This window comes from Aphidius gifuensis, linkage group LG6, assembly GCF_014905175.1.
Source record: "Aphidius gifuensis isolate YNYX2018 linkage group LG6, ASM1490517v1, whole genome shotgun sequence".
NCBI classification, from domain to species: domain Eukaryota; kingdom Metazoa; phylum Arthropoda; class Insecta; order Hymenoptera; family Braconidae; genus Aphidius; species Aphidius gifuensis.
The window spans coordinates 4170505-4458862 of NC_057793.1; the positions used below are offsets into that span (position 1 = coordinate 4170505).

The following is a 288358-nucleotide window of genomic DNA, read 5'->3' on the forward strand; positions in this document are numbered from 1 at the left end:
CATCCAATTGGAAAAATGAAACCTGAATGTTTATCAAATAATATTATCACTCGTTTAACTTTAAAAAATAATTTTTAATATGTATTATAGATATGTTTTTTTTAAATGACAAATATTTTAAATAATTTTTTTATTCTCACTATGATAAACTAGAATGTACACATAATTAATAATATTTATTTTTAATTTCTGTTATTGATTAGATTTTGTGAATGTGGAACTGATGATTGCCTGACAACATTCTAACGAATTTTTCCTTGCTGAAATGTCGAGTAAGTACTGTACAAGTTATACATAAATTTATTTTTTTAATTTTTCATAGTAGAATTTCAATCAATCATACAACACAAAGATAAATTTCCATATAGATTTAATAAAATTTAGAATAATCTCTTCAACTGTAAAACAAGCGAAAAATATAGTTCAATAAATTTAATAACACGCCTCAGGCAAAGCTTAAAAATGCCGTCGCTTCAAAAAAAAAAAAAAGAAACCACCACGTGGTTCTTCATACAGGAAAAATTATCCAATAAAATTTTTTTATTTTTTTTTTACAAGCATATACAAACAATTCACCGGCGTTTTCATCTTATTTAAAAATTACTTGGTATTTTTTCACATGAGAATCCTAAATACATCTTTTCACACTCCAGTGACAATTTTAAAAACAAATTTCACATACAAAAAAAAAAAATAATTCAAGATAGAATAAAACGAAATAGAATATAAATAGAAGAAAAAAAAAATTTACCAACGATTGGGTTGGATTGAAGAAAAAATTATGTTGATGTTGGTTTTGAAAAGAATAAAATAAAAAAAAAAAAAAATGGAGGTAGATGGTAATCTATGTTAATAAAATGAAATACGAGCAGAGGGATATATTTTTTTTTTTTTAGGGATGACAAGGGGTAAACGGGGGTGGGTAAGATCGAGAGAAAGAAAAAGCCAGAAAAAGAGGGGGGTATTATAAAGGGGTGGGGGTGTGTATAAAAAAAAAAAAAAGAGGAGAAGATTTTTCTTTGATACAACGACTTCCGTGGCATGCGAGGGGTTCATCGACCCTTCATTCGAGTACGAGAAAATTCTATGGGGTTGATGGGACAAGCCCCTTTTTTTTTTCAAAAAGGGTGAACCCCCTACTATGAAAATCCAACGGCATCGCGAAACTTTCCCAACATAATATATCTCAAATTTGATCCAAGCTTTGACACAATGTTAAAATTCGATCAACTCATAAACTCACTATAAAATAAATAAATTTAATATAAATTTAATTGTTAAAATATTAAATATACTGTAAAAAAAAAATAAACTATTTTCTCTCTTTTTATTATACATAAAAAATTATAAAATTGATTATTACCAACAATTTAATTGGCTAGAGAAATGAAAAATAAATAATATATGAGTGAATTATAGAAATAAAAAATTATATTCTCAGATTATATTCACTTCCCATAGATTCACTGGGTAAAATCTGATGACCTAAATTTATAAAGGGTAACGACCCTAGAAAAAAAAAAGATGGAAACAAAAAATGGAAGAAATCCACGAGGGCATAACCCTTTTCGTTGGCGTTTATTCAGCAATCCTATTTACTTGGTATTTTTTTTTTTTTCGTCTTATTGTTCTTAGGTTGTAAACCAAGTGGAATGGGTATATTCTCTCTTTGAATTTTTGGGTTAGGCCGATGTATATTAGACTGGATCGTCTCTGCCTGTGTGTCATAATGAACGATATTCAAAAACACGCTATAAAAATACAATCCTTATTTTAAAATAAAATAAAAATAACAGTCTTTCAATTTTCAAAATATATCGCTGCACAACATATAATTGGAACAAAAATTGTCTAATAATTATTGCAATAATAAATTGGATAATATTAGAAAATTATTTAGTAATTAAAAATAAAAATTATAAACTTTTTAAATTACTTGTGTTTATTAAAAATTCAAAAAGAAAGCTGAGGAAATTTTCTTGAATTTCAAGAGTTTATATTTCCATGAGAATATTTTAGCAAAGTTCAATTTAAAACGCGATATACCTTTTGCATGATGAAGAGAAAAACGAGATCTCTATTCTCATTAGTCATTCAGTCCACTGAACCCTATCCCCCTCATTATTTCCCCCTTGCCACCCTTTTTTTTTTTGCTATGATTATTTTTTTCATTTTGCCAACTGCTTCCGTATAATCATTTCAAAACAATAGTTATATAAATTCACATGAGTTATCAATTTTCAAGGATACATAATTTTTTACTTCTTTTCAAACAATTAATTTTTTATATTGTTATTATTGTTGTTTAAAAAAAAATTAACTTTGTTTTGTTAAATACAAGTATATACTTTTAAAGCTTGACAAAACTTAAGCTGATTCTCTGGAGAATATTTTCAGCATGGTGGTTTTGGTAGAAAGAAAAATCGGGCGAATTTACAGTGAAAGTCTTAAGTTGAGGGTCGTTTGTAGAAGGATATTTTACTTGGAATAAAGTATCCAATGCCACCCCATATTGCAGTTGGTTTTCAGCCAACTGTGTCCTTCTTAAATGAATTCAAAAAAAAAATAACATTACTAGGAATTTGGTGGTGCAGTAACAGTTTTCATCTTGACAGATGAAAAAAAATAATCAATTTAATCCTGCTGAGATTTAAAATAAATCGATAAAAAAAAAACTTTTGAAAAATAAATTTAAGAAATACGTTAATATTTAAAATAAAACGTTTTAATTTTCTATTTACCAATATATTTTTATTATCCTTGAAAAATTTTGAAAAAATAAAAAATAAAAATTTATTTGTGTCATTTCACATATTACTCGTTGCACGTGATTGTTCAGAGATCACAAGGATCATCCCCTTTCTTATGTCAAGGCCAAGGGGAAGAAAAAAGGAGGTAAAATAGACCAAGATAAGTAGAAATACAAACAATACAGTCACAACTATTTTACCAAACAGAAAAAAAGATAAAATAAGGAAGACAAACTTGGCAAAAAAATAAAAAAGTCAAACGAAAAGAAGAAATAATAATATAAAGAAAAAACAAAAAAAAAAAAAAAATTTTCCAATGCGTAAAAAATAAATGTAACTTTCTTCTTGGATGAGGGTTAGACAAGTTTCGAAGGGGTGGTAGTTCGCGCGCTTTTTGACGAGCCCTTTATTCTAACATCTAATTGGTAGATTTGACAGCAGCCATTTTGAAATGGGCGTTACTTTATACGATAATGCAAAGGGTGAGTCACCCCAGGATTGCGTAAAATAGCCTATATACCACCCTGTTGGGAATATATATATATTGCTTGTTTTTTCCCCTGCATTTTTTTTTTCTTTTTTCTCATTTCTCTCCCTTATTTTCACCCACACTTTGTATCGCATTTATATTTTTTTTTTTGCTTTTTCTTTTATCCAACTTTTCCCGGACGCATTTCAGAGACGCATTATGTGAAAAATTTCATCTCAATCCTGACTGATGATGGCATAACTTGGACCATGTTGTCTTTCTCATTTATATTTTATTATTTTTATGATGATATCATAAACTCGCAATGACAATGTCTTTTACAAACCAAATTATTTTTCAAGTAGTTTAATTATTAAATAATTTTTTTCATATAATTTTTTGAATACTCAAGTAATTGTTTTATTCGTTGAAATTTATTTTTTATATATTTTAAAACTATGTTTAGATTATTATTTTATTTTTATATTTTTCAAATTTATTTTTAGGGATCATCTGGCTTGGCGTGATAACTTAAATACCGGATGTTTTTGAGTGAATTGTCAAAGAAAAAAAATTATCTGAATCATTTTTTTTGCTTTTTTTATTTATTTATTTTTTTATCTGTGTTCCACATGAGTGTGATGTACTGATAATGAGAATGAGTCGACATGATTGCATGATGATTTGACTGTTTTTAAAAAATAATCATTTATCTGTATATTATTATGACATTATTTACATGATGATTTTCATATTTTGTATGCCATAAACCGACAAACATAGAAATGCATTTTTATTTTCTAAAATTAATTTAGCTCATTAACTTTTTTTTTATAATTTTACGAAAATTTACAAGCATTGGGAAAATATTTTTATCAAGCTGTTAAATTAAGCAGAAATGTTTTAAATTATTTTTCATGACCCTAGAAAAATTATGCATTGGTTAATGACGAATGAATTATTTCCATACTAAACTTAACTTTTTTTCATAACTTTTTATTTTTAATTATTTTTATTTAATCGATATTATTTATATAATAAAAATTCTAAAATAATTAAGAAACATAATTCAATCAATTGTAGATTATTTTCAAAGTATTTTATAATAGAAAATTTTTAAACTGTCGAGGGAACTGAGAATATGATTTCAAATCAATTCAATTGAGTTACACTGATTGAATGAATTTTTTAGATAACAATAGTCAAACTGTTTGTTCACAATAATATTCCCCTGTGATCATTCATAAATTTATTTATATTCTTGTAGTATTTCCAACAATGTCAATAAAATATTTTATAATACCAGGTACAGCAAACTGCCACATAGATAGAGTTTCACTCACATTCATTTGTACAATAATACTGGCATACATCCTAAATAAATTTTCATGAGCTCAATGTTTTCTTAAAAATACACTAATGGAATTTTATTTTTCAATGTTTATCTTTAAATATTTATTTGATATTATTAATATTATTTATTGGAAAAGTATTTTCAATATATTTAATAAACTGAAAAATTTATTTATGTAATTTGTAATTAAAAAATTATTAAATATAAATTAGAGTTTCACATGAATATTTATGTTATTTTTCAATTTTTTCATAAACAAAGAATAACAGAAAAAAATAGTAGTACATGTAATTTACCATCTGTCGTTTTTATTATTTTTCATTTTGAAAACTATCAAACCATCGATTTTTTTTTCTATTGCAGCTGTTCTAGCATCGATTGTAAAAATATAATCGACTTTTCGCTTGAGGCACCAACAATGTCTATTCGAATAAATATCCAGGTGAACCATGTCAAATTCACTCAACTCTGTGTCTTCTGATTTTTTTTCCTTATAATAATTTTTATGATTTTTTTTATTTTATTATTTTTCTTGAGTTTTGATGGATTTTTGTGTGTAGAGCGTGTCTCATTGGCCTCGAGCACAATAGGCCAAATACTCATGACAAGAATTTAAACACTGAAACGTGCTTAGAACTGAGAAGAAAAATCCAACTTATACAGTTGAAAATATATTAAAAAAAAAAAAAAAACAAAATTCAAGGATATAGAAGCTAGGCGGCCGTAACAGAATCATGCCAATAAATAAATTGTTTTTTTTTTTTCATCACAAAAAAGAGCCCTACATCAAATATTTAAAAAAAAAATATAAATTACCATATAATTATCATAAAATTTATAAAACTCAAATAATTATATATTTTTTTATTACTATATAAAAATATAAAATAAATATTTAATTAAACAAAACAAAGAATAACGAACCGTTAAAAAAAATAAAAAAAAAAATGAATATTTCACATGTGACTTGAAATAATTGCATTGAATATAAAAAATAAAAAATAAAAAAATGAATATATTGAAATTTGAATCAAATTAAACCAACAGGTTAAATGCATCATGCTGAGTTAATTTTTTTTTCAAAATTGAAATAACAATTTTATATAAATAAAAAAAATAATAATCTACAAGTGGTTAATATATTATTAAAAATATATAACAGCGTATAAATGTCGAGCGCGCATTTATGTCGAATAAATATATGAGAGTGTGTGTGTGTATGCATTGTGAGGATAAAGTGCATTGCCCCCCACCACTTGTTAGATTCACTTTGGCTGATGAGTCGGTGCGGTGTGTGTACTTCTCCCTCTTCTCGCATTGTACTCATCCAATCGGGCAATGAAGTAATGCGATTCGCGATGCACCACATTAAAGTTGAATAAGTGGGGCGGATGCATCACCACTGCAAATGAAAAAAGAAAAAAAAATAATAATAAATACAGTACAAAGAAAAATGAAAAAAAATATTTCGAGGGGAAATTTTTATTCGTTGGGAATAATTTTGATAGGTCGAATGTATGATAAATAAAATGAAATTAAAAAAATTTATGATATAGATAATCTTACAATTGTCCAATCATATATTGCGATAAAAATTTTATTTGTATTTGTTATGCAGTGGAAGGTGTGGACAGTATGACGATGCAATTTATTTCTTGGAGCGAAGAAAATTGTTTAAAATATTTTGCTTGAAACATTACATATACCGGATACTAAAAACACAGTGATTTTATTTTTCTTTTCACAAATTTTTATTTTTTTTTGACCTGGCAATGTTCTGCAAATCCGGAAGACCCTACTCAAAGCATTAAACATCTTGAATCGATGATGAATTATCTTCTGGAGTACAGATTTATTTGTGAAATTTTTTTTTCTACGAATTTTTTTTTTTCCTTTTTGTTCTATCTGCATTTTATTTTCTTAGTGTAGATTTACTATACATTTATGTGTGTTTGTAGATATTTTATTTTTCTTTGTTACATTATTTAGGTAATTTTTCATGTCGATTTTTCTGGGTACCAAGCTATAGGTGGTACTATTGTTTTTCAAATTTATTTATTTTTTTTCTTTTTTTTTTCTTTAACACAGCAGTGATAGTAATATAAATTTATAACAAACAAATATTAGTTTAGATAATTATTTAAATAGTTTATTTATTTTAAAAGAAAAAAAAAAAAAATTTAAACTTTGATATTTATCAATGAAAAATATTTTTTTTAATTTAAATATTTTATTCTTCTTTAAATCTACAATTTATCAATTTAATATAAGAAAAAATATTTTTTAAAATGATAAATTATTTTATAAATGATCATGATAAAGTTATAAATCGCCATTTTTACGGTACACAAGTTTTGCGCTGAGATTGGCTTGCCAATTTTATTTTTAAAAAACGGCGGGAATAACTGGACCGTAATATCTTGAATATAAAAATAAAACATTACAATATTTTTCCATGATTTAATAGCCACATGGTGTACAAGAAAATCATTAAATATTCCCACACTTATTTTTCAACGACACAATATTTAAAATCAACGGCTAAATATAATAAAAAATTTAAAATTAACCGCTCAAATAATTACAGTGAAAAAAAACAAGAAAAAAATGATAAAAAATTTGGTATTTAATGATGATAATAAAATAGACTATAAAAATAATTAAAATTCACATCTGACTATAGTCATTATAATATTCAAACAAACTAAAAATATTAATCATAATAAATTTATATAATTTTTTTTTCGTCCAAACTATTCAACGGTCTTTGTATTAATTTTTTTTGCTACTTGGGATCATGACAACTGCTATATATATTCCCTTTTCGAAAGTACCATGAATGCCATGATGGAAAAATTCGTTAAGGGATAAATTTTATGTCTAATACCTGCATAGATATATAAATACACAACGGAAATGATGTACCGTAATAAAATGGCAATAAAAATTTAAAACCTCTTCAAAGTGTTATATAATTCATGCGATCTTTTCTAGCAAGATCTCATGAATTTTGTGTCATGATAATCATGGATTTAGAGTAAACTTAGTCAGGCCAAAGAGGATATTATTTGACAAGGTTTTATCATGACAACGCGAGGATAGAATATTTTTATTCTTTGGCACTTGAAAAAGAAGAAAAAAAAAAAAGATGAAATTGCCAGCCCCTGAATTTTGTCATTGCACGTATCCACCATGAGATCCAAATCCTTTGTCCCCACAACGTTTGTTCATCTTTTTCATTTTTTTTTTTGCTTTATTTTATTTTTTTTCTTTCCGATTTCACAGCAGGCATAATGGATTCCCTGATCCTTTGGACGCGCTCGTTATCCCGGCATTCGTAACTGGTCGCAGCTGTCCCGCGTAAGGAAACGCGAAATAATGAAAATCAAAAAAAATAAATAAAGAAAGTAAAAAAAATAATATTGTATACATGTCACGTTGAAATACCAAAAGTGTAACATAAGTTTTCTTTAATTTTCTATATGTAAGTTTCAATTTACACTGAATTTTTCAATTTTTTTTTTCTCAAAAAATATCTATATATAAATTCAATTGACACACGAATGCACAGTATAAAAGAAGAAATTTTATTCAAAATTATTTATGACCCTAAATATTAACTTGGTGTATAACAATAAATTTTCAATTTATAGCTATATATCGATAGAGAAATTAAGCTTTATATTTAAAAAAAAAAAAAACACAAAGAAAAATAAAAATAAAAAAATAATTTCCAATAGATATATTTTAGAGTTTTATTTAAAAGTAATAAATTTCTAATAATTTATTTTATTAATTACACAAAAAAACTGTGAAAAATTTATTGAACAGTGATTGGAGCATATCGAAATTAAATTTTATATATTGAAGGAAAAAACCGTGATGAGAATTTCGTTGGAGAGATTTTTTTTTCTTTTTATTTTCTACATTTATTGGGGTATTTAAAATAGAGGATTTATTTGTTGACGAGTGCCCTAAATCGTAATTTTCGTTGGATATCTCGGTGTACTAGTTTAGAAAAAAATAAAAATAAAAAAACAGAAAAAGGCAGGGGCGCGGAATCTTTTGGTAGTGCTTATGGTGAAATAGGGAACATGGAACATATGCCAGCTGCGTTATACTATACATTAATATAACAAGCCTAAAATTCGAGCACCTACTATCAATAGAAACCAACTGTTCATTAGGCTATATACAAGCTACCGCCAAAATTTTATTTTTCAAAACTTAATGTAAATTAAACTTGAGAAAATAATAATTTTAATTTTTTATTTAAACAATATAAATATTTATCATTATTTTTATTGCTGATTATATTTTTTTTTTTTATCTTTTTAGATACAATTAGTTTTTATTAATTATATTTGTTTAGTTTTTTTTTTTTTTTAGAGGTTTGTTACTTTTGTTTGTTGAATAAAAAAAATAAAAATGAATGTATGTACACTCTCGTTGTAAATAAATCAACTGATATGAAAAAAAAAAAATAATAATTAATTACATCTGTAGAAAATATGTTTCTACTTGATAAATTATTTATCAAAGTAAAAATATAAATTTGAAAATGTGTTATAAATTTTCTAGTTAACAGCTGTGAGACAAAAAAAAAATAAATGTACTCTTAAAATTTTGGTGTTAATAAATATAGAAATTTAGATGTGCAGACAAACTAGGCATCTCCTAAATTAAAATTACCGACTGTAAATAGATATTGATGATTTAATTGATTAATCAATTTGTCGGCCATGTGTTTATAGAATTTTTAGTATATAAAAATTATTTTATTGAATTGTAAAATTGTTCTGAGAATTTCACTCAAATTCAATTGAATTTATCGTGAAAAGATTTGAATTGTTGCTCCGAATTTCAAAGACCTTTGACAGTTTTAAACCGACAAAATATCAAATCAATAATTCAAAGAATTTCACTGGCATTTGCAATTTTTTTTCATGTAAAATAGACACAGCTGTGCATTTGTCCAATTTCCATGTCATTTTCTTTTTTTTTTTCTTTTTTTTTCCATTTAAAATACAGCATGTATGCAAAAGTTCATTCTTCAATCTTCATGGCAAAGTGAACGAGCACAATTGGATTTAGCAAGAAGTGAAAATATAAAAAAAATAAAAGAAAAAAACATTGAAAGAAAAATTGGGAAGAAAAATAAATTAAACAGTGAAAAATCAGAGTATGTGGTGCAGATTTTTGATGATGATTATGTGTTGCAATGAGTCATGTGAATTGGCAAGGGGAATTAACTTCCATTTTGTCAGACATCTAAATTTGAATTATTCATGAACAAAATAAATAAATATATATTTATATTTATATTAATAATATATTCGCCCAAAGCAACATGTCAAACATGATATAGAAAAAAAAAAAAAAAATTTATTATTTCACTGATGTATATCTCTGAAATAAATATTTTTAAAAATTATAAAAAATTAAAAACATCAACTGTGCAAATATATATTTCGAAAATTAAATAATTTTCTAAAAATTAGAAAAAACTCCTTATAATTTTTTAAATTAATCAATAATAAAAAAAAAAAAATTTTATTAAATTTTTATTCTTATAATTATTTATAGAATTAAAAATTCTTGAAATAAAAAAAAAAAAAAATGTTGAATCATAGTTTATAAATATAATGTGCGTGTTTTTAGAAATTTTTATTTTTTTTCATTGACAAAACTAACCAGGAAAAGAAGAGTAAAAATGTCATGAAATTAAAATTTATGCAAGCATTGAACTGAATATATATTTATATGAATTGATCATGTAGGTAAACTTAGCACTAGAGCCCCAGAAAGTGAAGCTACCCTATATCAAAAGATCTTGACGAAACTCATCGGCTCCCTTCGAATATCTCAAGGCCATGAATTATGCTTTCAAATATACATACACCATAAGAAATTCTTATTGCGCGCATGTGTATTAGCACATAAAATTTAGTGTCACAATACCAACACACTGACACACACGTGTTATACATGTGTGTATTTTATTTCTACATATATATTATTTTGCTCGACTGCCACACAAACTTTTGCCAATCCCGGAAGCCAAATATATCACGAGGACTTTGGCCCCGTTTATGGATTCACTCCAAAAAATTTGAAAAAAATATCCCCAAGATTTTAAAAATAACCAAATAATTATTTTAAATATTCTTTTTCATAATAAATATTAATTATTAATAATCAATTGTATAAGCTAAAGGGGCGAAAAAAAATCAAGTTAAAAATTTATTGTGATTTAAAGTTATCCAGATTAAATCATCATAATATTCATTGATGAAATTTACCGCCCTTTTTCAATTTTCCCCGACTTGAATAATTAAATAACGAGGATCCATATGCTGTTTTAAATTTTAATTAAATGACATCTACATGGGAGACAAATAAATCAAATAAAAATCATTCAAAGCAACTAAAAATTATATATAAGGGTTTACAAAATTTGTAAATAAATATACATAGTGTGTCATCGACCCTGGTTTATTTATTTTTTAATATTTTTTTTTTTTTTTTTTGTGAAATGAAGTACAAGGGACGAGGTAATATAGAAATATAAGTAAAGAGGAATAGGGAGTGCTTGAATATGGGGACCAGGAAAACCGGAAACCACGGTGAATTAAATTTGAATAGTATATAGATCTTCACATATTGTTACAATCAAAGTGTATACATATATATACAATTTTTCCATATTATATTGTACACTCGTGGCAACATCTTCTAACAACATACATATATACATCATAAAATGATTTTAGCAATTTCTAAACAAGCCCTCCGAGCCCTATTTCTTTTACATATTCTTTGGTCCAACGAGCATTGCTCCTTTCGAAACACCCTGTGTTCTGTAGATGCTGCAGAATGACCGTGCGAGCTTTTATTCTATGAAAGAAAAGCCAGCCAAGGGAGACCACTGGAACAATTGCAAAACCGAAACAAATTATTCAATGGGACTTTTTTTTTTTTTTTTCTTATTCTTTTTTTCTATTTTTTTTGCTGGTACAGGTTCCTTTTGGTGGACATTTTTATTTACTCACGTTCTTTATAATTAATTGAAAAAAATGAATATATAAATGTGGTAAAATAAATTTGAAATAAATATATATGACTTTTTGCAGTGATAAAAAAAAAATATTATTAAATTAAATAATTAACTGATAAAAATTAAGAGCATATAAGCAATGTGTGCATCTTAATTTTGGCAGTGGTGGTGGTGGTGCAAACAACACCATCATCTTCTTCTATGAACACCAAAAGAGCGAGACCAATACACACATATGACGGTGTGCAAAAAAAAATATAAAAAAATTATATAAAACAAACAAAATAAAAAAAGAGAGAGAGGTCATAAAAAAAGCAACTGGTATGCGAAAAAGCTTTTGGCCAATAGCGTGCAGAGGCGGATGTCAGGAGGGGGATTCAGCCACGTGGTGCAAAAATGGCCAATAGGCAAGGGGGGAGACTCGCAAATTTCAAGTAGACCGACGTGTTGTGTCGTCGGACACAACTTAAAAGAACGAATAAAAAAGTAAAAAAAAAAAAGAGAATGAAAAAAATAAAAAAAAATGTAAAATAATAAAAGCAAAAAAAAAAAAAAAACGAGTTTGCATCGCATAGCTTCGTATGAGGGCCCCTGTTGCGGACTAGCCGTGTGCTCCAAGCCAGAAGAGCTGGAAGGATAGTCCAGGGTGTACTGCTGTTGCACGACTCCTCTGTCTTTAGTGATTTTATTTAATTTTTAATAAATAGTTTTCAGTAAATAATAATATATTAACAATTGTTATTTGTTATTTATTAAAATTAATTGAAAAAAGGCAAATTAAAATCTATTGCACTTTGTTGTGTGTTGAGATTAATTAGAAATATACATTTTGTAAATATATATGTCGAGAAAAGCAATCAAGAGACTACGTTTTTTGAATTTAAAAAGAAAAAAAAAATTTCCCGCGCTATTTGTCTGATGTTTGATGAAGGGTGAAAAGTGCATTCAACAAAAGCGATATCATGGAAAAATAAAAAATTAAAAAAACAAAAAAAAAACAAGAGAGATAAAGTGCGATATATATATATTGAGCAAAAAGAGGGGGGTCAAAGAGGAAAAAAATAAAAAAAAAAAAAAAAACGACAAAAAAGTCGTGCAAGAGGGGAGCAACTAAAGACAAAAGCGAATCAAGCTTCAGTATCCGATCGTCGCTAATTTCGTGTCCTCCACAATTTATTCGTGATTAAGTTGTGTCACAATTTGCAAAATAAATAATAAAAAGATATTAATATTAATATCTGTGATTTAATAAAAAAATATTATTCAATATTTAAGTTGGTTTTTATGATACGAGGCAACAAGTCTCACACGTGATATTAAAAGTCGTGAGAAAAAATCAAGATAAATAACCAAGAACAAAAAAAATAAAGAAAAAAAAAGAAAGACAGGATAAACTTCATTGAGCTTTTTGTGTATTTCTCCAAGCCTAAAAAATTAAATAAAAAAAAACAAAAGAGTTTTGAAAGAAAAAGAGGTTGCTATCGATTATAATTTTTTGGCATTTATTTTGTGCAAATTAGTATTATATTTAATTTATTTTATATATATAATAATTCAGTGAGCATTATTTCGTGTGTTTGTTCGTTATAATATATATGTATATTTAAAAAAAATATATAAAAATCGGGTTCGCGAGACGGCTATTAAAGTTGGAAGACAACAACAAAAAAAGAAAAGAGGTCAGTGACGTAAAAGATACAAAGTGTCTAGAGAAAATTTTGATATTTCAACCACGTGCCAGAGGATAAAACAGGAAAAGTTATCATCATGGCGTCGACAAAACAAATTCATCAACAGTTTCAACAACAACAACAACAACAACAGCAACAACCACAACAACCACAACAACAGCAACAGGCAACAACACCAATAACTGTATCAAAATTATACGTAGGCAATTTGCCGTCGGAATGCAATGAAGCTGCACTTCGTCAATTGTTTAATGAAAATAATTTTGGATGCACAACGATACTTGTTAAACGTGGTGGATATGCATTTGTTGATTGTGCTGATCAATCAACGGCTGATCGGGCCATTGACAAACTCAACGGTGAGTCAAAACTTTTAACAGTAGAAAATAAATTAAAATTTAATTTTAAAAAATAGTAGTAGTACATTTAAAATCTAATTTTATTTAGTTTGTATTTTAATTTATCTGTAGTTTATTATTTGCAATAATCTAACTGTAGTATAGAAAAAAAAATAACTAACTGTAAATAATAGTTGAATTTTTTTTAAATAGAAATTTATGTAGTTATATTTTTTAGATTTATTAACTAATAATATTAATGTTTTTTTTTTGTTTTTTTTTTTTTTTTTGTAAATATGTATACGCTTTTTTGCTGGATTTTTTACAGCTTACAGGTACATTTACAATGATGAAAAAAATATAAGCTCTGGTGGATAACAACTTGCTGAGAACTACTGCCACGATATTTCCCTGGATAATATACACTGCTTTTTATTTTTTTTTAAATTTATTTGCTTGCTTATTATAGTATATTATTAAATTATATTTTCTAGGCTTTGCATGAATCTCGTATCAGTAGTTGTAAAATATAAATAGAAAATATGTATATTTTTGTAGAATTTCAGGAGATACCTGAAAGGACAGAAGACCCTTTAAAATTTATTATTATTTTTTACTATAAATTTTCCCACACTGACGTATTCGTGATGATTTTTTTTAACATTCCTAGAATTTAAAAAATATTAATATTCCAAGCATCATATAATGGGCCAAGAGACTCTTTTCGATAAATTTATGAAAATCACGATGTGTGATTTGAGTGATAAAATTTTTTTTTTAATTTTTTTTCGAGAGACAATAGCTATAAATAAATCGAAATAATTTTTTTCATTTTTAAATGCTATTAGTGAGTCTAGTCAGCAATGTAATACTATTGAGAAACAGATGCGCATTGTGTTGTTGAAAAAAATTTTTATATTAAACTTGCACCAATGAATTTTTTTGAGAACCCCTTCACATGACCTCGCAAGCATTTCCGTTGTTCAAAATAGTTTTTTAATTTTATTTTCTAATTTAGTTAATATTTAAAAAAAAATTACATATGAAAATCTTGCCCTTCAATTATATATTCAAATCATCCAATGAATCATCAATATAAACACATGTTTTTATTAATTGCCAGGTGAACGTTATTTTTTTTTTTTAAATTTCCAATAAGATCACAAAATTAGCCACGAGGTTTATCTATTACAAATTCATAATAGCACATTTTAAACTCAATTGATACCTACATACTGAGCTCCAAAAAAAAGTATAAATCAATTTTTTTTTTACATAAATTTGACGCTGATTGATTATCAAAACACCTATAGCTAATGAAAAAGAAAAAAAAAAAACCTATTACTTATTCAGTCTAATTATTTCTCAATATACTTAAAATATATATACATTTTTTTTTCAACTATTTAAAGTCTAATATTTAAACATCAGTACATCAATCATATGATTATTTTTTAGCGTTTTTTTACCTCAGTAAATATATATTTTCTATTGACAAAAAAAATATTATTCAAGTATTTTCTCAACTGTTATTAAATGTTACTTGAAAAAAAAAATTAAATAAAAAAAAAATATTGGTTTGTCAGCAAGAAGCGTGTTAAATCATATCGAGTTCATAACCGCGTGCCCTAATCGTTTCGTTACACTCGTCACGTCTTACGAAAAACAAGAAGCCCCCGCGATTCGAATTCAGATCGTAAATTCCCTGATGACTACGTAACTCATCGTGAGTGAGTGAGGCTATAGGCTTGTCTAAAAGATGATGAGAAATAAAAAAAATAAGGTTATCTACAATAGTGTTTGAATAATAATAAAATGTCTTTGTCCCACATCATACATACACACATGATTGGAATGCCAGCTTGACGATAACACACTAAACTCAATATACATGACAAATAATAGACTTACATATATTTCAATTATATTATTGTAAAAATTAATGCTTGATTCTTTCTGTAAATAAATAAATAATAAATATTGTAAGCATAATTGTGTGATAGTTTGTTAATAAACCTTGCTCGAATAATCCCGATTAATCCAATTCCTGCTACTTTAGTTGTTGGTAGTTATTTTTTTAATTTTGTTGTTTATTAGAAGAGTATAAATTTGAAGCTAGCTATTAAATTTAATTTGGTATTAATTTGATATAAAACTTTAAATGTAATTGGCTTGAAAAATAAAATTAACAGTATTTTTAAATATTTAATTTTTATGTAATTTGTAATTAGAAATAGTAAATAAATTTAAATATTTTTTACTAATCATTTAGCATGAGATTTATAATTTTTTAAACACAAGGGCGTAAATAAAAATTGAGTCAAAAATTCAAGACAAATGTCAAAAAAAAAAAAAATTTGGCTAGTCGCCAAAAGTGAATGTGTCAGACATGTATTATCGTTGTAAATTTGAAATAGTATAAGTATTTTTATAAACACATGTGTATGTGTTAAATTATAAAAAGTATGGGTCGTAGTGAAAGGAAAGATTCTGGATACAATGGTGCGGCAAGTATATATATTCTGATGGTATAAAAGTCCCTGGAACTTGTTTGGTAAGGTTAGACTTTTTTAGTCTAAACTTGGCTATAAATTTATTATTATTTTTTCTATATACACATATTTTTAAATATAATATTTTTAATATATATACTGTGCACAGTGTTATACTAAATTTTACATTGAACCCATTGATCCGACCTTGTCTTAATCATCTTCATAATAATTTTTATATTTTTCTCACTTATTTTTCATATGTCTACACATATGTATATTATTTATTTCTTTTTTTTTTTTTATTCTATACATATAAACTTGTCTTAATCGTGTGAGTTTTTTTTTACCACACGATAAACCTTTTTAAAGACACACCGAAGCCTCCGGGAGTCGTCAGACTCATCCAATCAACAGGAAACTGCCACATTCTTCCGTCTCGAGTCTCTTTTTTAAAATAAAGATAAAAAAATAAATAAATAACAAAATCCTATTAATTAACTATTTATTAAAAATTAATTTTATCATTTATAAATATTTTTTTTTCTCAACTATATACGCATGCGTGTACATAAGGGTATATAACATTTATTTATTTTTTTACACGTACAAATGTTTATTAAATTTTTTCGGTAGATAAAAATACTAGCAAAAAATAAAACATGCATTAAAAAAATAAAATAAATCAATAATAATAATAATAATGATAAAGGGATTCGTGAGTGTCGGCAACCGCCCTCAGCGTCGACTAGACGAGCAGATGCCCCTAGGAATACATTATATATATTTTAGTTTCTAAAACGAGCGGCATTCATGTAGTCATGGCGGTAGCTTCTTTCCAACGAACGGGTAAAAACGTGTTTACCGAACAAAACATTTATTTCTTAGAAATTAGCACGGTTTAAATTCAACTAAGATGCATATATACCTATTATAATAATAATTCATATAGTTTGCTTCTAAATATGTCTGAGAAATTATATATTAAATCCCTTTATTTATTTTTTTTTTTATTTTCATATATAGATCATCCAGCGATGATTACAAAAGATATATCTATTATAATGGAAATCGAATTTATTTTATTTTTTTCTAAAGATTAGAATGGCGCCACTTTGTGTGATATTGAATATCAAATTTTGTGATACTATATTTAATCTTTAATCTATTGATAAATATTTGATGTTTTTTTTTATTTCATTCAATTTTTATTTTGTAATAAATGCGTATAAATTATTATATAAAAAATATTATTTTTAATTTTTTTGTAGATTGGTATTTAATGTGAAATATTATTTATAAAAATTTAAATCACATTTATTATTTTTATTATCAAAAATTTACAAATAAAAAATCTACCGGAGTTCGGAGTACAATTTGTCGCGTGTCCGTTGTCCACCTGTCACATGGTTGAAAAAATTTGAGCATCCCCGATGCCGGTTTTTCATCATCATGACAAAATTTATGACTATTTCTCGTCAAAACAAACGTGCTATAAAAATTTTTTAAATATATCTATATTAAAAATAAACGAAAAAGTGCTAATGAGATATTTCAATGTCATCAGCATGACATAATTTAGATGATGATTATATACCGGACATGAAAATAATATAAAAAAATATATATATTATTTAAAATATAATTTATTTGTTATTTTTAATTTTGATATTATTATCATTGAATAATTTTTTTGTTTAAATGAGTGACATTTTAATGTGTTCATTGAGAGCCACGGATGGGGTACATTGCCCGCCGCAATTTATTTTATTTATTATATAGTTTAATGTATATATGTATTATATTTAAAAGATTTTGTTTGCCTGCAAAGAGGAAGGAAGTGCTATCTTTAGATTTAGACATGAGGGAAGATTGTGTGGGTTGTTCATGTGGAAGAGGGAAGAAGGAAAGTTTAACTCTTGGGACGATCGAAAGAAACATTTAAAATATATATCAAATAAAATGAGAAATATCATTGAAATTCACACACTGTTTTTAAAAATCTTTCAACAAATTTTATCATCATCTAATTTTTCATAGTATATTTTAATTTAAAAACTATTTCATTATTTTTTTTTGCTTTATGTACAGCTAAATTGACTCATTTTAAAGACATATATAAATTATCGTTTATTTTTCATCCAGTAGTAATCTTAATTTAATATTATAAAACATGAAAAAATATAAATAAAATTTTAACATTATTTCCCACTATTTCCCACTCTAAATTGTCGTATTATATTGCCTTGGTTGACACGTGTTTGTTTTAGATATCCGGCCATTGACTTCCAGCAAATATTAAATAATAATAATATTTTATTAAAAATTAGTCTTTGATTATCCTAAATTTACTACGATCCAACCATACTTTCAAGATAACAAGATATATATATACACTTATCAGTACTTATATATTAAAAGTCAATGTCACATATTTTTAATTTTTTTAATTTTTTTTTTTTCTTATTGAATTATATTTTTACGGATGGAAAATTTTGATAAGAAATTTATTTCACCATATTTTTATTTTTTTTTTTTGTCTTACTCGTTATTATTATTATTATTTATTATTATTTATTATCATCATCATCACTATCGTTATCTTTTATTTATTTTATTTTTATATATATATAGAATTTAATGTTTCAAGTTCGTCATTCAGAAAAAAAAAAAAAAAAAAAACCAACTTGTTCATATTTTGTTATTTTAAATATAGAAAAAACATTATGATAACAGAATTTTTTTTTTTTTATTAGAACGACTAGAAAAATGAATGATAAAAAAAAAAAAAAATAATATTATCGTGAGGGAATTATGAGAGTTTAGTTGTGTCGTCGTGAAACTCTCACAGAATGAATAAGATAAAATGAACAGCTTTATCTTCTGTTGCTCTTCACTTCTGAGCCTAACACTGTTTCCTCTTTTAAATTTTTATAAATTTTTTTTCCTCTTTTTATCTCTTAATTTCTGCTTTTTTTTTCCATTTTACTATATCTTTTTAAGTTTTTTTTTTAACTCTTGGCTTACCCACAACTGGCCATTCATGGGAACGACGAGTCTTTGCGGTCCCGAAGTCAATCCCTCGGTGGGCCAATCGACTTCCGGGTGTGAGATGAACGTGTCATCTATTTTACGCAATTTTTTAAACACATTTTTCACACATATGACACTATAAAATGTTAAAAGAATAAAACATATTCTCTTTGAAAATTATCATGTATAAAATTTATAAATTTTTCATTATAATGAAATTTAATTTTATAAATGTAATTGTATGAGTGAAATGTAATTTGAAACTGTGCTATCACAAAGACAGGTGTCAACGAACATTCGCGATTTCTTTTAATTTTTTAACTTCTCATTTTTCTTTCTGTCAAGCCACTAGCACCTGCCAGGCTTATTTTTTCTCCAAGACAAAAATTATTCGCTGCGGTGATTCAAAAAGAAAAAAAAAATATATAAGATGATAATAAAAATGTATTTTTGTTACCGCACACGAGCGATATATGATGCTCCTTTATTTATAAATATTCACGTAATTTTTTTTAAAAACTAAAGGTGCAATGTTAACGGAAGTAAATGACTTGATTGGACAGATGAATTGGCTCTGGTCAATTGCCAATCTTCATTAACAGGTGAAACTTCAAAGCGTTAAATAAAGATGAATTTTTTTTTATTTTTTCATTGCTGTTATTTAGCTTATAATGAGGGTTTAATTAAAAATTAAATTTGCTTTATATATAAAACCCAAATTAGAAGCAATATATTGTTTTTTATTTTTTCTTTGTCACGAGACAGTTGTCATTAATAATTTTAAAACAAATATTATTTTAATTCATGAGGCGCCTTGTGTATATTTTTCCGGGAATTCTATAGACTTTTGTCTCGCATTTATCCTCCGATGTAACTTAACATTGAACACACCGCATTAAATACATATATAATGTAAAATATCAAAAACCAAAATATACATGTATAGATAAAAAGATAGAGCCAAAAATAAATAATATTCAAAGCTGTGAATACTTGTTAAATGTTTGAATTTATTTGAACTTAAAATAAGGTTATTATGTTAGTTTTTTATTTTATTTTTTTGACAATTTTTAAATATATGGAAGCTTGATAATTATCTGTAGGAAGCTATGAACTTTGTACGTGGATAAAACTTATCATATATAAAACAACTTGAGGAATTTCATTGACTGGCTGTGTGACGTTGCCCAATTGTATTTTATTTCTTTCTCTTTCTTTATTTATCATTTCATTTTTTTTATTTCAAATTTTATTTTGTTATTTCGATTTTGTGACTCAAATGTTTTACGGTATTTGGGAAATATTTGAAAAGTGAAATATATTCCTAGTAGTATATGTCAAAATAAAAAAGCAAGGTTCATTTGATTTGCTCTAAATTGACACCGGGTGTTTAAAGTGGGTGTAGATGATCACTCGTTCGTCAAGCCTCGACATAATTTGCACTGAGAAACAAGATAACCTTATACAAATAAAAATTAAAAAAAATAAAATAAGCAGCAATGAATTAGATGGTTGAAAAAAAATTTAAAAATAACAAGTGATAATGAGTCTCGACTTTTATGTTTTGCAAACTTTTTTATTAATTTGATGAAGCAAGTCTGGACCTATCTTAACGTGCAAAGTCTCAATGTTTTATTTTTCAGTAATAAATAAATTTTCAATTTCATTTTTCCACCAATTTTTTTTCCCAGATGATGATCAGTTTTTAAAATAATTTAAATCTCGCCTACAATCATAAAAAAGCTCAGTGATTTTTGACAGTACAGGTGGCAGGATGACTACTTGTTGTTAAAAAAAATTGTTCAGGCAAAAAGATAACAGACTTATATATATTTTTTGTTGAGAAATATAATGAAAAAAAAAGAAGAGAGCAAGGGAATGACGTGTAGGACATACAGACAACAGAAGTATGCCACAAGGCCAAACCATGAGCATGCAATTTTTACTCTACTCGTTTTTTGCAATTTCTTTTTTTTTTATTCCATTTCTTTTTTTATATATATTTTTTTTAATCTTTGTGTTATTTCTTGGCCCTTGATGACAAAAAAATTAAATTATCGATTGCTTTTGAGCATTGCATACTCATTTTTTGATATATTGGTTAACAAAAAAATAAATAATTATTTTAATATTTTTTATTAATCGAAAATAGTGTTGAAAAAATATTTTATTTATTTTCAATGAAAAAAAAAATATTTTTTAACGTTATATATAGACGATTTAATTTATGTACATAGTATATATGGGATCGGCATTCAGCATCGGTCTGGAATTCGCAACAAGAACCTGTTTGTGATTCTATTCGAAATTTTAAAAGCCGCATAGTCTATTGAAAATCAAAAACTAAAAAATACAAAAAAAAAAAAAAAAATACAAAAATTTGCATCGTTGATCCAGGCAAGTTCTGTTTTAAATGGGCATTTTAAAAAATTTTACCCGATTTTGACGAAAAAATTATTCTAAGGGTATTTTGACCTCCCGATTTCAATAAAAATATCAAAAAAATTCTATCCCTCCGGGAAAGGGTTAAAAAAAATTAATTAAAATTAAAATAATCAAATCCAAGATTCCTGTTAGTATTAGAAAAAAAGTTTAAAAAATAAAAGTAGAGAATAATTTTTTTAGGGGGTAACAAATAAGTTTTTACCATCCGTTTCGGTAATTAATTTTTAAAGTTTATATTTTTTGATTAACGCGTTAGAGACTCAAAACTCTTGTGCGACGCGATAGATATATAAAAAAGAGATAGTTTTATTTCGACCGACGCTATCCGACGCTTCTCGACTGTACCCGACTTGACGCACACTACACTCACAGCTGTTGTATTTACACGCACCGTGAAGTATTAGTGACATAAACTTTCAATTCGAATTCTCTCAATTCTCGTAGAAGCTCGGAATAACAACAAAAACAATTGTTAATAAAAAGAATCTTAACAAATAGCCCCACCATTCAAAAAATGCATCGATTTTGAAAATTTTTTCGTCATATTAAAATTAAATAAACTATCGTATGCGCGTAATAAATTACTATTTCTATTTTCTCGCGGACCGTAATTATTTTTGGGGGGTGGTTTTCGTGAAAATGCCCTGCAACGAACTAAAATTACTACAATTAAGGAAATTTTCCCGTTTTATTTTATTTTTCGGTCCATTATTAAAAAAGTTATTCGATATTTTACGGACAAAAATATTTTTTTTTATTCTTTTCGCGACGCGTAATTATTTTTGTAAAAGGGGTGGTTTTTCGTGAAAATGCCTTCAACGAATAATGTACTACAATTAAAGAAAATTTTCCCGTTTTTATTTTTTTTTTCCGTCCATTATTAAAAAAGTTATTCGTGATTTCTCCGGCGAAAATATTTTTCTATTCTTTCGCGATAGCATAATTACTTTTATTGAAAAAGGATTTCGCGAAAATGCCTAGAAATCAATGTACTACAATTAAAAGAAAATTTTCGTTTTATTTTATTTTTCGGTCAATTATTTAAAGAGTTATTCGATATTTCTCCGACAAAAATATTTTATTTTTAATTCTTTTCGCGACGCGTAATTATTTTTGGGGGAAAAGGGGTGGTTATTTCGCGAAAATGCTATATATCGAAATTAATGTACATAAACCGAAAAAAATTTTCCTGTTTTTATTTTATTTTATATAAATAAATAATTTTTTTTTATTAAATAAATAAATTTTATTACTTATATATATTACAATTTTTTTTATTGTTAATATTCCAAGATTCAGTTGTTCAAACAATTCAACAACTAAAAATTATCAAATTTATACACTTTTTTTTTGTTGTTGAATTATTTAAACAATTCAACTTGGGATATTAACAATAAAAATTAATATAAATAATATTATTGATTCTTATAGAATAAATGAATTTTGTCTTTCCTTATTAACAATAGATATTTACAAAAATAAAAAAGAAAAAAAAATTCAATCATTTAAGAATTTTATTTATTTATGCAAATTATTATTTATTACTTACTATTATTAATTACGCGTCGCGAATTGAAAATAAAATATTTTATCGGAAAATATCGAATAACTCTTTAAATGATTGACCGAAAAATAAAATAAAAACGGAAAATTTTTCTTTAATTGTAGTACATTGATTTCGTTGTGGGCATTTTCATGAAATAACTTTTTGCAAAGTAATTACGCGTCGCAGATTGAAAATAAAATATTTTTTATCGGAGAAATATCGAATAACTCTTTAAACAATTGACCGAAAATAAAATAAACAGGAAAATTTTCTTTAATTGTAGTACATGATTTCGTTGTACATTCGAAATAACCATTTAAAAATAATTACGCGTCGCGAAAATTAAAAATAAAATATTTTGTCGGAAAATATCAGATAACTCTTTAAATAATTGACCGAAAAATAAAATAAAAAGGGAAATTTCTTTTAATTGTAGTACATTGATTTCGTTTGTGGGCATTTTCGAAATAACTTTTCCACCAAAGTAATTACGCGTAAAAGAATAGAAAAAATATTTTCGCCGGAAATCACGAATTTTTTAATGACGAAAAAAATAAAAACGGGAAATTTTTCTTTATTGTAGTACATTAATTTCGTTGAAACATTACAAAAATGCCAAAAATAATACTCGCAAATATTTTGTCCGTAATAATAACTTAATAAGACAAAATAAAAAAAAACGGAAAATTTCAATTAGTACTAAAGGGCATTTCATTTATTTCCCAAAAAGAAAATAAGAGCACATACGCGCATTTTATTTAATACAATGTATTCCATCGATGTGCAAAATGGTGAGAATCAATTCTTTATTACTAATGCTGTTATTGATCTATTTCGAATGTTATGTCACTAATACTACGTATAAAACTCTGAAATGTATCGAGCTAGAAGGATAGCGTCGATATCAAAATAATATCGCGGTCGCAAATGAATGAAATCGTGAAATTAATCAATGAAAACAAAAATTAAATATGATAAAACTTATTTAAGTATTATACGGATAAATCGCGAAATGAACAATAGCAAGGATAAATTTTGATGAAATGGTAATCTATTTCGTCAAAATCTAAAATACCATTAAAAAAGAACTACCTGAATCGTAGAAATAGTCCTGAAACAAAATTATTCTAATATTTTTCAATATTTTAATTAAATTAATAGAATAAATTTCAATCAATAATTTCTTACATGTTTTCTTTTTTCTTATTTCAAATGAGACTTATGACTTATTTCAAATTTAAAATGAAAAAAATCTATTGTAATTTGTAAGGACAACTTGAACACGATGCAATCAAATCCAAGATCAACTAGTCAGTATAGAGAATATAACATTTAAAAAAATAAAAAATGAATAAATATTAGATAAAAATTATTTGCCAGCACATAACAAAATAACTGGTATACATATATAGTTTTAAAACTAACTCACTTATTCACTCACCTACCAGGTATTTTTTTCTTCAAGTATTAGGGAGCACTGAAGAGACCTTGAGCCCCCTGGATCCAGTGAAACTGAGTCCCAAAAAAAACCGGGTGATGTCGGCCTAGTACTGACCCACTATAAAAGCACTTGCCATCTTCCTCATTCATCCAGACAATCATAAATATCTTTCTCTCTTATTTTTTTTATTTTATCCATTTTATTTTTGCCCGCTAACCTACTCTCTTTTGCCCACATAACACCGGCGTTCCCCCATCATCCCTCTTTGCCAATAAAAAAAATAAATAAAAGAACTTGAAAATAAAAAAAAAAAAACAACTAAGGCTTCGAATCGTTCCAAGTTGAATCTCCTTCTCTCTCTTTTTTTTTTTGAAATATATATAAATTTTTTTGATTATTATTTTTCATTTTATCCTCCCTATATACATTTTATCCATTCACTCTCTAACACATGACTCTCTTTCCTACTCATGTACCTCTAAACAACACTCAATAGTTATTTCTCACTCTGCCTTAGGATATCTCCCCAATATCCACCCTGGTAACAACTAACAACGCCTCTGTATTATGTCCATGTGTGCATTTTTTTATATTATTTTTGTCGTCCTGCTTGCTCCCTCAACAAGATCACTGTGTGCGCTTGAGGGAATAGCATAGCAACTGCTGTTTCTGCATTTCTTAGTTCATCGAGCCCCTATAAATTCATACATCTTGTATAACGGGTGTCCAACTTTACAACAAAAACGTTGAAAAAAATATACTTAAAATTTTCCAGCTTTTTTTCCATGACAAATTTTATTTATTTTATTTTTTTTCTTCTCAAATTTTATATACCAATTTTATTATGTACAAAAGAAGCCAGAAAATTGTATGACATTTAATCTTAGTTACGCTTAATTATTTGAGCTTTTTTTTTTTGATATTTATTTTTTCTTTTCATTAAAAAATTGCAGTGTAATTTTTAATTAAAGTTTAAATACAACATTGAGGGTTAATGATTATATATTATGATGATCACCTGTAGATAGATGATAATTTTTTGAAAGCATTTTATGTAAGAAATAATTAGTCCCACTTTTACAAAGACAAGTTAATATAAATTTTATATTTTTTAAGCAAGAATTAAATTGGCTATTAAGTACACATGATTACTCGACTGCAAATATATAAAAAAATAATATCATATTAAAATCTCGTTTGAAGTGTATGTAATTGTGAATTGGCTGTTGACCGAAAACTAGTGATGAAAGATACATTTATATACGCAAACCTGTTATAAAATGTTACATTTAAAATATCTCATAAAAACACTTGCGAATATTATCATAATAATTATTTATATATTTTTTTTTTGGGGTTGAAAAACTCATGGTTGAGAAGAGACCAAAAAAACATTTATATATTATTTTAGCAAGAGGGTAATATTACAATTTGACACGGGCTGATTTCTAAACATAACTAGACTTTGTCAGTCATATTTAAAATTCATTTATTATTATTATTTTATTATAAACTAGTAGTTTATATTGTGTTGATCGTATTTGTGATGAATGATGTAACAAATTCAATGTAACTATTTTTGCATCAATTTTTTATTCATTTAAATATTCACAAGTACCAACAGAAAGACCGGATTCATATTAATTGTTGATGGTAAAATACTTGAGTAAATTCTCAAGCTTGTTTCTTGTAAATTTTATTTTTTATTCAATCGAGAAAAAATTGTTATAAAAATTTTTTACTTGAGCTACATATTTTTATAATATTTTAAATAATTAAATAAAAAAAAAATAAATTTTCCGTTGAATATATAGAAACTGGTTAATGTCCATGATGAAGATTTGCACACCTGGATATTTTTTATTTTTTTTTTATTCTACAATTTTTTATTTTACTTGTTAGGAGAAAAAAAAAAAATATAAATGGATAACAAGAAGATGTATTCATCTGTCTTGTTCGCGTATATATCTTTTCATTTGCGTTAAAAAAAAAAAAAAAAGTATAACGAGAACGCAAAAGGTCGAGGGCCGCCCGTTGGGCAAGACCATGGTGTCTTCTTGAAACCAACAGTTGAAGATAACCAGTGACCATGTTTAAGAATACGTTCACATAACCTCTTGATCCTGATTAGAATATGACTAGAGCTAAACATCGAGCGTTGCTTCAAAGAATTTTATTTTATTTTTTTTCTTTTGCATATTGTATATTTATCATCATATATCTAACAAAACTGGTGCAGTATGACTCTTTTTCAATTTTGCACGTGCAGCTTTCATATATGCAATGATGGTGTACCCGGAAGCTCAAAATTACCAAACGTGGTTTTCTAGTTTTTTTTTATCTTAACATCAGGCTAAACCGGTAAATTTGGTATTGTTTGTTAAAATTATTATTTATTTTTCCATGTGAAACTCGTATATTATTTTTTTATTCTTTTCTTTTCATAAATAAAATATATGCATGACCAAAAACTGTCAGCTATTCATCATTATTTATGCGTATCAAATTGATGATGATTTTTTTTTTTATAGCACTGTGTTTTTGCAATAAATACTTTTGAATTTTTATATAAATATATTGTGAATATTATTAGGTTATTGATAAATAAATTTATATTAATTTATTAATAATTATTTTTGTTTTTCCAGGATACACATATTTGGGATCATCACTTGTTGTCGAGCCATCAGTTGCAAGTACAACAAAAAAACGGTAAGAGTTTAAAAAATATTTATCATGTTAATATTATATATTCAATTAACAATATTAATAATATGAAAATTAACACCTTTACTTGGCATATGATGGTTTAAAATTGCATGTAATATACGGGTGTAATTAGGGCTATACGAGGACGCGTGCTGCTGAATTGTAAGAAAAAAAAGCAACGAGTTATAATAAAAATAAAAATATAATTATGCGCTGATTCGTTTCAGTGGAACTCATTTATATTTTAACGAATAAAAAATAGTCTTTAGTTCAGGACAATTGGTTAATAATGATATTTGGGAGCCGCTGGTTTTTCGAATGCAACGATGCAATAGTCATCAGTGAATGCCTCAAACCCTTTCTCATTTACAAATACTCGCAGTCTCTTGTTAGAAAAAATAATAAAAAAAAAAAAGATACAACAATAAGAAAAAACAGAAGAAGAAGAAGAAATAAAATAAATTTTTTTTTTTTAAATAATCCAGCACCTGCTTTAACTTTTTCGCTCGTGCCATACAACTGCAATCTGTTATATGTTATTTCTACATTGTTCCTATCTTGCCATTTTAAATAACTTCTAAAAAATTTCATTGCCCATTTGCCCATTGAATTGTGTAATTATTAATATTTTGAAAAACACTTTAAAGATACTTAAAAATTTGTTACATTTTTTTTTTCATTTTTAAAGTGAATTTATTTATTTTTTTTGTCTAGTTTTTTCGAATACTCATGCATAGCTTCAAGTTGAATATCAATTTTCATATTGTACAAATTTAAATATATACGGTTAGAATAGAAGAGGAAAAAAAAAAAATCTAGTGCATGAAAAATATAATAGAATAGTAAAAAGATATAACGAAAAACTTGTTTATAAAATATTAAGGGATGTCAGCCCTTCTTGCAACCTACAAACACACATAAAAAAAAAAAATAGATTTGATCAGATTTGTCAAATGTAGTCTTTTTTATTTTCTATATATCTTTTTGTTGGCTTCATTTGAAACCTTTTGAAATTTTCAAAAAGACTGTGAGAAAATAAAAAAAAATTATTTAAATTTTAAATACCTTAACTGTATTATGGTAAATCAATATTTTAATTTGATTAAATTATTGAATTTTAATTATACTCAATTTTATTTTTTAAATTAGGAAAACAACTTTTTTTTTCATTTGATTTTTCCAATAATCAATATTTTGTTTTTTTCAATTTAAAAATATAAATTAAATAATAACATAGAAAACAATATTTATATCAAACACGTGCCCCATATGTTTGACGAATAACCGCAGATGAAAAAAGAAGAAGAAAAAAATAAAAAAATTGGTATTAACCAATGAAGGAACTGCACTTTGCATCACCACATCAAAAACACAATGCAGGCACGTGTATACCACGTCATTATATTCTCCCTTATGCACATGCACCATCCGGAATTGCAGACAAGTATATCTTCCTTTTAAATAAAACCACGTTATATTATACACACACAGACAAATGAATACAATGTCGATTTAGTCAGTTTTTTTTTTCACTCTCACTTTCTTCAATGTGGTCAATTCAAAGCCTTCTGTTATAACAGCTATTATTTATTATTTTTTTATTTATATATATTTTATTTAGTTGGTACCTTTTTTTATTTATTTTTTATATAAATAATATTAATGATCAACTAAAACCACACATGTATATTATTTCAAATTTATATTTCAAATTATCATTGGGTTCTTAGAATTTATTGAATAAAATTTTTCAATTAAAATTTTTTTTTCTTATTCATATATCTTCGTTATAATAATATGATCTTTTTTTTTTTTGGATATATAAAATACAATTTGACTTGAAAATAAAGATAAAAATTGATGATTATTTTTTGTTGAAATTTTTAAATTGATTAAAATAGCAATGTAATTTTGAAATTATAAATGTAAACTTATTATATAAAAATATATATTGTATGAATGACAATTGACTCGTAAATATTTGAAAAAGGGGTTCATGAATTTTGTTAACATTACCATAACAAGTACTGTATGTAATGCATACATTACATCCCTTATATTTTTGGCGCATGTGGTTCAATCAGGTTGCGATTACAATACCGGAAAAAAAAATAATAAAAAATTAAAAGTGTTAAAACGTCACCCTTACCCGGATGCGGTACTTGATGTACATAGTTAATACTTGCATTGAGGTATGTACGTCTTTTTTTTTTTACTCAAATACCAAAGGGGAGAACCCGCCCATCAATGCACTTTGTTCAACTGGTGCAAGGTCATTGCATCACTCGTACAATTACCCTTAAAAATAAAAAAAAAATACAACCCTTATCTGCAGTTAAATGAGCACAAAGATGCAGGTAGATATTAAATACTCTAATCAATATAATATTTTATTTCTTAAATTAAAATAAATATACAATTTAAAATGGAAAATAAATTGTATTGATTATTTATCTTTTATATAAATAATTTTTTTTTAAATTAACGTATTCGTGCTTAAATTCCCCAGGGTTTTTTAAGTTAAAAAAAAATTATTTGGCGCGTGCCAACATCGTGTTGTTTTTTACCTCCTCCTCCTCTTTCTCTTGCAAGTCATGACTACAACGTGAAGTGCAGTCTCCTCCCACCACCCTCTCTTAATCGTGTAGCGCGTGTGTTCATCCTTTGCCACTGGCTTCATCGCAATTCCCACTTCTCTATATGTATACATTTTTTTTTTTTTTTATTATTATTTTAATCCACTGAGACCGACAATTGCCAAGTGCATAGAGAATTAAAATGAATGCACTTGTTGCATCTACATGACATATATATATTTACGATGTACAAGCACGCAAGGCATTCAATTCACCACATATTTTTTTGATCAACACAGCATATTGTGCATTATTAAATGAAACAAATATTGAATTTATTTTTTTATTTTTCATTGATATATTCTAATGCCAGATGATGCATATATTATTAAATAATTCATTGATAAATTTGAATGATATATATTTTTGAGTTGCGAGATTATAAAAATTGCATATAATGCGAGTATATATTGTATAGCCAGTTGTGAAACTAGTTACAAGACACGAGCCTTGTTAATCAAATGAAAAAAATAAAATAAAATTTGAATTCTTTTGTCCATCATATGTGCGACAACAATTTGAATGACTAAAGCATCATTGGCTATTTTATAAATGTGTTATGTATAAATGAGAAATAATTTAATACTCGTCAACGACTTTACAAAATGATGAACCATATATTAGGGTTTAGACATTGCTTTAAATATATGTAGATATATCCGGATCATCCCTTAAAGATATATTTTTTATTTTGCAAAATTTACTAGTGTGTGTCAGTATATAAATTTGTTGACGCGTAAAAGAGGGCATTGCAAATCCAAAACTGGACTTTTGCAAAAGATGAATAATGGGATTTCAATATACAAGACCCCCGTTTCCGTTTCTTTATATATGCCATTTTTTTTTTTTACTTTTATTTACTTTTTTTTTTTCTCACGTGTAACAACTATGGCAAATACAAGTAACAAGTCGAAAACAAGTGATCTCTTTTTTTTTTTTTTTTTTATTTTCTATTGGTATTATTATTTTGATTTTTTTTTTTTTTAATTTTATTTTATTGTGTGAGACCTGGTGTATATCCTTCCAAGTGTTTGCTCAAAGTATCACTCATGCTGCCTTCAAACAATCGCGATTAGGCTGTTTTAGCCAGGATGCAGCTGCCTTAACACTCTGCCGACTGCCTTGCGGCCAAATCTCATATTTAAGATCAAAAATACACTTCACATATATAGCTATAAATTAAATAAACACAAAATGCTAAAAAAAATATTGTCTCGCAAACCTAAAATATCCTAAACCATCAATTTAAAGTGTTAAACAGTTTTTTTATTTCTTAAACTTCAACTTCAACTTTTTACGAAATCAGTCAATTTATTTTTTATTTAATGGTATTTTTTTGTTTTTATTTTGATTGTTTAAGTTATACTAATGATTAGTTGTCCTGGTGTCATAAAATTTCAAAAAGTTTATGTTATTTTTGGCAACTATATTTAGGTATATAACATAATTATACAGGGCTTCTGCAGATAATCTAAATCAAGTAATTTTTTTAGTATTGGTTTTTTGAGCCTGCTGTTTTTGTTTATCTTAAATTAGCTGAAATTTTTATGGCCTTATATACAGCTAACTTTGTCAAGATGTAATATAATTTTTATTTTTATTAAAAAGATAAAAAAAAAATTTAATTAACGTTTGAACAAAGTGATGCTAAACATGGGTTTCCATTTTTTTAATTTTCAAAAAATACCATCTTTAGTAAATCTTATATTTATTTTGTTGATAAAAAAATTTTTTATCCAAAATCTGTTGCATAAATGAGCTTTAATTTGAGATTTAATAAATACAATAATATAGTTACCCTAATGAAGTCCATGAATTTATAACAATGCTATTAAAATTAATTTTTTTTAAAGAAAAATAATAATTAAAAAAACAGTTCAACATTTTATAATAATATAACAAAGTCATTATAATTTTTTCTCCTCTCCATAAAATTATTATTATTACAATAAACAATTTAAATTTTATAAAAATCAATTTTCAAAATGATTATCAAAAGCACATGTGGCCTGATGCGATGCCAGATATATTATTTGTGATAATAAACTTAGATAGCATATAACAAAAAAAAATATAATTTTTTAATAATAATATAAATTCAATATTATTTTTAAATGATAGTGTACATTTGAAAACATTTTTTAAAAATTGCAAACTGGTAGCTGTAATATAAAAAATTCAATTATACTTCTTTTTTTTTTTTTTTATTAATTTGGTGTAATATTTTTTTTTTTAAATTATGAATCATGAAAATAATTTGCTGTTTTATCTTTTTCATGATGCGATGATAGTTGGTAATTGTTTTAAATATTGCCTTAAAAATATATACTTAATATTATTATGATTACAAGTTAAAAACACGCCGAAATAAAAATGAAATTATACATGGGAGTGGAAAAAAAAAAAAGTGAGGAGAATGATCTGGTCTGTTGGCTTGGTTTTATTGTTTTTACACTAAAACACATCTATATATATATATGGGTTTATAAAATATCCGCAGGTGAAGAAATGCAAGAAGGCATCAAGCCTCGTTTAATTATCACAAAATTGAAGCATGCTGACGTGTAATAATTATTGTTATACCGGTCTTTGTCTCAAGTAAACTCATCGTCTCACTATAATATACTCTTTTTATTTTTTATTTTTATATAATTTTTATTATTTTTTTTAAAGCTTTGAAGTGCATCCTTACATCAAGGTTCCGCTTTGAAGCGACAACATAAAGTCAAAGTAGATTATTACGATCGTAAAGTTTTGTGGGCCAAACAAGCGAATAAAAAAGTATATTACGGTCAAGTTAGTGGAGGGTATGTATATACAAAAATAAATACATACAACAAGCTTAAAAGAAAAAAAAAAAAAAAAAACAATTTAAGAGCCCGATTTTTCAGGTGCAATTTTGTTGGTAGACCAACACCTGCTTCATTTATACGAAAAAAATTGAAACCTCAGTAGCAGTAAGAGTTACCTAAAATTATCCTAGTTACCATGATTTTGATATTTATTTTATGCTGCACCTGGTTCATTGTCGGCTAAAATACTTCTAAACATCAAATAAAACAGCTTCTTTTTGATAATGAAAATAATGACCTGCAATTTAATACTGCACTGGACATTTTATTATTTTTTTCATTTACTTTCAAACTGTTTATATATATAATATACATTCCAAAAAAAAAATAAATTCATTTAAAATATTTCCTGTAATTAAAACAATTCAGAGCTAATTTTTTTTTCAAATAAAAAATACACTGAAAATAAGCAGTTGATATTATTTAATTTATTTATAAAATGAAATTTAAATTTAAATGGAAATTTAAATATATTACAAAACCAAAAATTTACCTGATAATTTACGTAATAATAAAGAGGTATTTGTATCATATAATAAGCACGAAAATTTCAATTAAAAAAAAGGGTAAATTAACAAGCGATAATATTTGATGTAAGTTGTATTTAACGACATCAACTCAAACAACATTGATTAAGCATAAATTACGGGTCTTGTAAAAACTACTGGTCGGTATGATATTAATAAAAGGGCTACACCGTTAACCGGTAAATGACATCCCAAATAAGCGTGTTTAAAAAAATCAAATAAAAAAAAACAAAATTATAAAACCGTGAATAGATTGATGTTATAGCTAAATTAGAGTTTTGTTTTTTATTTTTTTTTCAAATGATATTTAACGGCGATTTAGTTTAATTGACGTGAAGCTAAATAAATGATAAAGCTAGATTGTAAGTGGTTTTGAATACTCATTGTGGCACCTGGCCAAAGTTCTGGATCAGATATTTTTTTTGGTCTCTTTTTTTGACATGTTTATCGTTCGATGAACGAGCGATCAACATGCACTTTACAAATACATTAATTAACTATCGTTTCGATGAGTTCAAAGTGTGCGTGACTTTATTGCATTTTGACAAAATAATTTTGTTTTTTTTTTCTCCATTAAACAAGCAAATAACATGCTATTTGAATTTTAATTTTTTGCATTTAACTTTTTAAACTGTTGATCAAATGATAAATAATAAAAAAATATTTTCATAAATTTGTTTCTCTTTTTATTTGCTTGCTGTTTTTTTTTTTTTATTATTTCTATAAGTGTCGAGGGAAAAAAAATTTACAAATTATGCTGTTTATTTTTTTATCGAAAAATTTAATCAAACATTTTTGCGATTTTTGATTTTTTTAATTTTATTTTTGATAATAATCAGTTGACAAATTTTTATACACAATTATCATTTGTATGACATGTTCCGCTGGCAAAATCATTAAAAAAATATAATTTAAAATTTTTTTAATTCAATTAATATATTAAATTTTAAAAAATATATATTTGTTAAATAAAAATTCCAATATCCCATATCCTAATTTTCCAATACTTTTTCCTTATTTTCCAGACCTGGTGGCACCACAAAACCAGATACCCCAACCAGCCAATTCACCAATGGATGGAGGTAAGTTTCATTTCCCAATTTTATTTATTTTTATCCTCAAAACCATAATTCATTTATTCATAAAATTTATCATTAAATTGACAATAATAATTTAAAAGTGAAAAATAAATTATTTTAGAAACAATATTTAATCAATTATTTAAAATTTCTGTCAAGAATATATCAATTAAATTGTAAAATTTAATAATAAAATAATTTTTAAATATTCTTTTGTTTACGGTTAAAATTAGGGGTTGAAAATATAATATATATAAGAATAAGAAAGGGAAGAATCTCTGGGATTTTGAGGGTGCGAGTTGAAGATGTGCCTTGGGATTCAAAAATTTTTGGTATGAAGCAAAGGATATATATAAAAGTCCAAGTATGCACACCAAGTACGTCATGAAATTTTCTTTCAGGGGTTCCATGATAGTCAAGCTATTGATTCGAAAAGTCTCTTTCATCCACAAACATTTTCTCGTTCAATTTATCGTACTCTTTCTCTATTATTTTATATATCATTGTATTAGTTTGTCTCTTCGTTGTAATTTTTGTTCCCCTACTTTTCTTGCTAGTAGTGTAGATCAACGTTATATCAACCCTCTTTACTACATATATAGCATATATCCGAGTGGCGCCTTTTTCACAATTTCTCTCTGCTTCATCTGTTTCTCTGTCTCACAAATCCAACAGAACAAGGCATTATCTTTCACCCTCGATATATACAATCATTTCTCCCCACTTTTCTCTTACAACTTTTTCTCGTTTTCTAACATCCCCTTTTTTTTTTTTTTTTTGGACTATATTCTCTTTACTACTTTAGCCTCCAGCTGCTGTACCAAACAGGCACCATCTTTCTTTTTTTGACATTGCCAATTTTACTCCAGGAACACTGTTGATTTTCAACCAACCAACAAGACCCCATCGAATTATTCTTGACAAAATAAAATCATGATAAAATTTAATATTCAAATGAAAAATTGTATTTATATTTAAAATAATAATATATTTCGAAAAAAAAAAATAATCATTTATTTTTCTTTTTAATAATAATTTTATTTATTAATATATAATTTTTGATTTATGGTATTTAAATTTTTTTTTTCAAGATATTTTAATTTATAATTTGAATGATTACTTGTTTTTTTTTTTCGTTTTTATTATTCGTATCTGTTAAAATTAATAAAACTATCAAGGATTGGGATGGTATGTGTTATGTTAGATCTATCTTTTTTTGTGTAGTAGGTATAATCATTGATTCTTGCCCGGCGGCTACAATTTATATTTACCGTTCTCATGGTTTATATGTATATGCCATCGAAGATTGTACGTGACTGATAAAAAATATTCGTCAATTTAAAGTTTGACAATGCAAATGTCACTTCATCCTATGGCCACCCTAAATTTCAAGTGATCTCTCTCTTTTTTTTAATTTATTTATTTTTATTTTTTTCCCTTTTCATTCGCTAATTTTCATACATACATATACACTCCCTTAAAAAATTAGAAAATCATTCACGATCATACAAGATGCTAAAGAAAATATTTTTTTTTTCAACGTCAACCGAACTATTACTATATAAAATAATAAATATATAATAAAAATTAATTTCAAAGCTTTTTCAATTGAATATATATTTAAATAATTCATTTCTTTTAATATTTCACATTGTTTTTAATTTTATATATGAAAATATAAGGAAAGACATTTTAAATTGAAGACATTGTCTGACCATTTACTTCCATGTCTACTTGTATAAATTAAAAATTTTCTATTACAAATTGCTGCATTAATTGTTTCATACAATTTTTAATACATTTAATATATTTATTGTTTTATATATATATTATGACAGTCACAAATACTTTTTAAATATAATTAAAACAACAAAAAATTCTCAACCCTGTAATTATAAATAACCATTAAATTTGGAAAACAAAAAAAACTTTCAACTCCCCACAGAGCCTACCTCAAAATATCATTATCGACGCAATCAACTGTAACAAAAGACTCGTTCCATATGTCATTATTTTATTAAACAATAATAAAAGTGACCTTGATAATTTCCACTAACCCATACGAAATAAAAAAATTAAAATATACACGCTACTGGTTCATCATCCTCGCAAACAATATTACAATTTTTTTTTTCGTCATTATATTTTATTTTTTTTAAGTGTATCTTGGTTGTAACGCTTCGGTTGTTATTTTTATACGCCCATTATGGCCAGTGTCCATTGTCAGGTATTGCCAAAAAACTGTTGAGGGCTAAAATGTCTGTTTTGGAAAAAAAAAAAAAGGTTGGCCTTGATGCCATTCCCCTGATGAACGATTCCGGCTTACCGCGAATTTTGGCAGTTTGCTTGTATTTTATATACATGCTTTATTTTCAAACATGTATTTTTTTTTTACTATATATATACCTTTACACTCATGTCAGCTCCAGACTTCCTGCCCTTCTGTAATAGTTATAGCTACACGAAGCAACAAACGCCGGTTGTTTGAGTTGAACTAGTCTCTTACTGATGGTCCCCTGACCTTCGATAGATAATCAATATATTTATATACACGATGACACACCCGCTCTTTTTTTTTTATCTCAAGATCTTATCGTTTGTAATAATAATCCACAAAGAAAATATTAATTACTCCATCAATAGTCGTTAACAGTGGCTCGCATCTTTTCACGAAAATATATATTTTTTGTTAATTTTTTAAATTAATTTTTTTTTCATTTATAAATTGATTAAATTGATTTTAATTACTGTAATAAAATTATATTTATTATTTAGTTTTAAAAAAAAACATTATTTTTTTTTATTTTGTCCCAAAGGTCTTGTGTCATTTATTTTTCAAATTTTCTTCTCTCGATTTTTTTGGATCTACCAAGCATGCAATTATGCTCTTTTTTTATAAAATAATTTTAACCAATCAATTATCTTCTTGACCAAGCATAAAATAAAATTCACTTTTGTTGAGAATCTTTAGAAGCCTTTAATATTTTCTTATTCGTTTATCGAATGGAACAGAAATCGACGTGCATCATAAGAACAAAGAGCTTGCACTTTGTTAAAAAGCTTTGAAAAATTAAAAAAAAAAATTATTAAACACAATTAATAATAATTATTTTTATATAATATAATATTTTTTTTATTTGAAACGTCATTTATATAATGACTCATTAATTCTATATACACTAGAATTATTTTATTATTTATCTAAATTTATTTTTTCTTTTCATTTGTTAATTTGATATACAAAAAAAAAAAAAAAAAAAATTAACATATTTACGTCATCAGTTGAATCAGTTATGTATTATTATTTTTTTTATTTTTTCTATAACTACCAATAGAAAACTAATAATCAGTCATAGATCTTGATGTTTTGTTCAGTGTTATATCTATCGCTTGTGATTGCTAACGAGATATTGCGCAAATCAAGCCCAACAATCTTAACGACTTTTTCATTTATTTATTTATTTTTTTCTACGTAGACAAATTATTTATACACGCATGTATACACAAACAGTTTAAATATATACGGTATATTATGTAATATTGGATAATTTAAATGTGTATATATTTTGTCGATTCTTGTTGCTTGTTTTCTTGGATGGAATGGATTGACGAGATAATCACGTAACGGGGGTCCAATTCTACAACGATGCCGAAAGAAGGTCGCATTCATCAGGCCAATAATTCATTTTGCCTGCAGATAAATTTAATTTTTCTTTTTGTACATGCCGCGTACCTTCACCACTATTAAAAAACATTTTTTTTTTTTTTATTATTATTTTATTTTTATTAATAAAAATAAAATAATAATCTTTTGTATTCGTAGAAAAAATAATATTTTTACTTTTTTATTTTTAATTATTTCTTCAAATTTAAGACATGCAAAAAAATAATAATAATAATTCAATAATGACAATAGTTTTTAGCAAGGGTTGACTTTTATTATTTTTTTTTTTTTTTTTCAACTTCTTGAGAGGACTTTGACTTTACGATGCAATTCGAGTTTTTTTTTTTTCATATATTTTTTTCACCCCGATATAATTCTTTTGTACTTGCACCACTTGTTACAAGTTGTCTAACGCGTTTTTTCATTTTTTTTTTTAACATCCGTATTCAACAACAATATAAAGAAAATAAAAAACATGCCCTCTTCCTCCTGGTTTATCAACTGAATTTTTATTTCAATTTTTTATTTTGTTATTCATTCAAGTTTTTTTTTTCTTTTTTTTTTTTTTTTTTCATCGTCACACATTTGTATATACTTGTATTGTGAATCTACGTAATTCAACAATTTATAGTCACAATTTTGTCGCGTAACCGGAAGACTTGAGAAAATTATTTCATTTTTATTTTTATTTTTTATTTTTTACAGGTGTTGTATTGAGTTCCTGTTATAAATTGTGACCACACAAAGTATTAAAATAAAAATATAAATTTATTGTATGCATTATTAGTATACAGGATCAACAAACTGTTGAATATATTTTTTTTTTTCATTTTTAACAAACGATAAAAAGTCTTTTATTAATTTTGAATTGAAAAATTGAATTAAAATTTGAGACAGTATTTTAAAAAATAAATTTCTTAGTTATTCAAGTTAATTTTCCTAAATAAAATTCATTAGATCAATGCCAAATTAATATTTATAAATTTATATTTATAAATTAATATTTATCAAAAACAATATATATTTATTTTTATTTATTTGACATTATGATATCGTCACACAGCATGTGGTTTTGATGACTTTTTTTTATTGGCAATCAGTGAGTTGAAGTGAACATAAATAATGCCAAAGCCAATATGAAAAATCCAACAATCAAAAAAGGCAACAAAGTCAATTTGAAAGTTAATAGAGAAAATAAAAAAATTATATAAGACAAATATAAATAGAAGAAACTCAAGGGGCATTTTGTGGTTTGGCCTATTGCTTATGGTTCGTCAAACGAGTACCAAATATATAATAACTTTATTTGAGCTTTTATTTTTTTTAAATGTTTTTTGTCAAGTTATAAATTTATGGTTAACCGGAAAAATTATTATACATATTATTAATTGACAATTGACAATAATAGTGAGCGTGAGAATTTTACAATTCAATTTTTTTTTCAACGTTTGATATTAATAATAAAAAATTCAAAATATCAATGAAAATTAATTAATATTTATACCTTTCATTTGACTATATCATTGCTGGATTGTTGTGAATATTTTTTTACATTTATTATATTTGTTTAATAATTATATTTATCAACAAACAACTTGCCATTTTTGATTTTTCTATATGAGCTTTTGTTATATATATTTTTAAATGGCTACAGTTTTGTATTATTATTCTGATTTTTTTTATTATGATAAAAAAATAGATAACGAAATAAATGAAAATAAAAAAATATAATAATATTAACAATGACATTAATAATAATAACAACAACAAAAATAAAAGAAGAAAAAACCAAAAGTGTAAAAATGAGATAACATGAAATTTGAGTTATTTATTTATTTATTTACTATTAATAAAAAAATAAAAAAAAGATAAAATGTGTAAAAGTAAAATAGTGTGTTATCGTAGTTTTTGTTTATATATATTTATATAAACAACAAGTATTATTGACCACCTTGGTTGTAGTGCGTACATTTGTTTGATAAAAAAAAAAAAAAAAAAAAACCAACACAAGTTTATAAAAAATATTATAATCTTAATGTGAGAATATGTATTGATATTGTGTTATGGACTATAAAAAGATCCAATGAGTTAAGAGAGCGCCGGCACATTTGACCTGGACGAGATGAAGCAAATTCTCAGAAGGTATACCCTGACGAGCTTGAAAATTGTGGGACTGGCGCCTGAACCTTCAAAGCCACTACCCAAAATCCATGGTAAACCCAAACTTAATATCGAGGTCACATCACAAATAATTTTTACCTCTTTTTTTTTTATATGTATTATATTCTAAAAATATTTTTTCACCATCAATAGCCCAATAGCAAATTAAAAAATAAAAAATTTAATTCCCATAACTTCAAAGTGGAAAAAAAAAAAACATAAATAAATAAAGATATTAAAAATCATCAAATTACATCAATCGAATATTTAATTTAAAAAAAACATTAATTTTCAACTATTTGAATATTTAAAAAATATTCTCAAACTGAAAATCACAACAATAAAAAAAAATTTAAAAAAAAAAAAAAAAAAACTAGTATGCTCTAAACCACATTCTTCATATACTCCAATTTCAAAAGACGAAATACTTAACTAACCGCCTAGAACCGGAAATCACGTTTAGTAAAACTATAGATCTAAAGAAATAAAAAATATAATAATAATAATAATAATAAAAATAAGCAAATGTGTATACGTGGGGTCATTGATGACGGAAGCGGCATCGAGTTTTTTAGCGGCAGGTTTGCATGTCAAAAAAAGAAAAAAAAAAAAAAAACTACTGGAAGCCGAAGAGTATATAGAACTCCTCCTTTACTTATCCTTTTTATTTTTCCATTGTTATAAAAATAATTAATTTTCAATTGTTTTTATTTTATTTTAAAAACTCCATCAAATTTTTCTTTTTTTTTTTTTCTTTTATTAATTTATCAATCGTTTTTTTTTCCAATTGAAAAGGAAAGTTAGATCAAGACTTTATAAAGTCGTTTCATTGGCTGATTGAATTTTACTCCAAAAATTATTTGAGATAAAAAAAATACGCAGGACATGCAAAAACTTGCACAAACAAAGACCAAATAATTTTATCGTATTTATGAAAAATAAAAAAATATAAACCACGTGGTTTATTGAAAGAATAAAATAATAATTCGGTTGAATACATGTGTGTAGTATGTGTGTGTGTATTTATATTGGCCTTGAGGGTTGTCAAAAATGCCTACCGGCGTCCACCAGATGTCTCTACTGTTGGCCACATTTTCCCAATTCGCGCGCGCTAACATCGCCCTTGAGTTTCAAGTAAAATAGTGTGTTTGCATGTACTCTATGAGAGTTAAATAAAGACAGATATTGACAAACAGCGATTGAGGAGAAAATAAGTTGCCCGGGCGCCGGGGTAATAGATTAAAGTGGGGCAAGAAGGGGGACAGTGGGATACAATATAAATTTTGAGCAAAGCAACTGCGTGTGTTTTTAAAGAGAGTCGAGTGCGTGCATACAAACAAAACTCAAAGACGATAATAAGAGAGCAAGAAGAAAAAAAAAAAAAAAACACTCATATATGACGCAACTTGGAGAAAGTGAGAACGAGCGAGGAAGAGGGGGTGGATGCAAAAAGAGTGGTAAAACGAATAACAATAATAATAATAGAAAAAAAATTAACCAGAAAAAAAAAAAAAAAAAGAGTATATACGATCAGCCCAAAAAGAATTACGAATGGTAGTGGGAGAGTAATACCAGCGATACATACACCCGGCGAATTGATGATGAGTAGGGGAAATGACTGGGCGCGGCTTAGCACACTGTGCCACACGATTATAAAAATAATATCAGTGTTACCGCGCTTTGCTCGCTTATAGACATATATCCGGGGTCCCCCCATAATATTTTACCGTTGCACGCTGCTGTTTTCACACCGGCTGTGCGAAAAAAAAATTATAATTTTCATTTTTTTTTCCCCTCAAAAATTTTCTTTTAAAAATTTCCTATCAATATAAATTAATAAATAAAAATAACGAGTCGATAAAGTGGAGAGACTAGATCGTCAATTGCCATCACTACCACCACCACCACTACTCCAAAATAAATGTATAAACAAGAAACTCACAACTATCATCACACAAACACAACTAGTATTTTATGTGTATGCATGAATGTGTGCAAAAATACCTATCTACCACCACCACCACCCACTCGACGCAACTGACGACGCCCCAACAGTACGCACGCGTGCATGTACATGACGCGGGTTTATCGAGAAGAAAGATATTAACGTATTTTGTGCTTAGTATCATACGAAATAAAATTCACGTCGTGTGGGCGCCGTTTACCGCCACCTACGTTTTTTTCGGTCTCGGACATTCTTTCAAAATTTTTTTCCATTAAACAATAATAATTGTGTGCTATTTATTATTTAACAATAATTTATAAATACTTCAACTGTTTTTTTTTTTTTCTTATTCATTCATTTGGTGGCTTGATATTTATTTATTTTCTCCAATCACACAACATCAAGGATATCATCTGGATTTTGTGATAATTATTACAAATAATAAGCTAAATATCATTATTGTAAGTTGATCAATATTTTACAAGCAATTTAATAGTGTACATGTGAATTTTATAATTATCAAGTGTTTTAAATTATAAATTTTACAAAAAAAAAAAATACTCAAATAATATTTTTGTTGAAATTATTTTTTTCTTTTGACTATTTACAATAAATAAATATTGTTTACCTACATTGTTACATTTTGAATTACAAAAAATAAAAATACCTAATATATATTATTATATAATTGAAATATTTAAATTAATGAGCAATTGATGAAAAAAAAATATTAAAAATCGGTAAATTGTTGAAAATAAAAGAAAAAAATTAAATATATATATGTACATATGGAGAGAGGGTAGCACAAGATTTTTCGTGTGGTGAAAAGTGAGAAAAAAAAAAAAAAAAAGAAAAAAAAGTAAAAGAGGTGGAAAAGGAAGGTGGGAGCTGCCGGAAAAAAGGGACAGGCACGCGGTCACAGGATACACAAAAGATTTTGGAGTGGGGCAAAACGAAAGAGGAGTGAGAAGACTACCATTCTAGTAACAACTGTCGCTGACTGCTAAACAGCTAAAAACCGCGTGAGGAAGTGTGTTGCATAGTGGTGTACTTGTCGGGTTACAATTCATCGACATTATTATTATTTTTTAAAAAACATTTTTTCATTATAAAATATAGTGATTAAAATTAATCACAAATAATCAAAAGAAAAAAATAAGATATATTATTATTTTTTTTTTTTTTTTTTTTTTTTTGTGAAAAGGCGGATTTAAAAAGTGTTTGTAAAAACGGAGATATTAACTCCAGTGTGTGTGCCAGTGTGAGTCTACCTCAGTCGTTAGTACAAACTAATTTTAATTGATAAAAATAGATATTGAAAAATTGAGAGATAAATATATAAATATATATTTATAATTTATATACAAAAACAGTGCTTGATAAGCCAGTTTTATTATATATATATACATATATATAAAAAAAAACAAAAAAACCGCCAATAACTGTTCTAATTTTTTGTTTTATTTATTTATTATTTAAATATATAAATATATAGACATTGATTGTTTAATTATTTTTTTATATATTATATATATATTTGCATAATAAGTTTGGTGATTTTAACGTGTAAAAAAATATATTTACATAAATAATAATAATAATGTCACTGGATAAATTCAGTGAGGGTGGTATGCTGCAGAAAGAAATGGAGCGACTTGAAATCGAGGATAAGAATGGTGATTCAGGAAGGTAAAAATAAAACCTTTGAAAAATTTGAATTAATTATTTTTTTTATTATTTAAAAAATTAAAGTTTCATTGGTTTATAAAATAATAGTCAAGCATCAATGGAAAATTTAACGACTTGAAATATTAAAAAAAAAAAAAAAAAAAAAAAAATTGATAAATATTTTATCATCAAAATGTTTAAATATAAATTTCTTGAAAATATGAAAAAAATATATTTTTCTAATCTATTCATTTTATGATATTTTATTTATATTAAAAATTTATCTATTATATTATTAAAATTATTTTTAAAGCTATAATTTAAATTGAAATGATAAAAATTAATTTTTTTTTTCTTTTTTAATTTAGTATTTTTGTCATTTGAAATGGTTTTTTTTTTCTATTTTATTTAGCTTATTTTCTAGCATTTGAAAATTTAAAAAAAAAAAAAAAATATATATTTATATAAGATAAAAGACGATTTGATTGTGGGCCACTGAAAAAACCCAAGAAATGAGTCATTTACAAGTTGTGATGATGACTGTGTAACGATATTTAACATGGGTGGTCGGTGTATGTTTGTAGTGTGTACCGCATGGCTTCCAAAAATAAATTTTTCTGTATATACTTATATATATAAATGTCGCATAAATAAATCTAGAAAATATAGACCATAATTGTGAATGAGGGCGACTGTCTTTTCTCACTTGCTCCAAAAAGTAAAAAAAAAATACTTTTTTTTTTTTTTTTCATTTCGGAGCAAGTAGTTTTAAGTCAAAGCTCTATTCTGCAACTATATAATCTTACACACCGGATTGGCATGTGTAAACTAAATTTTCCTCCTTCGACATTAAATACAACATATGAAAAATGAAAAATAAAAAAAAAAATTATATTTTCACGTTAGCAAAAAAAAATCATTTTGAAATTTTGCCGACATGATAACACTTGTCATTTTTAACAAAAAAAAAAAATACGACATGGGCTGGTATCATTTGTGAACAATACATTTTGCCATGTGTTGATCAAAAGACACCACACCATTAGAAAGAAAAAAAATATTTTAACAAAAAAAACCCCATGGTGAAAATTAAATTTTTCAAAGAATCACATGCTGCACCTGTTTGAATTCATAAAAAAAAAAAATTTATTTGCTTTAAAACTTGCTAAACAGGATAAGCCATAACTTTTATATGTTTTTTCTTAATTATTATTATTATATACGTATTTATTAATTTTTTTGTCTTTAAAAATTGAATTTTTAATTTAAATATTTCATATTGGATTTCATATACTTGTAGAAAATTAATATTTGAATATTATTAATTGGTAAATGATAAATAATATATTTATTAATTTTAAGTTTCTCATGAAATTTTTCCACATCGTTTCTCTTGTCATCGTGTGTGGCGCGTGCAAATTAACAGTAAACTCTCCACAAAATTATTATTTGACTACTATCCGGTCGACGATCCAAGGTGATTGCTCGCTCCTAGAATCTTCCACGTTAGCATCTCTGCCTTGTATTATTATTCCCCACTATATTAATCTACACCAACACACAGCCATACACCAACACTAAATATATTCTACATTAGAAAAAATAAAAAATAAGCCTAGCGTTAGTGAGTGGCGCGTGCGTTCTATACGTTTTCCGGGTGTAACAACTTTTCTGAAAACATTAGATCCCAAAAAATAATAAAATAATTATTATCTTAGTCAGAACATCCGTTCAACGTGGCTATCATTCACTATTTTTATCATTATTAATATTATTATTATTTTTCTTCACGTGGTTTGGTTTTTTTTTTTTTCTTTTTATATTTAAAAAAAAAAAAATCTTTCTTGAATAAATTTTTTATTTTTTTCTTTCACAAGTGCTCTCAGCTTTTTTTTTTTTTCTTCTTTTTTTCACAAACAGGGTTTCGATTACAATGTCTAGAGTTAAGGATCAAAAACATACTCCGAAATTTGAACCCACGTAACCATCTATATAGTATCTGTATCGTATCTGATGCAAAATGTTTATCATGTTTGATGGTTTTGTTAGCATCTGTTCATCTTTTATTCAATTAAACATAAAAATTTTCTTCATTGTTCAGCTGTTGTGTTTTTTTTTTGTTGTATACTATTTTTTTTATATTATATTTTATTAAAGAAATAGTTAATTCTTTTTGTATGTTTTGATGAAGGAAAAATATATTTAAATATTTTTATCAAATTCAAATTGATACAGCAATGAATAATATATATTTTTTATATTGATTAAAATTATTTTAAATCACAGTAATTGATTGTGAATTTATAATAATTTTCTGTTTTTCATAGATTTCATCTAAATTCCAATTCAAATGTATTTTTTTTTTTTTTTTCTAAATTATTGAATTTCGTAGCTATAAAGAAGCTTTATGTAATTTTTTTTATATTAAATTTGCTTTTTTTTAAATTTTATTTTTCGGCCTGTGACGTTAGATCTTGGTTTAGGCATGACGAAGTAGAGTCCCATGAACACGGTACGAATTCGAATGTGGATGAAATTCTGAGAAACGACCAACTCTCCATCGGCGGCATTAATGGCCTGGTTTGCCGCTCGAGGATCTCAATATTCGAGGCCAACTTTGGGATCTTTTACTTGACTAAAAATTCCTATTTCTTTAAAAATACTATTCATTATTTAAAAAAAAAATAAAAAAAATCATTATGTATTTTACTAGTTTTTCGTAAATAGAAAATTATTTACCAAGGTTTTTTTTTTTTATTTCTTATCTGAGCTGGTTATTTTTTTTTTCTTTTTAAATGCTTTTTATATTTTTATTATTTCTACAAGAATTAAAATTTATAACCGTGAAAACTGCTAATGAGATAGAAAAATAAAAAAGGTTTCAACATAACAATATATTAAACAAAACGTAGTAGTTAAAAAAATGACATGTGATTATGAATTTTATTTTTTCTATTGAGCCACTTGAATTTGGTGCGTTTGCGAAAGAATATGTCGTTTGTGGCTCTATCTTTAGATAGTTCATTGTATTCACTTCTAACTGTGTCGATAAAGTTGATATCTACAAGCTTCCCGCTTAAAAATTATAAAAATAGATAAATTAAAAATACCCAATTTCATTTAGATAAATAATTTTAAAGTTGAATTAAATTCCTGTGATTTATTAAATTTTTAAAAACATTTTAATGCTGCCTTGATTGATTTTTTATTTTTTTTTTACCAACTCTTGGTTAAAATCTTTTTGCTCCAAAATACTACAGTAATTTGAAAAAATATATTTTTTATCTAATGAATATATAATAACATTTGTCTTTTTGTTTTGCATGATTTTTTTTTAATCGAATTTTTCGATAAAAGAAAAAAGATTTCCGGAGTAATTTCTTGAATTTCTCTGCGAGAGTTTTTCCAACAAACTTTAACTTTTCGATTCAATAAATCAATGAAACTTTTACATAGTTTTCTTCTTCTTACAGCTTTTATTTTTAGTATAAAAAATAGAGAATAAAATATTCACTTATCAATGACATTTGCTGATATAAACATATTGCCAAATGAAAAATTTCCAGCCATTATTTGTACAAGCATTGAAAAATTTTACAGAGTAATTTCTTGGAAATTTCATGCCTGGTCGTCTTTTTTGCTAACACACCATATATTCTACCATGAGACTATGTCTTTTATGTTCACGACCATGAGAATTGACTACCTGAGAAGACTGCCCATCGTCTCTTGTTGTTTGGTTGTTGAAGGCCCCGGAAGGGCCCATAGATTCCTTCGTCTTTATTTATTTCTTTCATTTTTTTTTTTTTTTGCCATTATTATTATATTTTTTTTCTTTTTATTCTTGTACTTTTTTATTCTCTATACCTGGGATCTTGGGTGATCCATGCTGTGGCCTAATCCTAAACGATCAACAGGCAAAATTGCTGTGATCGGCAAATTCGTTCGTTTTTCAAAAAAAAAAAAAAAGATTTGCAAAACCTAACGGTTGAATTCAAATAATGCCGAAATGATTTTTAATCATTTCATTGGTTCAGGTAGTCGTCAACCCGGAAATCTGTTGTCGTTTGAAAATAATACTTGCTGAGAGATTTATTTGAATTCAATATTTTCCAGTCTTCTTACAAATTATATATACAATAGTTTTTTTTTTTTTTTCTAAATTTTATATAATAGCAAGTATTGCGAATCGTGACAAGTTTTAATATATTGTTTAAAACACTTGGACACCTTTTGGGTTTTTCCCAAAACTACATTGTTCATTATCAAAGAAAATAATAATCTTTTTCTTGCTTTTATTTCGGCAAAGATTAAAAAAATATCTGTGCTTATGATAAGATTATTTTCTGCGATACTTGAAGGGTAAAATAAATGTTTGATGCGTAAAAATGGTGACTGCGAATATCAGTATAATCGCCATTTTGAAAGCTGCTTTGATATCAAGCTTGATATATTTTTTATCACAATTAATCTGCTAAATATTTTTTTGTATTTTTTTTAAATTTAATTTAATTTATTCAACGTTATCACTATATTAAAATTAAAAAGATAAATTCACAAGCTCGACTGACCTACTAACATCTAAAAAAAAACTTTCAAACATCAGCTTTTTTGTGTTTTATTTGTTGTTTTTTTTTTTTTTTTTCTCTATCCGTTCTTGTTGTGTACGCGTTGCAGTCATAAAATATTTTAAAAACTTTATTTTACACATTATTTTGTAGACATATTATTTTTACATATACTGCACTTTCTCATGTAGCAGTCTCAACAGCAGCCTGCTTGTTGAGCTTCTTGGATATGTACATTTATCGTCGTACATGCAGTTATTATTCTCGGAAAAACTCCAATGTTGATGATGATAATTTCAGCTGTGCTTTGCACTTTTTCACTGGATGTTTAAAACAAATTATTACTTGCAATTTTCATCCAACAAATATCACCCATTGTGCAGAAACTTTCTCTCAATATTATTCAAAATTTTACCTTGAAAAAACATAATAGAAAAACTTGTAAAATCAAAATTACCATGACGAGAAGGAAAAAAAAAAGAGAATGAAGAAAAACATATTGAAGAGAAATGTTTTTTTTTTTTTAAATAATTAAATGAAAAATATAAGAAAGATATATATTTTTTTAATGGATGGAAAAATAAAGATGTCTCCCGGCCAATTATATACGCTTTTTTAAATTTCAAGTGTACCTTTTTATTTTTTTGTAAACACTTACATTTTACGCGGCAATTAGAGACCCTCACAGTTATACACACACAAGCAAATGAATATACGTTTTTATAGGTATATATTTAAACTGAAACACACTGGAGACTTGTGACATCTCATCTTTCATATATACTGCGAAATTACTTTTACTTTTTATTTGTTTCTAATTTTGCATGTTCCACGTTCTCAAACGAAATAAATATAATATTTGTCTTTTCTTGTTTTTAATTTATTTATAAATAATTAAATACATTTATATTATTTAATGTTGAAAAAAAAATTATTATTAGCACAATATAATGTTTATATTTAATCATGTAATTTATTGATTGAATTTTTATAAATTGTGCAAGAAAAATTATGACGAGGAATCGCTAACACCATTTGACCCCCTGAATGGAGTTTGAGAGTAGACCTCGTTACAAATAAATAAAATAATTTTTAAAATTACAATACTAATCAGTTAATTAATATTATGGGTTTGAAAATTTTAATATAAATTTTTAATAAATTGTTTTTGAAGAAAATATTTTTTTTTAAACAGAATTTAAATAATAATTCAAAATTTGTTGGTAAAAAAAAAAACAGGCATTTAAATGATTAAAAATTTTCAAAAGAAAAATATTTTCTATCTAACGATGGAAAACTTTTTCCATCAAGACCAAGTCAACCTGCATCAGGAGTATGGTCGGAGCTATGTACTCCCCAAGTCACCTCTTCCTCCCTCAAAGTATTGATTATTTTATGCCGCAAGCAATGCCAAATAAAAGGGTGTTGAGAAAGTAAAATTAATATAAAAAATTCTATTTATTTACAGTATTTAATATTGATAATATAAAATATATTTATTAAATTATTATTATTCACATATTTAATTTAAAAATAAATTTTATAAATATCAAAATATATTTTGAATTTTCGTAAATATATTTCTGATTAGTATGATAAATAAGAAAATTCCATCCAATTAAAATCCGGTTTCTATCAATCTATCATGTTTTGGTTTGTAATAAATCACGTGACTATTAATTAACGAGATTTCTTTCGATAAAAAAAATAAAATAAAATAATAAAACGGCATACAAACTATATATAAATAAAAAAAAAAATAAGTTGCCGAATATAATCGTAAGAAAAATACATATATATATCTTTTTGAACTCTTTCGGCATTTCTTTAACGATCTTCACCTTCGTCTTTAGGCCACACTGTCTTTGTTGACTTTTAACTTTCTTGTTCACTTGTTTGTTGGTCTCTCCCAATGTCGGAGGGCAAAATGTTGAATTTAAAAAGAGGAATGAGCGAGTGAGAGAATTGTGGGAGTAAGGAAAAAAAGAGGTAAATATTTTGAGAGATGAATAAAAAAGAGTAGATGATGATGATGATGACGATGATGATTATGATAAAAAAAAAAGGGTGGGAGGAGGAAGAGGGATGCCTTGAGGGATTACATTGAATATCAAGCTGAAAACCAAGGACGAAAAATCGGCGTCGCCCAGCCGATCGGTTTCGCCCTACTCAAACGAAAACGAGACTCTTAATTTCACATAGCCATAAATAATTTGACCGTTGAAGTCTCAGACTCTCCTCTCGATATTTCCTGGAACATGGGTTACAACTACTTATTCTTTTTCATCATCACTATTTTCACTAGTCTTGTCTTGTTTTTTTTTTTCTTTTAATTTTTTTTATTTTATCATTTTTCTCTGTTTATTACATCTTTTTTCATGTATTACTTTATCCTTTGTCTTTTAAACTACTGAAAAATACATAACATCATTCGAATGAATATAATTTCGAGATTGTCATATACTAGTTTTCAATATGCTTATATAACTAAGTTCAATTAACAAGTGCGTGGGAAGATTTTATTTATTGACTACTTACATCATTCAATGATCATTGATTTTATTATTTATTATATTTAAATTCATCATCAAGATGATGAATTGTAATCTTGTCATTGTCATTAGGTCTATAATTATATTTTAAAATATAAAAAATAAATTTTTAAACATAATTTTTGAGTCATATTAAATCATTGAGAAAATGCATTTTCAGTTTGATTTTTTCTAGTCATTAATTTTCGCTGGAATGGTTTTTTTTTTTTCTTCAATTTTATGAGTTTAAATTTTTTAAAGAATCAACAGTTTTTAATTAATGATTTTTTAATTTCTCATAATCTTTAAATACCATTTTTTTTTTTTGCTGTAAGACTAAGAGCTACTTGACTAAATTTTATTCTGATTCTTTTTTTGGCTCATTAAAAATAAAGAACCATGAGAAAATAATAATAATAGCTTATAAAATTTGGGACGATGAATGTCTTGATTTGCTAATCTTCAGATGGATTATGATTGACGAGCTTAATGCAGCATGATGTCATAGGGTCAAAAACACCAACTGACAAGTCGATTATGACTAATAATTATTTTTTTTTTTTTAAATTTTTTATCCCAAGTTATCATTTGTTTATTTTTTTTTGTGGGAATATTTGGTTAATCTTTTTCTCGCAATGTGAACCTCTGACAGTTGAAGATTACTCAATTAAATATATATTTTTAAAAAATCCATTTTAATTTAAAATCAATGCTAATAACAAAAAATATTTTATAAATGTAAAAAAAAAAATAGAGATATTAAACAGTTTATTAAGCAATTTGCATAGAGTTTAAAATTTAAATGACTGTGGTTATTATAAATCCAGGTTTATTTGCAGTGAAAGTATATGAGATTGTAATGACTTTATACGAAAGTTTTACAGTCTCGCCGAATCGATCGTAAGCCTTAATGTTAAAGAGAGTCTATAGTCAATGTTAACGCCTACAAAATCCCTCAACAAAAACTAGTTTAAAATTTAAAAATAAAATACTTAAATAATAATTTATAAATAACATTTTATTAATAAAATAATTTTGATATTAATTTTTATTTTTATTAATCTGTTTCAGGTAAGCAAAATGTCAATCGACAACAACGTTTTAACAATTTATTTTCAATATTTATTGGTGAGTCAATTTAAAATTAATAAATTCAAATATTATTTAAAAATATTTACTGATGGAGGGATTAAAATATTATTGAGACAACAGTTGATCAGTTCAACCATGCAAACAGCAAAAATGAAAAAAAAAAAAAAAAAAATTAACTGCATAAAAATAAAAAGAAAGATGATTAAAAAAAAATCAGTCAAGGTCGTACCGTTCCCCACCTGCTGCAACACGTTCTAGTCTGGTGAAAATTTTAACAGCCGTTTTAAAAAATTCATTGCTGATTTTATCAAATTCATCATCATCAATCTTATTGGGCACTATTTTTCGAATCAAATGAGTGTGAAATTTTTAAAAAATATTCATACAATTTTAACGTATTATTATTAATAATAATTTAAATTAATTTAGTTTAATATTGATGGGAATTTTAGTTGTATCGGTTGGTCTTTAGCATAATACATATTGTTGAACGTTGTCTTTACCAAGCAACCACGTAGTCAACTGGTTACGATGGCTGGCTTTAAAACCCAGGTCCCCAGTTCAAATCCAACTGAGAACCTTTGCTAGTTTTCGAAGTTAAAATCTTTTCGCACATATCTTTAGGTTGGTTCATTCATGCTAAATCTTGATTGAATTTATTAGAGTGTGCAAGAAAAAATACGAGGAATCGCTAACACCATTTCACCCCCTGAATGGAGTTTGAGAGTAGACCTCGTTACAATTAAATAAATTATTTTTTGTTTTTTTTTAAACTCTTATTATTTAACATTTTAAAATTTCATTGAAAAATATTTCAAGTTGTTTAGCCATAGTTATCTATAATAATTAAAATAATTAAACTCTTCTTCAATTATTCTCAAGATAATAAAAAAATTTATATAAAAGAAAAAAACATTTTTTATACAATTAACTTTTTTAAAAATCTCTGACAATGAAAAAAAAAAAAAAAAAAAATACTCAAATCCATTGGCCTTGAATTTTAAGTTGGCGTATTATTATTTTCACTTGCACTTGCAAAGTGCAGACATACATATACATACTCTTTACTTTTATGCTCAATAAAGTGGAGAATAAGTTAAAAAAAAAAAAAGGGAGATGAATTTAGCAAGGGAGGAATCGGATATAGTATACCTACCCAAACGAAAAAAAAAAAAAAAAGTAAAAAAGAGAATAAAAAAAATAAGGGATAAAAGAAAAAAAAAAAAAAAAATGACTGAGCTTGAATAGAGGGTGAAAGTTGAGGGAACGAAGGGGTAAGGTCGATGGAGAAAGTACTGGGTTTTTATTTTGTATATATATAGGTATATCTGAATTCGAGTCTTGCAAGTATCCAGGGAAACGTCGTTGTGCCACGTGCCAACAGGGGGGTCGTTCATCCCCGGGTCAAGGTTAGCTACCTTTTTTTTTTTTCTGGGCGTTACACCCTCGCACAGACTTGTACTACATATTTTTACATCTTAATGTTTATAATTTTAATTCAAAAATATATATTAATCAATAAATAAATATACAAATTAATTATTAAATTTATATCAAATAAAAGCTATTTTATTAATTTTTTTTGTTGAATTAAAAATGAACTGTTTTTAATTTTTAATTCATAAAAAATGTGTAAATTTAATTGAGTTATTTTTAAATTTATAAAATTATTTATTCACTTTGTTATGTTGTATATATAATAATTTCTTAAATCAATATTCCATCATCGTTTGCCCTGTAATTTTTCATATATAAAATTACATATTCAAATTGTCGGTAAATTTACAAGATTTCATGGATTTATTATTGCCATGATTTTCATCGACATTTTCTGATTACCTGTTTTATATATATATATTTATTTTTGTGATTAACATTAAAAGCTACTTTGATCATATGTGTATATTCAAATAAATTATTACGACATGAACGTGTACATTTGTCGGTCTTTGTATAATCGCCCTTCGTATCGATCTTCTCATATTCCTGCTCCACCTTTTAAAAATTATTCACCTGTTTATAATACTAGCAATATCAATTGCCAATTTTTTTTTTGTTACATACTCCATAAAATTGAAGAGATAAAAAATAAATAGATATTATTTTTTTAATTTTTACTTGAAAGATAATTTTTTTTTTTGAATTTCTTTGATAAGTCAATGGTGTACAGAGTAAAATAAAAAAAGGGCAACATTTATGAGACAGTTTGGATGAACGATAATCTACTTTAAGAGATATATATATACCGAGTCTGTGCTAATCGAGTTTACAGCAATTTTGTGTATAAAAAAGGGTGAGAGTTGTGCGGCGTCTGGCATGACATCAAAAGAAAAAATTTTTATATATGCAGTAAAGAGATGAGATGACAGAAAAGGAAGTGTCAAAAGAAAAAAAAATTTATTCTTTTTAAATAAGGGCTTAAAGAAAAACATTGTTATCTTTTTTTATTTTTGCAAAGACTTTTTATTATGCTCAATATTAATTTTTAATTCTTATCAAAATAAATATTATATCCTCGATAATAATTTTTATCATTTTTTTTTTTTATTTAATTGTCTTTGTTTTATTTGAGTACTTGAAGATTATTTTTAAAAAAATAAATACATTAATATACATATTTAAAAAACAACGACACAACAAAATTATTTTGTCTTGAAATTATTTTTATTTTATTTTAATTATAATATAAATATTTTGTAAATATATTTATATAATGATCATATAAATAGAATAAATTAATAATTAAAACTAAATTATATTTTTAATAAATATTAATAAAACATGCATGTTTTTTTTTTTTTATTAAATAATATAAATATTATTAATATTTAATGAAATATTGCGGTCCAGATGAAAGTTTTTTGAGAAATTAATTTGATCTAGTCATAACAATAACATGTATGCTGGTTATATCGTGTCACCCGAGTCTTGACCACCCACAGTCACACTTTCAATGCAAAAATAATAATGAAATTTATTCGATAATATTAAATACATATTTATATATCTCAACAAAAATAAAATAAATATAAAAGCTCTAATCTTAATAATAAAATAAATAGTTATATTTAAAATTTGTTTGTTATATTTTTAGAAAAAAAAAAAATAACAAAATTACTTTTTTAAAAATGTTTTTGATAAAAATTTATATACATTGAGAGATAAATTAATATGTTAATCCTTTTGAATGCTGTCTTTTGGTTTTATTATGAATTAGCATGTGAATTTATAATTCAGTAAATGTAAAGAGGACTAAAAGAGAAGAAAAGATAATTTCTCTTTCTCTGAATTTACTGCAATGCATATCCATACAATCCACATATACATGTCATTTTATTTTATCATCATTTTGTCTTTCTCTTTGCTATAATCTTGTGTGTTCACTAATATCAAATTTACTCTCACTGCAATTTGTTGAGTATTTTTTATTATTATTATTTTTTTATTCCAGACATGTTTAATATTTATGCAAGACATTGCAATAATTTTACAGTGCATAGGAAGTTGTAGACGTGTCTAGGGGAATTGCTTCCCTCTTATTGCCTCAAATTGCTAATTGTATTTCTCCCTTAACTTCTACTTATATATAGAAAATGTACATGCAAAAATATCTTCAAAATTATAATGCAATTTTGTCATTCGCGTTTTATATAAATATAAATTTTTCTACTTGTTTATCATCATCGATTCTTTTGGATATATTTTATTCATCCACTTGGTTCATAAAAAAATAATAAAACAAATAAAAATAATAATGGAAAAATTGAAATAAATAAAAAATAAAGTTTGTTAAATACACAAAGGGTTGAAAATAAATAGTGATAAAAAGGAAAGACAGATTAACACGTTTTTTTTTTATATTTATATTATTTTTTTTATTGTACTATGAAGCTTTGATGAATTTAAAAATATTTTAAATTAATTTTTTAATGCTTATTTTATTTTTTTGGGAACTATTAAATATTGTAGATTAATTATTTTTATTTTTTTTATTTTTATCATACATTTTTATGTTAAAATAACTATGATATATATCCCGTAGGTTTTATCCACGTGTCGGTATATAAACTGCTTGCACAGCTGTCACTATATTCATATCAGTAATATATATAATTTTTTTTTTCAACTCAGAAAAACTTTTTCTTTGTTTTTAATAATTTATTATGTATATTTTCTTTTTTGAATCAATAAAACATACAAGTATAATTTTTTTTATGAAATTATCTACAATATTTGTCAAGTAGAATTAAAAAAGATAAAGAATATAATTAGTTTTCAATGAAATATATTATTTATAAATAATCAATGAGTCTTTTTGATATATTTTTTTTTAATTTATTGAAAAAAAAATGTGAGATTTTGAGTATATACCAGATGAATGATATTTAATTTTTGTGAATATATAAAAATATGTGTGTATATTGATAAAAGTTAAATATTATTCGTATGTATTTGTTGGAGAAGTTAATACAGTGGGGAGATGGTTTGAATTCATGATAGGGAAAGAGAAAGACTGTGTACAATGAGAGCACTTCCTGCCTCGAATGGCGCCGGTATTCTATCTTCCCTTTCCCGCCATTCTATATATTTTTTTTCGTAGTTCTACATACACATGATTCTCTAAAAAACATTTAAAAAAAAAAACAAAAAAACAACCGAGAGAATAATAAAAACCAAAGAAAGTAAAAAATAAACAAAAAAATATATACAAAAATCATACTGGAGAGTGGAGGGCTAGAAAACAGCCTCAGCAAAAAGGGAGATGCACTTGTCTATAATTCATGAACAACATCCTTGTGCAGTACTCATAAATACTCCTAATAGTCTCTCTGAGAAATAAATAAATAAAATACATATTCATATATGATATTTCCTTTTTTCTTTTCTCCAAAAATTAACTATTCTTTTTATTCAAAAAAAAAAAACACCTATGTCTGATCAAATACGTACCTTATCTACTTTTTTTTTTTAACACTTATTAATTTGTTTAGAAAAAAAATATATATATAAATAAATGACCTATAATGTTAATTTTATAAAATATTGATTTTTATTTTTCGATATGTCTGACTAAATATTGGATTTTCTACTGAAAAATTTTTTACGTTAATCTAAAAATAGATGAAAGTTAAATTATAAATTTATTATTTTTAACTAGATTTCGAGTAAATTAAAAAATCTTTAAATTAATATGGTTTTTTTTTTAATTTTTATTAATATTTTAAATTTTTTTTGGGCATTTATTATTGGTCAATCATCATCAGCATGTTGTTACCCATGAAAAATAAAAAAATACCATTACTATACATAATATTTAAAAGTATATACATATGTATTTAAGAATACAATAATAACACGAAGTAAAACTCGAGTTTATTCGTGTTCACATCGCGACGATGGCGCAGTACAGTGCTGCTACCACTATGGCCAACCACGAGCTTAATATACAACATTGCGAATGTATCAAACTCATTGCTATATTGCCATGTCTTAAATATTTTTATTCGCAGTACGTCGCGGGACGTTAGCCGGTTTAGTTCATTTTTGCAACAACACAATTATCATCTCATGAATTTATTAAATAATTAAATATAAAAATTAACAAATATTAACTATATCATTGTTCTCAATCAACATCAACAATTATTTACTCCTTCATAAATAGCTTTAAAAATGAAAAAAAATAAATAAATATATATAAGTATTTAAGACAGTCTTGTTATCTACGTTTTAACTTTCTCAATCGGTGGCCCAAGTTCAAAAGTCGATTCAATCTAAAAAACAAAATAAATAGAGATTTATCAGTGGCGTAATCATTTTTTTTTTTTTTTTTGTGAGACACGTGCTTATTAATTATTAATGCTTGAATTACTTTGAGGTGAATGTACTGTAAATTAAATTTTAATTTTTTTTTTTTCAATTCGAAATGTGATTAGTATGTGATTCAAAAATTAGTGATTTTTTTTTATTTCGATATATTTTTTTTTTTGTATTTCATTTTGCTTTTTCGAGCAGGTAAGAATTTTTTATTGATGAAATAAATATTGTTTTATTTATTTTTGTAAATTATTGTTGTTTTTTTTTTTTTATTAGTTGATTATTTGATGAGTTTAAATTCTTTTGATAGAGTACGATTGTTGATGATGCGGTATGAGATTAGGTATCTCACTTAAAAAGTCTCTTGTCTTGTTGTCAATGTACATGGAATTTTTTGCTATGTCGTATTGAGTGTCATGATGTGAATTCGAAAGGTTCATATCTCGACTCAAATGTTGAATGTGTTATTGCGTACATATTTCTTCAACGACTCATTCACTCGTCCAACCCAGGTCATTTATTTTTTTTCATTTCGTTTTTTATTATTTTCTTTTGTTTTTTTTATTTTATTTTATTGTTATATTAATAAATATTTGTGAATTTATTATTTTTAATTATTAATATAGAATAATAACTTAACTTATTTATTTATTTATTTATTTATTATTATTTTTTATCTGATGTCAGGACTTTGGAATTTTATATTGTTGGTGACGTCGATAGATAGGTGTTTCTACGAAATTTTAATTTGTCAAGAAATATTATATTAAAAATGCATTTGTGCTTTATTTTATCCTTTTATTTTTTTTTTATTTAATGGATGTTTGAATGATGCAAATATTATTCATATGTATTATGCATTTATTTGATTTATATTTTTAAAATTTATTATATCGAAAAAAAAAAAGCAAAAAATTATTTTATTTTCATGCAACCACAATTAATTAAAAAAATTTTTTATAGATATTTTATATATATTATAAAAAAAAAAAAAACATTATTTTGAAATTTATAAGAAAATTTATAATGAAATATATTTGCTGGAAAAAAATGTAAAATTCAATGAGTCATTTACCCTGGACTTGAAATAACATTATCATTTTTTCATGCTGATAAATAGTTATAAAATAATTACACAATGATAAATTCAGAAGAGATAATAAATATATATTTATATATATATAATTTTTTAATGCTCAACAAAGTACTCGACTTGCACGTGTTTGCTCCATGAAAATATTTTAAATTTTTTCATTCGATCATCACAATAACCCTGAACTTTGAGTTCAATATATTTTCCGGTTTATTTGTGATAATTTTAAACACTCACTAAAATAATATAAATATATTTTTCAAGTCATATTTTGATATTAAAATTTGAACTCATAATATTTTAAAATTAACGTGGTTCTATTACTGTCGGCGCTAATGCGAAAATTCAAATGACAAACAAAAAATATATATACACAAGACATATTTATGAAGAAAATTTAGTAAAAATATAAAACAAATTTATCTTGGTTATTTTGATGGTGTCCAATAATAGTATTTAGGTGTATGTAGGGTGGCAGCCAGTGCGAAACCTCTCGACATTATTATTCCTTAGCCAATCATCTTCACTATTTTTTATTTATTTATTTCAACCGTATAAATTCCATGAATTTTTTTTTTCTTTTCAAGACATTAAAAATTCTTTAACGTGCCGTTTTACCAATAATAATTTGCGGCAACATCAATTAAATGTTTATTATTCATTATCATTAATTACACCTAACGAGTTTTTATAAATTTTTTTTTTATCTCACGATTTTAATCGCAGATTAATAAATGATTGAATTTATTGATCAACAAAATTTAGAATAAAAATTGAATTGAATTGTGACTGATAATATTATATTTCTAAATTTAGCCAAAAACAAATTGAAATATTTTTTCTTTTTTATATTTAAAACTATTTTTTTTTTTTTGTATCAAGTTATGGATTTTTTAGATCCACACTTTTCGGTATTGTTGGACCTTTTAATTTGCGTGGAATTCATGAAGAAAGAGAGTGGTCACATCCATTGGGAATTCCTCGAAGTTCGTCGGGCAATGTGGCGTTTCTTCTTCCATTATAATTTTTATTCTCAACGGCGTTCTATAGCAAAACGCATGCCTACTAAACTCACGCAACATTGACTTTTTTTTTTTTTTAATATTGTCTTTATTACTATTATTTTTGCCAATTATCTAATAATAATGAAAATAAAAAATACCAACAAATCATTAAAATTAATGTCTATAGACCAACAGCTTTTTTTTTTTAATGATAAAATATTTTTTTGATAAATGATATTAAAGACAGGTGATGAACATCGATGTACATTTTTATGTTGCTTTTTTTCAATGAATTTTCATTCAATTTTAATAAACTGCTTTAAATTGCTTGAAAGATTAAAAAAAATTGGTATCAAAATGAAAAATATGAGTCAATAAGAAAGTTGCAAGTAATTTTATTTTATGCAAAGCACGTGTATTTCCTCCCATCAATTGATGATCGTTAGAATAATAAACGAGTCATTTATTTTTTTGCATTGAACAGTTTATAATAATTACCAATGATGAGTCTTTTTTTAAAACGCCCACTATTATCAAAAAAAATTTAATTCCACGTGTTTTTCTTTCAAATAAAACAATCGGAAAAAAATTTCTAAGCAGTTTAAATTTTGAGTCATAAACAATTTTTAATTTCTATTTTGAATTTCCTGGCGCCAAAAAGAAGAAGAAGGAGAAGAAGAATGTCAACTCAGTTGATCCCTTCATCATTGATGCGTGACAAAATTAACACGTAAATTAAAAATAAAAAAATTGGCGCCAAATGACTCGATGAAAAAAAAATTCAAATAATTAAAAAAATATATTAAAAATATAAATGGTAATTTAAAAATAAAATAAAAAAGAGGTCGCTTGAGTTTGTCTTGATTATATACAGGCAAAAGATTATACGCGTGACTCGCCCGCATAACAATATTCGATAACTCTCGATAACCGGACACGATTGCCTGTGGAAGGGTCTACGAACCGAGAAACCACCACATCATCAAACTTGTCGACCTCGAAAAAATTCTCACTTCATTCTATCAATAGACAAGATAGACCGCCTGCTAATAAACATTAATAATAATGATAATATAAATATTTATTTTTTTTTCTCATCATTATGTATACTGAATTATTTACATTTTAATATTTTCATTTGTCAATTAATGATGATGATATTCATTGAGACTTGATTTTATTTTGAATAATGTGTGACAAGAAAATTTCAAGTAAAGTTGATAGTAAAAAAATAAAAATATACCACTTCCGCCTATAAAATAGACACATGCAATATGGAAAAATAAAATAAACAAAATGCCGTAATAAAAAATAAAAAAAGGCCAATGAGAAACGAGTTAAATAATAATAAAAATTGCACATGTTTATATATATATCGCGTTGTTGTTGATAAGGTCCTTTACCTGACTCAAATATTGTCTACATGTATGACTGACTTTAATCATAATTATCAGTCGTTTAACTTGAGCTTTAACATAATATTTTAATTGCCGTGAGTACATTTAACAATGAATTTTTATTTAAAAAATAAATGTCATCGACATAGTTGATAAATAAAATATGCAAAAAACATGTAAATTTTTTTTTGATAATAAAAAATATACCTTATGAGTTTTTTTCAATGTGATTGTATATGAAAATTAAAAATGAATATTTATTTTTTTATATCTAAGAGATATTGATGTTGTGATTTAAAAACTTTAACAATGTGAAAATGCATTGGCAGAGAATCAGAGACATTAGAATTACTAGACGATTTCTATGCATTTTTATTTTAATACTTAAACTTTATTTATCAAGTTGATACACAAATACAATGACAGCTTCTATTATACTCAACAAAACATGTAAAAGTTTTAATAAAATTTTTAAAATCAATTTTAACATCATCAAGCATCATGACATTAAACCAACTTCATTTTCAATTATCATATAGAAATATGTTAATTTTATTTTATCAAATAATTAAATTTTTTTTTATTATTATTTATTATTTTTAACCCTTGTTTAATTTATTGTTATTACCATTACTTTACACCCTCGATATGTAAAGAAAAAAAAAGTCACTTGCATAATTATTTTCGGCTGTGTTAATTTACTGTCAATCGAAAAAAAAAAAGAAAAATTAAATTAGTTTTTTTAGTGTTTTGCTTTTCTTGTTTTAAAGTTTGTATGTATGATTATCCTTTTATCATGAGAGTTGAATAAACTTGATGTTTTTTTAATTTAAAAAAAAAAATTAAAAATATAAATTGGGGTAATGTGAGAATTGGTAAAATACAGTGAGTTAGCATAAATGTATTGACATGTGAATTTCGAAAGCAATGACCCTGATGTATACTTTTGTAAAATTTACTTTTAAAACTTTTTGAAAATTTTTAAATGTACACTAAACAATAGCCTTTTATCTTTCAATTCTCCCTTCTACTTTTTTGTCTTCCATTATATTATCAAACCCTTGCAATATATATGAATTATTTTCATTATTTATTCTCATTTCTCAACATGCAAAAACAAAAAAAATAAAATACAATTCAACTTGTTACACGTTTTTAAATTTTATGTAGAAAATTTTTTTTTATTTAAATAAAAACATTTAATTCTTTATTTAATTTTAAATATTGTTGTATTTTTTTTTTTTTTGATTAGTAATAAATTATTGGAGTAGGATTAATAAAGTAGGAAGTAAAAGAAAAAAACGAAAAGGAAAAATCGATACTAGTCCACATTGATACGAGAGTAAAAGTAATTTTTTTTTGTATTTTCTACTTTCCCCTTTATTGCAAGAGTCATTGCAAGGCAAAATTCTTCTGCCCTTCTTGCTTCTTTATTCCGTTTGCCTTTAATTCCCCCTGGGTTTGAATTTTTTTATATTTTTTTTCAAGTTTTTCATCCCTCATACATGTTTACTCTGAAGAGAGTTGAAGTGGTGATGGTGGTGGCCTCTTTGCATCATCATCATCATCATCATCATTATATACATCTATCAAATTTCTAATGCATTTTGTTCCTTGAAATTAAAGGAAATAATCAGAATAAATGAAATGATAATTGACAAGTAAAGCTGTTGAATAAAAATTGTATAAAAATTATGTATTGTTTATATATCAAGATAAAAATAAATAGATACATTCATGTGATTGACTAAATCATTTTAGTCAAGCAGAAAAATTAACAAGAGAAATATTTTCCATAAATTATATAAATTATTCACAATGGTAATTGTCTAATTTACCTAGACAATAATGCCAATCTTGTTTTGTTTTATGATAATTGAAAAAATAAAAAAAATTACATTTTTGTTCATTTCCAAGAATGACAAAAGACAGTGTATATATATATTATTTAATTCAAAATTAAAACAATATTATTTATTTATTTTTTCGGCTTTTGTTTTAACTTTATTCATGTTGTAAATTAGTTTTGTTAGTTTCCTCGTCAATGTTTCACAAAGACGATAAAAATAAAATTAAAAAACAGCAAAAAGACAATTAGTGTATTTTAAAAAATAATGTGTGAAAGACAAGGAATAATTTAATGCTCATTTAACGAGCCAATTTTAATTCTCAAGCAGTGTGTTTGTCTCTCGTTACTTTCAATATAAATGTCAAAATTATTATTTGCAGACTTTGTACTAGCATGTTGTGGTACATCTATATTTATAAAAATATATTTTTTATTTCGTTTTTCACTGAGATCTGACGATAGATCTGATGTGCGTGAGTTATTTAAATCTTTTGTTAAAAAGTATCATGTCCATTTGTCATTCTTAATAATTTAAAATAAACTGCGTTGATTGACTCACTGATAAATTTATATTATGTTAATAAAATAACTACTATATCTAGAATAATAAATAAAATTAATTTGTATTTTTTTTATGGTTTGTTTAAACAGTGGCTCTGTGGCAAAGGTTTTAGTTAGCAATCTGCCTTTACACGCCAAATTCGAAGACGTCCAGAACATCTTCTCAGCTTATGCACAGGTGCAAAACGTTGAAAAAGTGCAGTCTCGTGATCCAAATAGCCAAGCATTACTCATCAGCTATGAAACACAAGAGCTAGCACAGCAGTAAGTTTATTTTAAATAATTATATTAATATAATAATCATAAATAAAAATTAATGTTTTTTTGTTTAATTTAGGGCTGTGTCTCAGTTGAATGGCTACGATTTCGAGGGTTTCTCATTGAAAGTGGAAATGTCGAGTGCCGAAAGTAGAAGAAGGGGACGTAGCCAACGTCCAGGCGTTGCATTTACTGGTTTACCTGGTTCTGGACGTCAAACAGATTTTCCATTACGTGTTCTTGTACAATCAGATATGGTTGGTGCTATTATTGGTCGTCAAGGTTCAACAATACGTCAAATAACTCAATCAACAAGAGCAAGAGTTGATGTACACCGTAAAGACAATGTTGGTTCACTTGAAAAAGCTATTACCATTTATGGTAATCCAGAAAATTGCACAAATGCATGCAAAAAAATACTTGAAGTTATGCAACAAGAAGCTAACAATACAAATAAAGGGTATGTATATTTATTTTTCTTATTTTTAAAAATCATAATACATACATATAAAGATTGAAATATTCATTTATACATATTTATATTTTTAACAGTGAGATTACATTGAAAATTCTTGCACACAACAATTTGATTGGTCGTATTATTGGAAAAGGTGGTAATACAATCAAAAGAATAATGCTTGATACTGAATCTAAAATAACAGTCAGCAGTATAAATGACATCAATAGCTTCAATCTTGAACGTATCATTACCGTCAAAGGCACCATTGATAATATGAGCAAAGCTGAATCCATGATCTCCAGTAAACTTCGTCAAAGTTATGAAAATGATCTTCAAGCAATGGCTGTAAATATTATCTTTAATATATAATATTAAAAGACAAGGTATTTATATGATGATAAATATTAATTTACATTTTATTTTTTAGCCACAAAGCATGATGTTCCCTGGACTTCATCCAATGGCAATGATGTCAACAGCAGGAATGGGCTATAGCTCACGTGGACCTGGTCTTTATGGTTCAGGACCAGCTCCATATCCATATCAAGGAAGTTTACAAACTCAACAAGGTGTACCAACAACTGAAACACAAGAAACAACTTTCCTTTACATTCCTAACAACAGTGTTGGTGCTATTATTGGTACAAAAGGTTCTCATATCAGAAATATCATTAGATTCTCTGGTGCTAGTGTTAAAATTGCTCCACTTGAACAAGAAAAACCAGCTGATCAACAAACTGAAAGAAAAGTCACCATTGTCGGTTCACCAGAGTCTCAATGGAAGGTAAATTACTCAAAAAAAAAAAAAGATAAATAATTTGCCATATTTTTTGCTTATTCAAATGAACATGAATGAAAAAAATACCTTGTTATTTTGGAAGACGTGATGGTCTTGAGGTAAACTCGTAGTTTTTTAAACCAGAGGTGCCCAGTTCGATTCCAATCGACTGTAAAAAGAAAAAAAAAAAAGGCAAACCTGTACATTTGGGGTGCTGGCGTAAGCAGTCTTCACCTTGATTCAACCAGGAAGATTAATAATGTAGAGTCTAACTCGTGGTTATTTCACTCGTAAACATCGTGATATTACCCCCGTACCTCTTCAACAATTATATTATTTTTATAAATAATAATATACCTTTTATTTTTTTTTATATTTTAATTTTTTAATTTTTTAAATTTTCTTTTTAGGCACAATATTTAATTTTTGAAAAAATGCGTGAAGAAGGTTTTGTTGCTGGAACTGAAGATGTCAGACTTACTGTTGAAATTCTTGTACCAAGTGCTCAAGTTGGTCGTATTATTGGTAAAGGTGGTCAAAATGTTAGAGAACTTCAACGTGTTACTGGAAGTGTCATTAAACTTTCAGAACAACAAACAACACCAGCACCAGTTGATGAAGAAACAACTGTCCATATAATTGGACCATTTTTCTCTGTTCAGGTATTTATTATTAATTAATTTATAATAATTATAATTAATCAATAGTAACATAATTCTAATTGCTGTGCTTTTTTTTGTTTATAAAAAATATAGTCTGCACAAAGAAGAATCAGAGCAATGGTTATTCAATCAGGTGCTCCAGGTAGCACAACTGGAATTCCTGGCTCACGCGCTGGTCGCGGAAGCAGCCAAGAAGGTGGTGCACGTTCAAGAAGAGATGACAGTACCGCATCACAAGCTGGTAGCATAGTTTCTCAAACACCACAATCACCGCAGTCACAATCTGCTCAACAACAACAGCAACAACAATCCCCCCAATCTCAATCATCAAACTCACCATCTCAAAATCAACAACAGCAGTAAATTAAAACACTGCTTCAAATTAAGATGATAAAATGAGATTAATAATCATCAATAACGAATGAAAAAAGAAAGAAAAAAAAACAACAACAAATCAACATAAAAACACCTGATGTCAATCAACGCCTCAATAGATTCATTATTTATTTTTTTCTTTTTTTTTTTCATTTTATTTTAAACTTTTGTTTTTTTTTTTTTTTTTATGTTTTAATCGTTCGCGGTGGTTTAAACTGTGAAAGATAATTGTGGACGATTTAATCGCGATGCTCGGAAGTGTTTTAAATGGGCAAATAAGTAAATTTAAGAAAAAAAAAAAAAACTCTACTGAATCTCGAGTGACTTCCCGGTGTCACGAAATTAATCAATTGTTACCGCTGCTTGCTTGATATAGTATATACATTATCGTGTGTGATTATTCAAACAAAAAAAGAAAAAAAAAGTGTTTTTTTTTTTTTATATTTTTCTTTTTTTAATTAAATCAAGACTTGTCAGCGATGTGTGTTGAATTGATCACTAGTTGATCTTATAATTAAATTCATTCGCAATGGGACTCTGGAAGTTACTATTTGCAAATGAAAATTTAAAATAATAATAATAATTTCATGACACTGGGAAGTAAATGAGAATATAAGTTTAAAATTAATACAATCATTATTGTTTTTTTTTTTTTTTGATTGTAAAATTATAATTTGTATAAAAAAAAATTAAGCCTGCACTTGTACAATCTACCCTGTGCATCACGGTTCTCGTTAATTTTATTGTATATTTAGTTATTTATATTTAATAAGTCGCATGAAATATAACAAAAAAAAAAAAAAACCGATGAACAATATTAAACAAATAATGAATAACTAGATCTCGTAGAATAAAAAAAAAATGAAAAAAAAAATTTAAAAAACCCACCGCATCGATAGTAAAGCGTTTGACAAGTAAAAAAATAAAAAAAAAAATTAAGAAAATTAAGAAATGAAAAAAAGAAACAAAAGAAAAATAATGAAAATAAAAAAATTAAAATTAAAAAAATGAAAAACTACGGAAAACACACACAACCTTATTACCTCATTCATTATGATTAAAGATTAATAACTAATGATAGAGCAGAGTGAAGTGAGAAATAATTAAAAAAAAAAAAGAAAATAATAATAATAAAGAGAAAAATAATGAAAGAAAGAGAAACCAACTGATTTAAAGTCTACGTAATATTAAAGTTTTAAAGTTATTAATAATAGTATACAGAGAGAATGAAAAAAAGTTAAGTTACAATTACACAATTACGTTATATACATGTTATTACAGCTTACACTTTGCTATACCGATAATTATTATTATTACACTGTTAATTAATTAACTATATAGTTCAGCCTTTTTTTTCTTTTTTTTTAAAAAAATTCGTGTTTAATATTTTTGTTCATATTATCATTTGCAACTGTTCTAATATTATTATTTTTTTTTTCTTTTTTGTTGTATCTTTTTTTTATATTAAATTTGTTTTTACAATTATCATTAGAAAAAAATATAAAACTAAGATACAGTTTTGTAAATTACGTAACCAATTTAAATAATGGTGACTTAAGATTTAAAAAAAAAAAATAATAAATGAAATTTAAGAAAAAATAAATGAAAAAAAAAATTAATCAAGAGAACATAATTAATGCGCCACTCTGACATTTCAGAATAAATTAATATTTTAATAAGTTTGAACAGCATTTTGTACAATTCCCTTGAAACGTAATACCAAAGAAACAATTATGATTTTTTTCGTATTATTAATGATGAATTATATTGGCAATGAATTTTATTTCTACAAATTATCTTGATAAGATATATTGCCAATTATTTCGAGGGATTGTATGTTTTATCAAGAGTAACATCAATTTGTTTTTAAATTATTTTAAACAAATTCAATGTCACCCTTATCAAAAGGTAAAATAAAAAATTTAAACTTACTGAATGAAAGATCAAGAATTTTGCAAATGAAAATTTAAGTTAATGAAAAAAAAAAACGTTTGAGAATTAAAAAAAAAAAAAAAAAACAAACAAAAGCAACAAAACATTTTCAGGGATTTATACTTTACCATGAATGTTATGTGTGAGTGTGCGTGTGTTGACTGATAAACTATTAATTCATAAGTGATTTAATTAATTAATAATAATAATGATAACGTGAGTCGCGATACAGGTTTAATTAGGTTTATTCAGATATTAATTTAAATTTTATCAGTAAACATGAAAGTCTCAATACAGTTGAGATGAATTTTTTTTTTTTTTTTTAATCTCAAATAAAGATTTTTTTGGTAATCAACTGAAAAATCTATCAAACTGGACTAACAAATATTAATCATTGCGAGACGAATATTTATATACGTATTTGATAAATGTCTCGCAACATATTTCGGTAACAAATAAATGATATTTTTCATCAGTGAAAAAATAATCTTCAAGTTACTAAAAGTAACGAAAAAAAAATGAAAAAAATAAATAAATTTCTCGACATTCGTTGTTGAATTACTCGCGTTTAGTACAAAGAATAAAACGAGGTATAAAAATAATTATGGATTAACATATTTGCGTTGAAACGGTCAAATTTGGAAAGTGTGCACGTTTTTTTTTTTATAAATATATTGGGAGAACGAAGCTGAAGTAGATTTAAAGTAAAAAAAAACGTGACAAAGATTTTTTTTTTTTTAAAGTTAAAAAAAAAATATAAAAGAGTTAAAAGTGGCGATTAATTGAAGGAAACAAAGATTGAGAAAAAAATAATGAAAAAAAAAAAAAAAAAAAAAAGAATATAAGTTTATTTTTGATACATTGTTGGGGGGAGATCTAAATAATTCTTTCAGTTTTTTCCCCAGATTTTTTTTTTTTTTTTTTTTATTCTGTTAAATGTTTTTTTTTTTTTTTATATAACTTAATGGATTTAAATGATATTAGGGATGAAAAAAAAGGAAAATTTTTGTGAGTAAAAGAGAAGATTTAAATTTTTAATATAAATAAATGGAATGAGTATAAAAAAAGAGTGAGAAAACGAGAAAAAAAAGAGAGAGATTAAGTAAAAAAAAAAAAAATTAAAAAAAAAAAAAAGAAAAGTCGAAATAATAAAGTTATAAAATTGATTGATGCGTGAAAGGGTATATAAAACGAGGCAAAGTAACTTCGTGAGTGAGAAAATTTAATGATGAGATAATTTGTCAGATGCAGAATGTTTTTTTTTTTTATATTTTTTTATTATTAATCTGCTCTGTACGTTTATTCTAGGAAAAGGAGTTTTTTAGTCAGATAAAATTTTATAATATATTTAATAATATATTACGTGAGAAAAATGAAAATTTTATTAAAAAAAAAAAAAGAAAAAAGGAGAAAAAAAAAGAAAAAAAAATTTTTAAAAAGTATATAAAGAATGTGGTGTGGTCAGGTCGCTGGGAGACCGTCTCACCAGAGTATCACGAGGATTTTGATGTAGATTTGTTGATTAATTTAGCTCCGTTTAAAAAATATCACTTGAATCAAATCCTCATATTTTCAAATATTGCGATCTCCCGCTTCAGCCACTTGTCAATTTTTTTTTGTATCAAATGAATTTTAAATAGACAAAAAAACAAAACACAATTAAATACAAAACATAAAATTATAGTAAATTAAGCATTTAAAAAAAAAACAAAACTGACACTCCTTTATCCAGTTTAAAAAAAAAAAAAACTAATAAATATTATCGCGAATAACAATATAATCAAGAAAATAAAAAAAATAAAATATACACTTGTTTTTCAGTCGTAGGAAAAACATTTTATAAGATTTAAATTCACTCACGACTAAACGAGCCCCATGTGTCATTATATGACATATTTATTTCGGTTTATTTGATTTAACTACATATATTTCCGAAAATAATAATAACCCCCGCATCGAAATGATCACTCACTTTCCATCGAGCACGTCAAAGAATAAACATAAATAAATAACTCTTCGACTTCGTTGCTCGTTCATATACACTTAAAAAGGAAAGAAATTTATATAAAAATTTGAATTAAAAATCAACGCGAACATGGACCAAATAGCAGGCATCGTCACACGCAAAAATAAATAAAAAATAATGACGAGACACATAAAAAAAAAATTAAATAACATCGGAAATAATAAATGGACCATTAATTAAAAAAACAAAAAAAAAAATGGAAAACAAATAGTGTTAATCGTAAAACAAAAAACAAAAAAAATATAAATTTGTTTTTTAAATCTTATTTTGGCAGTTTTTTTTTTTAATTTATTTTTTTCTTTTTTTACACCAACAAAATCAGCAAAAAACTTGTGAAAAAGCTCAGGCTATAAAAAGCTCATTGATGGTGATAGAAAAAAAAAAAAATATATATATTTAAAAAAAAAAAAAAAAGATTAAGATTTTAAAAAATAAAAAAGGGCGGGCTTTATTATTATATATACTGTTTAATTGTGAGACCCGCTCACACACTCGGGGACGATGAAATGTACAAATCAAACAAAAATAAGGAGAAAAAAAAAATAATTAATTAAAAATAATTAAATTAATATTTGTATTACTGTGCCGTCAATGTGTACAGATTATTTAAAAAAAAAAAAAAATTAAGAAACATTTATCGTAACGCGTCCACTACCTCAAGAGTGCTACAATTTTTCTATATTAATTATTCAAAAAATGAAAAAAAAAAAAACTTAAAAAAAAAACAAAAATAATTCAAAAAAAAAAAAAAAAAAAAAAACGTAATTAAATAATTTCATAGAGAATACAAAAAAAAAAAAAGAAAACCTTAAATTAATTTGAATTAATCATAAACAATTTTTTTTTAAATGAGATTAAAAAAAAAAAAGAAAAAACCGTTTGATAATTTAAAAATTTTTTAAAACAAAAAAAATAGTATAATTAGTATTTCACAATTCATGATATATATTTCAATTTTTATTTCCTTTATATTAATACTTAGACATTACATTGATAAAGCCGTTTTTTGTTCTTGTTGACTTTAAAGAAAAAAAAGCACAGAATGCATTGAGTGGTTGCGTTTATTATTAACCCTCAAAAAAGCAATCTTGTTTTTCCGTTAAGCAGTTGTTCTAATATTGATATAAGTATAAGAAATGTTTTTTTTTTTTTTGTCAAATATATTCACAACAGATTTAATAAAAAAAAAAAAATAGAATATCCAATATAAATATTAATAAATTAATAGTTTTAATAATAACAGAGAGAAAAATATACATTGAGGGAAATATAAATTGAAATAAATTATCTCCCATTAAAATGAAAATAATTGTGAGAAAAAAATATTAATGATAATTAAAATATTAATAAAAAAATTGTAAATTATATTGTATATTGTAATTAATCGGTTCGATTAAACGGGATCACAGATTTTATTGATTTGTTGTCGAGCAAAAAATGCTCTTCTCCACGATAAACAACTATGATAATTTCTTTAAATCATCAAATAATTTATACATAAATTTTATCAAAACAATAACAAACAATTTAACAAACTGGAGAACGTTATTTGATAATAATTTATCATTGATTTGTACATTACAAATTACAATTAATAAGGAAAAAAAAAATAATGCGAAACTCAATAATCAGTTTGTCATTGTTAACAAGAAAAAGAAATTGAGAAAATCATTGACTATACTAAACTGTACAAAAATGGTTGCATGCACACGGAATAACGAAAAAATATTAAAATTAAAAAATAATAATAGTATTTTAAGGAAATGGCACAACGCCGTGAAACCTTGCGAAAATTTAAAAAAAAAAAAAAAAGAATTTACATTTATTCATACATAATGTTTATAATAATAATTATTATTTTTTTGTTTTTTTTTTTATTTTTATTTAATTAGAAAAGTATTGCATTGTAAAGACAAGCTCTTTGCATTTTCTTTGCAGTTAAAATGGTTTTTATTTTTAATATGTAAAAATAGTGCATCGGGATCACTTGTATGTAATTTTTATTGATGAAAATTTAAATTGAAATAACAAGATAATTCATTTGGACAAGTGCGCTCAAGTGATCCTGCAATTACGATAATTAATTCAAGTTCAAATTATTAATTTTCAGTTTGCTTTGTCGAGTTTTATTTTATTTTTTTTTTTTTATTTGTTTTTTCAATTAGTTTTTATATAAAAATAAAATTACAACTTTTTTTTTTTTTTTGCACCATGTCACTACGACAAATTAACCGGTTTAGATATTTTTTTTTATTTTTGTTTTATTGGCAAGATTATTACGATGAAAATTTCAACCGGAAAAAATTTGTATTGTATGAAATTTATGTAATTTTTTTTTTTATATACTTACTGAAAAAATTTTCTCACTAAAAAAATTTCTTTCGACTACATATGGAAAAAATTATGAAATATTTGTGGATAATGTTTTTAAAAATACTAAATATTTACGGCTAATCATTAAGAAATACAAAAAAAATAAATCATAGAAATTTAAAAAATTTAAAAAATAGGCATTAAGGCTGGATACAAGAGCAGTTGGCATTACTTCGGATGCAAAATTGTTTTTTTTTTTTTTATTTTAATAATAATTATCTTTAGAAAAAGAAGTATATATTTCTTTTTAAATAAAAATAATAATTCGAATGACATTTAAATTTGAAAAAGAAAAAAAAAAAAAAAGTTTTGATTCTTAATTTAATCTTCCGGAGAAATAGCTACTGCTGGAAAAAAAAATTTGGAAAAAATAATAATAATTCGGTTACGATATGCCAAGGTGAGAAATGCTCTTTATCTTTAGGTTTAAAAATAAAAATGAATAAAAAAACCAAAAAAAAAAAACAAAAAACAAAAAAAAAACAAACAAAAAAAATTAAACTAAATTAAAAATTTCGGTGTGTGCGCAAAAAATAGAAATAAAAAAAAATTCAGTCGAAAGAAATTCAAAATTTTTTTAATAAAAAATTAATCTCTTTAATTTTATTAACAATAATTTGCGAAATTTTTGAAAAATTAATTGTTCAACGTATACATGTCTAAAAATTATATTTAAAAAAAAATTTCGAAATTTTACTTAGTCGATTTCTCGTCTCGTTTGTGAGAGCGGGTTGAAACAAAAAATGAAAGAAAAAAAAAACAAAAAAAATTATAAAAAGATAAGTTTTTCATGAAAAAAATTGAAAAAAAATTGAAAAAAAAAATTTTGAAAACGTGTTTATGACATAATAAAAATTTACCAATATAATTACAATAACAAAACAAAAAAAAATAATCAACAAACTGACACGATATTCTCAGCAAACTAAAAACAAAAAAAACATTGTTATTTTTTTTTTCTTATTAATGAAAAATGTGTCGCGATAATATTTAAAACTCAGTGCAATAGTTGTTTCAATAGTAATGGATTTAAAGCGTTAATAAGACTGTGATATATTGTCGTTCATTTTAATAATCTAAAACACTACAAAGATTTTTAAAAACAATGAAAAATACTAATTAAAAAAAAATGTTGTCGACAATTTTCGCAGGTCGAAAACGCACTTCACAATATAAATAATAAACTACCTCGCAATTTTTTTTTTTTTTTTTTTCATAGACGAAATAATAAATAAAAATACATTTAACAAAAAAATACTATACCTCAATTATAATCAATCACACAAATTGTTCATCAAGAGAAAAAAAAAAGAAGAAATATATACACTAATGTTTTTCTACAATTTACATGTTTTTTTTTTCAATCGAAATGAATTATTTCTGATAAACAAATAAGCTATTTCTTTGAGGATAATAATGATAAATAATTTATTAAATAAAAATATGCTGAGCACAACCATGATGATAATGATAGCGATAATGAATTTATCCCAATGCAATAGAACCTGAAACCTGCCTACATAAATATATAACTTAATTATAATAATTATAAATAATAAACAGGGCATATATATTTGTGTTGAATGATGATTTAAATAATAAAACAACTTGCTTACTGAAAATTAAAATAAATAAATATATATATATATACGTTTCAGGTATTTTTATAATGCAAAAATTCAATCGATAATTGAAATAATATTAACAATGCAAATACACAGATATTCATATACATATTAAACATATGCACATTATTAAATTTTTTTTAATTGTAATATTAAAATAAATACATTGTTGGATTATATTTATGTTGAAGAATATAATTATATATCTTCAGTAATACCATTTTGTTCTGTACAAAAAAAAACAATAATAAAACAAACCCAGGATGTTTTCAAATAATTGTTTTATTTTGAAATATATATATTGAATCCTGTCCTTTTTATTTTTATTTTTTGGAGTTACATTTTGTATGATGGAACAAATAAAATAATAGTTTATGATACATAGAATGAAGTGGGAATAAATAAAAATAATATTATGAAAAAAATAGTGATGAATCTGATGGTTATAAAAATGATAAACACAAAACTGATCAGTCTGCGATGAAATGAGGCATTATAATAATATCTTAAGGTATTGAATATATATTGATAATAATTAAATGAAAAAAATAATTACGTTTTGCTAAAATGTATTATTATGAAGCCAGAGAAATCTCAATTTGTTATAATTGTACCATGTTAATTTTTTGTCCTTGATTAAATAGTTGAAGAAAAAGTAAAAAAAATGAAAAAAAATAAATAAGTATGAAATAGTAAAATTATCGTTGTGTTTTTAATTTATTTTTTGAAATTATTAAATGAATGAATATTAATGTTTTTATTGATATTTATGAATTAATTAATAATGGAGGTAATTATGTGATTAATGATAAATTTAAATGGTTAATATAACATATAATATTAAATTGTCATTTTATAAATAAATATCAAGGTACGTTATTTGAATAATTATTAATTATAAAAAAAAAAAAAAAAAAGATTTAAAATTCAAAGGATAATATGATAATTATATATGTTTCTATAGTAAAATCATGTTGAAGTTTTGAATATCAAATATCAATTCTCTACAAATAAAAACATGAACGAAAATTATAAAAATTACTTATTGATGGTAATTATTTTTAAAAACTGCTATAGATTATTACAACAAAAAAGAAAATTCATCAAATTTATTTGAATGTAAATGCGTGAAATTAATAAGAAAAAAAAAAATATATATATATACTAAAAGCAATCATATTACTGGAAGTGTAACATTAAATAAAGAAAAAACAATGATTTTACAAAAAAATAATTACATTGACTATATTGATTTTCAAAAGTAACAATAATAATCGAAAAAAAAAATATAATATTCCATATAGATTTAAAATTTGATTTGCCAAAAAAAAAAAAAAGGTATCTGGTTTTTAGGGCAAATACTTCCCAGCAGAGAACAAGTGTAGACTTCGCATCTGCACTTTTTCTATGCGAAGAGGTATTTGCCCTGAAGAACCAGATACTTGATCACAAACCGATTCAATGTAAAAGAGATCAAGCTGCTACGAACCCAATGACCGAACCGCGGCTCGAACCAGGGTACCTTAGAGTAGGAATCCGAGCACATGCTGACTTAACCACAAGCAGGCATAATCATATTTCTACTAAACATAAATATCGATTACATCTACTACTATTGTAGCCTTTACATGTATCTATGTATATTTTGTCCATCAGGTCCAAGAAAATACAGAGTTGTTGTCAAATTTCAACATTCAATTTAAAATAATATTCATTAATAATAATTATTTTTTTTTTTACAAAAAAAAAAAAACGTCTTTTCATAGCATTATTTTAATAACATTTTCTACACATAATATTTACATTTTAAATTATCATATTGTTATTATTGTTATAATAAAATATATTATAATTTTTTAATTAAAATTTCTGCTAGTTGACTAGACAATTGTAATATTATTTTAAATTTTAATTCAAGTACATAAATATTGCAATGATATATTTTTTCTTTAGCTGTTGAATATATATTTTGTCTCGATGACGATAAATTATTTTTATACAATAAATTGTTTATTGTAATATAATTTAAAAATATATAATAAATTTAATTTTTGATTCTAAATGGGTCTTGTTGCTCGTATCATGTCATTCAGTAATCTTTCAATACTGACATCGCCGACTGTTGGTTTAAATAAAAGCTCTTGAAGTGTTGTACGACAAAGTGCACGTGCTGGGGGTAAAAGTAGTAAAAGTCTACCAACACGAGCAGCACCTCTTTCACTCAACAGTGTTACTGTTTGTTCCTGAAGGGCTGATACTCTGCCGGTGTCACAGAGACCTCGACATTCTTACAAAATAAAAATTCATAAATATTTTTTTTTTTCATTTCGTTTATTTATAAATTATAATAGACAAAAATATTTACCTCCTTTGAAGAGAACAATTGCCTTCAAGTATGGATACTCTAAATCATTAACACGAAGTATTGCAAAACGTGTTAATAAATCACGTAATCTTCTCAATTCTTCAGCAAGTATATCTTTTCTATCTGGTGGAAGTATCATTGATGAAAAAATTGATTCATTTATTGAAAATCCCCATTGGGCTGCTGTTAGTACAAATAATTCACTCCAAGATTCTTCCAATAGTAATGACTGGTCTCTTGTTGATAGCTAAATTTATCAAAAAAAAAAAAAAAAAATGATTAAACTTTTCCATCCAATTGTTATCCATCAAATGTTTAACTACATACTTATAAATTTATGTAATAAATTATTTGTTTTTCTTTATTCGAATATTTTTTGAAACAAGTGATATAGATCAATATATAATAAAACAATGAATATAATTTTATTTTTTATTTTTTATCCAATTAAAATATTTATTTAATTTAAATTTAAAGATATAAATTTACCTCGAAAAATGAAGGTATTCCACGTGCCCATTGTACAGCAGCAAATAATAATCTTGCTGCTGATTCATATATATTTTCTGTTGGTAAAATTGATTGACTTGTTGTTCCATAATCTGGCAATGGTGGTGTCATAATTGTTGTTGGTAATCTTCCTCCGATCGCATCTTTTAAAAGCAACAAAATAATAATATTATTATTTATTTTATAATTGTATTTTAAATTCTACAACATTTTTTACATTTTTAAATTTTTAAATAATTTATTCATGCCATTATTTGCACAAAAAAAAATAAATAAAAATCATCATAACGTCTAAAATTAATGAATTTTTTAAAATTATAAAATACAAATTATTATCAAGAAAAAATTTTACCTTTTTGTTCAATTTGTCGAATAGCAACACTTGCTTCTTCTGAACTTGTCACTTCATCGTCTTTGGGAGTACTCGGTGCCAGTGATTCCGTCGGTGTTGGTCTTGGCATAAAATGTCCTGTTGAAAAAAAAAGTAAATAATGCTATCAATTAAATAGAGTATATTGAATGTTATATCATTGACGTTAAAAAAAATGTACAAGTATATTCTCCATGAATGAATGAATGATAAAAGAAGGATAAAATGTTTAAAAAACTTACCGATTCCCGTGTTAAAAGCCGGTAAACTCGGCTTGAATGGAAAGAGCGCCGGATACATGAGAGGATAAGGATTTCCAGTTGTGTGGTAGACATGTGATATACTTGGATAAATTGTTGAGGGTCCTCGTCTTGCAGCACCAACCAATGACGAAGTACTTCTCGGCGCTCTTTCGTGTTGTACCGCTGAAAATGACACTTCCTTCGATATTCCTTCTTCTTGTATCCATCTACACCCATACCCAGCATCTCGTTCCACTAACACCACGCATCTTTATGTGCTCTATTACATCTCAACTCGTATTTAACAAACGTTCAATAATATAAATAAAAAAAAATAAAAAAAAAAAATTCAATTAACCGAATCTCTATTTAAAAACCGAACAAAAAATTAAAAATAAAATTTATTTATTGAAAAAAATAATCAAATTAAATTATATAATATTATTTTATTTTATTTATATTTTTTAACATTGAATTTCGATATTTTTTAGTTGAAAATTGAAATACAAATACGTTGAGTTGATTCATCACTAATTGATATCGCGTATAGAAAATCAAGTGTTTAGATTATCACTTGAGAATTGAGTGTAACGTAAATTGATAGACCGGTTGGTTTGTTTACTAAAGCTGTGAATTCACGGTCTGTTTTTGACACAACCAACTTTACGAATTGAGTTTCATGTGGGTTAATATTATTATTATTTTTTTTCTTTTCGATTTTATTGTCCCTGCTCGATGCTCTATTTCTATTGCTACATACAACCCTCAAATATTCAATACACTATCATCTTTCTATATCTATATTTATTAATTTCTCTCTCTCTTTTTTTTTTCTTTCTTTTTTTTTAATGATAATATTATACATGACCAAAGTGATTTCCAAGGATGTATATATTTACATTATATCCATGAAATCAAAGCCTCATTTATTTTTTAAACTAATGGATAAATTTTCTACACTCATTTGCACCAACGACATAGTAAAACAACATTTATTTATTTTTATTTTTTTCACTCACCATCACGCTTCATATTGACTTCAAGACATTTTGCAAATCTACAAGCTTGGCATTGATTACGCCTTGATACATCAACTATGCATTGTCCATTTTCTTTACAAACATAATCCAAATTTCTAAAAATAAAAATCAATAAATAAATAAACAAGTATAGTTTTATAAAAATTGATTAAATTAGTTTTTAGCTAATAATAATTTAATTAATTTTACAGTCTGTACAATTTTTAATTTTTTACTTGTGTGTATTTTTTGTAAATTTATTATTTAAATAATGTTGTTTATTTATTATTTTTTTTTTTATCAATTTGCTGGTAGTTATTTTTTATTACCTGGCATACCTCCTAATTGATCTTTTAAAAAATCCACGACATCCATCACAACTTGGCACACCATAATGTTTTCCCGAAGCTTTATCACCGCATACTTTGCACATTGATGATGAATCTCTACTGTGTTGTTCCTCCATAATTTATCTTTAATTTAAATATAATAATTAAATTAGCAAAAATTATAATAATCAAAGGTTTTATTAAAGTTATTATTTATTTATATTTTGTATGTTTTTTTACTGAGAATTTATAATAAAAAAAAAAAAAAAAATTCATTTATTTAATACAATGTCTTTGGATTAATAATTTATATAAACTATGTATATTTAATTGTTAATTTATTATTGATATTGTAATGTGCAGTATATAACCAGTTGGCTTTACCATCATTTATACTATATACAATTTTTTTTATTTTGCATTTTTCATGAAGATAATCATGAGCTTATATATAGTGGATCGAAGTTGATGCTTAAGTCTGACTGCAAGCTCATTCAAATAACTATTTTATTTTAATTAACAAAACTTCAAATAATTATTTATGGTTTAAATAATATCATGTTGAAGTTTTGAATATTAAATATCAATTCTTTACATCGCAAAAGGTATCACTGACAAATAAAAAAATAAACGAAAATTATAAAAATTACTTATTGATGGGAATTATTTTTAAAAACTGCAATAGATTATTACAACAAAAAAAAAGAAAATTCATTAAATCTATTTGGATGTAAACGCGTCAAATTAATAAGAAAAAAAAATAATAATAGAAATCATATTACTGGAATGTAACAATAAATAGAAAAAAAAAAAATGATTTTACAAAAAAATTTGTAGGGCAAATACTTCCAAGCACAGAACAAGTGTAATTTCGTATTTCCACCTTTTCTATGGGAAGAAGTATTTGCTCTGACACCAGGCAACTTTGTGTCTCTGGATGATCTCAATATGTGCATATATATTCCAATTAAAATGCATCTCAAGATATTACAGGTCCAAAGTGGAACCGAACTCGACGCCATGTAATGCACAGTCCATGCACTTGCTGACTTGACCACAAGAGACATAATCACATCCCTACTAAAAATAAATATCAATCATGAGCCTTTGCATGTATATATATATATATTTTTCATATCAGGTCAAAGAAAATACCAAGCTGTATTATCAAATTTCAACATTCAATTTAGAATAATATCCATTAGTAATTATTAATTTATTTTAATTAACAAAGCTCATTACAACTTATAACGAAAATAAAGATTTTAAATTCAAAAGATAATATGATAATCATTGATAATTATTTATGTTTTTATAATAATATCATGTTAAAGTTTTGAATATTAATCATCAATTCTCTACATCGCAAAAGTTATCACTGACAAATAAAAAAATTAACGAAAATTAAAAAAGTTAAATTAATAATGAGAAAAAGAAAATAAATAATAATAGAAATTATATATATTACTGGAAAAGTAACAATAAATGAAGGAAAAAAAAAACGATTTTACAAAAAAATAATTACATTGACTATATTGACTTTTAAAAGTAACAATAATAAATTCAAAAAATAATATAATATTGCGTAGATTTAAGGTGTTACAATTGCTTTGCCAAAAAAAAAGGTATTTGGTGTTTAGCGCAAATACTTCCTAGCACAGAACAAGTGTAACTTCGCATCTCCACTTTTTCTATGCGAAGAGGTATTTGCCCCAAATTCCAGGTACAATTAATTAGAAATCTGTTCCCACAGAAGCAGAAGGTCATTTGTCTAGAGAGATTCGAACTCGGCAGGTTCGCATTAAAAAATTGGAGCACCTACTGACTTAACCACAAGCAGGTATAATCGTATCTCTACTACACATAAATATCAATTACATCTACTACTATTGTAGCCTTTGCATGTAGATATATATTTTTTTTTCCCATCAACTCCAAGAAAATACAGAGCTGTTGGTGAATTGTAACATTTCATTTGGAATAATATTTACATTTTAGATTATCATACTGTTATTATTGTTATAATAAAATATATTATGATTCATGTAAAATTTCTGCTAGTTGACTAGACAATTATATTATTATTTTACACTTTCATTTAAGTCCATAAATATTGCCATGATATATTTTTTCTTTACCTGTTAAATATACTTTGTCTTGATGACAATAAATTGTTTATTGTAAATATAATTTAAAAATATATAATAAATTTAATTTTTAAATCCAAATGAATCCCCCAAATAATAACATTTAATTTAAATTTTATCATGTTTTTAATTTTACATTTTCATCAAATTAAATTTCAAAAATTATAAAATAAATAAATTATTATAATATACAACATTCAGGTAAATATAGCAAACTTTTTCATCAAACAAAAACGAATTAATTTTTTTTATTCCAGTTATAAATATTTATTAAACATTAATAATCTTGTCATCATCTTGTAAATAATGTCAAGTGACTTTTTCAAGTTTTCGTCAAGTATCAAAAAGTGAAAGAGTGCGAGATATAAAAAACGAGAAATAAAAAAAACTCCGCCTTGGGGCGATTTGGGAGCATGTCAGGGCGTATCTCATACATGTAATGGCAACCACCCCTTTTTTTTATTTCTCCTGCTAATAGGATACTGGCAAAGGCTTTTTTCACCTGCGATTTTCCCAAGCTCAATAATGCAAGACAACCGACACGAAACCACTGTAGTCATCGTGTGTCCACTATTACTACCACTGCAGTACATTATGTGGACAAACTTTTATGAGACTTCTAGACATTACTCATACACGAACACACACAATGATATATTTACACCAAAGAGAGACCAGTAAACTAAAGGCTTATATTTCTCAATAGACATACAACACATAAATATGTACTACTGTTTTTTTCCCCCATTAAAATGATCGAGACCAAGACTTTTTGTTTATAAAGTTTTTTTTTTTTTTTTTCTTTTCTTGTATTATACGCTTTTTTGCCACAATCCTTGGCTCCTATGATTTCTATATTCAGACACCCCTTTTATCACATACATATATTTTACTTTTTATATTTTTTTTTGTCTTTGTATTCTTCAATTTACCCCGATCACACTGATGCAATATTCTTTTTACCCCATTGAGTGTTGACATATAGATAACATAATATTATTTTTTTACAACTGTGACAAATGAACTTAAATTTTACTTTTTTTTATTTTTATATTTATAAAGTGCATTGTTTATTTAATATATTTTTTTAAATTTAATTATAAAATCAATCAATTTATTTTTTTTTAAATTATATTTATCATAAGTTCGTTAGTTGTTATTTTTTAATTTTTTCTTTTCAAATTTCTTCCCACAATTTCCACAATTTCTCGAGATATTTCTAGAACAATCATTTGATTTTTTTACGATAAATAAAAAATACATTTTAGTCAATATTTTTTAAAATACAAAAAATTGTTTTTTAATTGAAATTTTTAATTTCTAACAAGTGTCAATATATTTTTGTAAATATCAAATAAATCATTTTCTATATTTAAAAAAACTTCATTTAATCATAGTAACATACTGACTTTTCATTTGTTTATTTATAAATATAATTTTTTTCGCTAAACAGGTGGCAAATTATTAAATGGGGTGAGTTACTTAAATCTCAGGTTGAGTCACGTGTGCCAGGGACAACTTGAAAATAGATAAAGCAAAGAAAAAAGGGGATATAGAACTCAGGTATAAACAAATTTGGTAGCCTTTGTACATTGCAATTGTTACAATTACACAGGGCTAAAATTATTGAACCCCATTTGCAGTGTTTAAATATAAATATATATATGTTTATATAAAACACGAAATGATTTCATATAAAAAACATACAACAACTCTACTGGACTGACAGCCATATGTTGTGTTTCGTAAAATCGGTGGTTCAAGGGGGTGAGGTCAGACAGGGAACCACAAGGTTGAATAACAAAAATAAAAAAACAGGACACACTTGGGGCTGACTTTGATGATGGCATGACAAAACAAATTATCACAAGTCAAATTTAACTTTACTAGATTATAATTGATGTTTAATTATTTATCATTTTGATGTCTTACAAATGTCATTAACATCAATTTTCATTTGTTTTTTTATTCAAGTTAAATACCGAAAACAAATATATTATTGTTTTTAATTTAATAACAGTTTTGTTTTATTTTTATTCCTTTTTAATTGATATTTTTATTTTATTTATTTATTGTTTTTAAAAATGTTTGTTGTATGTGATAAAATATTATTGGCAATTTGTGAATACTCTTTAAATAATGCAAACTCATCGATCATATTTGTGCTCAATGAACCCCTTGATATATGTAATTCAAAGTCCTTGCGCTACTTCTTGACTTTTTATTTTATAAATTTTTTTTTTTAAATAATGTCAAAGTATAATGTCATTTAAATGACTTTTCAACATGTCAAACTCAGCCAGCAACACAAGGTGTTGAAAAAATGGAAAATTCAATCGCATAAAAAATGTATTCATCCCTCTCAAAAAATTATAGAAGGGTTCGTCATATAATTCTTTACTTTTATTTTTTATGCACATGAATTTAACATGCTAATTTTTTTTTTTACACATTGTCACGTCATGTGGGATATTTCGCAGTAAATAATACTGATCGATTGTATAGCTAAAAACTTTTTTTTTTTTTTTATTTTTCATTTTATCAAAGTAAAGAATAAAAATAAACTAAAAATTATTATTTTTAAATAACAATAAATTTAAATGATTAATGAATAAATTGATAAAAAAAAATTTGTTAATTGACTTATTGAATGTATTGAATATCGATTTGAAAATTTTCTATGGTAAAAAAAAATTACAAAAATTCATGACCAATGACAAAGAATATTTTTTGATATATATATTTTTTTGTCGCGAGTATTTTTTTATAAAATGATGACTTGACTATTTTTTTTTGTCAATACTCATTGAGAAAAAAAGCATGTGTCTATATATTTATTGAGGATTTTTTGAATAAGCAAACAGTCGTGTCGAATTGTCTGCCGAGTAGTTATTAATATTATTATTTTGTAATTGTCACCTGGATATACAGCTAAATGTTTAAACTAAAAAATTTATATCATGTTAGTTTAATGAAATTAAAATTATAAATAAAAAAATTTATGAAAATTGTAATTGTACAAATAAATAATAATAAAATAGAAGAAAAAAAATGGAAAATACAGGTGATACTTATGTTTCATGTCATTTTAATTTGACTTTTATCAAGGGTTAGTTGTTCGGATGTTCTTTTACCCGCAAGCATCTGTTGAATTCACATCAAGTAAAATTTATTTGTAGCAAAAGGCAGTGATTGCGTGACCAAGGGTCTAACAAACCTTGGATTTATATTTTTTACTTTCGCTTTTTTCAACTCTTTCAACTGTTAATATTGAATATCAAAAAAATTATTTTTTTATCAATATTTTATTATATTTTTAATATAAATTTTATGAGTAAATAATTTGGCAGTTATAAAAATCAAGAGTTTAAAAATAATTCAACAAATTTGTAAAGAAAAAAAAATACATAAAATTAATTTTTTTTCACGTTTCAAATAGGAAAATATTAAATTTCTATTGAATTTTAGATTTTTTTAATTTTTTCATTAATACTTGTATTTAAAAAAAATCAATTTTATGATTATTTGAATTAATAATAGTTATTTAATTTTTATTAATTAATAATTGATAACATTATTTTATAAAAAGTTATTTTATCTGTTGTATATATAAATATGATTTAATATTTTTTCTAGTTGATAAATCAAAGTTAAAAAATAAGTCGAAAGTCAATTTGACATGTGCCAGCGTTAGTATGACATATGCCTGTGGCAATGTAGTGATATCATGATGATGGGGTATAGGTGAGTATGTATTACCTTCATGGGGCAAATAATTATGTGGTTCGTACACCGGAAAACTGGTTTTACAGGTGCATATGTTATACTAAAAACATGCTAATTGTAAACGCGTGTGTCGCACGTGACCAATTCACATACACTAAATTTATCTGATATATTTAATTATTGTCATATTAAATCAGTCATTATTTTTTAATAATTTTATCACGAAAAATCTATTTAAAAAAATTATATAATAATAAAATTTTACAGTATCAATTTCAAACATAGGAAATTGTATGGATGAAAATTTTAAACATAGATTTTTCAGTTATAAATTTTGATAACAAATTTATTCATGCTTAAAGTCCAATTATACATCAAGTCCAAGTAACATTATTTTTATATGAAATGTGTGAATAGTCTTCGAATTGAAGACGAAAAAATAATCAAAAAAAAATTTCAAAATAATTACAAACTCAAATTTTTTTGTCGGAAATATTTTAATTATTATACAGGTTGCTTTGCTGCATACAGTCCGACACATAATTAAGAAATAAAAAAAATCTATAGATATATAAGGAATGCCACCTTAATTTTTTGACTATTATAAATATTATTTTCACTACTATAAATCTAAAGCAACCTGTATAATAATTAAAATATCTCCGACAAAAAAATATGAGTTTATAATTATTTTGAAAATTTTCTTTTGATTATTTTTTTTTTTAAATTTATGAAACTACTATTGAAAAAAAAATTACTACAATAAATAGTAGCTAGTTTTAAAAAAGAAATTATCAAGTCCGACACAATAAGTCTAAATATTATCAAAAAAAATTAAATTAAAATTTCTAAATATTATATTTTAGTTAAAGAAATATAAATGTTAAATAAATAAATTTTTTCTTACCTTGATAATTTTTTGTTGTTGTAATAAGAAATAGTATAGAGAAAAAACACAAATGCACGTATAAAGAATGACACCTGAACAAGAGTTTATAAGTTGAGGATTAATCTTACACTCGTCAATTGATCAGTTGAACTGAACTCACGAGTACACTCATGTGTTCACGTTGTGATCCATGAAAATATAATTTTTGCTCTACGTCAAATTCTCCCCTCTATCCTTGAGGCAAAAATCATAATTTTCATGAGGGGTTGTTCTTCTATGTCACGCCCCTTTAAGCAATAAACGCTATGTATATATTGTGCTTTGAGCTTTTTTTTTTTTGTCATGTTATCATGATAACGCAACCGCAGTCTTACATTGAAACGTCTGATTGGCCAATGGGTGGAGCAAATATTTTATAGACTAGAAGAGCTTTCAATTGGCGATCGGTTGACTCATTTTTTTATTTATTTTATATATATATTTATTTTTCTATATACTCTGTATATACCGGATAGGGTTGAAATGGCAAAAGTACCCTGTGGTCGCCGGGTTAGCCCTCTGATAGCCAGCAAAGTCAACTTCACGTTCATTCGTGTCGTCAACATCTGTGGCCACTTTTTATTTTTTTTTTTATTTTTTTACAATCTTTTTATTAAATTTTCATTTACCTTATTTTTATTTTTTTTATTTTTATTTCATTAAAGCTTTGCTAGGGCTTAAAAGTATATCAATTTTTTCTTATTCATTTTTTTTTCCACCTACAATTTGTAAATTGAAAATTGTAAATATAATTAAAAAAAAAAAACATTGCATTTGATAGATTTTTTTTTTGTTTTAGTTTTAAAATTGTCAGGCAAATAGTATAGCCAAAAATAATATCAAACATAGATATTTTTGATAAAAAAAATAGTATTGTGTATAAAAAAAAAATAAAAAAAAATCTATCACTGGATCCTTTTTATCAAGAACATAAAATCGCATTGAAGTGGCGAAGAGGCAGTCGGGCTAATGGCTCGACGACGTTATTTTGTTAAACAGAGAAACCTTTTATCTCCCACACTTTAGGAAAAACTGCGTCAGACACTTGAGACTAGCAATGGAGCCTTAGGATTTTTCCTTTTTTTCTTCAGAGGATAACAACATCTTTATTTTGTTCTTTTTTTTTTTAGCATCAATATCATAAATTTCATATTTATCAAAAATTAAATTTAATTAATTTAACAAATAAATTAAAATTAAAAAAAAAAAGGCAGGTGATTGTTATTTTAGAAAAAAAAAAATTGTAAAGTTTCTTGTTTTACTTTGCTTAATAGTTATAATTTTACATTTTTTTTTTTTCAACAATTAATGGTATTTATTTTAAATATTATAAGAGTATATTTACACTCCATTTGATTTTGTTATTTTTTTTTTTTTGTAATAAAAATCGTATGAATCGTCGGCCACCACGACAACAGGCCAACTGACATTTCTCACGACTCACTCACACAAGAAAAACTTAGACACTTCTTGCGGATTTTTGTGCACTCATCGCGTGAAAATATCTTCACACATTTTTTTCTGCTACATGATGGAAATAAAATTGGGATATTGTAAATCGATAAGTGATACTTTATGTTTTTATATATATGTTATACATCATTTTTAGAAGAAAAAAAGTTTGACATTTGGTGAATAAATTTAATGCCTTCAAGCATTATATACCAAACGAATAAAAAATTATTATTTTTAAATTTTTGTGTTTAAACTTTTAAGCTTTGACTAAGAAAGTTTAAATTTACATATTTTTTTTATGAGTCTAAAAATCCTCAAGTCAACAAAATTATTTTGATGCTTTTATTTGTTTTTTTTTTTTTAATTTTTAATATACCACGAAATGGTCACTAAGTTTATAGTATTTTTGGAGTTTTTTTTTTCTTAAATATTTTAATAACATTTAGATAAAATTATTCTGCAAGTTTTAGAATTTAATAATTAATTTTTTTATTTTATTTAATAGCTAATTATTAAGTTTTTTAATTTAGTCACTGAATGTTGTTAAAAAAAAATACATAAAAATATTTTATTTATTTTATCATTTCATTATAATTTACTTGTGAAAAAACTTTTCATTTTCTTTCTTTGTTTTTTCTTTTAATACACAAAAAATAGACTAAATAATTAAAATTTAGCTAAAGAGTAAAAAAATATAATATGTATTCAAGGCAAATATAATTTTGACGATGTTATATTATTTCAATAACTAACTGCCTAATTATATTTGAGTTTTATCAAATTTTATTTAGATAAAAAAAATTAGACTAATTAAATCTGTAAATAAATTTCTAATGCATTCTTGAAATTATTATACATTGAAGTTCAATTAAAAATAATATTTTACATATTTATATATTCCATCAATAAAACGTAAAGTTTTAAATTTAAAATTCCCTACATAGAATTACCATGCAGCGTTTTGTTTGAGGCTGGTAGTATTCCAAACTAAAAAGATGAAAGAGAGAGAGAAAAGTAAAGCCCTAGTCACACCTTGTCTACATTCCATAACAAAAAAAAAAAACAACAACAACAGCTCTAGACAGCTCGGAAAAAAATAAACATAATAATTGTAACAATAAGTTTTTATTCAATTTTTAATAATGAGTATGAATACTAAAGAAAAAGAAAAATATATTGAAGTTTTTGATTTTCCTTTCTGTGATGAATCTGCAAAACATGAGAAAGTTGCCAAAATTGGTCAAGGTACTTTTGGGTGAGTAAAAAAATATTTCAATTACAATTTAAGGTTAGAAATAATTTACAAATATTTTATTATATTTACAAAACAATTTGTTATTTGTTTAGTTTATTTTTGTGATTAATATGTAAATAAATATTTTACAGTGAAGTATTTAAAGCCAGAGACAAGAAAAATCACAACAAATTTGTTGCAATGAAAAAAGTATTGATGGACAATGAAAAAGAAGGGGTATGTTGTGAAATAATTCTATCAACAAAAACATATTGTTTATTGGAAAATTAACTTACTGTTTATTGATTTAATTATATATTTTCTAGTTTCCAATTACTGCACTACGTGAGATACGAATACTTCAGCTGTTGAAACATGAAAATGTTGTCAATCTTATTGAAATTTGTCGAACAAAAGGTACTAAAAAAAATCAATGACGTCATTGATGTTGATAAACAAAATAAGTATATATAAATTTATTAAAACAATTTTTTAATATAATAAATTTTTTAAATTTATTTTTAGCAACTCCATACAATCGTTATCGTTCAACATTTTATCTTGTTTTTGATTTTTGTGAGCATGATTTGGCTGGATTGTTGTCCAATGTTAATGTCAAATTTAGTCTTGGAGAAATAAAAAAAGTAATGCAACAAATGCTAAATGGATTATACTATATTCATAGTAACAAGGTTCTTATAATTTTTTATTTAAAATATTTATAATAATCTTGAAATAAAGCTAATAATATTATTTTAATAAATTTTAGATTTTACACAGAGACATGAAAGCTGCCAATATATTAATAACTAAAACTGGAATATTAAAACTTGCTGATTTTGGTCTAGCAAGAGCATTTAGTGAAAAAAAAAATAGATACACAAATAGAGTAGTAACACTATGGTACAGACCACCAGAATTATTACTTGGTGACAGGAATTATGGTCCACCAGTTGATCTCTGGGGTGCTGGCTGCATTATGGCAGAGATGTGGACTAGGTAAATAATTTTAATACAATTAGGTGTCTAATTAAACTTGTTAATTAATAATAATTATTATTTTAGATCACCAATAATGCAAGGAAATACTGAGCAAGAACAGCTGATTAAAATATCACTTTTATGTGGTTCAATAACACCAGAAGTATGGCCAGAAGTTGAAAATCTTGATCTTTTTAATAAAATGGAATTACCAAAAGGTGAAAAACGTAAAGTCAAAGACAGGCTAAAGCCATATGTTAAAGATGCATTTGCTTGTGATTTGTTGGATAAATTATTAATATTAGATCCAAGCAAACGTTTTGATTCTGATTCAGCATTAAATCATGACTTCTTCTGGACTGATCCAATGCCATCTGATTTAAGTAAAATGTTGGCACAACACACACAAAGTATGTTTGAATATTTAGCACCACCAAGACGTTCTGGACATATGCGTCATCCTCATCAAGTTGCACGAGGTCTTGCCAAACCAAGCACATCAGTTACAGATGGTGGATATCAAGATCGTGTCTTTTAAAAATAAATGTTTTTTTTTTTTTTTGTTGACAATTTATTATAACTACCTGATGCAAAATTAAATTATTTCAATATTCCATAAAAATGTGTTTTATTTTTTACTTTGTTTATTTTTGTTTTTTACTTTATTTATTTTTATTTTTTAATATTCTATGTAAAATATATTCTCAGTCGATAAATCATAATTTTATCTAGTCTATGGTTATTGCAAAAACACCTGAAAATTTAGAAAATTTGGGGGGCGGGGGAGGAAAACCATAGGTAATATATGTTAAAGTTTAGTTTAGTGTGTGTATTTGAGGGTTTAATGTTATTAATACACATATTTGCAAAGATAAATTAGTGTTAATTTTATTAATTGTGTACTTAATTATTAACAAAATGAGTGCAGTAGACAGAGAAACATATATGAAAAATCATGAATTTATAAATATCAGTGAAATTAGTGCCAAGTATGAAAAAATCACGAAAGTTGGACAAGGTACTTTTGGGTAGGTGTAAAAGCATAAATATTTTTTTTTTTCACCAACATTCATTGACAATTATCAAATCGGACGTTTACGATGTAGATTTCATTAAATGTTTTCAAGATCTTATATTAAAAAAATATTTTTGTTGGGTTGAGGCTATCTTATTATTAAAGGGACGTAAATAAACTTAAGTTCAAAGCATGAGAATTCATAGGTTAGATTTTTAAAAGAAAATAGACAATGCGCATGAACAGAAAAATCTATTTAAAAATGTCGCTGCTTCCTTTGGCGGAATTCAATTTAAATATCATTTAAAATTAAAAAGAATTTATTTCACACACATATTTTCTGATTGTTGTTATTGATTTTTTTAATATAAAAAGTTTATAATAAATAATATTTTTTTCTACAGAAAAGTGTACAAAGCCAAAGTTAAAAAGGATCCAGATACATTTGTTGCCTTGAAAAAAATTATGACTGAGAATGAATCAGAAGGGGTACGTTCAAAATAATGAATAAATAAGTAATTAATCTTGTAAATATTAATTGAAATTATATTCTTTATAGTATCCCATTACTGCTTTGCGTGAAATGAAAATTTTACAAAAATTGGATAATGAGCATGTTGTCAAACTCATTGAAATTTGTAATAAAAAAGGTAATTGTTATTAAACATTTAATTAAAAAATTTCAAAAGTAGAAAATAAATTATTAATATTTTGTATTTGTTTTTAGGATCAAGGAAAAATAATTTTGCTTATAAAAATTATCTTGTAATGGAGTTTTGCGAGCATGATCTTGCAGGTTTGTTATCAAACAAAATGGTAAAATTCAGCCTGGGAGAAATTAAAACAGTCGTAAAACAATTGCTCGATGGACTGTATTATATTCATAGTGCCAAGGTAATTTTTAAATTATAAAATAAAATTATAAAAAAAAAAAAAAATAACTGGATGATTATTAACATGTTTTTTTTAAAATTATTTTAGATATTACACAGAGATCTAAAGTCATCCAACATTCTGATGACAAAAAAGGGTATTTTAAAATTGGCTGATTTTGGTCTTGCAAAGCCATTCAGTTTTCCAAAGCCAAATCATCCAAATCGGTACACAAATAAAGTGGTGACATTGTGGTACCGACCACCAGAATTATTACTCGGAGAAACAAATTATGTCACATCAATTGATCTTTGGGGAGCTGGCTGTATCATGGCTGAAATGTGGACAAGGTATACTAATTTATATTTAAAATAAAATAATAATAACTCAACATTATAATAATCATTGTTATTTATTATTTTCTAGAACACCAATATTGCAAGGTCACACAGAGCAACAGCAATTAACATTGATATCACAATTTTGTGGTTCCATAACAAGTGATGTCTGGCCATCAGTTGAAAAGCTAGAACTTTTCAATAAAATAACATTACCTCAAGGACAGAAACGTAAAGTTATTGATAGATTGAAGCCATACTGGTATATTGGTATCAAGTATTATACAACCAATTGTACTTGATGTAAATTTACTTATTTCAAGAATAAAACGTACAGATATATCATCAACAATTGATGATGATAATGATGTACAATTATTGACATCAAAACTTCAATTGTGTTCAAATAATATTATTTGTAAATTAATTTTTTGTCTAATTGAAAATTTCATTTTTTTTTTCGTTTTTTTTTTTTTGTTATTTACACGACATGATGAAAAAAAAGAGGAAGAGAAGAAAAAGAGTAGGTATAGATAGAAAAATCACAAATACAAGAGGAGAAATTTATAATTTTCAAATGATGCTGTAAAAAATAATAATTATAAAAATTAAAAAAAAAAATAAACAATTTATTATAAATAAACAATATTTTATAATAATGATAAATTGACATTTTATATTTTTTAACTATATTAACATGTGTGTATGTTTGTGGCAGATTATGTAATGATCACGTGATTACGTTTCAAAGTATATTTTCAAATGGGTTTTTTTTTTTTTTTTTTTGTGTATAGTCAATTGTCTAAATTTTCATTGGTTAGCCGATGATGACCGAATTTTTCCGATTATTTACTTTTCAAGTTTTCTCAGCTAACATTTTCTCTTCTATTGTTTTACCTTGTGAGATATGGTCGTCGACTCTAATTATTGCATATACACTCCGTATAAAATAAAAAAAAATTTGTATCTTTGTTAATCATATTGATAAATTATAAATATTTATATAATTTAAGTGATCAATTATTATCAACAAATAGGTAAGTCAAATAAATAACAATAATTTTATTATTTCATTTTTTTTTTCATTATTTTAACATTTTCTTTGTCTTCAACGCGTGGTGATGAATAGCATCATTTTCATTAATATTGTACAATTAATGCATTATTCTTGTTGTTTTTTAATTATAATATTATTAGTTTTTCCGTATTATTTATTTAAATTTTTTTATTTGTAAATCTTTTGATATAATTATTTATTGTATAATTATACAATTTGAATTCTAATTTTCACGTTTTTCATTATTTTAACATTTTCTTTGTCTCCAACGCGTGGTGTAATAAATAGCATCATTTTCATTTAGTGTACAACTGATAATAATAATAATAATATATTATTAGTTTTTTCGTATTATTTATTTGAATTTTTTTATTTGTAATTCGTAATTTATAATTTAATAATTGTATTTTGATAATTTTCGGAGTAGTTTTCGTATAACGTAAAAGGCTAGGTGAAAGAGGAGGAAGAGGAGGAGAGAGGAGTAAATATACGTAAAATAAGATAGCAAGGAAAAAGGGGGGAGGAGGAGTATAGATATACGCGGAAAAAAGTAAGAAATAAGAAGGAAAAAAGAGTTTGTACATGTTTTGTAAATATACTTTTTAGACTTTTTTTTGTTCCCTTTGTCTGTTCTCTCTCCCCTTTATATGTTATTATATTTAAAAAAAAATTTTTTTTTTCCTTTGCCTGCTCTCTCTCCCCCTTTATATTTAAGTAATTTTTTTTTTTCTTTTGAATTCTTATTTCGCACTTTCTTCAATAGATGGCATTCATGTCAGTTTGTTTTTTTTTTTTTTTTTTTTAAGACGCCATGTTGGTAAAAAAATTCAAATGACGTTTTAGGAAAACAAAGTTGTTGCTATGTGCTAAGTGACAACGACATCATTATTTATGTACGAATCTTGATTTTATGAGTGAAAATTAGCTTCTACTCTTTTCTTTAAAATAGATAAGGATTTAATTTAAAAAATCTCACACATTTGTATATACATATAAACATTTTAGAGTAAATATATATTTTTTTTTCGTTATTTATAGGGTAAAAATTCAATGTTTGCGTAGAATGAATTAGTACAAAATATTCTGATTATCTAAGATCCAATGATTCCAAGTTGATAAAAAAAATATGAATAATAAAAAAATATTATAGGCGTCATTTTTCAAACTTAGCGCCTCATTTTTTAATTTACTGGAATCTGATTGGTGTATCAGATTAATCACGTGCATGTTGTATAAATTGATATAAGTAGGTGGCGCTAATTGCATATACATATGTGATAATAACAACATTTTATATCTGTCAAAAAATATCAATGCCCATAACCTTCAAATGTTAATAACACCACATGATGACATGTCATTGGAATAGGCATATAGCATATATGATGAAATAGCAGTATTCCGGCATACAAAGGGCGAGAGGCGCGACAATAGTTTACATATAGCTAAGCCACCGGTGATAAAGAATTTATCTATGTAAACGCATTTACAGTATTAGCTTAATTATATCTCTGTTCATGGTTTACATGAAAGCTGTCGCGCCTCTCTTTGGCCGGTTTCATCATAGAAACAACTGAGGTGGCTGCTTGCGGCCGGCGAGGGCGCTAGTGGGTATAAAAAAGAAAGAGCAAGGATTAAGAGGAGGAGGAGGAGGATAGATATAGATAGAAAAATAGCAAGGGAGGAGGAAGAGGAGGAGAAAAAAGCATATAATTGAGTTTTTATTTATTTATTTGACATTTTTCAGACTTTAACGCAGTTTTTGAAGAATCATTTGTTGTAATCGTTCAGCTGCGTTATTGAAAATCTGTTTAACCATCAGTGTCGTTGATTCAACATCATTATCGTCATCATCAACGCGGGTTTCAACAGATTAATCATCATTCTCTATAATTGAATGGTAAGTTGAATTTTTATTTTTTTATTTATAACAACTATTTGATATTTGAAATTTCCATTTAAATATCAAATTTATATAAACATAATTTAATGTATAAAATGTATAATGGTATAAAAAAAGAAAGTGCAAGGAATAAGAGGAGGAGGATAAGAGGAAAAGAGCATACAATTGAATTTTTGTGTAATTTTTTTTTTTCCTGATTACAATAAAATAAATAATGTATTTATTTGACTTTTTCCAGATTTCAACGAAGTTATTGAAAAATTGTTTGTTGTCATCATTCAGTTGTTGAAAATCTGTTTAACCCTCAGTGCCGTTGATTCAACACCACCGTCATCAACATCCTTATCACCGCGGGTTATAACAGATTAATCATCGTCCTCTCTAATTGAATAGTAAGTTGAATTTTTATTTTTTTATTTTTAACAACTATTTGATATTTAAAATTTCCATTTAAATATCAAATTTATATAAACATAATTTAATGTAAAAATTTTTTATTTTACAGATACCCAATAAGAGAGGACAAATATCATCTGAAAATATCTGTAAATATCTGTAAATATCTGTAAATATCTGTAAATATCTGACAAAATATCTGACAAAATATCTGACAAAATATCTGAAAATATCTGTGAATATCTGTAAATATCTGAAAATATCTGAAAATATCTGAAAATATCTGTGAATATCTGTAAATATCTGAAAATATCTGACAAAATATCTGTATAAATATCTGACAAAATATCTGTAAAAATATCTATAAAAATATCTGAATAAATATCTGTATAAATATCTGTAAAAATATCTGTAAAAATATCTGTAAAAATATCTATAAAAATATCTGTAAAAAAAATATCAATATAAATATTTATTTAATTAATTAAAAATATATATACAAAATGATTAAAAGAGTAGGTCTTGAAAATTTAGGTTCTAATTGTTATTTAAATTCAATTATTCAAGTTTTACATGCAATAAAAGATTTTCGTGATGATATAATAAATAAAAATGAACATAATTCTTCTATAATTAGACAACTGAGTACATTATTTGAATCATTATCTATTTCTTTAGAACCTATAGCAAAATCACCAGAAGAATTTATAAAAAGTTTAAAAAATTCAACTTTCACTAAAAATTTTAAATATACAAGACAAGAAGATTGTTCAGAATTTTTAATTCAATTATTTGCATTATGTAATCAATATGAAGATTTAAAAAAAATAATTGAAAAATTTTTTGTAGGAAAATTTAAAATAATACATAAATGTACAAATTGTAATAATACAACAATAAATATTGAAAGTTTTAATAATTTACAATTATGTTTTTCGTCAAATAAAAATTTAACAATACAAGATATGTTTGATAATTGTTTAAAATCAGAAACTTTAGAAAATGTAAAATGCGATAATTGCAAGGTAGAACGTGATAAAACAAAAACTACAGAAATAATACAAACACCATTACATTTAATATTATTATTGAAACGATCTAGTATAAAAAATAATATAATTAATAAGATACACGATTATGTAGAGTTGAATGAATCTATAAAAGTAAAAAATGAAAATTATGAGTTACATAGTGTTACTGTACATAATGGTGAAAAAATTAGAAGTGGACATTATTATACATATAATAAAGATATATCGGAAAATAAATGGTATATATATGATGATGATAAAGAAGTAAAAGATGTAACATTTAATGAAATTAAAAATTTAAAATCACCACATACACCATATATGGTAATTTATAAAAAAAAAGATGATAATGTTAATTTACCTGAAAAAAATAAACAAGTAAAAAGAAAAAATGATGATGATTATTTAATTAATAAAAAAAAATTTAAACCAAATAAAGATATAAAAAGAAAAATCGATAATAAAAATAGCGACATTTCTTGTATTGTTGAAAAAAAACAAAAAAATAATAATAATAATAATAAATTGGAAATAAGTAAAACATCAATATTTCATAGAAATAATATTATATCAGTTGATGATGATGATGATGATGATGATGATGATGGAACAAATAAATCAAATAATTTAACTCCAATAATAACAAATAATACAACAAATTCATTATGTAATAATATTAATAATATAAATATGAATTCTTTAAATAATACATCAAATTTATTATGTCAAAATATGAAAAATGCAAAAATTTTAGGATCAACTGATACTTTAGATATTGATATTGATGATTTACCAGATGATGGAAAATGGTCTAATAATAAATTAAAAGGAAAATGTATTGATTGTTATAGAATAGGACATGCAAGTAAAAAAAATAAACTTTGTGAATTAAGTGATTATAGACAAAAAATTACATGTAAAGATTGTAAAAAAAAAGGACATAAAAGTAAAAGATCAACATGGTGTTTATCTTATAAAAAAAATAAAATTGATGATGGTAATAATACATCAAAAACAATAAATGTAACAAATTCAATAAATAATTCAAATATAATTATTAAACAAATAAATCAATCAAAAACAACATCATCAATAATATGTAAAGATTGTAATGAAACTGGTCATGCAACAAGAAGAAGTAAAATTTGTAAAGATTATAAATTAACTCCACTTGAACGTAAATTTGGAAAAGATACCAAATTAGAAATGTATTCAGTACAAATGGGTCTAAATAATCTTTGTGATAATGAGTTAATTAAAAATGAAATAATAAATACAGTCAAAGAATTATCAGGACTTTCAATAGAAAAATCTATACAATTTGAATATTTTTTACGACATAAAGACCGTTGGTTATTAAATAAAATTATTACATCAAATACACTTCCTCGATTAGAGCACATTGGTAAATTTTTGCATAAAGATTATAAACCAAATTCATCAAATGATGATGCAATTGAAATTGAAAAATTGACTAAAGAATTTCGTAAACTAAATTGTAATAAAAATGAAGAACGACGTCAATATGATTGTACAGGACGTTCACCATTATTTGATGAAGAATACAAAATATTTATAACTAATTTTTCCAATAATGTTAAAATGCATGCTGAATCAAGAAGTTGTAAAACTTATATTACGAGAATTAAACAAAAATGAAGAAAATGATGTAAAAAAAGAAAGAATTTCATGGTATAAAGCCAATAGAATGGCTATAAATTTATTTTGTAATGGTAAAATTGATGAAAAATTGGCTAACCATGAATTATTTATTAAACATAAAAATTTAAAATTTCAATCATTTTATGACAAATGGTGGCAATTTTTAGAATTTTTTATGGATCTTCAAAAATATATTAAATTTAAATTAGTACCAATACAATCACCAGGATTAAAATGTCAAACAATAACTACAACTGGTGCATATACTTTATTACGTAAATTATTTAAAGATGATGGTGCTCAACCTAATCGTGATGGTGCACTTGATGATAATAAGCCAAATGAAATGTGGGATAAATTATTGCCAAATTTGAAAAATCATGAACGTATTAATAAAGCTTTTGCATACAGTATATCAACAAATGGAATATATGTATCAATTCATTGTGCTAGACCTATCGATGAGTCTAATGTTAAAAAAGATATATATAAAAAATCAATAAATATTGATGACTATGATGGAGTATATTCATTTGATCCAGGTGCTGTATATCCTTTAGCTGGTATTTTTGTTAAAAATATTAATGATATTGGTGATGAAACAAAAGAAAAAAAAATATTACTAAAAGCAACATCATGGCGTTATAGAACTGGTCAATATCATTATAAATATAAATTACATAATTTAGGATATGATAAACTTGAAATATATCTTCAAGAATTAATGGAAATGAAACAATTTAAAGATATTGATGTTGATGATCCATCTAATTATATAAATATTACAAAATTTCGTTTAAAATGGTTTGACAGAGCTCAAATATTTTTTCAAAGAAGAAAAATTGCATGGTTATCATGGAATGCTAAAATTAATGATAGACGAGAATTAGCCAGATATGTTAATTATATAAGATATGGTCAAGAAAAATATCATCCAAATAAAAAAGATTTGCCAAAACACAACAAAACAAAATATAAATATTTAAAATATGGACCAAAAACAGAACAACAAACTATAAGAATAAATAAAAAAATTGAAAATGCTAAAATATTGAAAACAAAAATGGCTGAAAATCGTAAAATTAAAACAGCAGCAAGAATTGAAAGAAGAGACAAAATTTTAAAAAAATTAAAAGAAAAAAAAAATAAAAATAAAGCAGTATCAATTAGTCCAGCTACAAATCCAGTTAATGAAGGTAAATTGAAAAAACAAAAAAAAAATAAAAAAAGTAAAAAAGAAAAAGTAAATTTACCAAAAAACAATGGAAAAGTACTGGTCTTTATTGGAAAAGTTGAAATGCCATCAGGTATCAAAGGACATGTCCAAGCACCATTATGTCGTATAACTCGAGAACTTGCTAAATGTCCAGATATTGATATTGCATTTGTCAATGAATATAATACTACAAAATTATGTTATAAATGTGGAGAAAAATGTTTTGTTAGTATATCACCAGACAGGTATGTATATTGTAAAAATTGTAAAACTGTCTTACATAGAGATATAAATTCTAGCAAAAGCATTATGAATTTAGCTCTTGCTGATTATGGTATAAAACCAACAAGTTTTGTTAAAAATTATTCATCTTATCGACCTAATTATAATAAAGTTGATAATATAAATAATCCATAATCAAAAATAACAAAAAAAAAAAAAAAAATACTTAAATTAAGCGTAAAAAAAATAAGCTGCATGTAGTCTTCAAATTTATTGAAGATTGCATGCAGTTTTTTTTTACGTATGACCGAAAGGTTGCAACTGTTTTTATATTGAAGCCATACGTTAGATCCATATGCGTGTGATCTCATTGATAAACTATTAACGCTGGATCCAAGTAAACGTTTTGATGCTGATTCAGCACTGAATCATGATTTTTTTTGGACTGATCCAATGCCTTGTGATCTTGGTAAAATGTTGGCACAGCATACACGAAGTATGTTTGAATATTTAATGGTAAAACGTCCCCATCATCAACAAGTACCTGATAGACATGCAAAACGAAATAAGTTATCAAATGATAGTGGATATCACGAACGTATCTTCTAATCGTACTGTGTCTATTAATTCATTCAAATGTATATATTTATATAATTTAATTTTTTTTTTCAACAATTATTAACATTAGACTGTCAATGTAAAATATTTTAATATGTACTTTAATATATGTACTAACAAACTAATATAAGCTGTATATTAGTTTGTTTTTTTTTAAAACTGTTATCTTTGGTATTCATAAGATATGAATCAAATCGTACATGAAAATTATGCAAAAACTATTGTATTAATTGTAAATATAAACGTAGCTTTTTAAAAAAAATTTAAAAGACTATTTAATTATTTTATTGTTAATATTATTTGATTTATTTAGGTTTATCATCGTCTAAAATTATGAAAGAGTGGTGTCACTTTCTCAGCCTGGAACTTACAGTACCTTTTTTTTTTTCGTCTCTCTCAAGTCATCTAATGAAAAAATAAATAAAATATAAATCGAAAAATACCACATGATTACGAGGAATTATTTTTTCCAGGGGTATTAATTACCCTGGTGAAAATATTTCTCCGGCATTACTTCGTTTTTGGCTCATTGTCGGAGAAATTACTCCGGCATGAAATTAGTACCGAAAAATTATTCCGGCTTGAGATAAATGACGGAGAAAAAACTCCAGCATTGATCTCATACCGGAGTAATTTCTAAAGAATTTCTAAAAGAAAATGGGTCGAAAACGGAGTAATGCCGGAAAAATATTTTCACCAGGGTAATAATGTAAAAAAAATTATAATATAAATTGTATCATTTTAATGACGTGTTGGGAAGAATATCTAGTGACTGACATTTTTTATTGGCAGTAGTCTTACCCAAAGTATTTCATAATTTTCAATTTATTATTGTTGTTTTTTACATTTATTTATATTATTCAAATATAAATAATAAAGATGAATTAATGAAGAAAAATAAATTGATATTCTCTTCAAATTAATTTTATATGATTGACCTATTTATCATTTGAATGATATGTAACTATACAAATACAGCTGAATATTTTATTTGTCAAATTAATCACACAGATAATATTCAACCAGACTCATTAATAAACCAAAAAAAAAAAATAATAAAACAATCATTAAAAATTATGAAACAAAAAAAAAAGAATGTCTTACGTTTTTAATTATTTTTATATTTTTAAAATTAAAAATAAAAGCTTAATTTAATTTATTAAAAAATAATTATTGCAAATATTATTTATAATAAAAAAACACATAATTTTTTTTTTTTTTATAAAATCAAAAACAAAATTTATTTATTCTATTTAAAATTGAAAATTTAATTTTCATTCTTTTTTTTTTTTTTTGTTTTTTAAAATTTTTTTTTTTACAACAGTAGATATTTATGAGCATGATAAAAATAATTGTGCTTTTAAATATCAATCAAGCACCTTTTTTTTTACATGCATAATATACATACACATATTTTTTAATTACAATTACGTACATAATACTTCTATCGTGTTGTTTACATTTATAATATACTCAAATAAATCATCCAATAAGATCTAGAAAATTTATATCATTATAATGATAATAATATTAATAATATTGATAATAATAATAATAATAATAAAAATAATAATAATAAAGGTTGGGAGGGAAAATATAAATTTCAGGGAAACAATTAACTTAACGAAAACTTAATTAATTTTAATAATTTTTTTTCTTTTCTCCTTAAGGTTTTGTATCACATGACATCTTTTAGTTGTCCTTGAGTATATGTTCCAATGGATTCGGTCCTTTTCTTGGTTTATTTGTTGAAATTTTTTCCTCACTATCATCTGAAATAATAATCAAATAATTAATAAATTTATCTAGCTTTCGATAATAATATTAACAGACGTTTTTATCTATTTATTTATTGCTTTTTCTTTTTTAAAACTGATAAAACAGTCTGGTTATTTTTTTTCATAGATATCAACATTTTATTATCAAATGTTAAGTTCTAAAATATTATATTTCTTACCTAGAGGTGGTCGATGAACATTGAGACAACTGAGCCATTCAGTCATACTGATTGATCTATCATTATTAACATCACAATATTTTGGTAATTTTTTACCACATTTACGTAATTTTTTATCACTCATAACTTGTGTACGAAAATTTTTCCATTCTTTTTTATCTAGTACTTTATTTTTATTTTCATCAAGCATTGAAAAATGCCAAGTTACAATACGTTCTTCTCTTGATGCTGATAATTTATCAGAAACTTGATCAGCATTAGTATTTGATTGTTGCATTTTTTCTTCAATTGAATCAACAAGATTACGTAAAAATTCTTGTTTCGTATCTTCTGGACAACCTGTAATTATAATTTTTAAAATTTAAAAAACCAATTCACAATGGATTAATTGTTTGAGCTATTATATTTATTATCAATTAAGTTACCTTTCATTATTCTACTTGGTGATGGTACTGGATTACAATTTGGTTTCATGCCATCTTTTGATGATGTACCAGGTATTGGTTTACCAGTATCTTGAAGTACACACCAGCAATAACCTGAATAACATTGTATTTTGTTATATCTTCCATCAGGTGTACATTCTGGTACATATACTGTTTTTTTTTCTTTTGAACTTTCAATTTGATCATCAAGAACTGATTTTCTATCCGAAAGACAATCATTTGCTGTAAAAAAAAATTAAATAAATCATCTATTCATTTTTAAATTATATTATTATTTATTTGTATTAAATTATATTATTATCATTATCTTACCATCATTTTCAGTTTGATCAGGAGTAGCATCAACTAGGCCTGGTCTTTCATGTACTGGAGCTTCTTTCAACACTATACAATAATAGGAAAAAAAAATTAATAAACAATATTTAAAAGTTAAATAATATAAATTATTTTTATCAATTAATAATAATATTATTAATGAATAATTTATAAATAAAATTATACCCGAAAATAAAAATAAGGCCATGCTCATATAACATGCTTATATAATTTTTTAAAAATAAACATGCTTAATTAAATATTAATTAGATATTAGCAACAGAATAAAAGGCGTTTATATTTATATAATTAATAGTGATTATTATTTTTATGTTAAAATATTATAGAAACATAGCATGCAATTTTCACGACCAAGAGGGACTGACCTTGGTCCAGGGCCCGGGTTTTATGGAGACCAGTTACTTCACGTCTTCCATCTGCACCGTTCAGCGACAAGAACAAACGTACTAAATGATATGTAACAAGGCTTGTGTGCGTCAACTCAGCCGACAGTCTACCTCTAATCGGTTAAAATTTCACCCATCATTTCTCAATCATTCAATTTATTTTTCAAAATAGTTTTATCAAATAAATAAATTATCAAAAATTCAAGTGTTATTTAAAAATGACAAATTTACTTAATGATTGATATAGAAACTTTTTTATATCCCGGATGCAGTCAAGAAAATAATAATAAGATTTATAAAATTGGTCATACAACAATTGTAAAATTGTGAAAATAAATATGTACAATATGTTGTGATACAGTCATAATTTTGTCTGATCTTTTATAATTTAAATTGACATCAATTTTCATCATTAAATAAATAATATGCACACTAATGTGTGTTATAAAAAAAAAAAATGTTAAAGAGAGTGGGCAATAAACTTCCTGACAAATTTCATGACTGTCTGTTCAGTAACAACATCCTGTTCATATATAATAACTAAACTTAGACATTATTTGTTTTTTTTTTTTTTTCCATCTGACTCATCATTTCAATTGTCATATATGTCTACAAATAATATCACAATTATTATATTAAACAGATTTTTTTTTACACTTTCTAATACACACATAGAAAAAAGTATATGATTATATAAATAATAGCTTTGATAGAAAGATTAAGATACCAAAACCCAGGTACACACTTGTCACACACAATGTTATAATTAATTATAATATTTAATATTTTAAACTTACATGTAAAATCACTACGAAGACAAGTAGTCCATTCACTTTTAGATAAATACATATCTTCATCAGTATCACATGTTTTTAAAAATGTTTTACCACATCTTTTTGGCTTGACATTTTTTTTAGCAAGTCTTTTTAGCTCTTTGTATTCATCACTATCCAATTGGCCATCAGCATCTTTATCCAGTGTTGAAAATTTCCATGATAAAACACGTTCATTATTTTGATCACCTATAAAATTATTAAATATATTAATTAATTTATATTAAATTAAAAATTCATTTAAGGATTCATAAATTAAAAGTCATTTCGATTCTTGGCTTAATTGTATACTTTAGACATGTCTATGCATATTCATGTTACTGTAAAATAAATACACAAGTGGAAATGCAATATACAAAATTAAAAAAAAAATGACTTCTAAGTGTTGTTGAGTACAACACTCAACAACAGGGGCAAACCAGTATAATCAGATGCAACTTCAGCCTGGTAATTATCACTTTCATTATGTCTCAACCACAACCAGTAATTACCCTCCAACTTTAATTTTATTTATTTATTTTTTAATATCATTTATCTTGCTTTAACAAATGGTATTTTTTTGTTAAATTCTTCTTTGTTTGTTTTTTTTTGTTCATGCAAATATTATGGTGACTCCTAACAACAACAACAACTTGTTTTTAATTTTAAATATATTTATATTATTATTTTTCATTACTCTATATAATTTATTTTCTTTGTTAATATATATTCTATAAATAAATCACGCAATCTTGTCTCAATGATAAATTCAAGGTGTTGTTATTATTATTTATGAAAAATAATGTAAATATTTTTATAATTACCATCTGAACTATTTATTCTTCTGTATTCAATTTTAAATAAATCAATGAGATTTTTATTAAAATCTGATTTTTCTTGATGTGAGCATTCTCTCATTGGATGTCTTGCTATTTTAGATTTTGGTACTCTAATTTTATTTGGTGAACGACGAGCTGGACTATAACTAGTTGAATTTTTATTATCATTTTTGTTATTATTCATTTTTGGTTTGCTCTTGTATGAATTTCGTTTTGATGATGATGATGATAATGAAGATGATGATGATAATAAATCAATTTCATCACAATTTGGTTTATTATCTTTAACTGATGTATCAGGTAGTGGACGTCCTTGTGGTGTTACACACCAACAATATCCTGTTTCCACGTGACATTGTACTGGCTCATATGTACCATCTGCACGACAAGCTGGTTGAGATCCAGGTTTCATTGCAATTTTTGCTGAAAAACACGGTGGTGTTTCTGAAATTTAAAAAAAAAAAAACAATTTGTTTTTATAATTTTACACAATAAATCAATGATCACTTATGTATTTTTTTTTTATTTACATATTCAAGAAAAGAAAACAAAAAAAAAAAAAAAAGAATGCCAAAAATCAATAGAAGATGTTTTTTTTTCTTTTCTTATTCTCAGCTAAAAGACGATAGATTTTACCTGAGAATAAGGTACCATTTACTGAAAAAAAAACCACAGGACTAATAAATCGTGTTTGGTCAATATTAATGGTAAATTCCAAAGACGATTAGTTGTGGTCATAGTCAATGCTTCGGTTAATGGAAAAATGCTAATTATATTACTTAATATTTATCAATAATATTTTCTCAAAAGATTACATTTGAATGATAATATATTTGTTTAAATGTAATTTATGTAAATTTAATTTTATAAAAAAAATTACCTGGACATGGACCACTTTGTTTGATAGATATTACAACACCCTGGCATTGTTTTGTGATGATTTGACATTCTGATGGATATGTTACACCATCACTGCCACAAACTGGTACATTATTAACACCATTTGACACTGAACATTCGGCATGTTTCTTTCGACAATTTTCCTTTAAACAAATAAATAATTAATCATTAATTACAAAGTTCAATTATCATCATAAAATCATAACAAAATGTTCATTTAATTTTGTAAAATTCATTTATTATCAGTTACTCAATATAATAATAACGATGAAAATAATGAGAGCAAATTAAAAAAAAACAATACTTTCTTCTCTCTCTCATGATTGCATGTAGCATAAATATCTCGTTTGTTTGAATATATTTAACGAAAAAAAATTAAGATTACAAAGAAAAATAAAATTAAAAATATGTAGAGTAAATACTGAGTGTGATAGTTATAAATTATATTGATATAAAAATAATATTTATATATTAATTAATTTGTATAATTAATAAATAATGACATGTTGACATGTAATTCTATTTTTAAGGTTGAAAAAAAAATTAATACTCATGGACAAATATAATTAAATTTAAATTATGAAAAAAAAAAAAAAATACATAATTTTTTTTTATCAAAACTATTATCTTTAAAAATAAAACAAACTTAGTTACATAAATAAAATATAATAAGGAAAGGGAAAATCTTATTTTTATGTTGATTTTCTTTTTTTGCAAACTAAATCATCAACCAAGTCATTGGCAGTCACGTCCTTGGAAATGAATAAATTTGCAAATGACAGCACCCGCAGAGAGTAGTCTTACCGTGACAAAAATAAATACAAAAAAAAATATATATATATAATAAAATAATAAATTTAAAATACAGAATAAAAAAAGAAAAAAAAAAACATATTGTCAAGGTGTGTTGCACATGCAATCTTGATGCATATGCATTTTTCAAAAAATCACTTAATTTTTTAGTTTCTTTTTTTATTTTTATCTTATAAAAAAATTATTTTTAAACGAAAGATTTTATTTTTAAAAATCAATTAGTATATTTATAGATACGTTTATATTTTTTGAAATTATTGGCCATTGTAAGATTATAAACAATTATTTATTAAATATTGTTTAAATATTTTAAACGTATAAATCGATGGTGTAATTAACTTGTTAATTTGTATTTTAAATGTCTGATATTTATTAATATTTATTTATGAAAATATATTCTTTATAATTTTTGCTTCTGTATGTTTGTTTTTTTTTATGTCTCAATTTGTTATTTTTTTTTATTTTCAAGTTTTATGTCTCTTACTTTTTTATAATGAGATGGATTAATCGATCTCGCTTCCTACTGGCGCCACACTGAATTATTCCAATCAATCATTATCATTTTTTTTTTTTTATTCACATGTATCCCGGTATCATCTGACTAATTTATTAAATGTAAATTATATTTATTTTTTTATATATAAATTATTGTACATTGTATACCAGTTGGGTTTTATTTGGCATCGCGTTACTTGATTATACCGTTATCAAGAAAAGACCTGATCGACTTATATTGTTACTCCATTTGTTCTACTTTATTTATGTATTCCCAACAATAATCATTTAATAATACTAAATGAAAAATTTTAATATTTTTAAATAAAGCTTGCAAAAAAATAACAAGTTAATTTATAAATACTTAATACTTAAAATCAATTGGAATTTTTTTTTTTTTTTTAATTCAAAAAAAAATATTATCATTAATCACAACTCGTTGTTGTTATTTTTTTTATTTCTGCTACTTTCTTATCGTATTTTTAAACCACTTTTTTCAAGTATATATATAATGGAAAATATTTTTTTTTCTTTCTTTAAATATCTATCAAGATAAAAAATTTTATTGTCAAATTTTTTTTAAATAAAAATACAAAAAGCACTTTAAATTATAAAAAATCAGCATAGCAAGGCCAACAAGTTTGACAATAATTAAAAAAAAAATTATTTTTTTCATGATGATGGATACGAGTGAATATATTGATAAATCATGATTGATAATAATTATTACAACACTCATAATGTACAGCTTTGTGCGTCAATTTTCTTGGCGCTTACTAGACCGACTCATACATCTTGAAAATGTCAGATGTATATTAAAAAAAAAAAATATTAATATGAATTTAAAAGCACTAGCAGACACTAATGTACATTAAATAATATAAAACATATATTTATTGCATGTACATGAAGCTGTCTGTCGATAACGCATCGGTGCACTTTGCATGTGTCATAATAATCAAGACTCAAACGTGAGATGAATATTTACGATCAACGTTAATAACCATATTGACTTGTAATTTTATTTTACACGTGTAATTCGTGACTAAATATATTGCTAATATATACTATGTTTTTTTTTTATTATCGTTTTCCTTATATATATTTAATTCCGTAATAGAAATAATAAAATATGAAGAAAAATATCGATTGAGATCAATATTAATACTAGATAAATTATTCTTATATGTCAACAAGCCAAACAACATTTATATTGTTTTTTTTTTTTTGTATATTATTAATTGATAAATTCAAAAAAAATATGATAATTATAATTATAATTTGTTTTTATTTAAAAAACAAATATTTTTTTTTTTCGACAAAATTATTTTTTTTAAATTAACATAATTGTTTTTGTTTATTTATAAATAAAATATTAATTTTATAATTTTTGGTTATTAAAATAATTAAAGTAATTATTGTCATTAATTTATTGCTATTTTTATTTTTTTTTTCAATAGATTTATGAGATAATTATACGAGTTTTTGAAAAATTTTAATTTATGATAGTTGAAAAATTTTTAATCTTCAGTGATGGTGCTTCTGTTTGGGAATATTTACAAAAAAAAAAAAAATAATCTACTGATGTTATATTTTATTTTATTTTTTTTTATTAATAAATAAACACAAAAGAGGAATTAAAATTTCAGTTTATTTAGATACTAGAATGTAAGGTCGAATATAAACTCGAAAAATAATTTTTATCATATTTATTTTTTTTTTTTCGTAATATTGTTGATGATAAAGATCCACGTGTTTTTTGTTCAAATATTTATACAACTGATTTTGATTAGAAAAAACAATAGTTTTTTTATTAAGCTAGAATTTTTAAATCCATAAATAATTGAATATAAAATTTTTTTCGAGTAAACATTGAATTAGCCCAGTTTCACATTTTAAATCTGATAAAATATTCAGAGCCCGAGGGAGAATATTGCAAGAGTTGAGGGACACCTGAATTTTCTCACTGTGCAATATAAAATGTGTACTTTTTTTTTTATGTCATAATTTTTTTATATTTTTTTTTTGTTACTTTAATCTCATGTAGGCCTTCACTTAAAATTCACCATGCGTACTGGTGCGAGGTCATATTGAGAAAATAACAAATATGAACAGCAAAACTACCTCTTCTTCCTTGATTACATACCTGCACATAACCGGCCTCATCAGTTTTATTTTTTTCTATTTTTTTAAATTATATTTTTAACTCTCATTACTTTACTTTATCATTATTATTATTATTTAAAATTAATGGTGTTAAACGATTGACGTAAATACAAAAATTACTTTGTTCATTTATTTTTTTTAATTTATTTTTTTATATTGTACAGCTTTCAATTGATGGAAAATAAAATCAATGTAAATAAATTCCTATTGTAATTATTATTTCATTTAATTTAGATCAATTTAATAATTTTTTTTTTCCATCCATTTTATAGCTGAAGCAATAAATAAATCTATAAATTCGAAGCTGATATTATTATTTTTCATTAAAAAAATTAGAAAAAAATTTTCAATGTAATTATTATTAACACGATAATTATTTTAATATATGGAAAAAATAATTAATTATATTTAAAAACTTGTGGTGATGATAAAAATAATAATTGTAAATAAAATTAAATTCTATAAAATTTTCTAGGAAATTAATTATTAAGGTCTTGCCACGCGCTTCTTGTTTTGTATGATAAAAAATTTTTTTTTTGTGTACATAAACTTTGAAAGACAAATAAAAGCATGTTGTATATTATTTAAAAATTTATAATCACTCATATACATAATTATTTGCTTCATAAATTAATCTTGAGTGTGTTTAATCATATTTAAAAATGTTAATTGTTTTATATAAATATATATATTGTTTATTAATAGATAATAATAATTAAAAAATTCTTACTTTTGAAAGTGTCACTGTTGGATTTCCAGTAGCATAAAAAACAAGTCCAGCGATGATTAAAAATATTGATAATTTACAGCAACTCATCTTAATAAATATATATATAAAATATCACAATAATAGCAATTAAATAACACTTTAATTAATTTAATTAATAATAAAATGTTTATTTTGAAATAATATTTTCGTTTTTTAATTTTCACAAAATTATTGTATCTTTTTGGAGCATTATTTTAAAAGTTCAATTTTCATCCACCCCTAATTATTAAAATCACTATTGACAGGTATTTTTAAATTAATTTAATGAATAAACTAATTAAGCTCTCAAAATAAATAAATAAATTTTATTTATATTTATATCATCTGTCAAATATAATGTTTATAAAAAAGTAATAATGATTTTTTCTTTTTGTAAATCACTCACATTTATTTAATGTTAATTGATAATTATTTGAATGAAATATATTGTATTTAATTTATGTTTTATTTTGGCTGTTAGCTTATATATTGAGTTAAATAATTAATGTTTTATTTTCAAATTTTAAATGTGTATGCAAGACCAACTGTGGCAAATGCTGCTGAGCAACTGGCAGTCTGGCACAAACAACTTGCTTTAGCGTGATGTTGGAGTCTGTGTTGTCGTCTCTCTCAATCTTTCTTATAGCATTGTATATATATAAAAATTCAAGCAAAGCTGAGTGTAACTTTGTTGAATGTGTGTTTCATTGGTGCTTGGTGAAGGGAGGAGGTGGTGTATATATGCGATATCAAACAAGAAGTCAGACAAGATTTTGTCTCCAAATACAAAACTTCATAAATTTTATATATACAAACCAATCACCAATATAAATTTCAATAATTTCTACTTGATCTAGTTATTATTTTTTTATTTAAAAATATATTTTTAATCTTTTAATTATATCAATCGACCCTTGAACTCCCATTTCATCGCTGGACACAAAATTTCAGGGCTCAAAAATTTTTGCTCCAATTTGCAAAACAATTTTTATTGAAAAAAAAAAGGGGAAAATAAATAATACCGGAAATGCTAAATATATATTTATTTATTTATTGTAAAATATATTTTTTGTGCTTCTTTTTTTATATATTTTTTCATAGTGAACCGCGATTTTCCAAGAAAATTTTGGGCTTCAATTTAAAAACATTGTTGGCAATTCAAAGTCTTTGGAAAATATAGGTAAAAAAACTAGCTGCGGTCTATTATTCTATTATTCTTTTATTCTCTTTATCTTTTTTTATATATATTTTTTTCTTTACCAGTGTCCTTTTTTATATTTTTTACATATATATATATATTTTGTTTCTGATGCAAGGAGATTTGTGGATGTATTGGCTGAGGCGTGAGAAGGATCGCCCGTGTTGTAAAATTACCTGGTGGCCCTGGCTATGAACAGTGAGCAAAAGAAAGGGACGTTTTTTTTTTGATTTTTTTTTCTTTTTTAGTGAAGGAGAAGCATGAAGGTAAGTTAGAAGGATGCGGCTTGTGTCCCAAGCAATTCAAATGATACCTGACAACACCTCTTTCTGGCTTTTGGTTGTCGCATCAGGAAATCCCCGATTTTTTTTTTCATATCTCTTTTTTATTCTTGTAAATATCAAAGAATTGAGAGAGATAGTGAAACAACACAGTATTCTTACGAGACAGACTGTCGGCTCCAATACAACAAGAACAAGAAAATCAAGAACATGAAGAAGATGAAATAATAATAATAATTTCAACGCCAAGCTGGCTGGGATGAAAGTTCTACGATTCAGTGAATATTTCAAGTGATGGAAGTCGACTTGAAAGTACAATACAATCATTTTTTATTTTTTTTTTTCCTGTCCACTTGTATTTTCTTATTTTTATTTTTCATATATACTTATATTTTATTCACACTGTAGCCCTTAAAAACTGTCAGCAAGTATTTTTTTTCTCCATTTTTCACCCTTAGAAAAAATAAAATTACATGAAATTTAAAAGCTAAATTATTAATTTATCAATATCTGTATATATAATTTTTATATTCAGGAAAATTAAATTATATATATTAATTTTTGCATTTTAAATACTGTGATCTAAAAATTAATTGGCATTTATGAGCATAAAGTTAACAAACACAAACACAAATACATTAGCAATTTTATAAACACAGTCATTAAGTGGGATAGTAGATTACGGGTTTGCTAAAGAAGACACAAAACATTTTTTTTTTTTAAATAAAAAGATAATATATACATATAAACAAAAATGGTATAAATAATAGTAGCTGATTATAAAAAAATAAATTAAATAATATTACTGATAATGATTGACATGTATTTTCAGTAAAAATAAAAATTATATTTTAATTAGCATAAATAACACTTGTTTACTAATTGGCATATTTATTAAAAAATTAATAGATAAATGTAATCTATCAAATTTGAGATTAACAAAAAATTAATCCAAGTAAATTGGGGGGGTATGATGATGATGATGGTGATGATGATGTTGGTGGTGATGGTGATGATGTTGGTGCAAGATGCTTGCTTTAAAAAAATATTCAGAACTGGTTACGAGCCATTGGAATGTAGCTTTTAACGTGATTCAAAAGGGGGGTAAGGTAAAAGAGGGGATGATAAAAAGGGAGAGCCTCCCTGAGTTCGGGATACCCCGTGGTTAGTGTTAGATACATTTTATATATATTTCACATCCAACTGAACACCTGTGTTCCTTTATCGTTCTCCACTTTTCTTTCTATTCACATTTTTTTTTTTTATTTTTTTTAATCAGCTTCCCCAGATTTATTTCTTTCATGGTCAAACTGATCTATACACACTTTATAATGTATATACATCGTGCTCTAAACTCAGGTATATAACATTTGCATTTTCTAAAAAATTACCTGGAAATTAAAAAAATAAAAAAATATATATTTTTATTTTTCTGTTTGAATTTTTCATGTATAAAAATATAATTTTCATGTATTTTTTTAAATAAATAAATTGAGATGTTGTTATAGATGATAGTTTAAAACATAATTAATTTAATTATAATATTTTTCTCTATGAAACAATAGAAAATTGATGATTAAATTTATTGATAAAAAAATATAATTTTATTTTCCAATAACAATTTATTTATCGATTAATAGTTATATACGTCTATTATATTTATCCAGAAAAAATATATTTTACAAAGGCGTGTTGCATTTTGATGTATAAAATATTTAAGTTGACTCACCCATGTAATAAAAATTACGTCTATCAATTTAACCTGAGGAAAAATCAGTAATATAATTATTTTCATTTATCAAATAATCCATTGCGCATTTACCAAGACAATATATACAGAACGATCAAACCATCAAGATACAACTAAATCAAGGTCATTATATAAATTTATATAAAAAAATATATAAAAGAGATTGTAAATGGTTCGTATCTATTTTTGTGTATAAGCATATTTCAAGGTTTAAAATTTGATATCGATGAGAATTCGGTAGCTTTTTTTTTTTTTTTTTATTGCAAATATACATGAGAAATTTTAAACACTTATATCAAAAAGATCTAGATAAATTTACATATATTATTTATAATTCCAAATTTTCAGTATTGAAAAAAATTAAAAAATCAAAGTTAAATTTTGTTGATGGTTTGGTTGTATATTCACCTATAAAATATCAAGTTTATATGGCACACCTGTTTCACACAGGTATATCAAGATCAACCATCTTCGATATATATCTAAAAATAATTCCCTTTTTTTTTTTTCGACTCAATATTTCGTCAATTTGACCACCAATTTCATCGATAATAAATATAGTATTATTTTTTTTTTTTTTTCTATATATACACTTTCTATTTTGTTCTCTCTCTGAGCATATATATACTCTCTGAGCATCTATTTAAAAATAAGAATAAAAGATAATAATAAATAATATTATTGTGTATAAATAAAAAAAAAAAAAATATTAATTTTGAAAAGACATTTGTCAGAGTAAGAATATAAAAGAGAGAAATAATATTTTTATAAAGGGCTCAATGATGGGCGAAATAATTTACGGTTTTGCTTGAAGGTAGTTTTGATGGTTTTTTTTTTTTGGATTCTTTGATGAAGAAGATGCCGCATTTTATTGGGGCTACCCTGAGGGCCGAGGGAACACGACCAAGCCAGACAATAGGACGCCACACTGTCCAGAAGATTTTAAATTTTTTTTTTCTTATATGATTCTTACTCGCTTGATGATATAGTATTTTTTTTTTTATTTTCTTTTTTGCTGCTTATATTTCTACTTCCATTCGGCTTGTCTCTCTAGCTTTATTTTTTCTGTTGCTTTTATTGAAAAATATTTATTTTCTGTTTATATTTGTAGTGTGATTATTTGCAAAATACAACTTACAAGTTGGCTTATAGTGTGAAACCATAATTTACAAAATAGTTTTAACGTACATTTATTTTCTTCAATACGGATATATATTTTGTATGGGGATACACCAACAGTTGCTTCAAGCTACCTTATAAGCAATACATTTTCAAGATGCTGGAATTAAATGATAATAATAATAAATAAAATACAAAAATTCAACGAGAAATTTACTCGAGGCATGTACACCTGTGCACAAGAATGTTTTTTTTATCTTATTTATACCATTTTAAATTTTCATTTATTTACTCATTTTTTTTTATAAATAAATAAAACCAAATTCGCGTTTAAACATAAAAGTATATTTCAAAAACAGAAAATTTTCTTTTCTTTTTTTTTCTAAATTCAAGTCATTGTATGGTTTTTTTTTTTTTTTTTATTTTCGAGGCTAGTAATAATAAACTAAGATATCAATTCATTATTATTTTAAAATATCAATCATATATGATAATAATAAAAATAATAACAGGTAAAATTTAAAAAAAAAAAATAAATAAATTTTTTTCAAAAAATATGTCTCATAATGTTTGTGTTTGATATGCAACAGAAAAATTTTATCAGCTAATTATTAGCAATAATTATTTTTGTCAATAATTTTCAAATTCATTATATACTCGAAGAACATAAGCGATTATGACCAATTAAAATTTAAAAATTTACAACTATTATTTTCATTATTTTTTTTTTTATCATAATTATACAATGCTCTTTATGTTTATTCGTAATTTTTAAAATTTAATTATTCATGATTGCTAATGTTCTTCGAGTAAATAATAATCAAGAAAATTACGTTCGAATAATAAATTTATTTTTAGAGTTTTCAATATTTATTCCAATTTCAATATAACATTTTTGGGAGATTACGTGCTGACTACCAGCATCAATTGAGACATCATTAATAAACATTTTGAATTTTTATGAATGTCCGAGTTATTAAATTGTAATTTTATCTGACGGTATTCTTATCTATTACCCTTTTTCCGCTAAATATTTATAATATATGACATTAAAAGTATAATAATAATAATAAAGAGACCTTTATCTTTTCCAATTATATATTGTTAGTCTCATTTTATTTGTGTCGATGCAATAGAAAAATTTTATCAGCTAATTATAACAATAATTATTTTCATTATATTTTTTTTATCATAATTAAAAAGCACTCTATTTTCGTTCGCAATTTTAAAAATTTAATTAATCATAATCGCTAATGTTCTTCGACTATATAATGAATTGAAAAATTCTCATTTTCACTATATGTATATAATCAGTTTTCAGAATCAACTTGTGAAAAATAAAAAAATTTTCAACTTAAATAATGTAAGTTTAATAATATAATCTATATTATAAGTATTCAATCATTTTATTATATTTTTAATTTTTTTAAAATAATTATTTTCAGATGAAAAACATATTATTATTCGTAATAATAATAATAATTTTTGGATTGAGTACACTTTTTTGTGTAAATTCATTACCATGGGAAAACGATGAAGACTATAATAATTTATTCGGCTCTTCGAGCGTCAGGGTTCGTAAATGTTCCTTCGAATATGGATGTCAAGAAAATAAATGCTGGACACATTGTGGTATAAAGATGTGGTGCTGGTCTAAAAACTCAAGCGACAGTTCAAGAGTAGCTGAATGTCGGAATGAAAACAATTGCAGGTCATGTTGGAAATGTAAAGGGATATGTTTTTGGTTTTAATGATTAATTATCAATGTCTAAATAAATATCAATGGTAATAAGTAAAAAGTTTATATTATACAGAATCATACCATGAAATTGTAAAAAGTGAAGATCTAGACTAGAAGAGCTCTTTGTTATTATTATTATTATTACACTTTTAATGTTATATATTATAAATATTTTGCGAAAAAAGGAATAATACCATCATATCAAATAAAATTACAATTCAATTATCAGGATATTTATAAAATTTAAATTGTTTATTAATGATGTTTCAATTGATGTTGGTAACCAGCAAGTAATCTTCCAAAAATGTTATATTAAAATTTTAAAAAATATTGTAAACTGTAAAAATAATTAATAAATCCATTATTCGAAACATAATTGTTGTTGAATTTATTTCATTAATTGTACTTGTATATGTTTGTTATATAGTTTTATACGATGCGGGTATAACTATTATAGGCTGATTAAAATGATTAAAAAATTAAATTTATTTCTTGTATTTATCGCACTTTTTGATTTGTTTTAAATAAACAACTACTGTATTTTCGGATATATATATTTTGTATGGGGATACACCAACAGTTGCTTCAAGCTACCTTATAAGCAATACATTTTCAAGATGCTGGAATTAAATGATAACAATAATAAATAAAATACAAAAATTCAACGAGAAATTTACTCGAGGCATGTACACCTGTGCACAAGAATGTTTTTTTATCTTATTTATACCATTTTAAATTTTCATTTATTTACCTATTTTTTTTTTTAAATAAATAAAACCAAATTCGCTTTTAAACATAAAAATATATTTCAAAAACAGAAAATTTTCTTTTCTTTTTTTTTTCTATATTCAAGTCATTGTATGGTTTTTTTTTCTTATTTTTTCAAGGCTAGAAAATTTAATCATTACTTATGCATTTTCACAATAGTACGATGTGAAAAAAAAATGCAAAACTGTGGAATAATATGGTAAACCAGTTGAGAGTAAAAGAAAAAAAAAAAAAAATTATTTTGCTGGTACTGAAATAGTGATGTGAATATAATGGAAAAAATAAAAATATATTCATGCGTGTCAATTTGTTTGAAATCGTAAAAACCTAAGTTTTTACAAAATCCAAAACACATGTTAAAATGGAAAAAAAAAAAAAAAAAAAAGCTTGGCTCCTTTATGTCTGGTTTATTTCTTGGGGTTGTCTGGCGAAGACCTGTAACTGTTTACGACAGGGTCAAGGATGACAATTCCTATTGTTCTGTCACGTATCTACTCTTAGTTCAATATTTTTTATTTTTTTTTTTCCATTAGAGACACGTTGAATCGGAATTGCCAAACGAAAATTCGACAGACAGTCTGGTGCCAGGTTTTTTTTTCCCCTCATGTTTCCGGTTCAAATAGAAACTCAAAAAATTTGGCAACTGGGGTGAAATTTATTTACCTTGAATAAATCCTTATTTTTCGATGACAAGGTTAAGCATATTTTAAAATCAACTTTGACACATGTTTTTGAAATTTATTGTTCTTTAAAAAAATCACTTTGATTGTGAATAAATATTGTACCAAAAAATTCAACAAGTTGTTTGATAAATAAATAAATAATTTGTTAATTTATTTAATTTTAAAAATTATTAGAATTTATATAATTTTATCGAATGAATATTTTTCTTTGACAAAAGTAATTTTATCATTAGCGATGAATTATTATGTTTTTTTTCAATTCAATAGATAAAAAATAAAATCATCATTTTTTTATTGCCAATAAATGCTCGAAACATCTGTTTAAATATTTTAATATAATAAGCTTATTTTTTATGAAAAAAAAAAAAAAATCCAAAATCCAAGTGATTTTTTTAGGCGGTTTAAAAAATATTCTTCAAAAGAAAAAAAATATAACGTGGGCGTGGTACACACCACAGGTATTTATTAAAAAAATATATAAAAAACACAAAAATTTTTTTTTTTTACATAATTTCCAAACATTTGTGATATTTAAATTTACCTCGTTTTTTAGGTGGTTTATGATTTTTACCACTAGCTGCCGTGTCTTGTCAACGAGACATTTTTAAAATTAAATTATAAAATATAAATTATAATATTAATAATAAATTAATAATAAATATTTTATTTTAATAATAATTATTTATAATATCAATTATAAAATAATTAATTTAAAATTACGTAGGTATAATTTTTAATAATTTGACAAAAAACAATAATAATTTTTTTTATTATTTAAAATTGTTTAAATAATAAGAGAGAAAACAAATACAGCGACAACGGCAAATATATCAACTAAAAAAATACATATGTGTGTTTTTTCTCTCTCTAATAAAAAAAAAAAAAAAAAATGGCTGTCAATCATCAACAATAATATATTTGGCTAGTGTGTTCATTTGCACATCAACGATAATTTATAAAAAATAAAAATTATTCTCCTCATATATAATTAACAAATACACACGAAATAATAAATAAATTAATTTAAAAAAAAAAATTAAAACTATTTACATACACCTGATTATTTTGTTGTTAAAAATGTTGAAGATTTAATTTTAATATTTTTATTTATCATTGAAAATGAATGATAATAATAAAAGAATAAATAAACAAATAAATTTGATAAATTAACAAGAAAAATAACAGAATAATCAAATCAAATTTAGTAAAAGAAGTGTTGTTGTTTTTTGGTTATAAATTTGTATATATTAATTTATAAACAAAAAAATGGATGTTGTGATAAAAGACATAAGACCTGGACAAAAAAATTTAAATGTTGTATTTATAATTCTTGAAGTTGGTCATCCAACAATAACAAAAGAAAGTAGAGAAGTAAGAACATTAAAAGTTGCTGACCATACAGCATGTATGAATGTATCAATTTGGGATGAACCAGGACAATTATTAGTACCAGGTGATATTGTTAGATTAACAAAAGGTTATGCATCAATGTGGCGTCAATGTTTAACTTTATATTCTGGTAAAAGTGGTGATATACAAAAAATTGGTGAATTTTGTATGGTTATTAATGAACAATTAAATATGAGTGAACCAAATCCAGCACTTGCTGGACAGTTACTAAATCAAACTGGTACTGGTTCACCTGGTAGTAATATCAACAATACAATAACAAATAATGGTAATGCAAATAATATACCACCATCACCAAGACAACCATTGGTAATTATCATTACAAATTTATTAATTTTATAAATAACATTCTTCATAATTTAATTGTATATTTACTTTTTTCAGACAAACAATGCATCTGCTCCAGGATCACCAGCATCAGTTGCATCAACAGTTGCATCAAGTTCAACAAAAAGTGGTGGTAATAGCAGTAATGTAACTGGTGCTAATACTGGTCCTAAAACAACACCAACTCCATCACCAACAACACCACCAACAACTGGAAAAACTGGTACACGAGGAAGAGGTGGTTATCGTAATGGTGGTCGTAATGAACGTAGATAACATTAATAATTAATTAATTCCATTGTAAATGACATTTCATTTGATGAAAATTTAATTGACACAAAAATGTAACATACTTTCTTTATTCAAATTTAATTTTAATTGTATATTTTTAATGTACATTATACGTTCTTTATGCTAATTTTTTTTTTATCTTTATTTTTTTAATATTTACTGTTGAATTACTTGTCGAGGGTAACACAAGTGATAATATTGATTTACTCTTGTTACACAAATGGTGAGCTCTTGAAAAATTATCAAATATGTTCAGATATTATTTCATTTTGTAATATTACATTTATTAAAATTAACTTGTGATTTATTTTTTTTTATTATTTCAATAATATATACACCACAGTGCCGGTTAATATGTTACCGAGAAAATTTAATTATATTATTATTACAATATTGTAAGTTTACTGTAACATAGATAAAGCATATCGATTTAAATATACAAATTATCAATTGCATCATTAAATATTTTACCAAAAAAAAGTATCAACAGCTTTTTTATTTTATATATAATAAAAGATCAAACAAAAAGGCATCATAACCCGAAATTAAAATTAAATAATTATGCGAACATAATTACATAATATAAATTACATTATCCTTATTTAATTATTTTAAATCCATTGACAAATTTAGCAATTTTTTTCACAGAGACATGTCGAAGTATCTTGTTGTTTTTTAACTTCATTTTTATCAGTACAATTTACTCAATTTAGTTGAGATAAAAAGATAAAATTATAACCACCCATATTATTTTAAATTTCCATTATCAATTTAATCAATAATATTTGTCTCATATTTTTTATTAAATAATTTAATTTGTTATTATTATTTTACCTTTCATAGAAAAAAAAAAAATCGAAAAATCATTAACACAAACACACACAAACACGTTGTGTTTACGTGGCGCCACGTGTTGGTTTCCTCCAGTTTTCCTTGTTTGTTTGTCATCAAGTATTATTGTTATTATTGTTATTAATGTTTTTATTTATATTGAGAAAAAATACACTAAATACAGCTGTTTCTATGCTGATAATTTTAATTTTGTACACATTATAAAGTGTAATTAGAATTTATAAATTGCAACTAATTTTTTTTAGTGATTTATTTGTACAAATAGTGATTGTAATATATTTTATTTATTTATTAATAATAAATAATAAGTTATGAAAAATACCAAGGTTAAGGCTATCATGATGTTACCATTAAAACTGAAAGGTTTTTTATCTTATTTTAGAAAATTATCTTTTAAATTTAATTGTGCGTGGCATTTTTTTTTTTATATTTTTTTCTATAAATTTATATTGTTATTAATTTGTTAAACATGTTTGCTTATTTGTTATTATTTTTTTACAGAAAGAGTAAAGACATACTGATACAACGAATATGTAATTACAAATTACAAAAAGAAAAAAATAATAATAAAATGTCGTCAAGATCAGATATAAAATATGAAATTGCAAGAAATGATCAAGATGATCAAAATACAATTGATTATTATCTTCATCATTCCCAGGATTATCAAACAACTAAAAAAATTGAAAAATCAATTTTTTATACATTATCAAAATCATTAATTATTATACTTATTTATTTTATTTTATCTGTTGGTCTTACTTTTTATAATCAATGGCTTTACAATGACTATGTAAGTAGCTTTATATTATTCTTGCTTTTTTTATTTAAAAAATATGTTAAATAAATTTACTTTTTTTTAGAACTTTAAATATCCACTTACAGTCAGTACTTGTCATTTGCTAGTCAAATTTATACTATCATCATTAATAAGAAATTTAAGAAAATGTCGTGAAGGCCATCAACAAAAACGAGTACCATGGTATTCAATATTATCTGTACTAGCACCACCTGGTATTGCAAGTGGTTTTGATATTGGATTATCAAACTGGGCACAATCTCTCATAACTCTATCACTGTAAGTAACATTTGAAAAAAAATATAAATTTATAAATTAAAAAGAAAAAAAATATTTATTTATTATTTTTCAGTTATACTATGACAAAATCTACAACAATCATCTTTATTCTTGGATTTTCTCTAATCTTTAAATTAGAAAAAAAAGTAATAATTAAAAAATCATTTACAATATAAGATAAAAATAAATAAATAAATAAAACAAGTCAACAAATATTCAAATGAATATCTTTGTATTGTTTTTTTTTTTTTTTTTCAGTCATGGTCACTTGGAAGTGTTGTCATCCTGATATCATGTGGTCTTTTAATGTTTACATACAAATCAACACAATTTCAAACATTTGGATTTATATTATGTTTATTTGCATCATTTACAAGTGGCATTAGATGGACAATGACACAATTAATTATGACAAAAACAAAACTTGGACTAAATAATCCAGTTGATATGATGTATCACATGCAACCATGGATGTTATTTGCAATTATTCCAATAGCATTATGGTTTGAGGCTGATGTTGTGTATAATTTATTTAATACAGTTGATACGAATAAATTAGATGGACCTATTAAAACAACAACAGCTGTATTATTTGGTGCAATTATTGCATTTAATATGGAAATTATGGAATATCTTGTTATTTCAAATACATCTAGTCTAACATTATCAATATCTGGTATAGTAAAGGTAAATTAATTTAACTTTTTATCCATCAATTGAACTATTTATTGATTGATTTAATTTTTTTTTTATAGGAAATATGTACCTTGATATTGGCTCACATATACAGAGGTGATATCATGACTGGTATTAATTTTGTGGGTTTATTAATGTGCCTTAGTGGTATTATCGTACATATTATACAAAAAATAATATTTACTAAAAAAAAATTAAATGAAAATCTTGAATTACATTCCAATTCTATAACGTCCAATGGTACTATAACAGATTATAGTATTGAAACAAATGTTCCACTTTTAAACGATCAATCAACATCACTTAAAAATTTATTAGCTTCAAATTTTAGCTCTGATGACGATGATAATGATAATGATGACAGTGATGACAAAGATAATACCTCAAATGTACTGTTTAATATATTACAACGACGAGAACAGTCATAGAATTTATTTATTTTTTTTTTTTCATACTTTTTATATGAAATATGGATTTTATTCTTTAATTTTTTTTTAATTTTATTTTCAAATATTACCTCTGAGAAACCAATTTCTAATCATCTTCCAGGATAGGATATTATTATTTTTTGCTTTTTTCATATTCTTCCAATATTGTTATTAAATTATTAGGGAATTTTAAATAATTCAAGTCCAGATAATACACTAGAATTTTTAATGAAGCCATAGAAAAACTATTCAGTCAATAATCGACAAGTTTTTTGTTTTTTAAATATAGTAACATTTAATATTTCATAATTTTTTTTAAGTAAAGTTTAAATTAAAGTTTAATCAAGTTCATAAAATGAAAAAAAAATTTTTTAAATTATATAAATTTTATTAGTAAATACGTACTATTCAAGTATTTAAATTTTTATCAATTTTATGAAGAAAATATTTACTGTTATTCCAAAAATAAAAAATAAAAACTAAACAAATTATTATAAATAAATAAAAACAAAATGAAAGTATACGTGAAGATTAATTTTAAGCATAATTTAATTATTTTTTTTATTTGTTTTGTGCACAATATTATGTTTAAAATAAAAATTATTTCACTATTTTGTCGTTTTTTAATTTTACAGTTTATTAATGCCAAATTTAAAATTTGGACAGTTATATGTCATGACGTTATGACTAATAATTGATAATGATAAATAAAATAGAAAAAAAAAAAAATCATTCCACATACTGTGATGCATTTAAATATTAAAAAATCATGTAAAATCATTTTTTTTTTTTTTTTTTATCAAAGCATTTTTCAACGAGTTATAATAAATATTATAAGAATGTATAATTTTTTTTTTTTTTTTGCATACAAGTCATAAATATATGAAGCAAAAATTGATAAATAAATTTCTATCTAAATTTAATTTAATAAATAAAACTTAATTCCAGTCTTATTTTATTTGCCTGTTTTGATTAGTCTTCTTGAGTTTGGCTTCGATTCTATCCTCTAGCTTGTGTATCAAGTCATCAAGTTCCTCCTAATTGAAACAACAATTAATAATAATTAATAGATAAGTTGATGATGATGATGATTGTTTTTAAATATAAAATTTACCTCGCTATATGAAAATTTAAGTGTACAATGTTTGAGTACTTGTTTCTTTTTAGAAATAAGTTGTAATGCATGAGGTAGACAGTACGTACTGTCATCTTGTGAATTACAAACATGTGATACAAAAAGATCCATTCGACATGTTTCACATTCAAATTCACTTTGTCCATCTTTAACTTTTTGTCCTTTTTTTTTCTTTCCACTATCTGGTAATGGTAATTTTTCTTTACTCGTTAAACCATAATAATCTAATTGTTGTCGATAGTTTAATTCTCTTTCACGAATTTTCGTCACAGTTGGTAAAATCTGTAAAATATATTTTTTATTATTTGAAATAAATATTTTGCTTTTAATTTATATTTATATACCTGTTTTAAAACATCAACATTAGATCTTGTGTCATTAATTATGCTAAATAGCAATCGTTCAAATGAAAACATTGAAGGTTCACAGCTATCTTGAAGATCCTTAAAACAAAATAAAAATAATAAATTTAATTAAATAAATTAACAACAGATAAATTATTTAAACAAAAAAAAAATAATAAATACTTTAAATATTTGTTCAGCATTTTCAAGCCAAGTTGGTTGTGCAAAATAAACACTTTCAGATACAACATATCCCGTACAAATACTTGATGTAAAAGCTTTTGGAAAAACAATAATAAATTGTCCAGGTTCTTGTACAGTTTGACAAAGTGATACACCATTTGAAACAAGTGTCTCTGGTGGTACCATTGCCGTGTCAGATGGTAACCATATTTTTTTATTTTTACAATAACGTGGTACCATTTTTGATAATGCAATACGAAAATTATCATTATGTTCATTTGGTATACCATACCATATTTTTTTAGCACCAGTATGAAGATATTCAATCCATGGTAAACCATGTGGATCACGATACCAACAGCATGCACTAAATAACATACCAACATGTAATGTTGGTATTGTAACACCCATTAATGGACCAAGTGCACGTAATATTGAACCACTATTATTTGTTAATACTTTAAGATTCCATGGATGACGTGCAAATGGACTTTTTTTAGCAACTGAAAAACCAAAACCACGTCCACTTGAATCAATACTTGCAGCATGTACACAAACATGACGTTTACGTTCAACAACATGTTTCCAAAAATCATTTTCAACATTAACTGCTGATGCACCTTCAATTTCACTATTACCATTACCATTTCCACTACCACTACCATTACCACTACCACCACCACCACGTTGATTATCACCAAACCACATTCTTTGTGTATTTCTAGCAATTCTATAAAATGCATTTAATGGCATATTTCTACCTTTAACAATACATTCATCAGCACTATCATCACTCTCTTCATCATCATTATCATTATCATCATCTGATGAAGATGATGAAGATGATGCTGATGATGATGATGATTTATTTAATCTACGTAATGCTTTTGCTTCACGTTTTTTCCATTCTTTATCAACATCATCAAATAATTTTTCTTTTTCTTTTGCTGATAATGTATCAAATGGCAAAAGATATCTACAATAAATATCATCAAGTTTACTTGCACGATCTTGTGCTGATTTTGGAATTTTCATACCATCAGCAACTTTTTGCCATTTTTTTTTATCAATTATTTCACCTAAACCACCAAGATTTTGTACAGTTTCATAAAGATGTGGTAAATCAACTTCCATTCCACCAATCCAGGGTAATTTTTTAACAATAAAATGTTGACTTGCTAAATTTTTTTTAATAGCCATTAATTGTTTAACATTTGGACCCCATCTATGCATCATACGATGTACATATTGATTATATGCTGTAAAACGCATGTCATCTGATACTTTACAATCTGGTTTAAAATTTGATGGTGGTACAACACGACATATACCAAATTTTTCAGCAATTGGACGAATTTTATCAATATATTCAAATGGATCTTGAAAATCTTTTTCAGATGGATGAAATGTTGGTGCATCAACAAGACGTGCTGATTCACCTTTATTTAAATCCATACTTGGAAATGTTGTTCCATCAAATTTTATATCTGATGATAGCTTTTTTTTACCACCACCTTTTTTATTACTACTTAATTTTGTTGTTGATGAATCACTTGATGCTTTTCTTTCACGTGATGCTTTTAATGATTTTGTTATTTTTTCATTTATTAATACCTTGCTATTACTTTCACTTGATGATAATTTTTCAGTTTCTTTTATAATTGGTAATACAATTGGAGATGATGATGATGACGATGTTGTTGTTGGTGGTGTTGGTGTTGTTGTTGATGATGATGCAGTTGCAGCTGTTGTTACACCTCCTACTGTTTCTGCTGGTAATGATGATGATGATGTTGAAGGTATTGAATCATTTGCTAATGATGCTGGTGTTCTTGTTGTTGGTTGAACAGTTCCAATTGGTGGACATCTTGCAACAGCAACTGGTGGTTTTGTAACTAATTGTGCACGTAATAAAACCCGTTGATTTGGTCCATTTGGTCCTTCAGTACCAAGTTTAACAGCAACACATGTATTTGGTCCATTTCTTGATACAGCTTGTAATGGAATATAAAAAACTTGTGATGAATTATCATCTTCATTATCAACAGCTGTACATTCTGTTTGTGTTGATATTTCAGTACATTTTTGTCCATTATTAATATCATCATTATGATTATTATCATTATCTTGTGTTGTACTTTGTCCTTGTTCATCAAAATTAACTTGTACAGCAATTGATGTACTACAATTTAAACTATTCCATACATTTTGATGTTTACCAATTGGTAATACTTGTGAATTTGATAAATTATCAAATTCATTTGTATTTTTTAATTTTATATTTGTTTGTATTGGTGTATCAGTTGATGTACTTGGTGTTTCTATAAATGAATCATCTTCATTACATGTTGTTGCAATACTTTTTGTTGTTGATTTTGTCGTTGATAATAAATCATATTTATCTGATATTTTTGTTGGTGTTTTAACAATACCATCATCACTCTCAGCAATATCAGATGATGTACCAGATTTTGAATCACGTAATTTTCTTCTAAATGGTGTATTAACTGGTGTTTCAGTATCACTTTCAAATGCATAAACACTTCTTTCATTTTCTGGTGAAAATGCATTAACACTTGGTATTGCTGATTTACGTTCTTTAACTTTTGGTAAAAATGTTTTTTTTTGTGATTGTGTTGTTGATTTTTTATCTGTTGTTGATGTTGCTGTTGTTATTGGTGGTGTTGGTGTTGCTGTTGGTGTTGATGTTGTTGTTGTTGATGTATTTTTTTTATCTGGTGAATAATAATCAATTGATACATTACCATCTGATCTTCTTGAACTAATATCACTATCCTCATTAATATTTGTTGTATCTTTATTATTATTTGAATGATTAATATTAATATTATTGTTATTATTATTTTTAGCATTTCTACATTTAATTATTTCTTTAATATCAGCATTTATTTTATTACGATTTGTTGGTATATTTATTGGTTTTGCAAGTGCAATACCAGTACTAAATATTGATGATGGTGATTTCATTTGATTTTTATTAGTTAAAGGTTTTTCAGCCATTTTAGCAATAGCAACATTAACTGGTCTAACTAAATGTTGTATTCTTGTTGATATTGATAAATGACTAATATCTGATTTATTAATTTTTTCAGGTTCAACTTCATATGAAAAATTTGTAACTGTTTCCATTTCAGCTTTACTCTCTTCTTTAGCCATTGAACTTTCATTAAGCCATTTTTCAATTTGTTCAGTTGACATATTAACACGTTCTTTTCGTCCAAGTGATGTTGATAATGGTATATCAATTATTCCAGTTGATGTATCATGTACTGTATGAGAACATTTTTTATCTATTTCTGTTGTATTTGGTGGTGGTGGCAGTAGCGGTGGTGATGATGATGATACCATTGGTAAAATAATATTATTTGTTGTTGTATCTAAATTTGATATTTCACATGATTTATTTGTATTTAAATTTTTATAATTATCAGTATGATTTATATTTTCAATTTTGTTTATCAATGTCTCCATTGAATTTTTTATTTTACATGTTTCTTCATTTGCAATTGAGCTACTTGTACATGGATTTAATAATTTTGTTATTGTTTTTTTATTAAAACCATGAAATGATTCTTCATCATCATCTGATAATTTTATTATTTCATCATCTTTTTTATTATCAAATGTAATTTTTTCTTTATTATCTTTTGATGAATCATTTTTAATATTATCAATCATTTCAATTCTTTTTTTTAATTTAATCAATGGTTCATCATCAGAATCTTGTAAATTTTCTACGATAATATTTTTTGTTAATTTTTTATTATTATCTTTATTTTTTGTATCATCTTGTGTTGATAATTTTGGTGATTTTCGTTTTAGTTCATTAGATTTTTTATTATCACGTTGTAATTTAATTGGTGTTTCTTGTTTTTGTTGTTGTTTGGGTAAATTTCTAGATGATGAACGAAGACTACGATCACTTGATATTGCTTTAACATTGCTAGATGATTGATTGCTACTTTTTCTTGTAACTGGTTTTGATTTTTTATTATTATCTTTTTCTGAAGCTGATGATTCATTACTATCATCATCGTCCTCATCATCTTCATCTTTATCATCATCATCATCATTGTTACTATCTTCTTCATTCTCGTCTTCCTCTTCTTCATCTTCATCACCATCATCATCTTCATCATTATCATCACTTTCAATATACTTTCGAACTTTTATTGATTTTTTAATTTTCGTCACTGTTTTATTATTTTTTAATTTATCAACTTTATTAATTTCAGTCTTTAAATTTTTTTCTTTATTTAATTTACCTTTTATTTTAGATTTATTATCATTATCAATTGTTTTACGTATAAGTTCTGGATAACTATCTAATGAATTATTATCATCATCATCATCATCACTATCAATATCTGGACTTGTTAATTTTTTACTAATTATTTCCAATAACGAAGCTGCTGCTTCTTTTGTTTTTCTTGATGGTCTTTGTGTTGGTTTTACAATTGGTACAGTAACATCACTTCTTGATCTGGTAACTCTTCTTTGTTCAATTTTATTATTACTTCGTGTTATAATATTTTTTTTATTATTTGTTTTATTATTTTTTTGTTTAATACTTGATGATGATTTATTACTATCTTCAGATGAAAATGATGAATCTGATAATTCTTCAGATAATTCATTATTTTTATCATTATCAATTGTTTTTTTCTTTTCTTTTTTTAATAATTTATTATTATTATTATTATTCTTTGGTAATGTTGTTTTACGTTTATCAACAACACTATTACTACGTAAACAATGTTTTTTATTATTATCAATTATATTTGCTAATTTATTATTATTTTTTGTTATATTTTTATTAACAATTGCACGTGATGTTGTTGATGAACGTGTTTTCATAACACATGATACTTTTAATTTTTTTTCAATTCTTTGTTTAGCTAAACGTTGTTCTTGATATTTTTTTTTCAATGCTTGTACTGTTGATGTTGTTGTTTTATATTTATTTATATTTTTTCCAACATTTTGAGCTGTTGATAATTTTTTTTTCAAATTATCTGTTGTTTTTATTTTAGCTCCTGTATTATGATTTATATCTGTCTTTGATTGAGCTGTTGTTGTTGTTGTTGTTGAAATTGTTGATTGTGAATTTGTATTATTTACTTTTTTTTTAGCTAATAATTTTGCTTCAATTTTTTCTTTTTTTGTTCCAATACCAAAGAAATTTAAACTTGGTGGTAATATTGATGTTCCTATATAAATAAACAATAATTAATAACTCAACAACTATCAAAATAATATATGAATTTTTTTTATTAGTTAAACATACCACGAAAACATAGAAAAGTCAAAAAATCTTCAGTATTTGGACGCTTGTCTGTTATCAATTCTGTGACTTTTGATGGTTTAGTTTTTTCTTTTTCCTTGATAACAGTTTGAACTGAATTAAAAACAGTTGCAGCACCTTGTGCAAATTTTCTTTGTGCATGTACTTTAGCTCTAAAATAATTAATTCAATTAATAAACAAAAAAATTACACATCAACACACAATTAATTACCTTTTTGGAGCTTCAGAAAGTGGATCCATGAGATCAACCAAATCACCTTCTTTTTTTTTTCTCTTATCATTTCTTCCAAGTACCATTTTTTAAATCTTACTCAATTAACAATATCTATTATTATCAATTTTATTTTTTTTTCAAATAATTAACAATTTATATTAATTATAAGAATAATGTTTATCAAAACAACTACATGACATTGTTTATATTTTTATATTGTCAAAAATCTAAAAACAACTATTCTCCTTAATCCATAACCATAATTAATTTTTTCTCCCTCCTGGAGCGATATTCCCCTTCAATTTCTAATCCACTTTTTTGTGTATATATTTTTATTGAATAAAAAAAAAAATTATGCATATACTTGCTGGAGAAAAAAAAAAAAAAAACAATATGACTAATTCACTTATTTTTATTATTGTAAAAAAATTTAGTCAATAATAAAAATAAAAGTTATTATAATTTGTTAAAATTATTATTGTATTAATTAGATTTAATATTATTTAAATTATTTGAAATAATAAATGCATTTATATGACAACTTATTCACACAATTTTCACACACTGCAATACTGCATCCCATGCACTTTTAAAGTCCTCATCTTTGTGTGTATTTTTTTTTGTTTTTTTGCATTGTTATTTACTTGTGTATGTGTGTAATAATAAAAAAATCGATTTTTTTTTTTATAGGTATATATGTGATTTACACACGTACGCCATCGAGATGTTGCTAATTTTAAAACCGCAAGATGGCAGTAAATGATTATTTTAATTTACTTTTTTATTTTCGTTTTATTTCGCAATTTTTGTGAGTAAATTTTGTGAATGTGTGTAGGTCAGTGTGTATTCCAAGAAATATACTTTTTAGTTTTTTTATTTATTTGCGTTTACTCCATTTGTTCAACAATAATTTGATATTTTAATTGTTAACAAAATATTAAATAATAATTTTTTATTTTCATAAATATTATATTTATCGAGTGAATTTATAAAATTTATTTTCTAAACTATTGGTAATTATTAATTTAGCATATTTTTGTTGATAAAATTTTATAGTGTTATTTATTTTTATTTATTATTTTCATATTTATACACATTGTTTTGAATATTTCAAGGTCAATCGATTATCCATGTGTTGTGTGTGTGTATTATAACCAATTAACATCTTTTTTTTAAAAAAAGTTAAATAGAGATAGCTCATGGAATATTTATAATTATAATTAGGTCACATTTATTTAGAAAATCTTTGAGAGCTTAATTTTCATTTACTCTAGTTGGCTCCATTATTCCATGTCGCATTAATATTATTTTATTTTTTTATTATATCATATTTCATTCTGTTTTTTTTTTTTTTTCATTTATTTTGTCATTCTTATTTTTTTTTTCATGACCTCGGGTTTATTTCTGAGATAATATCAGTGTCAAATTTAAATATAGCTTGATTTTATTAAAATAATATTAAAAAAGGAGAAAAAAAAAAATTAAATCTTGAATATTAATTTTTTTAACAACATTGTTTTTTTTTATTTTTCATATTATTAAAACACCTTCACATTTTATTTCTGGTGCTGACTCAATCGTTCACAACTCAATATAAATTAAGCATAAGAAAAAAAAATAAATTATAAAATATTATATTATATTTTTTTTTGTGTTTTAGAATATATATATATTTTATTATTGGTGAAAAGATATTTATATAAATTGACAAAATGTATAAAAATGGACCACCTCCATCGTATGATCAGCCACCACCATCAGCACCACCAAGTTATTTTCAGAGTGTAGGTGGTGTACCACCAGCAAGTCCATTTACACCAGCACCAACATGTAAGCATCATTATTATTATTAAATTTAATAATTAATTAAATTTTTAATAAAAATAGTAATGTCATTAACTTGATTGTATATTTTTTTAAATAGATACTAATGGACCAACAATTGTAACGACAATTGTTCCACTAGGACCTGGACGTATGTATTAATTATAACAACAAAATATTTTGTCTATTTAATGGCAATTAATATTTAAATTATTATTTAATTTTTAACAGCAACACATACGATATGTCCACATTGTCATGCTGAAATTGAGACAGCAACAAAAACAGAACCTGGCATGATTGCTTATGTGTCTGGTATTGTCATTGCTTTGTTGGGTTGTGTATTTGGATGTTGTTTAATTCCATGCTGCATTGATGAATGCATGGATATTCATCACACATGTCCAAATTGCAAAGCTTATCTTGGACGTCATGGAAGATAAAAATTAAAATCTCATATGAGATTAAATGAAATTTTACAAAGCACTTGTATAATTGATAAGTATTTTATTTTAATCCTCTTTTTTCTAAAACGTTTACCAGTTATTTTTTTATTATGATCTGAATAATGATAAAAAAAAATGCACAAGATTTAATATTTTATAATTAAAAAAACAATTAATTTATTCAATCTATTTTATATATTTATTAAACACTATAATTATTTGGCAATGAAATTTCAATTTTCTTAATAATCTTGGTAAACATTCCGGTTAAAATGATATTCTTTAATTATTACTAATTAATTTTTAATATCACAAATTACAATAATTGATTACAATCTCTGTGCCTTATATTTAATCAGAGTACAAATAATTTTTTTTTTTTTTTTTATTTCTAAATATTATTCTGTTGAGGAATAATCAACGAATTACAATTAAAAAATAATTAAATTATGAAAATTAGAAATTATTATTTTTTTAAATATATAATATAATGGAAAAAAATGGTAATTATTTTTGGCCTTATTAGCTTTATAAATAATTATACACTTGTCATTATGAAAGTACACGTGTTTTGTGTGTTTCATAATATTTTTCACATAACATATTTAACAATTTTATAAATATATAAAAAATTATATTAAATGATATAAAAAATTCTTGTGAAAAGCAATAAAAAAATAATTTAATTTTACTTATAAACATCTTGGTTTTTTTTTTTTTCAATTTTATCTTACTCCTCTTTTTGTAAATGGAAAAATAATTTTTATTTTACAATAAGGTTTATTCATACTAGAAGAATTTAAAACGAATATAAAAAAATTATTTTAAATAATAAATGCTTGCTCATCGCTTGTCGATCGAGTGGAATCAATCATTCTTATCAGCGTTTTTAATAGATAAAATTATTTCACGATAAATTTAATATCCAACATACTGTAATGTCTTGCGGTAAACGTTTTGCACCCTCAATATTTTACTTAAGCCGGGACTATTATCGGCTGACATTACTTTTAATTTTAATAAGTAATAAATTAATACAATGAGTGATATCTACAGAATCCTAAAATTATAAGGATTCTCTCGATACCACTCATGTTATAATTAAATAATTAAAACTAATGTTAAACAATTAATAAAATCACGCCATTTAGCCATTTTGGCCGACCAATAAGATTATAGTAACTTGAGGAAAATGGAAAATGGACCAAGTTGTAAAACCGAACATCCCCGAAGGATCCCCTCCTACCCTAAAGGATCAAGGGATCGAACAAGATTCTGGCAGGTAGTTCGTCCACGTGGTTATTAGTCGTTAACCAGTGTTAACCAGTACATTGCTTATACCAGTCATTCTTATCAGCATTTTTAATAGATAAAATTATTTCATGATAAATTTAATACCCAACATACATTGATGTATTTTCTTTTCAACTTCGTAGTTGTGTTGATTTTCTAAATATTATTTCCAGTTAATATCCAGTAAAAGTAAATTAAAAATTCAAGGTAAATACTATTAAGGTAAGAATATTTTAATCTCTAACAAAATATAATAATTAAATTAAAATATAACAAATTGAAAATGCAAAATTATCATAATATTTTTTAATAAATTTTCAAGTGTTAAATATTATGGAAAAACAAGCACCACCACCTTACAACTATGAAGCACAGCATATGCCTATGCCCATGCCTATGGCTGTGCCTGCTATGAATCCATATAATCAACATGCATCTACATCAGGTTTTTTTTTCAATTTGTTCATTATATTTTTTTTTACTTAAAAATTGAAATTAGTTAAAAAAATTTTTTTTTTCTTTCAAGTGGATCCAATCGTTCGTGTGGCACCAATGGTTACCCCATTGGACAAAGAATCAACAAGAATGATTTGTCCTCATTGTAGAGTTACAATTGAAACAACTGTTGAAAAAAATCCAAGTACAATGGCTTGGATTTCTTCATTGATACTTTGTTTAACTGTTGGTTATTGTGGATGTTGTTTAATTCCATTTTGCATGGATGATTGTCATGATGTTAAACATACATGTCCAAGTTGTGGTGCATTTTTGGGTGAACGACGAGCATAATTTGATTATTAATTATTATAAAATTTTAACAATTTATAATTAATATAAAAAAATAAATATTTAACTGCGTATCTGCATTATTGATTAAATTTTTGTTATCAGTTTTATTGATACACCTATCGTGACAATGATTTGCAAATATATGTTTGTTTATTTTTTAGTTTGTCATCTGATGACCTTGAAAAATAGCATTTAATTATTATCGACAGTTATTGATAACAATTTTTCTAATTCTCTGAAACATAGTTGGAAATAATTTATCTTTTATTTTAAATATTAAAAAAGAAAAAGATAAAAAATTATCAATAAAATATTTAAAAATAAAAATGTATTTTCATATATAAATTGTTTTTATCTTAAAATTTCGAAAAACAAAATTATTAAAATACGTGCTTAGTATATTTATAAATAGATTAAAATTTTTTTAATTAGTTATTTATTTGTTTATGAGTCATTTAGCTTTACAAAATATTTTTTATCATCAAAATTATTCTGACTCATCGACAACATCAATTTAAAAAATATTTAAAAAAGCCAAGGCTATCACTTGTGTATTGGAACCAGCTTTGAAGACATCACATCACTGCAAGAAAATCAGTGAAAGGTAAAATAAAAAAATACATATTTTTTCTAATTATTATTTATATTTAAAAAAAAAAAATTATTTGCCATGTTTCAAAAACATTTTAGGTGTCTATTAAAAGTAGATAAAAATTATGAGCAAGCCAGTACCACTACATGATGAAGCATCATCACCAGTTGATGAACCAATACCAGAATCAAGTACAACTACAATTCTAAGTGAATCGACTAATAGTTTAAACACTGAACCTGTTGGACCTGACACAATGTTTTGTCCTCATTGCTCTGCTACGTTTGAGCTGGATCAAGCTGTTTATCAAAGAAGATCAGATCCATTGGTTGGGCTAGGTGTACTTAAATTGTGGACGTATGGTTTAATTTGTGGATGTTGTTTAATTCCATTATGTGTTGATCGTTGTCAGGGTTCTGATCTCGTGTGTCCAAATTGTCATTTACTTGGCTTCTATAGAAAAACAAATTAATTAATCATCATTTAACGATATTACACTATTAAGCTTTGTAATGTTTTTTTTTTATCAATAAAATTTCAATTAAAAAATACAAATAAAAATTTATTTTATAACTTATACGATTCTTTTGATGGATAAATATTATTTACTTATATATTAATTAATTGAAAAGTATTATAAATATTAACTTATCAATATTTCAATAAAAAATTGTTTTTTTTTTTATTTATTTTTAAATTAAAAAAATTCAGTAAATTTATTTAATAAACATTGAACAATATAAAAATAATTTAATAAACAAAAAATGGATAAAATGAATAAATAAACATTTATTTTCATAGACAAATAAAATAATTTAAAATTAATTCTGTAGTAAATATTAAATTTAAATTTTTGTAAGCTTATGTTGGCTAAACTGTGTTCTCCATTATATAAAAAATTATCGAAATTATCATCATCGTCTCATCGATTGTTAACTTAGCCCAACTTCAGTTGACATTTGAGGGGCGTTTCGGACAAGTGTATTGTGTTTTTTGTGCTGTCAAATTGACAGTAACATTTGTCATTTTATAATTATTTAACAATACATCAAGTGAGTTTTAACAATTTAAAAAATTCAAATAATTACAGTGAACATTTTATTGTTATTTTTTTAAAACTATTTTTTTATACAATTTTATATCTACAATTTGATCAATTTCAGTTAGTACAGTTTGTACCTCAATTGATGAGTTTTTTTTTTTTTTTTAAATTATTTAAATTTTAGTTTGTTTATGAAATTTTTACAGAATACAAAACACACATATTGTAGGTAAATTTTTTATTATTTTTTAAACATTAATATCGGCTTTATTATTTATAAATATTACACAAATGTAGATTGTTGTTTTTTTTTTTTTTTGGAGCATTTTTTATAGAATGAAACTATATACATGCCACGAACATTGATCCACCAGTAGTTGATTAATATTCCGTCGCGTACTTGTATAAAAAAAAGAATAAAAAAAAAAAATAAATCATCTCCTAAAATATCCATAATATTGATTAATTAATTTCAATTAAAAGAAAAACAATTTAATATTTAAAAATTGTGTTTTTTCTTTTGACAGTTTAAAATGTCAGACTCAAAGTATTTTACAACCACCAAAAAGGGTGAGATATTTGAGCTTAAATCTGAATTAAATAATGACAAAAAAGAGAAAAAAAAAGAAGCTGTAAAAAAGGTAAATAAAATTACATTTATTATAAATAATAATCCTAATTAACTTGAAAATACAATAATTAAAAAGAAAAGAAAAAAAAAAAAACATTTAAAAAATTACTTTTTACTATTAATAATTACATCAACAATAACAAATAAATTGATTAATTTAACAGGTGATTGCATCAATGACAGTTGGCAAGGATGTATCAGCATTATTTCCAGATGTTGTTAATTGCATGCAAACAGATAATTTGGAGTTAAAAAAATTAGTTTATCTTTATTTGATGAATTATGCAAAAAGTCAACCAGACATGGCTATTATGGCTGTCAATACATTTGTCAAGGTATTTATTTATAATTATCAATAAACTGTCATAATCATTATTTAATTTTAGAAATAATATATTATTATTTATTGTCATTTTAATAATGCACCTATGCCTTCATTGTATTAATTATCAACACACCATGTCTTATTATTATTTTGTCAATATCGAGGCTGACTGTTTAAATAATTCCACTGCTTTTATTATTAACAAATAAATATTATTTAATTTATTAATGATCATTATCATTAAACAGTTTATCTCGATATTATCACAGATTGTACATTGAAAATTTAATGAGTTTTTTATGTACTGTCTTTGATGGTGTAGCTTTAGTAATGAATGTATTTTTTTTTTTCATTTTTTTTTTTTTTTCATATATATTTATATGTAAACGTATCGCGAGGCGAATCAATTATTTATCAAAGAGCACGAGACTGGAATTTGGTAGGGATATGTTGGTAAAATTTTTGTTATTTTATTTATAATAATTAATAATAAATTAATAGGAATAAATCATAAATATTGATTATTTATTAGATAAAAATTTAAGCCAAATTCCAGTATCAAAATATATATTCGTGATTAATAAGTAAAAATATTAAAAATTAATTAAATTATCTTCAATGTTATTTGCACTTGTTGGAAATTTTTTAAAAACAATTATAGAATTAAATTATTATCAGCATGGTATTCGATATATTAAATGCTAATTGATAAAAAAAGCTTAAATAATATTTTTGTATTTTAATTTAGCATGATTGAAAATAAAAATATTAATTTATATAAAAATAAAAATAATTATTTTTTAAATAATAAAAAAGTTTACGTTTATTTAACATTGAATATTTTTGTGTGTTTGTTGCATCTATTAATTGATGACTGTCAATGAATATTGCCAATGCACGCATAAATTCAAAGTTTATTTTTTATTTAAAAATCAATTCTATTCACAAAAAATTTTTAATCTATAATTTTGTTTTTTAATTCAAATAATTGCTAATAAATTAAAAATTATATTTTTCTTTATAATACATGTTTTGAGTGTTATTTAAATAATAATATTTAGCTCAAATCTATTTTTAATAAATTGAAAAGAAAAAATATTTGCACGTTCGACTCTTTTTTTTTTTTTTTTCCCAAAAAGTTTTTATAAAAATACAGAAAAAAAGCAATTTACATTTTGCATCCACAATATCGAATGAATTGAAAAATAATAATTTAATAATAAAAATAAAAACAGAACGAAATTTATGAATGAAAAATATAAAAAAATATAAAAAAAAAACCTCGTGCTCTTTGAAAAATAATTGATTCGCGTCACGTTTGTTTATGATAATAATTAAATAATAGATATAATAATAATTTTAAAAAAATGGTGAACGGTGACCAATTTGAAATTTTTCGTTCTGACACGCTAAAAGGAGCTAGCGACATCTCCGATGATAAAGGTACCATACCAATTTCTATAACTCGTTAAAAAAAATGCAAAATTAAATAATTAAAAATAAAGATAATAAAAAAAATAAATTAATAATAATGAGTCGAACTAGATAAATTAGTTAGATATATATTTTTTAAGTAGTCTTGAATCTCTGTCTTGCACGATTTGTTGTTTAGGATTGCGAGGATCCAAATCCACTGATACGTGCTTTGGCAGTACGTACAATGGGTTGCATACGTGTTGATAAAATAACAGAATATCTCTGTGAACCATTACGTAAATGTCTGAAGGATGAGGATCCATATGTTAGAAAAACAGCAGCTGTTTGTGTTGCTAAATTATATGATATTAATGCTGGACTTGTTGAAGATCAAGGCTTTTTGGATCAACTCAAAGATTTATTATCTGATAGTAATCCAATGGTAATTAATATTTTTAGAAATTAATTTTCATTATTATAATTAATTATTTAAATAAAAAAAATCTTAAATAGGTTGTTGCAAATGCAGTTGCTGCATTGTCAGAAATAAATGAATCAAGTCCAAGTGGTCAACCATTAGTTGAAATGAATGCTCAAACAATAAATAAATTATTAACTGCATTAAATGAATGTACTGAATGGGGACAAGTATTTATTCTTGATTCACTTGCAAATTATTCACCAAAAGATGATCGTGAAGCACAAAGTATTTGTGAAAGAATAACACCACGTCTTGCACATGCAAATGCTGCTGTTGTATTATCAGCTGTTAAAGTATTAATGAAATTAATGGAAATGTTACAATCAGAATCTGATTTTGTTGGTACATTAACAAAAAAATTAGCTCCACCATTGGTAACACTATTAAGTTCTGAGCCAGAAGTACAATATGTTGCATTAAGAAATATAAATTTAATTGTACAAAAACGTCCTGATATACTTAAACATGAAATGAAAGTATTTTTTGTTAAATACAATGATCCAATATATGTTAAATTGGAAAAACTTGATATTATGATTAGACTTGCATCACAAGCAAATATTGCACAAGTATTATCTGAATTAAAAGAATATGCAACTGAAGTTGATGTTGATTTTGTACGTAAAGCTGTTAGAGCTATTGGACGTTGTGCAATTAAAGTTGAACCATCAGCTGAACGTTGTGTATCAACATTATTAGATTTAATACAAACAAAAGTTAATTATGTTGTACAAGAAGCAATTGTTGTTATTAAAGATATATTTCGTAAATATCCAAATAAATATGAAAGTATAATATCAACATTATGTGAAAATTTAGATACACTTGATGAGCCAGAAGCACGTGCATCAATGATATGGATTATTGGTGAATATGCTGAACGTATTGATAATGCTGATGAATTACTTGAAAGTTTTTTGGAAGGTTTTCATGATGAAAATACGCAAGTACAATTACAATTATTAACAGCAATTGTTAAATTATTTTTAAAACGTCCAACAGATACACAAGAATTAGTACAACAAGTATTAAGTCTTGCAACTCAAGATTCAGATAATCCAGATTTACGTGATCGTGGTTTTATTTATTGGAGATTATTAAGTACAGATCCAGCAGCAGCAAAAGAAGTTGTACTTGCTGAAAAACCATTAATATCAGAAGAAACAGATTTACTTGAACCAACATTATTAGATGAATTAATATGTCATATATCAAGTCTTGCATCTGTTTATCATAAACCACCATCAGCATTTGTTGAAGGTAGATCAGCCGGTGCACGTAAATCATTACCAGCAAGAAATTATACAAATGATGATTCACATAAAACAAATAATAGTTCAACATCAGCTGTTATACCAGCACAAGATTCACTTATTGGTGATTTATTGAGTATGGATATTAGTGGGCCATCACCACCAACAGCAGCATCATCATCAACAACAGCAACCGCACTACCAACAACATCAGTGGGTCTTGATTTACTTGGTGGTGGTCTTGATAGTATTCTTGGTGGTACAGAATCAACAAGTCTAGCCACAGGAACATCAGCCCCCACAGTATCAGCTACAACAACAGCACAATCAACAACTGGATTACTTGGTGATATATTTGGTTTTACACAAGGACCAATATCATATGTTGCACCTAAAATTAATTGGTTACCAGCTGAAAAAGGTAAAGGTTTTGATGTATGGGGTACATTTTCACGTAAAAATGGACAAATAAGTATGGATATGACATTTACAAATAAAGCAATGCAACCAATGGGACAATTTGCTATACAATTAAATAAAAATAGTTTTGGTTTAACACCAGCTACACCATTACAAGTACCTGGACCACTTGGTCCTGGTGCAAGTATTGACGTTAGTGTAACATTATCAACAACTGGTGCTGTTCAACGTATGGATCCATTAAATAATCTTCAAGTTGCTATTAAAAATAATATTGATATATTTTATTTTGCTTGTTTGGTACCAATGAATGTCTATTTTACTGAAGATGGACAACTTGAAAAAAAAATTTTCTTAACAACATGGAAAGATATACCAGCACAAAATGAATCACAATATACTCTTAATGGTATTATTATGACTGCTGATCAAGTTGTGCAAAAAATGCATCAAAATAATGTTTTTACAATTGCCAAGAGAAATGTTGAAGGACAAGATATGCTTTATCAATCATTAAAATTAACAAATAATGTTTGGGTTCTTAATGAGCTTAAAATACAACCAGGAAATCCTGATCTCACTGTAAGAATTTATTTTATTTATCTAGTTTATAAACCACCAATAAATTTACAATAATTATTTTTTTATTTTTTAGCTATCACTGAAGTCTCGGTCAGTGGAAGTTGTAGCTGGTGTTTTCCAGGCTTACAATGCAATTCTTCACTCTTAGATGATCTGTCCTCGCTCACCATTAAACCCAAAAAAAAAAACAAAATATAAACAAATAATCATATGAAATCATTGAAGAAAAAAGAAATTTTTTTTTTTTAATTATTAATTTTATTTTTGGCGTTTAAAATCTTTGAATTATAAATTATTAAGAGATAAAAAAAAAATTATAATGAAAGTTTTGAGACTTGTTGTTAAGGTCCAATCCGACCTAAGGATATTCCAGTAGGTTTAATGAAATATGTACCATAATATAACTTACTAAAAAAAAAAAAACAAATCGAATTAGAATAAATACTGATCGATCTTATTGATTTTTAACAAAATTATTTATTTTAATTTTTTTTTGTCTACATTTTATTAATATATATTTAGTGTAAAAGTGATCCAAGTATATATCTAATCCATTGCAAATAATAGTGAATTTCAACATAAACATTTGGTGCATTTACACCACAACGACTACTAAAAACATGAACAGCAACGATTGTGTCATTATCAATAAGTCCATTTCCATTATCGGCCTAAAAGAAAATATAAATAAATTAAATAAAATAAAAAATAAAATGTATTGATGAAGATGACTTACACTACAAGCACTGTGTCCTGGCAATGGACGAGCACACAATCGTTCATCCATAATATCTGGTGTAACGAGAGTATACTTGTACCAGAATCCTAGACATTCAATATTATTTATGACCACCTGGGATACTCTGATACGGTAAGAAGGTACAAATCGTTCATAATCAACTGGTCCAAAAGAACCAACTGTTAGTATATGATTTGTATTTATTATATCATAATCATTTGGCAACTTGATTGGCTTTACAAATTCACTGAAAGTAATATATCTTGATAGCTAAAATAAATTATAAATAAAATAATAATTAATATTTTAGATAAATTGAGGAAGAAAATTCTCTATCCTTACCGTTAATATACATATATCAGCTAAAAAACTTTTAGTTGTTTTGTTACTTGGAACAAAATCATTGTGAATATTAATTTTATGGACACGATAAATATCCATAAAATCATTTTTACTATTTGTTGAATTTGTACCAACTAGAACTTCAATTTCAGATAGATCCAATGGATAAATATCATTTTTATGTACACATGATGCAGATGTTAAAATGTGTAGTTCATCAAGTATTGTACCACCACAAGAATATATTGTATTTATACGAAGATATACTTGATATGGAATTTCTCTTGCAGCAACAATATCACCATGTTTTATTTCTTGCTTTGTTCCAACTAAAATTAAAATAATTTTTCAATTATAGAAATATTGTTGAAATTATTTTTATTTATTTATTTTATTTTTACCAAATAGAGAAAATAAGGAAAATATTATTATTAAAATATTCATAACTTATTAAAGGCTCGATTATATACTGATGCTTAAAGTTTTTTATCCGATCTCTTTATATAATTATGTTGAGTTATTAAATTAATTAATTACTCTTTGAGAATTTAAAACAAACAAAAAACATATTTTTTTTTTTTTAAGTTAAAAAAAAAAAATATTTATATATTAATAATTAGGTCAAGAATTTTTCATATTTATTCAAAATGATAAGCTTTATAAATAAAACTCACTCAAAGAAAATATAAATTATTAATTATTATTAAACATTAAATAAATAGAAAAGTAATTTTTATAATTTAATAATTAATAAATTGATAAATTGATTTAGATAAATAAATTATTTATCATTTAAATTTTCTCTAAATTTATTTATAATTTTACTGCGATTCCTTTGATGTTGATACAATGTTTATGCTAATTTTTAAAAAAATTAAAAATCATTAAATAATGACAATTTAATGACTCTTTGCAAATTTAATTTTCGCGGTATATAATTTATAGGGAAAATGGCTACGTAGCTGAGAGAGCGACAAAAAAAAAAAAAATCAATTTTTTATCTTCCCCTTCTACGAGAACAACTCGCGACGGGTGGGGTGGGTAATTGTTTCTCTCTTCTCCCTGCTTCTCCCTTTCTTCGCAATCATGGCGGCTCCACCTCGGTCAATCTCTAAAAAACGCAAGGTATGTTAATTAATCATAATATTTGAATGAAATAATTAACTAAGTAGCGTAACATATGATATTTGTAAAATTTTCAATAAAAAAATATTGTTAAAGACGTCAATTAATCTTGATAAATAATTGCTCGATCATATGTATAACAGGGTTTTTTTTTGAGGTTAACTACATGACAATGTTTATGTGTTTGTTGTTATTATTATTGTCATTATTTAATATGAAAAATTAATTAATTTTTATTGATAATATTTAGTTTGTTGGAGATGGTGTATTCAAGGCAGAACTCAATGAGTTTCTCACTCGTGAACTTGCTGAAGATGGTTACTCCGGTGTTGAAGTACGTGATACACCAACACGTACAGAAATTATTTTGATGGCTACCCATACACAAAGTGTACTTGGTGAAAAAGGACGTAGAATTCGTGAATTAACATCAGTTGTTCAAAAACGTTTTGGATTTAAAGATGGAAGTGTTGAATTATATGCTGAAAAAGTTGCAACTCGTGGTCTCTGTGCAATTGCTCAAGCTGAATCATTGAGATATAAATTGATTGGTGGTCTTGCTGTCCGCAGGTAAATTTAATTTTATTTATTTACTTTTTAAAATTGAGATTATACATTAAAGGAATTTCAATCTCTAATTGTTTATTATTATTTTACAGAGCATGTTATGGAGTGCTTCGTTTTATTATGGAGTCAGGAGCTAAAGGTTGTGAAGTTGTTGTTTCTGGTAAACTTCGTGGTCAAAGAGCAAAGTCTATGAAGTTTGTTGATGGTTTGATGATCCATTCTGGTGCACCAACAGCTGATTATGTTGATACAGCAACACGTCATGTTTTGCTTAGACAAGGAGTTCTTGGAATCAAGGTTAAAATTATGTTGCCATGGGATCCAAGTGGTAAGACTGGACCTAAAAAACCACTTCCAGATAATGTTAGTGTTGCTGAACCAAAAGAAGAAAACATCCCATTGATGCCAACTTCTGAAATTAAGATTGCTAAAGATGCACCACAAGCAGCACCAATTGCTGTGTAAATTTTTTTGAATGTTTTTATAATAAAAAACATCTATTCAAATAAATTATTATTGTTTTTATTTATTTATATTACTCTTCATATGTGTTGTCATTACGTTTTTATTTATCCTTAATTTATTTTTTGAAATTTCGATAGAATTCAGCTGTTTGTTTATTTTTTATGTCAAGACATTTGTTGTTGATGTTTTTCAACAAATAAATTTGGATAAAAATTTAAGTATTCAAATCAAGTTTTAGTCTGTTAGAATTTTAATTTAACAAAAATTTTACATTCTATAATAACTAGTTGAAAAATAAATTAAAATATACCTATTTTTAATTGATAAGATTGATTAGAAATGTAAGCAAAAATTTTAAAATTTCAATTAGTCAATTTACTAATTATCCATTGATATAATTTTTATCAGCTTTCCAGTTTTATCAAATTTTTTTTTCCACCCATAAAAAAATAACATTTAAATTTTTATTTATTGTAAATAAAAAATTATTTATTTTAGTTGACCAATTATACGTATTGTCGCTACATAAATATGCGCCCACACAATGAACAAATTCTTCAAGCTGTTTTGAGCTGTTTGATGATGTAAAAAATTACCAACTTGTGTGACACAATATTTATTTACAATAGCAAGAAAAAAAAAAAAGTATAATTATATCATATCAACTCTTTGACTGCTTGGTAATTACTGACTAGAACAAAGACCAAATGGATCATTCATGGATTTATTCATTCATATAATTTTTATTTCATAATAATTTATATAATAAAATATACCTATATTTATAAAAAAACAACAAAACATTTTGTTGATTTAATTATTTGACAATGATAAAAATGGGTTTATCAAATACTTTTGGTATTGTTATTTGTGCTGGTAGTTTTTTGTATACATTTCATGTTTTGTACAATTTTATGTACTTCACATCAGCACACAATGAAAATTACAAAACCTTGGTTCAAACACCAACCGGTAAGTCCTTAGTTTAATTATAAAAAAAATAAAAAAACAATATTAATAATAATTTTATAAATTTTATACAGATGACAATATGATTGTCATTAGCCTCTGGAAGCTATTTCAAAATACTTGTCTTTTGAGTGTATTTATGCTACAACACTCAGCAATGTCAAGTAAATTTATCAAAAATATTTATGAAAATTTAAATATACCAGATATTGAAAGAAGTATTTACAATGGATTTAGTTCAGCTGCATTGCATTTTGTTATAAGCTATTGGCAAGCAGTACCATGGATATCATTTTGGAATTTTGATACATCAACAAATAATAAATTATGGATATTTTTTACATGTTTACATTTACTTGGTTGGTTTATCATTTACAGTGGTTGTGTTATGCTTGATATATCTGAATTATCTGGACTTAAACAAGTATATTATAAAATATCAAATCGTCCATGTCCAATGTCAACAAAATCAAAAGAATATCAAAGATATTTATTACACATGAGACATCCAAGCTTTATTGGATTTTTGTTGATTCTTTGGATGCATCCATTCATGACGTAAGAATTATCATTAAAATTAAACAATTTTCATTGAATTATAATTTAATTTATTTTTCAGTTTGGATAGATTTTTGTTGTCATCAATATTGTCTGCTTACATGCTGATAATGTGGACAATTGATGAAGAAGATTGTCAATATCATGCCACAAATGTATATCGTAAACATCGTGAATTATCATGATTATTATTTTCTTTAAAAAATTACTTTTTTTCTATTTCAATTACTTAATTTTCATTAACTACATACAACAAGTTGTACCTGTTTTCATTTGTTTTGTTTATTTTTCTTCTCTCTTTATTCTATGATATTTCTATATTATTATTTATTATTTCGATTTAAATTCGCGTTGTACTATTATAACTATTGATATAAAAAAAAAATCATTATCAACTTCAGTCATATATATATATTTATTAAAAACTAAAAAAATAAATATTTATATTTTTCGTATAATAGTTAATTTATACTCTACTTTATTACATTAAATAAAAAACAAAATTATATTTATCAAAGAGTTTGTTTTTACTTATTTTAATGTAGTTCTTTTAATGTGATATTTTTTTATTGTCTTGATTTTATGGTGTTTATTATTGATTAATCTGTGACTTGAATAAGAAGAGCTGTACCTTTGAGAATCCAGTATGACTGTTCTCGTGATGATGGTAGTAATATTGGTACAACAAAATTTGTACTGTGTCCAGTTGTTGACAATACACCAGCACGTATTGCTGTTTTATAAAGTGGACATACATATCTTTTATCATTTTCTGGAAGCACCACAACTGGCAGTATATGAACAACTGGTAAACTTGGATTCATCTCACCTAAATTATCAAGTTTTTCATACAACTATTAATATATTTTCAAGAAAGAAAAGTAATAAAAAAGAAGCACATACCCATTGCAGCATCAACAAGTACTGCAGCATTAAAATCCCATCTTGCAGCATCTAAAAATAATCCATGAACAAATACACCATCTTCTGGGCTTGATAAACCTTTATATAATTTTGGATCCTTAAATTGAATAAGAATAAATTTAGCAAAAAAAAATACCAATCACTATCAACAATAAGAGAATTTAAAAATATATAAAAACCTCTTTATTCGTTGAAAAATGAGCAGTTCCAATGTCTTCTTGCCGCAGTACCTTTTTCAACACAGTATAATCAAGTTTAAGATGATCAATTGGAATATTATATTTTCTTGCATATGTCTGAAGTACACCAGTGATAAATCCTTGAGGAAAAGAAAAACCAGAGAACCAAAATGATATTGGCAGCTTATCAATCAACCACATCTAAGCAAAAAAAAAGGTAAATTAATCAATTAATCAATCAACTACAATTATTATTAACAATCAAGGATATATATATATATATAAAATTGAAATAAAAAAAAACCTTGATAAAATCAATTCTCAACTCCAAATCTCTAATCCAACTACCAAGTGTTTTTAATGATGGATAAACATTAACATTGTGCCATAATTTTGGTACCTGATTATTCATCAATGCATTAAATACATATTCAAGTTCATCAGACATAACAACAAAACCTTTTATTGCTCTTTGTAAATTATCCATTGATACATGAATTTTATCAAGAAGTTTATTATATCTATCAACTTCGTGTATCAAAACAATTGTCAATGATGGCAAACGATCAGTTGTGTCTTTTTTATAATGTTCCTTATTACATTTATCATGATCAATTGATATATCAATTTTATCCATAATAATTTGTGCAAGTTCATAAACAATATCTGAACTTGATTTATCATCATTATCTTTATTAATTTTTGGCTGTATATCAATTATTGTATTTAGAATATTTTTTGTTTCATTTAATTGATATGTTATATTTGCATTTTCATGCATACCAAATATTTCTGGTTCTTCAATCAATGGAAATTTATCAACATATTCTTTATATTTATTTATATTATCATAGCCTGGACAATAATATATTCCTGATGATGAATAGCAATAATTATCATCAAGTGTTTTTGGTGATAAATAATTATCAAGTATTGTTTTTAAACATCGCAAATCCCAATTGTCAGTTATTCTTCCACCGTATGTTATTTCACCAGTTGTATAAATTAATGCATTCCAAGGTATAATATTATCATTAGTATTACAAAATAATTTTAAATTTAATAAACAACATTCACGATCATTATCACTAAATTCATAATTTATATTCCAACCAAGTGGACCAAATTTTTTTCTTTCTTGTATTATTGCATGAAAAAAACATACTCCAAATATCATTTTTTGTAAATTTATATTAATTTTATCATTATCATCATATATGCTTGATGGTAAATCATGTAATTCACGTTTAATATTTGCTTTTAATCCTTTTGGTGGTTCATTTGTAACTTTAACAGAATTTTCAAGTATTGCTACGGGAAATGAGGGGCTTGGCATTGAGCTTAAAAATAGACGAAAATTTTTATCAATGCTTTTATTATCTTCAATTATTTCAATGACAATTCGTTCAAGTGATGGCATCCATGATTTTGCTAGATGACAATTTTGTAGATATATCCATCTGCCAGTTTTACAAGCTTCTTTTATTAATTCTTCAGCAATTGGTCCTTGACCTTGACCCAGTGATATTGATGAGTATTTATCTTTATATTCTTTTTCAATTGCAAATTTAACAAATGATGCAAATGGATCAGAGCCTGTACTTAATATAAATATTAATGGTGTTACATTTGACGTATCTGGATAACTGAAAAATAAAAATATTTTATTGATTTTATTTATTTATAATTTTTTAAGATAAATATTATCTTTAGTTACATGTCAGGTAGAGAAACTATTGAAGACTCGACAAATTGTTGACCTAAATTTTTTTTAATATATGCATTTATTCCAAATATTAATTTATCTTCTTTTAAACATTTTATAAGCATTAATTTTTCAATGTCGTCTAAATTTTCATTCCAATTTTTAGTGCTCTTTATATTGTTCTCGGGTATGACGTTGATTATCTTGATAAATTATATAAAATATTTGATAAATTATCTCAGTATCTTATTTAATTTTTTATTTATTATTATTACCTCTTCCAAGTAATCCAGCTTTATATTAATTTGCTTCAATCCATCCTCCAATAGACCATTAAATTTTGGGAAATTTTCATTCAAGTAATTTATTGATTTCCAGGTTGTCTCGCTCAGTGTTGGGTAATCAGGTTTTGATTTCTGTTGAAATATATATTTATTTAATTTTACAGTATATAAATTTTCATTTGGTATTTATTGATTAATTTAAAAATTATTTGTAGCTAATTTATTAATTTATTAGTTTTTTATAAAAAGTATATTTTACCACTTGAATTGGTCCTGGACCGCGGAGAATAAAATTCCATTGAGGATAAGTAATTTTATTTTCATTCAATAGTATCGCAACATTGAACATAAAGCTCAATATAAGTTTATGTTTTTCAAATAGTCCTCTTGATACATTTAAATAAATTGAAAGTGTAATTTTATCATAAAGAATTTGCAAACGTTCATTTATATTTTCACTTTTTTTACTTGTCTCAATGACATTATTAAATAGCTGAAAATAAAATAAAATAAACAATATAATCTATGAAAGGTTTGATAATTTAATATGAAAAAAAAAATGATAAACCTGATTAAAATATTTCAATGAAAATTGATACATTGGATCAATTTCATTGAGACTAGATACAACAAAAAATAATACAGATCCACGAGTTGCAACTGAACGATATTTATCACGTGCTTTAATAATATCCTGTTCAGTTTTTTCTGAATCAATAACTCTGGTTCCAATAATTTTTGACGTTTCTTTACTGTCATTTAAACTTTCAATTAATTCTTCATTATCTAATATATTATCACCAGAATTAAACAACATTGATAATATTTTATCTTCAATAATTAATAATTGTGTTTTATCATAATTTATATTTGCAACTAATTCATCACGCATTATTTCAAGATCTGGTCTTTCAAGTCTAACAACATCAGCTAGTAATTGATCCTCAAGACCACTTGGTGTTACAGTAAAATTAACAATTGTTACTTTGATACATATTTCTGGTAAATAATGAGGATTTCCCAACTTTGTTGTCATATAAAGTTTAAATCCGCTTTCATATTCAATGTCACTATTTCCCAGACGTATCAATGTTTTTCCAGCCTGATAATTTTATAAATTAACAAAAATTAAATTAATTATTTATTTGAAAAAATAAATATTTATATAATAAAAATTTATTTAACCTGGACAAATACTTGTTGAAGTAAAATTGGCTCTAAACTTGGATCTAATACTTCACCAACATTATTCAGCATTATTGGCATTCCAAGTCTAATACAATTTTCCATTATTCTCATTAAATTTGGATTTGTCATTTCACATATTTTAATGCTATTTTCCATTTCCATATTTCTAATCCATCTGTATGCCTAATTAAAATACAAATTTTGAAATATTAAAACAAGTTTGAATGATTTTATTTTTGATATTTATTACTTGTTCTTGTGGATCAATCATCAAAGGCCAACGTCTTGCTTGTGTTACAAATAATGCATTTTCTGCACTGACATCATCTCTTGGAAGACCAAAAAAATTCCATGATTTAATTTTATAAGAATCACCAAGTACACCAATTAAACTAAAATTTGATGTTATATCAATATTTTCGATTCGACATTTATCCAGCCAATTATTTAATAATTCTTGTCTGTATGATTGTGTAAATGCACCAAGATATGCCAATGCACCAGCAGCCAATAATACATCACCAATAAGATTATTTATTAAAATTTTAAAATTTAAAATTGATTTTTTCCAACGTATTTCTTCATCAGCCAGAGCAACAATTAATTTACCAGATCTTTTTAATCTTTTTTCACTTAAACTAATATTTGCTTGTAATTCAGCTAAATTATTAACAGCTAAATTATATTGTTCTTCAAGTTTAATTATTTTTTCTTCAACTTCAAATAATTCCTTTTGTTTTTCACGTAATATATCTTCAATATTATGTAGTTCAATTTGTGCTTCTTTTAATTTTTCTCTTTTTGGCTCAACAATACGATATAATTTTGCATAACCAGATATTGCACGTACCCATATACACATTGATTTACAAACTTTACTTTGTTTAGCAACAATATGTGGTAAAAAATCTGGATTATCAACATATTTTTCAAGATCTTTTAGCAATTTATTTGATATGTTGTCTTTTGGATATGTGACTAAACGTTCGAGAAAATGTCCATCAGATAATACAGATTTTGCTGATGGCCAATCAGTTTTTTCACCAAGAAGTAAACATACAGCTTCCATAACAACACGTACAAGATTTGGAGGATTTTGAAATACTTTTATTTCATTAATGTCATTTTTATTTAATGATTTTAATGCTTTTTCTGCTTCTTGTAAAGCTGGTATTGCTGACTCTAAATCTTTACGTGCTTCTGCTTCAAGTAATGCTGTCTCATTTGCTTTTATCTTTTATTTAAAATTAAAATTTAATACAATTAAAAATTGTTTAACTCTTGTTTTTTAATTTGATAAGTTTAAAATTATTAAATTTACCTTGGCATGTGCCTCGTCAGCCAAGACAACTGTACGAACTTTATCACATTCAACTTTTTGTTTTTGTACGACCTTCATTAATTTTGTAACTTGTTCTGAGCTTATTTTTAATTGTGGTGCTAATTCAATAATATCTTTTTTCATTATTACAACTGTCTCATTTGTCTCATTGAGTTTCTAAATAATAATTAAAAATATACATTAACAAATAAGCCAAAAATTCGAATATAAATTTATCAATTTTTATAAATACATTTAATCCATTTTCAATTTTAGCTCTCATTGTTGTTAGCTCTTTATTTTTACGTTCTAATGTCGATGAATATAATTTTAAAAGTTCTAAATAACTACTGGGAGTTGTGTAATATCGTCTTTTCATTTCAGTAAAATATCTGTGAGTCATATCTTCAACACTCTGTAGAAAAACAATTTTATTATTTTTTAAATTTATTTTTTTTATGAAAATATATATAAAATTACTTGATGCATTAAAACACAAATTGATGCCAAGGATTTAACTTTGTTTGTATTGTCAATAATTAATGGAGCAATACATGTTTCAGCAACTGATAATAATGCATCGTTTGGCCACTTTGTAAACCAATCGATGGTACAGCAATTTACCAACGAAGGAAACATACGACAACGTCGACTAAAATTATATTAAAACGACAATACAAATATCAAATATATTGATTATACATTGTGATTATTATTGAAATAATAACAGCAATAATTTACTAACCGAAATGCATCACCAACTGGACTCATACACAGTACTAAATGCAAATGATTACGTACACGACTTATAAAAAAATCAAATATTTCATCACGATTTTCTTCACTTATTCCAGCATCTTTAGCTGCTGGTCTTGTTGCAATTATAGCTTTTTCTAATTCATCAGCTTCAAATAAATTTGGCACTTCTCCTAATGAATATCCATTAAAAATTAAATATAAAAATAAATCAATAAATTATGCTTTAATTTAAAATAAAATACCAGAATTAAGAGTATTGTTTATATCTTCAAGAAATTCTTCAACAACAATTTGTGTATCAGTAAATAAAAATGTAGCATCTTTAGCATATGCACCTGGGTTTAAATAAAATTCACGTAGATCAATATGCCATGAATTAATATCATATCCACGACAAACTTCAATTTGCGAACATCTTGAAAGAAAAACAACACAAAAATAAATAATAATTTAATTGTCTTTAATGTTAAATACTTACGGATATCCATTTAAATGTGATGCCAGTCGAGTTAAACTTTGTTTACCCATTCCACCAACACCAACCAACAAACCATGACCTCTTTCAGATCTTAATATTCTTGCTAGACGACACAAATGCTGAATTGCATCTGTGAAAAATATTAATTTTATATCTTTATTTGCGACCAGACAAAAGTCATCCAAATAATCCTATAAAATTAAAATGATAATCATTTAATTAAATAAAATATTTTACACATGCTATTTGATGAAAAAAAAATAAAACCTGAAGAATTTCTTTCATTCTAACAACATTTGTTATTTCTTCATAGTATCTTGATTCTTTTGATGCTCCAAAATTCATAAAATCACCAAAATAAAGTATCGGTGGTTCATCAATTGTTTCATCAGTTTGTGCTGGAAGACGAATGACTTCATCACCAAATATTCGATAGCAAGTGCTTGATAATAAACGATAGAAATAATTTTTATCATTTGTATCAATAAGACGATCATGAAATACTCTTAAACATTCATGATAAAATAATCTTGTCATTTGTTTGGCATCACGAGTTGTTGATGGTTCAACTTGCATTATACCTTGTATGCATTTTGATAAATCACGTAAATTAAATACATAATGACTTTTTTCAGGTGTTGGCAAAAGATCATCAGATATTTTATCATATATTTCAACAGTTGCATTGACAATTTTATCACAAATATTTATGACACCTTGTGAAAATTCATTGAATGACAAAAAACCTTGTAAAATTGATCTGTAAAATTTATAATTAATATTAATTTCAATAATAGTTAATTTAAATAATTTTATAATTTACCTGAATATTGATTTTAATGATGATTCTGTTGCCATTGGTACAACAAGCATACCAAAATGACGTGTAAATCTTGGACTAAGTGGATTTCTTCCACCTCCAGGTGGTGCACATGCAGCAACTAATACAATATTTTCAATATCTTTCCAATAAAGTTTTTCACGATCATAAAAACCTTGAAAATCTAACACTTGTCGTAACAATTCAATTGGTGGTTGTGATCCATATGTATCATAACGTGGCATATTAACATCATCAACAAATATACATATTTTTTTACCAATTGGTGCACCAAGTAATGTACGTTTTTTTTTTTCAAGTTTAAGCTCTAATATTTCTTGAGTTCTTTTACTACTTGTTTGAGCTGAAAAATTAAAATTTGCCGGGATCCATGTTCCAGTTTCACGTAATGAATTTAATACAACTTTGACTATAACTGTTTTTCCAACACCTTGAATATAAAATAAATAAAATAAATAAAATAATAAAAAATAAAAATGTTAATAAATATTAATTAGTATATTTTTATATACCAGTTTCACCAGTAACAAATACTGGTTTTTTTGCATCAATCATTTTACTAATAATATATCCATATCTAACAGTATCAATTGTTGGAACAAGAATTTCAAAAAATGGTTTATCACCATCATAAATAAATGGTGGCATTAGTTTGAGCCATAAATCCATTCGTTGATTAATAACATTTATATAAAAATTCCATAAATCACCGGATGCTGGTAACCTTGAAGAACGATTTAATTTAATTAAAAAAAAATGATTATTGATGATTAAATTAATTTACCTGGCATCAGTATTATCAGCAAATTGATTATTGATAAATAATTCAAATGCTTCACGTGATGTGTCAATAATATTTCCTCCAATACCCCAAATATATGAGAATATAAATGCTTGAACAATAAAGGTTCTCATTCTTGTTTTATCCAGTGTTTTATCAAATGCACCTTTTTCTTTAAATATACTCTCCAATAAACTACAAACCATATTGACTTTACTAATATCAACTTGTCCAATAGCATGATCACAATATTTTTTAAAAAATAACAATCCATCTTGTATGTAATTATCAAAAAGTTGATGAATTAACAATTTCGCTTCTTTATTTGGTAAAATATTGGCAATTTTATTTATCCAAGTTTTAACGTATGGCATCCAACCAAGTTCTGATGGATCAACATAAACCATTCCACATCTTGATACTGTTGCTGGTGATGCTTGTGCTAAATCCATAACTTCAAATATCATTTTAACATATGGCGTAAATTTTATTCTCTCAGAATTTGCTAAACATAACATTTTATTGTCATCAAGAACAGTATTCATATTTTCAATCCATAAAGCATCAACTGGACCATCACAGATCACCCATTGATGATCATCATTATTAACTGAACACACTGTACGTATTATTGAACCCAATAAACCGTCTCGCCATTCATTTGACATTAAATCAATTTCACCGTATAATTCACCCATTGTCACTGCTTTTGGATTTAATGTATACATATTTACATTTTTATTATATACACCAGGTTCTTCCATTTCATTTAATTTAATATAAGTTTCACTTAGTGTCTAGAATAATTTATAAATTATTTAATATTTTTTGTATCTTTTTTTTTTTGAATAATTTTATATTTATCTCACATGAAGAAGAGTTGTTTTTCCAGCTCCAGTTGGTCCAACAAGCATCACACCATGTCTAACTTGCATTGTTTCATGCAATTGAATTATTTTTTTAATTGATGATTTTTCTGGTTGTAATAATTTATCCTCCATTACCTAAAATACATAGACAATTAAATTTCTAAATTAAAGCATTTATTTATTTATAAATTTTACCTTGATAATTGTATCTTGAAAAATTCCATAATCATCATCTGGTAAAACTGTATTAGGAAATAAATCAGCTAAAATACCAACAAAAAGTTCAGCATCATCAGCTAAAAATTTTGGTAAATTACTATTACGTAGTGCACATATCAATACAACATCTTCACTTTTATCTGGATTATTTCTTTTTAAACTACCAGCCATAACAAGAACACTTTTAACAGCTCTCATACCAAAATCATAATGATCTTGTTGTGATAATTGTTCACTACATAATGTATACATAAGTGTCATTTTAATTGATAATTTTTTAGATGTTTCAAAACCTTCAGAGTATAATGTAACTTCAGCAATGAGTTTATAATCAGGTACCATCATTGATATTGGTCTAAATAATGATTTAAGATTATCTGGTAATTCAGTACGTCCAGCATAACCAGGATTCATTGTTATAAATGTTGCACATGACATAACAAGTTTAATAAAACGTCCTTCAAATAAAAATTTTTTTAATTTAGATATTTTTGCATTTTTAATTGTTATTAATTGTTGTGCAATAACAGATAATACTTCAATATCAATACGATTAAATTCATCAAAACAACACCATGCACCAGATGTTGCTAGACCAGAAAAAAATCTACCCATCATTTTAAAATCAAGACCTTCGGAACAATTAAATACAACACATTGTATTGCAAGTGCTTTTGCTAAATCTTTTGTTGTTTCTGTTTTACCAGTACCAGCTGGACCAGCTGGTGCACCACCAAGATCAAGTTGTAGTGCACCCATTAAGCATAAATAACATTTATCAGTTAGTGGTGTTATAACGAGCCTTTTTTGTGCACCAAGATACTCATAGCCATATAAATATTCAGCGTTACTCATACGTGCTAAACAATTATTCATATTATCATCCCAATAATAACGTAAATTTTTTGTCCATTCAAATGATTGACTTGATGATACTTTTGAATTTACCAATGATGTTATAATATCTCTTGCATGTACATCAATTGTTATTAAATTTATTATAACATCACGTTCTAATGCTGGTAGTTCTTGTCGTACCATTGCAGCAAGTTCATTTAAATCCTATTAATTGATTTTGAAATTTTAATTTTGAAATTGTTGTTTATTGGAAAAATAAAATTTAATATTATTTTTTACTTACTGAATAACATTTTTGTTCAAATGAACGCATTGAATTTTCAATATTTTTACTTTCAAAAATTATATGAACATTTTTTGACCAAAATATTTGTGATACTGTTAAAACAATTTGTGATGGATGAGATGATAAAAATTTATTTCTACCTCTTTTTTTAAGATCTAATATTGCTAATTTCATTTTTTTTTTTAATGAAATAAACATTGATTCTTCAACTTTTCCCAGCCAATTTTCAACATTTCCTTTTGCTTTTATATCACCAACAAGGATAACTCGTTCACCTTCTGGTGATAACATTGCTAAAATATCTGTTGTCAATATTGGCTCTTTGCCAATTGAATTATTGGATTTTGTTGCAAATTCTAAACGATAAATTGCATCAAAACATTTTTGTAAATGTTTTTGTACTGCATGAGGATTTTTTGTCTATGAGATAAAAAAAAAAAAAAATGTTTATTTGTATATAATGTAATTTCATAAAAATGAAAAATTACTTGTGCAAGAATTTCAAGAAGTTCATCATTTGAAAGAAAGAAAAATCTTGGAAATGCAATACGTTTTGTTTCAAGATATGCCTCAAGACATTTTGTAATTTCATCAAGATTTTTATTATTTTTTTCTAGCTGTTCCAAGAGACCCGATTGTGTCCCGGCAACCATTGCCAAAGGCATCTATATAATATTCATCATTTAATTATTTCATTTAATTATTCAACAAAAAAAAAATAATAAAACCTTTGCAGTTTTTCTCATAATATCCTTCCAAGATTTATCAACTGTGGTAAAAAGATTTGCTTCATCTGATAATTGCCGTTGAATATCTGGAGCAGAAAATATTGCCTCAAGATACATCCATTGTTGTTGACAATACTGCCAAGCTTCCTATTTAAAATAAGTAATATAAAAAAATACAATATAAAATAAAACAATAAAGAAATAAACAAAGAAGAAATATTTTTTACAAGTGTTTGTGAAAATAAATCCAATTGTTTTGACCATTCATCCAATCGTGGTTTAATAGGTGCTACGTGACGAGATGCACCAATTGTTTGTATGTTGATATTACTTTCATCTAGGGCTCCTTGAATTTCTTCCAAACTACCAAGTATAAATACATCTTTTGAATTTTTATGTGGTATTATAATAAATTCAAGATTTTTCCAAATATCTTGTACTTTATTGAGCATTGATTCAAGATTTGCTTCTGATGTTGCTGAACCAGATATTTCTAATAATTCATCATAGTATAAAAATGCATCAATATCATCAAAAAATTGTAATGTTAACTTTACTATATCTGGTTGATAATTATAATTTAATAGCTTTTCAATTTTAATCCAATGACGAGTTTTTAAATTTGAATTACGTAAATAACTTATAACTGGTAATTTATCACGTATTATTTCAACGTCTTCTTTTAGCTTTGGTAATACATTATTAATTGGTAAACCTTTTTCAAGTTGTATTATATTTTTTAAATATTTATTTGTTATATTTGTTATTTCATCAACATTTAGAGTATTAAAATCAGCAGTGTACCAATCAACAATAAAATCAGCCCATGATATTTTACTGTCCCACAGTAATTTTCTTAGTTTAACTTCATTTGTAACATGTGATAAAATTTCTAAACGTGATATTTCAAGTTTTAAACGTTTTTGATGTGATTGAAATTCTTCAAGTTTATTTGTACATATTTTAAGTGTGTCTGTATATTCATCAAGAGTTTCTAGACATTCATAAGTATCACTTTCAATATCCAAAAGCCAAGGTTCCTTAACAATAGAAATAATAATATTTAATTTAATTAAAACTATAAAACAAAAATTTGTATATTCAAAAATTATATTTACAACTATTTTGTCATTTATTCGTGAAACTATTTCAGTTAATTTTTTAATTTCAATTTCTATATTTATATTAAATTTTTCAACAAGTGTTTCTCTGTCTTCTAGACGTCTATCAACAGCTCTTCGCAGACTCGACAACTGGGCACTTATACTCTGAAAAAAATAAACAAAAAAATAATCAAGTTTAATTTTATTTTTGTTTTTTAATAAATAAATTTACCAAGTAACGATCAATATCCTCGTCAGAAACAGGAATTCCATATTCATCAATAACATCATAAATTTCTTTGACGTAATCCAATTGGTGCTCCAAGGTATCAGCATATTGTTGTGCTTTATCAACATATTTTAAAAATTCAAAGTATTCATCAGCTGTTGTTGGATCACTCTCAAGATAACTTTTAGCTTCTTGTGTTTTTTTTAGCAACTCATCAGCTTTTGATTTTCCAGTTCTATTAGAAATGCAAAAAACATTTATTTCATTTTCATTTGTATAAATTTATATAAATTTTAATTACCCAGGTACAACAGTTACAAGAATTTTTTTTTTATTTAACGTTGCTGATAATGCCTTGGTTTTGAATCTATCAGTTTTTAAATTAAATATACCAATTGATTTAACATCAACAACATTGTTTATACAATCAATTTCATTTTTATATTTTTCACATAATTCTTTAATTAAATTACAATTTTTATTTTGACGTATTATATTATCATCAAACATAATATTATCCATATAAAATTTTTCAATGTTTAAATAATTACTCAAATATTTATGAATAATTATAAAATTTTTTTTAAATATAATATTTATTTTATTTATTAAATTTTCAATTATTGTACTTTGTTTTATTATATCATTGACATTGGGTGGTTCACCAGATAATTTATTTTTCAAAATTTTATGATTTATTATTGGCCTAAAAATAAATAAACATAAATATTATTTTATAAATAAATTTTGTATTTTTTTATATGTATATTTTACTTTGTGAAACATTGAAAATGTGAATCTGTTAAAAGTGGTTTTATTTTGATGATTGTTTCAGTCCAAATTGTTTGAATTGTCGACATGACAAAATTGAATACATTTTCCAGTGGATCTATTGTGATGACACCATCAGCTGATATAATCATATCAACTAAAAAATAAGGCTCCTATTTTTTATACAAAAGTTAAAAAAACAAATGGCCCATTAAATTAAAAACAAATAATATAAAATGAATATTAATTTAGAACAAATCAATACTTTGTAGGGAGAGTCAGTAGGTCGTGAATTTTCAATTTCAGTATTGACTAAAGTACAATCCATCTCTTCATCAACAGACAAAAAATCAGTATGTATTTTTAATACTTTAAAAAATTGAATATATGTTTTTTCTAATAAATCATGCATCATGTTGACAGTAACATAATCAATCAAGTGAATAAAACTAGAATGCCATTCAAAAAGAAAAAAAAATAAATAATCATACTCAATCAATTGAATAAAGCTAAAACTAAATTAAAGTAAAAAAAAAAAATACACAATCAGATAAGTAAAATTGAATTTAAAATATAAAAAGTATGTTAATAATAAAATGGAGTGTTGAATTTTTAAATAAACTCACTTTGATAAACGATGACATTTTTCTCTTTTATTAGCCTGTTCAATGAAACTCATTTTGAGGGTACTATTACTATTATTATTTGGTAAAGATATTTTGTTTGAAAATTCACCAAGTTTACCATAAATTGTTTGGGAAAATGTAATATTTGAATCATCGATTGTATATCCTGCCTCAAATAAAGACTCAAGACACGCCTTATAAATAATTTCTACAATAATTATTCGTAAATTGTCTAATTTTTTTTTAACATTTTCCAATTTAATAAACTAAATGGAAAATTAATTTATTATTATTTTTAAATTTTTTATATTGAATAATTAATATGTGTTACCTGTAATTCGACAAATTCAAATAGTGTCATGTTTTGAATAATACTAGAATCGAAAAATGATTCATCAAAAAAATTGCAAAACATGTGATTAATTTTTAAAATTGAATTTCCAATGATATTATCACAGATAAATAAATTTTTGCCAATATAATTTTTGGCCTTGTTGAATTTTTTAATTTTTATATATTTTTTTAGATAATATAGAGCTTTCCAAAGTGGATAGTTTGAAAAAAATTTTATCTGTAAGAAATACAGTCCAATATAAAGTAGAAAAATAATTTTTAATTTTTAGATTTATAAATTAGATTACCTTCATAAGCTTAAGATAGAAAATGTACTCTCTTTTCCACCGGCAAAGTGGTGTAAATGTTACGGAGTTTTGAGCATATTGAGTCACACCACTTGAACTTATCGTCATGTATGTGCGACCAACATCTTTGTACGATACTATCCTGTTAATTTAACAAGTCAAAAAAAAAAAAAAAAATATATTTGAGCGGACAACTCGTTTAAGTATTGATAAAATTGACAACTTACTTGAGTGCATAAGGCGTGAAATATTTTGAGGAACGTTCGACAGAATAAATCATGTACTTAAAACTTGCATTTGGATTTTTTGAAAAATCTTCAATAAGCTCCATTTGATCAACAATTTCTGGAGGATTTGAGTCATTATATTCCTTTGGCTTGACTTCAACTTTAATTTAAAAAGCAATTAATTTTTTTTTTGAAAAATATCACGTAGATTTATTTTTTAATAATTACTTTTTCGTATTTTTAGTTTATTTCTACTGACATGGGGAAAATTATTATCAGTTTTTTTAAACATTTTGTGTTTTTGACATAACCACGTTACTCATGTCAATTAAGCCACAATAAAAGGAGATTCTTTTTTTTTTTTTTAAGACTTCATATGTTTAATTATACCTTGTAAATAATTTTTTTCTTCAAAAGGAATACATCATTTATTTGTTAAACAATTTTTAATTACAAAAGGATAATTATTTTAGATTTAATATTTATTTTTAATTCATCCGCTCTGAAATTTAAATATAATTTTGATAAATTTGATTTTTCAATTAAATATACAAGAGTGGAAATATTTGTTGGTGATTTGTTTGCGTGTTTGCTGAAAATTAAATATACCAACTTTATAATCGAATTTCGTAGAATTTTTCTTCTGACATTATAACAGTTAAATAAAACTATTCCATAAATTTCAGAGCTTAAAATCATATGCTTCACTCATGCGACAGTTGCTTCATCATGATTACCAAAAGACAAATTCCCAAGACAATAATTAAAATTTAAATAATAAATTAATAATTCATCCAATTAGCCAATTATTTTCTACAGTTCAATCTATCATTCAAAAAATCAATTAAACTCTTCCATCTTCTCTCCAGAAAATTTTCTCAATTACCTAATAAAAAAAAAAAAAAGAAAAAAAACTATTTAAAAATAAAAATATGAAAATAATCAACAAGTTGGTTGGTAATTCAAGAGTGACGTATCATATGTACCTATCGAAATGATAAAATACATTTTCGAAATTACAAATGAAATAAAAAACAATTAAAAAACAAAAAGAAAAAAAAGAAATAAAACAATATATTTTATTTTCTTTCCAATAATATTAGAATTTTTTTCATTTTTTTCATTTTCATCAGGCAATATATATTATATACTTTTTAACAGTGATAATAAAAAATACGCAAGCGCAAAAAGGCAAGCTCACGATTGGATACAGGCGGGAGTCTCTTCGAAATAGTCGATATTTTAGCTGTATTGTATTGTACAACAGTGGTGTGCGACGACGCTTTAACATCGAGGCCAGTTCATTCGACATTTTAATCGTGAATAAAACGTGATAATACAAGAAAAAAAAAAGTTTAAAAAAAAAATTGTGATTTTTTTTTTAATTTTCATTTTAAATAATTAATTTAACGTAAATGTTTATTATTATATTTTTATAGTGATTATCAAGTGTTCAAATAATACCATAAAATCTGCCAATAAATATTGACTTCAAAGTGTCGAAATTATCAAGTGTATTAATTGTTAAATAAATAGTCCAAAAAACAACCCTCTAGGTATGATTAATTTTCCTTAAAAAGTGTTAAAAAAATAATTATTATAAATAAATAATTAAATCTGTTAATTTTAAAAATAATAATTTTAATTTAAAAAAAAAAAAAAGCTATTAATTTAAAGCTAGAGTATAAATGTCTTTTTTAATTTGCCAATGAGTGCGCTTGACGTTGTCTACGTCACTCACATCACCAACGTCATAGGCCCTCTTCAACATCTGGAATAAGGGAGGAAAAAAAATAAATGATATTTGCATATATATTATTCGTCTTAATTAGCCTCTGAGTAAAAAAGAATTAACTAAAATGAAAAATGCCTCGCAAGATCAGGATGAGAATTTTCTTGCCCAGCCTTTACATTGATTTTTTTTTCTAAAACCACACCATTGAATTTTGTATATAATATTGAACATTTCGTCTCAAGGTTTTATATTTTTCTATGTACACACTTACACATAGCTACCCTTAAATTTTATTTTTATTTTTATTTTATCAATTCAGAGCAGCATGTATAATTATTTTTATTTTTACCTACTTTCTCGTAATATCATGCACACATTAATTTCTATGCGATAGCAATATTCGTATTTTGTTTCCGTTAGTATATAATATATGATTGTGTGGATGTATGCCCTCGTTGATATATACATACTATTCGTCTTTCCCCTCAACGATTTCCCGTCATTTATATCCTTGGTTATATAAAAACTTAAACCACCTTGATATTGTCCTTGAATGTGGGTCAAATTCACGGTGATCGTTGTGCCCCTATTTCATGTTCAAATAAAAAAAAAATACAACAAATAACAACAACAATATATAAATAAAAAAAAAAAACTATAAATGTTGCACTGAGATGATAAAAAAATAAAAGAGCGATTTTTATCGACTCAATTCATCGTGAAACATAAAAGTAATCGATTAATCTGGGTGGAGAAAATAGATAGACTAGTTTATTCTCTACAATTTTTTTTTTTTTTTTTTAACATTAATATTTTTTTTTACAAATTGACCTATTTCATGATTATTATTATTATTGTTTTTATCTCTCGAATTTATGTTAGTAAATAAAATTATAAAGAAAAAAAAAAAAGTAACAATTATTTACTTTTTTTTTTTTTTCGAGAAAATTAATTAAAAATAAAGTTTAATTATGAGGATCAATAAAAAGTTTGAATGTAATTTTATGGGAATATATTTTTTATATCGGGCAGTATGTCACGAGGGTGGGTACAAGTATTGTTACTCATGTCAAAAGTCAGGGGCCATTTGACGAAGGGATGAAAAAGGAATCTTACAGGCTCTCAACTCGACCTCGGTATTGCACAGTAGATTTTTTTTTCTTTATTTTTATTATCAACAGTTGAATTGATCAATTTTCTTTTCTTTATCATCAATCATGTTTGCATGGTTACTCTGTATTTTTTTATACTAATAGTTTGTTAATTAACAAGTTTAAAAAATTAAAAAAAAATATTTATTTTTTATCAATAGAAATGTTTTATAAATTAATTTTATTTTTAGGTAAATATAATTTGTTTATAGATAAAATTCGGGTATGAAAAAATAGATATAGATATTTGAATTTTGTGTAGATGTAGGTATTAAATGTGACAATGTTTATTGATTATGTCTGAGAGTATTCTCGTATCGACATATGGCAATCTAAAATCTTTGGAATTTGATAGTTAAATTTGCATATGTGAGAGAGGATGTATGTATTATTTATTTACGAGGCAACTTGACCATCAAAAAACGTCATTTAATTGCTTGGCATTCAAATGATTAATATTGTTTGATCATATGCATGCCTATACTTCAATGTCATGTCGTCTAATACTTTGACGTTTTTCTTCAATACGTATTTTCTTTTTTTTTTTTATTTATTTATTTCATTTATTATTGTTATTTTTTTTTATCACGTGACCAGTCTAATTGTTGCCACGATGAAAAAAAAATTAAACAGTCTAGTTCAGCCGATAACACTCAAGCTGGTCTTGATATAAAAAAAAATATAAAAATACTAAAAAAAAAAAAATTATTATATTTTATAATTTATTTTCATTTTCTTTTCACTGTTAAATTGTTATTTTGATAGCGTTGTTCCGTATTGAATATTTCGAAAATATATATTCCGAAAAATATTTTATTTTAATAGTCAAAGTATTTAAAAAAAAATTTTTTTCTTAGTTAAGAATAATATGACTAAAATAATAATAAAACACGTAAATTAATTGAAAATTAATTGAAAAAAAATTCGTTTAAAGTATTATATTATAAATAAATAATTATTTGTTTAATTAAATTAAAAAAAATATATTTTTTATTGTTAATTTTTGGTATTTTTATTAATTTCTAAAGATTAATGTGGTTTAGAAAATCAATTAATAATAGAAGTGATAGCATGAGGGATTCCGGACTCGGATTGCGAACAAGAATGGCACGAATGATGTCAATTGTTGAGATAACATCATCAAATAATAATTTGGTATCGATTAAATCGATTATAATAATATTAAAAATATAAACTTTCAATTTCTTCATCAATAAAATAAATATAAAATAATAAATTTATTTTTTTTGTTTATAATCATGTAAATTGATTAATATTATTTATAATTTTTAATTTTTTACAGATGGCGGGACAAGATCCAAAATGGCAAAAGGATGCCGCGGATCAAAATTTTGATTACATGTTTAAATTATTAATAATTGGTAATTCATCAGTAGGTAAAACATCATTTTTATTTCGTTATGCTGATGATTCATTTACATCAGCATTTGTATCAACTGTTGGAATTGATTTTAAAGTCAAAACTGTATTTCGTCATGATAAAAGAGTCAAACTTCAAATATGGGTCAGTATTAGATATATATTAAATTAAACAAAATAATTTCAATAAATAATTTACATCTACAAAAAAAGAGCGATAGAAAAAAAAATCTCCAATAAAAATAAAAGAAAAAAGTCTCTTACAATTTGTAAAATCAATAGAACAAGTGTATATTTAAATTTAAAATTCAATTTAACTGTATAGATTGAATAAATGATTAAATATTTAATTGAAAGATGAAATTAATATGAAATTTAAAAATGTTTTAAATTAAAAATATAGGATACAGCTGGTCAAGAAAGATACCGTACAATTACCACAGCTTATTACAGAGGTGCTATGGGTTTTATTCTCATGTATGATATAACAAATGAGGAATCATTTAATTCAGTACAAGATTGGATAACACAGATAAAAACCTACTCTTGGGATAATGCTCAGGTTATACTTGTTGGTAACAAGTGTGATATGGAAGATGAGCGAGTAATTAGTTTTGAAAGAGGTAAACAATTGGCTGAACAATTGGGTGTACAATTTTTCGAAACATCTGCCAAGGAAAATATCAATGTTAAGGTAAATAAAATATCAAAATAATATATTATTTAGTAGCTTTATTATATTTTTAAATTTTACAGGCGGTATTTGAACAACTTGTTGATATAATATGCGATAAAATGAGTGAATCACTTGACAATGATCCAAATTTAATGGCTGGTGGTGCTGGAGCAGCAAAAGGTCAACGGCTTACTGATCAACCAACAAATCCATCAACAACAAATTGCAATTGCTAAGATGCCCCAACAGTTTAATCACTATTTACAAAAAATTAATGAAATTAAATTATATTGTCCTCGACAAGCATTCATATTAACCATGAAAATCGAATATGAAATATACAAATTACAACATCATGAATAGAGAGAAGAAAAATTATTATAAAAAAAAAAAAAAAAAAAACAATTCACATGGAAATGATGAATTTACATAAAGTACATAAAACACATACATAAAAAAATTAACACATTTGAAAAAAAGTATACATGTTCTGCGTATGACTTGATAAAAAAAAAATACTAATAAAAATCTGCCTGATTAGGATAGAAACTCTCTCTCTTTCTCTCTTGCTGGGGCAAATATATATTTTAATTAAATTATTTATATTGTTTATTTTTTTGGTGATAAAGAAATATAAATTACATTACAATAAATAATTGTTGATATTTTAATTTAATTATTATTTATTAATTTATTTTTGCCAGCACAAGTAGGCGCATTTATAAAAATTAATAATCACCATCAAGTTAATAACATGTAATACTGTGAATGGCAAAACAAAATATTCTAGAAATATTTAAACAAAATAATAATAATAATATTAAACAGAAAAAAAATGTTAATTTAATAAATTTAATAAATACGATCAATGACCACGAAAATAAAACGGACTTATCATTAGCATTTAATTATTTAAATATTGAAATAAAAAAAAATAAAGAAATGATTATTTATTGGGCTTTTTCGATACATTGTATTATTATTTAAACAGCTATTATTTAATTAACAATTACAAATAACAATAATAATAATTGCTGTTAATTTTAAATGAAAAATAAAAAATAAAAAAATGATAATAACAGTGTGGAAATAATTTAATAGTCAATTGAAATATATCATGATAATTAACAAAAAATAATATAAAAAAAAAAATATAAATTCATTACAAAAACAAATATTAATTATATATATTGGTATTATTTGATTTAACTGCGAGTTTATTTATTTGAAAAATTGCCCTCTGTACATAATATATATTATTATTGATTCCGTAATGAATGTATATGCGTTAAATAATCCGTGTGATTTTATGGGTTCTATAAAAAATGCTTAATTGCATAAACCTAACGCAAAAAGCTCGCACCACTTTTAATTTTTAATTTGAAAATATGATATTGAAAAAATATGTACAATTTTATTTTTATCATTGAGTGATAATAATAATTGAAAAAAAATAATAAATATTGTGAAATATTTTTTTTGTTATTATTCAAAACTCACTGAATGTTCGAAAAAATTAAAATTTATTTAATATACATTGTAGATTTGTTTTGAAAAATTTAATTTGTGGTCGAGCATTTGTATGTATGTATTGTAATGTATGTAACTATTATGCCTAATGTTATTCTATGACAAAAATAAATAAATAATAATGATGTACTACAAGAAAAAAGAAAAAAAAAAAAAATGATAATACATAAATATAAAAAGCATAAAATAAATAATTAATTAATTAAGTAAAAAATGAATTAACTTTATAAACGTCGATCGTTTATTTGAAGGTAAAATGTTCATGAATGTAGTTAAAAAATAAAGTTGATGTTGCCACCTGGACAATATATTTCTGCAAAAAAAAAAACATAAAAAATAAAAATATATATATATGAAAAATCTTGGTATAAAAATGAAGTTATAATTAGGTGAAAAATAAAAGAATATATATATCGAAAAATATTATCAAAAAATGTAAGAAAAAAAAAAAAAGAATGAAAATTTAGCAGACATGTAATTGCCGTATGTATGACCTCATTCAAAATGGAGTAAAGTTATAATTTACAAAAAAAAAAAAAAATATATTTCAAAAAGCCTTTTTTTTAGTTTATCTTCAAACCAGACCAATAGATGAAAAAAAAAAAACTTAGTTAGGGAGCAAAAGTTATTACTGATATTTTTTTTTCATCAATAGTTTTGAAAGGTATACCAATATTTTTCTGTATGGAATCGAGAAATATTTTTCTACTGAAATGCAAACTTTTCCAATTAAATTTACATCAAGCTTTTCACAGGAGTATTTGAAATTTTTATTTTTCAGACAGAAGATCATGGATTTCAACAGACGTTATACCAATTATTTTTATATTTATTTCAATTTGATAGACTATCCAAATTATGTTTCGTTGCTGCATTGACGGTACACTCAATGGAATTAATTATAATAAAAAAAAATTACTTATTATCACCAGCAGGACAATTGAAAGGATCAGCACCATGTTGATGTATTTTTTTAAATTAAATTAATAAAAACTCTGGTATGTTAGGAATAAACAATGATGGTAAAAGATAAAGAAATTTCTTTTGACTGAAGGTATAGACTGCCAGCAAAAATTTTATCCAGCGATTGTATAGATAGATGAAATCCTAAATAGAATTCTATTTGTACATCAAATTTTTTTGTTAATTTATTATAAATCATAATTAACTTTGGTAAGTTTCAGCTTGTAAAAAATGTTATTGACATTTAAATTTCATAAAAAAAACAAATTGAAAAAATTATTATTAAAACATGCGTTGATTTTTACGTAGACATTTTTACAAATTTATATTATATATAAACAGTAGGGAGCAATGTTCTCAAACATGAAATTGTAATTTGTGGTCACGTTAGAGTTCGTGTAACATATAACGTGCATAACTCGAATAATTTTTTGAGTGTGAAGCCAGCCAAGTTGTACCACAGACGGAATAAATTCATGAGCAAGAAAAGCAGAAAAAAAAAACAAATATAGGGTGGAAAATAAAATTCATATGAATAAAAGAATTTTGATACGTTCAGCATGAGAAGAAGTTGGGGAATTGTCTATCCTTGTTCATCAAGACAGATTGACTTGTAACTCAAAATAGAAACAAATAGACGGCCGAAAACAGCCAAAGTCGAGGACAAATTCAATTGTCTCATGCACTCTCATGCAACTTTGACAAGGAACAACAAATATTTGACAAAAAAATAAAAAGCAATTTTTTAAAAAACTTTTCAAGGTAAAATCCTTATTTTCTATTTTTTCCAATTGACTTTTATGTTTATCAAAAATGTCAGCTGCTAGAATTTTTCAAAAAACTAACGTTCATTTGACATTTCGAATGTAAATAAAATTTATAAATTCAAATGGAAAATAAATAAATGAAAATTCCAAAGATAAATAAACATAAAAATAAAAATTCTAAATTTTTTATTTGAATTTCTAACAAATATAAATCTGCTGATTTTTATTTTTAAAATTAACAACTTTATTGGACAATTTTCATGCTTACATTCAGCTTTAAAATTTGTAAAATATACTTGAAATGATAAAAAATATCTCCGTCAAATTAAAAAGTAAAAAGTATAATTTTTTATAATAAAAAAAAAATCAATTAACCAGTGCCTAATTTATATTTCATGAAGCTAATTTTCTTAAATTAATTTGACCTGTAAATTTGTCATATTTTATTCTTTTAATGTTCAAAAAATTATTGGATCAATGTCAAATAGATTTTTAATTTTTACCTGGGATTATTTATTAATAACAATAGCAATAACTTGCAGCAATTGCCTTTGAATAGTCTTGTTAAAAAAAAAATTAATAGCTCAGTTTATTTGAGAACCAATTGTTTCTTTCTTCAATTTTTTTTCTGTCATGTATATTATTTTTCCAGTGGTGACATTAATTTTGTTTTTTATGAATTTTTTTTTTACACAACGAGAGCGATGAGCTACAACTCAGTCAAGTTATATATTTATTCCGGAAGGCGTTTCCCTGGTTTTTTTATCTATTCTGTTTCCTGGCATCGATTGAAAATTCTCGTACGTATTATGTACAAATGGCACACATTCTTAAAAGCCAACGAACATGCTTACGATGTACATGTACTTTGTACTTCTGGCGCCAAACATTTTTATCTTTTTTATTTTTATTTTTCTTCATTCGTTGGATGGTAGTAGTTGCAACCGTTTTGGGTCGTTTCCCGTTTTTTTTTTTTTTTAACTTCCCAAACCCTTGAATTTACAAATTGCATGCCAAATCTTCATGGACAAAGATTTTCAGTGCAAGAAAGAAAAGAGTTTATAATAAAAATAATAAAATAAATACATTAATTTTTTACTTTGTCAAGCTTAAACATCACTGTTTTATTTATTTTTTACTCAATGTAAGCTTTTTTTTTTTGTATGTAATAAATAATAATAAAGAGCTTTTAGAAAATTTCATATAACTCCTTGCATTTCTAAACAGAGCTCAGGTGAAAGTTTTATTAAAAAAAAAAAAAAAACTTTTGGCGACTGTCCCATGTTAATTTTTGTCTAACAAAAAAAAATTCTGTGCCGTCTCGTTTGTTACTCGCATGATCCAATTTGTATAACATTTTTTTTTTTTTTTCTGTTTTTTCTCATATAGGTAAAGTTTGTGAAAAAAAAAATACGTAAATAAATTGATACAAATTTACATCGTCGAGGTTAAAAACTCGGTGAAATATTTTACTTTTCGTCTTATTTATTTTGATTTTTTATATCATATATAAAAATGTTGTATAAGGTGAATAAAACTTATATATATCTATCACACTTATGGGAAATACATGGATATTCACTTGAGACATCTGTAAAATTTGATTTTATTTTTTCAACTTTTAGAAAAACCTCTGTGTCATGGAAATTTATAAAAACACAGTCACGTATCTTTCATTTCCATATCAATTTTTTCAAATATTTTTTTATTTTTATATTTGACTTTTATTCTATCCTTTTTTTTCTTCTATTTACATTGTATTATTTTTTTATTACTTTTTTTGTATTTTAGCTTCTATTTTTTATTTATTTATTTTTCCTCATTGTTGACTTCGGGTGGTTTGCCAAGTGTCGTTACCATGGATTTTTCATACGCAAATGCCAACTAACAATTTTTGACGTATACTGAATTACATATTTAATACATCCACCAACAAATGATAAAATGATAACACAGTTCATCAAATGAAAAAAAGAAATCAAATATTTATGTGAATAAATAAAACATACAAGTAGAATAATATACAAACTTGAATGTCAAAATGTGTCGAGATAATTTTTGTAATATCATTATACACATAATAATAAATAAGTAGAATATATTTTTTTCAAAGAATAAAAAAATAGTCATACGCATGAGCATAAATAAATAGAAAAAAAAAAATATTCATCTGCGTAATAAAGTAATATAATGTTTAAAATAAAAATTCAAAAATATCAACAATTTGTCACCTTTTATATTTATTTAATAAAAATAAACACGCAGGTCATTTCTTTATTTTATACATCTATGTTTATCACATTTTACCTTCAATCTAAATATCTAATTTACGTTGCACAATAAATACATATACATAAACAATTCAACTTGTTATAATTTATTCTAAAAATTAAATGACAAAATTATTTTTTCCCTTTATTTATTTTGAGTTGGTATAACACATATGAAATTTTTTTTTGACAGAAAAATCTATTGATGAAGGAAATCAATATATGACGTCAAAATAGGGGAAGAAAGCGAGGTCATTTTAATTTAGCATTTTACCCAAAAAAATCTAGTTTATTATTTATTAAAAAACCAAATTAATAAAAAAAAAAAAAAAAACGTAAATGAAATTGAAATTATTTAAAAATTAAAAAAAACAATTTGGGTAAATATGGAAAGGGGATAAATTTATAATTTTTAATATAAAGCTATAAAATGATTGTCTATTTAATTAAATATAAATTAAGCGTGTTATATGTATGTGTATTTGATGATAACGTCTTGTTAATAATAAATTATATTCGAAAATTAGAAACGTGTACATGAAGGTCGACAGGTAATGTATATTTTTTGTCACAGGTGTATATGTTGCGTGTAAAAACATGACAAATATGTATGTATAATAAAACCAAAAAAATTTTAATGCTAGAAAAAGAGCTTTTGTGATGAAGATCACTTGAATGTGGGCGACTACAGAGAGATTGTCCCGCTAAACTAGTAAAGCACAAGCAACACAAGTCAGTGGTGCGCGGACCTCCGTGACGGGAGGACGTCATCGGTGTTGTAAATTTATTTTTAAATAATAATATTAGAAAATAATAAATTCCAGTCATTTATTAAATAATTATTTGCATATAAAAAGTAAAATTATTTTTTAAATAATATTTAAAAAATATTACATAAATTAATTAAGCTAGTATTTTTTCTTTTTCGAGCTTTTGAACTTGAACTGAATTTTAATTATAATAAAAAAATATATAAATAATTATTTAAAAATAATTAATTAATTAATGATTAAATATTTATCCTTTTATTTTTTTTTTATTTGAGTGCCCTGTTGACTTTGAAAAGTTAAAGAAGAAAAAAAAAATTTAATACATAAAAGAAACGAGCTTTTTTTCAAATCAGCTAAGAGAAACCAAATGGTAATGTATATTTTTAAAAGTACTTGTTGATAGTTTGAATCTCTGTTTGTTTATTTTTTTTTTTTTTGTTAAACTTATATAATTAATTTTTTAAATTTGTTTTTTATTGTAGTTTTGTTTACATTGATTAATGAGATTATTTTTTTGGAAAATAATTGGTAAGATTTATTTGATAAAGAATTGGGGATAAATGAGTAAATTTGATGGATTTAACTGGAAATTATTGATGATTTTAATTAAGAGTAGATTTTCGTGTCAAACAACTTTTGTATATAGGCATCTTCTTTTCCGCATTCACTGAATAAAGTTTGCCATTAGGGCTTGTCAGTCTATGTATAGCATAAGTATAATTAAATCCACTCTGAATATTAAATGTTGCCAACTTCTTGACTTCGTAGTCGTATACACTCAAGTTCTCTTCATGTTTATTATAAATATATGTACACAACAATTGTATATATTTTTTTAAAAAAGTTCATCAGGTGTTTGTTTTTAAAGTGGTTTTCAAATGGAAATTAGAAAATATATATATTATTTTTATTATAATATAAATTTATTTTTTTTTTATTTTTCTTTTCCCCTTTGGATCTAAATTGAATAAAAATTTTTGTGGTTGCTTTATAGCATTTGTACAGGGGATATCTTGTAAAGAAAAAAATATATAAAATTATTTTATTGTGAAATTTTATATCTCTGATAATATAGAAAGTTTGTTTGTTACTTTTAAAAGCTTTTAAAAATTGATTTGAAACAATTTTTCAACCGGAAAAAAAATTCAACACATTTTTTTTTTATTTTATCATCTAAAGGTTGAAAAATACTAGGTTAAATTTTCAGGTGGAAAAAGCATGAGGGGATTATTTATTTAATTTTTAATTTTTATATTTACTCTTTTTTCACTAAAGCAGTTGATGTATTTTTTATTTTTTTCATTCATTCAAAATGTCGTTTTTTTTTTCTTGTTGTTTCATTATATCTTTATAAAATATTTCATTGGATGACATTACAAGATTAAAGTATCAAAAATACTTGAAAAAAAATATTGGTTATCATGATTTATAAAAAAATTGAACCTTATTTTTAACGTGACTTGAATTAGTGATGATAAATCACGTGTCGTCTTAAATTTTTCATCCAACGCTTATACAAAAATTCCATGAAATAAAATAAATAAAAAAAAATATTTATCTTTAATTAAGATTAATAACATTGAATTATCGATATAAAAATAAAAAAAAATAGTTTATAAAACTTTGTTTACTCTCAGTTTGCCAAATTCATGATTGAAATTTTATTTATCCAAAGATATCATAACTCGATTAACTCCAAACTAAGTAAATACATAAAAAAAAAAAAATAAATTAAACTTGATCTACGACTTGGTGCATCCACATGTAGATGTAAAACAAGCACAAAAAAATAAAATAAAAATGCAAGATTTAAAAAATAAATGTCAAGTCAATGTTCTCAATGTATAAAATTTAAAATTTTTGTGAATTGCAGTGTGAATATATGTACAAGTAAATATGATGGTAGAATTGAGGTCGAGGATATTCGAGACGTGGTCACTGAGTTTTCCGTCGGTTGATCTGTTGATATATATACAAAACTCGAGTACCATCAAGTCAACTAACATAAGAGTGGCGCACATTTGCTCTGAAAATATCTATGAAAGTATTTTTTAAAGTCTGGTCTTATACATATACATGTATACCATGTAATTTAACTTGTAAGTGCAAATTTATATGATGAAAAAAAAAAGAAAAAAAATTTATGTCTTGCCAATTGACAAATTAGCTTTTTACTTGATGCTACAGTGTTTTATTATTTATTTTTATTTTGATGATTCTAAAAAGCCACATATGAATTTACTTGGGATTAGTATCAATGTGGTCATATAACTATCCAATTATTGTAAAACCCACGAGGATACATAGGTATACAATATACAGCGAGTTTCATAATAACGATCCATGATGTCCATGAGAATTTCACGATATAATTTCAAACTTTCAATGTATATAAATAACATTTTAGAATTGTATTATAGTTGTCTATATAGTGTTAATTTAACACGTATACATTGACATAAAACTAATGACAAAATAAATAAATAAATAAATATAAATTTAGTAAGAAAGCTGAAGTGGTAATTCACTCAGTCAAGACTTTTTGGTATCAGGTATACACACTTTTTTTTTTTTTTATTCTTGCCATCTAGTTTTTAAACTTTTCTTCTTCTTTCTAAACTCAATTTTTTATTTTTCTTTTTCTATTGAATTTTTAAAAAACACTCACAATACCCTGAATTATCGAAGTTCATCGTGATATGCTAGAAAATTTTTGCTCTTAAAACAGATGAAAAATAAAAATTATATATTGAAAAACGATTTCAAGTTTTTCTTTATTTATAAGTTTGAAAATTAAGAGAATAATGAAAAATAAAAACAAGTGAATTGATGTAATATCATATTAAAATGTATTTTTTTTTTTTATATAATTTTAAGTGAATACGTATGAATTGACGTTGATGATAGTTTCAAGGCCATCACACCTGGCTCAAAATCATCAAGAAAAAGTGACTTTGCCCGGTAACAAAATAATATGTTGCCAAAAAATTTAATTGTCCGTGAATAATATTTAACAGCCTTCAATAAATATACGATCGAGTCATTAAATAATTTTTAACTTGTACTTTTTTTTTTTTATTCAAAAGACAAATATATTTTTTGTATCTTCTTTGATGTTGTTGAATCTTCGTTGAACTTTATATATACTTTTTTTTCTTTGAATAAATTATGGAAATATATTTTAAAATTTAAAACTACAGTGCTTTGAACTGACAAATCAAAATGAGCAAATAAGTTAAAAAAAAAAAAAAGCTCGGGGTGAAAATACAATTGGTAAAAAAAATAATAATAAAGAGTCATAAAATTAGGTCGATAACTGGGCGTAAATAGTTAAAAAAAAAAAATCATGATAATTAGTATCTGCTTCGTCAACAACTTTTCTTTCTTTGAAAAGATTTTTTTCTTTTTTTTCATCATCTTGTTGTTGTCTTGTTTTTAATCAAAAAAAAAAAAAAAAACTTCAACTGTTTCAACTATTTTTTAATGAACAATTGTTTTTCAAGGCTATTATACCCTACAATTTACATGAAGTCGCAATACTTGAAACAAAAAAAAAAACCGTGTGAATTCAAGAATATAAAGCTCGTTAGAAATAATAAAAATTATATCAAACTACCTGACACATTTTTATCATAAAAAAAACATAAAAAAAAAACAGAGATATCATAATAAATTCATAGTAAAACCTTTAATAGATAACGTAAAAAAATTAAAATATGATAAAAAAGCTAACAAGAGATATAAAAGAGCCAAGATAATTTAAAAAATTATTATTAAATGAAAGTGGTTTACCTGCGAGTGGACAAGTTGAATTTTTTAAATTTTTATTGAACATATTTCCTTTATCCATCTGGTTTTAATTTTCTAGTTTTCAATTCAAAATTGATCGAGTTATCGGAATAATTATTATCGGAAATATTGCCTCATGAAAAAAGCACAAAAATATTCATTTGAATTATTGAATTTGACAGTTATTCACATACAATCATTTATATAAATAAAACTTCACCCTATTTTGTATATTCATCACATGTCATACAAATTCTATCATTAAATTTATCACAATAAAAAATATATATCTTAAATTTTAAATCTAATATTATTATTATTTTTATTTTTAGATAATGGAGGGTTTAAATACTTGAATCAACAATATATAAATCAATTCAATCCAGATGTAAATCACCGAGCAATATTTAAATAAAAAAAAAATTATAAATGAATAAAGTTTTTTTATTAAAAAAACAATGTTCATTTGGCAATCCTGTATTGGATTAGCATCAATATATGGAATAAGTCACGTATATAAACGTGGCATTTATGTAAACAATGAGTTGCATTCAAAGCGAAATGTTTGCCCTTACAAAATCAGCCATAAGGTTGTTGATTGTAAAAAACTTTTTATTTGGGCATGTACGTTATTTATCCGGCTGAGGACGTCCTTAAAATTTATGAGACACCAATTCATCAACAAATATCATTAAATAATAATAACAATAATCAAAAACAGTGTCAAAATAATAATAATAATAATAATAATAATAATAATAATAATATAAATAAAACTATAAAAAGTGAATTAAACAATAATAGTGATTATAAACTAAATAATAATAAAAATAAAAAAACAAAAAGTGTTGATACATTTAAATTTGGAAAAATACGTATTGGTAGTAATAATAAAAAATTAAAAAACACCAAGATTATGCAAAATAATCGTGGTGAAGAGGGTAACAACCCTCTTAAAGATTTAACACATGCAAATCTTAATGAGCCACTTAAACAACACAATGGAAATGCTCTTAAACTTGTACAAACTGGTGAGTAATTATAAAAAAAAAAAATTAATTGAATATTTGTTAAAATTAATTATATTTTTTATTATTTAATAATAATAATAATAATAATTGTTATCTCTTGTGCAGAAATACATTGAATTGTGTTATACTATTATTTATTTTCTCCCTATATTTTTTTTTTTTATCTCAAAAACAATTCAGACATCCCTTATTGATAAGTATCATTGAACTTGATAGAGTATCATTAATTTAATTTCAAGTACAATACAAATTAAAATGAAATATTTCTTTTTAAAAAATTGAAAATATATATATTTATTTGGTCATTGTTGAAATGAAATTTAATTAATTTACAAGCACATAAATGTAATATTTATTATATATAAGCCACAAACTCAACATGACAAAATTATATATATCTCATTACATTTCTCTACATCATAAATGCATTTAAATATATAAATTAATCATTGATCTAACTAAAACACATAAATTCACCACAAGAGATTGTCTCGTTTGATAAAAAGATTACAGTCTCATGATGAGTGGGTTTCGCATAATCCGTAAAGAATTTTTGGATTAAGATCTGTATGTAACATTTTGACTGGATAAATTTTTTATATTCTTTTGTTGATAAATTATATAACAAACGTAATGCATAAAGAGAAAAAAAAAAAAAAAATTTATCTCAATTAAAATTAAAATGTGTGGTTAAAATGGCACGCGCACAACAACTCTCTCACCTGATCAATATATAGAGCCATCACGCAATTTCAAAACATGCATTATTTTGCGTGCGGTCTATAAAATTCAACCCTCATATCTATCTGCAATACATTTCACGCACAAGTACTGTAGGGACTCCCAAGTCGATCCACATGTGTGATATCATTATACACATACATCAATTATATAAATGTATACATACACACAAGTAATCTGCAAATACAAAAATAAAAAAAAATATATTTATATATACGCTGCAGCTTGGAGGTGTATATATTTTCTTAGTAAATATACCCCACATTGAACTTTTATAAAAATCAAACAAACATTCTATTTTTATTTCTCGCTATATATATTTTTTTTTATTTTCAATAATTATTTATATATGGTTATTATTTTTTTTATATGCGTAAAGGCTAATTTGATCGTAGGGATGTAATTTATATATAACAGGAAAGAATCTTGTTGCCAAGGAAACAGAGGTGAACAGGCAGTGTATTGATTCACCCCACCTGAATTCAGGTCAACCCCTGACTAAATATCTTTTCGCGAATAATAATTTATTTTAATTATTATATACAATTTTTTAAAATAAATAAAATATCATTTAAAAAAATTTTTATTATTTTTTATTATTGTTGTTTTTAGTTTGTTTATTTTATATTTTTTTAATTTTTTTTAACTGCAAATCATGGTATTGCATATGCAACGATCAAGATAACTTTTGCGGTTTATAAATGTATTTTTTTTTTTTTTTTTATGTACAGCTGATACACAAGCACTAACACGTGTATTTTTTTCTCCCTCAAATATATTACGAAATTGACATTTTTCTTTTATTATTAATTTTTTTATTTTATACATATTTATATGGTTTTTTTTTATATTTTTTTTTCCATTTCATGCTGTGAACATTTTTTTTGTTTTTTATTATTTTTTCTCGTGTGGGTGTTTTGGATAAATGTGTGGAAATAATATTAATTTATATATATATTTTTTTCATATTTCAATTTCATTTTTTTTTTTTTCTTACCCTGGATAGAATGCGATATATGTATTTTTTTTTTTTCGATCACGCAACAGGCAACTTAATTATCTAAATAAATCGAATTTTCATTTTTTTTTTTCCTTCGTAAAATCACTCGCTTATATACCACTAATTACTTGAATTGAAAAATTTAATTATACATATTTGATCGAAATTAGGGTGAGGATAAGAAATTATTCATTTTAATATTTACACAATGCTTTAATGAATACAAAAAAATTCTGATGATAATAACTCAAATAAAATTCAGTTAATTAAAAAAATTATTAACTATATAAATGTGAATTTAATAGCATGACTTTAATTTTTTTTATTTCATATATATTTTTTCCTCATGAAAATATATTTGAAAGAATTTTTTTTTTTCTTTTCTTCATATATCATTGTATTTATTATTCTTTGCCTTTACTTGTTTGGCATTCCAATCGTCATTGTTGTTAAAATGTGAATAAAATAATGAAAATGAAAAATATTTATTTCGCCCTAAGGCTCGTTGACCTCTACGTTTTTACAATATTTTTTTTTTTTTTTTCATTTTTTGAATAAATGTCATGCGCATGCTCCTTCACCTGAATATACTATTAAGGATACATCTTTTATTTCATCTCGAAGCTTTTGGCAAAAGGAAAATCCTTATTTTCAATATTAAAATTATATCTTTTAAGTGAAACAAAAAAAAGAAACCTCCTTCATCTATCATGGCTCCTTTGATAATACAAAATATAAAAAAAAAAAAATAAATCAAACGAAAAATATTTCTATTCGAGTTGTCAAATGAAAATACAATCAAAGCAAAAGTATTATATGCCTTAGAATAATGTTTCTAGTTTCAATGGGAGTTGACATTTGATGTTAACGAGTCTGTCACTATACGACTCTTTGAGAAAAAAATAAAAATAAAATACTAAAAATGATAGTGGGATAATTTAAGTTGTTCTTTTACTGCAGACAAAATATATAAATCAAATTATAGTTCCATGACCATACGAATGATATGTTTTTTGGGGTCAAAAAGTTATGACATTGTGTGATTGATATGTCAACTATGTCAAGTATATATTTTACTTTTTTCGTGATGTACAAATTAAAAGTCAAATCTTCTCGACGCAAACAAATATGGATTTTCTAAAAAATGAATTAATCTTATTAAATATTTAAATTAGTAAATGTATATATACATTCGTGTATAATTTCATAATTATAATTAAAGTCAGTGGAATGGATTATTTGTCTACAAACTGATTTGCTTGGGCTTCATATCTCTGCATCACGCAACCACATATTCCCATATATATAATACATTTAGATGCTCCATTATTAACTAATAAGATTATATTTTATCAAACACAATGGCTCACTCGGTTTCATAATTTAAAACAATTATACATCTATTATAAAATACTTATGATTTATTTAAATTATGCATGCAACCACTTTGGCAATTTTTTCATTATCTTTTATTTTATTTTCAACATAATAAGTATAATCTCTATTCAAGAATCAAATTACACGATAAAAACTTTTCTTTCAACAAATAATCTAAAACTTTTCAACATTATAGTCAACATGATGATGAAAAACAAAAAAGAAAGATAAAAAAAAAAAACCAAAGAAAATGCAAAAAAATAAAAAAAAACATACGACACTTGTCGAGAGTTGCACAACTTAAAGAGGTCGAGATGTAGCTGACTTGTTGAAGATGCTGCTGCAAGGCTTTTTCGTAAAGGAAAAAAAATTTAAAAAAATATTTTCGATGAGATAAAAAAAAACTTGCATAACAATTTGCTCAATTTTTTTTTAAATAATTTTTTGTGTGGTTGTAAATAAAAAATTTAAAAAAAATATACTTTAAAAGTCAATAAATTTTAATGAGATATTTTTTAAATTTTATATTAGTTTAATATTTAAATTAGCTTTTAAAAAAAGTATATCAATCTTCATTAAATACATTGATTTTTAATTGCTTGTTCATGTGTATTTTCGTGACACACATATGCTGAATTGTGCCGGATGCCAAACAAAAACATTACACACACACAAATAAACACATGCACACCTATGTATAATATATTTATAAGGATGTATAAATATATCATTTTCATCTGAAAAACTTCCGGATCAAACAACACCTATATATTGACTTGTTTAATTGAAAATCAAATATGCTTGAATGGCTCCAAACATTAATTAATATCAGCAACAAAAACAACCCTTATTTTCTCTATATAAAATTATAAACATATATTTTTTTTAAAAAATTTAATTATCTCCTAATAATGAGCTTTAAAAATTTTTATATTTTATTTTTTTTCGATGGTACATATTGTTGAATATATAATTAATAATTATGGTCTAGCGCGTTCACGATTTTATCGCTGATTTGTTGCATATGATACATAAACAATACACCTATACTGTGATGTAATCTATATATAGATATACAATATGTATAAACATAAATGCATAGTAGACAAAAATAATTCCTACAAATTATTATTCACTAAAATGTATATGTTTAATTTCAAGGCGTAAATAATATGTAGGTTTGTCTATGTATTTTGTTTTATTTTTTTTTTGTAGACTTACGTGTGTCTGCAGAGGGGAAGGGTATATAAACTTGAGGGTTGAATTACTTTAATAGATGGTGTAAATTTATTTAGTTAACTGTCATGTACGCATGCAGCTGTTGCACACGCAAGTCGATGATCATCATCTTGGTCTAGAAAATCTAGTCCAGGTTCGTTGGCACAAATTCAAATTAACCATCTGTATGAAAAAGTAATAAACAGCTTGGTTTTAATTTTTTTTTTTTTTTGCTTTGGTATTTAGATTATTATTTATATTTATTTATTGAATGTACATTTAATAATAGTTAATTCATTTATTTAATAAACGAATTTTTAAAAATGGAATAAATTGGAGTTTGTCAACATGAGACATTGATGGTATCTTGTTCGTCAGATATTTACTTGAGTAATTGTCATTTGTCATTTATAAATTACTTAATTTTAAGTTTATAACTAGTCATTATTTACATTGGTATATTTAACATTATATAATTTGGTACTTTTAGAGTAAATTAAGTTTTAAACTTTTAGATATTTTTATTTTAAACAGACATTTTTTTTTTTCAAACTTGTTCGTAAGTTTAATTGTCAAGTATTTTTATAAAAAAAAAAAAACTTTTATATTTGAAAAGTTTATAAAATAAATTATTATAATTATTATAATATAAATTTAAAAATCATAATTATAATATATTTTCTTTGATATAATAAGAATAAAAAACAATGTATAATTTAATAATAAAAATAAATTTAGCTATTTTTTTTATAATTTATCAAAAAATAAAAAAAATAAAAAAATATAATATCAAGATTTGAGAAATTGAAAAAGATAAATCGTTATTTTTTTTTTTTTTTTCATTTTCAAATCCTCAAGAAAATTGTAGACGTTCATTTTTCATCTAAGATGATCCATTAAATCGTAAACAATTAATTTCAAGTAAAAAAAAAAAAAAAAAAAAATCCAGATAATATTATAAGAAGATATAAAAAAAATTTTCTTTTGAAAAAAAAAAAAAGTTAAATAATATTTAAATGTTATTTTTTAAATTCACTATTAAAATCTTATTAGGTTAAAATTTATTGATATTTCAGCCCTATATTTTTACCCCAGGAGGTGAATAAAGTTATAATATCGTATTTATTTTAACACAGAGATATAAAGCACACTAATGCAAAAGTATGTGCGTCAATTTCAACACTTTTCATACAAAAAATACATGTACGTAGGTGTAATTGAGTCACCTAGAAATTTCATTGCATCGATGATTAACAAGTAAATTGATAAATGATAATTCAAGTTAACTATATATAGATGCCAAAGACGCAGAGAGTTACCAAGATATAAACCATCAAAATATTCTAGTAAAGAAGATTGACATTCTCCATGTTGATACGTAGTTAACTAATGAGCTCAAAAGTCACATTTGCATATATACATTTGAAAACTATATGCATACTTTGATAAATATACATATATACATGATATTGTCTGTATATTTGTAAGTTTATTTGTGTTTGTCTGTGTCAATTTCAAGTTAATTTCATCGATCGATGATTTGTGCTCAAAGACACTCGGCACATAAAAACAAAAAGTAATATTTGTTTGCGAAAAAAAAAAATAAAATAAAATTACCAGTAGTAAATTACAATCAACAAAGAACAAACAATTGAATAATAAAAATAGTAAAATAAATGAAAAAAAAAAAAAAAAGCTAGAATAGTGATTGTAAAAGAAAATTAAGGTACTCACTTGCACCTGTTTTTTTATTTTTTTAAGAGACGTCATGAAAACAGATTGACAGTTTAATGGGTTTTATGGAGGGATTGATTGAGATAGGAATTAAGCTGTCTGCTGAGAATGATAAGAAAATATATATTATTGTCGATCATGAAGCCACAAAGAGAACAAAAGTCAATTAAAAATTGAGAAAAAAAATAAAATAAATATCTTGAAGTGTTATGTTCTATTTTATTTTTTTATAAATTGATTTTTCTTAATTAAAAAAAGTTGTATACAAAGTAAAGACACAAACAGCTGAATGCCAAGAGTTGACAAGAATTGTCTCGAGTGGTTACCAAAGACGTGTTTAACCATTGCATATTAAAAATTTAATTTTAATATTTATTCATACACAAAAGTATATATATAATTATAAATGTTTAACTCAATAGTTATATAGTCATTGTATTTAATCTCGGTTATTCAAGCCAAACTTCATTAAAACTTGTCACAAAAAGTTTTTTAAAAAAAAACAACACACACTGACACAAACGCGCGCATTTATAAATTTTATAAAATTGCGAATAAATATATAAACTGGGATAAAATAATATTTATATATGATCGATATATAGTGTGTGTGATGCCAAACGTATCTGACATTTTTGTTTGAACATTTTCCAAATTGAATTTATGTTTGTCTGCACAAGAGATATATGAGAATCAACCCCTCTAACTTTTAATACAAAATAGACAATCTTATATATATGTAAAATTCTTAAAACAACCAATATATAAAAAATAAAAAAAACTTTAAAAACATTATGTATATTTACGGTTTTTTCATACAGATAAACATAGAATATATCTCATAAAACTCTTGTCGATTTATAGTCTTTTTTTTTTTTTTTTTTTATATGATACTTACTACTATTTTCGTTCTTCATATTTTATTCAAGTAGCAACTGTTTTCATTGTGAACACACTGTGTTTATACATAATATTTTTTTTTCACTTGGGTTAGTAGTTGTTTTTTTATATATTTATTTTATATTTTTTTTATTTTTTTGCTGGAAAAACCTTGCAGTATCAGAGTTTGCCCAGGAGTTGGGAGGAGAAATGGAGAGTCATGCGGCCAACGTGCGTAGACTTGTGGATGAATTTCGTGGAAGATCTGGTGAGACACGTGGTGATGGTGGTGGAATGAGACGTGTTTGGGAAAATTTACTACGACAAGTTGAAGCTGATGCAGCAGCACATCAAGATCTTGCTGGTATATTACAACAGCAATTATCAAGACCAACACTTGAAGCAAGTTTTCATAGAAAATTACAATCACGTAAAGTACGTATATATATTATTGTTATGTTTTTTTTTTACTGACAATGTTAAATTTTATAAATTTTTTAATTATTTAAACATCAAAAGTTTTAATATAATAACGTTAATTTAAAATACAAAACAATAATAATAACAGAATCTCAAATGTTTGAAACACTTGTGCGTAAATAAGTCAAGTGTTAAGTTTAAAAGTTACATAGTTTGAATATGTACAAGGGTTCTTAAAGGTTTAAGTTTGAATATTTAATGAAAACCACGATTATAATTAAATAAAAAAAAAAAATACAAAAACAAACAACATATATTTAACGAATAATTTTATTTAAAAAAGTTTGATTAATAAATATTAATAATAAGTTAAATTTTAAAATATATTTATAGTATAAATCAAATGCTTTAGATGAAGACGTTGCCATTTGGCATGGATTAATCCAGTAATAAATTTAATTTGCAAATGTTTAAATTTGATAATAATAATATATATTTATTTATTTTTGAGGTATTTGCACATCGTGAAGCATATGAACAAGTTGTTAGTAAAACAGAAGAAAAATTACAACGTGCAAGAAATGATTATAAACGTGCATACGCAGTTTTATTAACATCAAATTGTGATGGAGGTGGTGGTAGTGAACAAGAAGCTAATCAACGACGTGCTTATTTAGAAGCACATAATTCATATGTATTACAATTACGTGCAACAAATGCAATTGCTGAAAGATATCAATATCATTGTTTACCAAGTTTACTTGGTGAAATTGCTGAAGTTTATGAAGAATTAAGTAGTTTAACATGTAGTTGTGTTGCTGGTATATCTGAAGCTGCTGGTGAACGTGCACAAGAAGGTGCAAAACGTTATCAATCACTTGGTAAAGAAGCACAAAATGTTTCGGCTAATAATGATTTACAATTATTAGCTAAAAATTTATCATCATTATCAACACCTAAAAAACCACCAAGAAGATTATTTGTACCATTAACACCACCAGAACAAATACCAGTTGAAAGAATTAATCAAGTACCAACATTACGTGATGAATTAGTACCAAATGGACAAAATTCACAAACAGCACTTGATGATTTACGTCGTGAAGCTGATAATCTTACACTTGAAATTGGTAGACTTCAAGATTCACTTGATGCACTTATGCGTATGCAAAAAAAGTAAGTTTTTTTTTTATTTTTAAAATAAACTAACTACTTGTTATCAAATAAAATGTGTGCTTTTATTTTAGTATTTTTTTTTTTCACTAACTCGTTAAATAGTTCAACGAGAAATTTTATAGAGACACAAAAATAATAGTCACCTCAAAACATTACTATAATATTTTTTATTATATCACATAAATAATAATAGTTTTTTTTTTAAATATTTCACAGAAGTGCAGAAGGAAATTTGCATACAAAAGTATCTGAATTGCAAGAGGATATATCAATGAAACGATTTGACCTCGGTGTTGCACATTTGCACTTTGCTGCTGTGCAAGCTCAGGTAAAATTTTATAATATTTTTTAATATTATTAATTTATAATTTATATATGGATAATATCACTGGTATATACAAGTTTTTTTTTTCTTTTTCTTTAACCATTATTTGAATGAAAATTTATATTTATTTATTTTATTATTATTTAGGCTTGTTTTTTTTTTTTCATGTATTTAAGAGAAAAAAAAAAAAAGGTCTCTCGTCTCGCAGTGTTACACTTTGTATTTATTTTATTAGATACTTTATGGCTGCAAAGACGATAAAGTAATAATGGTTAAGAGAATTGCTCGAGGGAAAATACGAAAAAAGATGAAGAGAAAGAGGTGTCTCTTGTCTAAACATATATCCATATCCATATTACACTCAGACAATTTACATTCGGTTGAATGGAACGGGTTTTTGGTTGAGACACACTGGGAAAAACTCCTCAGCCATACAATAAATTTTGGGCTTTTAGAAAATTTTATTGTTAGATGTATAGGCACCAAAAAATGTACTAAAATTTTATATATATTTATGATTTTTTATTTTTTTTTTTTCATTTAATTTTTATATATATATTTTCATATAAAAGCTAGACGATTTAGTGATATTTATAGAGACCTTAATATTCCCTGATGAAACTTAAGGGAATTTTCTTTTTAAAATATCTTTTTTTTTCTATTTTATTTTCTTGGGGTAATTGGCTTTCAGTGATTTGATTATTATTCTCACCTGCATTCAACACAACCAACGTGACCGCTTTTTTATTTTTTTATTTCTTCATTTCTTTCGTTGCGTCATCGCGTAGACTTTAATATTCATTTTCAAAATGAAACCTTTTAAAATTTGTGGTGAAAGCTTGTACACTATTTAATTGATCAATTTGGAAGGCGTTAAAAAATGTATTTTTATAAATACTATTTATATTTTATAAAAATAAATGAATAATAATAATAATGGAAAAAACAAAAAAAAAAAAAGAAATATTGTTTGGATAGTTTTTATTTATTTTTTGATAACGTAAATGTAATATATAAAAAAAAATTCTCAAATTCAAAGATTAAGCTCAACTATCGAGGGTGGTTTTATGTCAAGGGGAAGAAGGTGCAGAGCAATGACGCGTGATAGGGTAGAAAAATAAAAAATGTTTTTTTTTTTCAAAAAAGAAAATCTCATAATTTTTATCTGGCAACAAATTGTTAGTCATAAATTCAACAAGGGATAAAATGAACCATACTGTATTAATAAAATGAAAAATCTCTTATTATCACAGCTTCAACTAAGCTAATAAAATAATGAAATAAAAAAAAAAAATCAAATGTAACACTCAAGTGATTATGGAAATTATAAAAATCTAATATTCATAATTCAAAGTTTTTTCTTTTTTTTTTTTAATTCTATAAAATTCAAAAAAATAAAATGATTTAAATTGTAAATTTTTTATTAGATTTTATCACAAAAATGTTCATAAAAAAAAAAAATTCATTTATATGAAAACAATTTTGATTGAAAAATATTTCAAAATATTAATTATGATATTAAAAATATTTTGAAATATTAATTTTGATTTGAAAAATATTTTCAAGTATTAATTTTGATATTAAAAATATTTTGAAGTATTAATATTGATTTGAAAAATATTTTGAAATATTAAAAATACATTGATAATAAAAAAAAAAAAAAATATAATAATAATAGGAAAATAATTCATCAAAATTTTGTTTCTCATAATTTAAAATTTTAATAACTTTTTTCAAACGAAAAAAAAAAAATATAAAAAACATTATGAAAGTAAAACAGATTTGAAATCATCAACATGCCCTGAGGGTTGATTAAAGTCTACATTTCTCTTCATCTAAACTTAACTCAAGTGGTGGGATTCTTTGTGGCTTGATAGAGAAAATAAAAATACTTTTAAAAAAGAAGAAAAACGATAAAAAAAAAAAAAGGTTTTAACCAGAGTAATACGAAAATAAGACGATGATAAATTGGCTGGGTAGATTCTTTGGCGCATTTAAAAAAATTGGATCGTGATGATTAGGGTTGTGGTGGTATTAGATACTTATATTACATTTTTTATTTTCATTCAATGACTGAATCGCTAAAAGATAATCGCTTGTGTAATACTCGATGATGATAATCGATTGCAATATATGTATACTTATATAACAACATGTCATTCATATGTTTTTACATAAAATATATATGTTTTTTTTTTTTTTTATTTACTCGGTCATACATGACGATCGTTTTTCGATGCACTACAAGTTTATGAACTTATTTTATTTTTTTAAAACTTGCTTCGAATGTTGAATGCCGTAAAAATAAATAATAAAAATATCATTATTATTACATCATATATTTCAGTAAATACATACTACTTTTTTTATTTTTTTTTTTAAATTTATTTATTATTTATTTATTGATTTATTTATTTATTATTGATTTGTTAAATTTTTTTTCTCTTTTATGTTTTATTACTTAACAGGCACGTGAGAAGATAACCGAAAAAAAAATAAACCTAAGATAAAAAAGACAATTTTCAATACATGTCGGTACATACGTTGACACATACTACTTTTTTTAAAAAACTATTTATTTGTTATGTCTTTTGCGTTTCCTCGTTTAACAAGCACGTGACAAGATAGCAAAATGAAGAAGCTTTAAACCTAAAGTTTTACAAAAAGTATCAGGATGAGACCTCAGACCATGACACAAAAAAAAAGCTTTTGGGTTTTTTGCGATCAAAGATGAAGAATGAAATGGGCGAGCTGAGTGTGACAAAATAAAAAAACCCTTCTGAAAAGATAAAGAAATATTAAAAAAAAAAATAAATAGAGTGCTACGGTATGATAGCTGACATTGTAAATATGTTGTTGAATGAAAAAAAAAAGCTCCACCACAGTGTGCTTAGCTGTGACAATAACGGGGATATCAGTGATATTCAGTAGAGTGTATCAAATATGATCCACTTGATCGTACCACGAAGAATAAAATTTAAGCTATCAACTGTTCAAAGATTTTTCAAATGTTAATAAAAAGTTTATGATATACATTTAACAGACGCATCATTTTTATATATACACAGTATATTTATTTTTTTTAGATGATAAAAATGATGTGAAAATAAAATTCAATGAAATATGCTGCTCAGTGAATTTTTCAACGATATTAAGCTTTCAATGACGATAATTCTTTATCAATATATACGGAAATACAAAAGAAATTTTATTTCCATAATAAAATAAAAAAATACATACATAAAATATATATTAATATGAATAGACTGGTATTAACTCTAAAGCTTCATGACAACATAATAATAATAAAAAAAAAATAATTTAAATAAAAATAAAATAAATTAATAGATGAATTGAAAAATAAAAAAATTCAACAGATGTGTGAATAGAAATAGAAAACAAAAAAACAAAGAGCAAAGAATGATGATGATGAAAAAAAAAAAAAAAGACCAAGTCGATTTGGGAATGAAGAGTCTCATTTTGAATTGTATATAAGAAATTCGAGACGATTAAAATTAGCCAAGTCTAAAGTGTCTACACTCTAGCTACATAAATCGAATTCGACTAGACTTTTTTTTTTGTTTCAATTTTTTTTTTTTTTACTTTGCCATTGTTCGGTCGAGTATAAAACGAGTGACAAAGGAGACTTTCAAGGTGATTCAAACCCAAGTCACCGAACCGTAGTAAATCATTAAAGCTCTTCAAGCAATTTTTAAGTGACAAATATTTAAAAAATATTAAAAATATAAATGTGAGCTTTTTAAATGCACATGCGCGCATACAGTGTACACGTGTTTTTTTTTTTTGTAAACAAGAAAAAAGTAAAATTCACCTGTCGAGACTAGTGAGAGAATATCGTCAGTCTCAACTAAGTTGTCGTCAACAAAAGTCATACAATATACTGACTAAAAAAAAACATTAAAATATATATTTTTATTTAAAAAATTAAAACAACAATTTAAAATTATTTTTATTTTTTAATTTCACTATTTTTTAATCTTAAAAATTACTTGTTATTTATTAACAAAAAAAAAATTTATATTTATAAAATTAGACAAGTGTACAATAGATAAATATAAAACAGGTATATAATAATAATAATAGTAATAATAAAATAATTTTTACATAGCTCGTTATGAAAAAAAAAAAAAAAAAATGAAAGAAATGGATATCAATAGTAATATGAATAAATTAAAAGAATAAAAAAAAAAAAAAAAAAATGATAAATAAATATATATAATGATGAAGAGGGTACCCAACAACAAAATAAATAACGCGCGCAATAGTTGTTATGACATGCGCTGTAACAACTGGGTCATACCCAAGTTCGCCTCGACAACTGCTCGGGTAAAATCTATCCCGGTCGTGTCCGTAGTTACTTGCCTAGGTCAGGATAGAAGGATCATCGATAATATTCCAAATAAATATATTTTTATTAATATTAATATTATTATAATAAAGTTATGGGCTGGTCAACACTACGTACAAGATTTGTTAGTAAATAATTATCAACATTATCAATTTTAATTATCAATTATTCAAGTGTCAACAGTGAATTACACATTGTTGTTGTTGTTGTTTTTGTTGTTGTTGTTGATGATATATATAATATTTATTTTTATTTATTTTTTGTTATTTAATTCAAAGAGAGTATTAAAAAATTAAAAGAAATATATCATTGTTTCTTTATCATAGCTCATTGTTTTCATACAATAAATTTAACTGCATGGACATTATTTACCACTCTACGTGGGATTGTGTTTGTGTTGAAGAATCAAATTATCTCATATGCAAGTGATTATTTCTGTTAATTTTTTTACATTTAAAAAATACTTGTATTTTATTAATTATTATTTTATTTTTTTTTTACTATTGTTGTTTTTTTATTTTCTATTTATTGTTAAGATAATTTAAAATAAATTTATGCGCGTGTAGAAAATTATTTACACTTGAATGGAAAATTAAAAATAGAAATATATAATTAATTTTATAAAAATATTTTGTTTTAATTATTAAATCAACTAATATTTATTTTTTTTTTTATTGAAATTTATTCTATTGATAAAATTTAAAATTGATGTTATGCAATACATCAATTGAAATATTATTTTTTTTTCTATATCAATAACCAAAGGAATAAAACCATAATATTATTTACGACTTATAATTTTATTATATTTTATCTGTGTTATCATTTATTTTTTATTATACATGTGATAAAAAAAAATATTAATTTAATTCATAAAAAATCCGTGCATATATTTTTTATTTCTTGTCAAATTTTCATTGACTCTTTTGTTCTTTTGAATTGAAAAATAATAATAATAATTCAAATAAAATTATAATTATCTCTATAATATTTGAATGTTCAAATTATACATGCGGTATAATTTGAAAAGGATTTTGTCTGATGAAAATACGTGGCAAGCATATCTACCTTATCTCGACCAATAATAATGAAAATGTAGAAACGTGATTAAATGAGAATCCGTTGGATTTAAAATATTTTCTACATTTAAAAAATATATATTATTCATAAAATTAAAAAATAATAAATCAATACAATCGTACAAAATAATATTGCTATATATATAATAGTTCAAACGATTTTACCAACGTCCAATTTAATTAAATTTAAAACCAATATTCATGCCACTGGGTATTGGATCATATACACAAAATGAAATGAAAATAAAATGACGAGAGGATATACCTGAATGTTGTAAAAAGGATAGTGGGTCGATTGAAAGAGAGAGAGAGAGAGAGAGAAAGAGGAAAAGGTAAAAGTAAAACGAAGAAATTCAGTAGGTATACAGGAGCAAAAGAAAAAATAAAAAAAAAAAGAAGAAAGGGGTGAGGAGTTATCTAGTTCACCCATTTTCTGACAGAATAAATTTTCGATTGCCTGATGTGGTTGAGGGAGTTTAAAAAAATACAAACAAACAGACAGTCATCACATGAAATGCCTTAAATTATTTGACTAAATATAAATCTAAAAATAAATAAAATAATAATAAAAATACGATAAAATTCATCAATTTATAAAATCATTATAATGACAGAGAAAAAAAAAAAATTTGACTTGGTAATATCGATTATGCAGGCTTCAATATAGGTGTATTTTTTTTTTTTTTTTTTTAAATTTTTTTTTTAAGGTAGATAGTGAGTGACATGAAAGCAAAGTACAAAGCCCTCAATATCCAGGATTTTATCGTGTCAAGTTTTGCCTAATTACAAGATCCATTATCGTAAAATATTTTAGTGCTTTTTTTTCTTTTTAAATTTTTTATTTTTATTCAATATAATGATGCTCTTGTCTGAAGTGATTTTATAATAAAATGATGAATGGATTTTTAATATTTTTCAGCTTATTTTAGTCGTTATTGTAAAATACTTGGCGTTTTTTTTTATCATTTTTTTTTTTTTTTTTTTGTTTTTAATTTACAGAAGGAATTATTTGGTACTGGAGACGTTAGTCCACCGGATGGTGTTAGCAATCGAAAAATGTCGAACGGTTCAAATGGAAGTACAAAGCACAAATGGCTCAAGGCTTTTAAAAGTCTCAAAACTAGTTCACCAACAACACCAACGTCATCTGAAAAGTCAGTTGAATTATAATAACAAATTGCACTTTTTTTTTGTTTCTCATATTTACAATCCAATTTAAAAAATAATATAATAGAGTATTTTTAACATTGTTATTTTTCATTGGCTTTTATCCCACAAAAAAAAAAAAAAAAAACCAACTAACTCTAAAATTTTTTTGGCAATACTTACAAAGAGGAAAGCAAGCAATGTACCATGCTGTCTCGACAGTCGTCGCAATGTCCAGGTAATGAAATTCAAGCTTTGATATACTGTAACCATAAAAATATATTCAGTGTTTCAATGAAAAAAGAAAACTATAAATATTTATGATAATAATGATGATAGTATTACATGGTAATAAAAAAAAAAAATATGACAAAAAAAAAGTACAATGAAAGGTTGAAAGAGAAAAGGTAAAAAAAGTTAATGAATTAAAAAAAAAAAGTTGAAAATGAATAGAACTTGCTTGGACTCATTATCATTTAAGTTTTGAAACTAAAAAAAAAATAAAAAAGTCCAGTTGAACGAGTTGAACAAGGACTACTTGACAAAGCTCAACTGATTGCTCATTGCTTTTTGTTATTAAAATTGTTTATTGTTATTTTTTTTAATCATCCTGATGGTGCTTGATAAATAAAACTGTTTGTATTTTTTGTTTTAGTTTTCATTCTGTTTTATTTTAAATTTATAGGAAAAATTTAGAGTCTGAGGGTGGTCACCAGTGGCGAGAATATACTTATCGTAAAATAACACCATGTGATGGTTGTGGCCAGGTGTTACGTGGACATAGTCGTCAGGGTCTCAGATGTCGTAGTTGCAAAGTAAATGCTCATGCTGATTGTATTAATCTCGTTCAACCAACAAATTGTCCAAGTCTTGCACCAAAACGCGGTGGTGGTATCCCACTTTTACGACGTCAAAAAACAACTCAATTATCTGTTGATGATACACCGTCAACTGAGCACAGTGAGTAATCAATATTAATTTATTATAAATATATTATTCAATTTTACAACATGTTGAAAATATCTTTTTTTTATTTAAATATGCTAATTGTATGGTAAATATTTGAAGAAAAATATTTATATACATATATATTTAAATTTTAATAAATTAGTTGACCCGCCCCAGTTGATAGCTATCAAGGGGAGAAACATTCACCTTTTAAAGTAGACGGAAAATACATTTAAAATATTTAAATTTAAAAAAATTAAAATTTAAAAAAATAACAGGGTAATTTAAAATATTTTTAAAAAATTATTTTAATTGTTTTTTTCTTTTTTTTAAAATATTTATTTGACGTATCGGCGATGAGGTTGTGCAGGATTAAAATATTTTTTTTTTTCAAACGTGTGTTTCTCCTCTGAGTAATGATTTTTATTTTTAATTTTTTTAAATTACTAAAAAAATAAAATAAAAAAAATACAGTAAACAAATATTAATATTAATTTTTAATTTTTTTTTTTTTAATTAAATATATTGTTTTCTTTTTTGATGCATTTTGGCTGATGGTTTTAATATTATTTTGGCAAACAAAACTAACAAAAAACAAACTGCTAATAATTTTAAAAAAATATTAAAAATATATAAAAAATACGCACATTTACTCAAGTGTATCATCATTGCCATATTCGCATAAATTCATCAAAAAATCATACGATATATTTTACGGTTATTTGAGCTTGATGATAATGATGATGAAGCTTTTATCAATATTTCAAATTATATACTAATGGTTAAAGCTTTTGGTAAAAGTATTTCCTCACTGCTCAGTCTTCTGATCACAATCATGAATTAATGGAGTGAAGTGAGTTCAATGCTTCAAATTTATCGTAGTTTTTTTTTTTTTTTTTTTTTTCATCTTTAGTGGTCATCCAAGTATTTCCTCTTTCTATCAACACGTGTGTGTGTTTTTTTTTATATATATATTTTTTATCTTTTGTTGTGCTTTTTTTATTTATATAAATTTGTCGGCCACGGGTCACAGAGTCACGTACATGATAGTCAGTTATTCCTCATTGAAGCCATTTATCGTGTGAACATTATCGATAGATCAATCATTCAAAGAAATTTTTTTTTGTTTTTTTTGTCCTGCTCATAGCTCATCATAGCCCCCCCATAGCAGCTCATCTTAACGTCAATCAAAATATGATAAAAAAAAGCTCAAATACCAAATCGAAAAAAATTAAACAATATAAATAAATAAATAATAAATTTATTTTTTTAATCAATCCAAATAATTCATCATGTCTCATCATACATGTGTTATTGTTTTTTTTTTTTTTCTCTTTTTTTTTTGCATATAATTTTTTTTGCAAAAAAAAAAAAAACGATAAATCGCTCAGCAGATGTGGATGCAACATATCAAGTACTTAAACAAGCTGGTGAAATACGTGGAAATTCAACAAGTTCACCACCAACACCACCAACTACTACTGATCATTCATCTGGTGGTGGTCCATTGTCAGGAAGAACAGCAACGTCCCACCCCTGTTCCTCGTCCACCTCTGGTAAGACATTATTACCCACCTTAACTAACATTTATTCTATATATACACCTTTTTTTTATTTATTTTTTCTCTATAAGTATTTTACAGGTCATCGCTTTCACGTCCGGGACACGACTCGTTTATGCTTTTATATATGAGCTTTTAAATTACTTTTTTTATATTTTTATATTCTCACCTACATTAATCATTTATCATTTCATATATTTATAAATATCTCTTTTTTATTTATGTTTATTAAGTATTTATTTTCGAAAAAAATTACAAATTTCTATCTATATTTCGAATTGAAATATAATTGCCGGTAGAAACTTATTGTACTTGTTTAATGAGTGCTTAAAATTTAGGGATGAATTGAATGAAAATGATTTTGCATTGTCAACTTTATTATTGTACAATATTACAGTTATCAGTGTAATTTAAAATTTACCTATTCATTGGTATTTTTATTTCGAAATCGTTATTGGCACTCATACGGGGAAATTTACGGGAAATACGGGGACATTTACGGGTTTCACATACAATGTAATCAGTCCTACACATACAACGGTGGCTATGTTCACCGTAAATTTTCTCGTAACCTGTATAAATGTCCCCGTAAATTCCCCCGTATTGAGTACCAATAGCGTTACCGTTTTTATTTTTGCAATAAATTACCGAAAGAATCAAGCAACTTCATCGCTTATTCATTTCATTTACACAACAACACAAAACATTGTTGACAATACATAAATTGTCAATGTAATTTTACTATTTAAAATTACTTTTTTTCTTTCGCTTTATTTTTTGAATGCTTCTTTGTTTCTTCAATAATTTTTAAATTTTTATATACTGAAGTAATTTTTATCTATTTTTTTTTTGTTATCTTTTTAAATCTTTTTTTTTTTTTTAATAACAAAACTAACTAGTATACTAATTGGGACAGAGTTATCAGAGTTCTTCGTTTTTTTTTATCCTCTCGCTTTTAGTTGAGTTGGCTGATGATAAGACTTATGTATATTCCATTAATTAAAAAACTTGATAAAAATCATTTCAAGTTTTTTTTTATAAATTTTGTTTTTTATATATCATTGAAAAATCTCGGTCAAGTATTAATGACAAACGTGTTATTGACAAAGACGTTGTATTTTTATAAATAAAAAATAAAAAAAAAAGAATAATTATTGAATTGGGCGTAGGACGTGGTAGTGGTGGATCCTCGTCGGGTACTCGACCATTTGGCCAGCCCCTCGTCTTGATGACCCAAGTGTCCGCCTCAACCTCATCACCGAGGTCGTCATCGTCTTCCTCATTTTTTCGTCGAAATAAACGTAACGTCAATAAAAGACGATGACATTTTATTCATTATTATTATTATATAACGTGACAGATGATAAATAAAACCAATAAAAAAAAAAAATAACACGAAAAAAAGAAATCCCCTTTTTTTTTTTTGTTCAATTAAATTGAATCAGGAATCAGCAGTGGATCCTCATCAGGAACACGTGCCTCTGGCCAGCCACTGGTGCTAATGAGCCCGGAGCCATCACCATCACCATCTTGGTCATCACCAAGGTCACCGTTAAAAGCACAATCAAGTGGAAAAAAAATTCGCTAATAATACAAAAAAAATAAAAAATAAAAAAAAAATAACAATCAAGATAAATAAGGACAAAATGGTGCGCGAAATAATAAAACAAAAGAAAAAAAATAAATGAACAATTGAATGGTGCAAAAAAAAAAAAACAATTCAGATAATGATCGTTTCAATTAATTAAAATTTAATTAATGATCTTATTAAGATTGTTGTTGGTGATGCTAGAGGTGCTGTACAAGACATTGATCTCTTCAAGCCATCAGAAGCAATATGTGCTTGAATGATGAACAATCTATGTACATTCAGTGAAAATATCATTAAAGAAAATCTGTGTGTGTGTGCTTTTATGCAAGGGTGTGTGTATAAAATAGCAAAAGGGAAAAAAAAAAAAGAGAATGAATGATTGATTGTACAATACAGAAGAAGGAGAGTGAGGTCACTCGACCTCAACCTCATCATCATCGTCAATGTTGATGTGAATCTATACTCGATATAATAGTTGGATAAAAATATTTAAAAAAAAAAAGAAAAGGATTCTCTTGCATTGATGTCGATCACTATACATGCTTTCACGATAATAATGAGGTCGATTTTCAAGTTGATTGCGTGTGTGTGTGTGTGGATGAATATTTCGATTTAAATGTCGTATAGCCCTGGAGCAAGTATGAACATTGCTATCACAAAATCCACTCGATATAACAGCATACATTTACAGAATACGAACAAGAGCCTCTAGTTAAACAAATAGTTCAAAATCATATATATCAATGATCAAATAATCAAGTATATATTTAAAAATTCATACATATATATAACAGTTTTCAATTATCATAATTTGAATGACAATTTAATCATCAATTGTATGTCAAATGTCATTCACATATATAATTGTATATATATTGTTGTTATATATATAGCTAGCAGGTATTATATACAATGAAATTAACGAGACAATATCAAGACAATACATCACATAATATCAATTGGCATTGTCTTATTATGAGACACTTATTAAATCTTCAAAAAAATCGCATGATTATGATTATTGATCATTCAAATTTGGACGTATTATATTTCAATTATTGTCAAGTGATATATCAGACACTGCCCATCCAATGAACGATCCTCTCATTTATCTAAATTGATATATTTTATTTTTTATTGAATTTATTGATTTTCTCTGATAACAAAATTCAAATATACTGTCTCTCTCTCTCTCTTTTTAATTTTAAATTATTATTTTTTTTTTCTTTGTTCTTTGTAAATAATGTAAATAAAAATTTTAATGAGTTTGTATAAATATATTATTTTATCCTTAATTAATGCATAATTTTGTTAATTTTATTTTCAAAAAAAATAATTAATTTATAATTTAATTATTATTGATGATGATGATAATAATTATGATAAATTTATAATTGATGATAATTTATGTGTACCGAGTCGTGTCCCAATTGACGATATAATTTTAGTTTCCATCATTGTTTTTTTCCTATTTTCTTTTTCCCACATGTATGTACAGTAAATACCCTGTGGCACGGTCTATGAGCCGCCGTGAAAATTTTCTTGTGAGTCTCTTCTTCATGTATAATAATAATATCTATTTGCTTGATGTTTATGTATAGTATATTTACTCATATATTATACCTATATACTATATCTCTCTAAATATCTATTTATCGATAACATATATTTAAATATATATGCAAACACTTAGACTATGTTTATTATCATTTTGTTTTTTTCAAATCAATGTTGTTGTTGTTGTTCTATTCTACTTAGATTTTCAATATAATATTTTTTAATAACAATTAATATTTTTAAAATATATATAAATACGAAATACAAGTGTTCGAGGCTGATGTCGAGCGTGCCAATTAGGTATTTTTTTTTTTTTTTAGTTTTTTATTTCCATTATTTTTTTTTCTATAGTTGTAGAACCTTTTAAAGGTTTAGTTGAATGAATTTAAAAAACTAAATATAACAAAAAAATAAAAATAGAAATAGATTATATATAAAATAAATTTTTTAAAAAAAAAAAAAAAAAAACGTAGTTTGATCGTAGTTTGACTGACTCAGACTCGATACTAAATTTTGGCAAATAATTAAATATAAAAAAATGAATTTATGATAAATGAAAGAAAGAAAAAAAATTGAAATTTGAATATAAATTATAAAATGATAATGTTATGTAAAAATAATATCGAGTCTTTGGCAAGTTAATAATGGTCAGTCGCACGTTAAACGACATCAAGCATCGAGCACAATACGGTTGTGAAGGACTGACTCATAATAGATATCATGAAACACGAAGCACCACATAGCCCACAACGTAGACGCGAAAGATTGAATCTACGGATGAAGAGTTTGAGCTTGGATTCTCCAGAGGGTTCAGCACATGTCAGACATCGTCCACGAGATTACTATCCAGGTCACAAGGATGCAACACCACCAAGACACTCAGACAGTGGAAGTATAAATCGATTATGTAAGTTTATTTTTATTTAAAATGATATCATCATGAATAATATTATTTTATAATTTAAATTTGATTATGTTGTTGATATTTAAATTTTATAGCACCATGCAGTTCAGGTCATGGTCATTCTGTTCATCGTCATATACGTGGTGCAACAATTAGAATGTCAAGTATGGAATTACCAGATGATAATGAAAAATCATATTCATCAGCAAGCACATCACCATGTCCATCACCACATACTAATAATCAGTCACATTTAAATTTACCTGGTAAAAGAGTATTACCACCAAACAATCTTTATGTTATTCTTTATAATTTTGATGCACGTCATCGTGATGAATTAGATTTAAAGTAAGTTTATACTCTTAAATTATGTATAACTTGTTGTTTTATTTATTTGTAATTTTTTATGTTAATATAGAGCTGGTTATAAGGTAACTGTTATTGATAAATCAGAAAAAGATTGGTGGAAAGGAAAATGTTTGGGTGGTAGAGCTGGATATTTTCCTAGTGCCTATGTTATGAGAGTTGAATCAGGTCAAAAAACTTTACAAGTTACAAGAAATTTACAACTTGCTGATTCAGTAACACTATTAAGAGATCAAGTATGTATTTTAAATATTTTATAAAATTAAAAAACAATTATTACTAGTTATAATATAAATATATGATGAATATTTATCAACAGATTGTTATACAAGTTGGTGATGAAGTTGATGGTGTTGCACAAATAAGATGTGCAGCTGACACAAGATCATCTGGTCATGTTAATGAAGACGGTGATGTTAGACATCGTGAGGTATTGTGTCCTCTTAAATATCTTCAGGAAGTGTGACGTAAGCCTAAAAAAATTAATTATTCAAATATTGGTAATGATTGTTGGCTTGAATGTAAAAATTCTCTAAAACGAAATAAAAGAGGAGTTGAAAAATTTTATGATTGTTTACAATGTAATGATTATTGTCATCATATTAATGATAATAATAATAATATTAATGGTATTAAAAATTATTGCAATATAAATGGTAATAAAAATGAATGTATTATTAAACATTTAAATTATGATAAATTAATAATTAAAAATAAAAAATTAAAAAATAATATGTTAAATACAATTGCTGATGCAGAAACAACGACATCATCATCATCAACAACAACAACAACTACAACAACAACAAAAACAACGATTAATGAGCCAAAATTTATATTAAAAAATTATAATTATGATTTAATAACAAGTAAAAAAATAAATATTAATAATTGTTTATCAATTAATCAAAATTTACAAAAACCAATAATACAAAAATCATCATCACTTGCAAGACCAGTTCGTATTTATGATTCATCAATAAATAATATAAATACAATATCATTAACTGATTATTCAATTGATGATACATCATATTATGACGATGATTATTTAAATCAAGATGACGAGACAGTTTATTACAAAGGTGGTGTACCATTTGATGATTATTCCGACAGTGATAATGGCTGGCCAATACGTTTACGTCTTGAAGAAATGCTTGAGCTAACATTATCACGTGGTAAACGTAGAAAATATATGAAAACACATAAACATAAAAAAGTCACATTAACAAGTAAACATGGTAATTACAAGGATACTGAAAAATTACTACAAGTATTTAGTATCAATAATGTGGACCAAGATTGTAGGTACAATGTCAAACGATGCTCGCTCATGTAGATCATATTTAAATTGTTGTTGAATCATCATCATCATCAGGTATTAACTGCGAGTGCTCGTGTCATCATACATTTGCTCCTTTTCATCAAGTTTATTCAAATGAAAAAAAAAATATATATACATAAATATTAATAAAATAGTAAATGCAATTTTTTAAAAATATTATTCGGTAGATGGGCTATCCATCCAACGGCTCTTCCTGCATAAATGCTACATTATTATTATTTTGTTTTTAAAATTAATTTTCCACGTGTAACATTTTTTTTATAGAATTTTTTGAGTTTTCAAAATAAAAAAAAAACACAGCAGTTTAAATAATATTTATTCAAGCATTAAAATAATATTAAAGTATTTTTTTTTTTTCTTCGTCATTTTGGATATCATATAAAGCAACTTGTTGGCTTTACCTTTTAGCCTAAATGAAAAGCCGTCCTTTTCAAATTAATGTCATCCAAAAAAAAAGGAAAGTCAAAGTAACTCAATCAATGCCGATTTTTATTATCAAATTTTCTAATTTTCAATGAAAAAAAAAACAAAAAAAAAAACGAAAAAAAAAAGTAAATAGTAGAAATAATAATAGTGAAAATTAATTCCCATATAGCATATTTTTTTATGCTGCTTTTGGCAAATTATTATAATTATTATTATTTGATTTTTTTTTTCTGAAAAATGCGCTTTATCCAAAGATTATTGTTATCTTTTTTTTTTACCATTTTTTGCGAGATGCCCATCATTATATTTATCTCAATGAAAATTTACAAATTATTACATAAGTTCCCAGTTCCTCTATAGTGATTAGAGTTACTTATTTTAATATATAACTAAAATAAAAGATAAAAAAAAAAGGGTTACTTATTATGACGTATTTTATCTCGTTGACCAGTCGATAAAAAAAAAATTATATATATAAGTATATTTGAATTAAATGGAGAGAATAATAAAATTAAAAAAAAAAAAAAAAAAAAAATGTTATATCTTAATTATTGATATTATTATTATATTATGTGAGTGCCCAATCATTCAAAGTGTACCAAAAAATAAAATTACCATCATGTGTATCAAATAACTGAAAAAACAAAAATTCCAAAAACCATACTCAGTATTTTTGAAGTATTAACACAATGAGCAGATTAAAAATGAAAAATAAAAAAAAAACTTATTTTATCAGATTATCGTTTGAGCTTTTAATGGCGAGTTATCGGAAAAATTGTGAAACTTAATATATGAAAATAAAAAAAAAAAAAAAATAAAATTATATAAAAATATAAAATAAAAAGTAAACCGAGTGCCATTTGCACATTATAGCATCTGTTTACAATGAAAAATAAAACCTTTGGTATATATATACACTTACAAATATATACACACAAAAATACCCAATGTGTTGTTTTAGTTTTTAAATAAAAATTGGAATTGTAGAATAATGCACGAAAATAAAATTATATGTTATGTAAATATCTATATGCTAAATTGTAAAAAAGAAAAGAAAAGAAAAGAAAGAAAATTTTAATGTGAAAAATTTTAGTTTTTATTGATTACTTTGTTTTTTTTACTTGATATATTATCAAAGTTTAAAATACCATTTTTATTTTTCGTATATTACTTTAATATTTTTTTTAACATCAAAAATTTGATAGATGAAAAATATTTAAATTATAAAATTGAGATTATTGATATTTTTTTAAAGCTTATATTTAGCTGCTTTGACAATTGGGAATTTATCACCATTGCAATTACCACGAAAATCATCAGTTGACAAGTCAAATATAGCAACTCCACCGAGACCTTTAGCCTTGGCATAGCTAGCTTTGTTTCCAGCTGTTTCTGGATCTTCAAATCCAATCCACATTCCCTCGGCTGATGTGTCTTTATTGTATGATTGATAAGCATATCCTAATTGAAAATAAATAATTAATAAATAAATAATACTGTACAAGACAAGACAAGATGCTCTGTAATACCTCCGTATTTTTTTGATGGATCATTGACACGTTTAACACGACCTCCAACAGCACTTTCAGTCAAACGAGCACAAACTTCAGCATAAGACAATAAACCAGGTATTGCTGTATGTGGACCAGCAGCACCAGGGCCATCAGCTACAATTGGTGGTACACCAGAGATTTGACTGTCTTCTGTTAATTTCCAGGTACGAGCAAATGATGGAACACCAATGACTATTTTACCACCGGGAGTTCCATGCTCAAGCCAGTATCTAATAATTTATTAAATAATATAAATATTTTCATTATAATTTCATGCTTTGAAGAACAGCTTCATTATTATAAAATGAATATTGTGTTTGAATTTTAAATTAAGTTTTTAATTAAATTTAATTATTCATTTTTTACCTGACATTAAAATCAATATTGTCTTGAAGAGTACGTCCATAACTCTCATAAATTGGAGCTGGATAATCAGCTTCATCGGGATTTCTTTCAGGATTTTTTTGATCAAATGTCATTAAATGAACAGCATCAATATTTGGTTGTAAAAGACGTATGTCATAGTATACTGGTAATAAAAAAAAAATTTATATATTAATTTATAGAATAAAGACATCTATTTATCAATCAAAATTTAAATGATATTATTTACCAGTTGCATTAACGTGGGGAAGTACTGTGATAGTGAGATCCTTATTTTTTGTTCTCAATTGACCTTTCAAATCACGAACTAAATTAGTGAATCCAGTTTTGTGTTCTTCTTCTTTTTCATCATGGAAATTTCCATAGCCAAATGTTTTCTGTAATTATGATAATTGGGTAACAAAAATTAGTTTTTAAAAAATATATTTTAAAATTATATTGATATTATATATTTACCTTGATTTTATGCCAAAATGAGACGAATGCGTTACGTTTTTTAGCATATTTAACAGGTGGAAATTGCCAGGCAAGATCAACTCCATCAAAATCGTATTCATTGAGCATAATAGAGACAGATTTGATAAATTCATTTCTTGCATCTTTCGATTCAAGCTTTTTTTTTTAATTAATAAATCACCAGAGCAAAAAAAAAAAAAAAATTAGGTAAAGTCAATTATTGAGTCAAGTAAATTATTTTATCTTGTATAATGGATTTTTAATTAATTTACCAAGGTCAAGTATTTGTGAGTTTCCTCATATGGATCATCATTGCCACCAATTGACAGATAAAATTTGATAGCTGGATAAGTCCTTTTTAATTGTGTGACTTGTTTATAAAAACCAAATCCTGCACCAGTGTCAATACTTGGATGAAGTGAGATAGCCTTTGAAAAATAAAAAAATAATTACAAAAACTAATAAAAAAGAAAATATTTAGTTTATTTTCAAATAATAATAATAATAATTTAATATGAAAAATAGTTTTTCCATCAATTTAATCGAACTCTATTTATTTTAATAAAAAAAATTAAAAAATTTAAATGTGACATACTTTGAAAGTGCCAGCTTCAATCCCAGCGAATCCATAAACCAAATGAGTACAAACTTCTAATGCTGGTTTTAGATCATCAAGTTTAAATTTTCCAGCTCCTAAAAATATAAATCACCATTAAATTTAATTAGTAATTTAGTATTCATTTGTTTTTAATTAACTATGGATTAAAAAAGGATAAAATTATTACCAAGACGTTCGAAAGAGGTAGAATTCCAATAGCAAACAACCTTGTTGTGTTCATGTGGATCAAGAGCGTTGCCAAGGTTGACACTGAGTGCGACGATTGCCGCAAATATTACTAGCTTCATGTTTTTTAAATACTTTTAAAAATTCGAAAAAAAAAAACAAATATAAATTAATTAAATTATAAATTAAGTATTAAATCGTTTATGTAAATTATTAATCGACTATCTAAAAATTTGAATTGTTCTTCATTCTTTTTTCTGTTAAATATATTAAAAATGTTATTTCTTCAAAGACCTACCTGATTCCTCGACAGTATTAAATCTTCTGAGTGGATTAGCTTGATTATTTCACAGCTCTAGCTGCTGAGATCGTTTAAATATTAAAGGGGGGATATTATAATCAGAAATTACGTCATTCTCAGTTTCTTCAATTTAAATTGAACCGACGAGTTCTTTAAAAACATATTTAAAATAAAAAAAAATATTGTTTAATGGAACTGTATTTGTGGTGGAAGAATAAATACAAGAGGATAATTTTATTGACAACTGATAACACACACACAAAATAATGAAAAATAATATAAAATTTACAGAAAAAAATCCACGAGGTCAGAGGTGAAACTGTTTTATATTTTTCACAAGTCAATGAGACTTTGCTACATAAACATGAGTTTAAAAATAATATATATTATTTAAGCAAGAGAAATTTAATGTTAAATTACATTATCAAGTTGATAAATTTTTTGTTTATAATCAGGTTCAAAGAGTCACTTATAATGTTGAAAATAAATAGATAAATAAATAAAAAAATACATAAATAAATTTAATTTTTAAAATCATTTCTATATTTATTTAACATAATATTAATTTTTTTAATTTATGTCCTCAAAAACAAGATGACTCAAAGCACCAATATTTGAGTTTTTTATTATTAATATTTTCTTTGTCTTGAAAAAATAATATAAATAAATGATTATTCCACCTTTTTTGATATGTTAATTATTCAGTTGTTTATACAATTCAAGAAGGACGTTTGTCGAGTATTTTATCTCGTCATCAAGTATTTTTGAATTTTCCATATTTTTTAAATATTATTTTGAATAATAATAAAATAATCATACGACTATTGGATTCACAGTCTAAATAAATTCTAGAAACATCTGTGAATACATATTGAAAAATATGAATCTTATTATTTAAATTGATAAAAAAAAAATATTCTATGTTTGTAAACACATATTGCGACACATGGAATATTTAAAAAAATATTTAAATTGAATAATAGTTATTATCATCATAAATTATTTGATAAAATAGTATGCTAGAAGTTTCTTCTTTCTGGATGATAACCCAAGAGGGTTCAATGGAACATGAACTTGTTGCAGACCCATCAAAGATTTTTCATAAAAAAAAATCGAAATATATACTTTTACATTATTCATAACATAAATATACTTTTAAATTATTTATAAAAAAAAAACTGGTATCGATATTCTGACGACACATTAAATAATCACAATCAAAAGTTTAAAATAATTTAATACGTATGTAAAATTTATATTGAAAAGAAAAAACATTTATTGATATATTTGCTTTCATGTTAACCAAGATTTTCATACCGTAAAGCTAATTTGATTTGCACATGTATAAATTTAAATAATATATTTAAAAATCAAGTTTTACGCTTAGACTTTAAATTGAATTAAATTTATTTCTCTTTGTAGCTGAAAAATATCAAAATTGAATAATTTAAAATCGAGTGAATATCAATGTGGAATAACAAATTAATATTGATTTCTCAGAAAATAAATAAATATAAATTATTATTATTATTATTTACATCTTGTGTATGTATCGAGAGCACTGTTTTTTTATGTTGAATTGCTTATCAAGAGTGGGGAAATACACTCGTCAATGATTATACAATTATTGTGAGTCATGTATTATAAAAAAAAAAATGTACTTTATAATTTAATGTCTCACAATGTTGAGATTATTATTTTTAAATTGAAAAAAATTGTCTTTTAATTTAATTTTTTTACAAACAAACAAAATTTTAATGAAGAAAAAATTTGTAGAAAAAGATTAAACAAATCTGAAAAAAAGGTCTATGTAATTCAATTGCATTTCAAGAAACGTCTGTGAATATATATTAAAAAATATAAATCTTATTATTTAAATTGATAAAAAAAAATGATCTATGGTTGTTGTCACATATTGCGACATGTAAAATATCTAAAAAAAATTTAATATCAAATCATAATTATAATGATCATCTTGTGAATGATAAGAGAGTTCAATAAAACATGAACATCTACCTATCAAAGATTCTCCATAAACAATAAACTATTAAATAATTTATAAAATTATATAATTTGTTTTAAATTAATTTTTATTAAGAAAGAAAATTTTTATGTACATTTATTTTATCTTTTTTATTATCATAATAAATATCTTACTTTTTTTGAAAATTTATTTTAACTTAAATAATAATTTTTTCATATTTTTAATTTTCATTTCTTTGCTATTATAATAATAATTATTAGTACAAGTATTTTGTTCCATAATCAACAGCTAATGAGCTACAATATTTTTTACTTTGACAATTTTATTTCTTTAATCAATTTTTAATTTGAAATAAAAAATTCTTGCTGAGTTTTAATTATCTAATTTAAATATAATAACATGAATTTTAATATATCAAATAGATTAAGCATTTGTCAGTCATTTCCAAAGCTATATAAAAAATACAATCTATATAATTTACATAATAAGATGTTTTAATTTACTCACCAGTTGATGAAAAACGAAAATGTAAAGAATTTTTAGAACTATTAAAATTTAAATATATATACAAAAACATTGATTGTTTTTTTATTAACCTAATCATTCGGAATGTTCATTAATGATTATTAATTTTTAAATGACAATTTAAATTACCATTTGTCTAATTATTCTTGTTTTGCCTGTTTGGCATTATTGCGATATTCAATTTGATCGTCTTCATCTGAAACATTAAAATATAATTATATAATTTTTTTTCCATTTGTTTAGCTAATCGTTGAATGATAATTCAATACCCTCGTCTTCTTCTTCTTCATTTTCCTCATTGTTAATGTCATTCTTCGGTGGTAAATCCCTGTCGTAGCCGTATTGATCGTCAATACTTTCACCCTCTCTGCCTCCATCAAATCTATAATGAAAATAAATTAATTTTTTATATTTGACATTTGTTTAAAATACACTGTTGTAAGTTATTTTTAATAAAGTTATATTTAAAAAATAATACTAAATCATTCATTTTAATTTTGATATAACATTGAACAAATAAATTGAAAACTTACCCAGGTATTCTTCCAAAATTATTGGGTTCATCGCCAATTTCCTGAAATCCTCGATTAAGAATTTGTGCACCAACATGCTTTGCACCATTGGCAATTGCTCCGGGGATCTCATTATCTGGTATCTTTGGATCATCAGATTTTTTCAAATCAATATGTCTGTTATTTGATGATAAATTCTTATCATTGTCAATTCTTTTTGACTCCTCATTCCTATCATTTGTTTGATCGATCATTTGTGGTATTGGCACAACGCCCACTGGCAATTTTATTCGTGAAACTGATTTTCCTTGTACACTTTTATCTGATGCTGTTGATGCTGAATTTACAATTGATTTTGTTGTACCACTTTCTGTCAAAATCCTTGATACACCAGTCACTGAACCAGTCTGTAAAAAAAAATATAAATAACACATTGAATTTACAAAAAAAAAATTAATCACTTAATTTTATTTTTTTATTGTTTTAACGAAATTTAAAGAAACATTTAAACAACACAAACAAACTAATGATAGCGTTTTACTCTACTTACTGAAAAATAAAAAGAAAAATCTTGAGGATAGTAAAGCTGATACTACAAATTATTTTCACACAAATTTTAAATAAAAAATTTAAGAAAAATAATTAATTAATATAAACATTTTAAGTTGAAATAAATCATTTTAAATAATATTTTTGATTTTTAAAAAATTTACGTTATAAAAAATACTGCAAAGCTGTATAATAGAGTAGCAGTATAAAAAAAAAAACCAAACAAACAAACAAAAAAAAAAGGTTTAAGAAATAAAAAATTGGAAAAAAAAAAGTTAAAAATAATAAGAGTTTTATTAAAACTTTAAAAGTAACACTGAGAAAAAATACAGGCACATTTAACGTATTTTAAATACGTCGCTATTAATTCAAATAATAACTCATTATTCTAAAGCAAGATGCATTTTTTTTTTTTTTAAACTAGCAAGTACATATTCACAAAATAAAAACTTGAATAAAACGTTTAAAATGTTTTTCTTTTTTTTTTTTTCGTCAAGAAAAAAATGATAAAATAATATTATAAAAATGATAATAACTAATAGATACTATAAATTAAGTACACGATGAGTGTACATACAGTGTTTTAATACACTGCAAGTGCGCTCTATATTTACAGTTTAAAAATAACGATAAAAAAAAATCGTTGAATTCTCAGCTAAAGATCAAACTGACAGAGCTTTTTTTTTGTGTGATTTTTTTTTATTTTTCTTATATTTTATTTTCTATTTATTTTCTCAATTTAAGAGAAAAAATTACCTGCTTTATTCACAACAGAAAATATTTAATTGGTGCTTGATACAGTGTGTAAATAATTGACTTTAAAAAAAAAAAATAAAAAATACTTGTGTTAAATTTTGGCAAATTTCCAAAAAGTTTAAAAATATATTTTATAAATTTTTCGTTTTAATTGTTGTATTATTATTTTGATAATCATTTAAATTATTATTTTTTAATGGACTTTCAATATTTCTTATTTGCTCATCTGGATGATCTTTAACAACATTATTATTAATTTGAGGTTTTAAAATTGGTATCATATTATTTGATAATAAATTTGTATTTTTATTATTTTCATATTTTTTTGGATTATTAATTGTTGGCATTGGTAAAACTTGTTTAGCTTGATCATCAATTTCATGATTCATTTGATCAACTGATTTTGGTGCTTCACCTTGATTATTTGTTTTTTTTTTATTATTATCATTTATATTTTTTTTAGAATATGGTAATGGTAATTTTTTTTTTAAGTTATCATCTTTATTTGGATCACCGGGTACCATATTATCACCAATTAATTCAAATACTGGTGATTTATTTTGTTTGTTAAATATTTCATCACCAACTTCTTCAGCATTATCACTGGGATTACCATCAATTGGTTGATGATCACGTGGTGGTTGAAGAGGCTGTGGATTTTCATTGTCGTTGTGTGGACGACTTACCTGTTGTCGTGATGATGATGATGCTATTTGCTGATCAATAACTGGCTGAGCAATTTGATGTGATGTTTGGGATTTTTCAAATATTGGACTTGATGCTGTTGATCTGCATGATGTCTAAAAATTTACATAAAATATTAATTTACAACATTGGCTATTGATTATTTATAAAAGAAAAATTATATTTTATATATACTTTGGCGTCTTTGAGATCTTGTTTAAGTTGGAATACTTCTTTATTCAAATGTTCAACTCGACTATCAGCATTACCAGTGTCTTTTAATAACTCATTATATTTATCTTCAAATTTAGTTTTTTCAACTTCAACTTCAAGATATTTTGTTTTTAAATGTTCAAGACTTTCATTCATTTTTTTATTTTCTGATATTTGAATTCTAAGATCTTGTAGCTTTGTTTCAAGACGATTTTTATCTTCAAATGCTAATTTTTGAGTTGTTGCACATTCATCTTTTAAATCTTGATGTTCAGTTTTTAATAATTTAAATTGTTGTTGTAATGAATTAAATTTTTGCATAGCTTCAATACTATCTTTATCTCTTAATGATTTTTCTCTAGTTGCACGTTGTTGTAATTCTTGTTTAATTGCTGTATTTGAACTTTTTTCTTCAGCCAATGATTTTTCAAGTCTCACCTTGTATTCAAATATAACTAAAAAATAAGAAAATAAATTATTCATAAAAAAAACAACCAACAAAACATCAAACATAAATATATAATAATTTTATTATTGAATTTTAAATGTACCTTGGAGTTGAGCCGCCAGGGCTTCTTGTTGATGTGTACATTGATCGTGTAATTCACGTAGTCTTGTCATTTCAGTTGTTGCAGCACGATACAAAAAAACTAAAAGTACAACAATTAACAAACATCCAGTGTAAATGGCCAAACGGCCACCTCGGCCCCTACCGAGCCGGGAGCCGCTCATTTCTATAATCAAAAAAAAAAAATTAAAATTAAAATTAATTATCAATTATTATATTAAAATAATCATTCAATTTTTTCCATTTAAATCAATATTGATAATTAAAATAAAAATGAAAAAAAAAAACATAACAATTATTAAAAACATTAATTAAAAATATAATTAAAGAAAAAATAAAATTTTTTGTTATTTTTTTCAATATTTCAATTTAAATATTATTTCAATTGGCTATATATTTTTGTTATTTTATTTTCATATTTATTTTTATATCAATGCATTATTATTGGTTGACTACCACTGCTGACATACACCAACAAGGCCAATCTGAATTTTTAAAGAAAATAGTTGACATAAGGTATGGAAAAAATTGATGTATCCTTGATTACGTAAATTCGATTTGCTGATCTGTCACAAATATTTAAAATTAAATCGACACGTTTTTATCAATCAAGTTTTAATAAAATACATAATTATTTTTAATTAAGTCAACAACTCATCATTAAATTTGTATCAAGATTTTAATAATTACCTATACACACAAGGATGCGGGCGATTTAGAAATTTTAATTTAAAATACAGATTACATATTTACATGGTGTAGAGGGTCAATGACACGAAAAAAACTCGTCTGACAATTATTATTATTATATTTATGTTTTTTATTTATACACACAAAACACACATACAACTTGGAGCATGTTTTATTTTTATTTTTTTTCTCCATCAAATGTCATTATTTTAGGTCAAAACATGAGTTTGTTATTATGATAAATATTTTTCACGATTAATCATTAATAACCGACACAAAATCAAAATAAAAAAAAAATAAAAAAACAAGTGTAATAATAAATAGTGAATGTAACATCAACGAAATAGAAAAAAAAAAAAAATATGTAGGTATATAAATAAAAATGATGTGGTGAAAGTAAAATTGTACAATGTGTAAAAACGATGCTCAATTATTATTATTTCTTTGAGGAAAAAAAATAATATGTAAAGACTTGATATGAGTGTAATAATGTGTCAAACAAAGTAATAAAAATACGATAGAAATTGTTAAATAAATAATTATGAATATCGAGTTAATATTTACCTCTAAAATTTGACAAGTTGATTTTCCTTTAACCCTTCATTCTCCCGCATCCGTTTTTGTATTTTTGTTTTGACGACAATTGAGTCACTTGATTATTTCGTTTTTTTTTTATAACAAATTGATTATTATTATTTTTAAAAAAAATGTCAATACACAATTGTCAAAATCACTAAATAGTTGTTTATTATAATTTGAAAAATATTATAAAAATTAATAAAATACTCCGTTATTTTATTAATATAATATTTTATTATCGATGAGTAAATTTTTATTTTATAAACCGGTGGTCGACGACAACAGTCCACAACAGTCCACAAGAACAACGCTGCCTTTCTGTCACACTCTCTCTCAACTCTCTCTGTTTCTGAATCAACTTGTATAGCGCCGTCTATATTTCCCCAACATCAAGTCTGTATTTTATATTGCTCACCAACTTGCTGGCCAATCATAAACTCTCTTTGCTCTCTTTAAAAATACAAGGATCCAATAAACTTGTTTTGTTGATAGTTTTATATCAAAAATATGAAAAAAAAAAACTCTACATTTCAAAAAAATTTATATATCTTTATGGGCTTTTTTTTAAAAAATTTTATTCTTTGAATGCACATAAATGTGAATATTTAATGAATTAATTGAAATTAATTTTTATTTAATTGAAAAAAAAACATCAAAACAAATATTTTGCTCCAAAAAAAATATAAATCAGTTGAAAATATTTGTGTTGATATAGAAACGATAATCAATTAGCAATTGTTGATTATTTATTAATATTTTTTTATGTTAATTACTAAAATTTATATTCCAGAATAATTAAATTATTTAATTACTCATTTTTACTTTTTAAATTTAAAACTCTATGCGCACGCATTTGATGTCGCCATGACACCGTGAATTCAAAATGGAGTTATTTTAACAGGGTTATTTAGTTGTTGTCGACCAAAAGTTGGTAAATGTGTGAGTTAACGGGGCACGGCTTGCATGATTTTGTGGGTTCAGTCAAGAAACTCGACTGCATCGAAGCACAACATTACATCGAGCCACAAATAGGCAGTCGGGCGGTCGGGAATACACAAAATATATACATATATAAAAAAATTAAAAAAAACTTATACATACAACACACGTATTTTTTTGTTGCTCCGAAATTTTAAGTTGGTCCAGCCGCCTTTCTTCTCATCTTGTTTCAACGATCATATCAGTGCCGTCAGTTTGTCTAATTTATTCTCAATATTAACCAACATATTTGTGTTATTTTTATTTTGTTTATATAGTGAGTTTTTTGTTTTCATAATTTATCAATTTCATATTTTCTGTATATAACTCAAAAATAACAATAATAGATAAAAAATTTTGTAAAATAAATTGTAGTGTTTTGTGTATTTGTGGGAGTGTCAACGAGTGTTGATAGAGCGTTGTTGATCACCGTTGCGTTTGGCTTCCTCGTGCTATTTTTCATGACCATGAAATACACTGTGCAACTGAAAAATATATATAAAATAACATGATGAAAGAATAATGACAAATTAATTACAATTTATATATTTTTTATGTTATTTTTGTGGCTGAGTTTTTTGACAACAAATAAACATTTCAATAATCATATTTAAAATTATATTTCTCTAATTATTATATTGATATAATAATAAAAATATTAATAGTGAATTAAAGCTTAGTTTTTCAATATTAAGTTAAACATTATTACAAAAATAAATAAATAAATAAATAAATAAACATTGGCATTAAATACATTGGACTGATAAAAAAAAAGAAAAAAAAAATGGTGATTGTGATGTGTATGTGAGATTGATGTATCAGTGGATATAACTATTTTTTTTAAAATGGAATTTCAGTAATTTAAAAATATTGGATTTATGGAAAATTGCTGATAATATGCATGATAATTTATAATTTTATTATTATTTCATTGAGCTCATGAAGTGTGATTAAACAGCCTCAAAATGATGTAAGCATTCATAAATTATTATTTACTATATTTATTTATCTAGTTTTCATAGTTAAAAAAAAAAAAAAAGAGAAAGGTAAAAAAATAAAAAAAAAACCAAAAGATAAGAGAATATTATGTTACACCTGCCGACGGGGAATTTAAAAAACTTTTGTTTATTTTTTTTTGTTTATCTTAATTAACAAAAAAAAAAAACAAAAAAAAATCAATGTAAATAATTTGTTTTGTAAATATATTTTACATTTTTTTTTTTTTTTTTCTATTTGGTATTTGTACTTCCGTCGTCGGATGACGTTGATGTTAATATTTAAAAAATATTTATTTTGCATGTTCCGGTTGTTCAACCGGAAGTTAACACCGTTGTTTAAATGTATTTTATAGATTTAGGTTGATATTTCAGTAAAACAAGGTGAGAGGATATTCATCACTTGAGCAAGGATCAACCGAGTCGAAAATTAAAAATTAAAAATAACAATAATATATAGGTACAAATAAGTTATTTAAAATAAAATTTACATTGCGGATGATTGAAGACCCTAATTTCAAAACAACAACTGACAAGACTAGACATCATTAGCAGATTATTAATCGTACGTTAATCGATAATTATTATCAATTAAAAATAAAAAAAAATTATAAATTTATCATCTGCATGATGCACGTTAATATACCATTGATATTTATTTTTAAAATAATAACTCGAATATATTTATAAATAATTAAATTATTATTAAAGCCTGCTTATTTGTTGCTTTGTATTATCGCGTTGTTGTTGTTGTTGTTGCCTGATACATAATAAAGTAGTTTATCTCCCTTCTTAACAATTTTTTCCATTTCTTTAATAATTTAAAGTCATTCATTAAAGTCAAAATTGCTTTGAATATATAAATACATCCTCAATATTTTACTCTACATTATTAATACTCAATAATTATATTTACTCTTTACTCAAATCGTTATTTAGACAAACAATCATAATGAAAAACTTTTTATAAAAAAACAACTCACAAGTAAATATATATCATACTGATTGTTAAAAACAATTTTAAAAGTAGTTCAAGGAATTTATATCCTATCGGGAAATTATCCTCTCCAAGTTAAATCACAGCGTGACATTTATATATGAAAATTGATTCACACATATACACATATACATGTACAAATTTCCTTACTCCAACGACAATTTAAAATGACTATGACTGAACTAGTTCAGTTCAGTGATTTGTAAAAATATCCCAAGTATACATCTTGATTTTTTGATTAATTTCAAAAGAAAAAAAAAATAATAATAACAACTTGGTGTTATCTAACAATGATGATCAAAAAAAAAAATATCTTCAAATTATTATTGAAAAGCATCATATTGCAAAATAAATCATGCTTTGTCAAGAATGCAAGAGATAAAAATAATTTAAAAAAAAAAAAAATTAACTAGATGAAAAATAATAATGTGTATATATATTGGAATAGACTGATACGATATTTGCGACAAAAATTGAAGCAATCCAAGGCGTATCGCATAATAAATAAATATATGAGTTTGTTGGCAAAAAGATGGTGACGTAAGTGGGTCACATGCACAAACTCATAGCCATATGTAGAGAGAGTACGATGGAGAGACTCTGGAAAAGCTCTCTGAGTTGCACGAACACAAGGCGTCCATTTTGCTGTCGAAGTATATACCTATGTATATATATATAATCACATGTAGCTAAGAAAAATGTTACCCAAAGGATGTATCTCCCGAAGGTATCCTAGATACTTATCCATTTTTCCTTTTTTTTTTTTTTTTTGTCCCAGATGATGTTTTCGGCCGCATTAAGAACAATACACTATAATTTTGCATAGGAAAGGTGTACATTTAAATCATTGCCTAGTCATCACCCTGTGCTTTATAATAAACACAATTTTTTATAGGTATATTATGACCTCGATTATGAGAAACACATACTTTGAGATATATCTAGTTTCGTTATCTCATGTTTGTTTATTTATTCTTCTATGAATTTTATTTTTTTTTTTCGTTATTTATTTAATCTTAATTACAGCAACACCTTCGCGTGTCACTGAAAATACCCTTGATGTAAATGAAGAGGAAGTGTGACCAAGGTACGGCCAGCCAACAAGTTATATCACTTTTTGCAGGCTTCATCAATTCACATATATATATTTGTTTTTTTATACTCCTCCCTTTGAAATATGTGAATAAAAAGAAAAAAAATTAAGAGGGATAAAAAGGGTTTGAATGATTGGGAAATAACATGGAGATTTTTTTATTTTGGTCCAGACAAAGGCGCGTGTTTTAAAGGCACAAGGGATTAAACTGAAGAGCAAAAAAAAAATATATATATATAGCCAACGAGAATGGAGTTAGGGTATTTACTCCCTCTGGCAATTCCCCTAACTTTTCTCCCATAGATCGTACATTGCACAGACGCCTTCACATTGTAAAAAGAGAATGTTTAAAAATATAAAAAAACAAATTTTTTTTCTAAGCCAAAGGCATCATACAGAATCACTTGAAAGACGAAATTTTTTAATGCATATATCGATCCTCGAAAGGATAATTTTTTGAATTTTTTGTTTATTTTATTTACAGATATTTTTGTTGATCGATTGACATGTATTTTTTTCTTTTTTTAATATTGATTTTTATCTTTTACTTGAGTTGAATGATAAAAATATGAAAATAGTTTTGAATTTTATTTTTAATAAGCTCAAGCTAATGGCCAAGTCATTAACGAATATAAAAAAAAATAAATTGTTTCTGTTTTTATGTCATTTTAAATAATATTAAACAAATTTTAATAGAATTTAAAAGAAATTGCATTATTAATAAAAAAAAAAAATATATAATTATTCACAATGTGATTTGTTTTGTAATGATTTTTAAAATACGTACAACCGTTGATAAAAATATATATATACTGGCTAAATAAAGATTCAAGTCTCGTGATAAATATAAAAAAGATACGTGCTCACTGAGTTTTCATCCATGGCCGAAACTCAAAAGACTCGTTAAATAATAGTCCATGTAGAACCACGATAACCATACAACCAAAAAATAAATTTATATCCACAATATAACTATTCAATCATTAAAATATAATTTTTTAAAATTCACATAATACCTTTACCAATAACAATTAAAAATTTTCTTTTAATAAATTGTTTAACATATTTTTAATAAATATTATAACTATCCAAAATTATCCATCCAAGCAAAATTTAATAATAAACAAATTACTAAATCAAGTCATGTATATGGTTCTATTAGAAAGCCAATTCACCATAAAATTTCTACAAAAAAAATTCACAATAATATAAAATGTATTTTTAAAAATTATTATTTAATTAATTTTATTATTAAATTAAATATATTTTCATCGAAATTTTTAAATGAAATAATAACAGTTCTACTTTAAAATTTTTTACTTGTACATCGTACTTTAATTATGTTGGAAACAAAGGAAAAAAAATATATATATATAAATACTGATATTTTGTATTAAATCAAAACGATTATACCTATATTGAAGAATCATACACACACAGACATGCATTTATATGTATACAGACAATTTGCAATTAAGCTAGTCTCCTGGTCTATTTAACGATGCCAATGACACCGTCAGAGCAAGCAACTCAATTTATTTGGTCCCTTTTATTTATTTATATTGTTATTATTTTTTTATCCGCAGTGATTCTCAATTTATTTGTCATAAATAACAATGTTGAAAAGTAAATCTAGAATTGCAGGTATTTCGATTTTACATATAGATTTACGTTGATACACTCGCACTGAACGAAGCTGTTTTTTTTTTTTTTTTCATTTTATTTTGGCATTATTGTGTGATATTGGTAGAGGGCTTGTTTGACTGAATAATCTGGGTGTGCAGGACAGTGCAGGAAGGGTCGATTTTCACGACAGGAGATTTTCATAAATAAATGATTTTGCAAAATGAAATGAGGATTAGTCAGTGTAACACACAAAAAGAATTATGTAGAATATAGAAAATTTGATTTTTTGGATAGACCGAGGAAGAGACTAGGACTTTATCAAGCGAGGGAAATTTTATCATGAAAATATGGGGTAGCAGCTATTATTTGCTATTAAAAATTAAGTGTAAATTTCGAAAAGTCTTCATTAATATATTTCGTATTTTAATTATCAATATGTACTTTTTGAAAAAAAATTGATTATGAATTTTAATAATGTTTTGCTACCTAAATATTAAGTTAGCACAACTTCTTCAATAATCAATTTATTCTAATAAATCCTCGACTAAAATTATGTGCTTTTTATGTGTTTTTGTCCTACGTTTGAATTAATTTTTTATTTTAATTACTTTTTATTTAAATAATTTTTTCCCTAAAAATGTTGTGCCAGCTTAATATTAATTTGACACAACTTTGTTAATAATTAACTTATTTTAATGAACTCTTGACCAAAATTATGTGCTTTTTATGTGTTTTTATTCTACGTTTGAATTAATTTTTTTTTTTCGAATTACTTTTTATTTGAATAATTTTTTTTTTTTCTAATAATAAAATAAATAAAAAAAAATTCTTTAAATAAAATTTAATCAGGAAAAAAAATTACCTCGAACGTAGAATAAAAACACATAAAAAGCAAATAATTTTGGTCAATAGTTCATTGAAATAAGTTAATTGTTAAAGAAGTTGTGTTAACTTAATATTTAGGTAGCAAAACATTTTTCGATTTAATTTTAACGCCATCTTGAGCTCAAAGTATCTTGACAAAATGACATTTTACATACGTATTTTGTATATCTAAAATTCTATTTTTTAAAACGTAATAAACATCAACAAAATTCTTGTATAAATATTGACAATATTTTTAATTTTTTTTTCATTTAAAATTAACTCTTTTATCTGTACAATGTAAAAATGTAAAGAATACTGTGATATATAAGTTTTATTCCCAAGTCATCGTTCAGAAGAATGACAGTATATATACAATAAATGTTTAAACACAGAAAAAAAACTTTTTAATCATATATTTGTATTTTATTATAATATCAACTCGAGAGAAAAATATATATATTATAAGAAATGAATATGATATATCAAACAAGTGCCTCTGGGCATTTTACTTTGAACATGATGATATGTACCACTGGCCTTTACCCACGTCTCATTAATTAAAATATATTTATAAAAATAGATATATATCACGATGAAAATTATAGTAGTAATAATATTGAATTGAAATCGCATTTGTCCAACACTTGCTTCATATATTTTATCACTAATGAAAACATTTTCCTCAACATATTTACCATAAATAAATCTCCATAAATCTAAAATAATTAAATTTCCATTTTTTATCTTTCCAAAAATAACTAATCAAATAAAAAATACAATTATTAATTTCTCAGAATACAGACAAAAATTAAAATACAAATTTTCACAAAAATAAATTAATAAAATTAATAGATTTTTCTTCAACTTAAATTTGAGTATAGTATTTTCATGAAATATTTAACAACCCCATAAATTAATTGTCTAAATATTTTTATATATTTCCAATAATAAATGTAAAAAAAAGTAAAATAAAAATTTGTCTATACATCATAAAATATTTAATACACACATAATTTTTTTTCGCCCTATTATTATTGGAAATATTACATCAATATTGTCTACCCAATAATTAATTAAGTGAAAAAATGAATAAAAAAAATATCTTGATTAATAATAAAACCACAAATATGATTGTATTGTGAAAAATTAAATTAGACTAATCAATATATATGAAGATCAATATAATTAAGTATCAAGATCATTAAATATGATTATGAATATATATAAAATAATTAAAACATTTAATTACATTTGATAAAATATCTGCTGTAAAATGTTATTTCGAATTTTAATCTTAGTTTATATATAGTATGAAAAGTGCAGTGTTAATGGTAACAGTATTCGTTACAATCCAAGCAAGACGAATAGAGAACGTTACAAAGTTCGTTGCGTATGTCTGTAGACGATGTTGCTGGCGGTGGTGGTGGTGGTGCCGCAACAACATCACGAGAGAACCGCGGTAATTCAGTGCTTCTCATTTTTTACATATATATATATTTTCATATATACAGATATACTTGTTACATGATACCTTTACCGTGATATCTACATGACCACAAAGCACCAAGAGTAACGGCAGCAAACAGTGATTCTCATTTATTTAAAAAAAAAAAAAAATCATGAAAATAATAAATAAATATCCATGTAACACTTTCAACATGTACAAGTGTATTTTACTTTACTCATTCATTCACTAAAAATGACATCATAAAAAATTTATTTACTATTAAAAAAACAAAATAATTAATAAATCAATTTTTTTTTCTTTTCAATCATTAATGTCATTATCATTTTTAAATAATTTAGTAATGTCCTTCAATGACATTTTTGATTACTCATTTAAAAATATTATTTATTAATTCCTTCGGGGGTTTTTATTTTTGTGATAATATTATCATTATTGTTTTTTTTTTTTTTTTTATTATAAAAACAAGTGTTTGATAAATTATACTTGTCCAAGGTCATTTTCAAAGTCAAATAAAATAATATAAAAAAATTATTGAAAAAATGATGTTTCTTGTGTGAGTGGTATTTAAAGTGTTGCAAATTTGGTTTGTTGTATGTTGTGAATGATATGCGCCTGTATGTATTTTGGAGCAGCTAGGAAGTGAAACACAAAATCTTTGATGAACATTACTAGCATGCTTGGTTGAATACAGATAGTTGCTGACTAGGCATACATATGGCTCGGTTGGATTGTGTTCTTGTACTCGTTTTATACCTGGAGTAGAAAAATAAAATTTAAAAAAAAAAAGTCAAAGAGAGATTGGTCCTGCATACGGGTTTGGGACAACGCCAATGCGTGCCCAACAATTTCTTAGTATATATCTAGACATTTATTTCTTGTCTGCAGCTTCACTTGAACTTTTCTTATTTTTTTATACATTTTCTCGTTTCATTATTCATTTAGATATTATCTTCACTATCACACATTCATCCAGTATCATGTTTTTCCCTTTTTATATATTTAAAAAAAAATAAAAATTCATCTTTATATCACACGTAATATTAAGTAACATTGCCAATATCAAATGCACATTAATAATTTATTTATTTATTTATTTTTCAATCTTTTAACTATTGTAAAAAAATTTTTTTTTCAATTTTTTTCATAGAGCATAGAGTGCTTGGCTTGTGTGTATGAATAGTGCATCCCATTTACCTTCTCAGGGTTGAATTTTTTTTTTTTTTTTTTTTCTAGACTTTTATGTATATGTAAATGAATATTAAAAAACAAAAATTTTTACTATTGTTAAAACTTTTTTAATTATATTTTTATATCAAATTTCATTATTGTTTTCAATGTTGCTTGATTGTAATTTAGATTTTTTTTATTTAAATTTTTCTAATAGTTGAATGAAAAAAAAAAAAAAAAAAGAAACGTATATATTTTAACGTAGATATATAATACTCGTTTTTTGAAATATTTCTTTGTGCGTGATTATTTCACCAGAGAATAGCAATCGTTGGCTAAATGCACAGAGCACTACCGAGGACAACATGAGAGAACGAACGCCGTCGGCGGATGACACCCCAAAAAAGGCCCCGCCTGCGCCACCCAGAGGTGAGTTCATCTCCCCCAAAATTCCCTTCACCCCATTTACACACTTTATATATACGGCATCGGGTTTTTTTTCGTTATTTTTTTTCCTTCCATATCAACACCCAAGCTTTTCAATCAACAAATAAATTTAAAACCTCGAATGATCCAATTTTCATTCACAAATTTTTTTTTTTTTTATTATATACATTTATGTATTTTAATTTTTCATTCAATTTTTTTTTATTGAGATTAATCGTGTGATTAATTTTGTTTATTACCAATTAGGTAAAATTAAAATCAGGGTATGTATTATTAAAACAAGCATTTAATACTCGCATATGCATGATCTATCTACACATTCGTTAATTATGTAAAATATGGACGAGATTAAACTGACTTTGGTACACAAAATTAAATTAGTTAGAATCAAATTATACATGCATAAATTGAGTTGTCGTTAAGAGTGTTCTATATCAATACTTTAAATGAAAAAAAATTGATTACTTCGAAGAAAGTTTTGATGTTAAAAAATATATCAAGTTGCGAATCGATAAATTATATATGGATATTTTATCATCACTATTTTGTTTGTTTGTTATATGATAATAATTTTCAAAAAATATTATTAATTTTCTTGAAATATCATCAATTTTCATAAAATCTTATTCATGCTCATAAATTTTCATATATATTTTCATAAATTTCCGTTTGACATGTTCTGGTTTTCACAAAACTAAATGAAAAAAATCAATATATTCAAAAAAAAAATTTGACATGATAAATTCAAAACAAGAAAAATATTATTTTATGAAAAAAGTTCAAAATCATAGACAACATATCTCTTGCAAATTGAAATTATTATAAAAAATAAAAATGACATTTCACTATGTATTCAAAAAAAAAAACAAAACAAGAAAAATACACTACTCTTATTTTCTTGCATTATATTTTTGTGACGTATTTGTGTATACATATCACGAAAAATATTTTCAAAATTAAGCCAAAAACTATTTAAAAATTTTTAAATAAAACACAAATTTACTTTGTCACTAATGTATATAAAATAAACGACAAATAAATGATTGTTAGGATAACCACGACCCAAAATAATTAAATTATTTAAATTCAAAGAAAAATCATCCATCATTAGTCAATTTAATATTGTTTTTATATTATTAACCCTCCACGCACTAAAGCTGATTGATTGATTGACATATGGAAAAAAAATATGTGGCATATTTATTTGACAGAGTGTCTTGGGAATCCTTGACACTGTCAGGGTTGTTGTCACTAGCTCGAGGCTCATACTTCCATCATCAAATTTTCAAAAAAAAAATATATATAAATATTTTTAAAATGATAGTAATCACAAGCCCTCATGAAAATGTTCCAAAAAAAAAAAAAAAAAAAAAAAAATAGAACAAACAAATAAAAAAACTAAAGTCATCATAAAATTATATATTGAATAAAAAAAAACAATTTTATTTTCATCACTATTTTGTGTTACTATGCGAGTGTCCTCTTGGACATGTGTTCTTCAACATCCCCACTTGGTAAACTCATTTTGCTGGGATTATGGACTACAACCCCACAACCCCACCAACCTACCCTCTAACTATGTCTCTCTACATATATATAACATAGCGTTTGGTCGATATACGAGTCCACCACCCACACATTTACCATAGCCAACTTAATATATATTTTGTTTCAATGGACAACATATACTCTCATGTGTTTTCATGCCAACACGACATTAAAGTATATATAGCTACACCCATATAACATTTGCAAAAGATATTTTAAATTCTCACGGGTTACAAAATCCTCAAACTTTTTAACGCCACTTGCGATAATACTGCAGCTCCTCAATGTTTGTACAATAACAACGAGTCAAATCATGTTGGACACATGCTTGAAACAATATATTTTACACAAAATAGTTGCGATTTACAGTTCAACTTGTGGTTAATGTCTAGAATTATAGTATATTATATATTATTTTTGAATGTCTGGATACAGCATAATAACTTGTAATTAACATAATTATTATATATATTTTAATAAGTCTGTCATTGAATCTAAAACACTACAATTTATTGAACCAAAATATAATTAATTAATTATAAATATAAAATAATTGGAATTCAATATTTTAATATTAAATTATAATAATGATAATTGATAATTATTATTATTGATTGGTGATAGAAACAAACAAAAAGAAATCAATAATTACTAATTAATAATTTACTTTTTCTACGGTGCAAACAAAAAATCAGACGAATCGAATCATCAATTTGTAATTCTTTATTATCTTTAGCCACTGAAGTCTGTGATTTTCCACATTTTTTATATTTTGTTTGTTTCATCTGATTCTGCATCGATTAAATTGCTCCTAAGGGAAATTTTTTTTCAACCCTTTTAAATAAGATAAATAAAAAAAACAGCTAATTTCGAATATAGGCGAAAACAAGATAAAAAAAAAAAAGAATTCTCCCGACAAAGAAAAACAAATTATCTAGTCTAAGTACATCATTATTTTGCATACTATGGCAACTAAAAATTTACTTAATATTTGTGGTAATGAGCAACACGAGAACCATGAAAAAGAAAAAAAAAACATGCTGACGATAGCCAGGGTGTATTTTCTACAAATGGTGATCTTGATGGAACGGTGGTATTATTTGCTGAAAAAAAAAAAAAAGAAACGAAGGGAAGAATAAAATGAAAAAGATAGCCATTATTATGGGAACAAATAGAGAAAAGAAAGATGCTAGAAAAAAAAAAAAAAAATGATAAATAAGTGGTGGGTTGCTATGCTCTCAACGAAATCATGATGAGCGTGTGCATTCATTTTGACCCCCCCTCAATATGCAATTTATTTTGCATGATCTTTTTCATCATCGATATACTTTCCTTCTCATTCTTTTTTTTTTTTTTTTTTTTTTTATCTTCATGGCATTTTGTTGTTCAGAATCATTTTATCTGCATTAAATGTTATTGCTTGGGTCGTTATGAAATTACCCCGCAATTGAATCAATAAATAAAATATATACCCCCAATATATTTAAAGAGCATTAAGTTTGTCAATAGATTTTTTTATCGTGTCTTAATTGAGCTGTAATTTTCATGATTATTATTAATATTTTTGTTTATATTTAATTGTATTTCTTTGTACATTTGACACCTGATTTTTTGAGATTATAAAATTGAAAATAAATGAAATAGAATATTGTGTTTCATGTTGAAAGATGCTTTATATATACATTTAAAAATACGATGCTTGAAATTTCAAATTGAAAAAAATAAAAAAAACCAGTTTATGTTTCACGGTGTATTAGTATATCTTTCTTTATCTCAGACCTGGTGGTTATTTCTCAGTGGCCAACTTTTTTTCTTAGCAACTTGACTTTTCTTATATTTTATTCTGATGCTTTGTCTAGGTTTTTTATACATCCGTTTTTTTTTTTTTTGGTAATCACAGCGTGGGTTTATTTTATTTTTGTTCCTCTTAGAGTGAAAGTATTCAATAAAATAATAAAATTAAAAAATATATTATCGAAAACTGTGTAATTGAGTTTGTATTTTTTTTTTTAAATATTGAAAGAATTTTTCATGAAAATTTTCAAGTATATTTTTATATTTTTTATGAATATTTATTTATATATAATTTAATTATTTGTTGATTTTTTATAGTGATGGCTGTAATCGCGTCGTATTTATTGCGTTTCGTCGCTGCTTTTTGTGTAGAAAGACCTTAACGATCGATTCGCAATAGGGGCGTTACCAACACGCTCACTATAACGAAGTACGCGAACATCGTCGATAATTTACAAGACTTTTAGAACATCAAAATATATACTCTATTTTGTTACTTTCTATATAGTGAAAGAGAGAGTCTAAAAAATATAATATAAAACAATCAAAATACATTCCCTTCTTTATTGTCGCATACACCATAAATAAATTAATCCAACAAATAATTTTCCATCAAAAAAAAATAACGAAAGATTGAAGAAGAAGAAAAAATCAATCATACTAAATCGATGAGACATTTCAGAGTAATATCACTCCCCCAGATGTCCAAAGTTGTAAAATAAGAAAAAAAACTTTGAATCATAAAAAAAAGAAACCTTGAAAAATTACTCCAGGCACAATAACTATCAGAAAGAATATTTTTTTTTCTTTTTTGCATTCTATTGTTTTGTCGTTTCACAATGTCCAAAAAAAAAAAAACCATAAAAAAAATACGCCAATTCTTATTTAAAGTATTCATCAACGTTAGAAAGAAACCTTTCATTTGACAAAAATAAGTAAATGCTTAATCCTTTTTTGCGTATATATTTTTAAAAATACATGAAAAATAATACATGCATTTGTTTTTCAATTAAAAAAGTTATATATTAAAAAAGAAAAATATCAAAATGATCAATTATCAATTAATATATCATGAGCATTTGCTTAGAAGTTAGGTTTGCCGGACATCACATAGTGAGCATACCCATGAAGCCAGAATTGCCTCGGTAACAACCCCTTTTTCTCCAGTGCTCTTGAGGGGGGGTTTGCGGCAGTTATATCGATTCTCAGTCGACCCCTTTTGCCACCCTCTTCTCTTCCTCTTTCCCCCCTTGGTTCTCTCTGCCTCCCTCTTTCTCTTGCATATACACACTCTTTATATATATTTTCTGTCGAATGAGCCGAGTTTCCTGCGGCTGGACTTCCGGATGAAACAAATGTCCAAGAAGTACAGGAAATGAATTGAATGAATGATGAGTAAAATTGAAAGTGAAAATTTTACAGGCTCAATATTCATTGTGTTAATAATAATATTACGCATATATACTAATTTTTATAATTATAAATATGTAGAAACATTAGCACGAGTCATTATTGCTTAGTATATAAGAAAATGAAATTTAATTGTGTATACAAGATAATGAGGTTACTAGTTTCCTAAAAATATCGATTACTTTAATACCATATTTACCTTGTACATTGACTCTGTAATTTGAACTATTTATAACTGAAAATAATACTATAAAAATTATAATTATTTATTTTTGTTTTTCATTTTTTTTAAATACTAAAAATACCTTGTTTTAAAAAATAATAATTAAATTTAATTAAAAAAAAAAATTCAAGTAGTTTATATTATTTTCTTAAATGAATATTTAAACGAGTCAGTTTGCTTTTTTTTTTTTAAATTAATATGTATGATAATTTATATGTATAATAAAAAATTTGTGTGTTAATTTAAAATTTTTATTTTCAGAGGCAGCATCGGTGGACATTGTGGGTGGCAGGGATGCTCGTACCGAGACATGGACGACATTTCATTTATCGTCGCCGACGGCAGTGCGACCAGTTACATTTTCAACCCCCAATAGTAACGATAATAATTTGGTTGTTGTAAAACAAAAAAATCAAAATTATCATCTTGATAATTATCAACATTATCAACAACAACAACATCAACAACAACAACATCAACAACAATTACAAGTAACAACAATAAAAAAAACTGCCCAAGATAAACGTAGTCGTTTGAGTAACGTAATAAATAATTTACGTAAAAAAGTACCCGAGTCTGGGTCACGTAATCAAGTTGAGGGTGACGAAAAAAATAGTGTCGAGAGAAATCTCGAAACGTTAGAAAAATACGTGATGACTGTATTAAATGGCGTCATTAAAGACGCTGAGACTGATGAACAAAGGCAAACAAATGATTCAGGTAATTTCAATGGTATAAATTCAAAAGATGATATTGGTATTGATCTTAATAAAAAACCAGTAAATTATGTACCATCAGAACCAAGTGCAGTTGAGCCAGCAGTACCAGATGCTGATGTAAATGATTCCATAAATAAATGTGTAAATGAAAATAATAAATTGTCATTAACATCATCATCACCATCATCATCTTCGTCATCGTCCTTGTCAATGGTACTAGAAAATAATGATGAAACGACAAGTAAAGATATCAGCATTACTTCAAGGCTCATTGAATCAAGGGATAACGAAGAAATAACCAAAAAAGAAGATCCAAAGAGCAATGGTAGTAATGCTATAAATTTGGAAAAGGTCGCTGTTGATACGACGGTACTTGAATTGTCCTCTGTTGAATCAATAAAAAATATAGAAGAAATTGGTTCACTAGGTACAATAATACTAAGTCGTTTGAATGAAACAGATACAAGTGAATTAATTAATGATTCTAGTTGTAATAATATTAAAACTGATGAAATACATACTGTATGTTGTACTTTATTGGATGATATTATAAATAAAGTTAATCAAACAATTGACGAGTCAAATGTTAACATACTAGAATCATCAACGACAAGTCTTCATTGTAGTTTACCATTAGATAAAGTTGGATCAATTCTGCAGGTTACAGAATCAATTGATAATGTTAATTTAATTTCAACTCCAGTAACATTATCTGAAACAACAGCTTTACCATCATCATCATCACCATCACCATCATCATTAACAGTAAATAAGTCAAATTTAAAATCTCCAAGTTCACCAATTGTTCGACATTTATGTCTCTATTGTGATCGTAAATTTTTATCAATATCATTACGTCAAAGACACACTGAGCGTGTTCATCAACAAGGTGGTGGTAGACGTAGTGAAAGAAATCCAAGAAAAACAAATCAAAATTGTCAGTATTGTTCAGAAAAATGTAATGATAATCTTGATAGTATTTTTCAACATATGATTAGTAATCATTCAGATAAATATTATGCTTGTGTACAATGTAAAACAAGATATTCAACGAGAGATGCATTACAACAACATACAAATGAAATACATGAAATAAATGAGCTTGATAAATTTAAAAATGTTCAAATAACAAAAGATACAAATACTACAACTTCTACAACAACGAATCGTGATACTATTCCTGATAAAACAAATGAAATAATAAAAATTGAATTTGAGGAGGAAAAAAAAAGACTAGTAGAAGTAACAAAAAAATCTACACCAATTAAATTAAATACTTTATCACGTTTATCATCACCACCAGAATTTAATAATCCAGATAGTCCAGAATTTGATGTTAATTTTTATAAAAGTGTATCATGTAATATTCGTGATAATTTACTTCATCATATTGATGGAAAATTAAAAAGTAATAATGACGAGAATGATGTTGATGATGATGATGATAATAAAGCAGAATTAAATATAACATTATCAATTGGTGATGCTAAACAACAAAGATTAAATGAGCCAATAAATCCAATTGATATTTCACTTACTGCTGCAACACCAGTATACAATAATAATAATATTAAAGAATATAAAAATAATGATGAAAGTCAAAATTCAAGTGAATATGCACAAAAAGCAAATGAAACATGTCATCAACATCCACGTAGAGTATCATTTGAAAAATATAATTTTCCAAAAAAATATGATGGTAAAGAACAATGGAATTGTTCGCTAAAAGATTTAAGTAAATTTGACATTAATACACAATTAACATTACGTAAAAAACAAGATAAATTAGCATGTGAAAAATTAAATGAGGTGCCTTTGATCAGTTTAAATAATGATACAACAAATGAGACTGATGAAATTGATGAAAAAAAAATTATAAATACTCAAAATGATAAGGATGATAATGATAAATTTACATCGGAATTTGGTAATTTTATGAGACTGAAAAGATGGGATGAGTGTAAAAATAAAAATACAAAAAATGATAAAATAATATATGCTGAATTAACTGGTGAATGGTCAAGACCTCGTGTTTATATATGTGGTGCATGTTATTCACGTCATTTAACATTAAAAGAAATTGAAGATCATAAATTATCATCACATCCAAATGTATGGTGTTCACATCTTGAATTTAGTGGTGATCAACTTGAATTATATAAACATTTATTTTTACCTGGACGTGATTTACCAACGTCAATTGCAAAAAATACAATAATACCAGATAAAATATGTACAAAATGTTTAAAAACATGTAGTTCACTTGCTGAATTACATAGGCATATGTTAGAATGTGGTGGTGATCAAGCATGGTTACTTGGTCTATTTGGTAATAATGCTAAAAAAAAATGCAAGTGGCGGCCATTTGGTAGTCGTAGTAGACGACGTAAACAAAGAGGAATGAAACGTAATATCCAGAATTCACAAACCCCTAGGGCTAATAATGAACCAAGGGAGAGACAGTCAACTGGACCGAGGGTTCGACCTAGCGATCGTAAGAGATTTTTCTCATTTTTTACCTTTTTTTTTTCTCCATGTATTTATTTATATAGCTTTCAGCTGTCAATGACACTCAAGGATATATTTGGGGCTATTTATAAAAATTACAAATATCTTCTTTCTATAGAAATTGACCAGTCAAAAAAATATAAAATAAAATATTGAAAATTATATTTATATATTTGAATAAAAAAGAAAATTTTTTTTTTTGTATCTGATAAATTCAATTTAGTTTTCAAAGATTTAACAATACTTTTTGAATACCAATGATGTACATAAATTGATTTTCAATGTAACAAGAGACAAAAATAAAACTTTGAATTCAAAATAGCTTCAAGTAATAACAATAATAATAATATAATTTTTCAATGGCGTAAGTTTTATTGCATCATACTGTAAATCAAATTTCACTTGGAAAATTCAATCACGTTTCGTAAAAGTTTTATTTTTTTATTAAAATATGAATATATTTTCTATAAATTTTTCTGCAATTATCAATTTAAAGTACAAATTTTTAAATAATTTCTTTAATTATTATTATTACTCTTTTTGATATTTTTATTATTCAAGTTTAATTTGTAATTTCAATTTCAATAATATAGGGATTATATTTTTCATAAAAATTCAATACACACAAATGACATTTAAAATTCTTTTTATTACACATTGCCATTGAATAATTGAAATGTAAACACTAAAAAAAAATTTATTGAATGAAATAAAAATGTTTTTTTTTTTTAATTTATTTTTACTTTCATTCATATATAAAATGAAAAACACTTAGCAATGATATAAAAAATTTATAAAACTTAAAACAACAATAAAGTCAAGTGTTTAATTGAATTTTTTTTAATATTTTTTTTTTACAGAAGAAACAATTCAAAAAATGATTGCCAATTTACCACCAAAGCGATTAACCAGAAGAGTTGCTGAACAAGAAGCGACAAGTCGTTCACAAGCACGTTTACGTAAAGTAAGTTGTTTGTACATTTAATAATAATATATATTACCATATAAAAATATAAAACATTTAAATTTATTGCAATAATATATTAAGGTCGCGCAAAAGCAAGTTTAACAGTAAAAAAAGCAAGCAGTTTTTATGTGTATAAGTGGAGTATTGATCAGCTGGCGCTTTTGTGTATATATACACAGAGAAAATTTATGGATGTTCAAGTATTATTTGTACTGACTCTTGCATTTGCTAATCTAACACAAATATTCAAGCAATTTTAAATATTAAACAATATATATTTTTAAAAATATACCATACGAAATGTTTAAAATAATTGTTAAAAACAATTTTCATTATGCTTATCCATTTCACAGCAATAACACAATTATTTTTTTTTTTTTTTTTTTTTTAGATTCATGCAAAATCAAGACCAGAAACAGGGGATAGTTCATCATCAAATATTACTTTAGCTCGTAAAACTGTATTACGTAATAAATTATTAAAAAATGCAAAATCATTTCAACGTAAACGTTGTCGTGGTGACAATATTAGTGCAGCTATTGAAAGTGTCATTAACAGTTATGAGAATAATGAAACAGCAACAAATCATGATTCTATTAATGACACTAAATTATCAAATTCAACAACAATATCAAAAGATTTAAAAAAATCAATTATTAAATTAAAAACAAAAAATAATAAAAATGGTAAAATTGTGCGTGAAGTACGTGTTGTTAGTAAACGTAAAAATATTAAAATACAAACGAGAAAAGTTGGCTTAACAAAAGTTAAAAAATCATTGTTAAGAAAAACAAATAAAGATCAAATAAATGAAAGTGTAGTTCAAACTAAAACTAGATTAAATATGCAAAGTTTAGAAATGTTGGAGCAGTCTGACGAAGAGAAAGACCAACAGCAGCAGCAGCAGCAGTCAGCCTTAAAGAAGAAAAAATCGATAGACTCGTTAACGTCACTGAATGCCTCCCTAAAGGCAAAATCTCAGCTACGTACTCATGATGGTAAATTTGCTAAAAATCCAGATAAAAATGAAACGGCTTCTGATAATAATTCATCGTCATCTAGTCAAAATGAACAGTTGTGTGTTGTTAAAAATAATACAGGTACATTAACAACACGATCACAGATACGTTCAATTGGTCATTCAACAACAACAACAACAACAACAACAACAGAATCTACTGATACACTGACAATAAAAAGATCATCAAGATTATCATTAGACAATGATAAAATGCCAACTCTTGAATTAGCTGAAAAAAATCAAGACACAGAAAAAATAACAACACCTGATGAATTGCCTATCCTTACACCAGCAATGACATCAAAACAATCAGCATCAATAACACAAGATGATTCAAATAAAAATTCATCTATGACACTTGTTAAAAAAAATGCAAAAAATGTACGTGGAAAAAGAAGAAAAAGAAAAAATAGACTTGCCAAGAGACTGGAGAATCAACGTAAAATTATCACTGAGGTTGATGTCTCTGAAAGTTTAAAAAATGACAACAACATAGAGGCAACTAAAGAGCCACGAACACGAAGTAAAAAGTCATTGTTAAAATCTTCAAGTACTACTGAAGAGTTACCAACTAATGTAGAAGAGGTTGATGTTGAACAAAAAAATTCAATACCTGAATTACCATCTAAAAAAAATAATAATAATAAAGTTTTCAAGACAAGACATTCAAGACAAATACAAAACGAAGAATCGTTGAAATTTGACGAAGTTCCAACTGTTTTAAGTAGTAAAAAAATTAAGAAAAAAATAATTAATAGAAAATTATTAAGATCAAATAATACTTGTCAAATTGTTAGTGGTTTACCAGCTAAAACACGTCGAAATTTTCGTAAAATTAAACAAAAAATAATTAATAATCAATTAAATGATGATGAATTTAATACGAAAAATATTCAATCAGATATAAATCAAATTATTTCTGATGATAAAAGCTTGACAAGTAAATCGCCAACTTTATTTGAAACAAATAATAAAAAAGAAATGATAAATACAACATTAGAAGTATCAAATGATAAAATTCAAGTTGAAGAAACATGTGAAAATTTAAAATCAGATGAAGAAATAAACAATGAGCAAAATTCAATAAAATCATCGATTGAATTGGAGGTAAACGATACGATAAAAATACTTGAACAAGGGAAAATAGAAAATAGTGTGATATTAGAAAATGAAGAAGAAAAAATTATTGATAATATCGATAATAAAGAATCTTGTTGTAAAAATATTGTAACTGCTGATTTAGTGAGTTTAAGTTTTGAGCATTTACAGCAAGAATCAAGTAATTCAAATATTGATAGTGGAAAAGAAAATTCATCAGAAACACCAGTAAATATTTCGAAACCAAAAATAACACGTCCAAAAAAATCACGTGGATTTCGTCGTGATCGTGTTGTCAAAAGAAGTATAAATAATGTCATTGGTATTTTAACTGAGGGTGTTAATATACCAGTTGATGTACAACAAAGTGTTGTACTAACAGTACAAACATCTGTTGAAAATATTAATACAAATAATAATAATAATAATAATAATACAATACAAAATAATAGAAATGAACTTGTTGATAATAATAATGTACAATCTGTGCCAAATATTATTACAGATAATCAAAGTTCAAGTCAAACAGTTAGTGTTGATGTTAAAATTGACGCTGGTAATGATGAAAATACTAGTCAAGAATTACAATGTCCTAAACAATCAGTGTCGTCACTTGATGAAAATCAACAATTAAAATTAAATAATGTATCTGAAATAATGCCAATTAAAAATAGCGAAATAACAAATACAAATATTGATACAACATCAGTTAATATTGAACCGCCAACAAATGATATTATTTTAGATTTATCACGTCGTAAACAAAAAGGTAAAGGTTCATTTCTTGAAAAAATTGTATCTAAAATTGCAAAACAAAAAGATGTATTACTTGATGGTGAAGTTGGTTCATTACTTGATAGTGCTGTTGATGAATTAAGTATTATATTGGATGAAGTTGGTACAAACCTTGCTGATAATAATGAAATTATAAAAACTAATATTGAAAAAAAAAGTGATGAAGAAAATATCAATGATGGTAATTTAAAAGATAATAATAAAAATGTAAATGAAATATGTGAAAATAAAAATACTCCAATATTAAATAAAACTGATGAAATTTTAACTGTAAATGAAAAAAATATAAATACAGTTGAAGCATCAAGTACAGAACAGTCATGTACTGTAAATATTTTAAATAGTGAAATAGAAAAAGAGGTCGTACCTCTAGAGAATAGTAAAGATACGGATGAACGAATATCAAAGAAACGTTCACTTGAGATAGTTACGTTGACTAAAAACAAAAGAAAATCTATTCAAGACAATGAAGAATGTGATAAAGAAACTCAAGATGAAACAAAAAATGATGAAGCTTCTGAAAGTAAAAGAATAGAGGAAGATATTTGTCTGGCAGATATCATGAAGTTGATTAATACTCCAAAAACTGATATACATCGTGATACATTGAAAGAAAAAAATGTTTCAAGTAAACGTAAAAATTGTGATAAAGAAAAAACAGATAATAGCTCTGATGTAATTTCAAATAACAAAAAAAAATGTGGTAATTCAAATAAAAAAATACGTACAGAAGGTACAAGAAGAAGTACTCGTCGTAGTAATACAGAAATTACAGAAAAAATAAATGATGAAATTGATTTATCAACAATAGAAACAAATAATTTAATACAAATAAATCAAAATAATAAATCAATCAACAGTGAAAATAATATACAGATGGTTAACAATGAAATAACAATAAATCAAACGACATTTCAATCAAAAAATGAAATTTCATTTGTATCCAAAGATTCAAATAAAATGAATGATACAGTGCATGAAACATTGGCTTTAAAATCAACCAGTGAAATATCTGAAATCAATAGTATAAAAGTACCGGAAATTAAAACTCCAACAGAAAATATCATGAATGAAAAAATGGATAAATCAAAGAAAAGAAATTCTAAGAAAAAAAATCTTATAAATGAAAAATTATTGCTTACAGACAATGAAAACACTAGCGACAATAAAATCAATAAACTTACCAGTGAAATTCACGTGAATTCAACTGAGAACAAAGAGCAAAGTATTATTGAATCTTCTCTGTCTACAAATACATCATCTATTGATGATGATAATAATCAACAAATTAATGATGATAAAAAAGATGAGACAGTTATTGAAAAATCATTTAAAGTACCTGAAGTAAGTGATGTATTTTTACAGTCAACATCAAAACGCAGCTCAAAGAAAAAATCACTGACACATGACAACACAATTACAACAGATAATATTATTCCAACAATTGACAATAATGATAAACCAAATGATGAAGTAATTATTCCACAAAAAAATCGTAAATCATCAAAAAGAAAAAATAATAATGATGGTAATTTAAATATACAACAAGAAGAAATTATTGATAAACCAAAGACAATTGTTGTTGAACGTCGACAAACTCTTAGAAGAAAAGCTAAAGAAAATATATTTCTTATTGAAGAATTACTTGATATGTCTGGTGATGAAATGGACAGTCCAACACCTTTGGATATTGTTGATAATGAAATATCAAAAAGTAAAGATAAATTATCTGTATCATGTGAAAATAAATTAGAAGAAAATTCTGAAAAGCAAATAAATGTTTCAGTTACAGAGAATGAAACTTTAAATATAAAAAGTCAAACACCAATTGATGAGCCAACACCAAATCCCAAGAAACATTCAATAGATAATTTTTCAGTTGGTTATTCAAAAACTGGTGAAATATTAATTGTTGAAAAGAAGAAAAAATTTACAAAAGAAATTGCAAAATTTTTTTGCAATATTTGTACAACAAGTTTTACACGTAAATCATCATTGAAAAAACACAATCAATCACAATCACATATATTACAAGTTACAAAAAGTGATAATAAAATTAATGACAATAAAGAAGAATCAATGTCACATGATGATACAACTGTATCGTCAATTGATCGTAGTGAAGATATAACACAAACAACAATTGATAATACTCAAGAAGAAATAAATAATAAACATGATGATAATATTAAATTAAATAATGATGTAGAATTAAAATCAAAAATTGATATTGATGATACAAAAAAAATAACAAAAAAATCAGTTGATGATTCTCATCAATTGGATAATAATGATTTTGAGGATGAATTATTGGATGAAGAAATATGTAAAATTACAGAAAATATGACACACGATGAGTATGTACTCACCGATCATATAAGTCCAGAAGGTGCTTCAACTCCGTCAAAAGAAACTACTGAAAGTCTCACACAGGTCACAGATATTGATTTAAAAAGCAACCAACAAAAATTGTCTCTTTCTAACCAACACTTGGAAATAAATTCACCAATAATAAGTAAAAATTTAATAATTTCATCATCAGCTACATTAAAATCAAATGAATATAATAATTTAAAAATTTCACCAATTAATGATTCAATAATTAAAGATAATGTTTGTCTTGATTTTTCAAATATAACAGAAAAATTAAAAAGTAATGAATTTATTAAAAATAATAATGATGATAAAGATTCAATGAAAATGGATTTTGATAGTGATGAAAATTCATCAAGTATAAATATGTCAAATGACATTAATAAACTTATTGATAATTCTGAAATAAATATTGACAGTAAAGGTGAATTAAATGAAAGCATAAAATCACCAATTGATAATTTATTTAGCAATTCAATTAAATCTGATTCTTCATCAATGAAAAAAAATAAAAAATCAAAAAATAATAAAATCAAACAAATTGATAATAATGAAAAAGATACTGTATCAATGTCAAATAAAAAAATAATAAAAACACAAAATAAATCACGTGAAATAAAATTGAAAAATCGCAATAAACAATCAAAGAAAAAATCCGTAAATAATAGTAGTGATAGTGAGCTAGATGAGCATGAAAATTTAGTTGAATTACAAAATAAAAATAAAATTGTTAAAAGTGTATTTGGAAGAGTATTTGGTGGTGAAAAAATTGATAAAGTTAAAGAGGTACTTGATGATTGGGTATCACGTTCAGAAAGTGAATCAGAAACACCATCAAGTTCAAATCAAAATTCATGGTGTAATTGGAAAGATGAAAAGAAAAATAAACAACAACGTGAAATTTTAAAAATTGAAAAATCAAATTCTCATTTAAAAAGCATGAAAAATACATTACAACAAAATGGAAAAGAGAAATCAATTTTAACAGAACCGATTGAACCAATTTTATCAACTTCAAGATGTCGTCAAAGTAAAAAACGTGCTGAAGAACGTATTTCACGTGCATTTGAAGAGGAATCAATTCTTTATGATCTAGCATTTGAATCAAAAAAACATTCAATTAAAAATATAAAAACAATGATAAATGATGAAAAATTAGACAAAAAAGATAAAAAAATAATTACTGATAATACTGAATTATCAACTATTAATAATGACAATGATGATAAGCTAAAAAAATATAATGAAATTGATAAATTAGATAATTCAAATAGTCCAAGTATTAAAACGAAAATAATATGCACGAATGACATTTCATCGCAAGACAATAATTCAATAGAATCGATTCACACACCAGCACCAAGTTGTCCACGTGAGCGTTCGTCTACGCCCGATATAGTTTCAATGACAACTCGAGACTCTGATAATGATGCCGAAGAACCAAGTGACATAGACAATGACGATGATGATATTGTACGTGGTCGTTTATCACCAACTTATACAACAAACTTGCCTGAAAGTTCAATCGATAGTACATCAAATATCAGTCACAAAAATATTCATACTGAAAAAATTATTGATACAACAAAGAGTCGTAATTTAAATGAATTTACTGGTGAAAAAATTGTCATTAGATCACCTGTATCAATTCATGAAAATACTGGTGGTGGTGGTGGTGGTGTTGTTACAATAGCACCAACAGATGCCATTGAAGATAATGCACTTGATGTATCACAAGAAATTAAAGAATCAATTAATAAATCACGTCAAGGAAAAGTATTAAATTTTGATGAAGAATTATTTGTTGAGTGTTGTTCAAGGCTAAAAGCAACAACTGAAAATGAATTACGTGGAACTAAAAAAATTAAGCTTGATCATAGTGAAAATTATCAAAATAATGATGAACAATCACAAGAAATTAAACCAATTCGTGATCGTTGGAGAGACGTTGAGAGTCAAAATAGTCTTGGTAGTCTTCTTGATTCTGTTAATCAGGTTTGTTATATTTTTTTTTTTTAATTTAAATACTATCAACAATTATAATCATGTTATTTATCGTACATTTTAATGATTAACAATAATAACTATAATTTTTAATATTGCAATATTCACATAATCAAACGTGTCATTCTATTTATTTGATTAATACATTTACCTATTTAACATGCGCATGTAATTATACCTTTGTTGTGTTTTGTAATATTATCATGCCACGTGAGAGTGTAATTAAACTATTATTTCGTTTTATTGTAATAGTTAAATGCTACTTGATTCTTCTGTTTACTATAATTAAAAGTCATTCACACATAATCTTCTCAATCCATTAACAATATTTTATTTTATAAATTTTATATTAAGAGTATATTATTGTAAAAAAATTTTTACAGGGTCTATAACTCAGCTTTGTACAGAAAATATCTCTCAGTATGCATGCAAAAGGTAGTTCGATTTATGTCTAAAAAGAATAAAAAAAATAAAAATAAAAAAATTACTTTAGAGTTTTTTTAAAAATTTTTTTTTTGCTTGGTTGACATTTATTTATTGGATGCTTTTTTGTCAAGCATTGAGCATGTATCTTTTTTTACTTTTCTTTTTCAAAAAAAAGTATTTAATTTAAAGTTTATTTATTTATAAAAAATAAAAAAAAAAAAATCTATGTTATTTATTTTTTTTTTCTATTATTATATCTCTTTCACTTGATTATATTATTTCGGCTAATTAATACACACACACCACACAGCTTTAATTGAATATGTTTTTATGATAAATTAATATTTGTTTTTATTTTATAGTTATTGGGTGAAGAAATGTATAACAACAACCGAGTGTTAGAAAACACAAAACGAGCACGAAGTCAACGAAGTGATAGACCCATAAGCCCTGCAGTAATTAGCCAGCCTGATTTTATTCGACCAGATAATTTGGGCTATGAAGATAGTCTTGATGTTGCATTTGAGCATAACAACAAATTAAGAGATAAAATACAACAACGGATGCGAGAAAGTGAGAACTTAATTGCTACGTCATTTGGTCAAAAGGTCTCACACAATAATAGTGATAGTGATGATCATCGTTATCGACATCATCATCATCATCATCACCATCATCATCGTCATCATCATCATCATCATGATAAAAATTTATCAAAAACTGATAAAAATGTTGAAAATTTAGAAAATTTAAAAGCCATTGATAATTCACTTAATCATTATTCATCTGATGATATTGAAATTAAACATAAAAATAATAATCCAAATATAGATGGATTTTTGGACAAGGCACTGTCAAATTTACTTCACAATAATGGAAAACATGATCACAAGTATGTATTATTTTATCTAACAGTTAATTAAGATAAATAACAAATATAGATATATATTTTTAAAGAATATATTTAACAAATCTTTTTAGTATTTATATAAAACTTGTGTAATTTGTAAATTTTAATTTAACTTTTTCTTTTCTTTGTTTTTAGTGGATCAACGCCCATGAATGTCCTAGCAGAGTTGGCATGCGCCCAAGTACCAACTATCACAGATGTAAAAACTTCACGTGAAAAATTATCAATAAAAACATCATTAAATGATAAAGACACAATACAATCACAAACGATTCAAAAATGTGATAAAGAATTACCAAGAAAAAATCGTAATACAATAAAAGAATTATTTGAAAGAAAAAATGAAATAATTGATAGAAAATATAATGAAAAAATTGCTAATATAACAAATTGTGAAAAATTAGAACAAAATATATCAAAACAAAAATCAAAAAAAAAGAAAAATCAAAATGAATTTCCGTTAATACGTAAAAGTCAATTTGGTGGTATGCCTGAAAGAAAAAGACGTCAAGGTAGTTGTAGTAATATTGAAAAAAAACATGATGATGATCAAGATAAAATTAAAGATATTTATGATTTTGATGATGAAGATAGTCAAAGTGAAAAAATTACAACAACAACATCATATCGTAATAAAAATGATAATAATTCTGTTGATGAAAATGTTAGTGAAATACTTATGGATGATTTAATGACACGTGCTATTAAAAAAACACTTGACAGTGGACGTAGTTCTGAAAGTTTTGATAAAACATTTGACAATATGATTGAACGTAAGTTTAAAGAATTTGAATCATTTGCACCAAAAACAAAAGGAGCACTAAAAGCATTTCATATTGAAGAAAAAAATAATGAACGTATTATGGGTCCAATGGATACTTTTGTTGAACGTAAAAAACGTGAAAGACGTTTAACTGAAACATCAACAACAAAATCAATAAAACAACAACAAAAAAAACGTCATAAAAATATGAAAAAACGTTCAAAAAATTCATGGTATGAAAATGATAGTTCAGATGAATTTAAAACAGTTGTTAAAACAGCTGAAGATATTGGTGTTGGAATATCAAAAAGTCAAAGAACATGTTCAAAAGGTAAACAAAATTTATTTGCTGAATTATCAACATCATCAGAGAGTGAATATGAAAATGATGATAATAATGATACTAAGAAAATGAATAAATTAATAAATTTAAATGAGATAAAAAATCCATCAAGTCCAGAAATTGCTGATAATTATCCATCTGATAATGAAAATTGTAAAATTGAAAATTGGATGGATATTAGTTCAAAAACTGATAGTAAAAATAATATTGATCATAAAAAATCAGAGTCTGATATGTCAGATCTTCCATTGGTTATTGATGAGAGAAAAGATGACTATGATGACGATGATGACAATGATAATAATGATAAACAGAACAATAGTGGTGATGAAACAGATAATCGATCAGAACGAGCATTTGAATTGGATGATTTGTATCGAGAGGACAGTTCAGTTGCTGATTCTGATTGTGATGACAACAATCAAATATCTCAAGTTAACTGTAAAAATCATAAAGATAATAATATTGATGATGACAATGATTTAATTCCTCTTGATGAAGCTCTTAATATGTTGGATGGTCCTGAAACATTTCAACAATCATCAGGTATTATTAAATTATCTTCAGATTTTATAACAACAAAAAAAAATGATGAAGATAATTTTTCTGATATTCAAAAAAATGATAATATTGTAACAGAAATAATTGATGATACTGATGATACTGATGTACAATTGCCTGAAAAGTTATTGACAAATTCAAAGCCAGAAAAAACAATGGAAAATCTTCCACTTCATGTATTTTTATCAAGAAAAGTACAAGAATCAAAAAAAAGAAAAGAAGAACAATTAAAAAAAATGCAAGATAATGATAATAATGATGTTGATGAAATTAATGGTGATGATGATGATGAAGAAGAGGAGGAAGAAGAAGAAGTTGTGCATGAATATCAGCCAGCAAGACGTCAAAGAAAATGTGCAATTGGTAAACAAGGACTTCTTGCTGAAATAAGTAGCTCAGATGAAGAGTATTTCATTAAAGAAAATCCAACAAAACGTACAAATGATAAATTAGATAATGAAAAATTAAAAAAACCAAAACGTGAATCAAAAGAAAAACGTAAAGAACGTTATTTGGAAAAAAAACATGAACAAATAATAGCTAAAGAACAAAAAGCTATTGAAGAAGAAATTCATCGTGAATTTGGTATTAAAAAAGACACAACTAATAATGATAAAATTGATACAGACAATAATAATAATTCTGATGATGAAAAAATACATAAAAAATATCAAAAAAATAAAAAAATTGATAATACAAAAAATAAAGATAAAACTAAAAAAGAAAATTTAGATAAATTTAATAATGATGATTGTGAAAGTAAAAAAATAATATCAACAAATAAAAAAAAAGTAGATCGTGATTTATTAAAAAATAAAAAAAAGCAAACACAATTAACAAATAATAAAAATTGTAAAAAAAATTCATCAAAAATACATGTAAAATTATCAACAACAGGTAAAAATAAAAATACAAATGATAAATCACGTTCATCAAATAAAGATACTAAAGAACGTAGATCATCAATAACAAAAAGAGATTCAGATGATGAAGAATTAAGAACAACAAAACGTTGGAATAATGTTGATGAAGGTGTTGGTGTTGCTATTGGAAGAAGAAAAAGAGCAGCAGCAAATCAACTTTATTACTGGTCAAGTTCAAGTGATGATGATGAAGAATTAATCCAACCAGCTCCAGTTGTTGAAGAAGAAGATGATAGACAAGAACAACATGGTTGGATTGTTGGTGATTCACACAAACGCATGATAACAATGCTGGCAATGGAAAAACAATTAAAAGAAAAACGACGAAGAAGTGAAGAAGATTTTGATAGTAATAAAAGTAAAAATAAAAAACATAGAAATTCCATGTCTTGATATGTATTTCATGACTAAAAAGAAAATTTATAAAATTAATTTTATTAATTAAGTTGAATAGAAAAAAAAAATTAAAATTAATAAATAAAATAAATAAAAAACAGAGGTGAAATTATTTATTAATAAACTGGTCATTAATGGCATAATACGTTAATCTTTAGTGTTAGTTTTCATACGCTTAAAAATTATATAAAAAAAAAAAATAAATAATTGTTTATTTTATTTCTTTTGTACATATATTATTATTAATTAAAATTATTATGAATAATCAATTATGGCTGGCTAAAGACTACGAAAGTAATTGAACGATACACTGCCATGAAAAAAATGTTTTTCATTTTTTTTGTTTGTTACTTTTTTCTTTTTTAAAATGCATTTTTGATCGCCTGATTACTGTGCTCTGTGTCGTGATAAATAAATAAAGAAAAAAAATATATATACATATTTATATGTATTAAATTAATAATATAGAATAAGTAAGAGAAAATAATTGGAGATGAAAAGAAAAATTAATAAATTAATGGAGTGTTTAGAAATTTTTTTTGTCTTTAATTTGTGGATATTATTAGCATTCGATGAATTTATAAATATAAATAACTTTATTTAGACTGAGTATGATATGAATTAGAGATGAAATTGTAAAGAATGGCACTTTTAGACAATACTAGATGTATTTTAAAAAATTACTTGAATCAATTTAATTACATGATGAAAATAATATTTGAAAAATATAAAATGTTGATTAAAGTATGCAAGATGTTAAGATTTTGATGGGGCTAATTAGCAATACTTGCATGTTTTTTTGTGTTTATTTGAACTTGAAATAATGCAACTTTCAAACATGAAAATAGATTTTTTTTTAAATTAGATGATTGGCTGAGAAATAATTTCTCAAGTGTGATGATAATTTATTTGGCTATTTTTTTTTCTTTGTCAATAAATAAATCAATTAATTCCATTGAATTTTCTAAATTATATAAATTTTTTTTTCATACTCGACAGCTTTACTGCGAGCAAAATGAAAAAAAAAAACTATTCAATGTTAAATATTTGAAATGAATATCATCATGCACATAAAATTAAAAATTTTCACGTTTAATATGTAAAATCACGGGTTAAATATTTTTTAAACTGTAATTTTAATTGAATAATATAATTCAATTAAAAAAAGAAATCTAATAAATGTATACTGCCATGTATCAGAACTGTAGGTCATTGTATGCGAAAATATATATGAATTATATAGATATTTAATATCAATTGTAAAAAAAAATATTAAAAGAAAATAATAAATTGATTTAAAAATAAAAATAAAATTGATCAAAAAAAAAAAAAAATTTGGCAATGGCACAAAATTAATCATAATCCAATGTAAATAAATCATATTTTCAATGTGTCAGGAAAAATATGTTTTGTAATTTATGCAAAGCGATGAAAAATAAAAATTACTATATGAAAAATGTATTTAAAAAATTTTTTCATTATTAAAAATACCTTTTACAAATCTATGATTATTTAACACGTGATATAAAATCTAATATATAATTGTAAATCAAAAAAACTAAATAAAAATAGTTTTATTCATTTTTTAATTATTATTAATAATTAAAAAATAATATTATTAATAATTTATTAATAATATTAACAATTTATTATAATAAAAGCAGTAGTATATTCAATAAAATAAAACTATTATAAATTATTTCGTAACACACAGTAACACACGAATATTACATACGTGTAAATACACCTTGTGGTGCAAAAAAATATTTCACGTCGAAAATAATAATAAATGTAATCAGTACTAGATGTATTTTAAAAAATTACTTGAAATAATTTAACTACATGATGAAAATAATGTTAAGATGTTAAGATATTATTTTGATGAGGGTTAATCAGCAATACTTGCATGAAAAAAGTTCAAGTAAATTTTTGGTTGGAGAAAGGTTGGAAAAAAGTTGGAGTAAATTTCAGGTTGGAGAAACGGCGGAAGAAAGTTGGAGAAAAGTCGGAAAAAAGTTGGAGTAAATTTTTGGTTGGAAAAAGGTTGGAGAAATTTGTCCGCCATTTCTCCAAACATCGGTCAATCGGTCATTTTCGTAAAGAGGTGGAGAAATGACGGAGAAAAGTTGGAGAAATATTTCTACCAGGGTAATCAATAAATGTAAATTCATCTGGATTATTCATATTAGAAACTGGCTTCATTTTAAGGCTTGTCAATAAGACCCCGCATGACACAACAAAGAAGACGCTACTTTTCTCTAGAGTGGGTATATTGTATGTATGGTTTATTATTATCAGCATTTAAAAATTTTGGCTGGTGTAATTCATTGATTGCTGGACCAAAAAATACCGCACGTGGTAACGTAAAGTTTTTTACCATTATTGTTGATTTAACTAAAGAAGGAATGAAAAATATTGATGACATTCTAAAAGAATAAGACTATTCGCACTACTTCCACCGAAATAACGCAGAAATAAAATTGAAATAACGCAAAAATAATTTTTATAACGCAACGATAACGTGACAATAATGGGGATGAAGAAAAATTTCTTGAACAATTATCTAATAGTTTTCGTCAAATAAAAATTAAAAGTAAAAAAAATATATCACAAACGAAAATCCACTGTGATGATGATGATGAAGATAAAAATTCATTGCCCAATATAAAAAAATATAGGAGGATCATTGTATATTCTGATTCATCACAATCGTCTGATGATGAAGATCAACCAGCATCAGTAAAAAATGAAAAATATGTAACCAAGGATGATGATGATGATGATGATGATGATAAATCAGCTGGTCCATCTAGAAAAATTGAAAAAAAAATAACCGATGATTTATTTATTCATCATAAGCAGGACACTTACAGGAGGTATCCGACAAAAATAAAAAATATCGATAAGTAGGGCTGGATACGAAACGAAACGATACGAAATTTTCGTAAGTTTCGTTTCGTTTTCGTTAAATGCAAAAAATTTGACTTTCGTCTCGTTTCGATTTCGATTTCGTCAACTAAAATTTCGTTTCGTTTCGACGTCAAAAATCTTAATTTCGTTTCGGTTTCGTTTCGTTTCGTTTCGGTTTTTTTTCGATTTCGTCTGTTCATTAATAATGCCTGGAAAATATGCAATAACAATATTACTGTGAATAAAAAAAAAAAACTATTTTTAGTTATATGAAGTATTTATTCATCACTTCTTTGTTTTATTTATTTATTTATTTTTTTTTTTTAGACATTTAAAAAAAAAAAAAAATTTACATAGAAATTAGAATACAAATAAAATGATCGGCTTTTGTCAGACATATTTATTGTATTTTAATTGATTTTCAATTAATATATAACTAGTAACCACGTTATTACTAAAGTAATTTTTTTTTAAATTTATGAATATGAAAAAATATATATACGTTTCACAGTGAACACTATACGCGTACTAAAATAAAAAAAAAAAACAAGCTCTGACCTGCTAACGAACGATAGTTTATATTTTGGATATAAAACAAAACTAAAGATAAGTAAATGAACGTGACAAACAAAATATATGTGCTAGCTGTCGTTGTCCGTTAAATAGGTGTCATGTTAAAAGAAAAAAAAAACAGTTGATAGAAAAAACAGTCAATACGTAGAATTTAATTAATAAATATTAAGATGAGATAAAATGCGGATAAAATTTAAAATTAATATTTAAAACATTCATTTAAATTTTTCAACGAAATTTCGTTTCGGCCGAAACTTTCGGCAAAATTCGAAATTTAAGCACGGTTTCGTTTCGATTTCGTTTCGCCAGTGTAGAGGTAAATTTCGTTTCGTTTTGTTTCGAAAAACCGAAACGAAACGAAACGAAAACGAAATTATTTCGGTTTCGGGTCCAGTCCTATCGATAAGCCATTATCAACCACGTGCGTGGTTTAAGAATGGCCAGTTGATATTTCTTACGGATGTCGATAAAAACAATCGAATCATACCATCTGGGAACCGTCCACCGTACACCGACTGGGAGGAAACTGAAATGATTCGATTCATGTACGAAAACGATCATTTTCATCACAGCCAGTCTATTAGGACGTGGGAATTAGCGGTTAAAATTGATGTCAGTAAACTTATTATTATAAATAAATTGCTAAATTTTCATTAAAACATCTTATTATTATAATATGTTAAAAATTGTTACGTACATTTATTCAGAAATATAGCAACTTTTTTTTGTCCCTGGTAGAAATATTTCTCCAATTTTTTCCAACTTTCTCCGTCTTTTTTCCAACTTTCTCCGTCTTTTTTCCAACTTTCTCCACCTTTTTACGAAAATGACCCATGGTTGGAGAAAAGTTGGAAAGAAGTTGGAGAAACAAGTTCGAGTAAATTTTTGGTTGGAAAAAAGTTGGAGTAAATTTTTGGTTGGAAAAAGGTTGGAGAAATTTGTCCGCCATTCCTCCAAACATCGGTCATTTTCGTAAAGAGGTGGAGAAATGGCGGAGAAAAGTTGGAAAAAAGTTGGAGAAATATTTCTACCAGAGTAATCAATAAATGTAAATTCATCTGATGAAGATTAACCAGCATCAGTAAAAAATAAAAAATATGTAACCAAGGATGATGATGATGATGAATCAGCGGCTGGTCCATCAAAACAAATGAAAAAAATAAAAAATTATGTTTCTACTGATGATGATGATCAATCAGCTGGTCCATCCAGAAAAATCGAAAAAAAAAATCCGACAAAAGTAAAAAGTATAGATAGGCCGAATCAACCACGTGCGTGGTTTGAGGATGGCCAGTTGATATTTTTTACTGATGTCGATAAAAACAATCGAATCATACCATCTGGGAACCGTCCACCGTACACCGACTGGGAGGAAACTGAAATGATTCGATTCATGTACGAAAACGATCATTTTCAGCACAGCCAGTCTATTAGGACGTGGGAATTAGCGGTTAAAAGTGAAAACATCGTGGTCCATATTTTTTAATGGCTCATTGCAAGAGAATGTTTGGTACACGAGAACAAATAAAAAAATCGGATTTACCAAAAAAAATTTAAAAAAAACTATTTAATTGTATTACTAAAAAAAAAAAAAAGAAGATATTTAATTTATGTTTTAAATGCGCTTGTGCAGGAAAATGATACAACATAAAAACCCTGATTTTTAATTTGATTTTTCTTTCTCCATCTTTCTCTGGCTCTATTTTAGATCTTCCATTTAATATAGTCATTTTAATGTTTGGAAAATTCGTGAAAAATATTATAATATGTTAAAAATTGCTACGTACATTTATTCAGGAGCAGCTTTGATTATAACTTTTTTTTGTCCCTGGTAGAAATATTTCTCCAATTTTTTCCAACTTTCTCCGTCTTTTTTTCAACTTTCTCCGCCTTTTTTCCATCTTTCTCCACCTTTTCACAAAAATGACCCATGGTTGGAGAAAAGTTGAAAAAAATTTGGAGTAAATTTCAGGTTGGAAAAATGGCGGAAAAAAGTTGGAGAAAAGTCGGTACAAAATTGGAGTAAATTTTTAGTTGGAGCAAATTTGTCCGCCATTTCTCCAACCAAAAATTAATGTTTTTTTTTATGTTGAATCATTAATATAGACTTACTCAAAGGATGAAGCTAAGCCGGAAGAGTGAAGACTTACCAGTGTTACCAGTGCACAATGTTGTAAACCAGCTTGTTCAGCTGAATCATACAAGGTGGTTATCAGTTGGATGATATTCCACCAACAACTGGAAAAACAACTGAACATCTTGGAGTGCTCTTAAATGAGTCAAGTTGTTTTATTATTAATAATTATAAAAATAAATAAAGATGATATAAAATAGTTATAGCAACAATTTGAAAATATATATAAGATTGTTTTTTATATTATTCAATTTTTAAAATATATTTTATAACAGCTTATATAACAGTCACAAGTTTACGTCTAAAAGTTTGGTTGGAATATTATATTTTTTTTTTCTATATTGTTGTATGATCACTTTTTTACTTGAACAATATCTTTATTGGATTAATCTGATTAAATCACATTTTAAAATTTTTTTTACAACACACTCATTAGTATCAAAATTTTGTCAGTATAGTCAACAGTCGATAAAATAATTTTTTATTAACTCTATTTTATGACGAGCAATTTTAACTGAATAGTGAATCCCCAGCTTTTTTTGTCGTTAAAATCAAACGAGCAGATAATTTTTGTTCGTTTGCCTTTTTTTTTTCCAAGTTACATTAACTTAAGTCGATTTAACATTGAAAGACTATCCAACTTGTGATTAATCAATACTCCAAGATGGTACATTTTTTTATTCCAGTTGAGCAGATTTTTATTTATTTATTTATCATAATTTTCTAATTGCTTTCATTATTTCATGACACCTAGAGCACAGATGTGCATATATATATTTTTTTTGTTAATTTAGTTTTTAAATTTAACAACAGTGTTATAGGAACGAATTTTACATAAAATTTTTATTCATTTTGCTATTTGTCATTTCATTAAAATCATTCGTTTTTGGTTTTGCTATAAAAAAATATAATTTTTCTCAATTAGCTAACGAAAAGATTATACTTTTTACAAGAAAAATTTTTTTGCCGGGTTTTGATAACATGATTCTATTTTTCTTTTCTTTTTTTTGTCTTTTATTTTTAATTATTATAACAATAATTTAATGTTGTGAATACAAAATTTATCTATTACCTTTTTTTTTTTTTGGTTATTTTTGTTGTATAATTTGAATGGATACGTTCCTAATTCACTGAGCTTTTTTTAAAAATATAAACACTTTTTTTTTTGTTTTCTATTTCATTAATTAATAATTTTTTTTATTTCATTTAAAATCTATGTATAAACGAACAACTACGATATTTAATTTCGGACGCAATTGTTATACTGTTTTTTTTTTTTTTTTGTTGAATAATTAATTATAAAAAAAAACATCAAAAAAAGAAGTTAAAAAACAATCAATTGACCCTGCTAAAAATTATTATTGTTTACATTTCCTCCAGTTGAAATAATATTCACTGTTTTAATTAAAATTGTCATTATAAAAATGTGGACGTTTATTGACACATTTAAGTAGAATATAATTCCCATTGACTTTCCAAAAAATTTATAATTTATTCTATAGTAATTATCTCCTAGTTTAACATCACTTTTTAACTTTTCTAATAATCATTAGAAAATAAAAACAAAATATTATATTATTTATAAATTAATTGTTGAAGACCCAAGCATCAAATGTCAATTGTCATTCAACAATTAAATATAAATACATATATATTTTTTCGAGTGTTTAATAAACAAAATTAAAATGTATGTTGATTAATATAAATACAAAATATTGTCACACCAATATCAACAACTATAAATCCATTCAGAATTTTAAAAAAATTCATTTTTTTTTCTTTTAACATTTTTTCTATAATTATGATTTTTTTCTTTACGATAATAATAATACTTATGTGGCTTGGCAAATTAGAGGAAGAACAAATTGGTTTTAAAAAATAGACAAAAAAAAAAAATACATTTATACATTTTTAAAAAATTAGCTAAGAGTATTCTCGTCATTTTTGTTTATCAATCTATAAAGCTACTTTCATGTTTTTTTATTTATTTTTTGCGCATACTATGTCTTGTATATTTATTATGAAAAAAAATCTAATAAATAAAAAATGTTTAAAAGCTTTAAACCGCTAACAATTTGGCTCGGTGAATTTATTGGCATAATTTAGAAATTAATTTGACTTTGTTTTTGATTTTCGTTTTAAATCAAATCAATTTAATTTAACTCAAATTATTTTCTAAGCTTTTATTAATTGAGTTATTTACGTTTGATTTATCTCTGACAAATATCACGATGTAAATCTGGAGTAATTTTTTGATAATTTTGTTGGCAATCACGAAAATGTGATCTTACAAGTAATCCAAGACCAAGAAGAACAATAGGAAGACCAAGTAATGCACAAATCAATTCTCCAGTAACACCAGGTGACCAAATAATCATTGCTAAAATATAAAATAACAATTTATTATTTTAAATAATTAATTTTATTATTTTTTTCTTTACCTTTATTTGCATCAATATCCATTTTATAAATACTCCACCAAATACCAGTGAGTGGCAATGAAGTACTCATTGCTGCAACTGTAAAAACAGCACTTTCACACATTTCAAGAAAATTAACAGATGATATAAAAAATACAGTATATGAAAAAATAAATATCCATCCATGATTTGCAACATTTGAGCACGTAGTACCACCCCAAAAATGACACTTGAAACCATGTACAATTGTCTTGTACAAATCATTTGGACTTAAGCCCTGTAAACATAAAAATAAAGTGATGATAAAACGAAATAAAAAAATTCTAAATCAAATCAAAGAAAGTGGATATCAAAAAAGACACAAATGTACATTCAAAAAAATAAATATACTAAAGTTATTTCATTACCCTGCCGATTCCTGGCACAGTATCGATCCAACTGAATGCCAAAATGACAATAAAAGCAACGACATGAATGTGAAAAAGTGTCTTGAGTACTGGAGGTTTTGGATAGTGTTTTTGCTTTATTGTTGGATCAGGATCAGTAACGTGCAATAAACGACCACCTTCTTCCTCTGATCCTCTTCGTCTAATGTCACGTGATGACACCAATCTTGATACAGTATAAAGAAAAGAATTGTTTTGTATGGATAACATACGACAATTATTTCTTTGCTATAATAACAAATTGATAAATTAATTCATTTATCATATGAAATAAAAAATAATTTAAAAAAACATGTAATACTTACACCATTGCTAAAATGTACTTCTAATAGTGTAAAAAATAATGCAAATGTTGCAAGTGATACAACATAAATAACAGTCCAAACAGCTCGAATACCCCATGTTCCTCTCATTGTCACAGCATGAGCTGGAACCTCACGACCCCGACAACGAAATTCATCACAAAGACCATAATCAACACTTATAAATAATCCAACAATAATTGTTGTGCTTGAAAATATTCGCTGCAAGCTCATCACTGAAATTAAAAAGAAAAAAAAAACAATTGAATTTTGTGAAATTAATAATTAAACAATAGTAGTATAAATTATAATATTTTTGTTAAATATAAAAACTTACTTTTTCGTGAAAATATAAAATAATATACAAGAGAAAAAACAAGAGTTATGCCCTTGATGGGATCTTGTAGATGACAGAGTACTCGGTTTTGATCCAACGAGAGGTTCATGAGAATTCCAGCAAATGCGTATATAACACTTATCTTGACAAGACTGCAACGTGGAATTTTTATTCTCATGCTATTTGGTATGAGTGCTGGTGGTGGTGAGATCTTCTCGACAATGAAACAGATGACACCGAGGATACAGGTCATTGAAAATGCGGTGAAGAGTAATCCTAAAAAAAGATGAACCAAAAAAAGAAAATGTTAAGTGTGTAAATAAACACAAGAGCTGTACTTATTCTTTTTTTTTTTTTTTTTCTTTTTTTAATTTTTTTATTTATCAATATAAAGCATGAAAAAAAAATCATGAATGTGAACATGATCAATTGAATTGAAAAAAAAGTAGAGCAAAATGTAAAGTAAGAAATTGAATGATAGAAAAAAATAAATAAAAAATTTAATTTCAAAGTCTATTACAATAAAATCTTGGAGCTATTCGTGATATAACTACATAAAAAAAATTTTTTTCATTTATAAATATATTTGTTCAAGTTGAAAAATGTATTTATGTCAATGTAAATTTATAAAATATATTTTTATTGATGATATGATAGTAAAAATATAATGACACTCGCACCTGCATATGCACTTGATGCTGCACTGATACTCTCATGATAGAGTGGATAGCTGATTATGGAGGCTGTGATTGAGACAATGACAATGCTGAGCGTGATGAGAAAAATAAAATTTTGCCAACAAGGTGAATCAATGTCAAACAACTTGTCTGATTGTTGATAAACTGGATACGTTGATTCTTCAGTATCAGTGTATTCTTCAATTTCAACATCACTTCCAGTTGTATAACGTAACTCTTCTTGATCATCGTCTTCCATCATTGTCTCCAATTTACTAGAAAAAATAAAAACAAAAACCACAAGATAAAAAATACTCTTTGTATTGGATTTATACAATTTAAAATTGGGGTATACAATGAATTACGTGTGTGCTTAACTGTATTCAGGTCATGATTTATCTCAAAATATTTCATTCAATACTCACTGGTCATGATATTGTTTGTCATTTGTTAAGGTTTACAAATTAATCAGTCAAATATGATCTACACTTGTGGTATTTATGCTAATCAAAACTGAAAATTTTGATATCAAAGTTGGTTTGGTTTAGAAACTAATTCAATGAGATTTATTGATGATAATTTAGTTTAAAGTTTGAAATTATTATTAATATTCTTCAACAAAATAATTATCCAGGATATTATTCATCTCATTTTATGTTTATTGTCAATTTAAATTTGACTTATAATAATTTGAAATATATAAATTACATAAAATGACTAATGATAATTTAATTTTTTTCTTTATTTATCATTTCCTTTTTTATTTTTTTTTGTGAAAATTATCTGTCTGGTTGGCTTTAAAAAAGGCTGACAGGTTTATAATGAATAAAAGAAAAAAAAAAAATACCATTTGTCGAATAATGGATTTTAACCATTGACGAATAACTTTGAACAAAAAAAAAGTACGACGTTTAACGGATAGATGAATCACTAACCACCTTTGGTTAATTTACTAAGGCCTTTGTAAAATTTTCTATTAGAAAAAGTAAATTAACGAATGACTCTTTTTGTTTTTGTCTATTGAAAAAAAAAAAAAATAATAAAGAATATACCCTCGTTTATTCTTTAAATTTATTTATTGATTTTTTTATTTACAAAATTTATTGAATTATAATAATAAAAAAGAGAAAAAAATTATTAAAATTCTCAATTTTTTTTTATCAACCTTTTCTATTCAATTTTTTTTGTACATTTGTTTATCCATTTTTTTTTTTTTTTTTTGTTGATAGAAAATTTTTTAAATAAAATTTATTAAACTGAAAAGAAAAAAAAAAAATGCAAATTGAACTCTTGGATGTATAAACTTTGAAAATGATATCAATTTTTTACAATTTATTTTTTACCACAAAATAAAAACATAAAAAAAAGAGGAAATTTTATATTAGAATTCAAGAAGAGATTTTACAGGTGAACGAGCTTTTAGAACTATTTGTTCTACAAAAAGTTTTTCGTGCATGCCAATAGCAAAAGTTTTTCTATGATCTTTCCCAACTTCTGTTGAATACAATAGACATCCTCAACTCATTAAACCAATTAATTTACTATTGTAAACATATTATGAAAATATATTTCGACAAATTTCCATCAGTAAATTTGTTGTTTAAACATTTTGTTAAACATAAGCTTCCAAAATAAATTTACAATCCAATTAAAAAAATAAAAAACATTAAAATAAAAAGACAAAAAAAAAACAATTTAATTTTATCAAAATGTCTCGTCGAAATTCAATCAATCACTTATCTCGAGTCAACGAATTTTCCTTTGTCTGACCAATAAAGACACAACTACTTAACTCCCACTGTTTTTATTTATTCTTTTTTTTTTTTATGTACCACATGAAGATGACAATAGATCATTTTTTTATAAAAAATACTTTGTAAAAGATTGATAATTTATTATAAAAAGAAAAAAGTTATTTGTGTCAATGACAATAGTGATGTGCATTTTATGATTTTTTTTTGCTCTTACCGTTGTTCTCTTTTTTCTTGGTGGTTGAGGGTGAACCTAACCTGACGACGCCCCAAGATTACAACATACACGTAGCTATTGTTAAATTGAAACAACAATCGATCCACTTATTCACTAGTTCAATCATTAAAATTAATATATAAATTAATACAATTTTCAATTGAAATAAATTTTAAATGTTTGTAATTGTGTAATATGGAAGATAATGAAAACGAAACACGTCACATTGCGCTTTAAAGCGTCGATGCTCCCAGGGTTGCTGTTTTTTTTTTTTCTTTTATTTTTTTCATCCCTTATTTATCTTCTTTTTCCCTCCTATCTACTGCCAATTCAATGCGCATGAATCAGCGCATGAGCATTGTACAATTTGTGCTTTTCCTTTTTTTATTTTGTTTTTTTTTTGAATAATTATTTTTGCAATGCATACTTTTCAAGCTTTTTTATCTCACGATGATTATAATTCAAAGAGAAAGTAAAAGATCAAATTTCTATGATTTTTTAAATACTCTGTCAATCAAAGGGTTGAAAATTAAAATTTAAAATATGATTTATTATTCTAAAAATGTTTTGTATATTAACTATGAAAATTTAAAAATAGAAAAATCTGGATCATCTTGACAGCAATAACACGTCACTGGATTTTTAATTTAACTGATTACATGATCAGCCAGTTGTGCTTATTTATTTGTACATGTAGATGTTAATGTTACGACCTAGTTTTGATTTAAACTTTTTATTAAAACTTATTTATTTTTTTTTTCTATGTATATTTTTTTTACATAATAATAATAACAACAACAATTATTATTATTATTTAAATAAAATTACAGTTCAATTGATATAACCAGATTGCTGTTTTGTTTTTTTTTTCAAGTTGAATATATCTTTATTAAATTATTACAAGTATTATATTTTAAAAGTTTTAAAAAGAAAATCATTACCTATAAATTTTGAGTAACTATAAAAAAAATTCTTAGATAGTTCAAATAAGCTTTTGGAATTAAAAAAAATTAAAAGATTAACTTTACTTTGTAATTCTTTTTTGGATAACAAATTGACATAGACAAATTAATTTATAAATTAAAAAATTTGTAAATAATGAATTAATTTAATTTTTGTTATTTAAGTTATAATTATATTTATATTAATATTCAAATTGTATTTGTTTTTATTAAAATTGTCTTTTGTTTATCACTGAAACCCCAATGGGAATCAATAAGAAGTAGGTTAATACGATCAAGCAATGTAGATGAGACTTCCTTGGCCAATACACAACACTATATTTAAACTCGTAATTCACATCTGCGCTATACTATATTACTTGTGATGAATCTCACTACTTTTTTTTTTTTTTTTGTTTCTTCTTTTATTATTGTTTTTTATTTTCATATAAACAGGCCTGACGTTGAGGCACTTAGTATTTTATAAATATACAATTATTTTTCAAACAGTTTTCAAATATATTTTGACGTCAAAATTTCTATTTAATTATTTTTCATTTGAAATATTAAATTTGCAATAAATAAAATAAATAAAACACCTATAATTTTTTACTATAATTTTTATAAATAAAGCTTATAAATTTTTCATGTAAAAAAAATTTTTTAAACAGCAATAAAACATACCTATGCAATTCAAAACTAAAGAAAAAAAAAAAAAGCTCTTTGTCGTTTAAAAAAAATGCCCAAATAAAAAGTGAATAAAAAAAAAAAAATAGAAATTGAATGCTTTTACAATTTTACACATGCATTTGATCCTTTTTATACATTTATTTTTATTTATTATATAAAAAATTGAAAAGCTCAGTTGCACAGTTTTATGATTGTATGCAATGTATGATTGTTTAAAAGTATTTTTTTTTTATAAATATAAATCTATTTACCAATATTGTATATTAATGGTTATACATATTTTTGCATTCTTTTATTGTTTATTTTTATGAATGACATACAATATTACTCTTTTGATATTTTTAATTTTTAAATATTTTAAAAACATTATTTATTCATATTATCATTACTCTTATTATTTATTTTATTTAAATTTAAAAAAATAATTCTGAATAGCCAGTCTACATAACACTTTTATTCTAGACACATGTTTTATTATTATTATTATTTTTATGGCCTTAAACTTGGAGCCTTGTCAGTCGTTTGAAATCAATGATTCGTCCTCAGTGTTATTGAGCTTGTTGTACAGCCACAAATGTGACATTGTAAACTGTTTGTTAGACACGGGTCAATTTTATTTAACGTACCATGACGCCAGCAGTGATAATAAAAATATAATTAACTGCACTCTAATAAATCTTTAAGTACTAGAACAACAAATTGAATATACAAAGAAAAAAAAATATTTAAAAATGATATTTAATTTTTTTTATGTAATTTTGGTGATTGTAGTTGTAACATACAACTATACAAGAAATTAAATTATCTGCTGGTTGAATTATTATATAGATAATTATGAGGGCTATTTTGAAAAAAAATAAAAAATTTAGGATCCACTTGATTTCGATCGTGGCGTCGACCCGTCGACTCGACAACTCGACGCCGCTATCACCGAAGTTGAAAATTTCTCAGTCAGCGCGCGGCATTCATGTGAGACGGTCCACATTTCGTTCGTTCAATTTATTTATTCGTAAAATATCAAACACCAATATAATTAAAATTTCTATAAAAAAAAAAATTTGAAAATTAACTTTGTTTATTCCAAAAAAAATAGTTTTTTTTTTTTTTTTTTTCTAATAAATTTCTAATGAATTTCTAAGTAATGTTTGAGTGAAAAATTAAAGCCAAAAAAACAATATATCATAAGAAAAAAAAAATAATAAAATATTAAAAAATAAATAAATTCAAAAATCGTTGAAAATTTAAGTAAGAAAAATTTTCAATGTAATTGGCAATCAAAATTGAATGATCAAAAAAGTTGGATAATAAAAATAAAATATATATTGAACTGTGAAAAAAAAAAAAAGTGATTGATGAGAAAGAGTTGCAATGCGCTATCAGATATTCACTGTGTCTTGTGAAAAAAAAATTGCATTTAATTTAAATAAATTTTTATTATCGCGAGAAAAAGTTAATTTTATCAAATATACAACGTAGAATCAAGGTAATAAACCAATTATTTTGTAAAGCATTTTAAAAAAAATTTAATTTTATGCTATAAATTAGTTTGATCGATTCAAATTCAGCATGAATTCTTGTCTTTTAAAATTATTAGCTTTAAAATTTCCATATGTTTCTCAACTCCCACAATACGATTGCACTTTTATTGCTGATAATAGCAATCAAGTTACCTCGGAATTTCTCATTTGTATCAAATTTAATACACATATTTTTTATTCTCTATTTTCTCAACAAAAGAAAAAGTCAATTTCATGCAGAAATTTATTCCGTGAAGTAATATAAATACTTATATAAAATTCAAAACAATATTAATAAAAAAAAAAAAAAAAAAATTATGAAAAACGCAAGTTACCTTTAAGTATTTTATAATAATAATTATAACAAAATTATAATGTAAAAATCTCGTATCAGTGACCGTGCTCTTGCAATTGTTGAGTGTACATAAAATTGCACATTTGTAAAATCGATTGAATTAATCATCGACCTTGTACGTTTTTATGTTGAAGGGGTTGCTCGTCGACAGTAGTATTAGTCAATTTTTGATCGGACATCCGCTCACATTATGCGACAAACTTTCTGGCATTATTCAAAATCGACCCCAGTTAATATTTTCGCATTCACTGATATTATCGCGTCTCACACAAAATCATTAATTAATAATATTAATGAACAATCGATTCAACCATTTTCAACATTCAATCACCATGAAAAAAAAAAACCTTCGATCCCCTTTTTTTTCATTTCCAAATTTCATTATTTATTACTGATTCAATCTAACAAAAAGTTAAATAATAATAGAGGACAAAAATAACAGAATTTATTTTTATATATATATTTTTTTTTTTTTTTGTCAAACGTAATGAATGACAATGTTAAACATGCTGATTGAGTTTTATGAACTGGAATTTTTTCCTTCAATGGGTCAATAAAATTAAATAATAATTCTGACACAAATACATTCATGAAAAAAAATAAAATAAAGGGAAAATAATAAATTATTAAAAGTGAAAAAAGATTTCATAAGTCAGACATATCAGGTGTGTTTTGTTGGCTCAAGTACCGGCTCTTTATTTTTTCACCTACACAATAAATCATAAAGACTTGTAATTTTTATTTTTTATTTTGATCAGTATATACAGTAAAATACAAAACACTTGTCTAACATAATTATACTATAACGACATTGAAATAAAATAGAAAATTACATTTAGAAAAATTGTGTAGTTTTTTTTTTTTTTCAAGTTTGATTGATGTAATCGAATTTATTATTATTTTGTGAGTCATTAATTTAACTCACTGTCTATTTTCAAATGAATATTGACTCAGCAATAAGTCAATGATTTTCCAAATTTTAACAAGTAATTTAGAGTTAATTTTTTTTTCATTAAAAAGGTAATAACTATTCACTATTCAATTGAAAAATATCAAATTTACTATACGTAAATTATTTTATTTAAAATTGATATGATTTATTATAAAAATAAAATGCAACAAGAAAAGTTTTGCTTATTAAATATTTAGATTTAATTCAAGATATCAGATAAATTGATAAGTAAATTTTTATAAGAATTATTTTGCATCATAGTGTCCCATGTGATGCAACTTGTGATTTCCCAGTTGAATTAAAAAAAATGCAGTAACAGATACACAATATATAAATAAATATAAAATATTCCATCAAGTTTAAAAATAGTTTGATAAAATTTGTGATATATTTATTAAAATATTGAAGTCTTCATAAATCAATATATACTTTTTAAATATTAATCATATTGTCAGGTATAAATAACATAATCCTCTGATGCTATTTCATTGTATTCATTTAATTATATAGTATATTTTGGTGAGTGTGTGTAGACTTGATCCTTCGAGCATATTCTCGAAATAATTAATTTGATAAGATGAGTAGAGAGAGATATATGTGGGTCATGGTCAAGTTTAATCATCAAGAATATTGCATCAATATCATTGTCAACAGTAAACAAATAAATATTTATACTCTTATTTATCAAATTACTAATGAAAATAAAATTAATCCAATAAAATTATTTTTTTTTTTTTATCGATTTAACTATCAATTTGTTATTGTGTTCATTCAGTCTTTAAATTTCATTAATTAAAACCAACTTTAACTCATTATATTTCAAAAATTTCATCAATAATTTTTTTTTTTTCTATTTTTAATAGGAAAAATAATAATTGAAATTGCTAACAATTAACAGCTTGATTGTTATTATTATTCCCTTTTTTTTTTCAAATATAAAAATTGCAATTAAAATATATATACAAATAAAGAATAATTAAAATTGAATAAAATAATTAAAATTAAAATGAAAATTGAAGTTTATAAAATGTATTATAAGGTTGAGCAAGGTAGACATTTAACTATGATACTTTGGTGTTGTATGAACTCAAAGAGGAAGTTAGCTGCGTGACTGAGCAACTTTCATTCTCTTATTTTACAACCTCCTACCATCAACTACCTCGTTATCGTTATTATCGTTATTTCCCCTGTCTTGATTAACCCAATTCGCCTTTTTCCGCATCTCCTTATATTTTTTTTTTCTTTTGTTTTAAGAATAAAAATTGTGGCTTGATATATCGTTTATTAAAAATATATACAATTATTATTTATTATTTATTATTACAACAAGTCATTGAACATAAACCTAAAATTACTCAGTTTAATAACATAAATTTTATCAATTTTAATTAATTATTAGTAATCATTTTTTTTTACATTTTAACCTTTCAAATTAAATGACCTTTATGTAAAATTTTTTTTCTAAAAATAAATATATATATTATTTTATTTTCATTAATTTTCATTGAGGTATATTTTTTTTTTTTTTGATTAATAATTCAATAGCATATTTATGGATTATTTTTTTATTAAAATTATTATCTGTGTCATCTGAAATTTCAATGTAACTCATCCATGAATTTATAATAAGCTTCCATCATATTTGTCATTTAATTATATAGAAAAAATAAAAAAATCCTCTTGGGTTTTTCAGCTTTCATGTGATCAATCAATTTTGTAATATAAGATATTAATTTTTTTTATTATTATACTGATAAAAATAATTTATTCATAAAGTTTAAATTTTTTTGTGATGACTTACTTTGTTTTGGGGCTATCGAAATTGTATATATTATTATTTTTATTTTTTTACTTGTAACTTATTCAAGTTATTAGCTAAATAGTTGTTGAAAAAAGAAAAAAAAATAATCAACGTGGAAATTTTTATTTTAAAACTTTGTCAACTAGTTTATTTATAAAGAAAAAAAAAAACTCTTTTTTATACTTTATTTTTAGAATATAAATATTTTTATTCAAGTTTTTTTATTTCTGTTATCATTTTAAAAAATATCATTGAATTTTAATTTTTTTACAGACATTTAAATTAAAAAAAAAGATATTATTTTTATGAAATGTCGATAATAAAAATACGTCTATTAATTTGGAAGCCCTGATATTATTTTATCTGAAAATAAATTCAAGACAGATTGAGCTTTTTCGGCTCCTCAGCTTACGTAGAAAAATTTTACTTGAAATTATTTTCAACGAATAAATTTACGTATCATTTAAATTTAATTTTTTTGAAATTAAAATTAGGGGAGGTTTTTCGGTATTTGCATTTTTTATGTATTTTTTAAAATGATATATCATTCAAATAATCCTGTACATTTTTTATACAAACAGTATACTTAAATCCATTGATATTTTATTATAGCATTTTTATGAGACTCATATATTTTGATAGTTTTTCGATTCTACTTAACTAACAAAGTGTCAATTATTCATCTATAATATTAACTTGAATAAAGTTCAGTTATTAACTGTTATACACTTGCATTTAATCCCTTCAAAATATCACATTCATTCATGATTTAATATAGCAGTCATAATCTTGATTAAATTGACGATAATCTTTAGTGATTCATTTCAAGAATAAGGTTCGTGTTTATATCCGTAAAAAAAATCACAATGATATTTCAGACACACAGAAAAATAACATCCAGGAAAAAAAAAACAAAATTCCAGCTTTATTTTTCATAAAGAAAAAATTTATTACTTCATGATGAAGTATTTTTTTTTTTCGTATTTTTTATTAATATATTTTTTTTCTTCTTTTTTATTAAATATAATTTTATATTTCACATGAAAATGTACAATATACATTTTACAAAAAAAAAAAAATACTTTCTTCTATTATCCAGGATAATTATTTTTTAATGAACATATTTAACTATATTTTTATCACAAAAAAAAAGAAAAATATCTATTGCCAATGAATTTTCTATGCGTTACCATTAATCATTCAACAACAACGAGACAATTTTCTCCTGTCCACAGTACTTTGTCGAAATAATCCACGAGTTATTTATGATTCTTTTTTTTATCTAGAAATAAAAGTGTAATAAATAGACTCGTTTTATTCAATTGTTACTAAAAAAAAAATAAAATAATAGAACAATAATATTAGAAATAAAAAAATAAAAAATAACAACAATCGCGATCATTTTGATAAATAAAATTTCTTGGAAATGAATAGACAAGGTGTTGAAATTATTCTGGTGTAAAAATTTTCACTTCAATTTTGCTTTTCACACACAAAATACTCTTTGTTTACTAAAACAAGTGGTTAACCATTAACGTCGGTATTATTTATGAATATTCGGTGCATTCTTCTGTTAAATTAGATTTACTCACTGAAAATTTTACTGCAATTTCTTAAATGTGTATAAAATTTTTCTGGGTCAGCGTAAAAGCAAAAAAAAAAAAGGTAAAAAAATATATTGATGAAAGAAAAAAAAAGAAAAAAAAAACAACTTCATCGACGTTTTTTCATTTTTGCTATTTATACGCCGTTTTTTTTTTTTTCGTGTTGAAAGATCAGTAGATTGCTTGTAAAGCTGACGTGATCTTATTTTCTATTGCAACAGTGCAGAGTTTCGTCTTTAATCACTCCATTCCACTATCATCATGTTTTTTTTCACAGTTTTTTTTTGAAAGGTTATATGTACAGAGAAGTTAATGGTTCATGGACCATTTGCTAGACATATGTTGAACAAAGAAATGGAAAAAATAAGAAAGCAAAACGAGTCCTTTATGTATCTTACCTAAAATTTTAAATTTAATTTATCAATAAAATTCAGAATAAACAAGTAGTTATATATTTTTATTTACTTGAAATTATTGAATGATTTTTTTCAAATTGTTTATTTTTCATTATAAAATAACAAATTGAAAATTGAAACCTTTTTTTAATTTAATTTCTTTTTTTTTCATTTTTTTTTTTCACAAATTATTCTTTTATATAATCAATCAGTAGAAGGAGATTAATTTTCTTTTGTAAATACGCTAAAATATGATTTTCTTTCTTATCATAATATTATAATCGTATTAGAATTTTTTTTTCTTATTAAAAAGAAAGAAAAGGTTGATATATCAAAGAAGCTTCACGATGATAATATAACCAGGACTTTTCGAGGTTTTTAAAATTTTCACAAAGAATATTTAAAATGATTCAGTGCTAAAAAGCTTTATATACAGTATAATATATGTCATGTATTTTTTGTTATATATGTATAATATTAAATATATATATTTTTTTTCATTTCAAAGGTGGTAATAATGGAGTAACAACTCCATAGTTCGAGGCCAGACAGCTTGGCTTTCGGATAAACGTTTAAAATATAAAAAAAATTGAGAAAAACCAAGGAATAAAAAAAGCAGCTCATTTTTTTTTTCCTTTTTTGAGTTTGAATCCTCAAAAAGTAAAAAAAAAAAGTCTATATTTTAAAATAATAAAAAAATGGAAAAATTTGGAGAGTTGCCAAAAAAAGAATGGAACCAAAGGTTGAGTCTGCGAGGAAGTCGACGCAGTCATCAGGTACGTTTTCATATTTTGTAATTAAAAAATCCATTTTTTCTACTTTAAATAAATATAGTTTACCTGATGAAAATAAAAAAGTATACAAAAGTGGAAAACCTATAATGGAAAGTAAAATAATATCAATATTAATATAAAAGAATAAAAAAAAATGTAAATGATTACGTCGATTGGAAGCGATAAAATGTTTCCGGTAAGATTAGAATTGGCATGAACTTGCTATTGCAATAGTCGTAATACCTCGACCATGACAGACACGAGGGAACACGATTACAGAATGTGCGATAAGTTGATTAGAGTCTCTTGCTATCGATCAAGTCAATTGTATAAATTCTCCAGCGGACATTTCAAGTATATATCATTCACACTTTGATGTATACAAAAATATCATCTTGCAAGACTGCAGTGCTACTTAACTTGAATTTATTTTATTGATTTATTATTGAAAAAAAAAAAAAAATAAATTTATATAAATCTCAAATAAAATGCGGTAACGCTATTGGCACTCAATACGGGGGAATTTACGGGGACATTTATACAGGTTACGAGAAAATTTACGGTGAACATAGCCACCGTTGTATGTGTAGGACTGATTACATTGTGTGTGAAACCCGTAAATGTCCCCGTATTTCCCGTAAATTTCCCCGTATGAGTGCCAATAACGATTTCGAATAAAATGCCTCTTACAATAATTAAATTAATATAATTTTAAAAGTATAAAGAAACACACCGCTACCTTCAATTAGCAAATTTAAAAATTTTAAATTATATTATTTTTTTTTTTATACCGTTAAAATTACACGTAAATAATATAATTTTTATAATTTTTATTTATAATAAATAATCGGTTTCTCTCAAGATTATTATTTTTTTTTAAATTTAAAACTTTTACATTGAAATTGTTTTTTTTTTTTTTTTTCTTTTCTTTTCTTTTTACTATTTTAATTATATTGATGACTGATTCTTTTCCATGATATTAGAAAAAATTAATCGATAAAAAAATTACATGCGCAATAACAAATTTAATTTATTATTGGTAAATTTATTTTAACTGTTAGATTTTTTTTTTTAATTTGTTAAAAAAAATAAACAATGAAACAACGAGTTTTTAAGTGGTTTTTCAAGGCTATAAAATTGGTAAATAATTATTGGTTAACGACTATCAATTGTTCACTCGATGAATGAATTGTGTACGTTAAATTTACCTTATGTCCAAAACATATCACTTATGTGCAAAATTGCATCATACTAGACTTGATAAATTTCCATAAATTGAACCAACCCAGTGTCAGTTAATAAATTTCAATATTCCATAAACATGGTTTTTAATATATATTAAAATACAAAATAATCGTAAATATACTTAAATAAATCACCAATTCAATTTTATATAAAAAATTTAAATACCAAAATTTCGAAAACAAAATAAATTTTCAAGTTACACAATGATATTTATGGGTTCAATTATTTTATGATATTTATATCTACAAATAGATTGAAAAAAAATATCTAACAAGTGTATCCATAAAAATTAAATGGATACAATAAAATTCTAGATATTATTGACGATAGAAAAATTGAAAAGAAAAGAAAAAAAAAACTCCAATAAATAATAATAATAATAATGAAAACAAAAAACATTCGTATGACAAAATAATTCTGTTTAAATTAGAAATATCATTCTGTCGTATATTTCTCTGCCCCTTTGTGCAAAACTAGCAAATATACTAGCAAATTTCCGCCGACAAAAGAATGCTTTTTTTTTTTTTTTAAATAAATTTTATTATATAAAAAAAACAAACAAATAAAAATAAAAATTACGTAACGAAAAAAATACATACTGGAGTGCGTTTAGAACATGTTGAAATCGATTTTGTGTAGGATACTTTGGTTATAATAATTGCAGAGTTGGTACTGCTATTTGAGTTGATAATATGATTATCGGGACATCTGGCTTGCCCGTATGGTACTTGCATGTCAGTTTAGTTGTCAGTTTGTTACACAATTGACGCTATATTTCCTGGTACAAGTAAACATTTTATTATCAAGGTTTTTTGTTTTTTTAAATATTATTTATAATAAATAAATCACAACAATAAAAATAATAATATATCAAAATAAAAACTGACATTAAATTTAATGTATATCAATCAGTTATTATAAAAAATTTCATAGGTATTTAATTTTTTTTCTACTGTTCATGATCTGACAAATGACAATAATTAATGTTGTTCAATGAAATTGTCTACTTGGATATTTATGATTGCATAAACATATGTAGTGGTCAACTGGCTATCATGTGTCATACAGTCATACACAAGTGTGCATTATGAATTGCCATATGACCCTGTAAAACTGGAGAAGAAAACTAGCAGTGTACTAATGTAACCAACTAATGACAACAACCACATTTAACTTGATAATACAAGCTTGGAACACTGAAAATAAAGCTTGGCTTTATTTTGTTTTTCATTACTTTTTTGTTGCGACAACAAGACAAATCCTGGCTTTTATACAAAAGTTATATTTTATTTTCATCATACTTTATTTAATTGTTATATTATATTTAATTGTTTTTTTTTATTATTATTTTGTCAGTTGAAATTTAATCTATATTAATAGTGTCATGTTTTGGTTTATTTATGTCCATACTTTATTGGAGTATTTAATTTAAATCAGAATTTCTGTATATTTAAATATTGAACTGATAAATTTAACATATCACTTGCACTGTTTTATCTGATGGAATTTTTAATACTCAATTATTATTAATTTTTTTTTTTTGAGAATTTAATTATCGATTTTATACTTAAATTAAACAGATGCTTGATTGAATGAAAATATTTTGCTAATTAATCCAATTTTATCTGATGGTATTTAAAGTAAAAATGATATTTATCTGAATTTTTAATTTTATAAAAATGGGGAAAACAGATTTTGATAATTAATTTATAACGAGCTGGAATATTTCACAATGATAAACAAGAGTTTTTTTTTTTAATTAATAATATTTAGTGATGTATATTTTTTTGTTTTTAAATATTTTTTAATTTTTTAAAAAACGTGAAAATGATAAATTTTATATTTACTACTACTTTATTACAAATACAATTGAGATGATAATTTTGTATAGGTATAAAAAAAAGTAAAAATTTAAAACAAAGTCACGTATAAACTCTCAATTGCAATTGCAACTTTGTTATTCACACCTGGATCGAGCTACAAATTTAATTTACAAAATAATGTATATGTATATAAACATCACGTACAATACAAATTCTATGTTTTTACCCAATAAAGTTGTACCATTTTTTCAAGAATATATAAATTATTGTTAATTAAAAAAATTATCTATTTTAATTGATCATTTAAAGAAGACTATTTTTAATTTAACAGTATATAAATATTTTAACAGAATCATTATTTTTTGATGGTTTAAATGACATGCACAATTTCTTTATAATTTCAATATGTATTAAGTGTTTCCGATACGTTATGCAAGCAGTCGAAAAGCATCTGCGAAATCTAAAAACGACTTTGTTTGATTGACTGATGCATTCAACGTACATATGAGACGAAAAAATAAAATAAAATAAAGAGTAAATCCACTCTCAAGCACACACCATGCAAAAAAGATTTCAGATGTTTTCTAGAATAAAAAAATAAAAAAATAAGAAATAAAAATTGAAAAGCATTGCTTTGTATAAGATGACGTATCTCAAGTGGAAAAATATATACGTTTCATTTTGTTCTCTATTGAGCTTAGTTTTTATTTTATTTTTTTTTTTATTGAGTACTTTATGAATAAATATTGAGCTTTTATAAATAAAATACAAGTTTTTTTTTTTTCTTAACTATACCTACAAAACAAATTCATGTGCTTTTAATATTGATAATAATAAAAATAATATAATAACTTGATTTATATTTAGTAATATATAATAATAATAGAAAAAAAAAATATATTATTTTTCATTGTTAAAAAATTATTATAGCGTAAATATTAAAAACCTCAATAAAATTATAAAAAGAAAAAACAAAAAAACTTTTTTAATATATTTTCTATTCATAAAAATAATGTTTTGATGTTGAAGATTAATTTTTATATCGTTGAAATTTTATGAATTATTTATTTTATAAAATAGAATAGGGTAATGTGTACTTTAAACCGAGATTACTATTAATATATATATAAATTTTATGACTTTTTGCTGTCATTAAAGCGTGCTAATATTGACGTGCAGTTTATGCAGTTTAAAATGATTCAACATGTTGCTTTAAAGCTCGTCTAAAGATAGAATACAAGATGCTTTATGTGATTGTTGAAGCGTGATTATATCGAAGCTGATCATTTGAGCGTTAAAGCTTTCACAAATATATATAGACATGTTGATAAATAAAATATAAAAAATTTATAGATAAATATCATGTACTTGTTTAAAGCGTAAATACAAATAATAAAAATAGCTTAAAAAAAAAACAGAGTGTAAATAAAGGATAAATGGATATTCAAATTTGTGAGACAAAAAATATTTGTTTTTCCATAAAATAGCCTTTTCATTGTACAATATATTCAGCTGTTATTTAAATATATATTATACAGATCTTTATGTGTTAAAAAAAAAAATAAAATAAGTGATTTATATTTGTTGGCCTGCCGTTACCAGACTCGATAACATAAATTCTCAAGTAATTTAACGTACTTGAAACTTTTACTCTTCTACAACGATTTTAAAAGTTGAGATTTGTTTTGAAAAAGTATATAATAACTAACAACAATATAATACATTTTTATTTTTTGCCTTAGAAAATTTATTTCTGAAGATTTTTTTTTTTTTTTAAATTGAATTGGCACGTTAAATTCTAAATATAAAGGTTAAACTTTGAAATCTTATTTTCATGGAAAAAAAATAAAGATAATAAAACGAGTTAATTGGAAATTTCATAGGTATTTATTTATTTATTTATTTTTGAATATTTTATTGCTTGGTTATAGAAAAAACAAAGAAAAAAAAGTTTTAGTATTTCTTGTTCTTTTTTTTTTTTGTAGTTTTGAGCTTTCGAGTGGTGTTTTATAAGAATATAATAATCATTTAAAAAATGATTAATTTATCTAAATAAAAATAACTGTTAAATTTATTGATAATATTTATTTATATAAAAAACAAGTAGTATAAAATGAGTTGAAAATTAATGTTAAAGGGTGAGCTTGGAACAAGATCACTGAATGCTTCAGTTCGGAGTACAAAAAGATGGGCGAGCTTAAGACAGCACGTGACAAGTGGTGGTGAAAGTAAAAAGCCTAATGTGGATTTATTGCTTAATTATGATACATCAACTCCAAGAGCACAAACACCTAGTTCACAGCCTCATTCACCAAATACACCTCGTACACCTCATACACCACTTAAAAAATCAAATTGGGAAGTTATTGAGCATTTTACTGGTGCACCACGACCATCAATTGTTACGGTAAAAATAATAAATATATATAAAACAATAACTTATATTATAATTAGTATTTATTTTTATAAATTAATCATGTTAATTTTTTTCATTAATAGATGGGAGTTGGATCAGAAATTGGTGTTAGTTTAGCATCAACTGGAATGAATGATGTTAAATTTGATCTTGCTTTACATGCAGACTTGACAAATCGACAAAAATGTGGCCTAAGTCGATTTTTAAGTACTCTTTGCAAGTCACATCGCTTCAAAAATCTTCAGGTATTTTAGAAAACATTATTTTTTAGTCAGAAAAAAAATGTAATACAAATAATATTTGGCCTTTGATAATTTTAATATTTATTTTTAGTAAATAAAATATTTTTTTTAACAGTACCATAGCTAAAAGTAATTGTCATTAATTGCCTCAAGTTGGCAATTGAATTGTATATATATGTATAATTGACAATTGTGTGTGTATAGAATATACAAGGTGAGACGCAATTTAGAATACATCTCTTGGATTATACACAATGTGGGAAGTTTGTTTGTCCTTCTATGTGCATATACATTTGTCGTATTGAAACAATGTAATCATGAATGTAACGGTCGAATTGATTCGCGAAATAGCAGTTGATATTAGAAGAGAAATAGGAGGTGTCAGTTGAACCCAAGCTTCCTCAATCGATCACTGTAAGCTTTGTTTCGATCCCTCTACTGAGGCAATCATCCTATCACAAATTACAATCCAATGTGTTGTCATAGTTCTTGTTCATCAGCCATACATCAATATACATATATGACAAAGTAATAATTCAGTACACTATATATATTTTTAATCAATCATTTTCAAACAACTTTGTTTATCACATTGAGATATTTACTTTTGAAATTAATTAATCTCGTGTTATAACTGATATTTCATATGATAATTTAAATAATTCATTTGAAAGATAATCATCAAGTGTTATTTACTTTTCAAATATTTTATTAAACTATTATTCGTACGAATTTTCTTGTTGAATTTAATAAAATTTTCATTTTATGAATATTATTTACATTTTATCATGAATATTATTTTTTTAATTGTCATAATATTATCACGTAATTTTTATTATTTTTTTATCATACGAGGATGTCCAACTTTTTTTAGAATTGTAGATATGAATATATATTATAAGCTCTTTTTCATTTTTTTTGGTGATTCACTCTGAATCCGATAAATAAATCCAGTAAAAAGAAAAACTTTAAACGCCTTTTTTCGCATATCAAATCAACCCAGAAAATTATAAAAAAATAACTAGCGATTACTCATTTTATTTGAAACATTATTAAGGAAAAAAAAAAAGCGACGGCCAAATTTATTAATAAATCTTTAATAATAATATTTATAATAAATCAAAATGATGTTGAAAAGTATAGTCAAATTTTAACACGTGTATAATTGAATATTATTTAAATTAACAACTTGTCAAATTTAGCATAGACATAGGTATATTCCATGTAGTTAGTACAACTCTGTGATTTTCTCAGATAAATTTTGTACAGCAAGACATGCCAAAACTTTGCATGACGTATACTACTTATGTAGACATAAATGTATTCTGGGATAAGTGCTCGGTTGAAGTTGCTCCACGTTCATACTAGTTTGATCAGCTACCATCTAATGTTTGAATGACAGATACACATATATTATGTTTCAACAAAATACACTTGTTCAAATATGCAGGACAATACTAATAAGTACTATTCTTGAACCCTTATATAAAAAGAAACAACAATAAACAAACAGACAAACGAAAGAAATAAAAATAATATAAAAAAAATTTCTAATAATTTTTTTTCGATAAATACTATCATTGCTAAATAATTTAAACTAATAATTATGAATATATTGTTTTTATTTATTAATCATGCAAAAGAGAAAATAATTTTGTGGCCAGATCCAACAGAGGACATGTAGTTTAAAATTGAGTTACAAGTTAACTCATCAAAACCCACTTGATTTATATTCGTCATACTCATGATAGTTACAAGATAATTATTTTTAGAGTAAAATATCTATTTTGTGGCTTATCACATGACAAAGTTATGAACAAAAGTTTTTGAATTAATGTCATGTTCAATGTAATCTACAATCAAAATAACAACTTTTCAACTTTTTTTTAATAGTATTCACTTCTAAAGTAAATTAATTGTAAAAAGTAAGATAAAAAAAAAATTTAATTTAAAATAAAAAATTATAAAATAATGATGAAGATAAAATTAATTGATTTTCCATCAATTAAAAGTAATTGTTACCAATTAATTTTAATGAAAAATAGGTAAAGAATAATTTTTTTTTTTGTAGCCTTGGTTAAATATATTTCTCCTTGAAATGAAACGATGATTTAATTTTTTTTTTTACCCAAGTTATGGGCAATCAAAATTAAAATCATCAAAGTTCTTTAAATAATAAAATAAAAAATTTAAGCATAAAATTGTGGTATCGATTTGAACTTTTGAATTTGTGGGTTGTAGTTTTTTTTTGTTTATTTTTATTTTGGTGGTTTGTATTCATTGAAAGTTGTAAATGTAAAGAGAAACCAACTACCTTTAACCCCTACAGATGGTCAAGTACTTTGAGTCACGCAAACCAACTAAAAAAATAAAACTCATTCAAACTAATTTACAAAAGTTTATCATTAAATTTTTATCTTATTCAAATATTATTTATGTAATTGTACCATATTTTAATTGCTTTGTTTTTTTTTTTTTTTTTTGTTAAATAGGTAGAAATGCTGTATCAACGTTATTTTTTGAGAATGAATCAAAGCAATATGACACATGTGTTGGGTCTATTAACAGGACTATCCATTGCCCTTGGATTGCTTGTTCTTAGATTAATATTCACGAGTGAACAGTCCTTTATCACTCTCATACGAAGATCTGAGAATCTCTCACTGTCTCTGACACTTTTGGCTTGTATTGCAATTTATGCAGGTGATAATAACATTATAATTTGATATGCAAATTTTGAATATAAACTATCATTATTTATTCAAATTAAATTACATATATTCATGTGAAATACATAATATTACAATATTAGAATTTATTTGAATCTTTGTAATCATAATTCATCTATTTATAAAAAATAATTTTAAATATTTATGCACTTCCAGATATTCAAAAGACAATACTTTTTCATACAATAAAAGGATAAAAGCATAGAAAAATAAAATATATATATAAAAAAATAAATAATAAAATAATGTTTTGTTATTTTATTTATTTACAGTTCTAGTTGCTGCAATATCAAGACCTGGCATGAACGAAGTTTGGCTGGCTGGAGTTTCTGGAGCAATTTTAGGTCAGTTAACATAATAAATTGAAAGTAAATTTTAAAAAAATTATGATACAGATAGTATTGATACAAAAAAAAATATATATTAATTAATTGATGATAAAATTGTTTTGTTTTTTATTTTTGTAATAGTTACTCTACTGGCACTTCAAATAACACTGACAGTTCATTTGGCATACTTGTCAAATTTAAAAGAAAGTGAGCTACAATTTGATGATGAAAATGTAAAAAATATTTATACAACAAAAAAAATTTCAAAATTAAAAATTGATAATATGCGTACTGGTGGTCCACTAGCAGCAGCTTGGGCTGTTTGTTTTTTCATCTATATGGCTTATGCTTTATTACCAATTAGACTACGATACGCTTGTATTGCTGGTTTTATATTTTCTGCTGCTCATCTTATTGGAGCTTTGTTGCTCTATTCAAAAGATTATCCAGCTATGCTTGCTCACGTAAGTTTTTTCAATATACACATTTATTTATACGTATAATATTTTTTCTTTTTATTTTCATTTAATGTTTAATTTTGAGGGTGAATATTTGTGATGACAGGTTTATTACAAAAATTTTATTTTTTTTCTTGGTTTATTTTATTTATTTGTTTTCCTTATAACTGCCAGTTGCTCAAATCGATTGGGAAAGGAATCGGTCCTCTGTTATTGCCTCCAGTATTACTGGTTCCTTGAACTAAGAAAAAAAAAAAATTATATATATTTTATTAGCAAAGCTGAAATAAATATAAATAAATAAAATTTGTGGTTTTTTGTTTTGTATTAAACTTACCACTTTGAAGAACAGTAATTATTGTAACAAGTAAAACAATAAAAATAAATGATTGTTTCATTTTGATGGTGAATTTTAGGTATATAACACAAAAAAATTCGATTAAACTTTGCCAACACAAGTGTATAACTTGGCTATTTTTTTTTTTTTTTTCATTTCCACAAGGTTAGTTAACGATAAAAAATAAAATGTAAAAAAAGTCGCTAATCGCAAATGAATTATGCACGCGACGTTCATCGCGTTCCACGCCTTTATTCAGTAATCACCTTCGTGTAAAGTCATATCAAATATTATACAATACTTGATATATTTTTATTTTTTATTTGTTTATACAACCGTAGTGTTGTAAGTATAATCAATAATACAAAAAAAAAAATTGAATTTAACCAAAATTAAAAAATTAGATAACAGAATTATATTTGGAAAAAAATAAAAGTAAAAAATTTGTTCTTTTTTTTCGTTCTATTTTTTTGAGATAACTAGATTGTAGTATTTTAGTTGATCAATAATTTTAACTTTACATAAAACTTCTATGAATATTCATAACTCATACCTAACTTTGTGTATTTATTTATTCATCAAAATTCATTTATTTTTATTTAGATTTTTTGCGCTTTTATTTATCACACAATTCAAAGTGGGTTGATAATTATGATTAAAAAATTTTTAATATACAATAACACACACATCGTCAACAAGTTTATACAAATAATTTTTTTTTTTTAATTTCTATTTTATTATCATGATTAAGAGATAACAATAACAATAAAAATATACTTAATTTGAAATTATTAACTTTGTAATATTATTTTCAACACAATGAAAAATAAAAAATATATCTATAAATATTTTTTTATTTTTAAAACTTTGTAAAAAGAGATGTGTAGAGTAATACGAGAAGTAAAAAAAGAAACCTATGGAATTTCGTTGAAAAGTAAATTCAAAAGTACTTAATGATGTATAAAAATGATCTTAATCATTAACGAATTAACGTTTTTTTTTTTTTTAAATAAAATCTTGAAGAAAATCTTTTTCACGTAGTCGTTGGATATTCTCAGTAGAGTAGTGCTATTGAAGGCCAGACATTTATATTGATGATAACATTAGTCTGGCTTCGTTCATTGTATCTGACTTATAAAAAATCCATCTAACAAATTGTAATATTTTCTATTGGTTCTTTAGGGCTTCTAAAATTCATTGATATTTTTTTACGTAATTTAATAGACATGTAATTTATAGATTTAGAAATTTTTTGTACTGGTAAAAATTATTCTCAATTATTTTTTTATTTTATAAAATTAATTGTATCACTTTAATTGTGTACACAGTGGTTGATTAAATTGGATATATAGAATTAGAAATAATAATCAAGTTATAAGTGTTGATGGGTGAGTAGTTTTGAATTTGGGCTTATTGGAATGATAATAATAATATTACACATTGTAGAGTGTGTGATAATGATGACTAAAATGGTCAGTATTAAATAGGCTTTCGAGGTGTTTATTTGATTGAATAATAAACTCGTAACCCTTATCTTTCACGAATGGATATATTTTTCTTTCACTGTCCTATTGTCATCAGTATTTTATCAATGTTAGTTTGGATTTTTATCCCCTAAATATTACACAAGATGAATTAAAAATAAAAAAATAAAAATATACGTAAATATAAATAATAAAAGTATATTTGGTCATTCGATTTTTATATTAGACTTGGATAAATAACTTGTGTCGTTTATTTATCCAGGGATATTATTTATTTAGATAATAAATGTAATGAATATTTTCATAATATATAGCTATTGTAATATGAGCTATTATTATAATAATTTTTATTTTTATTTTCATGTTAAATTCGATATTGAAAAATTGATGGAATATTAAAATAATACACAATAGAATGAAATTTTATTGAAAAACAAATTTTAAATTAAATGCTTTTTTTTCGTAAAGGTTTTTATGATAGTACTTTATTTATTTATTTATTTATTTATAGAAAAAAATCATTTTTAAATTTTTTTTAAAGGAAAATCTCTCTTCCCCAAACAAATCAGTAAATTTTTTTTAAATTTGTCAGGTAATTAGAAACTGGTAGAAAGAGAGACTCAAAAAAAAATTATCGTCGTGGGCCAAGCATTATTTTTTGATTTAGAATATATAAATTCTATTTTCAAGATTAAAAAAAAAAAAAATCAATAGATATTTTTTAAATTTGTCAGGTAAATGGACTATTTGGAAAAAAAATTTTATCACGGTCCAAGCATTATTTAATTATGATAATACTTTGTCCATGTATTTATTTTTATATTCAAGTATTTGTTTTTATTGCGAGGTTATTCTAACAATGACTATACAAGATTTTATAAATCTTGAGCAATATATTATTTTCAGTTTGTTGAAAATCATTATCAATTTCATGGTAACTAATACCTATTGACTTTTCACACAATATTTTTTAAAATATTGTAAGAAGCGAAGCGTGTTCAATAGAGACGAGAATTATCATGAGAAAAGGGCGTTGATTTTACGCTTCAAATAATTAAAAATAAAATATATTTAAAAAAAAAAATCTATATCGCAAGAAATTCACCATCGAAAAAACTCAATCGAGCGAGAGAAAACTTTTGATTTATTTGAACCTCAACATTAAATTCTCTTCATTTATTTTGAAAGAAATTTTCACTTTTCATTTGGATCATTTATTTTTTAAAGTGTTAATAAAATAAAAATTGAAAATTTGTAAATTGTAATTTAATAGAACAATTTCAATATTTTTTGTTATTTATTTTTCTTGAGCCATATACTCAAAGGATAAACTGAACAATTTAATTTTATTTTTTATAAAGAAAAAACATAAAAGAAATGCCTCGAGTCTAGCAATAAAAAAGGCCAGGATATTTCATAAAAATTCGTTCAACCACAATCATAGGCAGTATTAACTTCTACCATAGATTTTTTTTCTTCTCATTTTCTTTTGGGGTAAACAACACATTTAACTTGTTCTACAAAAAAAATATAAATTGAATATTTTTCGAAAATTCTTTTGAATGTCGATTCAATTGTATGCTTGTTTTTTATTATAACGTGCATAAATTGAATATTGAAAAAACATTCTGAATAAAAAAATAATAAATGGTTGTACAAATTTACAGTTTTCCTATTGTATTTTTATTAATATATATATGTTTTTTTTGTTCGATGAATGTTATTTTTATTTTATTAGTATATTTTTAAAGCTGAAAAAAAAAAAATGAGGTAAACAAACACCAAATACAAATTGATTTCTGATAAAATTTTTGGATCGTAAATATCTAGGGCACATCTCGTATTGCCAAAAAATCATTCCACCATTTGTGGCTTTTTTTATTTTCTTCCTGAAAAAATAAGCTCGTTTGTTAATAAAAGAGATACAGCCAGCATTAAAAAAAGATAAAAATACTGAAATAACATAGGATAGAAAAAGAAAAATAACATTGCTGATATTTTAACGATGCAATTATTTTATTTTTTTTAATTTATTTTTTGACGTATTGTCCGAGGCTAGATTTAATCCTCCATCTATATTCAAATATTACTGAGAATAAAATATATACTTCAACAAAAAACACATGTGCCCTATATTTTTCATTTTTCATATAAAAATGAGACATGAAAAATAATACAATATTTTTTTATTTTTAATTTACATGAAATAATTTAAATATCAAAAAATGTCAATAACGTGTTGATGAAATATTTAAAAATCCACCTGTTTTAAACATAAATAATAACAAAAAATTTATTTTAAAATAAATCAACTCTAAAACTAATTTTAAACAAATTAATAAATAATTCAACAGGGTCGTCAAACAAATGACAAATATAGTAAACTTGATAAAAATAATATTTAAAAAAAACAAAAAATACTAGTTTCAGTTTTCCTATGTATCTCGAGGCATAAATTCATGTCGTCGATACTGTGATCAATGGCAATGTTTCGAGTAAATTACTCACATCACACAGTTTGCACGAGCTATGACAAATTGTAACTCTTGTATACACATGTTAATATAACATGTATATTAATAATGTATTCTGTATCATGTTAAAATTTCACACAACGGAGAATAAACATCATGATAACAAGAAGATAATGTCAATGACATGAGTCAGAATATTCACAAGTGTTTGAAAATCCAGTTGCAAAATTATTATTATTACTATTTATACGTAAAGCTCTTAGTATTAACTTTTAAATAATTATTGAATGAATCACACTGTTCAAATTAGAGTCATTTTAAATTTGTATTTTGTTGAAAATAATGAGTGTCACGTGTTGTACATTTTTTTAAATCACGCTGTATTAAAAAGTACTTGGCTCGATAGTTTGAAACTTTTTTTTTAATTCTAAATTATTATTATTTTTTGTTTAATATTTATATGATAATTATTATAATTATAATTTGAAATTTAAAAGAAAAAAAAACTAGAACGACAAATATCCGGCTTATATTTTTTACAATTATTTTGTAATGTTTTATTAATTTATGAAATATTAACATCAATATTCTTAATGAAAAATCAACGTTTCAAATGAACTTGGAAATATTTCTAATACACAATAATATAATTTAAAAAAGTTTAATATTAATTAAACAGTGACTTTTAAAGTTAATTATTTAAAAAAAAATTTTGTTATTTTATTTTTAAACATGATATTTGTGTTATTTAAAAGTCTTTTTTTTAGTAATCATATAAAAGCTAAATTTTTATATTTTAATTAATATTAATTAAATACTTCAAAAGTAAAATAAATAGCGAAAAAAAAGCTGTTGAATAAAAAAAAATTTATTTAAAGTTGGAATGTTACTGGAAGATGAAATAAAAATTTTCTTTTAAATAAATAAACAAACAAGTTTATAATATTGTCAGTTTAAATTAAAAACAAGTAGACTTGTTTGAAAAAATTGAGATATAGAAAACTAGAGAAGTAAATTAGTTTGCTTTTATTAATAAAATGAAGAAACTTGCAAAATTAAGAAACTGGGAAATAAATTTTTCTTTTCTTTTTTTTTTTTTTAGGATGGTCGAGGTTTATAGTAGCTTTACTTTTTTATATTCTCTACAGGCAATGTAAAATAAAATGTACCATAAGCTTCTTCTTGTCACGTTCTCGCCAACTTTTTATACATATAAATTTTTTTTTTTTTTTTTTTCTTTGTGAATACATATATAAGTTGAGTTTCCACTTGGCAATATGAGCTGTGGTTAATCTGAAAATCCATTCCGAAATATATATATGTATAAATTTATGTAGGTGTATTTCCTGGTTTAGAAATATCCTCGATAGGATTTAGAACTCTTCGATAAATATAAAATCTCAGATTTTCGATCGCAATTTTGTAAAAGCTCTGTCTTATTTTTGATATAACTATTAAATGACTTTGACAGTTTTCATCTGTTTATCACATAAATTTTCATTTTTAAATAGATGAAATCAATATCTTGTTGAAAGTTTAAAAACATCAAGTACTTGTTTATTTATTTTTTATTCTTATATATAACGAAGTAAAGACAATATAAGTTGTGAAAATTCTTTCCTGAACCACAGAAAAAATTCTACCACCCAAACGCATCAGTTAAAAATAATCCGGCAAAAAATCTATGAATTCGCAAAATTCAATCTTTGATTTTTTTTCAATTATATCATTTATAATTTAAAAAACAAGTGTTGTTTTTTAATTTTTTTTTCTAAGCTACATTTTTCTTTCTGTAATTGACAGATCGTATCGTAATCACTATGGTTATCCTCTGGGATCTTTTTTTTTTTTTTTTTTCATCAATAGAGGTAAATTAATGATGTGGTCGTGTGACCCTTTTGCAATTTTTTTTTTTTTTTTTTTTTGAGGTTCTATTATATATACCACAGTTATTTATTTATTTTTTTTTTGGGAAATACAAATGCCCGGGCTCAACAATTGATCTCTCTTTCTCATTTTCTTGTTGTTACTACCGGTGGACTTTTTTTTTTTTTTTCCCCAAAATAACAGAAATAAATAAGCAAAGAAATAAATAAAAAAGTCGAGGAGATTTTGAGGACTCTGATCCTACTGTGAGGGATTTTTTTTTTACTTCCGTTCGGTTTAGCCCTTAATCATAGTTTCAGTAACATTCCAAATACTCTCGTTGGATTTTTATACTTCCGAATAACATTATTGGATTTTTTTAATATAATAAAATTAATACAATTATTATCAAAAAAGTTTTTATAAAATTCGTAAATTTTTAAACTTCATTTTACTCTGAGCATTAATTTATTCTTTTACTTTTTTTTTTTTTTATATCAAAATTAATTTAAAACTTTTGTCCATTAACTTAAAATTTTTTTTTTCCATTTTAATTCAAGTTCAATAACTTTTACAGATTTATTTTAAACAAACTGAGTTTAAGTTACTAGTAAAAAAGTTAAAAAATAAAAAACAAAAAAAAAAACAAACGGTTGCTATCAAAGCTCCCTTGGCCTTTACTTTCACTAGAATTTTCTCTTCCTATTGAAAAGCTTATTCAACTTCGTTGTATTCTTCACATTACTATCGTATTTTTTTTTATTATTATTATTTTCTTTTTTATCTTTTCGAAATTCTCGACAATCCTGGTAAATAATACGACATGATAGAGAATCATCAGATCATAAATATTTTGTTCTTTTCAAAAAACATGTGTATAACAAAAAAAAATTTCAACTTATGATTTTCTACTACTTGAGGGTCACTACTGCAATAACAAGTCTTTTTTTTTTTTTTCCTATAGTCACTTGTATAATAAAATAAAAAAAAATAATGTTTATTTTTACTTGTCATTTTTTGCTCACGAAATTATTTCAACAAATAAATAAGCAAATTTCTCAAATCTCGTGCATATTTTTTTCAATAATCTAAATAAATATATTTTAAACCGTATTATATAATATATAAAATTAGGTAATGATATTAAAATCAATAAATACGAGAACAAAATTATTTTCCATGAAATTTAAAAGCCCAATAATGATGTATTAAATATAAATTAAATATAAATCATATAAATAAATTATGACTCAAATATTGTATATAAAATGAACCAGTATATCACATAAATTTCAAAAAAAAAACAATCAAGTTAAATTATTTAAATACCCATTTGATTTTCATTCAATGCCACTTGGGATAATTTAATTTGATATATTCCATAATATCAAAATCATTGAAAAATATTTTGACTAATTATCTCAAATGAAATGAAATCATGTGACATGAGTCCTATCACATGACATTTAACCTTCGAATAAATTAAACACATATAAATTTGACAATTTACTGAAAAATCAATGCTCATTGATTTGTTATTTTTCAATTTCAAGGTTAGATACAATTAATTAATAAATAATATTGAAGTAATAATGATAATAATATTTTTTTTTTTGTATATAAATTTAACTAAAAGCTTTAAATAACAACATCCATTAATTATTTGTGATTCTTTTTTATTTTTATTATGACGAATGAGTTTATTTTCATGTCGAAAGTTTTTGTTAATTTTATTGTTAACTATGTGTGCAGTATGTAATACAGTAATTTGTCATTTTATAATCATTTTATATAGAAAAAAAAAAAACTGAGATTACACTTGTATATAGGTGTGATAAAATAAAATAAAATCAAATCAAACACGTTTTTTTTTTTTACTCTTCTCATGTTTATTTTTCCTCCAAAAAATACAAATGTATAAAAAGTTTTATAATTGGTATAACAAATATGTTTAAATATATATTTTAATTTGAAATTTTATGGTAAATATTGAAATTTTAAAAATTGAAAAAGAAATAATTGGAACGGTTATTGATAGCTGAACAATGATTCTCGAGGGCTGTATAGAAAACCAATAATGTTTCATTTGAATTTTTTTTTACTTTCTATTGAAATATACGTAATAATAAAATGAACAGTAATCACAATAGCTGCATAATATATGAAACACCCTCCGGGCATTTATTGTAAAATATATCAAGTATCCAATTTTACAATGACCGCATTCTTATGAAAATTTTTGACCTTCTGTATAAATAAATCAAAAACAAAAAAAATATGCAAAATATGAAAATGAAGACGAAGCTCATATATTTATAGAAGAAACAACATAATTGAATTTTTAAAAAGAAATAAAAATAGTAAATTTAAAATTACCAAGCTTGTTAAATTCTTGTAATGGGATAAAAAGAATTAACGAGATATTTGAGATCAGAGAACTAAGATAAAGCATGATTTAGTTTCAAAGTGTGTGCTCTAAAGTAATGGCATTGCAAACGACAAATTTTCTTCTTCAGTATTCTCAAGTTGTGCTTTAACCAACTACAAAAGACAGTGAATTCAATAAACAATTAGTTTCAAGATGTAATAAACTACAAGTAAAAATAAAATAAAGTCATTATTTTTTTTTTCTTAATATTTTAATTCTAAAGCTCGTAATAAATGTTCTTTAATTTTAATTTCATTTCTATTAAGCTGATAAGAGACTATATTTCTTCAATATATCTAGAGCAAAGAAACTTTATAGAATATATTTTTGTATTTGATATTATTGTGTTGTTGAATCTTGGATAGGATCAATGATCCACAAGCTTCCAAGTGTCAAAAATTGGTAACGGAAGCCACGAGATGGTTAATCAATATTTCTTGCACGCTCAAGTTTTGTCAGAGTATACAACTCGCCTACAATCATGGCATACATTTTACTTGCAAAATATAAAATATATACCTTTATTAAAAAGCATATTAATGCATAAAAATTTACGGTATTTTATAAGCATCCCCGAGAAAATTCGTGCCGCATTGACACAAACATATATGGAACAGCTGTTCATTGAAAGCACTAGTTCTCAATGCGAATAGACACAACTCATAAAAATATTATCAAAAAAACATTTTCATTTACTTAATTGATAATTAAATAAATTTAATATAATAAATTGTTTTATAAAAATAAAAATAGTACAAGAAAAAAAGTAAAAAGAATATAAAATTTGTCAATATAAATAAATATGCTTTAAAATATTTTTATAATGTAAATTTTTTTTTTAAATTACATTCTTACACTTTACTTTTTGTGTATTTTTATAATATAAAACGGATACTTGTATTTTATAAGCTAGATTAAAAAATATAAAGCAGCTTATAGAAAAGACTTGTTTCACGTTTAAAAAAACAATTTTACATTTTTTAAATTTTTGATTCTAAAAATAAAATATTATTATGGCAGCTGTTAAAAATAAAAATTTAACAAAATGATATTATATAATACTATAATAGACCATCGACGTCGAAGTACCTTCATTAGTCGATATTTTCCGTTACCAATATCCATCTATATTTAAAAATCTTGAATATCTCAAATTTCCATATTTTCATTAAAAATATTTATTTCGTCAAATTGAAAAAAATAAAAAATGTATATTTAAAAATTAAATAATTATTCTAATTGGTATATAGTAATAACTTGTTTAATAAAAAAATTTTTAATTGCAAGTAGATGCTTTACAGAGTTTAAATTTATAAAATATTATTTTTAAAAATTTTGTGAAAAAAATAAATAAATTAAACTATTCATGAGAGGTGTCAAAATGAAAAATAAAATATAAAATTTGTAGATGAATGCTTTATCTGGTGACTACAAAGAGTTGACTTCAACGACACTAGATTAAAATGGAGTCACAGGTAAAAATAAAAGCAAAAAAAAATACTAATAATCAACTTGAAAAAAAAAAGGAAAAAGAAAAAAAATATCGAGTTCAAAAGGTATATATAGAAATACCTTAGTTCGTATATAATAAACCCTTTGGAAGATCAAAGAACTCTTTAACTATGTATATATGAGTAACGAGAGTAAATATATATAGTTATGAACACAACGTGGATTTAATTAGAAAGAGGCGATTGAAAGAGGAAAAGTGAGAGGCTAATTCTAATGTTGTATATAGTAAACCAGTGTGAATACTCGTCTCTTCTTTGTCTTGTCATTCTCTTTTGGGTCCTTGACACTTTTCACCATGTTTCATGGAAACTGGACGATATAGTCCAAGCAGTGGCACAATATCGTATTCAGAAACCCTCGGTAAACTCAATAATGTACTGTGTCATACAATATTTGTATACATACAAACATATACATGGAAAAGGATGAATTTTCAAACATCTCAATGTACGACAACATAACACACTATATTCTACAACGCAGATAGAACATTTAACAAATGTTGTGGTCTCCAGTTTGCTCGTCATTAATGCAAATGAATTATTAAGCAAGTTTATAATCACTAATCATCTCAATTCACTGATTTATTAATTGTTTTGTAATTCAGTGATGCAAGTATTTCAATGGTCAGACAAACTTGTATTATGATTATACTGTAATTATATTTTTAATGATGAATGAAATTAAAAATTCAGTGTTTTACCCATGAAACAATTTTATTTTAATGATATAATTTAAATATTATTAATTAATAATTATTTAATTAATTATAACAATAATATATCACAGAAATTTTATTTTTCAACGATTTGAAAAATAATTTTTCCTTGTTTTTTGTTTTTTTTTCCTTTCCATTAGACGAAAGAGCTCTGTAATATATATTTGGCTATTGCTATATATATTTAGCATTACTCTATTTTATCAAAATAAACACAAGTTGAGTTTTGATGCTCAAAAGCTTATGGATGGCTTTAAACATTACCTTTTCCTAGAATAAGTATGCAAAAGTAAATTCATGTCTATATTCGTTAAATAAAAATAAACCAGTATATTGTTTATTTTTATTTTTCCTTAAGATCACGTGGTTGCTGTCAAGCTCCTTCATTACACCCCATGTCTTTGGGAAATAAAAAAAATAAAAGCCTGAAAAATATCTTGTCAGAGTAAGATGTGAACCTTCGTGACGAGAATGATGTAACAGTATTTGAGTGTTTATGGTCGAGAGCATATATATAAAAATGTGCCGTAGGATATATGAAATTACAGAAAAAATAATGAGATAAAAAATATTATTAAAAATATTGAAATAACTTCATTATAATATACTTGAGTGTCTTTCTAAAAATATATCAAACTACTGATATATCTTAAATTGAAGTAATGAATAAATTTGTTTTATTGATTTTTATTTTTCTTAATTTTTTTTAGCTGCTGAGTTCGATTGTTGTTGTTGGAGGAACAAATGTAGCTGGTGCATTGACACATCATCCTCGTGAACTAGCACAAAGACAGGCATTTTTAGAAACTCGTCAATGTGTTGAAGCAAGATTAACTACCCAGCGAGAAAATCAACAGCAGGTAATTTATATTTATTCAGATTATTGTTAATTTTTATCAAATAATTTCATCGAAATCTTAAAAAATATATACTGATTTCTTTTCTACCCCCCGAGAGATCGTTTCCTATAATTCTAAAAATTTTGTAACACACACAAAGAGATACCCTCATGCTCAATTAAATAATTTTTAAATTCAAAATAAATTTGAGAAGTGAAGAAAAAAAAAATTTATTAGAATTAAAATTTTCATGTTGTATTTGTTTGAATAATTTTGTAAACAACAATTGACAAATATTAGCTTTCAAAATAATATTATGTTAACACTATTCTGCAAAATTTCACAGTATGTCAACACAATGATTAATTAAACTAATTAATTTAATAAGCAAACAGACATGTACAACAGATAAATACAATGTACTTTATCAGTGTAACTCGATGATACATTAACACAATTCTATATATGACATGGATATTATTCTGTCATAAAAATAGAATAAAACCCTAATTAATTTATTTTAAAAAAATAAATAAATATAAGTAGGGTTTAATCAAGAATTTAACTTTTAAAAATTATTAAAAATTGTGATGAAATTGCCAGCTATTTTTTACAACCTGTTATTCATTTTAATTTTTTCTTTTTTCTGCATATTCATGAATTCATTTTGCATCAAAAAATATTTTCACAATTAGGTTAATAAAAGTTTCAAGAAAATAAAGTTACCTAATTTGTTTTTTGTCTTTCAAAAGTTTCGAATAATAATCCGAGAGATAATGAAGTATATAATCATGGAATTTTGTAAATATGTTTGAGCAATTGTTATGTATAATTCATCAGGGCTTGGAATAAAATTTTTATACTTTACAAAATGAAATAAACTCAGAGTTAAATTATAATTTACATGTACATTATTGCAATAATTAATTTATTTGTTGATTTAAAAAAAAAAAAAAATGTCCAGGGATTTTACTGTGTTTAACTCTTCAGAAGTGTTTCATTCATCTGAATGAATAGTTTTCATCTACAGGATTATTAATTAATTCTAAGCTTTAAAAAAAAAATTAATAACTTTCATGAAAATTAAATTATTTAACAAGCAATTATAATGATGGTATTGATAAAGAAGAATAACTAATGTTATAAAATATAAATCGTGATTCGTGAAATACAATCTTCAAATAATTTGCATCAATTGATGTGTTAATAATAGACTAATGGTTTCTGATGTAAATTATTTGGCCCTTTGATATTGACGAGTTTTAACATCAACGAATCTGAAATGGTTTATTGCGTGAAACGTAAATTATCACAAACATATTTAGTTCATTTGATTACCAATGTACATGTTTCAACTTCTATGCATAAATGCAACTATACATTTATGTAAAGGATAATTATATTTGTGTCCATTTACACTTTTGATTAATTTTGTTATATCTTGAAATGAAAAAAAATTATTGAAAATATAAAATAATAACAATCAGTGTGTAAATATTATCATATGATTTTAGGAAAGACTTTTACTCAGTGTTTTACCACGTCACGTAGCTATGGAAATGAAAGCTGATATTGCTGGAAAACCAAAAGACACGATGTTTCATAAAATATACATTCAAAGACACGAAAATGTTAGGTAAGTTTTAATTGAAAAAAAAAATAAATAAACATTGTATAGTGCCATGAAAATTTATCTTATATTTTATTTAAGTTGTGCAGTTTTTTTTAATCAAAAATATTATAAAATAAAACAAAGAAAAATAATTATTTATCGTTAAAATAATTTAATTCCACGAATAAATAATTTGTAAAAATTTTAAAACTTGACTTGATTTTAATTGTTTTACTATTGTAATAAAACTTGTTATTTTTTTTTATAAATTAAAGTTAAATAACAAAAAATTTAATAATAAAAAACAAAAGACAATTTTTAAAAATTAAAAAAAATTAATTTCAGCATTCTTTTTGCTGATATATGTGGATTCACCTCGTTATCTGATCAATGCACTGCCGAAGAATTAGTTCGTCTACTCAATGAGCTTTTTGCAAGGTAGGATAATTTATTTAACGTTAATTATTTGTGAGCTAATAGAATTTTTTTTGTCTAAATTTAATTTTCTTTTATTTCAATCTTGATGAAATATATATTTGTCATTCACATGCATGAATAATTGTAGAAAATTGCAACAATAACTTTGAAAAAAAATAAAAGTCCTTTAAATCCAATTAGAAGTGAAATAATGAGGTGGACATATTTCATTTCTACACCTGCTACCAGTTTTGCACATACAAATAAAATCATGCTTCCACAAGCATTAATTTTTTTTTTTTTTTTCATACACATACGTTCTTTTCTATTGTAGTTTAATTTTTTTTATTTCTAAATGCTTTCGAAATAAATTTAAAAATAAACTGAATAACTCAATTTAAGAAAAAAAAGAAAAAAACTAAAAAAGAGAAAATATTTTTACTAATTACGTGTGTATTGCGGTAAATTAATTTCAATGACCTTCGTATTATAAAAGTAAAAAAAAAGAAATGTTAATTAATGTATAAATTATTGTAATTTTGATGAATTCAGCGGGCGATCAATAAAGCCAGCCAAGTCTTATTATATTTAGTATTTGTACGGAAATATGTATACGTGAAACATATAAATGAATTGACATTGCACAATATCAATAGCTAACCTATTTGTAATTATACATAAACATAAGTTATTTTAGAATTTTAGTTGAGGTTTATGGATTGATAACACAAACACAACAAATTGCTGGTGACAAGTTGTGACTGTCAATCAATCAGAAATTACAAATTTTAGTCTCTAAATAAATTATCAATGAACAACAACAAAGGGAAAATTAAACTGTCAGCTTGTTGACAAAATTTAAATCAATAATTAATTAATTTTTTGTTTTTATTAAAAATTTTAATGAAAAAAAAACAAAAAAAAAAAACAAATTTGTTAGTTAAAATTTATGCCAAATTAAATATTTTATTTAAATTATCTTTATTAAAATTAAATTAATTTTTAATTTGTATTTAAATAATTAATTTATGTATTTACAAAATGTAATAAATTTATTTTTTCAATTTGAGATATTTAATTTTTGTATTTTATAAAAATAAATTTGTATTTAAATGAATTTAGTCAAAAAAAAAAATTGCCTCAACAAATAATTATAATTGGGATAAATCTACTAGCCACATTGGGAAAATAAAAAAAGAAAGTTTGATGATAAAGTTACAAAAAAGAATAAAAAAAAAAAAAAAGTGTCTTAGGGTTATCGATGAAAATTCAATTGGCATTTTCCGGCATCTGTTGATTGAGGGAGAAAAAGTTCACCATATAAGAGTCTGGGGAATTTACACAATTGCCTCGTGATTAAATCGTCTTTCAAAATACATTGACAAAAACTTTTATTTTTTTTTTTTTTTCTTTTCCTCTAATTATAATTTTTTTCAATGAAATTGAAATTAAATAAGCTAACAAGTAAAATTAATTTCAAAGTTTGCTGATGAAAATTTGTTGACAAATTTATTTGCAATCAATATTTTTATTGCTAAATAATTTAACCTTGAGAAAAAGTAAATTATTTATAAGATGGATGAAAAATAAAAAAATGAAAAATAAAAACAAAGTTCGTCGCAATTTTTTTATTAAATTGGTGTGTATATATATATATATTGTACAGGAAGATGAGCACGTCATCTCAAATGTTATACATATTTTAGTGCTTACGCTTGTAATCCTATTTTCATGTCAGTATACATCAGTCTATCCATTATGACTTTACCTGTTAATAACCATCTTCTTCTTGTTTTTTCATTCAAATTATTCCAAAGAAAAAATAACAAATTTTTTATTAATAACAAAAAAAAATCAACGTATAAAAATAAAAAAAGATTTAAAAAATAAAACGTATAAAATTCTTTGAAGTTTTGTTTTTTAAATAAAGCTAAAAGGTGCAAACAAAACAAGATTAAAATATTTTTCATGTTCGTATAATATTTCTAAAAACTACAAGCTTTTTTAAGTAAAGAAAAAAAAATAATTTTACGTTAAATTGTGTTGTGCTAAAAAAAAAACATTATATTATCAAAAAACAAAAAAAAAAATAATAATTTCCATCTCATTGTCTTATACAATATTTATCAAATCGTATAAATTGAAATGCCTTGTAGAAAAAAAATTCATTCGAATGTTTTTACGAATTTAGGAAAAAAAAAAAAAATTAAACGAACCGTAAATTTTTTTTTTTTTACAATAATTTATTACGACTTTGTAGGACAATATTGTCAACTTAAGATTACATATTATTTTTTTTTATTTTCGTAAAAATGTCTCTGGTGGTTTGAAAAACTTGAATCCCTTTTTCATTTTTTTTTTTTTGTTTTTTCAAATAAATTGAACAATCAATCACAGAAGTTTAATCCACCATAGAACAGGTACTTTGACTGCAATACCAATGTTTGAATGCCCCTTGTGTTTCTCTAAATCGAAGCATCATTGTCGAAATTCCTGACCAAGCCAAGTATATCCCTACACATCTCACCAATATTCAATAATTATTTTCTCTATCAATATTTAATTTTGTAATAATATAATTTATTTATATTAAAAATTGAAATAATAAAAAAAGTTTTTATTATTTACAGTATCAACAAACAAAAAATACATGAAAAATAATGAAATTATGATTTATAGATTTGATCGACTTGCAGCAGAGCATTATTGTTTGAGAATAAAGCTCCTTGGGGATTGTTATTACTGTGTTTCCGGTTTGCCCGAGCCACGACCTGATCATGCTCAATGCTGTGTTGAAATGGGGCTTGACATGATCGATGCTATTACGTAAGTATTTTTTTTTTTTTTTATAAACAAAAAGTATATTATTTGTTTTTAAAAAAAATATTTTTTTATGTTTTTTCGTCATTAATCATGTACTTGTAAATTGTAATATTTATTTTATTGTCTACGACTATG

At 24.7% G+C, this 288358-nt stretch overlaps 23 protein-coding genes and 1 long non-coding RNA gene across 44 annotated transcripts in view; 16 read left to right on the plus strand and 8 right to left on the minus strand.

Moving 5' to 3' along the window:
• The first annotated feature begins 12677 nt into the window (after positions 1-12677).
• On the plus strand, positions 12678-73970 carry LOC122858959 (insulin-like growth factor 2 mRNA-binding protein 2). Of its 3 annotated transcripts, XM_044162219.1 has the most exons (9): positions 12678-13680; positions 27265-27328; positions 34366-34422; positions 63859-64032; positions 64106-64486; positions 64579-64831; positions 64914-65270; positions 65675-65926; positions 66020-73970. In XM_044162219.1, the coding sequence occupies exons 1-9, from the start codon at positions 13398-13400 to the stop codon at positions 66287-66289; spliced, it is 2091 nt and encodes a 696-aa protein (XP_044018154.1). In that variant the 5' UTR covers positions 12678-13397; the 3' UTR covers positions 66290-73970. The 3 variants fall into 3 exon arrangements, with proteins under 3 accessions (XP_044018154.1, XP_044018155.1, XP_044018157.1); XM_044162220.1 differs by lacking the exon at positions 34366-34422; XM_044162222.1 differs by lacking the exons at positions 12678-13680; positions 27265-27328; positions 34366-34422 and adding an exon at positions 43365-43877.
• A 2344-nt stretch (positions 73971-76314) lies between these two features.
• Positions 76315-85987, minus strand: LOC122859699 (protein dissatisfaction-like). The gene is made up of 8 exons (XM_044163384.1): positions 85873-85987; positions 79093-79236; positions 78764-78879; positions 77745-77927; positions 77485-77601; positions 77112-77275; positions 76623-76869; positions 76315-76544 (listed from the first exon to the last, which is right to left on the minus strand). The coding sequence occupies exons 2-8, from the start codon at positions 79227-79229 to the stop codon at positions 76315-76317; spliced, it is 1194 nt and encodes a 397-aa protein (XP_044019319.1). The 5' UTR covers positions 79230-79236; positions 85873-85987.
• A 2407-nt stretch (positions 85988-88394) lies between these two features.
• Positions 88395-90185, plus strand: LOC122858960 (cyclin-dependent kinase 9-like). Its single transcript, XM_044162223.1, has 6 exons — positions 88395-88603; positions 88735-88819; positions 88909-88999; positions 89108-89274; positions 89352-89581; positions 89648-90185. The coding sequence occupies exons 1-6, from the start codon at positions 88491-88493 to the stop codon at positions 90099-90101; spliced, it is 1140 nt and encodes a 379-aa protein (XP_044018158.1). The 5' UTR covers positions 88395-88490; the 3' UTR covers positions 90102-90185.
• Positions 90186-90481: 296 nt separating this feature from the next.
• LOC122859700 (cyclin-dependent kinase 9-like) lies at positions 90482-99885 on the plus strand. The gene is made up of 7 exons (XM_044163385.1): positions 90482-90591; positions 90983-91067; positions 91138-91228; positions 91306-91472; positions 91560-91801; positions 91878-92051; positions 99615-99885. The coding sequence occupies exons 1-7, from the start codon at positions 90482-90484 to the stop codon at positions 99883-99885; spliced, it is 1140 nt and encodes a 379-aa protein (XP_044019320.1).
• On the plus strand, positions 92706-95371 carry LOC122858961. The gene is made up of 4 exons (XR_006374322.1): positions 92706-92826; positions 94594-94746; positions 94988-95141; positions 95255-95371. It is a non-coding gene; the product is annotated as an uncharacterized LOC122858961 (long non-coding RNA).
• A 1216-nt stretch (positions 99886-101101) lies between the features above and the next one.
• On the minus strand, positions 101102-110422 carry LOC122858962 (SPARC-related modular calcium-binding protein 2). 3 transcript variants are annotated; one of them, XM_044162226.1, is made up of 9 exons: positions 109775-110407; positions 105551-105713; positions 104656-105114; positions 103817-104041; positions 102999-103049; positions 102610-102681; positions 102277-102519; positions 101852-102190; positions 101174-101666 (listed from the first exon to the last, which is right to left on the minus strand). In XM_044162226.1, the coding sequence occupies exons 1-9, from the start codon at positions 109859-109861 to the stop codon at positions 101587-101589; spliced, it is 1719 nt and encodes a 572-aa protein (XP_044018161.1). In that variant the 5' UTR covers positions 109862-110407; the 3' UTR covers positions 101174-101586. The 3 variants fall into 3 exon arrangements, with proteins under 3 accessions (XP_044018162.1, XP_044018161.1, XP_044018159.1); XM_044162224.1 differs by having other exon boundaries at positions 101321-101666; positions 102999-103079; positions 109775-110422; XM_044162227.1 differs by lacking the exon at positions 102999-103049 and having other exon boundaries at positions 101102-101666; positions 109775-110372.
• A 7890-nt stretch (positions 110423-118312) lies between these two features.
• On the plus strand, positions 118313-119734 carry LOC122858965 (SOSS complex subunit B homolog). The gene is made up of 2 exons (XM_044162232.1): positions 118313-119051; positions 119127-119734. The coding sequence occupies exons 1-2, from the start codon at positions 118599-118601 to the stop codon at positions 119343-119345; spliced, it is 672 nt and encodes a 223-aa protein (XP_044018167.1). The 5' UTR covers positions 118313-118598; the 3' UTR covers positions 119346-119734.
• Positions 119715-123417, plus strand: LOC122858964 (solute carrier family 35 member C2). 2 transcript variants are annotated; one of them, XM_044162229.1, is made up of 6 exons: positions 119715-119755; positions 120714-121005; positions 121076-121290; positions 121364-121436; positions 121549-121977; positions 122046-123417. In XM_044162229.1, exons 1-6 carry the CDS (start codon positions 119715-119717, stop codon positions 122412-122414), a joined length of 1419 nt encoding a protein of 472 aa, XP_044018164.1. In that variant the 3' UTR covers positions 122415-123417. The 2 variants fall into 2 exon arrangements, with proteins under 2 accessions (XP_044018164.1, XP_044018166.1); XM_044162231.1 differs by lacking the exon at positions 119715-119755 and adding an exon at positions 120200-120617.
• LOC122858963 (protein Jumonji) lies at positions 123342-130206 on the minus strand. The gene is made up of 6 exons (XM_044162228.1): positions 129615-130206; positions 129385-129554; positions 124077-129307; positions 123894-123992; positions 123529-123831; positions 123342-123451 (listed from the first exon to the last, which is right to left on the minus strand). Exons 1-6 carry the CDS (start codon positions 129698-129700, stop codon positions 123365-123367), a joined length of 5976 nt encoding a protein of 1991 aa, XP_044018163.1. The 5' UTR covers positions 129701-130206; the 3' UTR covers positions 123342-123364.
• A 219-nt stretch (positions 130207-130425) lies between these two features.
• LOC122858966 (LITAF domain-containing protein-like) lies at positions 130426-132593 on the plus strand. Of its 3 annotated transcripts, none has more exons than XM_044162233.1 (4): positions 130426-130630; positions 131278-131447; positions 131542-131592; positions 131673-132593. In XM_044162233.1, exons 2-4 carry the CDS (start codon positions 131330-131332, stop codon positions 131882-131884), a joined length of 381 nt encoding a protein of 126 aa, XP_044018168.1. In that variant the 5' UTR covers positions 130426-130630; positions 131278-131329; the 3' UTR covers positions 131885-132593. The 3 variants fall into 3 exon arrangements, with proteins under 3 accessions (XP_044018168.1, XP_044018169.1, XP_044018170.1); XM_044162234.1 differs by lacking the exon at positions 130426-130630 and adding an exon at positions 130778-130841 and having other exon boundaries at positions 131673-132586; XM_044162235.1 differs by lacking the exon at positions 130426-130630 and adding an exon at positions 130919-131182 and having other exon boundaries at positions 131673-132586.
• A 65-nt stretch (positions 132594-132658) lies between these two features.
• LOC122858967 (lipopolysaccharide-induced tumor necrosis factor-alpha factor homolog) lies at positions 132659-134116 on the plus strand. The gene is made up of 5 exons (XM_044162236.1): positions 132659-132910; positions 133039-133169; positions 133354-133387; positions 133503-133625; positions 133707-134116. Exons 2-5 carry the CDS (start codon positions 133080-133082, stop codon positions 133967-133969), a joined length of 510 nt encoding a protein of 169 aa, XP_044018171.1. The 5' UTR covers positions 132659-132910; positions 133039-133079; the 3' UTR covers positions 133970-134116.
• Positions 134117-134685: 569 nt separating this feature from the next.
• On the plus strand, positions 134686-135033 carry LOC122859701 (lipopolysaccharide-induced tumor necrosis factor-alpha factor-like). Its single transcript, XM_044163386.1, has one exon. It carries the CDS (start codon positions 134686-134688, stop codon positions 135031-135033), a length of 348 nt encoding a protein of 115 aa, XP_044019321.1.
• A 470-nt stretch (positions 135034-135503) lies between these two features.
• Positions 135504-141153, plus strand: LOC122858968 (AP-1 complex subunit beta-1). Of its 6 annotated transcripts, none has more exons than XM_044162240.1 (7): positions 135504-135613; positions 136131-136244; positions 136399-136569; positions 137976-138002; positions 138172-138417; positions 138489-140711; positions 140785-140899. In XM_044162240.1, exons 2-7 carry the CDS (start codon positions 136137-136139, stop codon positions 140857-140859), a joined length of 2850 nt encoding a protein of 949 aa, XP_044018175.1. In that variant the 5' UTR covers positions 135504-135613; positions 136131-136136; the 3' UTR covers positions 140860-140899. The 6 variants fall into 6 exon arrangements, with proteins under 6 accessions (XP_044018175.1, XP_044018176.1, XP_044018172.1 ...); XM_044162237.1 differs by having other exon boundaries at positions 135524-135832; XM_044162238.1 differs by lacking the exon at positions 135504-135613 and adding an exon at positions 135675-135828.
• LOC122858969 (granzyme F-like) lies at positions 140801-142255 on the minus strand. The gene is made up of 3 exons (XM_044162244.1): positions 142194-142255; positions 141793-142121; positions 140801-141720 (listed from the first exon to the last, which is right to left on the minus strand). The coding sequence occupies exons 1-3, from the start codon at positions 142234-142236 to the stop codon at positions 141307-141309; spliced, it is 786 nt and encodes a 261-aa protein (XP_044018179.1). The 5' UTR covers positions 142237-142255; the 3' UTR covers positions 140801-141306.
• Positions 142256-142814: 559 nt separating this feature from the next.
• Positions 142815-143994, plus strand: LOC122858970 (40S ribosomal protein S3). Its single transcript, XM_044162245.1, has 3 exons — positions 142815-142917; positions 143168-143487; positions 143577-143994. The coding sequence occupies exons 1-3, from the start codon at positions 142879-142881 to the stop codon at positions 143947-143949; spliced, it is 732 nt and encodes a 243-aa protein (XP_044018180.1). The 5' UTR covers positions 142815-142878; the 3' UTR covers positions 143950-143994.
• Positions 143995-144504: 510 nt separating this feature from the next.
• On the plus strand, positions 144505-145841 carry LOC122858971 (nurim homolog). The gene is made up of 3 exons (XM_044162246.1): positions 144505-144921; positions 144993-145476; positions 145538-145841. The coding sequence occupies exons 1-3, from the start codon at positions 144777-144779 to the stop codon at positions 145659-145661; spliced, it is 753 nt and encodes a 250-aa protein (XP_044018181.1). The 5' UTR covers positions 144505-144776; the 3' UTR covers positions 145662-145841.
• A 202-nt stretch (positions 145842-146043) lies between these two features.
• Positions 146044-160785, minus strand: LOC122859702 (dynein axonemal heavy chain 6). Its single transcript, XM_044163387.1, has 36 exons — positions 160722-160785; positions 160494-160653; positions 160267-160408; positions 159957-160196; positions 159626-159891; positions 159265-159448; positions 159003-159172; positions 158530-158934; positions 158232-158463; positions 158015-158164; positions 157124-157936; positions 156897-157043; positions 156657-156833; positions 156166-156588; positions 155001-156086; positions 154806-154940; positions 153940-154733; positions 153668-153879; positions 153138-153585; positions 152582-153074; positions 152315-152505; positions 152079-152251; positions 151823-152006; positions 151558-151729; positions 151331-151492; positions 151078-151254; positions 150007-150990; positions 149754-149939; positions 149137-149670; positions 148828-149061; positions 148560-148700; positions 148297-148487; positions 146884-148225; positions 146580-146780; positions 146380-146497; positions 146044-146305 (listed from the first exon to the last, which is right to left on the minus strand). Exons 1-36 carry the CDS (start codon positions 160783-160785, stop codon positions 146076-146078), a joined length of 11961 nt encoding a protein of 3986 aa, XP_044019322.1. The 3' UTR covers positions 146044-146075.
• Positions 160786-161725: 940 nt separating this feature from the next.
• On the plus strand, positions 161726-167331 carry LOC122858972 (ras-related protein Rab-3). Its single transcript, XM_044162247.1, has 4 exons — positions 161726-162049; positions 164683-164904; positions 165163-165453; positions 165516-167331. The coding sequence occupies exons 2-4, from the start codon at positions 164683-164685 to the stop codon at positions 165669-165671; spliced, it is 669 nt and encodes a 222-aa protein (XP_044018182.1). The 5' UTR covers positions 161726-162049; the 3' UTR covers positions 165672-167331.
• Positions 167332-171607: 4276 nt separating this feature from the next.
• LOC122858973 lies at positions 171608-201253 on the plus strand. 7 transcript variants are annotated; one of them, XM_044162250.1, is made up of 14 exons: positions 171635-171821; positions 172011-172105; positions 175857-176555; positions 183683-183939; positions 184436-185100; positions 185317-185428; positions 191873-192027; positions 192207-192257; positions 192705-192979; positions 194359-194523; positions 198393-198584; positions 198677-198929; positions 199000-199183; positions 199267-201253. In XM_044162250.1, exons 3-14 carry the CDS (start codon positions 176147-176149, stop codon positions 199411-199413), a joined length of 2865 nt encoding a protein of 954 aa, XP_044018185.1. In that variant the 5' UTR covers positions 171635-171821; positions 172011-172105; positions 175857-176146; the 3' UTR covers positions 199414-201253. The 7 variants fall into 7 exon arrangements, with proteins under 7 accessions (XP_044018190.1, XP_044018185.1, XP_044018184.1 ...); XM_044162249.1 differs by having other exon boundaries at positions 171635-172105; XM_044162254.1 differs by lacking the exon at positions 192207-192257.
• Positions 201254-201923: 670 nt separating this feature from the next.
• LOC122858975 (chitinase-like protein Idgf4) lies at positions 201924-204323 on the minus strand. Its single transcript, XM_044162257.1, has 9 exons — positions 204194-204323; positions 203897-204029; positions 203707-203804; positions 203384-203539; positions 203112-203267; positions 202885-203032; positions 202638-202800; positions 202248-202501; positions 201924-202179 (listed from the first exon to the last, which is right to left on the minus strand). Exons 2-9 carry the CDS (start codon positions 204015-204017, stop codon positions 201968-201970), a joined length of 1308 nt encoding a protein of 435 aa, XP_044018192.1. The 5' UTR covers positions 204018-204029; positions 204194-204323; the 3' UTR covers positions 201924-201967.
• A 2448-nt stretch (positions 204324-206771) lies between these two features.
• Positions 206772-211607, minus strand: LOC122858974 (Golgi integral membrane protein 4-like). The gene is made up of 7 exons (XM_044162256.1): positions 211242-211607; positions 209971-210153; positions 209402-209874; positions 209209-209322; positions 207239-207624; positions 206975-207087; positions 206772-206901 (listed from the first exon to the last, which is right to left on the minus strand). The coding sequence occupies exons 2-7, from the start codon at positions 210149-210151 to the stop codon at positions 206846-206848; spliced, it is 1323 nt and encodes a 440-aa protein (XP_044018191.1). The 5' UTR covers positions 210152-210153; positions 211242-211607; the 3' UTR covers positions 206772-206845.
• Positions 211608-212235: 628 nt separating this feature from the next.
• LOC122858976 (protein PFC0760c) lies at positions 212236-242667 on the plus strand. 2 transcript variants are annotated; one of them, XM_044162259.1, is made up of 8 exons: positions 212236-213204; positions 213605-213794; positions 220766-220876; positions 226131-229082; positions 229957-230060; positions 230455-237345; positions 238143-238672; positions 238826-242667. In XM_044162259.1, the coding sequence occupies exons 3-8, from the start codon at positions 220813-220815 to the stop codon at positions 241671-241673; spliced, it is 13389 nt and encodes a 4462-aa protein (XP_044018194.1). In that variant the 5' UTR covers positions 212236-213204; positions 213605-213794; positions 220766-220812; the 3' UTR covers positions 241674-242667. The 2 variants fall into 2 exon arrangements, with proteins under 2 accessions (XP_044018194.1, XP_044018195.1); XM_044162260.1 differs by lacking the exons at positions 213605-213794; positions 220766-220876 and having other exon boundaries at positions 212519-213204.
• Positions 242668-248351: 5684 nt separating this feature from the next.
• On the minus strand, positions 248352-253543 carry LOC122858977. 2 transcript variants are annotated; one of them, XM_044162262.1, is made up of 7 exons: positions 253444-253543; positions 251479-251750; positions 250799-251074; positions 250465-250697; positions 250121-250387; positions 249735-249990; positions 248352-249673 (listed from the first exon to the last, which is right to left on the minus strand). In XM_044162262.1, the coding sequence occupies exons 2-7, from the start codon at positions 251735-251737 to the stop codon at positions 249504-249506; spliced, it is 1461 nt and encodes a 486-aa protein (XP_044018197.1). In that variant the 5' UTR covers positions 251738-251750; positions 253444-253543; the 3' UTR covers positions 248352-249503. The 2 variants fall into 2 exon arrangements, with proteins under 2 accessions (XP_044018197.1, XP_044018196.1); XM_044162261.1 differs by lacking the exon at positions 253444-253543 and adding an exon at positions 251901-252071.
• Positions 253544-262206: 8663 nt separating this feature from the next.
• LOC122858978 (adenylate cyclase type 6) overlaps positions 262207-288358 on the plus strand; it is a 31501-nt gene continuing 5349 nt past the window's right edge. The window contains exons 1-10 of the mRNA XM_044162263.1: positions 262207-262474; positions 267677-267946; positions 268039-268200; positions 270690-270900; positions 271199-271270; positions 271397-271719; positions 283243-283392; positions 284886-285007; positions 285329-285421; positions 288080-288226. Coding sequence (XP_044018198.1) covers positions 262397-262474; positions 267677-267946; positions 268039-268200; positions 270690-270900; positions 271199-271270; positions 271397-271719; positions 283243-283392; positions 284886-285007; positions 285329-285421; positions 288080-288226 — 1628 coding nt within the window. The 5' untranslated portion in view covers positions 262207-262396. The remainder of the gene's footprint in view (positions 262475-267676; positions 267947-268038; positions 268201-270689; positions 270901-271198; positions 271271-271396; positions 271720-283242; positions 283393-284885; positions 285008-285328; positions 285422-288079; positions 288227-288358) is intronic.

Excerpts from the sequence above, each read along its gene's own strand:
- LOC122858959 (XM_044162219.1), top strand. The coding sequence starts at position 13,398 with ATGGCGTCGACAAAACAAATTCATCAACAGTTTCAACAACAACAACAA. Across the intron at positions 13,681-27,264 it reads GGCCATTGACAAACTCAACG|GATACACATATTTGGGATCA; the intron begins GTGAGTCAAAAC and ends TTGTTTTTCCAG. Across the intron at positions 65,927-66,019 it reads GACCATTTTTCTCTGTTCAG|TCTGCACAAAGAAGAATCAG; the intron begins GTATTTATTATT and ends TAAAAAATATAG.
- LOC122859699 (XM_044163384.1), bottom strand. The coding sequence starts at position 79,229 with ATGGAGGAACAACACAGTAGAGATTCATCATCAATGTGCAAAGTATGC. Across the intron at positions 78,880-79,092 it reads TCAATTAGGAGGTATGCCAG|AAATTTGGATTATGTTTGTA; the intron begins GTAATAAAAAAT and ends TTTTATTTTTAG. Across the intron at positions 77,928-78,763 it reads AGTCAATATGAAGCGTGATG|CGGTACAACACGAAAGAGCG; the intron begins GTGAGTGAAAAA and ends TGTCATTTTCAG.
- LOC122858960 (XM_044162223.1), top strand. The coding sequence starts at position 88,491 with ATGAGTATGAATACTAAAGAAAAAGAAAAATATATTGAAGTTTTTGAT. Across the intron at positions 88,604-88,734 it reads ATTGGTCAAGGTACTTTTGG|TGAAGTATTTAAAGCCAGAG; the intron begins GTGAGTAAAAAA and ends AATATTTTACAG. Across the intron at positions 89,275-89,351 it reads ACTATATTCATAGTAACAAG|ATTTTACACAGAGACATGAA; the intron begins GTTCTTATAATT and ends AATAAATTTTAG.
- LOC122859700 (XM_044163385.1), top strand. The coding sequence starts at position 90,482 with ATGAGTGCAGTAGACAGAGAAACATATATGAAAAATCATGAATTTATA. Across the intron at positions 90,592-90,982 it reads GTTGGACAAGGTACTTTTGG|AAAAGTGTACAAAGCCAAAG; the intron begins GTAGGTGTAAAA and ends TTTTTTCTACAG. Across the intron at positions 91,229-91,305 it reads TGAAATTTGTAATAAAAAAG|GATCAAGGAAAAATAATTTT; the intron begins GTAATTGTTATT and ends ATTTGTTTTTAG.
- LOC122858962 (XM_044162224.1), bottom strand. The coding sequence starts at position 109,861 with ATGAGTTGCTGTAAATTATCAATATTTTTAATCATCGCTGGACTTGTT. Across the intron at positions 105,115-105,550 it reads ACAAAGTGGTCCATGTCCAG|AAACACCACCGTGTTTTTCA; the intron begins GTAATTTTTTTT and ends TTTAAATTTCAG. Across the intron at positions 101,667-101,851 it reads TGTTCATCGACCACCTCTAG|ATGATAGTGAGGAAAAAATT; the intron begins GTAAGAAATATA and ends TTATTATTTCAG.
- LOC122858965 (XM_044162232.1), top strand. The coding sequence starts at position 118,599 with ATGGATGTTGTGATAAAAGACATAAGACCTGGACAAAAAAATTTAAAT. Across the intron at positions 119,052-119,126 it reads CATCACCAAGACAACCATTG|ACAAACAATGCATCTGCTCC; the intron begins GTAATTATCATT and ends TACTTTTTTCAG.
- LOC122858964 (XM_044162229.1), top strand. The coding sequence starts at position 119,715 with ATGTTACCGAGAAAATTTAATTATATTATTATTACAATATT. Across the intron at positions 121,006-121,075 it reads AATGGCTTTACAATGACTAT|AACTTTAAATATCCACTTAC; the intron begins GTAAGTAGCTTT and ends ACTTTTTTTTAG. Across the intron at positions 121,978-122,045 it reads CAATATCTGGTATAGTAAAG|GAAATATGTACCTTGATATT; the intron begins GTAAATTAATTT and ends TTTTTTTTATAG.
- LOC122858963 (XM_044162228.1), bottom strand. The coding sequence starts at position 129,700 with ATGGTACTTGGAAGAAATGATAAGAGAAAAAAAAAAGAAGGTGATTTG. Across the intron at positions 129,308-129,384 it reads GACTTTTCTATGTTTTCGTG|GAACATCAATATTACCACCA; the intron begins GTATGTTTAACT and ends TTATTTATATAG. Across the intron at positions 123,452-123,528 it reads TTAAATTTTCATATAGCGAG|GAGGAACTTGATGACTTGAT; the intron begins GTAAATTTTATA and ends TGTTTCAATTAG.
- LOC122858966 (XM_044162233.1), top strand. The coding sequence starts at position 131,330 with ATGTATAAAAATGGACCACCTCCATCGTATGATCAGCCACCACCATCA. Across the intron at positions 131,448-131,541 it reads ATTTACACCAGCACCAACAT|ATACTAATGGACCAACAATT; the intron begins GTAAGCATCATT and ends TTTTTTAAATAG. Across the intron at positions 131,593-131,672 it reads TGTTCCACTAGGACCTGGAC|CAACACATACGATATGTCCA; the intron begins GTATGTATTAAT and ends AATTTTTAACAG.
- LOC122858967 (XM_044162236.1), top strand. The coding sequence starts at position 133,080 with ATGGAAAATGGACCAAGTTGTAAAACCGAACATCCCCGAAGGATCCCC. Across the intron at positions 133,388-133,502 it reads AAGTAAATTAAAAATTCAAG|TGTTAAATATTATGGAAAAA; the intron begins GTAAATACTATT and ends TAAATTTTCAAG. Across the intron at positions 133,626-133,706 it reads TCAACATGCATCTACATCAG|TGGATCCAATCGTTCGTGTG; the intron begins GTTTTTTTTTCA and ends TTTTCTTTCAAG.
- LOC122859701 (XM_044163386.1), top strand. The coding sequence starts at position 134,686 with ATGAGCAAGCCAGTACCACTACATGATGAAGCATCATCACCAGTTGAT.
- LOC122858968 (XM_044162240.1), top strand. The coding sequence starts at position 136,137 with ATGTCAGACTCAAAGTATTTTACAACCACCAAAAAGGGTGAGATATTT. Across the intron at positions 136,245-136,398 it reads AAAAAGAAGCTGTAAAAAAG|GTGATTGCATCAATGACAGT; the intron begins GTAAATAAAATT and ends TTAATTTAACAG. Across the intron at positions 138,003-138,171 it reads CGACATCTCCGATGATAAAG|GATTGCGAGGATCCAAATCC; the intron begins GTACCATACCAA and ends TTTGTTGTTTAG.
- LOC122858969 (XM_044162244.1), bottom strand. The coding sequence starts at position 142,236 with ATGAATATTTTAATAATAATATTTTCCTTATTTTCTCTATTTG. Across the intron at positions 142,122-142,193 it reads TTCCTTATTTTCTCTATTTG|TTGGAACAAAGCAAGAAATA; the intron begins GTAAAAATAAAA and ends TTTTAATTTTAG. Across the intron at positions 141,721-141,792 it reads CTGATATATGTATATTAACG|CTATCAAGATATATTACTTT; the intron begins GTAAGGATAGAG and ends AATTTATTTTAG.
- LOC122858970 (XM_044162245.1), top strand. The coding sequence starts at position 142,879 with ATGGCGGCTCCACCTCGGTCAATCTCTAAAAAACGCAAG. Across the intron at positions 142,918-143,167 it reads CAATCTCTAAAAAACGCAAG|TTTGTTGGAGATGGTGTATT; the intron begins GTATGTTAATTA and ends GATAATATTTAG. Across the intron at positions 143,488-143,576 it reads GGTGGTCTTGCTGTCCGCAG|AGCATGTTATGGAGTGCTTC; the intron begins GTAAATTTAATT and ends ATTATTTTACAG.
- LOC122858971 (XM_044162246.1), top strand. The coding sequence starts at position 144,777 with ATGATAAAAATGGGTTTATCAAATACTTTTGGTATTGTTATTTGTGCT. Across the intron at positions 144,922-144,992 it reads CTTGGTTCAAACACCAACCG|ATGACAATATGATTGTCATT; the intron begins GTAAGTCCTTAG and ends AATTTTATACAG. Across the intron at positions 145,477-145,537 it reads TGGATGCATCCATTCATGAC|TTTGGATAGATTTTTGTTGT; the intron begins GTAAGAATTATC and ends TTTATTTTTCAG.
- LOC122859702 (XM_044163387.1), bottom strand. The coding sequence starts at position 160,785 with ATGTTTAAAAAAACTGATAATAATTTTCCCCATGTCAGTAGAAATAAA. Across the intron at positions 160,409-160,493 it reads TTCACGCCTTATGCACTCAA|GATAGTATCGTACAAAGATG; the intron begins GTAAGTTGTCAA and ends TTAAATTAACAG. Across the intron at positions 152,007-152,078 it reads AAACAATACTCTTAATTCTG|GAGAAGTGCCAAATTTATTT; the intron begins GTATTTTATTTT and ends GATATTCATTAG.
- LOC122858972 (XM_044162247.1), top strand. The coding sequence starts at position 164,683 with ATGGCGGGACAAGATCCAAAATGGCAAAAGGATGCCGCGGATCAAAAT. Across the intron at positions 164,905-165,162 it reads GAGTCAAACTTCAAATATGG|GATACAGCTGGTCAAGAAAG; the intron begins GTCAGTATTAGA and ends TTAAAAATATAG. Across the intron at positions 165,454-165,515 it reads AGGAAAATATCAATGTTAAG|GCGGTATTTGAACAACTTGT; the intron begins GTAAATAAAATA and ends TAAATTTTACAG.
- LOC122858973 (XM_044162249.1), top strand. The coding sequence starts at position 176,147 with ATGTACGTTATTTATCCGGCTGAGGACGTCCTTAAAATTTATGAGACA. Across the intron at positions 198,585-198,676 it reads TGGAAGTATAAATCGATTAT|CACCATGCAGTTCAGGTCAT; the intron begins GTAAGTTTATTT and ends TAAATTTTATAG. Across the intron at positions 198,930-198,999 it reads CGTGATGAATTAGATTTAAA|AGCTGGTTATAAGGTAACTG; the intron begins GTAAGTTTATAC and ends ATGTTAATATAG.
- LOC122858975 (XM_044162257.1), bottom strand. The coding sequence starts at position 204,017 with ATGAAGCTAGTAATATTTGCGGCAATCGTCGCACTCAGTGTCAACCTT. Across the intron at positions 203,268-203,383 it reads CTCACAAATACTTGACCTTG|CTTGAATCGAAAGATGCAAG; the intron begins GTAAATTAATTA and ends TAAAAAAAAAAG. Across the intron at positions 202,502-202,637 it reads AATATTGATTTTAATGTCAG|ATACTGGCTTGAGCATGGAA; the intron begins GTAAAAAATGAA and ends ATAAATTATTAG.
- LOC122858974 (XM_044162256.1), bottom strand. The coding sequence starts at position 210,151 with ATGAGCGGCTCCCGGCTCGGTAGGGGCCGAGGTGGCCGTTTGGCCATT. Across the intron at positions 207,625-209,208 it reads CATCATCATCACGACAACAG|ACTGGTTCAGTGACTGGTGT; the intron begins GTAAGTCGTCCA and ends TTTTTTTTACAG. Across the intron at positions 206,902-206,974 it reads TGAAGAAGAAGAAGACGAGG|ATGAAGACGATCAAATTGAA; the intron begins GTATTGAATTAT and ends TTAATGTTTCAG.
- LOC122858976 (XM_044162259.1), top strand. The coding sequence starts at position 220,813 with ATGAGAGAACGAACGCCGTCGGCGGATGACACCCCAAAAAAGGCCCCG. Across the intron at positions 230,061-230,454 it reads CACAAGCACGTTTACGTAAA|ATTCATGCAAAATCAAGACC; the intron begins GTAAGTTGTTTG and ends TTTTTTTTTTAG. Across the intron at positions 238,673-238,825 it reads AATGGAAAACATGATCACAA|TGGATCAACGCCCATGAATG; the intron begins GTATGTATTATT and ends CTTTGTTTTTAG.
- LOC122858977 (XM_044162262.1), bottom strand. The coding sequence starts at position 251,737 with ATGATGGAAGACGATGATCAAGAAGAGTTACGTTATACAACTGGAAGT. Across the intron at positions 250,698-250,798 it reads TTTTATATTTTCACGAAAAA|TGATGAGCTTGCAGCGAATA; the intron begins GTAAGTTTTTAT and ends TTTTAATTTCAG. Across the intron at positions 249,674-249,734 it reads GGATATTGATGCAAATAAAG|CAATGATTATTTGGTCACCT; the intron begins GTAAAGAAAAAA and ends TTTATATTTTAG.